The 288,358-nt window shown below is 38.0% G+C and overlaps 2 protein-coding genes across 12 annotated transcripts in view; one reads left to right on the top strand and one right to left on the bottom strand.

Moving 5' to 3' along the window:
- Positions 1 to 7,302: 7,302 nt before the first annotated feature.
- On the bottom strand, positions 7,303 to 191,497 carry PDE7B (phosphodiesterase 7B). 7 transcript variants are annotated; one of them, XM_039323462.1, is made up of 14 exons: positions 191,384 to 191,497; positions 97,135 to 97,195; positions 63,654 to 63,719; positions 50,803 to 50,886; positions 42,150 to 42,301; positions 39,421 to 39,484; positions 37,362 to 37,457; positions 33,279 to 33,379; positions 24,275 to 24,406; positions 22,456 to 22,547; positions 20,833 to 20,977; positions 14,171 to 14,267; positions 13,371 to 13,451; positions 7,303 to 11,441 (listed from the first exon to the last, which is right to left on the bottom strand). In XM_039323462.1, the coding sequence occupies exons 2-14, from the start codon at positions 97,139 to 97,141 to the stop codon at positions 11,230 to 11,232; spliced, it is 1,329 nt and encodes a 442-aa protein (XP_039179396.1). In that variant the 5' UTR covers positions 97,142 to 97,195; positions 191,384 to 191,497; the 3' UTR covers positions 7,303 to 11,229. The 7 variants fall into 7 exon arrangements, with proteins under 7 accessions (XP_039179396.1, XP_039179385.1, XP_039179391.1 ...); XM_039323451.1 differs by lacking the exon at positions 191,384 to 191,497 and adding an exon at positions 144,459 to 144,852; XM_039323457.1 differs by lacking the exons at positions 63,654 to 63,719; positions 191,384 to 191,497 and adding an exon at positions 144,459 to 144,852.
- A 68,004-nt stretch (positions 191,498 to 259,501) lies between these two features.
- AHI1 (Abelson helper integration site 1) overlaps positions 259,502 to 288,358 on the top strand; it is an 88,335-nt gene continuing 59,478 nt past the window's right edge. For 2 of the 5 annotated variants that reach the window (XM_039323487.1, XM_039323505.1), the window contains exons 1-15: positions 259,502 to 260,057; positions 261,259 to 261,324; positions 262,332 to 262,453; positions 264,551 to 265,149; positions 266,286 to 266,443; positions 267,608 to 267,827; positions 268,981 to 269,173; positions 269,831 to 269,926; positions 270,826 to 271,011; positions 274,017 to 274,172; positions 277,395 to 277,527; positions 279,926 to 280,049; positions 281,292 to 281,521; positions 282,702 to 282,805; positions 286,010 to 286,128. In XM_039323487.1, coding sequence (XP_039179421.1) covers positions 261,315 to 261,324; positions 262,332 to 262,453; positions 264,551 to 265,149; positions 266,286 to 266,443; positions 267,608 to 267,827; positions 268,981 to 269,173; positions 269,831 to 269,926; positions 270,826 to 271,011; positions 274,017 to 274,172; positions 277,395 to 277,527; positions 279,926 to 280,049; positions 281,292 to 281,521; positions 282,702 to 282,805; positions 286,010 to 286,128 — 2,450 coding nt within the window. In that variant the 5' untranslated portion in view covers positions 259,502 to 260,057; positions 261,259 to 261,314. Of the gene's footprint in view, positions 260,058 to 260,362; positions 260,736 to 261,258; positions 261,325 to 262,331; positions 262,454 to 264,550; positions 265,150 to 266,285; positions 266,444 to 267,607; positions 267,828 to 268,980; positions 269,174 to 269,830; positions 269,927 to 270,825; positions 271,012 to 274,016; positions 274,173 to 277,394; positions 277,528 to 279,925; positions 280,050 to 281,291; positions 281,522 to 282,701; positions 282,806 to 286,009; positions 286,129 to 288,358 lie in introns of those variants that run through there. The other 3 variants (XM_039323515.1, XM_039323524.1, XM_039323497.1) reach the window with 2 other exon arrangements.

Below are 288,358 nucleotides of genomic sequence, written 5' to 3' on the forward strand. Positions count from 1 at the left end.
AAAAAAAGAACAGAATAATTATTGGATAAGTTGAACATATTTTTACTTCTGCATGGATGCATGTGTTGTGTCACTGATTTTTTTTCTCACTGCATAATGATTGTCAGACGACATTCCAAGTTGTATATTGTAGTTTTGCATACATTTATTGTAGTTCAAAATTTAATAACTGAACACAACAGAAAATGTCTGCTGTGATCTAAAACTCAGAATTTAATTTTGTTTTGTTGGATTCTGGCTTTGATGGTTTTTGTGAATAACATTTTGTATGCTTTTGGCTTAAACGTATTATGCACAATGAACAGGATACAAGATACATTCACATCACTTACCTGAAGTATTCATTTCCATTAGACACCTTTAGAGCAAGTAGCACATTTTGAGAAATACGCTAGCTCATGCAAATAACCACTAGAGGGCAGTAAGACACTATCTACAAACAATTGTGTCCTTTGATGAGACCCCCTTCTCAAAGCTATTTATTCCCAGTTTTCAGGCCTACAGAGGTGTGCAGGTAATTTGCTTTTATATATATATATATGTATATGTATATGTATATATGTATATATGTATATATATATATATGTATATATGTATATATATATATATATTTAGTATTTAAAAGTTGTGGACTCTTCTGCCTTGCTATTAGTCCCTCATTTCGTTTCCTCCCCCAAGTCCTGACTGATGCAATTGCTCAGTCTAGATATCCATAAGTAGCTGCTGGTGCAATTTGCTTTGGGTCATAACAAACTTACTATTTGTTCCTAACTGTATTGATTTCTGCCTTTGCTCAGGATGCTTCCTGTCCTATATCCCCTTTACTATTTTGTGTATTGATACAAATATCTGTGGAATGAAATCTGAGCCATCCTGGTGCATAATTAGCCTGTGCTTACAGCTTCCAGGTGTGCTATATGGGAAAAATATAGTTTAGTACACATATTAGTCCATAGGACCAGAGTAGAGTAGAGTAGAATAGATAGAATAAAGTAGAATAAGAACAGAACAGAACAGAATAGAATAACAGAGTTGGAAGGGACCTTGGAGGTCTTCTAGTCCAACCCCCTGCTCAGGCAGGAAACCTTATACCATTTCAGATAAATGGTTGCCTAATCTCTTCTTAAATTCTTCTTAAGTAAATAATAACAGTACACTTGGAACAGAAATATGGTGCTGCTCGTCAGACTTAGGTAGATGTTAAATATGATTCATACATACGATTTTACATGTAGTCCTCATCTTATGAAAATTGGGCCCATAATCTCTGTTGCTAAGTGAAACATTTTGTTCAGTGAGTTTTGCCCCATTTTATGATCTTTCTTGCCACAGTTGTCAAGTGAATCACTGCAGTTGTTAAATACATAACAAGTTTTTGAGGGCATTTGGTTTTTGACTTTGCTTGTCAAGACGGCTGCAAATGGGATCACATGACCCCATAATATGAGTCAGTTGCCAAGCATGTGAATTTTGATCATGTGACCATGGGAATGTTGTAACGGTCTAAGTGAAAAATTGTCACAACACTGTTTTCAGTGCCACTGTAACTTTGAACAGTCATTAAATGAAGTGTTGTAAGTTGAGGCATCCCTGTATGGGAAAGAGTGAAGAATAGGGTATCTAATTTGAAATTTACTCATAAGCGTAAAGCCCTCCAGAAGCCTTGAAGTTGAAGGCTTTCACTGCTATAGGACCATGGCAGGATGCAATTATGTAGGAAGATTTCCAATGGCAATTTGCTATGTTCAGCCTGCTGGCAGAAGGCAAGCTATGCTTTTGGATGGGGTAAAAATTCTCCTGTATCTTGAAATACCAAGTTAGGAAAGCACAAAGCCAGGGTCTTTTTAAATGGAAGACATGACCTACATGCACACATGCACCACATTACTGGAGTTTTTATATGGTCTTTATATTGTTCTTGAATGGTATTTTTTTAGTGTTTTATAAGTTTTTTTTAACTGTTGTGAACTGTCCAGAGTTACATATATGAGATGGGTAGCTATATAAAATGGAACAATAAATTAATTGGTTTGACATAAATAGTATGATATTTAAAAAGTTTTAAATATCCCTTTAGTTTTTAGCATCACTGAATAGCAGCCACAGCGTTTCACAAAAAGCCTGGACTGAACTACAATACTAAGCCTTAAGATGTTTTTTTTCAATGTGTGTGCATATTTGCTTTAAAATACCTGAACCCACCTTGGCCAACTAATTTGTTCCACAAAGCATGTCCTTAAAATTGTGATATGCTGATAGTGGCAAATTGGCACAGGGTAATTATAATTTATTAGCCTGACTTAATTCTATTTTGCTTTGAGTTTCTACTGCTGCCAGTCATAGAACTACAGCAAAAACCAGCCAACCAACCAAAATCATGCTTATAGATTAATATGGTTTTTTTCTTGATAATTGCGAAGTCGTGTCTGACCCATCGCGATCCCCATGGACAATGTTCCTCCAGGTCCATCGCGACCCCATGGACAACGTTCCTCCAGGTTCTCTAGAGTCCCCTAAGATGCTGCTGCTGCTGCTGCTGCTGATGGTGGAAGGGACCTTGGAGGTCAACTAGTCCAATCCCCTGCTCAGGCAGGAAACTATACCATTTCAGACAAAAGGCTGTCCAGTCTCTTAAACATTTCCAGTGTTGGAGCATTCACAGCTTCTGGAGGCAGGTTGTTCCACTGATTAATTGTTCTAACTGTCAGAAAATTTCTCCTTAGTTCTTGGTTGCTTCTCTCTTTGGTTAGTTTCCATCCATTGCTTCTTGTCCTGCCTTCAGATGCTTTGGAGAATAGCTTGACTCCGTCTTCTTTGTGGCAACCCCTAAGATATTGGAACACTGCTATCATGTCGCCCCTCGTCCTTCTCTTCATTAAACTTGACATACCCAATACACTTCCTTTTCCTATTCATTTCCTCGTTGACAAAACTTCCCTTGCCTGCCAGCTTGCCTAGTTTTGTAGCAGTCTTGAAAAGTGAGAAAAGTCTAAAAAGGTCATTTACTTACATGCAGGGACATGGGTTATTTTTTAAATTTTGTATATGTACTTTATTTTGTTATATATTAGTCACCTGTCTTTGTATTCAATGTACCTTCATTTAATGCTTACTAATTCTCAATCGTATCCTTATTTTATCGTACATACAGTGTTCTTAAGCCCATTAAGCTTAGGTTTACCTAGCTCCTGATATACCCACACCCTTTCCATATAACAATTGGGCAGGAACAGGCTCTTAAAAATGTCATCTTTTTTTTTTTTTTGACAAACATTCAGTTGTAGCAACTGACCTCACATTAGCTACTAACTTTCTATCAATATTTGCTTAACTTAAAATTTCTCCATCCAGCTCTGCTGTCTTGAAGTATTTGCTAAGCACTGCATTTATTCTCCTGCATGGCCATTGTAGACCACTTTTATTGCATTCAGTGATTAACCTTTCTATATGTGTACAAAATCATTCCATAATTTCCACTTATTCCTTTTATTATATTTTCTTTAAATGAAATGTCAAAAACTCGAAAGCACTAAGGACAAGTTCATTAGGCCAAAGACTGCAACAATAATATTAAAGTCTCCGGTGAGTAAAAAATGAAGTTATCATGGCATGTTATTAACCATACTTTTTTTTTAAAAGTACTTTTTACTTAACTGGCAGCATTAACTAAAGCACCAGTTTTGGGTTTGTTGCCAAATAACAAAATCATTAAATTCAATTATGTGAAATTTGGTAACCACCTGTAAGAGGCAAATATGCGTAATAATTACGTTCAGTTCTGGATAACAGCTACCAGTATTAGCTCTTCCCTTTAAAGGAGAAAAGCCTCGTTTTATTATTTTGGTATGAGTCACTCATAAGAAGTTATAATTTTTGGAAATTTAGCTCAGTTTCAAATTGCATTTGATGGAAAGCAGGCTAGAAATGATTAAAGAAAATACTGCATGACAGGAAGAAGCAATATCCTTCTCTTATTTTCCAGGTATATTGAAAGAGAAACCCTTGGAAGCTTGGTTTTTTTAAAATAAAGGTTAAGGGTTTTTATTATATTTTGGTCTGCCAGCATGTTAGGGCTGCTTATTTTGGGATGTATTCTATTTGCCTATTTGAATTTATCTGCTGTCAGCAAAACCTTTTTGGACGTAAGATTTTACCACTAGTGGTGGCCAAGTTAAGATTTGAGCCAACCTATTTATCGCTCACATCATTTCATTAAGGTCCACACCTCTAATAATATAGTAATCTTTATTACTTTCTAAGTAACTCAAAGCAGTGAACATACATTTCTGTGAGGTGGATTGGATTAAAAAAGAAAAGTAAATGGCCCAAAGTCACCCATCTGGCTTTCATATGAGGGAAGTCAGCCCCCCAGATAAGGAAATATTAAAAGGGCAGAAAAATGTATTTCCTCAAAAGGATTTTAAAAGCAGAAACCAACCCTGCCCCCAAGTCTCTCTGTCCCAAGCAGAAGCCAGCCCTGTACAGGTGCAGATGAAAACCATCAGAAAGGTCCCAGCTAGGAGATCAAGAAGACAAAGACCTAAAATCTGTATATCCCACCTGAGATGGGACATAATAGGACTAACCCATCATCATCAAGAATACCAGAGAGGCACACCTAGACTCAGGTCAGAATATGTGACACAGGAAATAGCCTCAAAGTTCATGCCATAGGAACAGGAAACTATTCCAAACAAAAGGCTTTCAGAGGGTATAAAAACCTACTCCACAAGTGCTCATCGCTCTTTCTTTTTTGTCTCCTCTCTGCTGCCAGAACCATCTTTCTGTCTGGCTCTTCAATAAATTGCAACCTTCTTTCTAAAGCAGTCGCCATGTTGTTTATTTATCCCCGGCTTGGATGAAGGATGAAGACTTTTCCTTCCATACATGCTTAAGAAGGACTAGACATCACAGCCTCCTGGTTCCTAGACCAGCACCTTAGCCAAACTGGCTGGTCCATCAAAGAGTGTGAAGATGTTTATGTAAGGCCCCTGAGGTTTAAAGAGTTTTTAAAGAGAAGGCTGCCTTAAAAGAACTGAGAAGCTAAGAGTTACTTTTCCATTACCAATTTGCCCTTTGGCACATCTTCATAGTGGATGCTGGTAATGTAGCTTTAACTTTGGTGATGCTGAAAGAGAACGGCAAGGCCAAGTTAGCTGAGGGTACTGGGTTAATTCATGGCTCAGTGACTTACTGCATACAAACAAAACTAAAACTCTGCCAAATCATTACAGGTAGTCCTTGACTTACAACAGTTCATTTAGTGACTATTCAAAGTTACAACAGCACTGAAAAAGTGACATGACCATTTCTCACGCTTACGACCACTGCAGCATCCCCAGGGTCATGTGATCAAAATTCAGATGCTTTGGTGACCTCCTGACAAGCAAAGTCAATGAGGAAGCCAGATTCACTTAACAACTAGGTCACTGATTTAACAACTGCAGTGATTCACTTCAAACAACTGTGGCAAATGGGGCAAAACTCATTTAACAAATGTTTCACTTAGCAACAGAAATGTTGGGCTCAGTTGTGGTTGTAAGTTGCAGACTATATTTAAGGCTGAAGTAGGAGCAAGATTGTTCTTGAAATCTACCCTGGGTGGGTTCCAGTAGAAAAACAGTCATGCATTCCTTCAATTCATTCAAAAAGGCATCTTACTTTTCCAGATTTGCTTACAAGTTTCATTGCAAAGCCGTGAGACAGCAAGCAGAACTCACAGCAAAAGATGACAAAGCACCAAGTACAACGCAGCACCAGGTGCACAGAGTAGATGAAGGTATCTGAATATTGAAAAAAAAAGTCAGGAGGTACCTGGTTAAATTTTAATATAAAGTTTTAGCCAAAAAAAGTGCTTTGTTGTTGTTAATTGCGAAGTCGTGTCCGACCCATCGCGACCCCATGGACAACGTTCCTCCAGGTCTTCCTGTCCTCTACCATCTTCTGGAGTCCATTTAATTCACACCTACTGCTTCAGTGACTCCATCCAGCCATCTCATTCTCTGTCGTCCCCTTCTTCTATTGCCCTCAATCTTTCCCAGCATTAGGCTCTTCTCCAGTGAGTCCTTCCTTCTCATTAGGTGGCCAAAGTATTTGAGTTTCAACTTCAGGATCTGGCCTTCTAAAGAGCAGTCGGGGTTGATCTCTTCTAGGACTGACCGGTTTGAACGCCTTGCAGTCCAAGGGACTCGCAGGAGTCTTCTCCAGCACCATAGTTCAAAGGCCTCAATTCTTTTGCGCTCAGCCTTTCTTATGGTCCAACTTTCACAGCCATACATTGCAACTGGGAAAACCATGGCCTGGACTATATGCACTTTTGTTGGCAGGGTGATGTCTCTGCTTTTTAGAATGCTGTCTAGATTTGCCATAGCTTTCCTCCCCAGGAGCAAGCGTCTTTTAATTTCTTGGCTGCAGTCGCCATCTGATGTGATCTTTGAGCCCAGAAAAATAAAATCTGTCACAAAAAAAAGTGCTACCGAGCTTACTTTTTTGATACCATAGACCAGGGATAGGCAACCTTGGCTCTTTTATGACTCGTGGACTTCAACTCCCAGAATTCCTGAGCCAGCATGAACTCCTGGCTCAGGAATTCTGGGAATTGAAGTCCACGAATCATAAAAGCCAAGGTTGCCTACCCCTGCCATAGACCAAGAAAGTATCTTCCTATGATACTGAAAAGTATTCATCTCACTTGCTTAATTTCTACAGTCAGCCTATGGCAACAAAATAATGCATAAGTACCCATTCCTAAAGGATGAAAAAGCATTTAGGAAAGTATCATTCACAGTTTATGAGACAAAAATAACATACTTTCATTGTTCATCTGAATTCTCTGTTCAGGATGTGGCTTATTCAACAGACATTAGAAAAACAAACTTACATTTCAGCTTAATGGATAATACTTACACCCATGGCAATTGAGTCTTGATCCCACTGACGTCAATGGTCATTGATTTTTGTTTGCTCAGAAGTGCACTTTATATATCAAATCTTTTTATTTGGAAAAAATGCGGACAGAGAATATCCAATTTAAACATTTTTTTTCATTAAATGTTTCTGAATAGAAAACAAATAAACTATAATAATAATAATAAAATAATAAAAATAATAATATAATAGAGTTGGAAGAGACCTTAGAGGTCTTCTAGTCCAACTCCCCTGCTCAGAACAAAAACAAAATGTACTCCTGCCACGTTTCCCCCTAGATGTATCTCTGCTTGTGGCAATCACAGAATTTTTAATCATGGGCTCTGCTCAAATCCATGTTGAACAGTCCTTCATGCATGGCATAACAGGATAAAATTGTTCACAGTGATTCCATAAAGTCATCTTCTCTTAATTAGAAGACCTCCCAACATGTGGACTTCTACTTCTATGCAAATTGGAAGGTTTGTAAGTCATAATTATTCTGTGACCAAAAAATAAAATAAAATGCAAGGCCAGAATAAAATCTGAGAAATGTATGTACGGGTATAAATAACCAGTGGTGGGATTCTGCTGGTTCGCACCAGTTTGGTAAAACTGGTAGCTAATTTTTTGTTGCCCAGGCCTAGAACAGACTTCCGGAAGCGGCATCCACACAGAGAACCGGTTGTTCACATATTTGAATCCCACCACTGGGTATAACCCATTATCTCACTGGAGCTATTTTGTAAATTCTTTGGAAGACTGTATGTTTCTATTGAGCTTGGAGGGATTGGTGTTAAGAACCTGCATTTGCGTTGGAAGTATTAGCTGAGTAGCTCAAGGCTAGAGCTTTGAAAAATCGTGTAGGGGATGGCCCACAGCACCTGAAATAAAAACAGCCTCATGAACAACAATTATGGAATGATTTGAAAACAGTTACAGTAAATATTGAGAACTTTGCTAACTGGTTTTTGTTCAGCAAATTTGTATTTAATTTTTTTTGTTAAATCTTCAGAAAAAACACAGATACTATTATAAATAAAGGTAAAAGAATGAAAATACTGTTGCAATCCAATTAATTCATTTTTGACCTATGGTATTAAATATTTCTGTTACAGTTTTGCCAGAGTGAATCCTGCTGTCCCTGCATGTATAAAGCTCCTTTCTACAAGGCTCCCAAATCGTTTGATCAATGCTTCCATCAATTGGAAGTATTTTTCAGCCTAAATTCTCAGTTCAGCTCAAGACTAGTTGACACGTTCTTTTCACGTCGCCATTTTGTGACGTCTTCTAATTTGACCACCAACTTCTTTCTACATTATGTTTAAAAATACAAGGGTAGCATTTCTAGGTGGCGGCTGCATTCACAGACATTTCTCAATCATATCATAGAGTAGATTAACTTTTTAACTGAGCCCTTCTTGTTTCTATGGCTGGGAACTTGAGGAATGAAAACAGATAATCATCATATTGCCCTGTGAACTAGTCTTAAGGAGGTTGCTTGAAAACTGTTAAGGTGACAGAAGTTTAAACATTTCAGAGTTAGATATTAGAGAATGTTTGAGAATAATCAGGATTCTAATAAAAGAATATTTGTAGCTCAGGGTTCTTCATGGTCTCTGAGCTTGGTTGTTTTCTTAGTTTGGGTAATGAAATGAAACAATGAAGTTCAGAGAATGCCAAGGACCTCTCAATCAGGATTCTGTTGGGCAAGGATGTGTAATAGGTTTGGTTGGCCTGCCATTCTAGTCATCCCCCGATATTTTTCATGCTGACTGGGCTGGAAGACAATAGAATTCAACAATTCCTGGGGATTCCACCTCCCCCCATCTTAAGTAAAGATGTACACCCTCAAACATTATTCTTTGATGACTTCCTTGTGTAGTGTTACTGCTGAAATGAGTTTTGTACTAGCAAGTAAAAGGGACTAATAACTTTACAATATAATATCCAAATGGAATTTTGTTCTTTGACTTGCAAACATTTAACTTACATTTTTATTTGCCTTACTGTGCAATTACCTTTTTTGCATTCTATTCCAATTTTATATGATATTTCATCATGATTGGTATTGTTTCTCTTTAATTTAAAACAGAGTTAAAACATGCCAGTGTTATGCCACTTCTGCTCATGGATGGATAAGGAAAGCTGGGCTCAGTTGCTTTCCCGTTTGAAGTTAATTTATCAAGAAATCTCCCTTCTTTGTAGTGTTTTTGTATTCTCTGAAAATGATCTCCATGTAATCAGCAATAACATAAAAATAATGTGTAAACTATAATGAATCGAAATACCATGATTTTATAGGGGGAGGATAACATACTACTAAACAATGCATATACTGTTTTGCATATGTTAATTTGGAGAATACATTTGCTTTTTTAGAAGTAGCCCATGTGCATTTTGTTGGATATGCACATAAAAACATGTGAACTGATAATTAGCAGTCATCTTCAGTTCTATTGAATAAAATCAGCTCCATCTTTGATGTTTGTCCACCTCCAATCCCACCCATCTGCTATAGGCACACAACGGTATTCCTAAAACAGTCTTTTGGCCTTCAAGTTGATTTGTCAGTCTATTAAAAGTACTGTAAGTTGTGGAAATAGGCTTTAACTTTAAAGGGTTTAACTGACTTTTTATTTTTTCATTACATCTTAAATGTCTCCATATATTGAGGGCTGCCTTGTGTACCATTTTGACAGACACAGACTACAAACCTAATCAACAAGCAAGGTTAAAAATCCCTGAAAAACTGAAAAATTCTTTTAACGATTTACAGGCATTAATGGCATGTTTTGGCAAATTTTGATTTGTAGCATTGTTTGGTTTCGAAAGATACCCTGAACTTCAAAGTAAGTCACTAATGCAGGGATGAATTATGCTTTGAGCTTCACTCCTCATAATAAAGCTGGATATAGACAAGAGACTGTAAGAGGTATTGGCCAAATCATTGTAGAGTCCAAGATTGCCTATTCTGGCCTTAATGGATAGTGTCCCTCAATTTATGACAAAAGGAAATGGACACCCTTTGGGGGCAAATATAATTCTAAGTAAAACTGTGTAGGGTTATGGCCATTATTTTTACATTTTTAGTAGAAACGCCCGTGGGTATCTTTCAACATATATAATAATCTTGGAGACTTTTAACAAAATTCCTTGGCATGATGCAATCCCTGGCTACTTCAAGGTCCAATTTCATTTGGTCAGTTTGGCATTAGCATTGTTACATCAAACAAAGTTTGTAAATTTATCCATTGAAGTTTTTAAAAAATGACAAAAACTGTGCTGAATTGCATTTTCATTAATTACTGGAACTCATGCCCACGAATGAATGCAAATCAAACCTGCAAACAAACGAAAATGAACAAACAAACAAAAACCTCCAGCAGATATTGACCATGTAATCCTTGGCTGGGCAAATGAAAACAGGCCACACTTAAATTATAAGACTTTCAGTAGCCATCAGAAAGTTAAGTACTGTATGCTAGAACTTAAGGCCTTTATCTGCAAACAAACGGAAGTATATTAATAGTATTTACAAATACTAAAACTAACAGTATTTTGTTCACAGTGCCATTGCTTATACAGGTAGCTTTCCCATGATATTTGTATTTTGCGGATATAAACAGGCCACAGATACAGCCATCAAAAGAGATATCTGAGAACATTTAAACTGTACAACTCTTCCCTTTTGATTTGAGAGGAAATATTGTTCTTGCGGTGAGAATGTCAGTCTTTTATCTAAAGTGGCTTAAAATGATCAATGGGTACCACTATGAAAAAAAAATATTGGGTACACAGAATAACCTTACTTCAAGGTTCTTTAAATGCCTTTTCCAGTGCATCAAATACAAAAATTATAAAAGACATTAGTCAGTTAAAACTTCTCTCTGTGTGGCCAAAGGTCTTCTGAGTTCAGATGATGCTGGTGATGAGTTTTAATGTGCAGCCCAGCTGCCAAATGACTGTACATTATTCCAAGCCTTTGTTCAACACCTGTCTTAATATCACCCAAAGTTAATACAACTGATAACCCAAAATGCACTAGTCTTTCCTGTGTCCTCCATTACTCCTATTTGTTGGTTCCTGCTTATCAGTCCAGCTTCATTTTCTTACTCAAGCTTGAGATCAGAGGTGACGAATGGCTTCAGATATTAAGATGAAGAAGGGAGATTTGGTAGCACTTCAGAATAGAAACCTACAAATAATGTAAGTTTTCCATTAGGAGGTTACTTCAGGTTCAATTTTCCTCCAGCTTTCTTAATTTTCTGTCTTGTTAATGATGGGCCAATAGACCTGTGGGGTTTTGTCGTTGTACCACCTCTATGGAGTTTCTCCTTCATTAAAAGTCTGCTCTTCATTTTCAGTAATTTGAAGTGAGTGGTCAATGGTGATGCCATGTTGCCTAGGAAGCAATCTCTTCCACTTGGTCTTGTTTCTTCTCAGATGGTTTAGCATGTTTTCAGATAAATGAGTGTTCCCAGTAAAATTGGCCCATTCTTCAAAAAGTGGCTCCACGATATAGGTCATGAAGCCTGGAGAAAAACGTAAGGCAAGTTACATCAGCAGTTTAGTTGATCACTAAATACTCTTTTCTGCTAAGCCAACATTCTACTCTGAAAAAGGAATCTAGCACAGCTTCAAGATCGCATTCTTTGAGTATACTTAATTAATATAAAATTAATTAATATTAATTTTATTTAAATTACTATAAAATTATTTTGCTTTTCTTTTATGAATAACAATTTTTTGCCTTCGCATTGTTCTAGGCCTGCTGGAATATAATGCTATTTGATTTGATCTGATGGTATAGCATCTGGTTATTTGAGGGACCGACTATCTCCCATAAGCAATGGAACATTAACCATTATCCAATGGAACAGCTTGCCTTCAGAAGTTGTGAGTGCTTCATCACTGGAGGTTTTTAAGAAGAGATTGGACAACCTCTTGTCCAAAATGGTATAGGGTCTCCTGCTTGAGCAGGGGGCTGGACTAGAAGACCACCAAGGTCCCTTCCATCTCTATTCTGATTGAACATCTGCCTGGCCAATTTGATCCTGCAGGGTTGGGGCACTCTGAGTTCCTTCGATTAAACAATGTCATCTTTCAGGACCTCAAAAATGCTCCTTTTCAGATGTGTCTACCCTCTGAAATAAAGTTCCCCCAAGATCTGGAGGGCCACCAGTCTACTATTGTTTAGAAGACCCACAAAGGTCTGGCTCTTCACCTAGGGGGCCTTCAATGAATGAGAATAGGACACCTGTTTCCTTGTGCTTGCTATTCTTTATTTTTTATTTTTTGAGTTCATTGTAATTTGATTATTGTAAGCTGCCCAGAGCCATTGAGAGACATTATTATTATAGTTTGATGTACAGTCAACCAGATGTTTAGGCTGGAAATAGCATTTTATTATTATTATTCACTATCACTCTTGTCAAAAGAGCTTATTTACTAATTCAGGAAGTCTTATGGCTACTTTACACCTAATTAAAATAATACTAAATGTAAAGATGGGAGACTACAGAAATACCCATAATGGAGAAATGATCATGAAGATGGCAAAGCTTGAAGAAATGGCTAAAATGTTCAGAGAGAACAATAACTACTTTTTAAAAGACTGGAAACTTTTCTAGGCTTTTTATGAAAATGGACAAAAATAAATTGGTAATTTGGTGATTTATTAAAAAGGCTTGTTTATGGGAATAAAAGGACCGCAATATGTAATTTGGGAGAACAGAGGTGGTAATTACTACATAACTGCTGCAGAGAAAATTGGTAGTTGTTTATTTTATGTATCTTTCTCTTTTGTTATTTTTCATTTTTTTAATATTTTCAAAACGCCCTTTTCTCCTTTTCCTTTTATGTTTCCGAGTTTTTTTAATCTTATGTAAAATCTTCTTTTAATAAAAGTTATATTAAAAACCTCTAATTGCATTTTTGGGATGATTACTATTATGTGTAGTGAGATGTATCTAAGACAGGGGTAGGCAATCTTGGCTCTTTTATGACTTGTGGACTTCAACTCCATGCTGGCTTAGGAATTCTGGGAGTTGAAGTCCACGGGTCATAAAAGAGCCAAGGTTGCCTATCCCTGATCAAAGACCAGACCCTGGCACACACTTCCATAGCTGGCTGAGAAGGGTTCCACATAGATTTTTTAAAAAAAAGGTGAAAGAGAGTTTGGGGGGGGGTCCTTTGCCTGCAAGATCATTGCTGCTATTTAAGTTGCCACTGGCCAAAATTCCTGTGGACACAACTGGGTTACTAACTTAACAACTGCAGTGATTCACATAACAACTGTGGCCAGAAAGGTTGTAAACTGGAGCAAAACTCACAAGCAGTTTAGCTTTGTATCCCAAAGGATTATGAAACTTATTTTATTTGACTGCCAAGCAGTTTTTCCTGGAGTAGAAAAATTATGGTACCTAGTAGAAGGCCAGGCTAATGATACATGATATACTTACCAATTTGTATACTAGGTATTGTGTCTTTCTTCTGATTACAAAGAGGACTTATTTCCAAGTCAAATTTCTGCTCCAGATCACCTATCAGAAAGGATGATTAATTTTTGACACCATAAATGTTTTTGTGTGTACAGCACATGTCTGTTACCAAATCATGCAAGGCTAAGAAAAGACCTAGCTAAGAGAAAACCTAGCTCCTGCTAGGTCTTTTTTGAGATTTGATGAAAGCCCACTTGGGATAGCCACACGTTCTGAGAGCTTCCTTTATGTGTTTTATTTCTTTTCTTTCTTTGCTGGTGGGCAGGCCTTTGACTCTGTGATGTAGGGTTCTGATAACTCCCATTTTGTGCTCCAGTGGGTGGTGTGAATCAAAACATTGATCTTTGTGTGTGGGTTTTCCATAAATTTGGAGTGGAATGGTGAGGGGAAGGCAAAATGTTGAGAGTTCTACATGTAGGCCAAATCAGGCTCTTAACCCATTGTGGGGAATTCTGGTCATTGAAGTCCACAGTCTTAAAGTTGCCAAGTTTGGAGAACCCTCATCCTTATTCATCATCTTATGTTATTATTAAAAAGACTAGTGAACACTACTGTTCAAGGTTAATCAAGGCAATTAAATGGCTATGGTTGTATCAATCTCTTTCTTTTTTTTTAAAGGCATTTATTTAATGTCTTTAATTGCATTTTCCCTGGGTATTTTTTTTAGCAACTTCAAATAAGATGACTAGTCACTGCCACTTCATATTAAAATTATGATTCAGAAACACAGAGCCAAGGTTAAAATATATCAGATTGCTGACCTTGCCTGTAGAATTCCTCACAAACTCGCTCACTCCACTGTTTGCTCAGCTCCCAGAGCCGGCAAGGATTGCAAATGTCTGCGCACTTAAGTGCAATCTGCAAATAAAAGACATCCATGATGCCGTAAGACATATAATACTTGGTGGTCTTCAAAATTTATTGGGCATTGCAAGGTTTATGTTGTACCTCAAAAGACAGTCAGAGGAGGAATTATTCCATAATATCAAACAATCAAAATGAAAAAGACTAATAAAAATTAAAGCATAAAATCAATAGATACTGAAGTATCATCTATTTACAGTTATAATTATAACACTGTAAACCTGTACACTTGATAAATGCAAATATACCCTGATGTTGCATAACATTCTACATACTAATAGCAAATCAACTTTTTTAACATAGCTTGAGGAAACTGCACATTCTGTATATTATTAAGAAATAAGATCAGGTAGAAGAAGGGATCCAAAAAACCCAGCTTAATCGGATTTGAGTATTCTTTAGGGGCATAACTCCAATTACCAGTTGCAAGGGGAGGAAATGAAATGACACCCTGGAACAAGGTATTGTCTGGATGCTGGATTTTTGCTGCAGAGATACCTTAGCACTAATATAAATCATTTTGGAATATTTTATTTAGTTATATGCAACTATTATCAAATCAATTAACATCAATTAACAATGGTTGAGGCCGCCATAAGGGCAAGAATCAAAACTCTGTATTTTTCTTGACATCTGAAATAGTAAAAGAGGAAGTAAAGAAGATCAAATCAGTTAATTTTGTTTATTCCACTGAATTTCAATTAATTTACTAATAATTCTTTCAACAGCAAAGTTTGTGAAAGAGACTTGGTTAAGAGAGGAGGGCTGACCTAAAGACATCCTGTGAACTTCTCTGGCCAAGAGTTTTGCGAGACCGCCTGCTACCTCATAGTTCCCTATGTCCGGTTAGATCCCACAGGCTGGGCCTCCTTCAGGCCCCATCGGCCAAGCAGTGCCATTTGGCGGGGCCGCGGAGGAGGGCCTTCTCTGTGATGGCGCCCACGCTTTAGAACCAGCTCCCCCCGGAGACTAGGACCGCTCCCACCCTGTTGGTCTTCTGTAAGCTACTTAAGACCTGGCTTTTCCGGCAGGCCTGGGGTTTATAAAACCTGACCCCTGGATGACTGTCTTTGCATTGTTTGTTTTGTTATGTTTTATGTGTTTTTTATTGTTAGCCGCCCAGAGTCCTTCGGGAGTGGGGCGGCTTATAAATTTTAAAAAGAAAAAGAAAAAGAGTTGACAGGACAGGATTGGCCTCATGGATGAGGAGAGGGACCAATGCTTCCTTGCAGGAGAGATAGCAATAGCAACAGCACTTAGACTTATATACCACTCCATAGTGCTTTACAGCACGCTCTAAGAGTGGTATATAAATGTCAACATATTGCCTGGAACAATCTGGGTCCTCATGTTACCAACCTCAGAAGGAGGCTGAATCAACCTTGACCCTGTCAGGGTGGAACTCCAGACTGTGGGCACAGTTAGCCTGCAATACTGCACTCTAACCACTGCACACCAGGGTTCCTCAACAAATGGGAAGCAAACAGTGATCTGTAACACCTACTCTCTCAGCATTTAGGAAACGTGCAGTAAAGAAGCATCTCTATGCCAGAGTTGTAATAATTGTTTATGTATTGATTAACATATTGATCTTAATTTATGTTTTTAGCTTTTAATATTGTGTTTGTGTGATTTTTTTTCTTCGTTAACTATTCTGGATACTCTCATGAAAATGTGATTACACTACAACTATATGAAATACTATCTTGACCAAATGAATGGCATAGGATGGAAAACCTCAATAGGAACTTGGTTAGATTACTCAAAGGCTGCAGTAAAACCTTCACGGGCTCCAGTAATACTATATCTATTGAACAATGGTCTATTCTCTCCCCTCCCCTGCAAAAAAACTCCAAACCAAGATGATAGGCACATTATGGGGTTTGTTTGTTTTTTTAAAAAAAACCCTCATATGGATGTTTTATGAGGATTATGGGTGATTTCAGGGAGTACTTTATGACTATTGTTCTCTCAACATTAGTAAATCTATTAAGAAGACTACAAATTGACTTTGTATTTGAAAGAACAATTAAATGAGTATGTGTTTTTTAAGTTGACATCTATCTGGAAATAGAAGACATCTTCTAGTTGTGCGTCTTTGGTTTAGCACTCTATACAAACTAAATGTTGGAGATAATCCTAAGAATGGTTGATGGGATCTGATCCTGAAGACCTTTCAAGTCCAGATTTGGCTGTATTACTGCCAACCAAGCCAGACGTAGCCGCTACCCTAACTGAATTAACATTTTCAAAATATTGGAAATGAGTTGGCATCTTTTGCTACCAAAATGAGAGGAAATGGTTCCTGTTAAAGGAAAAATAGATAGGATTGCCAGCTTTTGTAAAATAGCACATTGCTATCCCAAAACATTTTGCTTGAGGCAAAACATCAAATCCCTTGCCTACTGGCCTGGTTGCCTGGTGCTTAAGATCAACCAAGGTATGATGGAATGCAAGGGAAAAAATACTGCATTTCTCTCCCTGAAATAAAGGCACCACAAAAATAAATTAAACTACTAATGATGTCTGGTCTTTTCATAACATCCCCAAATAGCTATCTGAGAGGATTCTGCCAACTGTTAGAGATGCTGAGCAAACATTTCACAAACAAGATGCTTCCCTACTTGAAGTAACCGAGTTGTAAATTTTAACACAACAGAGTTTTGAGAATTTACAAACCCAAATCCCATAATTATACCAAAATTGAGATAGCCTAACTTCAATGAGGTCTACTATAGTAACAGTATTATTGCAACATATTATATTTAGGGTGTTATTGAAAATGATCTAAAAAAGAAAAAAAATTATTTTAAAGCTACTTTTAGATTAGTGGTTCTCAACCTGTGGGTTGGGACCCCATTTGGGGGTTGCCAAACAACACAGTCCGCCATTTTTTCTCCCCTTTTACTTAGCTGTGCTACTCCCTTTTATTCTATTGGCTTTTGAAAGCCAATAGAATAGACTCTCTTGAATTTTTTTTCTCTCTCTCTTTTTTCAAAAGCCAATAGGAATTGTCCAGGCTGTCTCTGCCCTGCTGAGCCCGCCAAAAGTCCCATTCTGCAAATGGTGCTGCACCAGTTGAGTAGTCCTCGACTTACGACTGGTTGAGTAGTCCTCGACTTACGACCGATTGGGGGTCACGGCATTAAAAAGGTTGAGAACCACTGTTTTAGATAGTCCAGGTGTTCAGAAGGGCAGGCAATCAAAACTGTACAATGGTGGTCCTAAAATAACTGCATACATAATTGTTACATGTTGACCTCAATCTATGCCACATGATCAGCTGGGGAAGGCTCTGCTCATGATCCCACAGGTTGCCTCAGGTCACAAAACAGTGGCCAGAGGTTGGCCTTCTCAGTGGTAGCAACCCAATAATACAATTGTCTAACTTGAAGTCAGGAAGGGATTCTTGAGGGAAGGAACCCTTCTTGAAGGAGAGCTGTTTGCCGGTCACTTGGTCTTCTTTTTAGCCAACTAAAGACACACCTGCCACTTCCAGGATAATAATGATTTCTGGACTAAAAGATTCAGAATAACTTTTAGACTGCCTGTCATGTTATTGTTCTGTTTTCAAACGAACTAAGTTTTAATGTGTTTTAATATATTATATTAAGGTCTGTTAATTTTTACTGTGATGGTTTTATCTCAGCACAGTTTTTAATTAATCCCTTGTAAATTGCATCGGCCCCTCCAGAGGAAAAGGGATATGCTGAAGAAATAATTATGCTTGCAGCGATGCCATATTTCTCAGACGTTTTCTTCTGCTTTGTTTCATTTTGCCAGCTCAAATTGTGGGCTCAGTTCCTCTCCTTTCTCTAAAATATGCTTTCATGCAGAGAGGATTAGCTTCAGTAATGGGCTACGTAAATAACAGAATAAATATGAATGAACTATGAATTCATTATCAATACCAATGATAACTGGTATACTGTTTTGCCCCTTAAGTAATAAGAATGTTAAGGATACAAGGAACAAGGCAATGCCAAAACAAAACTAAATAAATTAATTGTTGCATTAAAAACATCCACATAGCCAAGTAGATTTTCTCCATACAGCTCCTAATAATTTATGGAAGGGCAGAGATAGTCAATAGAATACTTGGTTTTCCCAGCTCTTCCTAGTGTAAATTTGTTACTGGAAAATGTTACTGCATCAAGGAACTTTCAAAGGTCATGTGTCAAATGAATAAGAAAGTTTTTGAAATAAAATGACACCCAGTTTGAATATTTAATGTAATTTGTATACTAAGCAGCAATAGCACTTAGACTTATATACCGCTTCATAGTGGGTCCCAACTTTTAGTACATCCTGTATACAAAATTCCTATCAATAAACAAACAGAAATCACTCCATTGGTTGCCATGAAAAGGAGTAACTCACTCATTGTAAACTCACCACTGAGAGTACTTGGATTTTAGATTTTTCTGCCTATAAACGTGAAATACTCAGGGTGCTGAGCGCATATCCAGGATGGTATTGATAATAAAATATATGCATGTAACTTCTCCCAAGAGTGGACAAAGATTCACATGTAGACAAAATGCAAATCAGAACAACTTTTCATTCCTTTCTTTCTCACATTAGTCCTTAAGTTTTAGAGATAGAGTGGTAAGAGTCTTTTAAGAGTGCTTTAATTTCATTTTCATGTTACAAGAAGTTCTTGCTTATCAACTGCCTCATTTAGCAACCCTTTGAAGTTACAACAGACTTGAAAAAGTAACCTTATTACTGGTCCTCACACTTAAGACCTTTGCAGCAAACCCGTAGTCCAGGGGTCCCCTGTGGGGAAAAATGCACGCGCAGCAAACTGCCATGCTTTCCCCCCCATAAAACCTCATAACCTTTTGATACCCTTTGTCCCAATGAAGCAGCCAGAAGGTCATCCCCTTTTGACTTAATGCCTCACCTACCTAAATAGATAATATGCTTAAGTTACTTCCTATCTCTTGCTGCCTTTGTCAGTTCTTTCTCCTTTTGATCTACTGTATTTGTTCTTACCTGGTCTTTGATCAGGTAATATGTTACTAGACAATAGTTGCTTATATGAAGGAATTTTCCAATGAAGAAACTTTATGTCAGCATCTAATAGTTAAACTTATGAATGTAAAATGTCAGCATTTAATGGTAAAGCCTATGTATATAAAAATATATATAAAAACCAATAAACACACAGAGACTCTCAAGCTGTCTCAAGCTGTGACAAGCAGCTCTGCAGCAGCTTCAAATCTCTGCTCAAGACATGCCTGAGTCTTTTTCTTAGTGTCTTACAGTCCCCAACCCCCAGTCCTTGGACCAATACCTGGGCTGCACAAACAAGCAAGGGCCCATCCGCGGGATGCAGGCAGCACACAAAACCATGCACCCTCCGGTCTGTGGAAAAACCTCTCTCCACGGAACCGGTCTCTGGTGCCCAAAAGATTGGGGACCTCTGCTGTAGTCAACATGATTGAGAATCAGCAGGTTGACATTTATGACTGTTGCAGTGTCCTGTAATCATATGACAACTCTTTGCATGTTTCACAGCTAGTTTCTGATAAGCAGAGCCAATGGAAAAGTCAGTAGTAAAATTGCATATTGTGACCATGTGATGTCTCGCTTAATGACTGTGGATGATTTGCTTAATGAACTTAGCGGGATTGAGTTCATAAGCCCACTGTGTTCCTGTGTTGTCTTGCTTAATGACCATGTCACTTAGCAATGGAGTTGTTTGTCCCAATCATGGCCATTAAACAAGGACTACCTGCACAGTGAGAATAAAGTACCGGTTATCTGAAATATTCAAGTAGCTGGGGGAGGCCATGCCCTGTCTAATTCAGAGCCTCGGGGGTCTCTCCTGTCCAGTTAACCATGATGGAATGTATGTATAGCACATGTTGACAAGTCTTCTTTATTCGCTTTCCTTATTCAATCTGCTGCGATCATATGATGTGAAAGGCAGCTGAGATTAGATATATCAAGTGTATCAAAACCATGAAGAAAGTAGGCAGGGAGAATTTTTTTCTTTCATCTTCAAAAAAGTAAGACCAGGGATCAGCCTGGGGCAAGGCTTTAGAGTATAAGAATGCATTTCCTTATACATCATTAACCTGCAGAATTCATAACCACAACTGCAGTAAATCTGGATGGCAACTAGAGATTTGGGTAACATTTAGATGAGATTGGGGTAACATTTAGATAAATTTATGGAGAGTGGTTCTCTTAAGAGCTATACATCTTAAAACGCTAATGTTGCTCCACGATTGAGAACATCTTGAACCAAATTACCAGGTGGAGGGGAGCAATGTTGGAAGAAGGATTTATCTCCATTTTTTACATTTGAACACCCTAGGGTCATTTTCTTGTCACCGTATAAAACAAATGCTTGGCTTGACCAAGAGAGCCTTCATATATTTTTGTTCTATTTTCACCTAATAGCATCATGTGTAAATTGGATGAAAATGGACAATTCAATGAATGTTACAAAATAATCCCAGCACAGAAACCTGGTCCCCTCTGCGTTGGGCCACCAGAGAAAATATCTATTTTTAAACAGAAAGATCAGAAAATGTTCAACATTCACCTGAAGTATAAAATGCCTGTCTGAAGCATCCTCTAATTTCAAGTCCTGGTTTTTTAGATGAGCTTTCAGCTGGATCAAAAATTCATTCTGCCTGTTGATATCTGTTGCCAAGATCAGGGAACCAAGCTGTTGTTCAATGTCATAACTACAGTACAATACAAAATAAAAGAAACTATTAGGTCAATTTCCCATCTTGTGTTGTTACTATAATATCTTCTCTTATTAAGTGGCCACCGGGGTGGTCAATGGGAGGAACAACACCATCAAAATAGTGGGCATAATTGGAGTGATCAGAGTCTTGCCTAGTCTTGCATATGTATGATGCATAAGACACATTTAAAAGAGGTGGGGCTTCAACTGCTAACCGTGCCTACCATTTTGATGCCATTAACACTTCTTGTGGACATCCCTAAGGAGCTTCATTTCATCTGGGATTTATGATTAGGGCTGTGCAATGCTTTGGAATTGAAAAGGATGCTTCAGAAAGTGAATGTAGCACCTTCCCTGTGGCTCATTAAAACAGCTACATCTTTTTTTTTCACAATCACACATTTCTCACAGCACTGGTGTAAATCTCACCAGAGTCCTCCTACAGTTTTTTCCAGTTTGAAGGAGGCAGGAAACACTCTGGAGTGATGCTGAACAGTTTTCCACACATGTGCCTTAACTATGTGTTGACAGTCCATGAGAATTCACAATTATTGCTGCACAGAGATTTTGAATGTGGAGAAGGAAAATGTTTAAGATTGGTATAGGGACTGCCTTAGAACAACTGAGTAATGCTAGTCAAATTGGGCAATTTCCAAGTTTTAATTTATTTATTTTTCCAGATAAATGTGATTGGGAAGCATTCATGTACACATACACAAATGTGCATGCATCAACATATATACCACATTCACACAGATCACACAGGGATTACAAACTGTACTGTATATACAAATGTAGATCTTTTGGAAAATAGAATACTTGGTTTTTAGAATCTAGTGTTTTTATAGCTCTCTACGCCAAATGAATAGGTAGGTAGATAAATAGCACTTACACTTGTATACAGCTTCATACTACTTTACAGCCCTGTCTAAGTTGTTTACAAAGTCAGCATATTGCCCAACAATCTGGGTCCTCATTTTACTGAGCTTGGAAGGATGGAAGGCTGAGTTAACCTTGAGCCAGTAAGAATCAAACTCCTGGGAGTGAGCAGTGAGTCAATCCGCAATACTGTATTCTAACCACTGCACCACCATGGCTCTAGATAGATCAGTGGTTCTCAACCTGTGGGTCGGGACCCCATTTGGGGTCGAACGACCATTTCAGGGAGTTGCCAAACAAGGCTGTCCACCATTTTTCCCCCTTTTCTTTGGCCATGCCCCTGGCACCCGGTGATGTATAAGTGGTTGGGGGTCACCACAACATGGGGAACTGTATTATGGGGTCGCGGCATTAGAAAGGTTGAGAACCACTGAGATAGATGGACTCCCAAATCAGGCCAGGCAAAATCCAAACAAACTCAACACTCATTTGCCCACCTATTCATCCTATATAGCACATTGTAAAAACATTGTATTCAAAAAAGTTCTGGGAATCCACATGAGATCAGCCCATTTCCCAGATTACAATGCTCACCTCTCTTCTTTCGGCAGATGTGCAAGGAGCCTTGATTCTCGAAGCATGCCTATTGTAGATCTCCAGTGATGGTTTTCTAATACAGAAACATTCTGGAAAAGGGAGGGGAAAAATTAAAAAGGACACCACACTGAAATGGATGGGACTTTTAATAAAAAGAAGAGGTGTATTTTAAAAAGGACAAAGTATGAACTTCATCTGGTGTTGAGTAAGGCAGTGAGGTTGTCCGACAGCAGTCTTGCCTTTATTCACAGAGCAATAACATTTTCTCTGTCCTTTTTCTTTACTTCTTCCTATAAGCCCTGACATTTCAAAGACTTTGCAGCCAGGCCTTAGATCATCCCAACTGTATGCCTAGCATTTGGCTGTGCTTTGTTGAAACTGATAGAGAAAGATGAGCTTGTCACAAGATAATCTCAGCATCGTTCTGTACTGTCCTTGGTACTTGTGGCCCTGTCTGTTTCTTTATCTTTGGGTACAAGGACAGTCTAAATTGTTGGATAGCTGACATCTCAGAGAAGGAAAGGAAAAACAAGGGGGACGGAGGGGCCTCAAGCTTTTAAAAAAGGGTAAGCAGCTCTTCTTCTCCCGTTTCTGTAATGAGCTAATTATAAAACTGGGATTCTGTTATTCACACCTATTGACTGAGTTTCTTGGATGTATTTTACAACTGAAAGGCAAGTAAATTCCATCAGTGTCATATGCCGGGAGAGCTGGAGGGCCAGGGGACAAATTCCAATCCCAACCATGGAGATCCCTCAGTAAGCTTACCAGACATTATCTCATAGTCCGAGCCTACTTCATGAATTGTTGTGAAGACAAACCTGTATTTATGGGGCAGGAAGGAGAATTGTTTGGAGAAAATATTGTCTAGGAATTCAATAAGTAAATGTATTACTAAATGGTGGACAATAGAGATTTAGGTCCGGCAAGGTTCTATGCCAGCCAGATAACATGTGTTGGATTACCTCTCTCATAATTTCTATTTAGAATCCAGAGGCCATTTGGGTGGAGAACTGTTAAAAAACTATTAAATCATACATAATGGCCTGTGCTAGTATAATTCTGTAGCCAAGGTTAGAAACTTATAAAGCTAATACTACTTACTTAATGCAACCTCTGACACCGTTTATTAAAGACTTATCTTACGTTCAACTGCAACATTTTGCAGAATTTATGTAATCCTTGGCATTATTTTTCTTCCAGATTTTAGGCTATTAAATGTATGTTTGTTCCAATATATATTTGAAATTGGTGCTTCGTGTCTGCCTCTAAATTTAATTTTTGAATATTTTGAACGGGAAGTCTCAGCTTGAAACTCAAAATTAACTATGACATTAAGCAATTTTGTGTCATTTTTTCTTAGTTCACAGTACATAGCAAAGGGAGTATCTATGTATGGTGCTGGAATTCTTCAAGCCTATCTTTACAGCTATTAACTTTTTTTTTGCAAGGCACAATCTTCCCTCTTGTCATATTCTGCACTTTTTTTCTACATCACTGTAGGATTATAAAGCTGCTGTTTCATCTCATAAGAATAGGAATAAAAGTAGAATTTTGGAATGTTCTGTTCGCTACAAATACCGTCCATATATATGGAGAGTAAATGAGTTATGTGAATGATTTCTGCAGGCATGGATGACCGCTTCCCACATTTCTTGGTTTACATCTTGAAAATAGCTCTGGAATAATTGAAAGGTTGAGGTGGCCATGGTAAAAAGAAGTGACCACAACCTTTAATATTGCACGGTCATAACAAAAGTGATTTAAAAAAACAACAACAAAAAAGCATTTACTACATGCCAAGAGTTATTCTCACCTGATATAAACTGGCAAGATGGTGTTTTGTTTTTATCAAAAATGGCTGGTTGACTCCTGGATGATCTACATCATGTGCTGCAGCAGCCAGTAATCCAAGCATAACATCCAGAGGGGTGAGAAAGTTAGCAAGCTGGAGCATGTAAAAAGGGGTTCAGAGTTAAAATTGTATTTTTACAAATTACACTTACAATACATCGTAATCTCATGCACTGTATTAAACTTTATTCAAGTATTGTTGAATAACATGCTGAATCTAGTTCACACACAGTATTAACTCATTAATGTTGGTTGTTACATTACAGGTTCCCTCATCACACTAAGCTATGGCTTGTTTCTATTCTAGTTGGCCATAATTTATAAAGCACAATAGCTGAATTCACATATCACGTTAATCCAAAAACCAAGCAATAATTATGGCCCTTTGCAAACCCATTTTTTAGCAGACCCAGGAAACAATAATGTTTTCCACTTTATACCATCACTCCTTATTATTCAATTTTAGCAATATCAAATTATTAGAAGAAAATAAGCGAGCTGCCATTTTTCAAAGCAACTATTAAATAGGGATATGAAAGTCAATATATATATTTTTGGAAAGTCTGGTGGAGAGATGAATAATACCAGTATAATTTTAGCAGGAACTTTGATGCCGCAATTGACACAAACATAATGGTGCACAAAATGAGTGAACAATTAAAGAACCCTGAAGAGCCCATCGGAAAGATCTGGAGGCAGCCACATTATACATGATGCTTCAATCATATAGTCACATTTATCTTCCTGAGTTTTTTCCTATCTGTTGTGTCCTGAGCCTGCAAAAGCAGGCTCGGGACGTTGCATTGGTCCCGGGCATTCCAAAAGCTGCAGTTTGCAGAGGAGCGAGTGGTGAAGGTCGTAAGAGTATGATGGCGAAGATTGGCCGTTTGTCTGATTTTGATGTCTCACACCCAGAGAGATGGAATTCCTATGTAGCAAGGGTGGAGAATTATTTCAGAGTAAATCAGATTAGAGAAGATGGCTTGAAGACTGCAACTCTTTTGTGTGTCTGTGGACAGGAAGCTTTTGAAATCGCAGAGAATCTGGTGGCCCCTGCACCTCTGGAGTCAGTAACATATACTGACTTGAAGAAACTGTTGAAGGAACATTTCCAGCCAAAGTTATCTGTTATTGCTTGGAGGCACGCGTTCGAGCAGAGAGACCAGAGGCCTTGTGAATCTGCTGTGGATTTTATTGCAGCCTTAAGGCGAGCAGCCAGACCTTATGAGTTCAAGGATCTGGAAGAGAGGCTGCGAGATCACTTTGTATGCGATTTAAGGAACAGAGACTTAGAAGATTTTTGCAAAAGAAGATGTCTCTTTCCAAGACGCGCTACAAGAGGTGACAGCTGAGGAAGCAGCAGGTGGGGCTATGAAGGCCTTACGGCTCACCAAGAACCCTCCAGACACAGCTACCATCCATCAAGAGGACGCTCAAGAAGGATCAGAAGTGGATCCTGAAGAGGAGTTCGATAGAATTCACCAGCCAGCTGAGAGGAGGCAGAAGGGACATCTGGTCAAAGCCCCAGCATCTCTTCAATGCTTCGGGTGAGGAGGACGCCATAAGCGAGCTGACTGCAGGTTTTGCTCAGCCATTTGCAGGGTGTGTGGCAGGCAGGACCACATTGCATCCATCTGTTTGGGTCACCAGAAGGTTCAACCTCAGGAAGAATTGCTTCAGAAGGGGCTCCAGCCAAAACAGGGTGGGTTTCTGCGCATCGCGCAGGAGTATTCTACAAACAGGGTCACACAAGCCCCTTAAGAAGAAACTTTCCATTAACGTAAGGTTGCAAGGGGCTCCCCTATCAATGGAGTTGGACACTGGGTCCGCTCTCTCAATTATTTCAATTAACACATTCAAAAGGATATGCAACAGCAGTGGCCTTTGAGTTAAACTCAGGCCATCAAATCTAATACTTACTGATTTTCAGAATTCTGTGGTGTGTGTTAAGGGGGAGGCCACCCTTAGAGTACAGCATAAGGATTTTGAAGGTTCCCTAGATGTGGTGGATGTTGGGGGTGAACGTACGAGTCTTATTGGACTCGATTGGTTTGAGGCTCTGGGAATCCAGGTAACTGGGCTGCACCATTTGCAAACATTGAGTCTTGCAGAAGTCTTCAAGGAGTTTGCAGATGTGTTTAGTTCAGAGCTAGGATCCTACAAGGGGCCTCCAATTTCTCCATGGTTAGACCCAACCATCACGCCCATTAGGGTTAAGCCTCAAGGGCAAGATTGATGCTGAGCTGGACAAATTGCTCCAGCAGGGCATTCTAGAACCTGTGGATTCTAGTCCATGGGAAACCCCCATAGTAACACCTCTAAAGGCTAATGGGGACATATGTATACGTGCAGACTATAAGTGCACACTGAATAAGGCGCTGCAACAGCACGTTTATCCAGTGCCAGTAGTAAGTCACATTCTGGCCTCCCTCAAGGGGGGGCACATTTTTGCGAAGCTTGACTTGGCACAGGCCTATCAACAGCTACCTGTTGATGAGGCAGCTGCAGAGGCCCAGACTATTGTAACTCACAGGGGGGACTTCAAGGTCAAGAGACAACAATTTGGGGTAAATGTAGCCCCTGGCATATTCCAAATGTCATGGAGAGCACACTTCGAGGTATTCTTGGGGTCTGTCCCTATTTCGATGACGTCCTCATTGCTGGGGAGTCATCCCAAAATTTAGCAGAAAGACTAAGGGCTGTCTTGCTTTGTTTTCAAAAAGCAGGCCTTAAACTAAAGAACGATAAATGTAAGATAGGAGTCACTTCTACTGACTTCTTAGGATTCAGGGTTGATGCTCAAGGCATTCACCCTGATGAAACTAAATTGCAAGCTATTCAGCAGGCCCCAAGCCCTAAGTCTAAGAGTGAGCTGCAAGCCTTCGTGGGGCTATTAAATTTTTACCATGCATTTCTCCCACATAAAGCTGAAGTAACAGAACCATTACGCAGGCTCTTAGACAAGCAGGCTCCTTGGCAGTGGACTAAAGTCCATGAAAAGAGTTTCAATGAGGTTAAAGCCTTGTTCACTTCTAATGCTGTTTTAGCGCATTTCAATGAGCAACTGCCTGTTTGCATCGCATGCAATGCATCTCCTTATGGGGTGGGAGCCGTACTTAGCCATCTGAAAGCTGATGGGACATAGGTCCCTGTGGCCTATTACTCAAGGACTCTGTCTTCTGCAGAGCGAAATTACACTCAAATTGACAGGGAAGCCTTGGCCAATAGTGGCTGGCATTAAGAAATTTCATGATTTCTTATATGGCCGCCATTTCACGGTCTTTACTGACCATAAGCCTCTGCTGGGTTTGTTTACCACTAACAAACAGACCCCACATATCATTTCTCCTCGTATGCTGAGATGGTTCATTTTCCTGTCAGCATATGACTATACTTTAGTTCACAAACCAGGAAAAGAAATGGGTCATTCAGATGGCCTGAGCAGATTACCACTGAACCAATTAGAGCCAGATCCTGTTCCAGCCATTAATATTCTGTCCATTCAGGAGTTGCCTGAGTCTCCCCTCAGTGCTAGGGACGTGGCTGCAGAAACTGCCAATGATCACACGCTTACACACGTGCTGACATGGGTGTTGTCAGGATGGCCTGATAAGTGCCCAGATACTGAGTTCCAAAGTTTCTGGCACAAGAAGCATGAGTTTTCCACTTTCAAGGGTTGCCTGTTATGGGGCAGCAGGATAGTGATCCCAACCTCATTGAGGTCTAGAATCTTGATCTCTGTGCATGAGGGACATCCTGGTATAGTCAGGATGAAAGCACTTGCGCGCAGCCATCTTTGGTGGTCTGGCCTTGATAAAGCCATTGAGGCCCAGGTGCACGGGTGCCAAGTGTGCCAACAGTCCCGGCCTGAAATGCCTCAGGCCCCAGTACATAGGTGGGAGAAAACTCAAACCCCATGGTCTAGGGTGCATATAGCTTATGCTGGGCCCTTTCAGGGGCAATTCTTCCTGGTTGTTGTTGATAGCCATTCCAAGCGGCTAGAGGTTGTTCCTGTTTCCTCCACTACTACTGCCAGGATCATCCAGGTGTTGAGAGGAATTTTTGCATCACACGGTCTTCCAGATGTTCTGGTTTTGGATAATGGCCCTTAATTTACCTCTTCTGAGTTCCAGGCTTTTCTTCAGGCCAATCTGATCCGGCATGCAACATCGGCTCCCTTCCACCCCTCCTCCAATGGACTGGCAGAGAGAATGGTGCGCACCACCAAAGATGCCCTCAAGAAACTGACTTACAGTAACTGGCATCACAGGTTAGCAGATTTCCTTCTTGCACACCGCACCACACCATGCATTGCCACAGGGAAGAGCCCTGCTGAACTTTGCTGGGGTCGCCGCCTCATCACTAAGCTGGACAGGTTGCACCCTGACCGGGCGGCTTCACAGGTGTCACAACCGCGGGCACCTAGGAGACTCCAGGTGGGCAAGGAACTATGGGCCTGGACATATCTGGGTCACAGCTGTGTTCTGCAAGGTCTCTGGGCCATTGTCATATGAAGTTGCCTTGGGTGATGGCCACGTTATTCGCAGATACATAGACCAAATGTGTTGGAGACTGGACTTTCACCCTTCCACTCCTGGCTCTGCTCTAGGGGGGGTGGAGGACCATAATATGCATTCAGGGTCACAGTTTCCCAGGACTAACAGGCCCTCACTAGCTGCTACTGAGGCTGTTGGGAATTCATCCCAAAGTTCCGCAAGTGCTCCTAACAGGAATTCGCTGGATAGGGAATCATCCCACACATCCATAATTACTCCAGACAGGGAGTCACACTGGGGGTATCCACAGTATTCACATATGTCAGATAGTGCTCCAGACAGGGAGACTGACTGGGGGTACCCACACAAATCACAAGCAGCAAGAGAAAAGGAATACCATCAGGGGCGCTTGCCAAATTCCGCAATTGCTCCCAAAAGGAGGTCTCCAACAAAAGGGGTTGCCATGGAGGCGACTCCTGACTCTGGCACCTGGGACACGTGCTTGGGGGCCACAGAGTACTGGGGCACTTCCGCTACCCAGCCCTCTCCATCTGCTGTCCTTGGGCTCGAGGGACAGTGTTCCCAAGAGGGGTCCATTGTGGACTCGGGAACTTCCACCCCTCCAAGGTATGCTGGCTTAGACTTAGAGGGTCCAGCCAGCCAGCAGCTGGGCGGGTCAACCGGGTATTTGGGACAGCAAAGTCCTGGCCTGCCTAGCTTGGTAGGCGAGCAGGTAGGCCAGGCACCCTCACCAGGGTCACCTGGGAATTTAGGGCAGCAACACCCTGGCCTGCCTAGCCTGGTAGGCAAGCAGGTGGGCCAGGCAATCTCTCTGGGCATTAGAAGGTCGCAGAGGGCCAAGTGCCCACCCAAACATCTGAGAGATTTTGTGAAGTTGCTGTCAAATCATGAGGGACCTGTTCATGAGGCCCCTGAATAAGGGGAGCAACTCGTGGGTAAATTATTTTGTATTATTTTTTTTTATTTCGGATACATTTATTGTATTACTAAGATTGAAGGGGGTTTGCCTGAGGGCAGACTCGAGTATTCTACACTTCTTGCATTTGATTAATGAAACTGTATGACACTCTTTCCAATGCATGGCGTACATGTGAGTGCACAAAGTATGTTCCATCTAGGGGGGAGGGGAGTTGTGTCCTGAGCCTACAAAAGCAGGCTTGGGACGTTGCATTGGTCCCGGGCATTCCAAAAGCTGCCCGGGACAAGACAAAGCGGTGCCAGTCTTGTGCGCATGCGCATGGTGCGAAAACGCTCTGTTTCGTTGGTTGATGTTGTCTGGGTTCCTGACCATATAAAAAGGCTTGCGTGCCTTTTGTTTTTGCTTGGGTGTTGTTAGAAGGAGAATAAAGAGTTGTTCAACATCGCCCTGTGTCTTCATCATTTGCACGTGAACGAAGTATATAACACTATCCATTCCTCCCTTCCCCCTTCTCTTCCTCCTGGAGACATCTCTAGGATACCGAGTTATAGCCAATCTAAGGGGAGAAAAAAACACTTTTGGTTTCTAACACACTGAAAACAAAATGTCCCTTTCTCTGGGGAAGCCTTCTATCCTCTGGAACAGAGCCCTTCCATTGGGAGATAAAGTCAGAAAGTGTCTTCTTTCCTGAGGTTTGTTTGTTTTTTAGTTAAATTGTTTGCCACCCATCTTGCCTTGGGTGGCTTACACAAGTAAAATGGAAAAAACGATTAAAATGTAAACATAGCAATAGTAAAGCAATGAAATAATAAAAATAAAAAATAAGGTTAAGATTAAAAATAAGGTTCCAGAAAGCTCTGAAAACCTGGCTTAGGGTTGAAGTTCATTATTTGCCTAGGGTGGCCCTTGTTTTGTTTTGTTTGATTTCATTGTTCATAAGTTTATTTTAGTCTGGGCTATCAGTCTGATTTGATGTTTTTTAATGTTTTTTTTTCTAGCTTTGTATGTCCCCCAAAGTCTACTGGAGTTGGGAGAATAATAAATTTAAGTAAATAAATCAGAGTCTGAATCCAGGTACGGTGTGTAACCTTCAGAAACAAGCAATACTATTTTAACTCTGGCAAATATTCTATAAAGTTCAATTTGTTTTTTTGGAGCTAGAAAGTAACATGTTGATTTATAATTTTTATTGGAAAAAGTGTTGAATTTGTACTATGTGCATAAAAAAGCAGCTACATACTCAGGACAGATAAGGCGGTTGAGGGGAATTGAATAATTTGTGAAAAAAAATAACATTTTTCCAGAACCATTGCAGCTTTTTTCATTTTTATTAGGAATAAATACAAAAAATATTTTCCGGTTTGTATTCTCTCGTTTCCACTGGGCCTTTTCATCTAGAATCACTTTACCTTATTGACCTGTACTGTATTATCTTTCAGGTATCAGTGAAAAAGGATAAATATTGGGTCTAAGTTGCAGGCAGCTGTATAGTATAAAAATATCTGAATGTTTCAGATATTTTATGTAGCCACTGATATCTCAGGTGAAGAATATTAGTAATTTTAAAAAGTATACTGGATTAGGATTAGGCTTAAGGTATCTTGTTTTTGACAGAAGGATGAAAGAAACAATGTAATCTGCAAAATCAACTGTAATGATTGCAACCAATTCTACATGGGACAAACATCATGTCAATTAAAAATCATGATCCACAAACATCGGCTGGCAGTCAAACGCCATGATCCCAACTCCTTAATCTCTACCCACACCAACACCAAACAACACCAGTTCGATTGGAGCAACACTAAAATCATCGGCCAGGCTATCACCCACCACGCTCGTGAGTTCATCAAAGGCTGGCACTTCACAAGCAATTCCATCAACAGACATATTGACCTACAACCAACCTACGATCCCCTCAGAATCCAAATCAAATGCATAGTCAAACAGAGACAGCATTGACCCTCAACCAACCCACGCAAGCCCCTCCTCTCCCCCATCAGCAGTTCAACTTCCAATGACACTGGCCTGATGTAACCTCTCTATCACAAAACCCATCACAAGCATCCCAACCAACAACCTCAGAGAACGAACCTTCACCCTCATTCTACACCCGAGCTACAGATATTTGCCACCATTGCAAATAAATTGTCCTAAAAATGCGAGTCTTGGGTATATTCATGACAAATTGGAAAACACAGATCACTAAGATTAAAAATTTATTAAAACTGAGCTTTCATCAGCGCCTGCTGACATCGTCAGAGTGTAAGCCAGGATTTGGAAGCATGTTCTTATAGTCTCTGTGATGCCAACCATTTAGCTAGAGCGCATTACGGGTCTATTCAGCCCTCACCCTATATACTCATATGTATGGATGTAGGCATGTGTGTGTGTGTATGTATCATGTGTATATGTGTGTTATGTATGTTTACAGGTAGGTATATACTTTCTTTTGAGAGCAGGCAACAGAATTTCATTTTTAATGTGGGCCAGTGGACTCATAGTAAAAAAAATGACAATAAAGGTTATCTTTCTATATTTAAAAATAAGAATCAATAGAGGCAAGGTTGACTTTTTTCCCCCTTGCAGGTCTTCTCTGTAAATTGTTTTTTAAAGTTTCTGTCCCAGCATGTTGAACTTCAGGTAAGTGGGAAAAAAAATATCAACACAAGTGGGTTTCCAGGAATGAATTGGGTACAAAGAACTCTTGAACACGTCTCCTTTCTCTTCAGCCTGTTAAGGCCTTTCTCCAACAATTTGCTTTTTCAGCAAATGCAAACTGGCATTATTCATCTACTTTAATGGCCCAGTTTGACTGTAATGTTAAATTCTGTATTATGGACATGAACTGGCATGAATTTTAGGCTTGTACGCTTTCCATTTCTCTTTTGTTTCTTTTGGCATTTCTGTGAAAAAGAATCTGGAAGCATCTACTTCTAACTGTAAACAAATCAGACTTCATTTGTCTGAAATCAGGAAATGCTGTTTAGTTTCAAGTTTTCAAAACACTGTCAAAAGAACCCCAGACCAAGCACTGGCAAGTTTTTCTGGACTGTAACACCCTTTCTCTCAATTTACTTTGAGCCAAAAAAATGTTTAGAATTGCCTAAATCCCACACAGTCCGCACCCAGACCATTAACATCTCTACAACTTGGGTGAGAACTTATCAGATTTTTCATGAGATCTCAAGATTTTTGGGCATTCTCACAAAAGTTCTAAGACTTTTTATTTTAACCATCTCATAAGATGTTGGACAATTTTTCAAAACATCGATAGGCTAGGCTGTCTCTTGGATCCTGATTCTCCTATAATGCCATCCTGCTGGATAAGTTCTATTTTTAAGATTGGTTGAACGGCTACATCCTTTTTTGTTCTTTATGTTCCATACCTCAGGTGGAATGAACATTGGAGATTTCATTGGCGGTTTTTACTGACATAAGTACAGTTGTGGTGCACTTTTGTTTTCTTAGTAAAATGAGTTCATTGCTTTGTGGTCTATAGAAATTCTCAGCTAAACTTGTGTGGTTACCTTGGGCTCTTTTAAGTAGCAGTGCATAGCTTGCGTGACATCAGCAGCATGGACAGCATTGTGATACGGGTTTTGGCTGTGATAATCTTCCTGCACCATACCTAGAAGGAACAGAAGAGATGTGAACTTTTTCTTCAACTCTGTGATTCAAATGCTTTTGACACTTTGGGCTGATAGCTAAACTTTAAACTGGAGCTCTTTCTAAGATTTCAATAGCTTATCATTCCTTTGGTTAAACAGAAAATCTATACTGTGGAAAAGATTTGTTTCTAAATCATTTTTTATTGCTTTTAATGAAAACAATAAAAGTCAGAAGAAAAATAAATACCTTATGAGGAAAAAAAAAGGAGGAAAATCTACAATGGTATTATTATCCAAGGCTGATTTTCTCTATGGATCAAGGTGGTCCCTGATCTAAAGCTGAGCAGTACCTCTTATTCCTAAAACCAGATAGCAATCACATGATTGATGAAATAGGAATACTGCCTATTTCACTTAGTATACAGTGGGGCAAACTAGATGACAACTGTGTGAATTTAATTACCGTATTGTCCGGCGTATAGGACGACTCGGTGTATAAGACGATGTCCGACTTCGGCGCCAATTTGCATGCCTAGAAAGTTGTCTTATATGCCAGAAACTACTGTAATTTCCAGTGTATAAGACGACTCGGCGTATAAGACGATCCCCAACTTCGGCACTGATTTCTATGCTTTAGAAAGTCGTCTTATATGCTGGAAAATACGGTAACATACCTATATTTTTATACTATCACTATTATAGTCATGGTTGTAGTCATAGTGTCATAAACAGAAACTGAGCATAGTCTCTCCAATCTCTTTTCTAAATTGTACTTTGCATATTAAGTGAAGCCTCCATTATTGTAAAAAGATATGTACCCTGAACTATAAAATCACACTTTTGGAAAAGCATAAACTTTCTTTCCTAAGGTCCTGATATTACTCAGATTTTTGAATAATATTCCCTTAATATCTGTATTCACATGAAAAACAGAATAGCAGAGTTGGAAGGGACCTTGGAGATCTTCTAGCCCAACTCTCTGCTCAAGCAGGAGACACTATGCCATTTCAGATAAATGGTTGTACAATCTCTTCTTAAAAGCCTCCAGTATTAAACCAAAGATGCTTTTTTACTAGGCAACTGGACTTTTTTGTTTTTCTTTGAAGATCTTTTGCTTCTCATCCAACAAGCTGAAGAAGCTTCTTGGATGAGAAGTGAAAAAACATCTTTGGGACAACTATGACCTGGTTGACTTAGATTCTCCATACACCTCCAGTATTGGAGCACCCACTACTTTTGGGCGCAAGTCGTTCCACTGATTAATTGTTCTGACTGTCTAATTTCTCCCAAGTTTTAGGTTGGTTCTCTCCTTGACTGGTTTCAGCATGATTCATGATTAATTTCAATAGGATTAATGTTGAATCTGAGTATGAGATGGTGTATTTTTTGTACAAAAAGCATGCCCCTATATGTTGAGCATATATTTACCTCCTACACAATTGTTCTGGGCTAAGTGAAGCCAGTGCCACCAGGAAATAGCAGTGTGGCCTGTGAGGTTCCCCATACACCCCATTCTAATTCTATCTTTCAAGAGCTTCTTTCCATATTTAGGGTTCAGCTCTGAAATATACCACTGTTGGTATATTATGAGAAGAAACCTGCATTGGTCAGACCTTCTGGGCACCAGACATGAACAAGACTTCAGAGAAAATGTCACTAGTGGTGACATGATAGCAGTGCTCCAATATCTCAGGGGTTGCCACAAAGAAGAGGGAGTCAAACTATTCTCCAGAGGGCAGAACAAGAAGTAATGGATGGAAACTAATCAAGGAGAGAAGCAACCTAGAACTAAGGAGAAATTTCCTGACAGTTAGAATAATCAATCATTGGAATGACTTGCTTCCAGAAGTTGTGAATGCTCCAACACTGGAAGTTTTTAAGAACAGACTGGACAGCCATTTGTCTGAAATTGTATAGAGTTTCCTGGGTTGGACTAGATGATCTCCAAGGTACCTTCCAACTTTATCATTGTCATTATCATTATCATTATCAAAATGAATCAGAAATTGGAATGGAAGTCCTGAAAGAAGATATTTTAAAAAAAGCAGCATCACAAAGAAGATAATTAAGACTTATTCTCAATCTCCGTGGACTCTAGAACAAGAATAATCATCCTCAATTATAGGAAGGCAGATTATAGGTAAACATTAGGAAAAAGGATAAAAGTAGTTTGACACTAGTAGCAATGACTTAGGGAGATAGTGGCTACCCTTAACAGAACATACATTATCTGGGATATCTGGGAATACCTTGATAACAAAATAATTAGTAGACAAACCTTGATAACAAAGTAATCAAACAAATGTACATCCCTTATTCAATTTGATGTTGAAATGGCTCCTTTATAGCTCTATAAATTAATCTAAATGACTACACGGAGATTGTTTTAAATGGACACGTGGCAAAAATCATTCCTGTAGTGAGGCAACGAAAAGACCACATACTTGGTTTGGGTTTTTACTTTTTCAGTCTAGCACTTGCAGACTTCTTAACCTATTTGGGTTTCCTAATCCTGTAATACTCACATTTCAGCTGAAAGACTGACAACAAGGTTCTTTTGCCCTTTTGACTCTTGTTAGCAACAGAAGTGAGAATTCTATCACTTTGCTACTAAGCTTTGATTGTGCCAAGTAGTTGTTCAATTTCACTTCGCAGAGAAGTGATAAATAAACTGTCACACTAACTTGGCGTTTAAGAAGAATGTATTTTATAAACCTTTTCCCACATAAGAAAAATAAAAGTAAAGGTGAGACAAATAAGATAGGGTTAGGATTAGCAGATACAGCCTATGGATAGCCATGAGGTCAAAATGAAGAAGGCAAAATTGCATTGCTTCTCACCAAAACAATAAAAAAAGCAAAAAGCAGTCAGAGTGTATGGAACTGCAACGGCACACAAACTGGATGGATGGACAAATGGGGGGGGGAGAGAGAGAGGGATGGATGGAGGGAGGGAGGGAGAGAAAGAGAGAGAGAGAGAGAGAGAGAGAGAGAGAGAGAGAGAGAGAGAGAGAGAGAGAGAGAGAGAGAGAGAGAGAGAGAGATCACGTGAATCTCCTGATCAGCCAAATAATTGAAAAATCTGTAATGTACCCAACAGAGATAGAACCATCAAATCAATTCTCTTTCCAGAGAACTTCCCCACTTTAAATCAGCTTGTGCCTGCCAGAGCCTATACAACATTTATTTGTGTTATTATGCTTTTTTATTGGATGGATTGATATTGTTCCATCCAATTATTGCAACTATGTCATGATAACATTATTTTAATTTTAGTTTTTTTTTACTAGGAATGTTTTAACTGACATTTTATAATGACTGTTTTAATTATCAACCCAAACTGCCATGAATTGTTGGCAGATTCAGTGGTATATAAATATAATATAAAAGTCGATAGTAGAAGCAGGGCAGCTCTTATATTTGACCACATTATCAACCAACACTGAAGTGTGCTAATTCATATCCATTTAAAAAAATGTCGGGAGAAGAAGGAAATCACTCTTTGAAACCAAAGTAACTAAAGATAACTGTAGCTGTGGACTGGGGATGAGGAGAAATCAACATTATGACAGAATGACATAAAAAGAAACGGTTACCTTGTAGCTTGGGAGATGGGAGGTTGAGCCCTATGTTCAGTTTGGGTTGAGATAGTCTTGTTTAGTTTGAAATGGCTATTTGACAAACCGGGTCAAGTGGAGAAAGTCAGATAGCAGGGTAAAGGAAGACAATGAAATATGTACGGTGAGATCATGATGCAAACCCCAAGCAAATATGAAAAGTTAAGGTCCACATTCTGGCATCATAATGTGTGTTTCATCCATTGACATCACTATCATTTGTACCAAACAAGTATAGCTCCAGGGGCCATCAAAAGAAATTGAGAAGATGGGATGCAGAAATCTCTGCCATCCTAGGTTGTCCACACCTAACTTCAGAGATTCTGAACCTAAGGTATTTAAAGAGATAGCATCAACATTCACAGGTAATGGAAGGATGTGCTTACCTAAAAATCTGTATAATGTAACCATATCTAACTGGAAATGATGAATAAGCCCATGTATATTAAAGAGGTGGCACAACAAGGTTACCAGGCTGTTCCCTGAAAGAACAACAACAAAAAAAGCATATCAGTTACTTGCATTTAGTACTATACCATAAAATAGATAGAATGCAGGTTCTGTAACTCTGGAAATCTTCCCAGTAGTTTTTGATTACCTAAACAAGTAAGTTTATTGGGCCAAGACAAATTCCCAGCTAGCATGGCAGTTAAAGGCATTTTCAGAACATCTAGAGGGCTTGCAACTATATCAAGATAGTATTATTTTAATTTTAGTTTTTTACTAGAGATGTTTTAATCCTTCTACCCACTTTCTAGTAGTACTAGGCCAACTTCAGATACGAAATAAGAGTATTTCTTATATTTGCCACACAGACAGATGAATATAGGTAGTCCTCAACTTACAATGACAATTGGGACCAAATTTCTGTGGTTAAGCAAGGTGGGCGTTAACCGGGTTGCTTCTGATGTTACAACCTTTTTTGCTATGTTGTTGAGAGAATCATTGCAGTGAATCTGGGTCCCTCTCCCATTGATTTTGCTTCTTGGAAGCTGGCGGGGAAGGTCGTAAATGGTGATTACATGAAATCGGGACCCAGTGACTCTTCATAAATACATGCTGTTTGCCAAGTGCCCAAATTAAGATCACGTGACTGTTGGGATGCTGCAGTGGTCCTAAGGATGAGGACCGGTCATAAGCTCAAATTTTGATCATGTGGCTGTGGGGATGTTGTGATGGTCCTAAGTGTGGGGACCAGTCATAAATCACTTTTTTCAATGCCATTATAACATTAAACAGTTCACTAAAGGAATGGTTCTAAGTCAAGGATGACCTGCATATTAGAAGAACATGTCCAGGAGTTTTCAGTGATGTCCAAATATCCTATTCTTTTCACACTTATACTTTGCTGAAGACCGCCTATACTTCATGGATGTTCCATGTATTGACAGAAGATTCTGGGTATGCACTAAGATTAATTTTTTGCTCTCAAGGAACAACAGACTAAGCCCATGGTGCTATTCAGGCACTGCTCATTGTACCGGCTAAAATCAGCAAGCTGTCTTTTGTGCAACATATCTGTTATTATTACATTTCTCCTGAAGAAGAAAAGACAGTAGGATGCATTTTGAATGAAAGCCAGAATTCACACCAAAGGCTGAGGTGCAAAAAAGAATCTTGTACCATTATGGGCAGTGCAATGCATTTTGAAAGTTTTTTTTTAAAAAAAAACTCATCCAGGATACTTTGAGCAAAGCTTCACCCTGAATTTTATAGAACTTTTTTTTTTTTTTTTGGCAGGGCTGGGGACATGTACCACCTAAGAAGTCTGGGGGAAAAATTCTGGCCCCAGTCTTCCTCCTGACATCATAGCCTAAGGCTGACTCTAACTGGGTAATTTTAAAGTTATATCTACAATTACACAAATTACTAAGAAAGCAGTTGTTGGATTTTGTTTGTTTTGCTTTAAAAATAACAAAAACTATCAGTAGCAGCAAGATATGATGGTTGTTTTAGCAGGATCTGGATGATAAAGAGAGAGGAGCGAGGCTGGAATATACTGAACCAGGAAGGGAAAAGACTAAAAGTGTCAATGAGAACAAGAAGCAACATGCACGTGCTGTGAACTTGCACAAATCTCTACAGACTTTTGATATCTTATGGACAATTTCTTTTCTTTTCCTTTTATTTCTCTTTTGTCCACAGTTACAGAGTTGGTACCTTTGAACCAACAATAGCCAAGATGTTTCTCTAAAGACACCATTCCTCATAGAGTAGATTCCAGGATATAGGATATCACAATCACAGCTGTAAAAAGGCATTTTTTTTTTTGCAGTTTTCTACCCTGTTCATTTAAGCTTCATGTTGTGCAACAAGAAAAGTTTCAACAAAACAAGCTTTAAGGTTGAAGGAACAACTTTGAGTTCAATCAGTGAAAACATGAAACACCACTGTTGAACATGCATTTAATGAAATAGTATTTTGTGCTGTTTCTTTGTATCTTACCATTTGTCAAGCGGTCGAACAGGAAAATGTCAAAATCCCACATTCCCACCTTGGATAACATATGCTGGAAACAGAAAGATAAAATGCAGAATAATTGTATGTGCCAACTTAAATGTAAAGCGCTTTCTATTAAAATGAACAGCATCCTTAAAATAGAAGATAACAATTGCACAAAGAAAGCCTCATCTAGAATTAGAGCTATCCTGGAAATCAAATCAAGTTTTATTCTTGCAATATAGGTGACTCCCTCTCACAGTTACTGTTTTTGAGCCAGGTTTCGCCCAATCTGTACTTGAGCCTTTGATTTTTCCTGCCTAAACGTAAAACTTTACTTTTCTCTACACTGACACTCATTTTGTTGGATAGGGTCCATTGTTCAAGTTTGTCAAGATCTTTTTGGATCCTGAGTTTGTCTTCTGGAGTGTTGGCTACTCCTGTCAGTTTGGTGTCATCTGCAAATTTGATGAGTTCCCCTTCAATTCCCTTATCTAAGTCATTTATGAAGATATTGAAGAGTACTGGGCCTAAGACGGAACCTTGTGGTACCCCACTGCTTACTTCTCTCCATGTGGATGTAGTGCCATTGAGGACTACTCGTTGAGTATGGTTTGCCAGCCAGCTACAGATCCATCTGGTGGTGATGTTGTCTATTTCATCTTTTTCTAGCTTACCAAATCTACTAGTCTACTTTATCAAATGCCACAGCATTTCGCTAATCTACTAGTTTAGTCACTTTATCAAAGAATGAAATAAGATTGGTTTGGCATGATCTGTTTTTAATAAACCCGTGCTGGCTACTAGTTATAACTTTGTTTGCTTCTAGTTCACAGATCTGTTTTTTGATTGATGTTAAACTGACTGGTCTATAGTTTCTGTTTTTTCCCCTTTCTTGAAGATGGGAACCACAGCAGCCTTTTTCCAATCCTCAGGTACTTCCCCAGTGCTCCAGGATTTATGAAAGATGTGATGTAATGGTTCTGAGATAACACCTGCCAGCTCCTTCAGAACTCTGGGATGTAATCTGTCAGGTCCCGGTGATTTATACTTGTCAAGGTCGGATAGGTGTTCTCTTACCATTTTCTTGCTTATTTTAATTTTTGTTTCTAGTTTGACTTTGGCAGTGGTTTTTTTGGTATGTTGAGCTATAGTTTTTTTTGTGTGAAGACTGATGCAAAGTATGAGTTAAGCAGCTCTGCTTTCTCCCTGTTGTCTGTTATTTCCTTGCCAGCTTCTCTTTTTAGTAGACCAACAGTTTCCTTGACTTTTTTCTTCTTCTTAGTGTGTTGGAAGAAACTTTTTTAAAATTATCTTTGATTTCTGTTGCAAGTCTTTGTTCATTCTGAGCCTTTGCTTTCCTGACTTCCTCTTTGCATATTCTGGCTGTCTGCTGATAATCGGCCTTAGTTATGTGTCTCTCTTTCCATTTTTTGTATTTGTTCTTTTTCTCTTTCAGTTTGTCAGAGAGATCTTTGTGCAGCCATGCTGGTTTCCTCTTGAATTTCTTGCTTTTCTTTTTCAGTGATATTGTGCTGGTCTGGGCTTTTATGAACGCATTTTTCAGAGTTTCCCACGCTGCTTGAGTTGTTTTCCCCTTTAGGATTTTCATCCATGGTATCTTTCCTAGGTTCTCTTTGAGTTTGTTAAAGTAAATGTTACTGAAATGTTAAGTTCCATGATATAGGTAGTCCTCGATTTATGACCATATAAGGCAATTAAGTGAGTTTTGCCCCATATTGTAACCTTTTTTGCCACAACTGTAAAATGAATCATTACAGTTGTTAAGTGAATCATACAGTCATTAAGCGAAACTGGCTTCCCCCATTGACTTTGTTTGTCGGAAGCTAGCTGGGAAGCTTACAAATGGTGATCACATGACTCAGGGACAGTGCAACTGTCATGAATACACACCAGCCGCCAAGCACCTGAATTTTGATCACGTGACCATAGAGGCCATAAGTATGAAAACCACTTATGAATCACTTTTTTCAGTGCTGTTGTAACTTTGAATGGTCACTAAACAAATGGTTGTAAGACAAGAATTACCTGCATTTAAATCAGTTAAAATAGATAAAGGGGCTTGATTGAAAGGTTTGAATTTATCCCACAATAGTTTTACTTGGATATGGTGCTGCTAAAGATGAAAGCTACAATTCCATACCTATATATTTAAGAGTTCAACAAGACAGACTTCTGAGTTGACATGCACAAGATTATTCTCTACAGTATTATTTTTTTTTCTGTCAACTTCTTTAAGTTAGCCTGCCTTAGAATCAACCTTGCTTATATGGCAAATGGATTAAATTAATACAGCTTTATCCATCACAGTGGCCCGATTCAGATAATCAAATCCTAACTGTGACTTCAGTGTTTGCAAACTTATTTCATGATTCATTTTCAGTCAAACATACCAGGAAGCTTGTCATCATTCCCAATTTGGTCTAATGATTAAGGCACCAGGATAGAAACTGGGGGATCATGAGTTCTAGGCATGAATGCTGGGTATGTGACTTTGTGCCATTTAGTTTTTCTGGGTCCAGCCCACCTCACAGGGCTGTTGTTGGGAAAATATGGGGAAGGAAGGAGTATCAGGTATGTTTGCTGCCTTGAGTTATTCATAAAAATAATAAAGACAGGATATCAATTAATCAAATTATGGTTAAATTAGGAATGAAAATCCAAATGAAGCTTGATTATAAGAACCGAACTTGAAAGAATAGATTGCTTTTTACCCTTGCTTGACCAAGGTAGTCTTCATCCAGTAAGTACAGCGAAGTTTGTGGTATGATTCCACGCAATAGCCTGGATGCATGGAAGTATCTCTGAAAACTTAATAGTCTCTTAACCTTTTTCTTTGTTCCGATTTCTCCTGAGTAAATGGTATCTATGGGAAAAAATGGGGACAGAAGATCTTCACTAAAGCAATGAACAACAACTCCACAAAAGCCAAACCTTGATTAGCCGGTTTTAAAATTCCTGCATAATCTAATTATGCTCTTTGTCTATGGCAGTGTTTTTCAACCTTGACAATTTTAAGGCATGTGGACTTCAACTCCCAGAATTCCACAGCCAGCATTGCTGGCTGTGGAATTCTGGGAGTTGAAGTCCACATGCCTTAAAATTGTCAAGGTTGAGAAACACTGGTCTATGGAGATTCTCAGTCATCCAGGTCACGGTTGTCCCAAAGGTCCTTTTTCATGAGGTTTTTCTTTGAAGACGTTTCGCTTCTCATCCAAGAAGCTTCTTCACCATCCAGTCAGAGCTGAAGAAACTTTTTGGATGGTCTTCAAAGAGAAAAAAGAAAGTCCAGTTCCTCATGAAAAAGCACCTTTGGGATAATTATGCTCTTCTTTTCCCAAAGAAAAGTTACAAAAAGTAAGATACTACCATCATATTCTGCTTTGCCAAAGAGAAAAGTGTGATAAATGGTCAAAACTAGGAAGAATCAAAATATTACTGGTCTATTGTTTTCTACGGCCTAAACCAGGACTGACTATAGGCTGAGGCTGATTAGGCACCGACATAGGGGCATCAGATTTTAGGGAGCATCAAAATTGAAAAGATTTCTGAAAGACACACAAAAAAGAGAAAAGCGCTAATGGTGCGCCCTGTGAGTCAGTGTGCCTGCTCAAGGATTAAATATAATTTCACAGAGTTGCTGACATATAATAAGGGGTATTTAAAATGATTTAGAATGTATATGGTCCAGGGTTGAAAATCACAACTGTAAATCTCCAAATGTCAAAGGAAAAAGAAACAAAAGGACATCATTTTGAAATTCTTAGCAAACTCAGACAATGAGTCAAACCATAAGAGACACCAGGATATGACTTTGCCTAGAGTGCCAAAATGTCTATAGCCAGCCCCGGCCTAAACAGATATAGGAGTAAAGAGAATTATTTAAATGTATTAGAGTAGTCTGATCTGGATTGCCTGCTGGATAGCACAAAAATTAGAATTTCCTACATACATCCCTTTGCTTTCATCTGGTGGTCATCTGGATTTTTGCACCTGGTAGCCTTTAGTGTGTTCTCATACTGTATTTCAGTTAAGAAACAAAATGTGATTACAATCCACAATATTTTAACCCCTGCATTTAATGTCAAGGACATTTTAGATGAATCTCTGTTCTACTGTCTTTTTGCTCTGACTGGCAGATCCACAGTGTTTTCCTTCTACATTGTAAATCCAAAATATAAAAAAATCAATTTTATTTACCTTGCTAACATATCTCTGCACAGCTTCCTTAAAATGACTGTTATATTCAAAGAGCAAAACTTGATCGTTTTTTTAAAATTCATCTTTGGACCGTAACACAGAGTACCTAACACAGAGATTTCAAATTAAACCTTATTGTGTCCCTCCTTTTTAATACTTTCCACATTCTTTAGTAATACTTATCTAAGGCGTACCCACATTAAAGTATAGCATTTCCCAAATTGTTGTTTGGAATCAAATAACAGAAAAGATTGCTTTATTTCACAGAGAACATTAAAGTGGATAATCAGTCTGACTCAATATCCAGATCCAGAGCTACACATACAAAACATTGTCTACTTTTATTTCAGAACTTTAGGCTTTAAAATGTTTTACAAGGTTCCCTAGGATATATTTGTTTTGAAATGTGATTTAATAACATTCTTAAATTAAATAAAGAAAAAGAAAACACATCTTCCCTTCAGTATTAAAACTAAACATTTTAGTCTTTCCAAAATAAAATTTACCTGGTTAATGCAAATGGAATTTTAAGGCTAAAAACTTTGGATTTCCCATGGGCTCCACTGACTGAACTTAATTTTTGCCTATTTAAAGTAAATGTTCACTTATTTAAAAACGTTTTTATCACACACTCAGCTGCTGCCACAATACCTTATATGTAGTCAAAGGGAAACAACCACCTTGGCCTTCAGGCTTTCAATTTATAAAAGCAAGTTGCATGTACATGTGTTCTTAAAAGCAAGTTGCATGCACACGTATTCTTATAAAAGCAAGTTGCATGCACATGTGTTCTTCTGTAGCAGTGGTGGCAAACCTATGGCACGAGTGCCAGAGGTGGCACTCGGAGCCCTCTGTGTGGGCACACATGCCATTGCCCCAGCCTTGCTTCCCTCTGTGACCCCCCCTCCTCACCAGCAGCCCTCCTGGAGAAGAGTTGCCCCCGAGCATGGCCCACATGGAGCAGTGCAGCCAAGGACATGGCAGCCAGGCAGTGTAGACAAGACTCTGCCCTCACGCCACATCACGCACAGTTGATGCTGCAGGGTGCATGCAGAGGGCGTTGCTGTCATGGCACTGCTGGGAGATCTGCGGTGGGTCCTGGAGAGGGTGACTGGCCCTGCAGGCAGGTGGGGTGGGGGCGGAGCAGAGGCGGGACAGGGGGTGGAGTGGGGGCGGGGCCATATTTTGGGCACTTGGTCTCTAAAAGGTTCGCCATCACTGACTATAGTGACAGGGAAAGGGAAGAAAAAGAAGCACCAATTCCAGGTGTTTTCTATAGGGGAAAAATGTCTAAGTACCAAAAGAAATACTTAAGTTTATTGTTCACCTAATTTAGCAAAAACAATTCTTTACTGTGTTTGCAAACTAATATCAGGACATTGTTTTGATGAATAACAATCTTTCAAAAAAATTGATATAATTTTTCTAATACAAGTGTCATTGTCTTCTTTCATTATTTGATTTGATATCGAAATTACTAGAATCAAGTCAACAAACACTTTTCCTCCTACCCTTCTTCCTAGATGTCCTAAATGCAAGAAAGGTAATTTCACAGTGAAACTGGTTATCAAAGGAATTACGACTTCTGATCTATTCTCTAACTAACAAGCATTTGTTTTTGTCTCCAATGTTTACTCCAGCTCTAAAATTTAGTCCAGCTCTAAAATGAGGCAAATAATAAAATCATCGATAGTTTAAAAACTGCTATTGATTTATTTATGAGCATTGATAATAGAGTGGTGTGGTGGCCTGGTGGTGAAGACGATCACTTGGATGGTTCAGAGTTCAATCCTAAGTAGTGGCAGATGTTTCTCTCCTACAGTGTAAAGAAAAAATATCTGCTGTGAACTCTGCATGGCATCAGGAAGGGCATCCAGCCAGTAAATGCTCAGCTCCTTCCAGTTGCCCCGACTCTGCCCTTAATTAAGGGATTACAATGAGCTGAGGTGGCGCAGCAGTTAGAGTGCAGTACTGCAGGCCACTTTAGCTGACTGTGTTCAGCAGGTCAGCGGTTCAAATCTCACTGGCTCAAGGTTGACTCAGTCTTCCATCCTTTTGGTGTAGACCCAGATTGTTGGGGGCAATGTAAATATATATATACATTGCTTACTGGTGTACACCACTTAGAGAGCGCTTGCACTTAAAGCGGTGTATAAGTCTCATAAATAAATAAATAATAAATAGGGGAATTTTTAATTGATGGATTTATAATCAGCCATGGTGGCATATACTTCTGCTGCCTGCTGGCTGCCTGCAGTTCAGCAGTTTGATTCTCATTGGCTCAAGGTTGACTCAGCCTTCCATCCTTAGGTAAAATGAGGACCCAGATTGTTAGGGGCAATACACTGAAACCACTTAGAGAAGGCTGAAAAGCACCGTGAAACGGTATATAAATCTAAATACTATTGCTATTGCTATAAACTCTCTGACCTGATCCCATTGAAAAAGTCTAGTAGGTATCTATAATGCCAATGGACCCCTGAAGAGGAATTAATCTCACATTATACATTGAAAAATCAATAGAAAAAAAGACAAAAATTAGCATGATTGTATTGAATGCTCTGCTTGAAGGTGAGCCATTGACTGATGGCAATCTTGCCAGGGTGCAGCAATGCCTTGAGATACCTAACTGCATGTTAACAACACTATATGCCATATAAAATGCTGGAAACTTAGGTTTAATTTCATTACTGCACTCCATAAATTGGTGAACTCCAACTGCATCGTATCCTAGCCAATCCAATCAATGATAAGAGATATTGGGGGTTCTAAGATGGCAAATATTGGGGGTTCTAAGGTGGCCTCCCCCCTGTTTGAAGGCCAAGGAGATATCCTATAAGTAAAACTATATTATATATACTGAATTATAAACACAATAATTAAACACATAAGGAATTTTATAAGATAAACTCCTTTACCTAGAGATACTTTTGAAGTCATTTTTAAAAGGGTTAATACTTTATTGCTGATTGAGAAGGAAATACCTTTCCTTCCCTGTTCCTGTTCCTCCTTAAGGCAAATGAACCTGTAATAATAGAATATATCCAGCCTTTTCATTTATCATCTTAATGGTTCTTTAACTTTGTTTTCTCTCTTCCTTATGGCAGTTGGGAAAATATCCTCCACCGTTATCATCACAACACCCTTTTCCTTGGAACAGAAGGTCAGGTAACAAATTAAATAACCAATCTCATGGTTTAAAGTGTGTGTTTCAGTTTTTAGAAATAATGGAAAATAATTCAATCTTTGTGGAGATAATATTAAACAATATAAAGATAAGAAAAACTGTACTCTCGATCCAAGGACATACCTTAAGTGAATAAAATAACTGCAACAGGTGGGTATAATTTGTTCAAACTGCTTCAACAGATTGGTATGGCTTAATGAAATAAAATGAACATTCAAATTGATATTTGGTAATGAATCTAACAGTTTAAAATGCCAGGGGGGAATTTGGAAAATTAGGAGTGTTTCTTCCAGCATAATTCTATAGCTATGTATACAGTATATATTTCATCCTATTTCATCTTGTCAATACATTGTTGAATCCAAAACACTAGCAAAACCTTCCTCCCTCTCTCCTAGCCTCTCCCTTTCCAATATTTGTAACCAATGTAAATTTTATATCAAACTGTATATGGCTTTATCAGCACTCTAAACTGGCCTGGAAACCTACACCCAGGCATGTCGGGGGTCTTAAAATCAGTGTTCGTTCCTTTGCTGTAGTGAGTTTTGTGCCAGTGACAGTCTGGACCCTACATTCTGTACCAGTTGTAGCTTCCAGGTTATCTTTGGAAGAAACCACATGTGGAATTACAGTTCTCCAATCAATTGGTGATAAAGGCTGGCAGTGTCACTAGGACACTGCAGCCAAAGCCCCTCCCCCCCAGTCATAGTTTCCATCTGCTGATGTAGCCCTGAGTCTCCCAAATCATGGACCATGTTTAGGGGGTGTATAACCCCATCAACAGTAACTCCTGGGATTAATATTACTGAATCTTTCAGATGTATACAGTGAAACAGACATTCCATCTTCATAGGGATAATGTGAATCTATGTCTCCCATGACTATCCAGTCCTTAACAGCCACCAAACATGAGTTCAGGACTTCAGCAGTTTCTCCAGTTGAACCTGCAGTGGGTCATTACTGTATTCATTAAACTTCACCCCAACTCGTTAGGTGACATCTCCCAGCAGTTTCATAAAGGTACATTAACTTAGGCAAATTAGGATTCCTAATATTGGGAAGCTGGAATATGGTAGTCCTTATGACGTGGATAATGAGATATAAAGGACAAATATTAAGTTCACTGATGACCCAAAATTTGTATCTAGTACACTAGAAGAGAGAAGTAAAAATATGCATTTTTTGCATTTAGAAAACAGGGACCAATGGCACAAATTAAGATACGGGATACCTGTCTTTATAATAATACTTGTAAAAATAATGGATTGCAAATTGAAAATGGGTCTGCAAAAAGATAAATTCAGACTTAAGTTGCATCAACAGAAACACTCTGTTTAAATGTGAAGTATTTGTTCATATTTCGATTGACTCCTTCACCTCCCACCTTCAAGCACTGTGCTCGGTTGTTGCTGTTATATTTTAAAAAGAGTTCAAAGAGACTGAAATAATTCAGAAAAAGGCAATAAGTATGATCAAAGAACTAGAAACTAAATCCTGAGATAAGTGATTCTATGAAATTGGAAATTTTAGTTTTATTATTACCTACCTAAAATAATAGTAAAGGTCTTTTTAAAAAAGTTATATTGATGGTGGAATATATTAACTGATTATGAATCATCAAGACTGTATTGACCCTTACCAATCACACAAACAGATCTTCTCCATGATGATTTGTCCTTTAGCTCCCCAATAATGTATCCATTATTGTCATTGCTGTAGATCAGGGGTCCCCAACCCCCGGTCCATGGACCAATACCGGGCCATGGCATGCCAGCAACTGGTCTGCACAAACAAGGAAAGCCCCATCCACAGGACGCAGGCAGCACACAAAACCACGTCCTCTCCAGTCTGCGGAAAAACCTCTATCCACATAAGCGGTCTCTGGTGGCCAAAAGGCTGGGGACCTCTGCTGTAGATTGTCTTCTTCTCATGTTTCTTGTCCTTTTCCCATCATTATGGACTTCTCAAAAAAGCTGGATCTTTGTGTAAACATTGCAAAGTTTATAACAATTTGAACCTAATCATTAATGCCTTGAATGAGAATTCTTGATAAAAATTAGTCATATAATCCATTGTTTTCTTGACAAGAGGTATATCTAAATCTTTGCTTTTGGTTGGCTTTGGCTTTTGATCCTTAATAACCAGTTTTCAGTTAGGAACAATACATGAAAAGCATAGTCTATTTTCTATAAATTATGGCATGAATCCCTGATCCCATTTCAGCAGTGCAGCATGGAATTTCCTCTTGTTCTTAATTAAGGCAATCAAGAAGTGTGTTTTATCAGTTATTGACAGGCAGTATGACATGAAAATGAAAGCTAATTTTAATTACCACATAGGACTTAATGAAAGGATCTGCTTCAATGACTCAACAAGCAACTTAGTCAATCAGAGAATTAAATTATCACTGCCTTAGCAGGAAAATCCTTTTTGAACCAGACTAGCTCCCAATAAAAGAAAAGGGACTGAAGTAAATGAAGAAAAAGTGATACAGAGATATTTGAAATCAGAAATGTGCATTTCATAGCAAACAGGTATTGTACTCATATCATATTCTGAGAGAGGGTAAAAAATAGTAAAGCTTTTCACACACTGAGGGTTGTTTTGAATGGTTTATTTACACAGGCATAAAAAATTAAAATTAGGTTGTTGATTTCAGTAAGATTTTCACCCCTAGTGTGATCACAGTACTTTTAACAAGACTAAAATCATAATAAAAATATTAAATATATAATACCGCCCAATTAATTAATTTGCTTATAAGCACTGATCTGCCACCACTGTTTCATTTTATATTGTTTTATGTATTATTTCATTTGTGCTTATGTATCATATGAACATGCATTAAAAATAGAAATTAGGGCTAAAAGTAGAAGTGCAAAGAATTTCTTCCCATGATGTCTTTTGCCTTATGGACTGCCTTTCCGCTTGATCCATAAAGTTGTTTGGAAATGATCTAACATTTTCCAGGATTTTTCCTAAGATACAGTGATTAGAGGAATTGTGAACATATGAAACTATTATACTACTGAATGCCTTGATCTTTTGAAACATTTATACAAAGTCATACCCATACTGCCTGAAAAGTAGCTACTCAGTTAATTAAAAGTGCAAGGTAACAGAAAAACAGCAGTTTGCCCTATTCTGATAGCATACTCCTGAATTTTTATTTAAAGATGCAGATACGAGAAACTGGTAGGTAATAAACAATGCATTAGAAAACCTTTGAGAGCCATAGTTAAAAATGTATGTCATATCTACATGGTGGGTTTTTTTGGTGATTATCAAATATTTTCTTCTTTTTAAACAATTCTGTTTTCTCTTTCTTTTAAATAGTGTTGTTATTAATAAGGCCCAGCAACTGCTCATGATAATTTTATATAATTTCCCAGAAAACTCACATGCTTAAAATCCATTCTCAGGACACACTTCTTCCATTATGTGTTTGCAGAGTTGCACATAAGCACAATTTCATCAGTTTTCCCCTATTATTGATTCATTGACTATATTTTCACTCTGCCTTTTCTCGAGAAGCTGAAGGCAGCATAGTTTGAGAGCAAGGGAAAGAACTAAAGTGCCCAGATTCACTTAGCTGAGATGAGCGATGTAGAAATAAATAAACTAGGAAGTCTTAAGTTGAATGGATTTGATGAAACCCTTAAAAAGAGAGAGGCCCAAAGTTTAATGAACTAAAGATAACATGCTCATACATAGAAGCCAACAAGATTGGCCAGGATAGAAATATTTAGTGAATGGGATTGATGTAAATTAGTCATAATTATATTTCCTTTTAAATATTTTTGCTATTCCTTAATTTCTGTTAGTATTTCTTGTTCCTTTTCTGTACCCTGTCTATCCTGAAAGAGAATAGCCTGATAACATTCATGCAAGCATTTTCCATTTAATAAATTCGGAGAGAGAAAAAAAAGTTAAATGTACTGTTTCTTTCCTGGAAGCACTTCAACGTATGCTGTACTTACTGTTCAGAAGACGGAAGTCTATGAATGGATAGGAACCACGTCGCTCAGAAAGAACCCCTGTCTGACCTCTCAGGTGTGCATCTCCTGCAAAATACAGTTGGGCAAATGTTAGAGATACTGGATTTCCACCCCCAGTAATTATTTAATTCCTCAACTATTATTTATGAGTGAGATCAGTTCAGAATGTTCTACATAGAAAATAAAATTTCTAAAAGAAAAAAAAACCATGTATGTATGTATGTATGTATGTATGTATGTATGTATGTATTTAACATAGTCTTATAATGCTAAGGAAAACCTCCAATGCCTTCAGTAGCTCTACATACATTACAATCAAACACAGAAAATAACATAAATTGGTTAAAAAATGATAAGCTACTGGCCATGAATAATGGAAGAGTACAATACTGAATAGAATAGAATAGAATAGAATAGAATAGAATAGAATAGAATAGAATAGAATAGAATAGAATAGAATAGAATAGAATAGAATAGACTCTCTGTGGCTTCAGGGCAGGAAAGGAAGAAGAAGTCAAACCATCCCTAAAGTGTCTTGGTGATTTAAATATGGATGATCCTTCTTATCTGGTAGAAAATACCATACACTGCACTATATGCTAGGGATTATGGGAATTGTAACAAGACAGTTGTTATGAGCTAGGCAGCACTTTCTCACTTTCTTTGTTTGTCTTTAGTCTACTTTATTAGGTAGCTGTCACAGAGGGTGAAATGCATGGTTGACAGCTTCCCATGTCTGGAACATCAGCCTCAGACAAACTTAATATAAAGTACAACATTAAAATTTCTGTGCTGCTTGGCTACCACTCAGTTGTCACAGATGAAATGCTATTAGGTCCAGAGCAGGAAAATGGGCTGGGGAAGGGTTAAAACTTGTAATATTATTTCTTTCCTTTCCCCATCTCTTCTTTCTTTCAACACTTTCTAATTGCGAGACCTCTGTTTCTACCACCACACCATCACCTCCTCTCCTGTTGGCTCCAGAAAAGGCTGCTTCTAGAAAACTGAGGCTTACTGAGCTGGAGCTATATGCCATCTATGGGGCAGACTTGTTTTTGAGGAATCCTAAGGGGTCACCTCTCTAACCTTGTGGTGATGGTGATGATGTAATAATAATAATAATAATAATAATAATAATAATAATAATAGTAATAGTAATAGTAATAGAAGGGGCGTTGACTTACCTGAACGCCTTTTCTCAGCACGGAGATGGATAATCCACGCAGTGGGTTGAGACTGTATTCCTGGCCAATCAGATCAGTCAGCCAAAGTTGCCACGCCTGTCCTGGACCACGATTTCCCAGTCTTGACACGAGCGCAGCCATTGACTGACAGTAAGACGTTTTGGCTCAACTAAATATACCCTATTATCCTAGTCTATAAGGGTGGGTGTGGATTATCCATCTCCGTGCTGAGAAAAGGCGTTCAGGTAAGTCAACGCCCCTTCTCCAGCACTGGAGATGGATAATCCACGCAATGGGACATACCAAAGCCTATTGTCCCTTGGGTTGGGGAATAGACTGGTCCCGTGTGTAACTTTGGTCTAGAACCTGCTGGAGAACCCTCCTACCGAAGGAGGCCTCTGCAGAGGAGTACTTGTCGATTTTGTAATGGCGAATGAATGGAGAGGGCGAGGCCCAAGTGGCTGCCCTGCATACTTCTTCAATAGAAGCCTGCATGGCCCATGCTGCTGAGGTGGCAGCGCTCCTTGTGGAGTGGGCCGTGATATGCTTGGGGACTTGCAAGGACTCCGCCTGGTATGCCCCAGTGATGCATGCCCTAATCCACCTACCGATGGTAGAGGACGAGACCTTCCGGCCCCTAGTAGCGGGGTGGAAGGATATGAAAAGCGCTTCCGAGCGTCGGAATTCCGCTGTGCGTGAAATGTAATGTCTTAGTGCCCTTCGTACGTCCAAGGTATGCCATTGTTGCTATAGGGGATGAGCTGGATTTGGACAGAAGTCTGGTAGGATTATTTCCTGTGATCTGTGAAAAAAGGAGTTGATCTTTGGAATGAAGGAAGGGTCTATTCTTAGGACTACCTTGTCCCTGTGAAAGTGACACAGGTCCTTCCTCGTTGAGAGAGAAGCTAACTCGGATATCCGTCGAGCTGACATGATAGCTACTAAGAATGCTACCTTATGGGTCAGGTAGCGAATGTCACATGTTTTGAGTGGTTCGAAGGGCGCTCTGGTAAGAGCTTGTAGTACTCGTGGTAGATGGATACCTGTGCACGGTTGGCGGGCTCCAGCTGTGGGAAGGTGGTTGGGGTTTGGGTGAGGGAGAGGGAGAGGAGTTAGGGAATTCCCCCTTTTAAGTGAGGGTGGTTTCCCCTGTAGGGAATCTGACTTCCTGAGTCTTACAATTTAGCAAGGGAATTTTAGAGTAATCCATTAAATTGAATTAAATTATCTCTAATTAACTTTTAAACTAAGCAATTTCAGCTACTAGAAAAAAATCCCCCCAATGGAAAGGAACTATACCTGCCCAGGAGCCAAAGTTGTACGTCTGTCTGTGTGGCCAGATCAGTCAAGACTGGGAAATCGTGGTCCCGGACAGGCGGGGCAACTTTGGCTGACTGATCTGATTGGCCAGGAATACAGTCTCAACTCACTGCGTGGATTATCCATCTCCAGTGCTGGAGAAAATGATAAAATTAAACTGCTCTGGGACTTCAGATTTCAAACAGACAAGCACCTGCAACATAACACCCAGACTTAACAATTGTCGATAAGAAAGACAAAAAAGTCTGGATAGTGGACGTGGCAGTGCCTGGAGACAGCAGAATAGACGAGAAAGAACTGGAGAAGATAACAAAATACAAAGACCTACAAATAGAAATAGAAAGACTGTGGCAAAAGCAAGCAAGGGTAGTACCAATAGTAATAGGCTCCTTGGGTGCAATCCCAAAACAACTGGAGCACCACTTGAACAGAATTGGCATTGACAAATTCGCTATTAGTCAATTGCAAAAGGCGGCCTTACTAGGAACTGCTTCCATCCTGCGACGATATCTGTAATACCATCAAACATCCACATCTGCCTATCCCAGGTCCTGGGTAAGGACTCGATAGGTAGAAAAATGCTAAATCCAGTCTGAACATCTGGCTGACTGTGCGATGATCCATAATAATAATGATGATGATGATGATGTTGGAAGGGATCTTGGAGGTCATCTAGTCCAGTCCAACCCCCTGTTCAGGCAGGAAAGCCTATACCATTTCAGACAAATGGCTGTCCAGTCTACCTAGTTTGGGAATGAATTGTTTGCAAGAAAACAACCAAACTAAGAGAGCACCAAGGACCCCTCATTTCAACCCTGAACTACAGATTTTCTCCATTATTGAGACTTGCTTTTGTTGAAAGAGGGTTGAGCTAGCTTATTCTGTTGGTGCCTTTATGGCACAAGGGAGCAAAAGATGTACCTGCTAGGAATTTGAACTCCCTGATATAGTTCAACCTTAGGAAACATTTTTAAGATTCCTTTTGAGGGAACCAGCTCAAATACATTTACAGTGGAAATTAAATAGGCTCTAATGGGCAGGATTGGAACCAAATTTTCTAGCCTTTATAGCTGTTGAAAATGTGCTTAAGTATAGCAATTCTTTCTAAAACACTGAAAATGGGTGAATTTGAAGAAGCTTGGTAAAAAATCCTGACAGTTGGATATTAGTACTCACGTATATTATGTAACTTTTTGTCCCAAGGGATGATTACCAGAAGAAAAATAAAGGATGCGTATTAATGTATGGAATTTAAGCTTTTGTGGATTAGATACTTCGCCCAGAGTAGGGTGGTTGTTTTGATTTAGTGCAGAGAACATGCAGATATAACTAAATTGCTCACTTAGCAGCAGATAATGCATGGGGTTTCTATGGCAACTTTGCAGCCGAGGGCTTGGTTAAATGTTTCTAAAATGTTATATTATTGTAATGCATTTATTAATTATGTAATTAATACATAGCTGCCAACTCTCCCTCCATCTTATAAAATGTTCATGTATCAATATGGAGACTGAAAGAAAAAAAAAAGTGATTTATCACTGACATTTTGAGAAAAAGCTCCAAACCCAGTAGCAGTTACCTGCCAAAAAATCTTCTCTCAGCTGCCCCCTTTCATTTTTGCAACTCTCTGGTGCCAGACTTCGATCTTCTCAGTTGCATCAAGGAACTTGTTCTTTTCCCCTTCTCAAGGCACTCCCCATACATTTTAGCAGTTGAAATTTCACAGATAGTAATGAAAACAACTTATCAGCAGCATGCCATTTTGCCTGCTCAAGCAGATTTAACCATTGGCCTCATAGCCATCTTTTTATTTTTTGCTGTCAGCACAACTAACTCAGATGTCTGCTTTTATTTCTCAACAAGACATAAAAAGCTGGAGCTGATAAAGATTGGGTTCAGTAAGGACTGTTATGCTATGAAAGCAGAAGGGAAAACATAACCTTGAAAGAAGTAGAGATAAAAGAGGTTCATTACAAATCTGAATTAAGAAAGTTAAAAAAAGAAAAAGAAAAAAGAAAACATTACTTTAGGCTGTGATCTGTCAGAAAATAATTCAGGAAAAGAAAATCTCTATCAGAAAGGGAACAGAACTTTGGCCCTGGAAGAGATTAAGCAAATGTTGAGTTCTAAGCTAATGGCTTTTCTTCCCAACCATATCTGTATGAAAGGATTTAAATTCAACGCCCCTCTGACTAAACTGCTCTATGCAGGGCTTTTTTTTCTCTCATAGAACGCCCAGAACGGAGTTCCAGCATCTTTTTTGGATGGAACCTTGTAGGGTAAGCAAGGCGGGTTGTATGATGTGTGGGGTTTTTTTTTTAACAAAAAAAAGCTCTGGCTCTATATACATAACACATACAACCCTATTGGGCTGAAGTGGACTGCATCACTGTAGGATGTAAATTGAAGAATTTCCCTGTTCAGACAGTAAAGTCTTAACCATCAAAAATATGGAGGGGCAACAGCTGATATGTGAAGATATTTTTCTTCCCACATAACGATCTTTATCTGTACCACAATACAAAGATGTGATTATATTATCTGAAGCATAAATTTACCTATGCTGAGTACAGGATTGTATGTGACGGTATACTAAATTATGCCATTCCAAAACAAATAGAATATGAAAGTTTTGGATGCACTCCTGCGTTTTAGAAAAGGCATTAGAGACTTACACAGCATGAAGACAGTTGCTTTTCACTTTCATGTACCTGCCAGGTGTTACTGTTTTTCATTCATATAATGAATGAAAAACAGTAAAAAGAGGAGGACAGCAGCTTCCAGAAACACTTATAAAGCATCTTAGCCCAAAGTTATGGTCTGTAACATGAAGGTAGCTGATTAAGAAGTGAATGCATTGTCATATTCAGCAAGATAGAATCAAATAACACCACTCAGGCAACCATGTCCTCCTTAGGTCTCTAAAATTACTAAAAATTATTTAAAATACCTTTCAAAAATGAGGAAAAAAATTAAAAAAATCTACAGATAATTTACTACTTGTAAGAAATGTATGGCATTTTTACTGGGCGTGAGGATTTTCTGAGTCACATAATGTAGCATATATTATGCACTGTGATTGTGTAGTTAAGGCAATCTGAATCTAATAACCTCTGCATGACCTCTTATTATAGATAAATTTGATGGTTTTCCTGGGGCAGGGTGGAAGCAATTTCATTTGTCCAAATGCAACTCTTGCCAGAATTATACCTGCACTTTAAAGGGCTTTTGTGATCATTGGTAATCTCTTCTCTTTGGGCTAATAGGATTTCCCCAGTTTAAATGTTAGTGTGGGAGAAGAGAAATCATCTATGTCTATGAAAGATTATGGCCTTATACAATCTGACAGAAGAGAATATTTGTAGGTCAGAGTTGAACTGAACTTTGTGCTCAGTGGGCTTGGTGGTTTTCTTGCAAATGTTTCGTTACCAAGCTAGTTAACATCATCAGTGCACTGATATGTTAGGATGTCATCAGTGTATATGACGATAGTCTAACAGCATGTTAACCTACATTTCTGAATTATGTGCTACTTTTCTTTGGTACAAAAGCCTTGCTTATTTCATTGGTGTTCATGTGTGTGTAGGAAACACTCATGCTATACATGTTAACATAGACAGGAAGAGAAGAGGAAATGGTTAAAGATGAAACCTGGTCAGGAAAGAAAAAATAAAATGGGAAAAGAAATTCCAGCCATCCCAGCTATAAAAAATGTTGACTGGAAGAGTGCATAGGAAAAAAGAAAAAGCTGAAATTCAGTTATATAAGAATCTGCTAGAGGGGCAACAGCAGATAAAAAAAGAATGCGATATAAATACATTTAAAATTACATTCAGTTTTTCACACATACAAATCAACAGTAAAGAAGAGACTCAAAATAGCACTGAACACCATGCAAGAAAATGCAAAAGTATTAAACAGATGCAGGGATATTTGAATTTCACATGACTGGAAGGTATTTCAGTGGAAAGTTATTGATTTATTATTTCAATTAAAAAAAACCACCTGTACACAAATGTATCACACCACCACATATGTGCTGTAGAGCACACTGATTTGGTTTAAGAACAGGTCTACATATGAAATGGCTGGGCTCTAAAAAAATCAATCAAAGTGAAACAACTGCCATAAGTTTCAAATATTTCACCTTCTAAAGAATTAACCAGTTAATCAACTCCAGCATAAAGGAGAGATGCCTTTTTCAGTATTGAATATGGTATTAGATTAGAAACACGTTAAAATAGGCAAGAAAATGGTAAGTGAGCATCTGTCCACCCTAGATGAGTTCAAACCACCAGGACCAGATGGAGTACACCCCAAGGTTCTGAAGGAACTGGCAGATTTGATCTCAGAACCCCTGAACTATATTTTTCAAAGATCCTGGAGCACCGGAGAACTACCAGAGGACTGGGAAAGAGCTGATATAGTTCCCATCTTCAAAAAAAGGGGAAAAAAAGGGATCCAGGAAACTACAGACTTATCAGCCTAACCTCAATATCTGGAAAGACTCTGGAAAAGATAATTAAGCAATGAATCAACGAACACTTAGAGGCAAACAAACTCATAACCAAAAAGCAACATGGATTTGTCAAAAAAAGATCATGCCAGACAAATCTTCCTGCATTCTTTGACAAGGTGACAAAATTAGTGGACCAGAGGAATGCGGTGGATTTCATTTACCTGGACTTCAGAAAGGCATTTAATAAAGTAGACCACAACCTACTACTAGATAAGATAGAAAAATGTGGGTTAGACAGAATCATCACCAGATGGATTCATAACTGGCTGACCAACCACACTCAATGTGTAGTCCTCAAAGGAACTGCATCTGCATAGAGGGAAGAATGCAGTGGGGTACCCCAAAGTTATGTTTTAGGCCCAGTACTCTTCAACATCTTCATCAATGATTTGGAGGAAGGCATAGATGGGGAACTCATCAAATTTGCAAATGACACCAAGCTGGCAGGAATAGCCAATATTCCAGAAGATAGGCTCAAGATACAGAAGGATCTTGACAGACTTGAACAAAATAAAATTCAATGGTGAAAAAGTAAGGTTCTACACTTAGGCAAGAAAAAACAAATGCACAGGTATAGTATAGGTGGTACCTTGCTTAATAGTAGCAACTGTGAGAGGGATCTTGGAGTCCTAGTGGACAATCACTTAAATATGAGCCAGCAGTATGCTGCAGCTGCTAAAAAAGCCAACAAAGTGCTAGGCTGCATTAACAGAGGGATAGAATCAAGATCACGTGAAGTGTTAATACCACTTTACAATCCCTTGGTAAGGCCATACTTGGAATACTGGATCCAGTTTTGGTCACCACGATGTAAAAAAGATGTTGAGACTCTAGAAAGAGTACAGAGAAGAGCAACAAAGATGATCAGGGGACTGGAGGCTAAAACATAAAAGGAATGGTTGCTGGGATTGGGTATGTCTAGTCTAATGAAGAGAAGGACGAGGAGTGACATGATAGCAGTGTTCTAATATCTCAGAGACTGTCACATAGAAGAGGGAGTCAAACTATTCTCCAAAGCACCTTAGGGCAGCATAGGAAGAAAGGAACAATCTGCCTCCAGAAGTTGTGAATGCTCCACCACTGGAAGTTTTTAAGAAGAGACTGGACAGCCGTTTGTCTGAAATGGTATAGGGTTTCCTGCCTGAGCAAGGGGTTGGACTAGATGACCTCTAAGATCTCTTCCAACTTCTTCTTCGTCATCATCATCATCATTATTGCACAGTGAGTTTTCTTCCCTGCATTTTGGATTCCTCCCCTTCTCTTTGCCAATTAACGTACATATCCAATGATCAAGAAGATGCTGTAACATCTGGATTTTCCACAGCGTCTGTATTACCATTGCTACCTATTGGGAAAGCAAATTAGGCCATCTTTAATTCTGTTTATTCTCCCAAGTGCCTTCTGCTTTGGGAAATATGAAGGCAACAAGGTTCCTTATTTCCTAAGACTAAAAAAAAAATTATTCTTTCCCCAATCATCAGGACTGGGTCCTCTTTTATTTGGGAAACCCCAAACCTGTGCTGAATCTAGGACAGCTGTGCTAATCTTAGTATTATTCCCTTATCAATGAACCATCAGGACCATTTTATGTGATAGTGATTAAGGTGATGCAGGGGGGAAAAAGAGCTTTTTCTCTACATGCCACTTGTTTAAGTAGTTGCTACTTTTTCAAAGAGAACAATGTTTTACATGCCTCGCATTATTAAATGTTTCCTCTCATTATTAAACCGATGTACATTCAAAATGTTAATAACTCAGTTTCTGGCTTTTTAAACATTTTCTGTTGAACTTTTTAAATTTATTCCTGTTCTCTGACATAATCATTTAGAATTATATATTTGGAGGACTGTAGTGCCTATATACAAAGAGTGCCACATTGTGACAGCAAGAAGGAACAAGCAAGTTATAATGTCTGCTCACCCTACTCAAAATAAGCCATTGAGGCAGAGATTCTTGTGTTCAGACCCTTCACAGAGTGAAGAGAAATCAGAAGTGCACTTATGTTTGGAACAGGTTGCTCAAAAATTGAAAAGATCAGAAGTTCCTAGTTACCACCATTATTCTTCAGCTTAAGAAGCAAGGACATTCTGGCTTTCAGACAGCAAACTCTTCACATAATAGATTTTGTGTTTACTTGTATTCTAGACAGTATATGCACCAAGGGAAATAGCTAAACAACAGCTGGCATTTCAAGCTGTAATCAGACTCCTAAATTACTTGTTATACACCAACTTGTCCTCAAAGGCTGATGTGCTACACACTTTGCATTTAAATGACATCACAGCAAAATTTGATCCATAGCATTTCTTTCCTTAATAATTACAATTACATACGGTACATGCAATTAGGGCTCTGCCTGATATGACCCTTGATGTGACTGAATACAAGTTTTGTAAAAAAGAAGAAGAAAGAAAATAAAGAAATAAAAGGAAATATTCAAACTTGGTTACTTATCTACTTAACACAAAGACACACATTTAAACTAGAAGTATAAAATAGGTTTTTTTCCTTAATCAAACACAGCTCCACAAAAGAGAAATAACATGTATTTAGACAAATCAATCATATTCTACTTAAAGACTCTGTTTAGACTTATTTTCTTTGTACTAAAGCACACAAAAATTATTACTATGGACATCGACTCTTTTATCATTATTTGTTATGTTTCCTTTTTACATTAATTTAATAATTTTATGCATCAGGAATGTAGTAGAAGACACATTTCCCTTTTTTGAAAATTGTCTGAAACTTCTGTATTAACCCAAGAATTGCTTTAAGCATTTATTCAACATGCACTTAGTTGTACTATAATATTCCCCAATACTCTTTATGTCTTATGTAAGCAAACAACAACAACAACAAAAACAGAGATTTTGTGGCTGAAGTTTTACTTTTTCATACACCACTTTGAATTCCAAAATAAAGTAGTCTCTGGCCAAGGTTTTTCTGGCAACTATATCCAAAAAGAACATATCAATTGCAGCCCTTAGCTCATCACATCCTCATGCTATTTGTACAATGCCAAATGTTTTTCCAATTATTTTGTTGCCCTGATTGCCCATACTTCATAAGACACAGGTCAGAGTTGAAGAAAAAAAAAACAGTAAGGGTATTTGTTTTGGCAGGAAAATTCTGTAATCATATCTCTGCGTTTTATTCCATTCCAGATAATAGGTATTCTTGTGACTATGTTATTTTTTTTTCTTTTTTAAGACTGGATGCTTATGCAAAATGGATAGATAGTTTAAAATGTTGAAAGGGAATTGCTCTGCAGTTCTGGAAGCAATTTAACCAATAGATGCTTCTGTGTTGGAGCTCTGAAACTGTGATCCCACCTTACATAAGCCAACAGCTTGCCAATTAAAATGTGTAAAAGTACATACAATAACTGCACAACATTGAACAAAAGTAGAGAATTATTTTAGAATCTGGAAAAATGTGAAATGTATGCATAATTTTAGTATATATACTTGCTTTTCTACAAGGTACGCATCATTGTCTTGCCTGATGGCGTGAACCAAGTGTTATGATTTAGGCCAGTGGTGGCGAACCTATGGCACGGGTTCCAGAGGTGGCACTCGGAGCTCTCTCTATGGGCACACGTGCCGTTGCCCCAGCCTTGGCTCCCCCCGCGACCCCCTCCTCTCCAGCAGCCCCGAGAGTCACCCCCGAGCGTGGCCCACACGGAGCAGTGCAGCCAAGGACATGGCAGCCAGACAGCGTAGACAAGACTCTGCCCTCACACCCCATCATGCAGTTGATGCTGCAGGGCACGGGCAGAGGGTGTGGCCACCATAGCGCTGCTGGGCTGCCTGGACGATTTGTGGCAGGCCCTGGAGGCAGTGAGTGGTCCTGTGGGCAGGTGGGGTGGGGGATGGGGGGCAGAATGGGGGTGGGACAGGGGGTGGAGCAGGGGCAGGGCCAGTTTTTGGGCACTCGGTCTCTAAAAGGTTTGCCATCACTGATTTAGGCTTTCCCCCCTGACCTCCATATGCCTGTGACAGTGCCCCATAAAAGCAAACAAAGTTTTCAAAACAGAAGATCTTATTGGGCACTGCCAACATTTTAGTTCTTAGGTAAGACTCAATAGCAGTCAGATATTTGTGATGCAGAAGAATACAGTTTACAGTCAGTTTAGAAGATATAACATAGGCCTACCTATTCAAAAACATTTCAGTTATCTGCTGCTATAGCTATAAGCTAGGCAAGGGAATCAAAACTTCACTATTTTTTCTAATTCTGGTTCTTCTCTACCAAATAAAGAAAGAATCCTACTGTAATATAAACTAAGAATGTGATGCTGGGGGGATGATGGTCCTGTCTTCAAAACAATTGCCTGCTTTCTGACATCCTTTGATGTCATCCTTTTCCTGATGCAGTGATCAGGGGAAAAAAAAACTCCTCACTGTTGCACCTACTTTCCTGATTTCCTTTCCTGTCCCCTGCATACATTTAAAAGAAAAAAGTTAGTTACAATGATGTCTACTTTAGGAAAGCTAATTTATGAAAAATATTTGAAGCCATAAAGCTAGATCCAGAGATCCCTGTGCAGAAACCAATTCTTGACAAGATTAGGACAATGGAATTCTTCCATTTGTCATTGATTGGACTCTTGTTTATTAGAGGGGTGGACAGAGACACAGATTCAAAGGGGAACAGGTAATTCTGAGTCCTTATGTAGCACCTGCTGTTTAAAGAAACTGCACTTTTTCTGGGTTTGTGCTATTACTTCCACATGCCGTAAGAAAGAAAATGTTCGGTTTAAAAGGTGTTATGCGCAATAATAAAATAATATCAAGGAATTTAATTTATGTTAGATCAGAAGACTGATAATTTCCTGCAATATCTCTCTGAAATTCTAACAGACTATCTCAGTTCCCATTATTGTGAGGAATATAATATTTGCAGTTTCATATAATTCAGCTTTCAGATGGATTGGATTTCAACTTCCATAATCTTCCAGTCAGCTTAGTTAATTATCATGCTGCTATAGAGAGTAAGGCATATCGCTCTGATGGAAATATGCCACAACCGTTATTCAGATAAAAAGGGCGGGAACATTTTTAAGTCCAAAGCAATGAGACCCCATCAGAAGTGCTAATTCACTGGAATATAAGCGGGAGGAGGGGGAGGGGGAGAAGAAGGTACACCATAATCAGAATGTCAAGGTTCTGATACTATAACCAATCTTAATAAAAGCAGTTTTAGCCTTCCTGTGGAATTGATTTCTTGGTCTGTTGGGGTGACATGTTGGCTGACCTCTCATTTGACATGGTGGCTGGGAGACTGTGGGAGATAAAATCAAACATATTTTCCCTACGTTAGGGAAAAGATAAATTTAAAGCTTTCTATGGAAGATGTTAAAAACCTTCTTCTCTAAGGTTCTCAACTGAATTTCATACAAGCTACATCAGGGGTTCCCAACCAGGGGTGATCGCACCTCCTGGCAGTGTGAGACAATATTCCAGGAGGTGAGAAACCTTGGGTGTTCAAAATTATAGTGTATATGCATAATTTGTTGCCATTATTTCAAACTTTTGTAAGGGGTGCAAGAATATATCAGAAGCGTTCTTAGAGATGCGGGGTACAGAAAAGGTTGGGAACCGCTGACCTACATGAATGACAGTAAGATATACCTATTATATCTTGCAATGTTGCAAACTTCATTACCTGTCTACAAATTGAACACCGTTTTCCAGAGGGATCACCTAGTACTGGCTTTGACTCCACCAACCATATAGCCCCACGAAATCTTTGAGGACCGACCACTTGGTAGTACAAAAAGTTTTGTAACTCCCATCATCTCTTACCATGAACCAGATTGCGTGGGATTGCTTGTACTTTCAGTTCAGCAACACTTAAGAGGATCATCTGATCTACAAAAGGAAAAGTTAAGAGTGTGAAATGGCGAGGTAGAAAATAGGGTTTGCAGGAAACTGCATTAGTAGAATCTTTTGGGAGCCCTTGATTCAGATCTAAAGTACTGTTAGTTCAGGAAAGTAATATAAAGTAGCACCATTAGTGTAGAAAGCCAACAAAATGAATATTTATATATAGTTTACTCTTATTGGAATGATTGTAACACCGTGCCTAACACTGTTTTAAACAGCTGGAGAAAAGTCATATACCAACCAAGAATATTGCAGTTATAAAAGTTAGAGCATGACTGTTGTATAAGAGGGAGAGAGAAATTTAAATTGTGCTGCCTGGAACACGATGTTCTTTTACATGTTGTGGTTATTGTGCCCTCTTTAAAATGTCTTGTCATGTGGACAAGAAATAAGATATAATCAGATGCTCTGAAACTGTAGAGCAGATTTAACATCTCTCTTTTGTGTGAAAATCTATGGAAGGTGGGTGTCTTCATAATTGTGTTCTTTTAATAATAATTTAAATTATATTACAGCTGTCACAGATTGCTAAGAAAATCCTGTTCTCTCCTGGACTCTAATTACATTGCCTCTTATTTCTTTGACAAAAAAAAAATCATGCTTAAAAGGATCCTGTTCTATAAATTGTCTTTGTTACTAAAGAAAAAATAAGAGATAAAAGACAAGAAGTCAATAATGGAAGGATTACTTTGCTGCAAAAAGGATGGATGCTTATCTCCTGCTTAGACAAAATCCCACTGTCTATGAATATATCTTGTGCAATGAAAAAAAAATTAGGAGTAAAAGTTTGTTGGTGTGGGAAGTCACAAAGAAGTCAGGGAAGCAACAATTTGTACAAATTCATTTTAAAGAAACTCTTGTGTATTTTCTATTACTGGATCTGAGCAACTCCTCATGGAAGAAATATCAATATACTGTCCTTTTAGCAATGAAACGCACACCCCTTCACTGAACATACAATCAGTGCTTTTTTTCTAAAAAAAAAAAAAAAAAGGTGCTGGAACTCACACACATCATACAACTCACCTTGCCTACCCTGCAAGGTTCCATCCAAAAAAGGTGCCAGAACTCTGTTCTGGGCGTTCTATGACAAAAAATAGCCCTGCATACAATAGTGACCATTTCTTTTTAAAAATTATAATGCCATATTTTTCCCATAATATCCTAAAGCAGAGATGTACAAACGTTTAGCCCTTGGCCTAACTTCATACCTCCTTCAGACTAATTTTAAAGCATGTTGGAAATAAACAGTTAAGACTTCTGGCCATATCAGGCAGCCCATAGTTGAGAGGGAAACAAAAAAATGGAACTATAATATAAAGAAGAGAGGCACACAGAGTAAGCAAAAGAATGGATCCTTCCAGCACTTTGAACTCATTCTCAACAACTTGCATGTCATCCACCATGGATGGGACCACGTGGGATAATAGACTGGGAGCTGTTGTGGGAAGGGGAAACTGCTAGGTTTATATAAAGAACTACACAGAATGTCAAGATCAGTCATATGCCCTCTCCCATGTGTTTAGAGAGATTTAGGAATTTGGGTGTAGCAATTTTCTTTGATCTTTTACAAGGAATCGTTCATGACCATGCTTTACGCAATCTTTTATCGAACACATGAATTATTATTTTCCATTAAATATATCCTTAGGGATACTGCTCCATCTACACCCAGTCCCCCAGAAAGAGAAAATAATGGATCACAATGACCCTTAAAACTTTGTATATGAGACAATGACGCACAAAGAGATCTCTTGAAATGGTATTATTCAAATTATATACAAGTCCCCTTTTTCATAAAATGCAAGATTGGAAGGAAAGCCAGTTTGGTGTAGTTTTTAAGGCATCAGGCTAGAAAGTGGGAGGCCAATCAATTCTAGTCCCACCTTGGGTATGAAGCCAAATGGGTAAACATGGTGCAGCCATGGTAGCACAGTGGATAGAATGCACTATTGCAGGCTAACTCTCCCACAGTCTGGAGTTTGATCCTGACCGACTCAAGGTTGACTCAGGCTTCCATCCTTTCGAAGTGGGTAAAATGAAGACCCAGACTGTTGGGGACAATATGCTGACTCTATAAACTGCTTAGAGAGGGTTGTTAAGCACTATGAAGTAGTATATAAGTCTAAGTGCTATTGCTAACCTTGGGCCATTCACTTTGGCAAACCACTTCTGAAATACTTTGTGGGAAAACTGCAGGAACTTATTCAGGCAGTCTCTGAGAACTGGACATGATTCAATAGAAGAAGAAAAAAGATTGGAAGACAAATATTATCTTTCAAGAAATTTCTATAGTGTGTTTATGTAGTGCATAGCAGACATGTACAATGCTTTGGCCTTTGTATTTGACATGCTAGACCACATATCAACTACTGAATCGGCCAAAGTAATCCAAGTCAAGACTAGAGTACATAGTCTCTAGCTCTCCGCCTTTAACAAAAATTGGCTCTGATGATATATACTAGGACAACTTAAAGGGAAGAAATAAGAAAACAAGAGGAGGGGAAGTAGGAAAACTGATTATATTTAAAAGATGAAGTCCAGATCAACTATATATTTTTATATTTATATTTTCAAAAATGCTGGTTGAGTCATTGTTTGTCCATTTTTAGTTAAAAAAGTTTTGGAGCAATCTTGACCATCACCCCAAACCACTGCTGAATAAACTGAAGCTAGCTCAATAACTCTTTTCTCCTTCCACATTCCCTGTTAAGACTCTGGTGATGCAGGTATTCCTGACTTCAGGATCATGTCAGCTGATTTTGTTGTTGTCCTACTCTTTTTATAAAATCATGCTTACATAAAGAGACTATTTGGAAACTTAAATAATTTTTGGCTTGTTCTAAGGAGAACGTTGCCTAACTCCGATCCTGAAAAATTCCTTGCAGCCAAACATCACTACTTATAACTTCTGATTTAACAGTACCTTTAAGGTAACCTCCCCCTGCTTTCATTTACTCCCACAGCATATGCATTCTTTCTTATTTCAAAGGAATGCTTGCAATTTTGTGGTATTTTGCAAACCTTAATTAACGATCCACAAGATGTGTTGAAAACTAATGCCTAAGGTGTGACATAAATATTTGGTGGTAGATTTCCAGAAGTCTGGAAAAATATCCTCTTAAAAAAAACACTTAAGAATTGAGTCACTGGAGTCTGACCGGGAATTGCTGTTAGAAATAATTCCTCTAATACTTAATGAATGTCTGTCTACTGGAGAAGGCCCAATGTCTTCTGTGTACAAAGCAGGATGTTGGAGCTTCCTTTCATCTTGGAAAGATCTTCTGCTAAGTAGATGTTGTTTACCATAATCAGCCTGGTTTGTGACTAAGAAATCATTTACACTTGATGATTAACAGACTCTTTTTTTTGCCATTGGACAACTCTAAGTTACTCTTTATAAGCAGTGAGTTTTGTTCAGTAAAGAGAATGCTTGCTTGTTGTATAAATATTTATAGAAGTATATACCAAGAAGGTTAGATAAATAGAAGTATTAATGTAAGAGAAAATTAATCTTATTGTATATAATACAGATAGGGAAATTTGGAGAGAGGAGTTGCTCGGACATTACCCCTGAATTGTATCTGAAGAGGGATGAGAGGGAAGAAAGGAGAGGAGAGAGAAAAGAGTAAAGGAGGGGAGAAGGAAGTAGGAAGATTGGAGAAGAAGAGGAGAAGTGGGGAGAAAGGGGAGGAGAGTGGTGAAGGAAAGAGGAGAGGAAGAAGAGGGAAGTAGGAAAGGGAAGAATGGGAGAAAGAAGGTAGAGAAGAAGGAGTGTGGAGACAGTGAAAGGAAAAATTGGCGAGCAACACCAAAAGTCATGTGTATGTATTTATTTCATTTTATTAAAAGTATCTTATATATGAATGTAAAAAGAATGTACAGTATGTTAACATCTGATAAATATCAAGGTATATGTATGGGGGAGAGTTTGGAAAAATAAAAAATTATTAAAAAAAAGAAACATTTAAATATGTTCTTTATTTTCTCAAAATAAAGATTTACAAGTTAAAAAAAAGAATGCTTGCTCTTGCTCTTATAAATGCTCACAGATGTGACGTAGTTTAAGTATAACTTTAAGCTGAATTATTAAGGTTTGTACTATTTGCATTTTGTGATTTTATTATCCACTTTTCAGTTTGTTCCAAGCTTCTCTCTGTGTGTAAGCACATACTTGCTATCAGAAGATAACAACTGATGAACAAAATCTAGTCCCATATAGAAATCATGATATTATCAGTTTATAAAGCAATGCCACAATCCATTAAAGCCTACCCTATTTAAAATCACTTGCTAGTAACATTAAATTGAGCCAAAAGCTTTGGTAAAAGAGATAATCCAGTCATGTCAAAGGGATAATTTACTACTTCTAGCTCATTCTGAAGTTAAACTGCAGCAAAAAGCCTATCAAAAGTATACACTTCCATATGGATTGGAATTGTAACATATTATGTTGTCATGGCAGTTATTAAGTCCTTAGCTGGTCCTCTCTGTCCATTCCATTGCTATGTAAGAGCTACTATTTGTCTTCAAGAGCCATTATATCTAGATACACATAACAACAGAGACTAGGTTTAGCGTCGTGGTTAAGGCATCATGTTAGAAACCAGCAGATTGTGAGTTCCAGTCTCACCTGGGTCAAGAGCTAGGTGACCTTGGGCCAGTCCCTCTATCTCAGCCTAGGAAGGAGATAAGAGAAAACCACTTTTGAAATCTCAAGAAAATTGCAGGGTTTTGTTCAGACAAGTTGCCAGGAGTCAAAACTGCCTTGAAAGTACACTCATACAGAATAGAGACTGCAGACTGAGTAACACAACAACCCTGTTCTATTTTTCTAGCCCAAAACAACGAATAATGCTTCAAAACTGCCTCGCAGATTGTTAAGTCTAGCTGGAGGTAGAAAATTTGACAATTCAGTTTATATACATTACATATCACTTGATTCCCCTGCTGATGCTAATGTTGCTCTGAATTAGAGCAATTTGTCCCAGTCTGCCTAGTCGGGTCTGAGTAATATATATATTACTTCGTGCTCAAAGCACGAAGCTGAAAACACCAGCCTGAAGATGACGAATGGGACTTCGTTGAAACGTCGCCAAGACACTTCCAATTTTATGCGGGAGAAAACCCGAACAACCAAAGACCTACATACAAATACCCGCGAAAACCTCAGAAAACATCTGATTGTCAAAAACAAACCAATCAAAGAGAGCAACCTGACATAACTGCTTGGAATTGGAAAGAGAAATAGCTTTCAACTCTCTGAAGCTCTTTCTATCCTGGTTCATTTTTATGTTACACAATATGGTATAAGGAATGTATCGAAGACTGGAAATCTAGCAGAGAAAGGAAACCTCAATTGTTCCTGAAAGCATGACACAGAGATCAAACTAACAGATCTACAGAAGTCAAATGAAAAGTATAAAGCAAAAAAAAAAATAGGACTAAGAAGATAACATCTAAATATAAGTCAGTTGATGAATTATTCTGCTCTAATAAAGTAGGAAAACAGAGAAATATTAAAAGATAAGCCAACATTTAACCTGCCAAAATTCTTTGTTAAGGATATAAGTTTTGCTTCAAACTGCATTCTGATGGGAAATATTTGAAACGTTTGAAATGTTTGAGACCTGAAAACAATGTGAAATTACAGCAAGCCCCTTGCTACCTTTTTTGTAACTGAGGGTGACAGATTTTGTTTAATGAAACCAGCTACCCAGCTCACAGGAGGAAAAAAAGATCCAAGGGATGATTTTAAAACATTCTCAAAATATTAAATCCTTGTAGGAAATAGTTGAAATAGAAGCAGAAAATCAGAATGCCTCTGCTCTTCTCAATCAAAGTTTTTTTTCTCATTTCTTTAAGTAAATACTTAGATGTTCAGCTAATCAACTGGACAAAATAATTTCAACTGTATTCTTTTCGATTAACATTGTCTAACTTGAACAGAAGTGAATCGGGTTGAAAGTGTATTTGCTGTGCTATTTATTTCCTTTCCTATATGATCATTCATCATCGTCAACATCATGGCCAATTTTACAGTAGTTGGGCAGTGGATGCTCAGAATAAGCAACCATCTCAGTACTTAGCAAGTTCAGGCCTTATATTTGGTATGCTTTTTAACTACATCAAAACACTGCTGTCTTCTACTCTTGCATAAAGAAGGAAAATATCCTAACAAAACAGCAAAAGACCACTAAAAGTAAAGGAAAATATAGTATTTGCCCTCAGCTCCACAACTAGCAAACAAAACCCTTCTGAAATCTCATCAACAGAACCAAACACTGAGCAAAGCTCAGCAACAGCTCCATCAGGTCCCCACGTACAGGTCAGAAAAGGTACACAAAGGGTACACAAATCAACACAGAACTCATCACATTTTTAAATACATCCTTTAGAGTCAACAAGCTATAAGAGCAAAATAGAGGGCACAACCCCAAAGTTTAACAAACCAACCAAATGCAGAGTGTTTAATTTAAAAAACAGCACAACCTAAAAGCTACACAAAGCAAAAAAGCATGAAATCAAAGGACTTCTCCAAAGTTTCAAACTACAGCTCCAACTGACAAACTTTAAATGGAATCTGAATATTCAACATTGAACTAATATGCCTTACATTCACAGCTCTACAGTGTTAGCAGGAATTGTGTATAAAGCACCACAGTTTGTGCATACACAGGCATCTTTTATCCTCTCACTTCTTTTGCAGGCATGAAACATAGTGCACTATGCACACAATGTACTTAACCCATCCATATTAGTGGCAAATGTGAATGCTAATTTCATAGAAGCTGAATACCTTTTATATCAAGGAAAAATTTAGCCTTGCTAAAAGTGTTCTATATCTTGTTTTTTATCTATTCCTTTCTCAAGATTTCATGTATTGGCTAGCTATCATTACTTTGTATCAGTTACCAAATGGTTCAGATGTATAGTACTTTCTATTCCACCCTTGTAAAAGCAATAAACAAAAACTAAACATTATTTCAGTTGCACCATCTAGAGGCTACATGCATTTACAGTGGTACCTTGGTACTCAACTGCTTTGAAACTCATCAAATTTGGTACTCAACACATTTTGACATGAAAATTTTGTCCCAGTACTCATCATTTGTTTGGTACTCAATGCATAAATTAGAACTTGTCAGTGTTGGCTGCCTTGTGACTCACTGCATTATTCCTTATAGTTACATTTTTATTTGATACTCATAGCTAATTAACAATGACTACCAAGGTAGCACTGTATATGAAGAAGCAAAGGCATAGTTGCAATGGCACCCTAAGACACTGACTGAAAAAAATTGTCTTTGGTGAACTTCATTGATTAAGAAGAGGAATGGAAATATCATAATATCATCAAAATATTCTTGTTCCCTTCCTCCCAATAGACCAGAGGTCCCCAACCTTTTGGGCACCAGGGACCAGTTCCGTGGAGAAAGGTGCTTCCACGGACTGGAGAGTATGTGGTTTTGTGTGCTACCTGCATCCCATGGATGGGGCTTTGCTTGTTTGTGCAGACCGGTTGCTGGCATGCTGCGGCCCAGTACCAGTCCATGGACTGGGGGTTGGGGACTCCTGCAATAGACCCTTCAGCAATTAATTTAAAAACCTATACATTACTATATATTTCTGATATCAGAAGCTTTTTTACAGCTATTCCCAAATTACAGATCTCAGCAGTAAGTGACATGGATCTTTCATGCAATACTGAAAGCCTTAATTAATTTCAGTAACTTTAAATACAAATTAATAAACAATGTTCTCAGATCACTTAATTCATATGTATCAAGCAATGCTAACACTCTTGTGCAGTATTTTATGATGATTCATCAATCACATTTGATAGTTTACTCAAAGTGAGCGACTTCGTATTATATAGGTGGAAATAAAAATTGAATTTTCAAACAATATTTGTATATTAGATTCTGTAGTTTGATTACTTGTAGATTTTTCCTATTTGGTTTTAATGACGCATGCTGATCACGAAATTGTACATACTGTGTGCTTCCGCATACAAGAGTACGTGACAGGCTATCTAAATATAGTGGATACACTTCCCATCAATGTTGTAGTAATTTGACCTTTCCCAAACCATGTAATTTCACCATAAGCAAAGCCAGATGAAAGAATATTTCTAGGGACACAGAGCCTACAGAAATATTAGTAAAAGACTTGTGAGGTCTGGGTAGTAAACATGGTCAAGAAACATGAGGACAAAGTTAAGCAGTGGCTGTTCTGCCCGCTTTGTTACCTAACTTTCAGCAAATAACTAGGAAGTCTTTATCCTGCTTCATTGGCCATACTGGTTAGGGTCTTCACTTAATGTTTTTTGGGTGTCAAGAGCTAGAGTAGGCAGGGTGATGATGCCAAGTGATGAGACCAAGATCTTCTGTGCCTGATTCCCATGACTGGGTGATGCTTTAGCATTCTCTTCTCTTTGGGCTTTGACTACATTTTTTTGAATTGTTTCCTGGAACAAAAACAGCCAGAAATTATGTCAACATATTCAAGAACTTTGGTCAGAGGATTCTCCAAAAATATACACAAAAAGGTCTGAAAGTTGCTTGTATCCTTGGAATTCCAACTTGTCCTTCCTTGCTGTAGAACACGCCTAAGGTCAGAACGCATCCTTAAGTGATCCTTGATCCTCCTTGTTCAGTCATTTGAAAAAAGTTACATTTTTTTGTGTTTCAATTTTATGGAACATTCATGCAGTGAAGTTTTTAAAAGATTTATGAGAAAAAAGGGAGAGACTAAGACAGATATGTCAAACTCGCAATGTCACGTGACGTGTGCAACGTATCGGGCTGGTTTTGCCATTGCCAGCAATGGGGTGGGCACGGCTTTCATGTAATGCGTCCAGCCCACGGACTGGCAGTTTGACACCCCTGGACTAAGTTATATCACTTCCTGATGGCATCTTAAAAGCGATGTGGAAAGTAGACATTTCTGCATTGTTACTATATACTGTATATAATAGTACTTTAAATGATTGTGCATGTCCCTGTGTTGTAGATACATAAGTCTAATAATTAAATAGAAAGGCAAGAGAGAATGAGAAAAATGGGCAACAGTTATGAAAACAGGAAGACTATAATAATCACTGAGTCTAGGACAAATATACCAGATTTAAACAAATCAATGAACAAATTTTATTTTCTGTGTTTAAAAACACTGAATGTCAGCTGAAATAATGGATGCAATCTAAGATCAATTAAAAAAAGAATTTTACTTAGCATTTTCCTTTTTTGCCCAGTTTTTGATTTTTTTATATTTCAGGTTTTTTTCCATTTTCATATATGCATGATTTTAAAAAAATAAATGAACTAATATCTATAGCTCTATAGGCATTTTTCCTTGTATATGAATTATATGGAAGCAGTTTTCAACAGATTACATTTTGAACTGAATTGAGCTATGATTTTCATTTTAAATGTAATTTGTTTCCAAATTTGTATTATAGTTTGATAAACTGCAAATACAACATATAGAGATGTATATAGATTCGAGAGGTATTATTTTAATTGGTTTGCATTAAATATAAGCTTAATGGATTCTGCCTTCCAGCCCCAATTCAGTTTAGTGGAATTCTACCTTATTAGTATCCAATCACCTATATTTTGAAATGTGAGTTCTCTTTTTTGGGGGTATGGCTGGACTTAGTTCTCAGATTCTCCAGTCAATAATTTTATTAGTCAGTTCTTTAAAGCCTGTGAACTTGTTTATGAATCTTATTCTTCTGGTGAATTGAGAGATTTATTGGTCCTTGGATATCCTCCACTAAAGGATTATTAATAAGATTTTTCATTTTAATTCAGCCATTCACTTTTGCATCACAGAAAATTATTTAAGATGTGCAATAAGAAATGGAGAATAGCAGTTACGAACATTGCACATTTAAAGGGCTAGATCTGGAATCAGTCTACAACAGAGGAAGAACACCAGAATTTTTCAAGTGAAACACAGTTGAAGAAATATTTTCAACAATAGCGAGGCAGCTGGATTAGATGACACATTTGAATCATTTTAGATAGTTGATTTGATCAATATGTGAATAATAATAATAATAATAATAATAATAATAAAAGTTGGAAGTTAAGATTACACTTAAGAAAGGATTTGAAAAGGAATGAATTTATACACAAGTCCAAGTGATTCTTAACCTGTCCTGATATTTGTAAATTCTAATCAGGAAATTATGATAAAATCATATTTATTGAAAGCATCTGATAATTCTTGAATAGTTAGAACTGTTCCTGTGTACTCTATAGTAAACATTCATCTACCTTTTGGACATAAAAAAAAAAAAAATCTTGAAATATCTCTGTGACCAGAGTTATTTGATGGCTTTGGAATTTACTAATATGTTTACTTTTTTCTAATAACCCAACAACTTTTTCCAATTTTCCAATAACCCTTTTAGCATCTTAGGAAATAAAAAGTTACTATTTAGTAAGTACCATACTTCCTCATACTGCACCTCCTGTTCATTGGAATATACTTTTCTGGCAAGCGTAAAAGAGCCATTAGAGGCCCCAGAGAGAATGCTGTTCTATTGAATTAACAGGAAGAGATGGCAATATTATTTTTCCTGCCCTGGTAGTTCTCCCCATATTTTCCAGTATCACTTGCCCACAAAATGTGGTTGATGGAGGATTGCTTAATGCCTTTCTAACTGAGGTCTATTCCGCAGAACTTTCAACTACTAATTGCCCTGCAAAACTTTTAACATCTCGTTTGGTTTTCCTTGTCCCCTCCCTACCCAAATTATTTTAGAAATCATATACAGCTTGCTCTCCCTTTCTAACCTTCTAATTTAGCATCATTTTAATATAAATTGTTTCCAGATTGCAAATGCACATGGTATTTCCCCCCCCCCTCTGGAGCTTGACATTTTTCTATCCTTTATCGCCTGTCTCTGTGCTTGTGGTTGTGTATGTGTGTGTGTGTGTGCACCTACAGACACATATATCATTTCCTCCATTGCTATTCCACTCCATGCTGATTACTAATGTGAAAGTCCAGCTGCTTGGCTAAGGCTCTCCAGCTAGTCATTTCTTCCACATTCAACATTATCATGTGAAACAGTAATGTCTTTCCAAAGCGACAGCTACACTCCTAATGTCATCTTATATTTTTCAAAGATATTCTTCCTATGTGGTTGAAAAGCACAGCAACTTTTATGTTGCTCTTCAATCTTCCTGCAATCAGTTCCGAAGGGACTTCTGGATGCCCTATTCAAAAAGCAAGTCATTTTCCTTACTCTCTCAGCAAAAAACTTCCTTTCTGACTGCAAACCTACGGTCCAATCACCATGATATTTCCTGGCTGTAACTTCATGTTGATTGCCTCCTTATAATTCCTTTTGGAATGCTTTGTACTTAGACACTTTGTAAATACTGCAAAAATATTATTAAACAATAAATAGGAGAGCACAGAATCAAAAGTAGCAGATTCTGGATTAATTCCTGAAAAAATTCATAAGAACCTAATATTCTTGGTTAATGTGTAGAAACAAACACACACAAAAAGCCAAGTCTCAGTATTGCTATTCAGTAAAATATTCCAAAAGCATTTCCAAGAATGTATATACAGCCATATAACTTCTACAAATTGAAAAAAAGGACATTGTCAAAGTCACTAGGGCAGGAACAAATTGGGAAGACAGCTGTGCAGGGTAACTTGTGATGTTTTTTGTGGTTGCTGTTTCTCTCTCTTTTCCTGTGGCCTCTGCAGTGCAAGAGCATTCCTAGGTACAGGTTCAGTTCAATTCATGCAAATTAATTCACTGGGCAATGATGTCACTGGGTACTTATCAAAGAGTTAGAGGAAGTATAACTCTCTTCTGCTCCATTGTATTGCAAGAAGCAGTCGGTGGGGTCAGTGAAGAGATGGGATGCTCCACTCACCTGATGGAATGGCAGGAATTAATAAAAGCTCTAAAACTGCAAAGACTCAATCCCAAGAGGTGCCATCAGGGGACAGGCAATGCACTTGCACTATTTTATGGCGGAAGGAAAAGGGGGTATGCTTTTTAATGAGAAACTGAGGGGAAAACTCTGCCCTCCATTGACCAATAGCTGAGCATGGAGTGATGGAAGTACCCCTACTGTCCCTATCAGTTAGAAAGGTTTTGATTGGCTGACACATTTCTGGATGCAGTTCAGATTCCACCTAGATATCTTTGACGGATTACAAGTATGCTCTATGTCAGAGATTCCCAACCGTGGGTGCCCACATCCCCTGGGAGTATGAGACGTTATTCCAGGGGATGCAAAAACTTGGGTTTTCAAAATTATAGTGTATATGCATAATTCGTTGCCGTTATTTTGAACTTTTGTAAGGGGTGCAAGAATATATCAGAAGTGGTGCGGGGTATAGAAAAGGTTGGGAACCACTGTTCTATGTATATTGCAGTTAAATTTATTCACGTTAGGAAAGGAACAAAATGGACTCACTTTGTATTTGGAGACGAACCTATACAATTTCATAATTTCTGAGCCATTGTGCAATTAAAAAATTATCCTACAGTATTTGTATTTTTCTGAATATCGTGGTGTGGTTTCTCCATCAGAAATAATTACATTAGGGAAAAAGCATATACTTATTAGTGGAACTAACAGATATGGATATATTTTTCACACTGGTCCAAATTCTTAAAATGTACATTTTAGAAATATATACCTGAAAATATGCTACCTTGTAAAAATGTAACTACTGTGTAAAAATGTGACTAACTTTTAAAAATTGTAATAGAACAACATAAAATATGAAGAGATGAGGACAAAATAGATTTATTTCTTTCATTTGTTTTTATATTGGTAATGAAATAGCCAAGGGTTTTATGATCTTGGCAAGGGTAAGTTAATATTCAATACAGAGTACATGTAGTGGATACCTATTATGCTATAAAAGCAGCACTCATACAACTTTGTACACAGTGCTGGTTCTTATCTAAAACCAAACTCAGCAGACTTAATAAAAAATGCTATGAATTGAATCTTGAAGTCAGTTATACCTATAACATTAATAGAGTAAGAAAATGAATATTAGTTTTGTGATATAACTTTGCTGACTAATAAAGTAAATACATCTATTTTATACTTTCTCATCTAAAATGTAGACTAAATTAACACTTTTGGAAATAGTTAGAATGCATTTTCCTTAATTATACAGATTCATTTCACTTTTTAAATATTTCTGATTTTTTTCTTTTTTTTCCTCTCTGTATTAAATAGTAATCTAAAATAAATAAAGCACCACGGAAAGGAAAACATTTTAGAAAAACCATTGTAGATATTTATCTAGGCAAATATAGAAATCACTTTTTGTAAATCAATTCCCATTGATTTAGAAAAGGTGATTTTTATTCCAAAGTATTTGTTTGGACATAATTTACAATCAAACATGTATAAACAAGTCACTAAAAAACTGAATGTAATCTAGGAAATGTTGATTATTCTATAGTAATTGCAACAGAAAGAAGTTAAACACATACTTGTTATATTGTTACTAGAGATTTGATTAATTTGATCCCATTATATTTCCTATTTAATCCCCCAATTACTAAATTTTCGTTTGCTCATTAACTTTGTTGTTTCTGGAGCTCATTAAGATTTTGATTGGAGGGAACAAACTTCCAATACTGGGAAATAATCATCAAAGCTGATTCTGTTACCTTTAGGATTTAGGACATTTGTAGCTCTTAATATGCTATCCAAAATTTATGCAACAATCTCTTAACATGTTAATTAACAGCACAACAGTATGCATTTTCACTGAGAAGAAATCTTGTTACATGCATTAGGGAGTATTTTAAGGAAAGTGGCATAAGATAAAAGTTTTATGAGAACACAAAACACCGATTCTTCATGGATGGCTGCAGCTAGGAAGTTGACTTTGAATGCTGTCTGATATAATTTAAGTAAATATGGTAAACCCACAACACAGCCTTCAAGGCTTTTATCCCCTAATGGAGAATGAATACACGGAGTTCATCTACATCACTTGCTTAAGCAGTAAACAATCAAATATACCAGAGGTATTTTGAGGGGCAAGCCAAGACTATTAGAGCCATGCTAATATCATTTTGATTGCATATTTTAATCTTACCTGATAAAACATTAGTACTCCCTCCACTTTCCCGAACTTCTCTCCTCTTTGCCTCCGTAAGCTCATTTTTGGATTTCCAGATCAGCTTTATGATTCTGAACTTCTCAGACAAACCCCAAGACAAAATTCCCTGTTGGCAGACTGGCAGGCTCTCGGCAGTCAAGGGCATCCGATCTTCCTCAGTCCCCCACTGCCTACTCTTATCCAGCACACTGAAAAACCTATTCAGCACAGGCATTCTCAAAAAGACGGATGCTGCTTCTTCAGAAGATGAGAATGCCTTTAAATTCCAGGAGGAGTAGAAGCACCAAACATCCTTGAACCAGCTGTCTCTAGCAGTTTCTCTAAACTTACAGCAGTCTTGTTGCTCCCAAAGTCGAATCAACAAATTCTGCTTGAAATTTATCTTTCAAAGTCTCCAAGTCGTGACTGTTCCAAAGCTGTGCCTTCTCAATTGCGTGCAAATGTTCCCTTTCCTGCCCTCTAAGGATTTGAGTTAACTGTGTTTGATTAACCCCAGCCTACAGCTAGTCTCAGAAGAAGAAAAATCCAAACTGGAGGAATGTTTTCTTTTGCTTGTGTTCACTTCCCTGGCTCTGCCCCCATGATAGCTAAGGCTACCAGGCAAATGCAATTACACCCACAGGGGAGTTTTTATTTACCAGCCCTGTGATAATTAGCATACGGATGTGAGCAGCTGTTGGTTTTAGGAACTGGAGTTTTGCCAACTTCTGCTGTGTAATTTTTTGGGGGGTGGGAGAGAGGGGTAGAGAATTTTAAGCCATCCAGCAACACCAGCTTAAATTTATCACATTTTGGCTTCACAAATTCTTACCGCAATTTCACAAAACATCTACTACCTGCTCCAGGATGGGAATATTAAGGTAGCTGTATTTGAATTTCTGCACAAAGCCAATACAATTATAAAAAATCTCCATCCCGCCGCCCTCTTTTTCTCTCTTCCTAGTTTTGTTTGGTTTTCTATCTCAACATATCTGAAGTGCAGAGGATTAATCAAGCTAGTTGGTAACCTCAACTGCTCTTCAGCTGGACAGGAAATAACGCTGATTCACATTCCAGAATGAACTGTGAATGAAATGAATCAGGAGAGCCACAGGATTCAGGAACGGTACAATATCCAACAAACAGTTTTGGATTTGTTTTGAACTTAAAGTTCCATTTCTAAAAGGGGGAAAAAAATTAAAACCAAGGCAAATTGTGAAGGAGTCTAGGTTAACTGGCAGGTGAAAAATCACACCTTCCAGTAAGATCTTATTGAAAAACTAAAAGAAAAGAACAAGAAAAATATGCCTTCTCAATGCTGAAGTTTTCCTGAACAGAAGCAAATTCAGGTAAGGATTTTTATTCATGCAGCTTTGCCGCCATTTTCTTAAAACAGAATTGTTGTGTCCTGAGCCGGCAAAAGCAGGCTCGGGACATTGCTGCGGTCCCGGGGTTTCTGCAAGCTGCCTGGGACCAGACTGAGAGGCACCAGCCTTGCGCACATGTGCAAGGCGCAAAAGCGCGCCATTAACTGTTGCTGTTTTGTCCAAGGATCCGGACACTTAAAGGAGGCCTGCGAGCCTCGCTGTTGTTGTTGGAGTAAGCAGAAGGAGGAATAAAGAGTTATTGATTCTACCATGTGCGATCTTCATTTGCCACCGAATGAAGGACTCAACAAGAATCATCCAACTTCTGGCCCATAAAAATAAAACATTCTATCATACCAAGTGAACTGTTCACATTAAATCTTGAAATGATTCCAACTGGATATAAGTCTAGTTGAAACAACTTCTCCTATCAAGTCATAAAGAATAATTTTCAACTTGTCCAGCCTGAAGCATGTGGATGTGATTCTTGGAAGGATGAAACCCACACATATTTATTAACAATTGTTCCTCTTGTTTAATAAAAAATGATCAAAATATTATCTGTGAAAAGTATTCAGTATGCCTGGCTGAGGAATTCTGGGAGTTGAAGTCCACAAGTCATAAAAGGGCCAAGTTTGAAGACCTCTGATCTAGTCCAGAAAAACCTAAAACTTGCTTAAAACAAAGCACCAACCTATTTCTAGTGAAGGTACTGGTTAGATCCTACAACTCTCTATGATTGGGAAACAGAATTATTCAAGCCACAATCTCTCTTTAAACATGCCACTTCAAGATTTCAGTAAAGCCAATATTTGTTTATCCTGTTATTATTAAAAAGTTACCTCCAGATTGACAGAAAGGACTTCTGATTGCTCACTCTAGGCTGTAGAACTTTCTGGGAAGTTGATTGGATAAATGCTCTGTTGTTTATGTTTTTTCTAGGAAGAGTGAACTAGTTAGTTCTTTTTTCTTTCTTTCAATATAGTTTTACAAATAATTAAAAATGAGATTAATTTAAATGTGACTTTGACTTCAGAGTTTCATGGTTTAACTTTTAGTTTTCACATAGGCTAATATTAAACTTAGTGTCATTTCTAAAAAATACTTGAAAATAAACAGGAACTTCATTCATGGAAGAAGGCAAACAGAGTGGACTGAATTTTAACATCCTTGTGTTTTAAAAACATACACACATTTATTTTACTGATGCCAAAATAATCACCAGTAACAGCATGATGCTTCCACAGTCCAAGCACCCTTAGGATTTCTACCTCAAAAAAACCCCGGGTGTATTATTAAGAGTTTCTCAAATATTTTCTATAGTGTTTCTTTAACAGTTTTAAATAATTAAATAGCTTTAATAGCTTCTTGAATATCCTCATGTTTTACATAAACACTTAATACAGAACTGGCATAAAAAGTGAAACCCTTCTTAAATATTATACCATTGTTGCAATTATATTAATTTCCAGCAGTGCTTAGCGCCAGGATATCCTGATCCTTTGAACAAAGAGGTTTAGAAGAAAGAAAACAATTATACTGTGTAGTATTTCAGATGTGCTGATCCATTCATAAAACACATGGCTGTATTCCTGTTGTGTTCAACTTTGGTGCAAATGTCATTGCTTTTAAAATGTTTGATGTTACTCCCAGCTCTGTCTGTACAGGAAATTCCAGGACAGAGGGACCCAATAGCCTTGAATCTATATTATTTTGCTGCATTGATCTTGAACCAATGTCAGATTGACTTTAATTCCAGATGATACGGCAGGTGACCTGCCCAACCTTCCCAGTACAGCTGGAGTCTGATATAGAAGATGTAAGGATATTCTGAGAACATAGGAGAAAAGGCTTTTTTGCTTTTTTACAACATTAATGTGTTGACAAAGTTTCTGTTATTCTCTAAAGCAGTGGTTCTTAACCTTTTTAATGCCGCGACCCCCAACCGGTCATAAGTCGAGGACTACTGAACCGGTCGTAAGTCGAGGACTACTCAACTGGTGCAGCACCTTTTGCAGAATGGGACTTTTGGCGGGCTCAGCAGGGCAGAGACAGCCTGGACAATTCCTATTGGCTTTTGAAATCCAATAGAATTAGACTCTATTCAAGAGAGTCTATTCTATTGGCTTTCAAAGCCAATAGAATAAAAGGAAGTAGCACAGCTAAGGAAAAGGGGAAAAAAATGGCGGACTGCGTTGTTTGGCGACCCCCGTGAAATGGTCGTTCGATCCCCAAATGGGGTCCCGACCCACAGGTTGAGAACCACTGCTCTAAAGGCAGCCAACAATCTCAAAGGATGGAGGTTGGCTCATAACACACAGAGAATGAGAACGTCACTGGCTGGGTGACTTTGGCCAGTCTCTGTCAGTCCCTCACAGGGTTGTTGTTGTTATGGGGAAAACAGGAGGAGAGAGGAGTATTAGATATGTTTGCTGCCTTGAGTTATTTATAAAAATAAAAAGATGGACTATTAATACATATGCAAACAAGCTGGCTTAGATACTCTATTTATTGGTACAGCCAACAATATTCACACAATTTGAAGTTGGAGCCCAGTTTAACATAACTCAACATCATCAAAACCTGTGATTGCAAGAAATAACATGGATCATTTCTCCTCTCTACCATCATCATAAAATACGGTTGTTTGCTCTTAAATTGATCTGAAATATCAGGGAAAGTTGAGATGGGGTGGGAACTGAGAATTTAAAAAGTGTTGAAATGAAAAAAAAAATTCTTAACCTACTGCTCACAAAGATACCAGCAATCATTCTGGCCCCATTTGAAATCTGTTATATGAAGGGAGAAAGATTAATGACATAAGAAGCAACAACCTATTAATGATCAGTAATGTATAGTATATGTTTTTCCCCAGATGATCACAGTATAATGTTCACAAATGATGACAGATGAGTTGTTAGCATGCTTTGAATAAGTCTGAATATGTCACAGTGACTTAGTCTGCACATATTATTAAAACATAAGCCATTGGTTATAAACTGTCACGTATTATGCGAAAGCCACATACATCAAGTTCATGATTTTCCATTGGTGCTGCTTTTTTTTAGAAATTGCTAATTTTCAAATTTTCAGTATAGATAGTTCTCTTTATAAGAAAGAAAGACTCAGTCATGTTTTATCACAAGGAAATTCCAAACTCATAAATGTCTTATATCAGCATACGACAAAGCATATATAACCACACTGGCTGAGGACTTCTGGAAGTTGAAGTCCACAAGTCATAAAAGGGCCAAGTTTGAAGATTCCTGGTCTACTGTAACAGTGAATGTTATTAAAGATGTTGGCTCCCCTATGGCAGCCATAATAGCCTAACAGGATCAAGATGGCAGCTGTGATCACATGATCAAACCTCTGCCCCTTTGTTATATACACAATACACAAAAGGGTCAGGGCTTCAAAAGCATGACTGTGGCCACTATTTTGATTTTTTTTGGGGAGGGGGCTCCCGGTCATAAGCATCTATGAAGTCTAATTTCTTCTGGATTTATTGGAGTTATAGCTCTCAGAATCCCCAGCTAGTACCTCTAATCAAGTTGATTGGAACTTCTTGAACTTGAATCCCAACACACCAGTTTACAAAATGGTGGTCATATCAGAACTGCTCTTTGCGGTGATCTTGTACCATTCCTGCTGCACTTTCCCTGAGTTAATATAACTGCTTCAGCATAATTGAATTTCAGAACCATAATAAATTTAAAAATAGAAGCATCCTGTCTTTCAGTATGAATATTTGACCCTTTTAAAAGTTCTTTAATTAATTCCTTTCTCCATACTATATTAGGAAGAACCTGGGATGAATCAGAAGAATCTTTGATGACTGTGAAACTATAAGAATAATCCAAATAACCCAATCACCATTTTTTTAAACTAAGAGCTGTAAACAGGGTGAGAACTATTTCCTATAGTACAACTGCTGAAAAAAGAATTTTATACTAGCTCGTGTTTTGCAGATTTAATTAATTTTACAGGTCTGCATATTCATTTTAGCTTATATAATAAACTTATAGCTGTAAACATCACAATATGTCATCTGCCTGGTCATACTATTGTCAGGGCTATCATTAATCTGATCTACTACTGATCTGAGCTACTAATTCTCGTTATAGTTTCTTTTTTCTCATCCATTCTCATTGTAAGGATGGCACAGGATAATTCTCTTGGCTTGTAGCAATGTTGGTCTGCAGCATTCATCATCAGCCTACTCATCAAAATTCCCAGCAACAAATTAGTCAGGAGCCTCAAAAAACAATAAAACATATTTCAATTCTTTTTACTAATTGTTTTAATTCTGTTGTCAGAATCCATGTTTTAGCAATATGTTTCTTCCCCAATGTCTACAGTTTAAACTATACCAGAGTCTCTAGTTAACATTTTCCTTCAAACCCTCCAAAAGCTGTGACCTACATTAATAAATAGGGAAAGGAGATAAACAATGCTTGTATTTTAGTTCCTAACACTGTTCTTGTGCCAGTTTAAGGTTGGTAAGGTCCAGGTTCCATCTAGGAAGGACCCCCCCCCAAAAAGGAAACAAGGTAGTGTAAACTAACATAGTGAAAATATATTGAGAAAATGGATATAATAATCTTGACCATTTGTTCAATTTCTTTTAGGTATGGTAGTTTCTTAATTTTTTTCACTATTAAAGTACTAAATAACATCTAATATTTTTCAATTTTTTCACTGCATTCAAATCAATTGCTGAATTAAATATTAAATGCCCTTAAACAAAGGATCTTCAATAGAAAAGATGGCAGAAAATGATTGAGGAACACATAATGATATGAATCAAATTTAATTTTTGTTCTGGTTCCACCTTCTGCTTTCTTCAACTATTTTTTGGAGTGCAGCCTCTGGCCAGCTACTCAAAAGCCAGGCACAATCCTTGGTTTGAAAAATTTAGCCCACTCATGAAGGAAAATAAATACCAGTAGACTATGTTTATTTTTTTAGAGTTATGTGTTTAATGTTAAAATGACTACATTTTTATATCCGAATACAACAAAGAGAGACGTATGAGTTGAATATGCATTCAAGATACCATTTTGGGCCAAAGAAGCAGAATATAATGAGACTAAATGTAAACTGAAGAAATATTCTTAACCATGTCATGTAGGATGATAAATATATTGCCTCACATATTTGGCACATTGTATGAACTCTGATTTAACTCCCCCCCCCAGAAATCATTTTGTAGCAAGAGTAAATGGGGCATGAATATTGCAATAGCCAAAGAAAAACTATGAGATATTTGTGTGCTCATTTGTTTGGAAATGAAATGAGATGTTTCTTTGATATAGTATCTACATTCTCTCTTTGGAAACAGAATGAAGCAATGCAAATGCCATTCCTGCAATCAAAAGGTTTGTAGAAAATCACACGACTATAGATGATGCTTTCAAATATCCTGGATACTTTCAGTGAATACACTTTTTTTTGCTTTCACTCTTTAGTCACTAGAATTGTTGATGAATCAAATAAAAAGCACTTTCTCTTGTCCTCAACAGTGTTAACCCAAAGAGGAACTTGAAAGGTGATTTGATGCTCCTGTCCAGCTTATGTAGTTTGTTCTCATCATGATTTATATCCAAATATACAATATGGCTATTTTTATCTACAATTATTAATTATACTACATTTCCCAAAGCTTCATATTAGCAAAATATAAATAGTGGGCACCATAGTCTACATAGCTTAGAAAAATGATTTTGCACAGCAACCTTCCCTATTTCCTGGTTATTTGCATGCATAATCTAGAGATAAGAGAATTCCACATGAAACATATCAATGATCACAGTGTAGGTTTTAAAAAATTTAGCTATATTCACAGCCATTAACCAAACCAGCCAATGGAACTAAAAGTCAGCGGAAACACAGGAGACAGTGGGAACAAAGAGTAGGAAATAACTATTTCCATTATTTCCTGCTTGTGAATCCCTCAGGCAAGGTTCCACCTAGCTATTTTGCTGCCTGAGGTGAAGAGCAAATCAGTGGCTTCTACTGTTCTACAAAAATTAAACTGAATTGATTACCACTGCGCCTTAAGGTGACAGACATTGGCACACAACATCTGTTGCTTGAGGTGCTCAGCTCATCCTGCCTAATAAAAGTGCAAGCATCTGCAATGAAGTGAATAAAGTTAAAAAAAAAATCAAGAAAAAGCTTCTCCCCTGATGCAAATTCCCTCCCACAGCATATCTCCATTGTAATATATAGGTTTCTCCTCTTAAGAATATGCGCCACTTGATTGGAAAAAAACTTTTCAACTCTTTACATGGAGCTTGACATGGACATAATCAGGCTGTATTGGAAAATAGACTGGCTGTTTTACTAGAATCATAATAATAATAGTAGTAGTAGTAGTAGTAATAATAGTAGTAGTAGTAGTAATAGTAGTAAAGTTGGAAGGGACCTTGGAGGTCATCTAGTCCAACCCCCTGCTTAGGCATGAAACCCTATACCATTTCAGACAAATGGCTGTCCAGTCTCTTCTTGAATTAACATCTGTAATCAGTTTTAGTAGAACAAAGTTTCCAGTACCAGGAAATCAGTTTTGCAGAGCAATAAATCAGGGACTCTGAACAACTGCAACCTGGGAACTTCTTAACTGACAGCTGCCAGATAGAAGGAAGGGGAGGAAGACTTTTTGCAAGGCAGGTAAGAATATGGAATATCCATATTTCAACACTTAGGATTTTACTTTTTTTTCTTCTTTTCCCAAACTATTCAGGGGAAAGACCACTGGCAACTAGCCAGCCCTTTTTCTTTTCTTTCTGCTTCAGGTTCAATCAATTTTCCTTCTCCACTTGAAACACAAGCACTAAACTGGTTGTAAAACTCTTTACAAACTGTTGGATTATTTTCCCCACCCTCACCCTTTTTTTTTTTAACCTCATCTGATTCTGCAAATGATCGTAAGCACATTTATTCAAAGAAATCGAATATTTCTTGTCTTGGTAGATTTTCAAGAGGAGGAGGAAGCAGAATTATGATAAAATAGATAAGCTGCCCAGAATCACCTTGTAGGGGAGATGGGCGGCATAGAAATTTAATTAAATTTAATTTAATTAATAAATAAAAACACAAATAGAAAAATCAAAATAATCACCCCCTCCTGTAAAATTCCATGAATAAAGCAGGGTGACTGCATAATAAATGCTTCACCTGCCTACCCCGGTAGTCCTCAAATAACGACCACAATTGAACCAAACTTTCTGTTGCTAAGCAAGACAGTTGTGAAGTTGTGACAGTTGTGACTTATGCCCCACCTTTCTTGCCCCAGTTCTTATGTGAATTACCAAAGTTGTTAAGTTATTAACATGGTTGTTAAGTGAAGCCGGCATTGACTTTGCTTGTAAGAATGGTTACAGAAGGTGATCACATGGCCCCGGGACCCTGTAGCCATCATAAATATGAGTCAGTTGCCAAGTCAGTTGATCATGTGACCATGGGGATGCTGCAATGGTTGCAAGTATGAAAAATGGTCATAATTTAGTTTTTTCCGTGCTGCCGTAATTTCGAACGGTCACTAAGCAAACTGTTGTAAATCGAAGACTACCTGTATCTCAAAACTTTTCTTGCTCACATAGCGGCTTTTATTTAGAAGCAATAAGTAAGTTTGATTTCTCTCAGGATTTTCTTCTATGTACAGTAAGTAAATGGAGGATTCTCCCTATTGGAACATGGTCACTGAAAAAAGCTTCAGAACGGTTACCCTGACAGCCAGTCAGTTGTAAGCAAAAGCAAAGATTTTTAAGCAAAAGTACCGCCTCTCCGAGTGCAGCTTCTCTTAACCCATCTCAATGAATTTGCTACGATTGCAATTCTAGGACATCATTTCTCTATTTTCTACTCTTCTACTTTGCAACAGACACGCTTCATTTGTAAATAGTTTTGAAACTCTGCGTGGAGTGTTTACTTCAAAAACAGACAAGCAATCTACCATTACATTACTTTTCAGTGCTGATACTCCAACCATGGCTATTATCCTCAGCGGAAAACATTTTTACCATGTGACGTGTCCGAGAGATGGGCTTGCTGCCGGTAATATAGGACATGCAATTTAGCGCCGCACTTGTTGCACAGATACCTTATTATTGAGCTTAGGGAATGGTCAGTTACTATGTCAGATTGGATTTGCCTTTTTATCAAGCATAAGATGCTGTGGGATTTATTGCTTCAGATAGTCAACACTGTCAACATTTTATTCTCCACTTGCTTCAGGAGGAAAGAGATTACTTAAAATAAGCTAACTTAAATGGTTTTCCAGAGCAACCTGCCACTTGCTTAGCAAGCATGAGCTGCAAACTAACAAGCTCCCCACTTTGACCTTAATAAGTTAATAGTTATTGATTTTCACCTCCCTGGTGGCTTGTATTTCATCATCAAATGGCTTAATGAAGCAAACAGCTTGTGCTACCAAGAACCATTCTCTGTGGATTCTTGTGCATTCAAGAAGTGTGCAGAGATACATCTTTACTGGCATGGGCACCAAAAGTTATCTGATAAACTGATAAGTTTTCTTTCCTCTTTCTGCAATTGACAGCATATTGAGATTTGCAGCACATGGAATATGTTATTGGTGTAGAGCAGAAGTCTTCAAACGTGGCCCTTTTATGACTTGTGCACTTCAACTCCCAGAATTCCTCAGCCAGCATCCCTGGCTGAGGAATTCTGGGAGTTGAAGTCCACAAGTCATCAAAGGGCCACATTTGAAGACCCCTGGTGTAGGGTATATTTTGGGGTATGTTCTTCTCAGGGCTTTTTTTGTCATAGAACACCAAGAACAGAGTTCTGGCACCTTTTTTGGATGGAACCTTGTAGGGTAGGCAAGGCAGGTTGTATGACGTGTGTGAGGCCCCCCCCCTTTTTTTTTTTTTTACAAAAAAAGCACTGGTTCTTCTCATGACTTTGTCAGCACCACCTCTATGCGGTCTTGCTGGTGCATATATATAATCTTGTTATGCTGCCTGGAAAATACACTTCTCCAGGTTCTGATTGTCTGTGCAAAAGGGTTACAGCTATGGCGGTGTTTCTCCACCCTGGAAACTATAAGATGTGTGGACTCCGAGAATTCCCCAGGCAGCATGACTGGCAGAGGAATTCTGGAAGTTGAAGATCGCACATCTTAAAGTGGCTAAGATTGAGAAACACTGGTGTATGAAGACATTTCCTCATTACCCACCTCAATAATTTGTTTGTTGGATCACTCAGCCTTAACCTTGGGAAATATTCACAACTGGAAACTTTTTGTGATCGTTTATATCAGTAGCATCCTAAACTTCCTGCCTAGCAATAACTTGTCTCATTTGCATGTATCATTAGTGCTCTGTAACATTCCATTTATTACTAAACCCATCTCCTTTGGTTTATTAGTGTACATTTGGAATCGGTTATGATGGCTAAAATGACTGCTCTTATCGGAGTTTATATTCCCATTGTGCTACAAAGATACTTCCAACAGTAGTTACTTCCAATAACTACTTTTGTCTAAATGTTTCCAAGAATATAAACTGTACAGGTTTTTTTTCCAGTAACAGTCATTACACAGACTACAAAGGCCTTTATTTTGTTTTTCTACAAACGACAGCAAATGAGATTAGACAACTAGATTTATATTTCTACAAATACTGCTTCCCTTTAAAATTATGGCAAATATGTTAACAATTAAAAGAGCCAGGTTTTCTTCTTCCTGGCTCTTAAATATTTCATTTCAGGAGCAGCTCAAATCTAAAGAAGATTTGGAGAAACATGGATTGGGTACAGTGCATTGTGTAATTTTTCCAAAATAGGCTGTACTTGAATTGTACCATATTTGTCCCCAAAGAGGATGACCCTGAAGTCAAATCACCCCATCTAGCAGACAGAAAAACACAGACGTAAATACTGTGTAGCATTAACTGAGAATTGCCAATTCCAACTGAAACTAATTCTTAGGATTCTCCCCAAATACAGTAAATGATCACATCTGTCAAGTTGGTTTATGGATATTTGCCATTCTGCATATATTTCAGCTTATCAGATCTGGCCTGTCAAGGTCCATTTGCTTGGACATTTGCAACCGAGAAGTGATAGCCCTATAATTTCAACCATTCTCTCTCACAATCAGAAGCCACTCTTATCTTTAAAAAGACATTATGCAAACACACATCATTCCTTTCTTTCTTCTCTCAGAAGCCACACAAAAAGAAGAGAAAAACAGGATGGAGGTGCTAAGAGTAAAAGCAAGTGTTTCTCAACCTGGGCACCTTGAACTCCCAGAATTCTCCTGCCAACATGCATGCTGGCTCGGGAATTCTGGGTGTTGAACTTCATATATCTTCAAGCTTCCAACTTAAGAAACACTGAGTAAGGAGTAAGAGAAAGTGATACAGTGTCTGTGCTGGGGGGAAGAAGAAGAGAAAGGGGGAAAGCTAAACTGGATGGCCTAGAAATGAAGGGAAAAGACAATGGGAAGGAACAGAAACAAAAGAAGGAAGCCCTGTTGAAGAGTCTAGAAAGAAGGTTAAATCCACTAATCAGTTAGCCACACCCAAGGAATGACTAAATCTATGGCCAAAGCTTCAAAGGCATCCAGCAGGGTATCTGCAACCATTTCCTCCAGGCTTTTCCCTCCAACTCACAAGTAATGGTAGATGGGATGAGGTGGGGGACTCCTTGTTTTGTGAAGAATTTAGAATTTTCAAAGATTTACGTGTCTTCCCCCCCCCCCAAGAAATTTAGAGAACGAGATACTTCTGGGGCAGGAAAGTTTTAAATTATTGCTGTACCCAATCTTCTCTTCATTATCAAGAGAACATCAAAAAGGAGGCCGAGTGAAGTGGGAGGTTAAGTTGCTGAAGGACAGTTTTCGGGAGAATTTCCAAAAGAACATATCCCTTCATGTTAAATGAGGACAGATCCAAACCAAAGCTGCTTTATATTCTTTATGAATGTTGAGTGACAGTGTAACTAAATATGTTACATAAGATACATAATGTGGACACGAAGAATGGCCACTGGACTTTGCTTCAGTATGTTTTTATTCATCATTGGGGTATCCCCAGGATATGATCAAAAAAATCAGGAGGGCAGCTGGGATCCTGAGAACAAAGCTCTACCTCTTTTTTATGTAGCATTGCTCATAAAAAAACCAAATGGAGCGTCATTTGTATCATTGTGGCCTCCATTTCAACTTTTTTGACCACAACATTTTTTGTTTGCTTGTTCTGAGAGAGTCAGATCTGGTCTTGTGCTACCATTGTGTAATTGACCCACTTTAACACCAGGAAACAGATTACTTAAAATAAGCTAACCTAAATGGTTTTCCAGAGCAGCCTGCCACTTGCTTACCAAGCATGAGGTGCAAACTAACAAGCTCCCCACTTTGACCTTAATAAGTTAATAGTTATCGACTTTCACCTCCCTGGTGGCTTGTATTTCACCATCAAATGGCTTAATGAAGCAAACAGCTTGTGCTACCAAGAACCATTCTCTGTGGATTCTCTATTGTCTGCCTACAAGTGCTTTTCTTCTTCTTTCATTGTAGATCTAAATAAATTGAACATTCAATTTCCTTGTAATTAATCTTCCCTGGACTGAGATAAGCGTTCCAAGGGGTGGCAGGTGGAGTTGGGGGGAGTGATAGGTTTGCCCCATAGAAGCAACCCCGTTTGTGAGGAGATGCCATAGCATTTCCTCCTAAAAGTTACTTTTGTTCACTGCAAGTAATCTGGGAGGAATATCTCCAATGCTGTTAAGTATTGGATTTTAATTAACTTTTATTCATTGTAATTATCTGCATGTCTTCCATTATCTTCACCTTTTTAGATAGCCAATCCATAAATGCTGAATTAGCTGAGAACAACCACCCACCCACCCACACACCTGGATTTTGTTATACAAAGTAGTGTCTCTGTTGGGGAATGCCCTTTTCTTACTACATTTTTGTTTTTCAAAAATCAAAATTAAATTCTATTAAATCTGGCTTTAAATCTACAAAGGACCTATTTGTCTTGTTGCCACCCTGAATTCTTTTTGGTTTAGAAGTTCTGTTTATCTTCCCCTTTCTCTTTCTTCCTTTCAGTCACTGAGGTAACAGGAATAGGTAGAGTATAAGGAAGATACAGGGCGGCCTAGTCGTTTTATTAACAATTAAGAAAAAAAAGAACTTTTATGAAATAACTTGACATTTCTCAATAAATGAGATAGTCTAGAGTATACACTGCATAGCTTAATGTAACAGCACCCAGTCCTGCTTAACAGGCTAACTTTGAATTGTTCAATATGGTAACATATGGTGAGTGAGAAAAATCTCTTGCAGGTAAATGTATAAGATACACATTACATAATGTGTACAATATGTGTAATAGTAGTATGGAAGAATGGTTGAAAAGAAAGACACAATCACAAAACTCTATGATGAGACTAGCCTCCTACAAATATACAAATATCTTTGCATTCATCTGTGATGTCCTACAGGGTATAGTAATAGAATTGGCATTAATTTATAATATGTGATGAAAACAGCTCATGCCCATCTCTATAATAGATATTATTATCAGGTTACCCAAAGATAGCCAGGCTAGATTAGCTGACATAATACAGAATGTCTGTTTATTCAGTGTTTAACAACTGTAATTAATTGGCATCAATTTAAGAAAGAAGAACAGCTCTGAAATTTCATTCAGAGTTTCCACTGAATGATTCGGAATTCATTTATCCAATATTCTTTGACAGCAGACTAATTTTTTGATAACAGACTAATAACATTATTTGTTCCTGGCATTATCTGACAACAAAAGAATAAAGGGGACCTAAAAAATAAAGGATCAAAGAATAACCATACAACAGAAACAACTAATAAGAATCCCACAATTCAAGATTAGAAAAAATAGGAGCATTATACGTATAAAAATATTCCATTTATCTTCACTGGGAAAAGAAATAAACAGGATAAGAGGCCATAAGACCGAGGAATTGCAAGATCTGCTGTGTGAGACTATTTTAATGTTTTTTTCTAGATTTAATATCTAAATCTGTAAGGATTGGAAAAATTACCATCATATTTCTAAGGTTCCCAACCCACTTTTACTTGTTCATCCTGCCAGGGGCCAGCAAAAATATGGCTAATAAGACTGTGATAACACTGTAGTGGATGGGGCCAAAACAGTGGACCGAAATTTTGCAGACAGTGTCCTTGGGTCTGAATAATTTGATCCCAGCCACTTCAAAGATCTGCAAATGACAGCTGGATACAAAAAAGCTCAATGTCTAAGACAGTGCTTCTCAACGTTTGTGTGACGGCGACCCCCGTCACACAAACGTTCTGCGCATGCGCCGGGCTGCGCGCATGGGGGCGCCCCCCGCATGGCGCGCATGCGCGGCGGCGCCCCATGCGCGACGCGCGTGCACGATGGGGCCCCCACGCGCGGTGCGCGTGCACGGCGCCCCCACGTGCAGCGCGCATGCGCGGTGCTCCCCCCATGCACGGCGCGCGTGCACGGTGCCGCCCCCATGCGCGGCGCGCGTGCACGGCACCGCGGAAAATGGCGGATCGCCGCCTTTGGCGACCCCCGAAAAATGGGCGATCGACCCCAAATGGGGTCGCGACCCATAGGTTGAGAACCGTTGGTCTAAGAAAATTAATAGTAGTGTTCTAGAAAATATAAGCAAAATAAAAAAGAAATGAAAATGTCAATGTTGAAAATGCACGATCAGACAAAGAATCAGGAATTCTACTTAATCTACATGGCATTCTAATAAAAGTTACAGGGAATCAGCCCAGCTATGAACATTAGGAACAGATTTTATATTCTGTGATTCTTGATTTATATCATTCCATTAATTGGGCCGGAAACATCCTTCATCTTGAGTGAAGAAACAGTTCAAAACTTTAAGGCTGCTCAAGAATTTTATCATAACCAGGAGTCTTCAAACTTGGCCCTTTTATGACTTGTGGACCTCAAAACTCTGGCTGAGGAATTCTGGGAGTTGAAGTCCACAAGTCATAAAAGGGCCAAGTTTGAAGACCCTTGTTGTAAACCAACATCATTACCTATTCCAAGTTGTTTACAAGTCGCTTTTCCAAACCAGCTGTGCTTCTTCCTGATTTCTTGACCTCTTTTCCAACAAGAAAAACAAATCAATAAAAGCAGACAACTTCAAACATAAAGCAAGAGATATTCAGCAAGATAATAGTTCAGCTCAACCTTTTTTTTTTAAGAAAAAGGAAAAGATACAGTAGGAAATTACTGTAGAGAAGAAAAAGAATGCCAAAGCTTGACAAAAAGAGAAGGATAAGAAACACACACACACACACACACACACACACACACACACTCAGCATTTTCAGGCAGCAACTGAAAATAAGCTGAAATCTGCCAAAGTGAGTTTATTTCTCAAACTAGAGAATAAAAAAGAGAAGAAGAAGCGCCTGAAATATACACTGAAGGTGCCAAGTATTTGAAAGCAGTTCTTCAGACAGAGAGGAGCTGCTACCCAAACATGTCATGGAAGAAGTAACAATTGTTTGAGACAGAGGGAGCTAAGAGAAACACAAGCAACAGCTTCTGTATAGGACAAACCTGTTGCTATGGCTACCTACCCTACCAAATTTCAGACAGCCCAGAGCTTGTTTGGAATCACAATTCATGCTGCTTCCTTGAGGTAACTGTATCAATATTTACAAGAAGTGATTTTTAACTCCCCCCCTCTTTTTTTTTATAAAAAAAATGTAAGTATGATGCTTCATCCACTTTATCATTACACAGAGTTGAATTAAAACATCCATAGTTTGAAAAAAAAAGCAACCAAGAGAAATTAAACAGCCTATGCACTGTTTTTAAGTCTTAGAAAAAACTTAAAAGAGAGAGCTTTTATTTTATATTAGAGTCACATAATGGAAAGATGCAGCTTCCAGCATCAATATTGTTGCTGTAATATGCACCAACTGAGACAATTATCCTCCTATTCCTCATGGGTATTACTGCCCTATTATTTTGAAATTACTAAAATAGGTGCAGTTAGGACAGAAATGATTACAATTGGTGCACTATACAAACTTGGGGAGAGGCACTTTTGGTGAAGCTGTCATTCATCTATTTCATAGCAAAATTATCCCAAAGGATTTTCTGATTGCATTGCCTCTTCCTTTGGAGATGGATGAGGAGGAATAATAAATCATCCAATAGAGATCTGCCTGTATTGCTGTCCCTCCTACCTCCAGCATGTCCTTCTTAAATTCATTTCATTTAATCCTTTGCTGACCTTCAACCATTCACTCATTCACCGACAGTGCAATTCACTGGTTGATTATGCTTGCCCTCAACCTCACTCTCATCATTGAAAGCACACATGTACACACAAAGAAAGCCACACCAGTGTTTCAGAATTTAAAATCGGAACTCATCACAAAATCCAGCAAATTTTCAAACTGCCTCCAAATCTTTCTGAAGCAATTCAAGGGCACCTGATTTGATTCAACCAGAATAGATTAAATTAAACTAAGTCAAACCTTGTTTAACTCCTTCACAGCTCGTACAACCCTATTCTCTGTCTCCAATTGCTACTTTCTTTTCATATGTGTGTAAAAATTGTAAAACAAAGAATGTTTCTCTTTTTTGATCATGTACTTAGTTTATTTTAAATCTGGGAATCAACTGTTATTATTTTAATTATACTAAAGTAATAATCTTATAATAATCTACAGACCAATCAGCCTCACTACCTGGGAAGATTCTGAAAAGATAATAAAACAGCAGACTTGCAAACACCTAGAAACAAGCAAAGTTATAACCAGAAGCCATCTTGAATAGCCAAAAACAGATCATGTCAAATAAATCTTATTTCATTCTTTGACAAAATGACTAAATTAGTGGACAAGCAAAATGCTGTGGACTTAGTATACTTAGATTTCAATAAGGCATCTGACAATGTAGACTACAATCTACTTCTTGGCAAGTTAGAAAAATGTAAGATAGACTGCATCACCACCAGATGGATTTGTAACTGGCTGACCAATTGCACTCAATGTGTAGTCCTTAATAGAACTACATCTACATGGAGGGAAGTAAGCAGTGGGATACCTCTGTCTTAGGCTCAGTACTCCTCAATATTTTCATAAACAATTTAGATGTGGGAATAGAAGGGGAACTCATCAAATTTGCAAATGACACCAAGCTGGCAGGAGTAGACAACACTCCAAAAGATAGGCTCAAGATCCAGAAGGATCTTGACAGATCCTATCTAACAAAATGAAATTCAATGGAAAGAAAAGTAAGGTTTTACACTTAGGCAAGAAAAAACAGATGAACAGGTATAGATTAGGTGAAATCTGGTTCAATAGTAATAACTGTGAGAGGGATCTTGGAGCCTTAGTGAACAATCACTTAAATATGCGCTCACAGTGTGCTGCAGCCACTAAAAAAGCCAATGCAGTCCTAGGCTGCATTAACAAAGGGATAGAATCAAGATCACATAAAGTCTTTATAATGCCTTGGTGAGACCACACTTGAAAGACTGCATCCAGTTTTGCTCACCACATTATAAAAAAGATGTTGGAAAGAGTGCAGGGAAGAGCAACGAAGATAATTAGGGGGCTGGAGGCTAAAACATATGAAGAACGATTGTGGGAATTGGGTATATCTAGTCTAATGAAAAGAAGGACTAGGGATGACATGATAGCAGTGTTGCAACATTTGAGGGGCTGCCACAAAGAAGAGAAGATCAACCTATTTTCCAAAGCACCAGAAGGCAAGACAAGAAGCAATGGATGGAAATTAATCAAGGAGAGAAGCAACTTAGGACTAGGGAGAAATTTCCTGACAGTGAGAACAATTAACCAGTGGAACGGCTTGCTTTCAGAAGGCTTTTAAGAAAAGATTGGCCAGCTACTTGTCTGAAATGGTATGCAGGGGTTCTCAACCTTGGCAATTTTAAGACTTGTGGACTTCAACTCCAAAGCTGGCTGAGGAATTCTGGGAATTGAAGTCCACAAGTCTTAAAATTGCCAAGGTTGAGAATCCCTGGTATAGGGTTTCCTGCTTGAGCAGAGGGTTAGACTAGAAGACTGCCAAGGTCCCTTCCAATTCTGTTATTCTGTTAACTCAATAATAGCTTAGAATCTTACTGTACAGCACTTCTCCAGAAGTTTAATGTAGATCAAAGTATTCCATTATTCCTTCCTTCCTTCCTTCATGTACATTTTCTTCTTTGGTGAGTTATAATTTGGTACATCTTGCTAGACAATGATCTATCTTGTGATGAAAAAAATATTGGTCAGCCTTTTTCATTTATTTAAAAGATTTGTATGGTTGCCCATCTTATATAAAATAATTTTAGGTGGCCAATATTACTTAAGTAAATGATAAAGACAAAAAAATTAAAAACCCCTAATCCAATGCCCGGTGTTAACAGCCTTTCAAAAAGCAAGACTAGGAATCACCTGCAATTCATGGGGAGGCTATTCCAAAAGGTAGGTTCACCTACGGAAAGGGCTCACTGCATAGGTCCCACCAGGTGACAACATTAAAAGAAGGATTTGGAGTGAGCCCAGACTGTCCAGTCTAATGGGATGGGTAGATATCCTCAGGGAGAGCCAAGCCCAAAATAAACCTGGCCCTGTGACATTCTGGTAATGCTCAGCTTAAAACCATTCATTCTGGTTTCATAACCAACAGTCAGAAATCACAATGTCAAGTTTCTAAGTAAACTGAAGATTCAGTATAATCAGTAATACGCATGAATATTTATTATTTGTGTCAGTATCAGTTATACTACAAGCAACTATACATCCAGAGGAAATATGCCTCCCAACCAACCTCATTAAAAATGCAGATATTCTTAAGTAACACTGGCTCATTTAATAGTGTTTGTTTATCCTTTTAACAAACCCAGTTTATATGAGAATGGATGCCACTTACCTAGCATGCGAACACATCTGGCATTCTGCTCTGGGCTATCAAATGAGATTTCTCCACACCGCTGAAAAAAAGGGGAACATACTGTATTCAATACGAGACTTGAAGTAAGAGACCTCTTTAAGCCATAGCACATTGCTTTTGTTTTTCACATGACCATTTCTTCATGCAATGTTAAGAAACTAACTGCCACAAATTTCTATGTAAGAAGAGCTTTTACAAGTTATGAGGAAATGACTGGTACTTAGAGATGGTGGAAGATAAAATAAACTTTTAGAAAATTATTCTGGGTTTAGTAAGGTTTAAACAATAATTTCCAATTGGAAGTATTGATGGGATTAATCCCCTCATTTCCTATATAGATGACCACTATATAAGTCTAATGTCTCTGTGTTAATGATAATACTTTGAGTAGCTACAAGTTTAATAAGATATTTCCTTGGACATACTGTTTGCATGTGATGTGGGATTACAATGCATATTAGACTTTTGTTCCCTAAGCAACTTTGCTATCAAGAAATTATATGACACTGATAGAGAAGTATATGTAAGTTCACTCAAGACATATACCGTATATGCCGGCGTATTAGGCGACCCGGCGTATAAGACGACCCCCGTCTTTATAGCCGGGCCGCATTCCTAGAACGTCGTCTTATACGCCGGAAACTACCAGTATTTCCGGTGTATAAGACAACTCGGCGTATAAGACGACCCCCGTCTTTGGCGCCGATTTCAGCACTCGCGGAAGTCGTCTTATACGCCGGCATTTACGGTAGTCATATAGTCTCTGATTTGTAATAAGCAACATTGCATCAATATGCTCTGTGGAAACATCTGTAACACAAAAAGATTATATAGCCAGGAACACTATGAAAGCCATTAGATAGATAGATAGATAGATAGATAGATAGATAGATAGATAGATAGATAGATAGATAGATAGGTAGGTAGGTAGGTAGGCAGTAGGCAGGCAGGCAGGCAGACATGAAATTGCCTTTATTTGTGCTTGTACATACACACACACACACACGCACTCACGCACAGTCAGAGAGAGAGCTTCATATCAAAGAAATTGGTAAACAAGTTTCTGTCCCATCGATTCTGCCTAATGAGACAACATAAAAGGTTTTCATGGTAATTTTTCTTGCATACTTGTTTCCATGCTAGATTATAGTTTGATTTGAAAATCCAAAACCAAGATATTCACTCTGGAAGAAACATTTTATGTAAACAAAAAGCAACTGAGCTATGTAGCAAAAACATTTAGTTTCCAAAAATGTTGGAAGTTCTAGGATGATAATACTGGACTTTTTTCAGGCCAATAAATAGGAGACTTCCATTGGAGTTTGGGGGGGGGGGAACCCTCAACATATTTTAGGAGCCATGCTTCTACACTGATGATATCATTCAGTATTTTCTAAGAATGCAATATATTTTACTCTGGTTTACCACAGGAGGAAATTGACTACAAAGTACAACACTGTTTGGTTAAGAAAATCATTTTTTCCTTTCCTTATTTCACAGTATTTAATAAGCCTCTTCATTCGTACTTTTAAAAAAAATTAATAAGCAGAAAATACCCTGGTATAGAAGACCTACATTAAAAATAGGTACTCAACAGTGAAATGATGCTGAAAAATTATATACTGCACACCATAAAAGTTATCTAGAATGTAAATGTGCACTTCATGCTATAAAATTTTGGGCTCAAATACATGCAGTTGTGGGAGGATAGCATCTCCCAGAGAAAGAAATATTTTGGGGAATATTAAAAAGCAGAATATTATATTTCTCAAAGGAATACAATAATAGAGAAATAAAGTTTTAAAAGACAGAAACCAGCCCCCAGAAACCATCCCCAGCCCCTCTCCCCCAGGCAGAGGCCAGGTCTGTAGAAATGCAGATTTGATAATCCTATTCAGAAAGGTTGGAGTCAGGAAGTTAGAAGTTGATGAGATTAAGAAGACAAAGAACCCTAAAATCTACATACCCCATGCAAACTCTAAAGACATGACCTTTAGGACATAATAGGGTTAACCCTCCAATACCAAGAAGGACACACTCAAAAGCTCAGGTCAAAGTTCATGGCACAGGAACAGGAAACAACTCCAAGCACAAAATCCCAAAAAGGTATAAAAACCCACCACTCCCAGCTACATGAGGTCAACTTTCCAAGAGCCACATTTCTGTCTGGCTCTGTTCTTCAATAAACCTTCTTTCTAAAGCAGTCTCTATTTTGTTTATTCCCGGCTTGGACTGGACCCTGATGAAGATTTTTCTTTCAACACAGTGATTTAGAGGACTTTAAAGATTAATATTTGATTGAAACCAGAACTTTTTCTCCTGGACTGATGAATAAACAGTAAGAAAAGAGTCATGAAACACAACATAATAATTGCAGCAAGATTATTGTATGCTGAATTTAGAAAGTTTTGGCAATACCTACAATAGAATTATTTATACTTGCTGTAATGAATGGGAAGGCTTCCTTCTTTTTCCTGTGCTTTTTTCTTTTCCTTCTTTTTGTATTTTTATATTTGTAGTTTGTATTAGTTTTAGTTGCATAATATAATTTTAATAAAATATTTTTTTTAAAAAAGAATTTGAGTCTGGACATGTATACTCTTCTGCCTACTACAGGTAGCCCTCAACCTACAATGGTAATGGTTCCTGTCCTTTATGTTCGCAAGTGGTGTCAACTGTTAAGTCAGACAACCTTGCTTAATGACCTCCATCCTCTACTCTCCCTGATGCCACCATCAAATGAACATGGGTTGTTAACAAGCATGGGGTACCTCAATGGTGGGATTCAGCCAGTTCGCACCACTTTGGCAGAACCAGTAGCCCAGAATGGACTTCCGGAAGCGGCATCCACACAGAGAACCAGTTGTTCATGTATTTGCATCCCACCACTAGGGTACCTCATGGATGGAGGAGGCCCACCACCCAGCCAAGTCCATAAAGGAGGCAGACAAGCAGCTAAAAGCTTGCAAAGCCAAAAGTAGTGCAGTAGGAGGGAAGAGCTCAGCTAGATTAGGGCCTAGAATTTAGAGCCAATGCAAAAAAGGCTTCCAAACAAGTCTTCATGCTTGGCCAATGAAGTCAGGCTTATAATCTCTGCTCCCATCAGGAGACTACAAATCTCTCCTGACTCTTCTAAGCTTTGGGAAAATCAGCTACCTGTATGCAAAGGTGGTAGCTTCAGGAGGACCTTTTCCTTGCTAAACCCCCTCCCCTACCACATTTCTTCAATAAACAAAACAAAACAAAAAAAAACCTGGGAGGGATAGACTTCCCCCATTACAGGCTAAAACTAAATTCTTCGCTTCTGCCCTTCAATCTGGATCCCTTTTAAATACTTAATTTGCTGCATGCCTAGAAAGAAGATGTCAAAATCTGTAAGTCACTTACCTTGATGAGTGATTGCCAGGCTGAAGAATAGAAGGAAGGAAGGAAGCAAGCAAAGAAAACCCTTCTGCAGCTTGTTTGCATTGAGGGGTTGGAAAAAAAAAAGTTCAGCTCTAAAGAAAAAGCAGCAGCACAAACATGCAGCAGAAGTGTAGCAGAAACCCGGCCCTAAAACTTTCCACAGGTTTCCAACATTTTTTGCTGCCTGTCTGACTGCCTTGAGTGCCTAGCTTCTGACTGTCTTGAATATACCATGCTTGAAAATTTATTCCAGATATTATTTTGCAACATAATCAAAACAGCAAGAGGTTAAGTGGCACTGAAAAGATCTGTTGGCTGTAATAACCAAATAAAAATTAATTTTAAAAAATGGCCCTCCAATAATTCAGCAATGCAGCACAACATGAACTCACTCTGATTATTTTGCTTAGTTTGATGCTGAGAAGATAGGAATGATTTTACCCTAGTTCAGTGGTGGCAAACCTATGGCACGGGTGCCAGAAGCGGCACTCAGAGCCCTCTCTGTGGGCACGTGCGACGTTGCCCCAGTCCTAGGCCTTTAGCTGGGTTTTATAAAACCTTTTCGCTTTAGGCCTCCAATGCCATGTACAAAAAAAAGGTTCAATCAATCAGTCAATTTTAACTTCTTGCGGGGAAAAAAAAGATCTTGCAAAGTTGGAATTGATTGATTGAACTTTTTAGTCCCACCCAGTCTGCTGTTACCACTGCAGCCATGCCCACCCAATGGGCCACACCCACCCAATGGGCCACACCCATCTGACACCCGACGATGTATAAGTGGGTTTTGGGTTGCAGTTTGGGCACTCGGTCTTAAAAGGGTTTGCCATCACTGCCCTAGTTAATAGCCAAAAGAAAAATGACTATCAAATCCAACCAAAATCTCTAGAGGCCTGGTAGATATAACTTTTGAAATGCTTTGATCAAGCGGAAACGCTTTGATTTCATGAGACTTTTTCCATGTTTTTTTCTCTAAATAGGATACTGATGTTTGAAAACTTCTCACATTACTGCTAATTCCTATGTAATTAGATTGTAAGCATTAGTATTTATTATTTATTAAGACTTGTTTTAGTGTTTGTAAAAATGGAAATCACCAGTAAGGAAGGCACTATGCTTAAGAATGGTTTGGAAAAAGAGGGGCTGGACAATAGGTTGAGCCAATCCCTTTTCAAACTTAACCCTACTCTCTTTGGAAGGCCTCTGCATGTCAACAAAACAAAACAAAACATTTAAAATATGATTGTTTTCTTTATGCCTTGCAAGCAAAAACTGATCAGAAAAAAAGCAGATGACCCTCATCATACATTAAGGCCAAATGGCACACTGTGTATATTACCAGGACAGAATTCGAATTTTACACTGCAAAAAGCTATACTATTCTGATGAAGCCACATCTGCTGTGCTGAATCCAATGTCTAACCATCTTCTCCTTGCTTTCTTTCTTTCTTTTTTTTTTTTAAATCTGATTGCATTTACTGAGATTCTTCGGGTTATTTGCCCAAGGCCACCAGTTTGAACAAACTGCACCAATATCTATAAATAACAGAAATTCAACAAGCTGTATACAGTAGTATCCAGATCTTCTCTACAAATATTTGTGAGATGCCTCTCTAGCATGTGACCAAATAGGTAATTTACACTGAACAGAAGAGTGTTTGTGAAGGACTCATTGCACCTCCAGGCTAAGATGTTTCAGCATGTGAAACTATCAATTAAATATTATTTTATTCCTCTCATTTTCAACATGGTAAACCAGTCCATGGAATTTAGTGACTTAATGAAGAGTAAAAATCTGAGAATTGAAAAATGTAATGCATTCCTAAAAGATTCTCATGAAGCCACAAAATAGCAAAAGTGGCTTTTGCCAGAGCCTTTTGCCAGTGCTGATTATAATAATCTGAAGGCATTTAGTAATCTCCCTAAATCGTGCCTACTATAAAAGAAGCATATGCTATATATCTATATGTCTGTTTTCCTGCAAATCGGAATACCAAGACTATGATACCATTTTGTTTAGTTTAAATGGGAAGGATAACTTTAAAATTGGAAAGGTGTAGAAAGTTGTAGTGTTCTTCCCTAAAATAACACCGGTATTTTGGTTAATTCAATTACCAACTTTTCATGAAAAAAAGACTTGCAACATATGTTTGAATATTCTTTTTAACAGTGTAAGAGAAATAGATACTGTCATACGCAAATCTGTGACAATGAGTTTTTCTTTTTTTTCTACTTCTTTAAAAAAAATCAACAAAAGACACCTCCCCCCTTTAAACATTCTATATGATTAAATTCTTCAAAGGATGGAAGACACTTCAATAATGCAACAGATAAGAATATTTGCTTTACTCCCCTTGATGACTAAACTGTATTTGCCAACTAAGTATTATAAAATTATTTTTGATTTTTTTTAAAAAAAGGTCTAGCTCAGTTCTTTATGGTCCCAAATGTTTACAATAGAACTTTGAGATTTTTTTTAATTATTTAAACATTTAGAGACTTTTAAAAGAATGTTGCTCCCAAGTTATACACCTAACTTAAGAGCACAAGACCATTTCAGCTAAATCAAGACAAGGAGCCTCTTTGTTCAGCTTTTATTCTTCACACTGGCCAACTGAATATGTGTTTTAAGGTGAAGAATCCCTGACAGACTTGTCCTCTGTTCATTTACCCAATTCACTTCTTATGTCTCCCAAATTAATAGTTATGACTATGTCTTGTGGTAATAAATTCTACCAGCTAACTAAGCACTGAATAAATAAGTGCTTTCTTTTTCCTGTTATATGACCTGTAAAATATTTTCAGGTGAAAAGGGCTTACCATGCACAAATAGGCCAGCCTCATCTTTGAACATGAATATAATGTCAAGTATATAGTCCAAACCTTCATATCTATGTATAAATATCTTGGGGTTCCAGGGCTCTTGATTGACAAAGATTTGTTGTTCTTTAGGAGTCATTATTATTAGTTATCTTCATATCCCATCATTCTTCCAGGAACATAAAACAACGTGCATTTTGTTCCCCTCCAACCTAGTTTTCACACACAAACACACAAACCACTTTTGGGGGCAGATAAGATGAAAACCTCCATCTTTTAAAGCCTTTTAGAATTTTGATCTTCTGTAGAAGTTTATATCTGTAGGTGTCGTCAGATACAACACTCCCATGTACCAAATGGCAAACAACTGGTGCCAGAAGAAAAATAAATTGCCCCAAGTTAATTTCTGGGAAAGTTGGTCAGTCTCTATGAAGTTTTTGTTTAATTTGTGTCTGATGGGTGTTTGGAGCAAGGTAGCAACAGAGAGATAATGAGTTAAATATCTCTAGATATTTTTTGCTTTTAACTATCCCGTTGAAATTAATTTTCCAAGAAATAATAAAAGTCAGCTTATGTAGGTGCACAGATAATGTGCTATTAACTTTTGTGAGAGAATAAGCACTCTGGGCATTTATAAAGGGACTTGTGAATCTAGACAACCTGGTATTGACTCAGAGTGAATCTGTTTATCGGAGCAGATAGTTAATTAAAATCCATTTTTTGTGCTGTCTCATATGGGTCCCTATTTGACTGAAATCAAGCATTTCAAAAGCACAGTATGCTACTGCAATTATCAACCTTTCTTTCTAATAATATATTGATTTAACCTGGAAACTTCTTGATAAACAACACATGAAGATGCTTGTATATAATCCTCAAACTCGCCATGTCACGTGACATGTTGTGACGTATCGCGACCTTTTTCACACCGGGGTGGGTGCGGCCTCTGCATCATGCAACTGGCCCATGTGCCGGCAGTTTAACACCCCTGCTCAAGATGGACAAGGCAGGCACAGACTGAAAGAGCCAAAGTAATGATAGTGCTGAAGCTGAACAATTGGCTTGTTTAAGACTGGCTTACACATAGGTAATTAAGACTGTGGTCCTGAGTGTGCATCACCTTAGTAAAAAGCCCTTACCTTTGAGTAAACATTCATACCATTGCCCTGTAAGATGACATTTTGTACTAGTAACTTCCTGACAAAATTGCTCATATGTTTAGCCCGTTTTATAGCAGCTCTTAATCAAGGAATCAACCCAACCAATGGATGTCTTTGTTTTATTGCTATAATTCCTTTCCCAGATGTTTATAAAAAGATGATTTTGTTTCCGCCACATCCTGCTGCTTTTGCAACCAGTAACCTTCTAGGAAGTGACTACTGGGTTTTCATGCATAAACGTACTTTATCCTTTTAATAAAAGCATGAAAAATCTGAAAAAAATAGCAGAAGACAAACACAAGTAATTATTGATTTTACTAAACACATTAGAATTGTGTTATAATGATAAGCACCATAATAACTGCTTCACTCTGTCTTAAATATGCAGGAATGCATATAGCTTTGATGTCTGTCAAAGAGAGGAATAAATAAATAAAATCAGCTTTCTAAATTAAGATAACTCAGAAATGCAAGGAGTGAAAAAATAGTTATTTGTAATCAGGATTCTGATTTTTTTTTAAACTATTTTAATGGCAATGGTGGAAATTTCTTTAACTTTCTCCAAGCTGCAGACCATGTTTAACCTTGAATGAACTTAATCTTAACCATTTTTTACAATTTTTATACACTAAAGTTTGTTCTCCCCTCAACTAATAGCCATAAGTATATATACCAGTAGCTGGGGAAACACGGTATCTACGGAATATCCTCAGGAAAATGTCTTTCTCCTTTAAAATCTGTGCTAAAACTATAGATCATAGAAAGAGATGAATCTGAACAAGCAGAAAACAGAATCATATATTTTCTGAGAAAAGAGTCAGAGTCTCATTTAGACAGGTATCTCTCTCTCTCTCTCTCTCTCCCCCCCCCCCTCTCTCTCTCTGTGTTTTGACATCACAACAGAACAATATATACTGTCCCATAGTGCTTTACAGCACTCCCTGGGTGGTTTACAATATCAACATATTGGGTCCTCATTTTACCGACTGTGGAAGGATGGAAGGCTGAGTCAACCCCAAACTCCGTCAAGATCAAACTCCAGACTGTGGGCACAATTAGCCTGCAATACTGTGTTTTAACCACTGTGCCACCATGCTCTTTATGTTTCTGTATGTTTATAGCTTACATTGGACCAGCTGTACATATTATTTCAATCTAATGTATTCATTCTTGGTGCTGGGCGTGGAGTTGCTTTCTTCAAAAAAGAAAAGAATGCAGCAAGTTATACAGGTATAGTTACATGCCTTTAATTCTTCTTTCCCAAATTCTCAGAAAAGTGGATTTACCACAGCGTGGCCTACATTTTTGATAATCTTTGCAATAATTGATGTTTTGTAACCATTTATATATAAAAATTAATTTTTAATTAAATACTAAGTTTACTAGTGACTTTGTAATAAGAGAAAAGCACTGGTCTATTGGTTATGTTAATTTATGTATCAGTAGATTAAATTTTGTATCATTATTAACTGTGCAGATACAACAGCAACTATGATGAAGTCTTTTAAAATTGGGTTTTAAAATAGCATGATTACACTAATACATTAAAACTCTTAGCATCTTAATATGCACTTCAGTATGGTATTCTTATATAAGAGTCCTCTTTCAAAAGAGCCAGGAGAAAATCAATTTAGTGTTAATTAATAAATGGATTTTAACAATGGGATCATTGTAATGCAAATATACTGAGCTTTTACTTTAGACCCTTAAAGAAGATTACAGCAGAGGTACACATAGGAAAGATAAATATTCTGGTATATAACCGCAGTTATATTTGTAGCCTACATTTATGTAATACTAAGATCTAATTAGCCAGAATAGGAATAAGTATCTCAGAAATATGCAATGACTCTATCTAGTTTTCTTGTGCAATTTCTGGCATTTCCTTGTATTTCTGCAAGTTACACAACCTCATCCACTACATGTGATACAATAGAATCCTAGTTGTATTACATATGATATGATCTAAAGCAGAGTTTTTGAAGATTTTTGGCTTTCCGGACTGAAGGGAATGGAGATGGGATGGTTCCATGCATGCTGCAGGCGAGCGTATGTGCACACATTTCCATTTGCATGAGTGGAGGGTGCACATGCCTGCTGCTTGTACAAATGGAGCACACCCATGCCACTTCCATGGCCCAGTTTCTAAAGGCTCAAGGTCCAGTAGTGGGCTAGGGCCCAGGGCTTGGGGACCCCTCATCTAAAGTATTAATTATGCAAAATCTGGCAAAAGACAACAAACCAATACAAAATGTTACTATTAATATGTTAATATTAAATAAACATTAACCATCTCTGGTACCATTTTTTCTTTCAAAATTTTAAAAAAGACTTGTTTGATGTTTACATAAAACTGGCTAGCCACTAAGCCCATGATTAGATTATGAATGTGGCTCTCGCCAGGTAAAATTCCAATCAAGAACCTCTTTGGATTACAGTATAACTTTGTTAACAGAATGTGTAGCATATTACATTTTTATATTTTTAGTGAGGTGCACTTCAACCCTTTCTTACAAGTTCTAACTTAAGCGAAGAGTCTCCTCAATTACATGATTTGAATTGTCCTCTTAACTAAAGGAATGGTACTTGGAACAAACTAACACTATCTCTCAAGCAGAAGAACAAAAAATAGGGAGTAACTTTATGGATGCATCATATAATTTATTTCTCAATTCAATGCATTTTAGAGAGATCTGACATTAAAAAGGTACTTGTATTTAGGGCCAAAACTAAAATTAAAAAAAACCAACAACCACGAAGAAACCTCTTAGTAAAGCTACTCTTGCCATCTGGATGTAATATAGTCCAATGAAAGGATAACAAAGTTATGGTTTGGTTTTATAATGTTTTCTTTAGTGTTTTATGTGGTATTTCACAACCCATCAGGGCCTCCTCAGTTAGTACATTAGGAAAACGTCCATTGCAATATTAAATTCACAAAGTGAAAAAAATACAGTTTGCTGGAAATATGATTGTTTTAAAGCTACACCCCCATTTAAACAACGACCTCAATTAGCTGGAATCAACTCATCAAATGAACAAATAGGCCTCCTCAAAAGGATAAGGGAAGAGAGTGAGAGAGAGAGAGAGACAGACAGGCAGACTTTAATATATTCAAATCTATTGCACAGTTTATTCTTAATTTTAACAAGAAATTGTAGATGTGATCTGAGAACCTGAACTAGGTGGGGCCAATTCATTTGTTCACTGAATTTTGAATTCCCAGATTCATAGAATGGACTATCCAAATAATATGACTAGTTAAAAAAATTAATGTACATTCCTATTCATGGTTTATTTCAGATGTCTTATTTTTCTTTTCCCAAGAGTTTGAGACAGTAGTGCCACCCCTTTTAATCTTTCCTATTATAGCAAGGGAGGAAATAGCTAAATAGTTTGGGCCAAGAGAAAGTCCAAAATCACCCAATGCACAGATATCCAATACCCGTTCATGACCAGGTGCACATTTCAGGGAATATGTGAACTTGTGAGGTGCCTCTGTTATTATTAACATCTCTCTTTTCCTGTTTTAGTTCTGCTTTTTATAGTTTTAATGCTATTTTAATAGTTTATAATGCTTTTAGGTAATGAAAATAAGAGGGAGAAGGAACATATGTTCTCCACCTTGAGTTGTTTATTAAAAAAATAACAAAGGGGGATAAATTAAATAAACAAATAAATGATTGTTTTATTTATTTTACTGCTTTACTGGACTGTTGTATGTCATCCAGAGTCACCTTCTTAAGACAGATGACCATATAAATTTGATAAACAAACAAGTATAGGAGCAGAATCCACGCTACCATTTGGTCCTTGGTTTCTCAACTAATAATAAAAGAGCACCACCCACTGAGAGCTGAGGAAAGAGCATCTTGAGAAAGATATTGATTGCTCTGATTTAGTCATAGGTTTCACTGTTAATTCTTTTGCGGCAAAATACATTTTGAGGATAATCCAATTGACACCTCTGGGGATGAATTTTTTTTCTGTCTGAAGAACTGGGATACTGAACAATTTTCCTTTACCTGTTCTAGTAGAGAACCCTCCCCAGCAGATTTTGAGAACGCGGAACAGCACATAAAATTGGACTGTAACAGGTTGTTTCAGGCAAAAGTAGAATAAGCTTACATACCGCGAATGTCCCCAAAGTGCTTTTTCACAAGGCAATTGGACTTTTTGGATGAGAAGCAAAACGTCTTCAAAGAAAAACAAGGAAGTCCAGTTGCCTTGTGAAAAAGCACCATTGGGATAACTATGAATGCCAATGTCCTTCAGATGCTGCTGAATTATAATTCTCAGCAGTTCCCATCTATAGAACTAACAGTGAGTGTGCTGGTAATTTCTTTATGGGGATGGGGAGGGGTAGTCATTTATGTCCCACTTTGTTGCTTTTTTCAAAAAATAATAATTTGTCATTCCTCCCAGAACCTCAGGATAGAGTATGAGATTCCACATACAGTCATCTTCACCAAAACTATGTGAGATAACTTATGCTAAGGTGGAATGACTGACTCAAGGTTCAACTGGATGAAGTAACTAAGATTTTTTTTAAAAAAAATATCAGTGGGAAGAAGGACAGTTCCTCTGCTCAGTGTTAATTAAAATACAAGTCATAGCCAGGTTGGGCTTTTGATCCTTTCAGAAATTTAATTGTACAGCAATTTCTGTAACAACTCTATTTTTGTTAACATGTACAAAAATAGGAACAAAGATGTGTAAGAATCTTGGAGTCTCTAGATGGAGACAAACTGCCTCAATCTACACTGACCAATAATGGCTCTCTAGATTTACTAGAACTAAGCAAAGGAGAATAGAAGATATTTGTAACTCAAGGTTGAACTGTGGGGTCCTTGGGGCTCTCTGAGCTTGAATGTTTTCTTGCAAACATTTCATTACCAAACTACAAAACATCATCAGTGTGCTGTAAGGTAAAAGCCCTTCAAATGTAGTGCACAAGCCCCATCTTAACGCTTTCCTATTTCTTACCTGAGAAAAATAGGAATATTAGCAAAGTCATGTATGATTTAAAAAGAATGTATTCAGATTTCTACAAAGGGAAAGCCTTTCCCTGACACTTTTCCCATTCAACATTCCTGTAGCCTCAAACATTCCCCGTCTTGAGAAATGGAAAACTAAGGCTACAAAGACAAACGAAGTGCTTTGCACATTCATAGCTCTGCTGCAAATAAGGATTTCCCCATTAGTATATCTGGAATACAGTTAATTACAAAAGAAGCTGACTTGTTGCCGACATGTTTTAAGAAAAATCCTAGAAACAAATAATGTCATTATTTTTTTTCCTTCTTGGGCTTTTAAATATTCTTGATTTCTTTAAGAAGGAAGCAAAATTAATTATGCAATCACATTTTATATGTGGTACCCAATTCCAAAATGTAGGCTTCTTTTTTATATTTCTGGCACAAATTATAGGGGAGACTAAATCATATTTTGACAGAACTTTGTCTCCTTAATGTTGAGCATCTTTACCACAAGCATATCTGGGGCAGCCTTTCCAATTATTAGTGGTCTTGTCAAAATCTGTATTTGGCAGCCATCATAACTCTGTATTAAGAGGACAAATAAGAAGAATAGGTCAAAAAGAAGAAAGCAATCCTATGTAATCATCTACCTTAGTCCTTCTCTTCATAATTACTATTGCAGAGATCCAAGAAATCTCATGTGGCTGTAGCTGAAGGTAGTTAGCTACCGTTTATAGCCAATCTCTGCAGATGAAGTTGCGAAGTCAGATTATACAATTAAGTTATAGAACAGGTCAACTGTGAGAAGCCTCATTTGTTATTTGAGGATGTAAATGAAACATCCAGAAAATGCTGGGGTTTTGCTTTAGCTGACTTTGACTCCTGGAAACATCATGAATAAATCTACATCAGTGGTTCTCAACCTTTTGTTCACCATGGACCCCCTTTAAATACCTTTTGTGGCCACAGATCATGGCCAGGGACCCGTAGGACTTAAGATTTCAATCATAACATTTCTTTAAGCCTTCATGGACCCCCTGTGATGACATCACAGTCTCCCAGAGGTCCATAGACCACAGGTTGAGAAGCACCGATCTACCTCATTTACTTGGCTACAGTTCAAAAACAATTTGCAATTACTTTCTCATTTTTTCCCTGCCAACATTGTAGCCTGCAGCCCTGGCATTCCCTGAAGCCTCCCATTCAAGAACTACTCGGACCTATAACTGCTTAGCTTGTCTGCTCAAACAAGGTCAGTCTGGTGCTGCCACCCACTGAGTCTCTTGGAGACTACTAATTTCACAACCTTTAATATTCTAAACTATTGATTGTTAAAACACAATATTCCAGTTCATTATTGTAAATTACCTGCAAATTGCCCATGTCTATTTAAATACCATATTTCCATTGTAAATAAAAAATAACATAGGCTTAGGAACTTCAGATAAAGCTCATGCATGAGATCTAAAGACTTTCAGTCAAAATATATTTTCACTATATGTACAGTAATACTGTTTGTTCAATTTTAGGTGAACTAGTTTGTTTTTCCAAAACATGAAATGTTTTCTAAAACTAATTAGCAATGCAGTGCAGTGGGTCAAAAGTATTTTTTTTTAACTTGGCATTCTACTGAAATACAATTTTTCAGCAAACTTAAATGTTAGATTATCCTAGTATCAACTTTTCATAACAGTTTTGATCTAATTCTCAAGATAATCCAAAAGTGTCTTGCAGCTTTCAGTACAGAAAGAAAACAACAGCTGCTAAATTCTGCCAAGATATTAAAATGGCAGTAATTAACTAAAACCAGAGCAAGATTCAGTAACAGAATTAAAAATGGCAAGATTATAGTAATTATGCCTATGGCTTGTTTAAAACTTTTAGTGTAGAAAAGCAATAAACGTCAAAATACAAGTCTAGTTGTATAGCTGAAAATGAAAGTTCCTTTTCATCATAAGTGCTTCATTTTGGCTTTATCTTAGTGTGATGTGTAAACTTACCCATAGTAGCTTGTAAACCTTGTTTTAATCCTTTGTGAGTCAGGCCATGGTGTCTTTTTCAATATACTACAATTAAAACATAATATAGTGTACTTTACATCATGGCATTCACTTTTTTATTGTCTGACATTTTGAGAAAGGCAATCTGTATGGTTTTAAAAAGAAATGTCCAAAAGGAAAAAAAAAATAGAGAACAGCAGATAGAAACTATGGTAAATTCTTAGAGGATACATTCACCCCACCCAATGTTCTAGTTTTGTTCCTTAAATTGAACCAGACAAATGCTTGGGGTAGCCCTAAACAAAGTTCTTAATTGTCAGATCCTTTGCCTTCTTAGCAGTAAATCTCTTTCAGTTCAATAGAAATTAAATGATTTTGCAAAGGGTTTCTACCCAAGAGGTATTTTGCCCGAAGTAGCTTTGAGTTCAGTGAGTATATTAAATGATACAGTACAAATTTATGCACGACACATTTATCAAAAGTAAAAATGAAATGTGTGTAGCAATGGCAATAATTTCTCAAATAGTCTTCAATCCTGCAAATGTGTGTCTGAACATTACAGCCACTTGAAAAAAAAAGTTTTGTTTCTCTGATTTAGGATTAGCTTATTGAATTGTCAAGAGTGTGTAATCATCTGGATGAAAAATAATTAAAACTGAATCTCTGGAAAATGGAAGTTATAAGACCTGAACATGTACACATGTGTTCTTAATAGGCTGATGTTTTTCTAATAGACCAATTTGAAACCCTGGATGTTTTAAAACAAGATCCTGATTTAGGGGCAATGGCAGAAGCACTTAATAATTTCCAAGGCATTTGCCTATTTCTATCCTTGAAAGATAAGGATCTGGCCAGCAATAATTGATAAAATCTCATCTCTCTTCTGTGCAGACAGAGAAATATCTTTGGAATGAAAGGGTAACTCCTACCCATGCATTTAATATACTAATAATGTGCTTAGAGAAGAGCAATGTATGTAAGAAACTAATCCCTTGAGAAGAATCCTGCAGGAAATTATAACTAAAGAGCTGAAGTTTAGGGAAGAATGATAATTTTTAGTATGTTTCACTTTACCATTTCTCCTTATTGCTCATTATCCATCTCTGATTCAAAACTTTCTAATAGAAATTCCATTTTCACTCACTGGGGTTTAATGGTGACATATAAGGTATCCATCTGCTGCAACGTTGGAAGAACAGAAGCTAGTCAAATGCATAAAAGTTATCCAGTATTAAAAATCTGACAAAAAATATCTCTGGTTCCCTGAGTTCCACTTGCCAAAGTAATTACTGATCAGAATCATTAACTAACCAACTCTGTACTAAGGACCAGATTAATACATACAGCACATTTTCCTGGCAATCCTTCCATTTTTACCCAGGGACATCATTTATAATAATGTCAATATGCACAACTTACCCAGATGTGGCTTTTTAAATAGAAAAACAAGCTCTTTCAAAGAAATCCCACAGTGACATCATCTAACAGATGGAACTTTTACACTATGGCTTTGGGATAAAATCATATTCTTTCCCTTAAATAATGCAAGCAAAGTATTGAAATGATACTAAGTCAGAGTAGAAGAACTATTTGCAATTCTGTCCTGACCTTGAGCATCATTTGGGAGTGTTTGGGAACCTTGTCTCAAGGAATACTGGTACTTAATACATATCCCTGCTGCATGACTAAGAAGTGTTGACTCGGTAAAGGAATTAATTTTCTTTTACATAATACACAAAAGACAAGTTTTCCTTCTTCTCTGTGTGAGAAGTCTTTCTGGCTAAACACACATGTGACGTTATATACCGAAAGATAATCAGGTAGCTTCAGATTTGGTCTACTGTAATTTCTGTGATTAATAAGAAGTTACTGGCAACAATTTTTAAAGTTGAACTAATCTCAGGAGCAGAGGAATATAATTATTTATGGTCGCATTTAGGGAAGGTTGCCAGTTGCTCTAGGACATTAGCAGATGCTCAGTTAATACACAGATCCCATCAATCTATTTCAAAACAAAGTAATAAAAGGCAGGGATAAGAAAATAAAAATTGCTGCAGAGAAACGGAGTGACATATCACCTGGGAAGGTGCCATATTTATGTGTGAGGCCTAAAAATGCAGAAAAAAACCAAGAGAAAGGAACAGCATGCCAGTAGGAGAAACACAAACACAATCCCACTGGCATTTCTCCATTTAGCATCCTCTACTCTTAGCATTTAGTAGATAAGCCACAAACAACTGTAGTTCTCTCTATGACAGCGTTATCAATATATGTGTGTAACAACTGCAGAATTAAATAAACTTCCTTAATTTTCTCATGCAGAAAACTGCATATTGGTGTCCAGAAGAAAAGAAGGCCTCAGAACTTCCAGCTTGAGATGTAAGTTCTATACAGTGACCCCAGAAAGTGAAGTCAGGAAGATCTATAACCACATGATTCTTCCAAAGTACTATTAACATGATAGGAATAGAGAGACCATAAGGACATTCTCTGTAGGTCAGGAAATGTTATCCAAAGGTGCACATTCAGCCAAGCAAATTCCCTCTTCCACTTAGTATGGTGCAATTTAAAAAACTTTACTGTCTGATTCAATAATTAAATTGTTTCAAAGTCATCCAATCTAATCAGTTACAGTGCTTTTTTTGTAAAAAAAAAAAAAGGTGCCGGAACTCACACACATCATACAACCCTCCTTGCCTACCCTACAAGGTTCCATCCAAAAAACTCCGTTCTGGGTGTTCTATGACAAAAAAAGCCCTGATCAGTTTTGTGTATGTGTGTGTGTGTGTGTGTGTGTGTGTGTATTATCTAAAAGAGAATCAGCTCAGAAAGGGAAGAATAAACCACCTCAGGTCATTATAAATGCAACTTTGCAGGTGAAAATCTGAAATTGTACTCCGACATCACATGCTTCCAGTGGTGGGATTCAGCCGGTTCGCACCACTTTGGCAGAACCGGTGGCTAATTTTTTGATGCCCAGGCCCAGAATGGACTTCTGGAAGTGGCATCCACACAGAGAACCGGTTGTTCACATATTTGAATCCCACCACTGCGTGCTTCCTTACTATCAGAAATGTTTTAGACTATTTAACTGAGGGAGTCGGAATTAATCACATTTTCTTGCTCAGCTGAACACTGTTTTTGTCAAGGGAAGTGCAAAGCTAGGAAATACAATAAATTACAATAAGTAATAAAGTTGTCTGTATAGCTTAATAGAAGGACAGAGGCTACACTTCTAACCTTGGATTAAGCCCCATTTAACAAGACAGCTGTGGTCACATGCTGCATTAAAGTAAAGATTATTTAACATGGTTTGTTCAACAAGCTACAATAAGCCTATTTTTACATAGCTCTAATCCAGAAACCATGGCTTACATACAAATCATAGAAGTTAATTCACACAACGGACTAAGCCAAAAGTAAACAAATCCGTGAATTTTATTTTAAACTTCTGCTGATCAAAAAATCGTAATTATTTTCTTGATCCATAATACTTAAAAAAGAGAATAGATTTTTGTTAACTATGAATGGCTAAGAACATGGCATACTAAATGCTAAGGAACTTTTCCAACTTAAAACAAGCTAAAATGCCTCAAATGTCACGCAATGAAAGAAAAAAGATTATTTTATTGCAAAATGTATCTTCACTAAAATAGCAAACAATCTGGATTCATCTACACAAAATACATCTCACACAATCTGCCTTATAACATATTGTGCAAAGAAATTATGCTGAATTCTTTTTCAAAAATAATAACTTGCTAAAAGCATAAATACAGGAAGCTGAACTTTTCAAAATGGATTGCATAAAATACACATTCTTTGTTTGTTTGCAAACCAGTGATACATTGTTTTCTGTAAGGATATTAGCTTCTTCAATTTTAAATGAGAATCTTGTTTCTTCCATGAGAGATATGCTGCTAAAACATACTAGATAATCCTCCATTATTCTACTTTCACTATTTCCAAACAGAGTAAATGGAACACTGCTCAGGAAAGTAAGGAATTAAAATATGTGCATATAAACATTTTGTAAATATTACAAGGCAGTTTTATATAATAATTATTATTATTTTAAAAAAGGGATCAAAAAGAAAACTTGGGCATAGGAAAACCAGATTGGACTGGTTTTAACCATTTATTTCATGTAATGCCTAGCTTGGCCTCCCACCTAGGAAAGGATCCCGCCAAGGTTAACATTTTAAAATCCTTTTAATATTATGGGGATATTTAAGAAAGACTTAGACTGAAATAAATGGATTTGGGGGGGAAAAACAACAATCCTGTTTTGACTGCACTTCAACAAGGGATACTCTAATGAAGTTTTCTGCAGAGTGTTGTTCTTGGGAGACAGATAGTTGCATGCCATGTAGTATTTTGAGTGAGTTCATACAAGCAGTGTTGTCAGGTACAAAACAACATATGAAGGTTCAATTAAACTGATTTAGTGCTGTAGCCCAGGGGTATCAAACTGCCGGCCCGTAGGCCAGATGCATCATTGCCGGCAATGGCAAAAAAAATTGCAATACATCGCAACACGTCATTTGATATTGTGAGTTGGACACCCTGCTGTAGCTTATGCACAATTCTCATGTCAACCTCTGGCTGAAAAGCCCAACCAAAGCAAAACTTTGCATTCTCTAATGTATACTTTATTGAGCAGATACAAACCGGCAGGGTTAAAGGAAAGCTAGCTCTGAGGAAATGGCGGGAAGCAGTTAACTAAAAGGATGGAACTTTCCCTCCCCTCTCTGACAGGTTCGGGTCACATTGTCCAATAGATCTATTCTGTTCCAAACTGAACAGGCTGCTTTCTGTACAATCCAAACAGATAGATAACTCAGAAGAATAAACAGAAATATAGCTTTATTCTGGAAATTCTAGACAACGACTTACAGTCACGTGGAGATGCATCCAGAAGTACATGTTTGCAATATTGGTTTATTCCCCAGGTAAATTGATATTGGATTTTCCCCTCTTCTCTTCCTGCGCGTCACATGTTGGCAAGGATCTCCTAACCGTGTGGCTGGGAACCATGCAGCTGGTGAACAAAGGGTCCCATCTGGCTTGTGTCCAGGAAGTCTCTCAATGACCTTTAATACTCCTCCCACTGACCCATCAACATACGTAGCATTTAACCCAATAACTGCCAGACACTCCAACACATTGATACCTGCTCTCTAGTTAGGGTTACATAGACCTATACGGTCCAGAATAATATCGTCTAGTAATTATTATGAGAAGAAACTTTAGTTTACCAAAACAATTCTTCAACAGCTCCAGCTCTCACACTGATAAGGACACCTGTGGATTCAGAATTCTCCCCTCTTTCCTTCCCACACTGTTGGTAAGTTAGAAGCATGTAGCGGTCCTAAAGACTGTAGACTTCGTAGCTTGACATCTCAATTAATGGTCAGCACCTGCTTAGAATTAGATAAGAATCAATGGCACTAAAGGAGGGTTGGACCTAGTTTGTTTGTGGCTACATAGGGACTCTAGACTGATTGCTCTTTTCACTCCATCCCCAGGTTCTGTCACTCCTTCTACCACCAATATGGAAGACTGTATGCTTTGATATTAGAATCAGAATATTAGAATCCAGAAAGATAGTCCCTGACTTTTGACCATAATTTTGAGCCTGGAATTACATTCATTAATCATTGTGGTCATAAGTTGAGGCATTGTGTGACTCAGTAGTAAGATTCAAATATGTGAACAACCAGTTCTCTGTGTGGATGCTGCTTCCGGAAGTCCATTCTGGGCCTGGGCAACAAAAAATTAGCTCCCGGTTCTCCCGAAGTGGTGCGAACCGACTGAATCCCACCACTGGTGTGACTGGACCTGATGTTTTGCCATTTTTTGTGGCAGTCATTAACTGACCAATCCGGTCATTAGGCAAATCAATTTTACCCATTATATGTTAGAAACTAAAAGTAAACACCAAAGTGTTTACCAACTTTCAGTTCAATCTATCTCAAGACCTACTAAGTTCAAAGCAGTAAGATTAGTAAGTATGCATAAGAATGCAGCCAGCATATTTATTGCTTTCTGAGGTATCGGTTTACTTAAGCATTTGGATTTATGTTTCCAAGGTGGATAATGATTTATTTAAAGCAATAAATCAAAATTGAATTAGACACTCCCAGGTAGTTTACAGTTAACATAATGTAATAGTGGCAAGTGAGACTGAACAGAGCCAAACATTAATTAATGTGAAATGGCAATAGAATCAATGCCAAAACATCGGCTCATTCAACTGGCAAACCAATGTTATACCCTGCTAATTTTCTATAAGTACATATCTTCAAAGTTCTGTTTATTGCCTCTTTTATACTTCTGCTTTGTTTCAGGTTCAAATTATTGTAACAAGATATAATTCTAGTATTTTATTCTGCTATCACTTGTATGCTTTTAGATTTACATGATAAGAGTGTATTAAATCAGCAATTTTCTTTTTATTTTACTTCTATGAAATGAAATGCTTTTTAAAATAAATAAATAAATTCTTACTTGTGGTACTTTTCCAACCTTTATTTTTCTTTCCTTATTCTATATTTACAATTGTCCTATTGTTTTCTACCTAGTATCTTGATTTCAGTCACCATCTCTTCTCTAAAAAGATAGTCGTGATCTATTCCTAATAAGTCTATTCAGAAATGTGTGTTTGGCTTATTTATTCACGTATTTGACAGAATTTGTATGATATCCCAATCGAAGTTTTTTTAGAAGCCTGTAACTGATAAAAACAAATGAATTCAACCAAACAAAACAATCTCATAATAGTATGATTGTTCAGACCATAGATATACAAAATATATTTATACAAAATATATTTATAACATTTATATCGTTTTTTGTTATTTGAGATTTGGGTGGTGATGCAGTTGTTTTTATATATTTTTTGGACTGATTTGCAAAAGATCATAGTATTGATAATATGCTAACTATTCCATTTCAAGTTTAAAATGCATCCAAAATCAGGTCACGTTTATGGCTGAAGTTTCCTTGAAACATTTTACATTTCATTTACCTTTTTAGAGAAAAGAAGCAAAATCTGAAATACCCAACAGATTATTTTATGAAATTATTGTTGTCAGCACCATAAATCAAGAAATATCCCACTATTCTAAACTATGCTGTTAGTATAAAATTGACTAGACTGTAGTCATCTAAGGTGAAATTTGAACTAAAACAGCTTATACTGTAGTTTAAACCAGACACATAAATTAAACTCAGCTGCAACAAAAGCAACAAAACACCTGAAGGTCTTTAATCCTGCATACAAATTACTTCAATTTCATTGAAGCCATCCTATTTGTGGATTGTGACATTACCTAACTTTGTCACTAGCTGGCCCTGCACTGAACTTTGTTCTATTCTTGTTAAAGAGACGTAATACAAATGTTCTTGTATTATATATTAAATTAAATGTATATCTTCTACAATTTCCTTGTCAGAGCTAAGTACTGTAACACAGCTTACAAATGGCTAACATCAGGGTTATTTGCAAAGGTTCCAGTACTTGGAAGTAACAGTACTATATTGTTCTATTTTTGGAACTGGTGTCTCAGTTCAATGGTAATAGGTGTATATTTACATGTGATGATGTTATTTACAGCTCCTCTAATTAAAAAATAGTCAATTAAAAATTGACAAATTCTAAGAAAAATACCTGCTGATGAAATCTTTATTACTTAGCCTCATAAGTTGAAGGAAAGATGAAAAGGACACTTCCTATATTCCTCTAGTCCAGTGGTTCTCAACCTGTGGGTCGGGACTCCATTTGGGGTCGAACGACCATTTCATGGGGGTCGCCAAACAAGGCTGTCCGCCATTTTTTTCCCCTTTTCTTTGGCCATGCCCCTGGCACCCGGTGATGTATAAATGGTTGGGGGTCACCACAACATGGGGAACTATATTATGGGGTCGCGGCATTAGGAAGGTTGAGAACCACTGCTCTAGTCATCAGTTAAGATGTGGAGTAACACAGACATTTCCGAACTAAGAAATGATATTATAAATTCAGAATTATTTTCTAAAGTTATAATTCAAAGTTGTCTTTTGAATATCTTGAAGCACTATGGATACATGGGTTTTCAGACCTGGGGAGAGTTGCTATTTCCTTTTGACCGTCACAACTGGATGAAATCTGATAATTATATAACACCTAAATTATCTGCATTCCATCCACAGGTTCCATCTTAGGATTTTAAATCACTGGCCTCACAGTTTTAAATATTTAGCTTGGTTGATTGAATTTCTTCCTTCTTCTTTTATTGTAATATCTATGCAAAAAAATCTGAAGAATTAAAAACCTAGCATACACTTTTGATTTATATTAATCCTAGAAAAGTTATTATTGATTGATTATTTTGTATGGGTTTGTAGGGTTCCCTCCCCACCCCGTGGATCAATAAATCTATGATTGCTTTTCATCATTTCATTTTGATATTGGTTGTAGCTGGACTTTAGGAAGACTAGCCAATTGTTAGCCTTTGGTGTAACCTTTGCAAGACTATAAAGCAGTGGTTCTCAAACTTTCTAGTGCCGTGACCCCATAATACAGTTCCCCATGTTGTGGTGACCCCCAAGTAGGTGTGGCCAGCAATAAGAGGGAGTAGGACAGCTAGGGAAAAGGGAAAAAAATGGCAGACAGCGTGGTTTGGCGACCCCCGTGAAATGGTCATTCGACCCCAAATGGGGTCCCGACCCACAGGTTGAGAACCACTGCTATAAAGAAACCTACATTTTCCTTACTTCTTTACCTTTTGCACTGTTACACCCACTGATGTTTGGGGGGCAAAATAATTGATATTTCAAGTCAGGGTAAACCGGAGCAAAACTGAGGGAAGTCTAGATGCAATACCTTAGAATTGCCATTTACTGTTTCCTCCTAATTCTCTCCCTTTCCAGTACTTTTCTAGAGAGACTTATATCGAAAAAGACATTAGCTCATTTTAAATGTACAATAACAGAACACAGGGGTAAAAAGGTAAAGGAGTTCCTGCAGATTTTACTCTCCAAGTCATTGCCAACTATACAGAATAAAGGGACTTGGGGAAAACCAAAATCCTTTTCAGTGTTCCTGTTTTGATTACAAATCCCTTGGGGAAGTCTAATCATACTATATCTGGTCCACAGATGATTATAATTGCAATCAGAAAGACACACTCACTCTGCAAACCTTGTGCATTAATAGGAGAGGATAGTAGGCCACAGTGGATTTTTTAAATACGTAAATATGGGTTGCTAAGTCTATGTATAAGCCCTTCTTATTTATTATAAATGAACTTTGTAAAAATGGCATCCTTGGACTTTCCACTTAGTCAAAAAAGGAGAGTGCTGACATATTTATTATGGAACATGAAAATCTTCTCTGGAATGTTTCATGTGCAATAGAAATGTGCTTATTTGGAAATATGTTTATTGAAATGAGAAAGTCAGGGTTTACTTCAGAGCAAAATGTTAGCCTCAGGATGTAACAATATTTATTTCTACCTGCGTAGGAGCAGTGAATAGCAGTGAATCTATTTTGTCATCTGAAGTCATTAACCTTGAAGAATTAACAGCATGATTTCTGTAATTATCCAAGAAGTATGTACCACACCGAAAAAGACTGTAATTTGCAATGTAAATGAGCAGAATACTAAGACCCATTATACTAAAAAAGACATTATACTAATTTCATTTCTGTGCACTGAGTTTTCTTGAATGTCTTGGATTTTTGTCCTTTTAAAAAAGCAAAAAACGAACTCTCATCTAAATTAAAAGGAGACCCAGTGTTGCCCCCAATGTTGGCATATATCCTTAAAATATTTCACCAAGAAGTATAACACAGGACAATGTTAGAGAGAAGATAGCATAACCTCAGCCGCTAGCATTAGTCTTACGCTGACATTCCACAGTATGTCACTAAACCAACGTCAGGTCCAGGAATAGTATGAGATAAAATAAGCCAACGTGTCAGCAAAGCAAGAGCAATCACTACGTCAGTAAATGTTCAGAACTTTCCCAATACTCAAGACCACATGAGAACTTGAAATCATCTGCCCTTGATCCCAACACATAATCTTCTACCTGTGTGGAATGAGAAGAAAGAAAAATATACAGATAAACAGAATAACAAAACAGAATAACAGAGCTGGAAAGGACCTTGGAGGTCTTCTAGTCCAGTGGTTCTCAACCTTCCTAATGCTGCGACCCTTTAATACAGTTCCTCGTGTTCTGGTGACCCCCAACCATAAAATTATTTTTGTTGCTACTTTATAACTGTAATTTTGCTATTGTTATGAATCGTAATGTAAATATCTGATATGCAGGATGTATTTTCATTGTTACGAATTGAACATAATTAAAGCATAGTGATTAATCACAAAAACAATATAGCAAGGCTCGCTGGAGAAGCTTACTCTTCCTTGCTCAAAAATGTTGGGAGGGAGGGAAGGGGAAGGAAGGAAGGAAGATTGAAGGGGGAAGGAAGGAAGGAAGGAAGGTAGGAAGGAAGGAGAAAGAGATTGAAGGGGAAGGGATGGAGATGGAGATGGAAGGAAGGAAGGAAGGAAGATTGAAGGGGAAAGGAAGGAGATGGAGAAGGAAGGAAATGGAAGGAAGGAAGGAAGGAAGGAAGGAGAGATTGAAGGGGAAGGGAAGGAAATGGATGGATGGAAGGAAGGAAGGAAGGATTGATCTTTGGAGAGTCATGTTTTTCCAGATGGTGATGAACTGCAACTTCCAGCATTCCCCACTCTTCCACAGTGCTTTTAAGGGCTGCTGGGGATGGTAGTCCAGTAAGGTCTGGAGACACACACAGATGCCCTCTGACAGTGAGGGAGGTGGGCCGGGCGGTGCGGGGGAGGCTCTGGCGCAGTGCAGAGGGCGGCTGGGGGCGGAGTGTGGCTGGGCAACCAGGAGGCGTGGGGACCGGCTCGATGCCGCAGCTCAGCTCAGCTCAGCTCAGCCAGCAGCAGCAGCAGCAGCACATTGCTAGAGCAGGGCAGGAAGAGAGGGGGCGGTGGTGGCAAGTTATGAAAGCAGCGTCCACACATTCCTCCACCCCTTTATTTACTGATCTGCCACAAGCTCGTGCAAACAAGCCCCAAGGAGATCTGAATGAGCAGTCGTTTAAAAAAAAAAGCTTTAAGCAATGAGGTAGAAAGGGGAACTCGCTCACGGCTCTTTTTCCCCCCTTTCTCGGCAACTGGGAAGGCAGCAGCCAGAGACACCGCTGCACAAAGGGAGGCGGAGAGAGGGCAAGGGGGAAAACCTCACTCAACTTTCGCCCTTATCAGACCTGGTTCCCTTCTGGTCGACACCCACCCGCCCCCTTCACCTCCCGCTACAGATCGATGCTACCCCTCGGGAGTATTTCGCCAGGCTTTTTTTTTTTTAACCTTGGCCCTGTGCTTCTCCCAGACAGAAGCCAGGCAAGAGGACCTGAAAGACACTGAGCAGGAGATTCATAGCTGTGGCGATGCGGCAGTAGCTGCTCTGCGATGGGTAGTGCAGCCCCACCATGCTGCTGAGGTGGCTGCTTTCCTGTCTGCCTGAGCTGGCTGACAGAACTAGCCTTGAGCAGAAATTCTCACTAGTGTCTTGGTTCCTAAGACCATCGGAAATATGTGTTTTTTGATGGTCTTAGGCGACCCCTGTGAAAGCGTCGTTCGACCCCCAAAAGGGTCGCGACCCACAGGTTGAGAACCACTGTTCTAGTCCAATCCCCTCTGCTCAGGCAGGAAACCGTATACTATTTCAGACAAATGGCAGTCCAATCTCTTCTTAAAAACTTCCGGTGTTGGAGCATTTCAAACTTCTGGAGGCAAGTTGTAAATTTGATGCTCTCTCAGGTTGCTACTGAACACAGAGTTTTGAAATATAAAGAACTGCTTTCACATACACAAAGAACAGGAATGAGAAACTTTACATTGTATTTCCTAGATTTGCTATAATTATCTTTAGATGTGGATCAAACCTTCCCCAAGCTGATGCCCTTCTTTAATCTCCCAGCCAGTATGACCAAACCAAACTGGAACATCAATCACAATGGAGCTCTAGGCCTAGGAGGCATGGCTGACACTAACGATCAGACGGGAGACAGAGATCCAAAGAGCATAGCCAGATAATTACTCTGGTATTTGGGTCCAAAGTAAGTACACATTCAGTTGTAACCAGTTAGGTCGTTTTGCCAATGAAATACTCCATTAGCATAATGGAAGGCAACTCCTACTTTTCCTTCAGCAATTTATGCACACAGTGAACAAAGCAATGTGGTCACTAAAATTACCATTGAATTTTTCTTCCATCTCCAAGTGAAGACATACAAGAGCTTATTGGCTCCAGGAAAAATTAGAGATGAGCCTTTTCTGCCTACTTCATAAAATGTGCAAAATCCTAATTGGCAGATTTCTCTCTCACACAAGTGCTTTATTATATTTAAACCCTGCTTTTCAGAGACATCTGTAACAAACCATAACGGCATCAAGATCATGATGGCTATATGATGATGTCATCATGTAAATGCAACCTGATGCAAGAATGCCAGCCACGGATGGCTGGCATTTGTGTGATGAAACCATCAAATGTGTGCAGGCACTTGCCCTTTCTCTTTTGCCAGTCCTGCAGTCACCCAGGCCATCTTGCTCTCAAATATTCAAGAAGGCTTATATTAATAGATTTCATAATTAAATATATAAGACAACAACATCATTTATTTCATATCTTTTTAAAAAATTTAAATGGAAGCATTCAGATGAACTGGATGAATCAAAATACAGATTCACCTACCATGTTGAAAATAAATTAGCTCTGATTTATTTAAATAAAATATTCCTTCCTTCCATTCTTACACCCTGGTGAAAAGCCATAAATAAGAGAGCTAGCTAGTTGTGATAGCTTGAGTTTAGCAGGGTTTTTTTTTTTTTTTTTTAGTTTCACTGTGTGGAATGACCTTTCAGTCTGCAATCAGGTCAAGAAGCAGCAGGACTCAGAACAATTTGAAAAAAAAAAAAAACCCTTACTATAGAGAAACAAACATGCTAGGAAAATAGTTTATTTGCTATATAGAGAGATACAGATTCCTGAGCCAGACGAAAGGACACCTGCTAATATATTACAATCTAGGCATATCTCTTAAAAGAATGAGTTCCAAAGTCTGAGCATATTGTAGCTTTAAAAATTCCCATCAAATGTTTATTCAATAATGGACAGAGAAAAAGAGATTCTTCAAAAACAAAACTCAACACTTAGATGTCAGAAAGGTGTTAAAGAGTACAGGGGGAGCAATGTCAAAGCAATGGGTTATGGAGCCTGGCTAGAGACAGTTTGGTGCAGTGGTTAAAGCACCAGGATAGAAACCAGGAGACCAAGCGTTCTAGTCCTGCTTGGGGCACAAAGCCAGCTGGGTGGCCTCGGACCAGCTTCTCTCTCTCTCTCTCTCTCTCTTTCAGCCTTAGGAAGGAGGCAATGACAAACTATCTCTGAAAAACCTTGCCAACAAAATTCCAGGGAATTATTCAAGCTGTGTCCGAAAATCGGAATGACTGATCGGAAGAAAAATAAATAAATGAAACCTGATACAGCTACTGATCAACTGACCTGCTTCCCCTTGGCTCAGTACTATTAGGTCAGCAATGGGCACGGTTTATGAATCCTATCACACATACTTTTAATATTAATAACTAATTCAATTTCTTCTTGTGATAAGGGACAGTATTAAAAAATAAATTTTGCTTCCTACGGATTCTGCTGGAAAAAAAAACCAGGTTAATAATAAACAATTACACAGAAGTTATGTACTGTATACATATAAATGAGTACAGTCACACAAATACACATGCAGATTCATTATACAATGATTTTTACATATATTACTCACATGAAATATATATTTAACCTTTGCACTCTACTTTCCTGCATGTCTTCAAGATAGCCATTCAAGTATTATTCAGGGTAATAATGATAAGATACCAAACTTCTACTTCATTTTATAAAGACAAATGATTTAAGTTCAATAGCTTATTTTCTTTCAAATGCTGATTTTGGAAGACTTCCCAAAAACAAATGGAAAAAAAAATGCGTCATTACAGTTCTCCATAGAGCAATGAATTGTAAACTATCATTAAAAGCCATGGTGGCACAGTGGTTAGAATGCAGCATTGCAAACTAATTCTGCTGATTGCCAATTGCCAGAATTTCAGCAGGTCGATCCTCACCAGCTCATGGTTGACTCAGGCTTCCATCCTTCCGAGATCGGTAACATGAGGACCCAGATTGTTGGGGGCAATAGGTTGACTCTCTAACCTGCTTAGAGAGGGCTGTAAAGCACTGGGAAGCGGTATATAAGTCTAAGTGCTATTGCTATCTTGTTTGACATTGATATCTGGGAAGATTCTAGAGCAGATTAAAAAAAACACTTGTAAGGATTTCTGAAAATGTAGGTATCTGTAGTTAGCATGAAATGATAAAGGATGTGTACTCAATCTTACATTATTCTTGGGTGTCTAATTTCCACAGTAAATTGTAGGAATACTATGAAAATAATATACAGGTAGTCCTCAACTTATAACTACTATTGACCCCCAAATTTCTGTTGTTAAGTGAATCAATCCCGTTTTACAACCTCTCTTGCCTCAGTTGTTAAATGAATCACTGCAGTTGTTAAATTAGTAATATGGTTGTTAAGTGAATCTGGCTTTCCCGTTGACTTTGCTTGTCAGAGGGTTGTAAAAGGTGATCACATGACCCTGGGGCATTGCAACTGTCATAAGCATGAGTCAGTTACCAAGTGTCTGAATTTTGATCACCTGACCATGTGGATGCTGCAACGGACTTTAGTGTGAAAAATAGTCATAAGTCACTTTTTTCAGTGCCGTTGTAACTTCAAGCAGTCACTAAATGAATTGTTGCAAGTCAAGGACTACTTGTACAGTGATACCTTGATACTCAACTGCTTTGAAACTCATCGAATTTGGTATTCAACACATTTTGTCGTGAAAAGTTTGTCCCATTGTACTCATTGTTTGTTTGGTACTCAATGCACAAGCTAGAACTTGTCAATGTCGGCTGCCTTGTGACTCACTGAACTGGACCTTGGGCTTTCTATAGATGTAGCATCTGTTCTAGTATTGAACTATGATTATTTCATATATTTTGAGTACTATAGCTAAAAGAAGAGACATCAGGTCAATGGAAGTTCAGCTGCCACTGTGAATTAAAGGGTTCCAAGTGTTAGGTAGCTATATTGGGAAGATTATGGTTATCTTGTCTTTTTAAATACATTAAAGCAAGATGGCCTTTTTCCAAGATGAAACCATTAAAATAAAGAATATTCATGACTAAGGTAATGACATAGATAATCTTAGATCGCAAGGAAGCCTGGCCATGGATGGTGCCACTATTGAAAGAGAAATTCCTCATTTTATAAGGACACAAACATGGATTATGGGAAGCATGAATGAAAATGTGTCATTGTCAAAACAGGAATGAAACATACAAATTGGATGTTTTAGAAGTAGATGAATTTCCAATAGGCCAACTTGATGATGACCATAGATAGTTATAGCCACTCTACTCCAAAAGACTCTGGAGAGCTATATTGATTATCACAGGAATTGGAGGATGACTGGATTGCATAAATACAATAATACATGAAGCAGATTATGAAAGTTTTGCAAAGAGAATTACTTCCTTACACTAATGCCTCCAAATGACATAAATGCCTTCAAAAACATAAAACATAGATTCTGGTTATAGACATTACTAAAATAGACTACTGAAGATAAAGAAACTAAAACCCAATAAGTCAAACCAGGTACAGACTGTGGAGCAGATGTGGTTTAAATAAAAAAAAAGTAGGGTTGCCATAAGGAGAACATACAGTTAGCCTGTAAGATCAGTGTAAAGAACAGATTCATTTATATGAAGTAGAATCTGAGCAGCTAAGAGAGAAGACATTGTGAAAACCAAATTGGGAAAGAAAATAACATGACAGGCACGGAAAGGTGGAAAAAACAAAACTCTTGGGGAAAGAAGAACAGAAGAAGACTGAATACAAACTTCCAACCTCAAGCAAGAAAAGAGGTCTCGGTTAAGAATGTTAATAAACCCCATGACTAAAATAGAAAGGCCCAAATGATTATGGAAGAGATTGATAGCAAATGAAGTTGAGAAGTTGAATCCCTTTACAAATAATATTTGAGAATAGAGAAACATTTATAAAGGAAAAAGAATATTCAGGAATACATTCCACCATAATGTGAGGTATGATAGGATGTCATATAGGAAAAACAAACAGAAATGAAATACCTATCAAACAGTTTAAATCCTTGTGAGAAGAGGCAATTAATGAGCTAACAGCTCAAGGTCAATACATTTGGAACAAAATGTTGTAGCCTATTGCTTGTAAATAATTTGTTTATATATCTATACCAAAGAAAATAAATGCCAGTAAGTGCACAAATTACCAAATCAGTGTGCTACTTTCTTATACAAGCTTTTTGCTTAAGATCTTACAAAGAGCCGTAAATGGGAAAGAGATGCCAAATGAACATTTAGAAAAGTCAGAGGAAAATTAACAAAAGATGGATAATGGAGAGGGTAAAGGGATACAGAGAGGAGGATTAGCTTTGCTTTATGGAATTTGCAAAACCATTAACTATATATATATCATGCCAGAATGTAGAACAGATTAAAATTAGTGGGTGAGCCAGGACCCTTTATTAATATTTTGAGGATTTTTTTACAGTGAACAAAAAGCACTGTAAGAATCCAATTTGAAAAACAGTGTGATTCAGAATGGGGGAGTGAGTGAGACAAAGATGCATTTGTCCCTATTATCTGATCTCATGTATCAATTAATAAATTATTTTAAAATGGCAATATTAGAAGGAGTTACATCTGACATCAAAACTGGAGACCCAAACACCAACAATTTGAGGTTGATAATTCATTTACTGAAAGAAAAGACTTAGGGGACCTTACTATGAAAAAAAGTAGAAGGTGAAAATCCTGAGTTAATCTTAAATATTCAGAAAACAAAGGTTTCATCCATCTGCATACTTGCTAGACTTGCTGGTCTAGTGACAGCAGAGAAGTGAAAATGGTAAGCAGTTTTGTTTTCCTAAGCATAAAAATGTTTAACCATGGACAGTATGCTGAAGAAGGAAAATAGATCCCACAGTGACAAATCTGACCAGTTTATGAATGCTAAGGATATTTGATATCTGAATGACAAGAAGTATTAGAATAATTGAAGCCATAGTTTCTCCAGGGGTAATACCGGTCTAGATAAAGGTAAAGTTTTCCCCTATCCTGTAAGTTGTATCCGACTCTAGGGGGCAGTGCCCATCTCCGTTTCTTAGCTGAGGGAGCCAGCGTTGTCTGAAAGCCTAGAAGGGATGAGGCTAACTTCACCTCAAGGGGAATGATGTTCCACAGAACAGGAGTCACAGCAGAAAAGGCACTTTTCCTGAGTCTTCAGGACTTCATACTCAATAGCATAAATACAATGAAGGTGTGTGTCTTCAATAAATGTGATCATTGGAGCAAGGCTATTGCATCTGCCCTGATCAAATAAGATGGCGGCTAAGATTTATGAGTTTTCTGTATCTCTTCACTGCTATCTTATTAGCAGATTCGACTCAAAATCCTCTAACCATGTATAGTGGCAATGCAGAAGACCATTATTATTTCGAGGAGTTTAATGGCATATTTTGATTTTGCCTTCATGTTAAGAAAATTCTAGAAGATTAGAGCCCATTCTGAACTAGCCTGCTTGCTTGTTGTTTTTTTAGCTCTTGTTTACTGAGGGGTAGGGATCTTCATGTAGTTTCAAAGCTTCTGTTGCCATGAAAGTCTCAGACTTTTGATTCCCATCCGAGTCATGGGACAGTCAGTTAAGGTCACATCTTATAGTCTCATGACTATAAGCAGGGCCATGAAGTCATGGTGCCAGATAAAAATCTTGGGATTCCTGGTGTCTCTTGCGAGCTTCTGCATGGAACCTAACGCTGGGAACTGTGGAAATTGGCCATCCTTGGGGTATCTCTACTGTTATTATTAAGGAGCTCCTGGCAGCCTGTAAGAGAATTGCATATTATCTTTCTTGGTATCTGTGCTTTTTATGTTCTGCTTTTCAATCTGTTTGCTTGAATTAATGATAAAGCTTAAAATCCCTTTATTTATTGGAGCGTTCATTGTCTCAGGATCCAAAAAAACCCAAATGCCTGGGCACCTGACCACTGTTCTGGCACTTGGCAAAATCCCATGACACAAAGATGCTTATGTAATTGCTCTAAAGCAGCGTTTCTCAACGTTTGTGTGAAGGCAACCCCTGTCACACGGACGCGCCGCGTATGCGCGGTGCCACCCCGTGAGGGGGGAAAATGGCGGATCGCGTTGTTTGGCGACCCCTGTAAAATGGTCGTTCGACCCCAAATGGGTCGCGACCCATAGGTTGAGAACCGCTGCTCTAAAGGGACATGTCTTGGGAGTGCTACCTTTGTCTCATCCCCAGCTCTTGATGAGACAGCTTACATTTGCCTACAGTTGATCCAGTTTAACAGTATCACTGTGGATGCAATTTGCAGTGTGTTATCAATGATGCTGGTGATGATATATTGAGGGTCTATTACCTGGCTATTCTAGGCTGCGGCAACACCACCCCTCTACCCTTCACTCATTCAGCATTTCCCTCCATTGCCTTTTGGGCGTGGGTCACTGGAGGTATAGGAAGTACATGGCCTCCTTATAAATTTAAATTTAGCACTTTTAAGTTTAGCACTAAAGAGTAGCCGACTTGTCTTTTTTAAAACAAAACAAAAACAGGAGTAATGTTCTCTTGATTATTTCTGTGCCTGTTACTAGGAAAGCAGAGAAATTGACAAGGGAAATTGACAAGACCTGTGATGTTTAGGCGGGTGGGTGAAAGAATGCTGTTTCCAAACAACCTCATTTCCTCAATAACTAGTTCTAATAAAATAGACATGCAGTTTCTTCCTAAAATCTACCAGTGAACATGTTTGGCTCTAAAGAGGAAAGGAGAAACCAAAAAATACTCAAATGCAGAAGAACACACATGCACACCCATACGGATCATGCCCTTGTCATGATTTGTCGTATCATGCTATCACACGCTCTCTTTTGTCCCTCTTTCTAAGATCAGACTTAAATTATTTTGCCCCTAAAATTTATCTTCCTCACCTCTTCCTGCCTGGCCACTACCCCTTTTCATTCCTTCCCCAAGAATTTTTTTGTGTGAATGTCATGGCTAAGCTCCTTAGCTTGCTACTTACTCAGCACCGTTTCTCATTCTATGCTTATCACAATATAAGAACAGAGGATATATCCAGAAGAACACCTGACAGACTAGCAGTTTCTTTCTGATGCACAGGGGAATCTACCAATTGTGTAGGACAGGGGTAGGTAACCTTGGCTCTTTTATGACTCATGGACTTCAACTCCCAGAATTCCTGAGCCAGCTATGCCATGAAATCCATGAGTCATAAAAGAGCCAAGGTTGCCTACCCCTGGTGAAGGAGAAGGGATGGCAGAACCAGGGAGTGGAGTGAAAAGGAGGATCAGCCTAGAATTCTTACACAGCCACAAAAGAGCTAAGTCCAAATCCCCTCCTCCCCTATGTGCTGTTGACCTCTATCTAACTCTAAGCAGGGGTCAACTGAAAAGATTCCTATGCATAGGCTTTTGGCAACAGATCAGTTTGATTGAACCTTCATGTGGAGACCTGATCTTTCACACCTAACAAATTGTTTTCTTTAAGGTAAGTGTGAGAATGGCACTTCTCCCTGCCTTGCCATGCAGGCAAAATAGAATACAGTGACGAAGGCAGTACCGATCATATGCTAGCATATTTTTCTCCTACCTTAAGCACTGGAAGAGGCACTTTAATATAGTGGTGAGAAAGATCCCAGATCACGGTTTTCTGTTTCTTTTTTTACTAATATGCCCTTTCTCTCATCCTATCTCAGTTACCCCAGCTTGGGTGTAGACTCAATGCCAAATTTCTCACCACTGGGAGGCTCAGTTTGGGAGGTCTGCCTTGAGTCCTCCACTTATGCATCTACTCAAATGGCTTCTGCATGGTTGTGCAATAGAAGCAGGAGTATTGTGGATATGTCCTATCCTACAATATTTTTTCAAAGAGAATGTAGATAGGGGATAACTTTCTGGAGATAGGGGAAAACTCTGTAAACATATTTGATGCGTTAGGACCCAACCCTATTATAAAGCTATTTCTATTACTTATCCATTTTTTATTCCTTTTTTCCTCAAGAATACAGGTTCTAAATAAGTTAACTGCTATCTCACACTATATTGATTTTAGTGGGAGTTTGTGACTAAAATGCACTTCGAGAATTACATCATGGATCAGTTTTATTTAGGAAAAGAAAAGCAGCTCCAATGCATATAAAATCTGATGACAGATAATAACATGTGTTTAACATTAAATGTGGAACAAGTCCATAAATCAACATTTGAGTTATATCAACTGACAAAACTTTTTGTACAAAACTAATTTTAAAATACATTATTTCTGCAATTCAAAAAGCAACTTTTCCCATGATCATAAATTTACTCATTATAGATGTCATGTAATGACAAAATACCAGATTTTAAAAATGAAGTAAATAAGTAATAATCCCAATGTAGATTTTTAATGACTAAAATTTACAGATGCTTCATCATCTGAGCCATTAGTAGCACTTTTGCTTTCTTATTCAACATTACATGTTCAGTGAGTTTCATAACCAAGTAAAGCTAGGAGTAGAATTTTAGTCTACACTGCATTGCTGTAATCAACCAGAACAATTGAAATTGAAGTGATAAATAGCATTTTAATCCCAAATTTGTACAAAGTTCCAGATATACCAAGCTGTCATTAGGAAACAAAGGATAGAATACAAAGCATTGTCTGCACTTACTCAAATGGCTTCTGTAGGATTATGGAATAGAAGCAGGAGTGTTGTGGCCTATCCTACAATAATTCTTCAACTGGCTTCTACAGGATTATGGAATAGCACTTAGACTTATATTCTGTTTCACAGTGCTTTACAGCCCTTTCTAATTGGAGTCAGCATATCGCCCCCAACAATTTGGGTCCTCATTTACTGATCTTGGAAGGATGGAAGGCTGAGTCAACCTTGAGCTGTTCAGAATCGAACTCCTGGAGTGAGCAGTGAATTAGCCTGCAGTGCTGCATTCTAACCATTGCACCACCACAGCTCTGTAGGTAAAGGATAAGGGATAAGTTTCTCATCATTGTCAGGTTCAAATAAAGTTTTGAGATTTGTAGAAAAGCAGGCATAGTTTGGCCAATGGATATATAGAAAGTTAGATAATTAAGAAAATTGTTCCAATACCTGTTTCTAAGTCAATACAAAGTTCTTTTATACTAGAGACAACCAGTTTTCAGGATCTAGAATGAAATGTAGAAGAAGGGTGTAAGGAAAGAAGTATTGTGGCTTAAATGACAAGGCATCAGCCCAATCACCTACATGCTTGGAATTTAAAAGATCTGAAAGTTAAAATGACAGGAAAATTAAGTCCACCTGATCTGACACTGTAAATTTATAAGAAGCCTATAGATATTCTAAAGTTTCTGTGCCCATTCAGATTTCTGTAGGAGAGTTAGTACATTTCGGTGACAATTTTGAAAGGTTTCCTTGTTGACTAACAACTTCTGGTTAAAAAATATCATTTTGTTTTTGGCTGGTAACAACTTCCAAGGAAAGAATGTTTCAAAGAAGAGGCTACCTTGACAATTCTGACATGGATAGTGGCTGCAGACCTTCCAGAATGACATCAGGGTTATGATCCCATACAGCAAATGAGCAAACAGGCACAGATTGACAGGATGGATTGAGAATGAACACCTCTTGAGATGAGAAAGATTTGTTAGGCTTTGGAATGCTACCTAAAACGGGAGATGAGTCACTTGAATGGCCAGGGCTGTAAAATTAGGAATAATGTGGAAAAAAACCCCCCTGACAATTCTCAAAAAATAGTGATGGGAGGGAGGATGTCCCAAAAATGATTCTAAATCTCTCTCCTTTCAGTGAAATACAATTGCTTATATAGTATACTACCAGTAAGTCAAGAATATATTTCTCTCCCTTAACATAGGGACTATATTTTAAAGGTGTTAAGAGTGCTCAAACTGGCGTGTGATGATTGATAGATTCCTCAGAGTAAATCAGCAAATCAAGAACTTCTCCAAAATATCGTGAAAAATATGATAAATAAATCATCTGTTCCTAAATCTGAATAGCATTACTGTCCTTTCAAAGTTCCCCTATGGACAGTGACATACCATATTCCTACCCTCTTTCATAGATTGCAGATTGCAAAGCCCTCTGAGGTCTAATTTGGTAAAGATTAATACCATCTGCAATAATTCTAAGAGTTCAAAAATGAATAGCTAGTAATCATGAATATTCCTGGGAAACCATTCTTCTTTTGGATTAAAAAGAAATAGAACCCCTGACAAGAAGAACACAGGTGGGGAGCGAATAAAACTAATTTATACGTTCTCATTGATAAATTCCTTTAGCTAGGCTGACTATGCATTTCACATTGAGTATTGTTGCCTTGCTGGAATCAGGAGTCCAGGAAAAGATTAACCATGGAGTCCCAATATTTACGGTATCAGTGTTTCCACTTTTCAAAACAGGTTGGCATAATCAAAATATCTGTTGGGCAAGATAGGAGGATATACTTGCTAGGACATGGTAAGGGGATGGTGGTGAGACTTTGCAGTATGTGGGTGTTGTGACAAAAAGATGATATCACTCTCCTAATGAAAATTTGAGTCCATTCCTAAATTACTGGACTATGTAATGAAAAGGCTAACTAATGTTGTAGAAGGCCCTGGCAGTTTCCATTGGCGAGTTATAGAGGTTTCATGAACTTCATGATAGGCCCTAAGATCTAAAATCCAGCTACCAAGACTCTCAACAAGAAATTGGTCAGGCAGAGTATGATAAGCATGTGTGCATGTTATGATTCAATTGAGGTGCAAAAATCACCACCCCAAAACCCTGGAATCTACCCAATCTTGCAGTTGTATTTTGGTGCCAATCAGGGTTTGCAGGGTAATAAGAATTATGAACTGCTGATGTATATAGCTCCTTATGTCAATCTCCTTTTAATTTATAGCTTTCCTAGTCTTGAAGATCTGAATTCTATGGCTGGTCTGAAGTTTTGCTTCTCCTTATAATGACATGTCTAAGATAATATTTCAGAGTGGGAGACTGAGTGCGGCACTTCTGTTTGATGTCCAGGTTCTCCACAATATCAGCCCCACTAGGTAGGTCAGACTATGAAATCAACTTCTCAGGATTTCTTAAACTGTTTTTATTGCAATTGGCTATAATAACAAAATTATTATACCACGCAGGTAGATTATCTCCCCAGGATCTCCTCTTCCTTATAGTTCAGTGGATTTGGAAGGTTTCTATCTGAGATGTTTTCTAACATTATCTGGACATTTTGAACTTAAAAAATGTTTCTCCTTTTGGCTAGGCAATAGAGCCTGCATATCAGAGAGCCTCCATCGAGGTCATCTTCTGCTCTCTAAATTACGTACGTTTCTTGGAAGAAGTGTAGCTTTATGTTTCCCTGGTGCAAGGTTTTTTTCTTGAAGTCTCACATGTTTCTGGTAAAAGGAAGGAAAAGAGTGAACAGTAGCATCTTCCTTTCCTATTCATACTCTCCTACAATTTCTTATGTTTGCCATCAAGGGCAAAGTAGACCAGCATTAATGTAGTTATGGAGTCTGTAGTGCTTTGATTAATTAGCTCCTTTCAAATTTCATCAAACTGTCCCTCCTTGAATTCATGGGTTAGATATATCTTTTATTGTAGCCCATAGCCTGAAGGAACAGCTGAATCTTATTAACATATTCCCACACACAACACTGTTTTATATGTTTGATTGGATTATTAATTTAAGTTATCTCTCAGGATTTCTGTGGAGAATCTCCACCATCCATGTCAAAGTGGTCTCAAAGGTACTTTTTCCGATAGGCAACTAAACTGTTCTTTTTCCTTGAGGAAGAAGAAGTTTCTCTTCTCATCCAAGAAGCTTCCTTGGTTCTGGCAGGATGGTGGGGGCGATGAAAGAATTAGTTCTGACACAATGGGGTGTTGGGTGTTGGAAGGATCATATTTCTTTGGAAGGATCATATTTCTTTGCAGTCATCTGGTTGTTATCACTCTCCCTGAGAGCTGTTGGGGCCACTTGCCACTGTGCCCTGTATCAGAGTGCAAATGGGGATGGAATCTTCTTGGAACTGCTGAAAGGACTGCATTGGGAAAAATATATCTCAGGAAAAACACAAAACTCGTATATGCAAACTAGACTTAATCAGAAGGTGGAGATTTTACACCTCCCTCCCTCAGTAGGCTAATTACAAATCCTATATGGTTGGTTAGTCAGTCATTTGGTCACAGGGAGATATACACAAGATAGGCAATAAATTTGCCTGGATCCCCATCATACCTATCTGGAAAGGAAGTGGGTACTTAACATTGGAAGACTGCATCAACTAAAGCAGCAACAGCATCAGCTTGGTTCTTCTTGGAAGAACACCTACTGTCATGGTTTGGGCTAATTACCTAATCATCTGAGCTTGCTGGTCTGTCTAGTAATTCTGACACTGGAGCTTAACACTGGCCTCTGTCAACAGTCAGCAGCGTTCTCAGAGTGTCCATAGCTATTGTGTTAATCCTTAATTTCTAGGCTCTCTTCCCATAGCAATGGGAGTAGAAGTGGGAAGTCAAGCTGCTTGGCTCCCATAACCAGGATTTGCAGTAAATCATAGACCTTGAGACTTTACAAAGCTCATCTAGGCTCTGAGGGCAGGATTTAACTAAGTCTCAGAGACGCAGCTAAGCTAGATAAGAATCTTTATTGAAAACAAGAATGGAGCTAAATAAACAGCTGATTGCCCACTGCCTCTGTGAACAAGCAAGTGCCTCTTATATCTACAGTGACTCAACCCCACAGCTTTTTCTTCCTGTGCTTCCACACAAACTAGCAGACTGTGTGTGCAGGGCTTGGCATCCTTGAAACCAAAGGGTGGATGAGTATTTATATACACTTGAGTGAAAAAGTATTTGTATCCTTTCAAATTTTTGTTTTCATAACACCCCCACCCTACCCCTGAATGTTATCAGAATTTATGTGGCTCCTACTGATATACTACACACACCATACCAATGCAAAAATACTACCATCCTCTGTCCTCTGCCAATTTGATCAGTTCCACAAAAGGAAAGAATAAAACTAGATTTCATGAAACATTAAGGGATGATTTGGACCAGCCCTACTCTTTATAAATCATACTGATTTTGGCTTCCCTTATCACAGTGAAGTTTTCACAAGAACTGAAACGAAATTTCTGGAGACACTTGTAAAAAAAGTGTCACTCTGGAAATGGTACCAAATCCATTTCTAAAGTTTCTCAGTTTCACAAACCCACAGCCAGAGAGATAGCACTGATTTAGAAGAAGAGCGAATTTTCCTAGGAATGACCATCCTGTCAAAATGATCCCAAAAACATAATGTAAAATCATCCAGGAAGCCACAATTATTGTTGGTTGCAGAACTGCAATCAAAGCCCCACTCTTTTGCATATGCATGCAACATTGAGATACATATAAAAGGGCAACACACACACACAAACACACACACACACACACACACACACACACACAGAGAGAGAGAGAGAGAGAGAGAGAGAGAGAGAAACTGTATCTTGCTTAGCAGAACACTGATACCCATCTCAAGTCTTCCAAAAATCAACTCGATGACTTTCCAAACCTCTGTAAGGATGTTCTGTAGGACAATTAGCCTACAGAAAACTTCTACAATTATGCAAGCTTTCTGTGGAAATGAGTATGTATTAAGTCATCAAACTTCTCAATATAGCAAAAGAGACATTTAGCTATAGTTCTATTCAAACTAATTTGAGGTTCAATGAATATCATTAAGTCATTATAAATAGGACTGGGGAACGTGTGACATTTTGAAATATTTCTGGTGCATTCTGTATGGGGGTTGTAGTAGAATGATACACTGTACATTGAATTATACTGACAAATTCCTATTTGCCTATACATAGTAACACAGAAATGATTCCAGAAGAAAATTGAGATTTGCTAATCTGGTAAATAAAGTAGCTAATCTAAGACTTAGACTTAGACAAGGGAATAGAAGGGGAACTATCAGATTTGCTGATAACACTAAAATGGCAGGAATAGCCAACACCTCAGAAGACAAGTTCAGGATCCAAAAAGATCTTGACAAACTTGAATGGGCCCTATCCAGCAAAATGAGTTTTAGTGTGGAGAAAAGCAAAGTTTTACATTGAGGCAGGAAAAATGAAAGCTATAAGTACAAGTTAGGTGAGACCTGGCTTAAAAACAATAACTGTGAGAGGGATCTTGGAGTCCTAGTGGATGATCACTTGACTATGAACCAGCAGATAATACAATCCTGGGTTGTATAAACAGAGGCACAGAATCAGGGTCATGCGAAGTATTAGTGCCACTTTATAAAACCCTGGTAAGACCATACTTGGAATTCTGCAACCAATTTTGGTCACCATACTACAAAAAGATGTTGAGACTTTGGAAAAAGTTCAGAGAAGAGCAACTAAAATGATCAAAGGCTTGGAGACTAAAACGTATGAAGAAAGGCTGCAGGACTTAAGTTTGGCTAGTCTAAAGTAAAGAAGAAACAGGAGTGACATGAAAGCAGTATTGCAGTATTTGAGGTGCTGCCACAAAGAAGAGGGGGTCAAATTATTCTCCGAAGCACCAGAGGGCAGGACAAGAAACAATGGTTAGAAACTGACCAAAGAGAGAAGCAACCTGGAATTAAAGAGAAACTTCCTGACAGTGAGGGCTGGACTAGAAGACTTCCAAGATCCCATTCTATTCTATTCTATTCTATTCTATTCTATTCTATTCTATTCTATTCTATTCTATTCTATTCTATTCTATTCTATGTGGAATAATGAACAATCACTAGAATAATGATGTGTCTGCATAATTACTGGAATAATGCTGCATTAGTAGTATGCAACTAACCTAATGCGCATTGCACTTGGATACAATGTATGTAGCAAACTCTCCATTGTATACCTATGAGAAACGGACCTAATGTATTACAATGTGTATTTCAATGTGTATTCCTTTGTTCCTGAGAAAAGGAAAGTATAAAACTGAAGTCTGAACCCGCCCTCGGGGTTCAGAATTGCTAGTTGCTATTGCTTTTGAACCTGTGCAATAAATCTCTCTGCTAAAAAAACCTTCTGGAATTCGTAAGAGTCCTTTCGTTTTCCACAAGATTTCCTATTCTATTCTATTCTATTCTATTCTATTCTATTCTATTCTATTCTATTCTATTCTATTCTATTCATACTACTTTATAAAATCTTAGTAAGACCATACTTGGAATACTGCATCAAATTTTGGTCACCACATTATATAAAAAAAAATATTGAGACTTTGGAAAAAGTGCAGAGAAGAGCAACTAAGATGATTAAAGGCCTGGAGACTAAAATATATGGAGAATAGTTACAGGATTTGGGTATAGCTAGCCTAGAGAAAAGAAGTACTAAAAGTGACATGATAGCAGTATTCCAGTATTTGAGGAGTTGCTACAAAGAAGAGGGGGTCAACATATTTTCCAAAGCACCAGAAGGCAAGACAAGAAACAATGGATGGAAACTAATCAAGGAGAGAAGCAACCTGGAATTAAGGAGAAACTTCCTAACAGTGACAAAAATTAACCAGTGGAACAGATTGTCTTCAGAAGTGGGTACTTCATCATTGGAGATTTTTAAGAAGAGACTAAACAGCCAATTGTCTGAAATGGTATTTGGCTCCTGCTAGAGCAGGGGGTTGGACTAGAAGACCTTCAAAGTCCCTTCCAGCTCTATTCTGAATTAAAAAGTAATAGACAAGGTTCAGCCACAAAAGATTTTGACATGTTTTTTCAAAAACCTTCCTCTCAAAAGCCATTCTAAAAGTTCAGTAATTAAAAAAAAGCAGATTATGCTTTTATCTGACTTTTATGCTATACATCTGAAACTGAATTAACAGTTTAGCAAAATTTAATTTCCGGAATACATTAATGAGCATTTCAAATGACATTTTTATTATTTCTTATATAGCAATGGCCTCATTTCTCTCTTGCATGCCACTCTGAAAAATTTTCATTTGAAAGTGCTTCAGTACAATGCACATTTGCATATAAGATTACCCTAGCTAGACTCTTGTTTATGCCTTCCCTGATTTTTCTCATCTACTCAAAATTTACATCATAAATTTTCTACCATAGAAATTGAAAAAAAAAAAACTAATCTAAAACTAAATCCTTCTGTTTATTAGGTTAAAATTTCCGAACACTCCTTGCTAATAATATTGCCATTGCCATAATGCTAAATCAAAATGCATTAAAACCAGTACGAAAAAACGAAGTCCTCTGCCTAATTTCTAGTTTTTAAATGGATCCTGTAAACTTCTGTGCGTTGTCAGCTCTTAACTTGTTCTTCTGGTTTTAGCCCAACAGTTTTTGCTTCCTTAGCAAACAGGCTGGCTCTCTATTGGCTCATCACTTACAGTAGGGTGGGAAATCTGTGGTCTTCTGAATAACAACTGTCAACATCCTTTCCCAATGGCCATTCTGACAAGGGTTGCTGGGAATTGTTCAACACAAGGCCTCCTCCTGGGAGAAGAATACACAACCACAATGATCCTTTAATCTCTCCAGGCATAAGCTACCAGATTCTGTTTGAACATAAGGAGAGCTGTATTTCTTGAGGCAGCCAGCAGGTCTTTCTTTTACTGGCAATAGAGATGAGCAGAGAATCAATTTCCTTCCTGACACACGTTTGAATTGTACTGCTCTATTCAGTTTAATAACATTGAAAAAAAAAATGGCTGGTTATTTTCACAAATATTTGAGAAAACTTACCCATTTGTCCCCTTTTCCTAACATCGAAGCTGGAAGAAGTGTTTTCCTCCCAAAAGAGCACATATGATCATAGCCAACAACAACAAAAAAAAGGAAGAATCAAGACATTTCTTCCAATTGATTACTTTTTTTCCTAGTATGTAGAAGAGGGGTGAGTGTGAAAGCGTGACTAGATGGGGTTGCAACTACCTCATCAAAAAGCCATACGGACTAGAATGTAAAGTAGTGAACAGGAAAGTGCAGTCTATCCACTTTCACACGGGGATCTGATTGGAGCCTCTGAAAATGACCCAATCCAGTAAAAAGGTCTAAGCCAAGGTTGTCTACCCCTGGACTCTAAGCTATACTAAATCTTCCTCTACAAATGTATATTTATTTCTGTGTTTGAAGACTTTGCTTGGATCCTTCAATATTCTGCACTGAAATGCTGTGATGGGTCTATATCTATAAGAACAGAGTTGTGCAAGCCCTGGAGTTCCCTGAGATACTCTATGGAAGTGGAAGTGCTGTAGCAGACTGTATCATATCTACTAAAGATTTTGGGAGTTCTAGAGTCTGAAAATCAAGATTTTGTTCCACCTAATTTCTTTAACAAAGTCTCAATTTTTTGTTCCCCATTTCATCTTAACCAATTTAATTCTGTTTCCCCCCCCCCACCCCCACCCCGGAATTTCTCTATTTGGGAAACAGCCTAAAATGGCTACCTATTTCATTGGCTTGATACAATTATTTTAGTTAGAAGTTCCTGACATGGAGATTTCAACCTCAAAATATGGACGGACACATTAGGCCTTTATCATCTGTCTACCTGAGATCTGAATGAAAAAAGGGGGATATAAATAATAAGGAAATGAATAACAGCACATGGTAGTTAGGCTAATATATTTCCAAACACAAATTAGCTTTTGATGTCCCAGTTAGGCGTACTTTTGGTTCCTAATTTTGTTCCTGTTCCTGTATTCAATATGGAGGTTAGTAGGTCTGACCATAAACGTTTAAAGGTTATTAAAAGAAGACCCCCGACTTACATCCATTCAAACCACTGTCTGAGGTTACAACAGCACTGAAAAATGTGACTTATGACCAGTCCTCCCACTGATGGCAATCACAGCATACTCAGTGTCACGTGATCAAAATTAAGGCGCTTGGCAACCAACATGTATTTCCAACAGCGGCAGCATCCCAGGGTCATGTGACCACTGTTGGCGACCTTCTTCCCAACAGGCTTCCCACACACAAAGCCAATGGGGGAAAACGCATTTGCTTAATGACCGCATGATTCGTTTCACCACTGAAATGATTTGCTTAGCAACCATGGCAAAAATAGTTGTAAAATCGGGTGTGACTCACTTAACAACCCTCTTTACTTAGCAATGGAAATTCTGCTCCCAGTTGTGCTCATAAATCGAGGATTACCCATACTCTCAAAATATACAGAATATGAAGTCCCCCCCGGTGTGTTTTGAACAAACATGCACATATAAGTGCATAAAGTAGAGTACTAAAGACATAGGACAGCACTGAAGAAGATGCTTTGGAATAAATGAGACCCTTCCATGCATTGGAGTAAATGAGAATGCTCCCTAAATGAATGAAAGGAAAGAAAATAAACTGGAAGAATTAAAACTACTTGTTACAAGAACTACACGTCAGGTGAAAACTTTTCCATGTTGCGTTTTGAAGTCTTTCCATCTCCTCTGCAAAGTGATCTGTCCTTCACCCATGATATGACAATATTTCTTTGCCCCTCTCTGCAGACATTGTCTTCCCCTGGACAGGACCAAGAAATAGATGATATTCTGTCATGAGGTAAATCCTACTGGATGTTATGTTAGATCAGAAAAAGTCATGCCACCATCTCTGTTTCTCCAGAAATTTCTTCCTTGCGGTGAGGAATTAAGATTCCATTAACTCAACAAGACTTTAATAGAAATAAGTTTCTTTGCCTAAGGCTTCAGGTAATCCAGAGATCTGAATGATAAGGGGAAATTCTCATATGACTGACAGTCTTCTAAGTTCAGAGCTAGTCACATGCATCAATTAGACTTGTATAAAGGATATTTATCCTGCAGGAAGATAACACTCTAGCAAGCTGAGACCTCAGACACTTAGACTTTTTCCAAAAGTTCAGAAAGTTGGAATTTCTTCTTTTCCTCTCCCATTGGTTTTCCTATATTATTTTAGACCTGTACAAAGCAATTATCCAAGATGAATATGTACATTTTATAGGTAACAGCCACAGTTATGCACTATACCTGAAAAACTGTTTTTTGAATTTCTGAGGCTGGCTAATATGTTCAGAGTTAAAAATCGTTTTCCAGTGTGGCAAAAAGAGAAAACAAAGGAATATTGGGAGATAGGAGGTGATACATTTTAGCCAACAATTCTACTAACCAAAGTGGTTTGTGGGATGGTAGTCCAAGGCAGAAAGAGGGTGATCCCCAGTACAACATGTGAAACGTGTCGTTAAGCAAAGCACTAATGACAGCAGCTTCTTTGTTCCTGCAGCCGCCAATGAAGATACAGCAAAGGAAATGGAGGAGCTGCAGTTATGTGCAGTTGTGTGCAGTTTATGTGCATAAAGTCCTTGTTTTTCCCACCAGGCACTGCAGAATAGCAATTGTCCATTCACAGCACATAGCAAATAGTCTGCATTTTGGAGCTAACGTTTTTGCCATTTCTAAGCTAGTCCTTATGAACCAAACGTGGGTAACTCTTTCTCCCCAAGTAAGCCTTCAAAGTGCATTCTTAGGACGAACCTCAGCAAAGCTTTTGGTCTTTCCCCTGTTTTTACAGAAGCAACCTGAGTCTGAAAACAAGATACATTTAATAATTAAAAAAACAAGCATTTTCCCCCTCCCCCCAGCGCGCACACACGTTATTCAATTCTTGCAGACAATATACTTGCAATCTTTTAATTGAAACGCACGCACACACAAAAGGCCGTCACTGGCTACCGGGGCGAGATTTTAAACACGCGTCTCTCCAAGTGAGTCGCTCTTCCAAATGCACGCTGGGTCCCCGAAACAATGTGGGCTCTGTTTTCAACACTAGCTCGGGTTCCTGCGGCACACGCTGGTCATTTCAATGCTGCAACAGTCGTCCAAGTTAAGGCTACAGGCTGCCCTTTGATGACGGCCAGTCCCTTACTTCTCTCTCTCTCTCTCTCTCGCTCGCTGTAGCCCCCTCCCACGCCAGCCAGCTCTCCAAGCTATTCACGCCGAGGTGAAATATTAACAAGACCGCCGACCGCCTCTTCGGGGAAGCGTAAAGAACAACCCGGACGTTGGTAACTTTTTCACTTGAAAACCCAAACCACAAGAACCCCGATGCTCGAGACGCAACACCCTGCGCGATTCTTCCGGATAAGAAGCGACTCATCGCGTACAACCCCTCTCGGGACTCTCCACTTCAAACATTACTGAAGGAAGCTGGCCGGGGGAAGGAAGGAGTGGGTGGGAGAGGCGAAGGGGAGCACCCCTCCTCTGATTTTTGTTTTCACACAATTCATACAAGTTTCCAGGATGCCTCACCTCTGGCTACTCGCACGAACAGAGGAAGGAAGGAAGAAGGGAGGGAGGGAGGGAGGGAGGGAGGGAAGGAGGGAGGGAGGGAGGAAGGAAGGAAGGAAGGAAGGAAGGGAGGGAGGGAAGGAAGGAAGGAGGGAGGGAGGGAGGGAGGAAGGAAGGAAGGAAGGAAGGAAGGAGGGAGGGAGGGAGGGAGGAGGGAGGGAGGGAGGGAGGGAGGAAGGAAGGAAGGAAGGAAGGAAGGAAGGAAGGAAGGAGGGAGGGAGGGTGGGAGGAAGGAAGCTTGTTTCACAGCAAGCCTCGCAAAGTGTTTTCTTCCAAATACCCTTGTAAGTTCGTTCAATTAACTTTGCGCAACTGCAGTCTCCCCCCTGAAGGCGAGCCCCAACCGTGCCGCCTCCTCGGCTCGCCAGTACGTACCTCAACCATTAAACAAGACATTTAACCATAGTGGCAGTTCGGTGACCTCTGAATGCCGGGAAAACTGGAAGCGGCGCAGCCTGTTCATGAAGCCCCGACCTGCACGATCCCGAAGCTGCATCCAAGTCTTGGGCAGAGCATTCGGGGAGACGCGCCAAGGGACGGCGGAAGGTGCGCATTGGCCCGGAGAAGGGCAGGAGGGAGGAGAGAGCGTGCCCGAGCGGGACGCACGCGGAGCAGCAGCCGGAGCGCAAGAGCCAGACTTCCCGACCGGGCAAGAGCTGGAGAAGAGCTCCGCGGGTCTTGGCGCAGTCTCGGGCTGAGCGGCGAAGGCCGAGCCGTGCCTGGCTGGGAGGTGCTGTCAACTGCCACAGGCACAGCGCGGCCGGCCAATCAGCGGCGCCGAAGCCTCCTCTGTTTATGTTTCCTCGTTGGAAGAGTGACGTCAAAGGGGTTTAGTTTTTCCTCTGCATGTGCTATTAATTTTAAAGGACTACTATGGGAAGAATGCGGCGGCCGTGATTTCGGCAGGCAGGCTACCACTCTACCCTAGACAGAAACTGGAGCCTTAGTTATTAGTATTAATATCATCATCATCATCATCATCATCATCATCATCATCATCATCATCATCATCATCATCATCATCATATCATCATCATATCATCACCACCACCACCACCACCACCACCACCACCACCACCACCACCACCACTATCTATTGCTATTGCATAGACCGAAGCTGCCAGAAAGACTAGGATGCCAACATGCGTGTTGCAGAGGCACAATCAAAATTCGTAAGGAGTTTCAGGGGTAAATTAGGATCTGTTCTCACGGATTATATCTTACCTTGTTTTATGTACTCCTGCTTCCCAGGTGTTGTTGTGGGATGTCAGTTGCTACCTCTGAAAAATACTATCCCTTTACCTTGAAACAACAGGTTATGCCTTTGTTTATTCATTTAAAGCCATGTTTCGCTCATGCCAGCCTGGAGGGCATTGGGTGGCCTCAAAAAGCTAAGCAGAATCGATATTAATTCAATGGAAGACTAAGACGTGGGGCAGAATGAGAAATGGGAGAAAAATCCTGGATGGCAATGCAAATCTTCCTGTTGTTGCAAGGAGGGATTTGTCCTTACCAGGATTTGTGGCTTTATTTCAGTAGAAAATGTTTTGTGTTACCAAATGGGAATGGAGGAATCATTGCACCTAGGGATTTACTGCTAATAAGACATGTTACCCAAGGAAAGTGCTTCAAGAAGAAGAAATGGGGAAAAAAAAACATAATGGGAATGGTTAGACTGCAACATAATTATCCCTATTCAATTCTGATGGTACTATAATCCTTCTCTTGCTTGGTGTTGTTTTCTTCTGCTTTTGAAGGAGAAGTTATATGGAATCTGCTTCTCGTTTATCTATTCAAATGTGTAATCCACATTTTAAAACATAACATCTCCACTAATTTCAGCTGAACTCCAGATGTCTTCACAAATGTAACTAACTAGTTTTTGCAGCACAATACAGAAATGGATTGTATTGCCTTCTTGAATTTTCATCTGATTTCATTTCATTTCATTTCCAGTTTGACCTTCTCTCCCTTTAATACTAACCAAGTTCAATGCAGTCCTAGCTGCTCTCTGACTTTGGTTGTTTGCTTGACGTTTCATGGCCCAACCAGGTAGCATCCTCAGTGCTAGGGAAAGTGGCACTTGCCCTGTATATAAGAGCAGTTGTGTAAGAACACTATTCAGACAAGCAGAAACTCACTGCAGCAACCACGGAACAGTAGAAAAAGGAAACAGTCTGCCTATGCAACATCTTCCAACAAAATAGATACTCAAACAATTTTTATCAGAAGAGACCTGGATCATTCAGTGCACTAAAACACATCCAACTGTGAAAAAGATAATAGTGCCATACTGGAAATACATATCAGGAACAACCAATAGACTATTACAATCACATGGTCTCACCATTCCATTCCATACCAACCAGCATAGACTTCCAAAATAAAGTAAAGCAAGACCCAAGAAGAACAAAGAGGACATCTACAACATAAAGTGTAAAGTCTATAGCAGGGGTCTTCAAACTTGGCCCTTTTATGACTTGTGGACTTCATCTCCCAGAATTCCTCAGCCAGCGTTCCTGGCTGAGGAATTCTGGGAGTTGAAGTCCACAAGTCACAAAAGTGCCAAGTTTGAAGTCCCCTGGTCTATAGCAACCACTATGTAGGACTGATAGGCAGAAGACTAGCAGAGTGCATCCATGCACACCAACTAGCAGTCAGAAGATACAATGAAAATCCCTTAATTTTACAACACATGGACAGATTCAACCATAGTTTTAGTTGGGAAACTGGGAGCATCCTTGACCAAGCCAGAGCCAAAACTCTAGCGAATTCCTGGAAGCTTGGTATACAGACAAATCAGCCATCAGTAGATACATAGAAATAAACCATATTTATACCTCATTAAAAAGAGACAATATGAAGAGAGAACAAAAAACTAAGAAAAAATAGAGACAAAGGAAGCAAAAAGAACACATCCTGCCCAGCAGCCAACACTTTGATAAGCAGCGATTAACACCAGAGAGATAATCAAACAGAAAACAATACCCTAATCAAGGAATTACCAAGGGGAAAAACCACAACCCGGACAACATCGGCAGGGCAATTTACTGTATATAAAAATGGACTAAACTCCACATTCACTAGCACTGAAGATGTTACCTAGTGAGGTAATCAAACATCTGCAAAAAAGGATCCAAGCTCAGAAAACACCAAGGACTCCTTAGTTCATTCCTGAGCTACATATATTCTCTCCAATGGTTAGTGTTAAAAATAATCTCTTAAAAGGAACAATTATTTAAAAACATATCCATCACAATCAGAATCATCATCATCAAAACTGCATACTTTTCCCTCACCTCATGGCAATTTTTTTTTTACCTGCAAGTCTGATGGCAATAGTCAGAAAAAGTATATTCAGTTTAAATTTCTGTGCCCTTCTAGGAGTTTAAGCAGTGATGTAGGACTAACCCAGGGGTAGGCAACCTTGGCTCTTTTATGACTCATGGACTTCAACTCCCAGAATTCCTGAGCCAGCCATGCTGAGGGGAAAGGGAGAGGTTTCCAAGCTGAGCAATGCCGGCTCAGGAATTTTGGGAGTTGAAGTCCATGAGTCATAAAAGAGCGAAGGTTGCCTACCCCTGGACTAACCTAATGGTGGAGACTGCTAAACCTGACTGGTTCTGATGCTAAGTAAATCAGCTCCTTCTTGGCTTCAGTGACTTTTAAAAGTATTTTGAGTGCAGCTACTCTATTATATCTTTGCATGTCTGGGAGGCCATTTTAACCTCAGCATCTGTGGATAACCAATTAATTTGATGGCGTAGGGCAGACATGTCAAACACACGGCCCGGGGGCTGGATGTGGCCCGCAAAGTGGTTTCATGTGGCCTGTAAAGCTATCCTGGAAACAGTGTGGGAACAGCCCCTGCTTCCTTGGCCCAGGCCCAGGCCGGCCGGGAACCAATGTACAATTTTGTGGTGGCCATCTATACTGAAATGTATTCAGTCTTAGCTCCACAAGGTCATCTAAAAACAGCGAGGAACCAGCCCCTGCTGCATCAGCCCTGCCCCCTGGGTGGATGCTGGGGAGGTGTCACCCTTTGTGAGGAATGAAGAAATGGACCATGCCTTGGAGCTTGCCCCGGTCCCACTCCCTTCTGCCAGAGACCCTCAGATCTGTCTCACTCCTGCCCAGGCCCCCACAGGCACCCTTGACATGAACGATATAGAGCTGGCATGCCTACCCAGTAGGCCACACCCACTCCATCCATGCTCACTAGTAGGCTGCACCCACCCGGCCCCCCTGAGGGCAATTGCAATGCTGATGCGGCCCTCAATGAAATTGAGTTTGACACCCCTGGCTTAGGGGGTGACAACATTAACAACCTAGATTAGCTCCCATAATCTGGATTATGTGGATTGTCATATAGCATCTTTAATCCCTAAAACTGGTATATGATTCCTTATTGTATAGCTAAACCTAGCATTCCTTCTAGGATTATTACTAGTAACTAGCTTGTCGTGTATGCAGACCACATACATCCCTTCTCATTGTTGAGAAATTGCTATGAATTACTGATACTGTAAATTGCTGTTTCAACCAAATGAAGGAAGCAATGTATTTGTAAAACAACTCAATTGCTACAAATCAGAATGCAGGTTTAGAAGGTTAGCTAGAACTCTGAGAAGAAATTTGGAAGGTTAGCAATTCAAAGTGAAAGAAATACTTTAAAATGTATTCTTGAATTCTTCAGCAAGCTTGCTAGCATCAACAATAAGAAAAACATGCAGCTATTCTATCGTTCCTTCCTTAATGGGTGAAAATTAAAAGATGAAATAATGGGAGAATACAAGAGAATTGGTGTTGTTGTTGTTTTAAAAAAAGGATATCCACATCTGGTTCTCTTAATAAAATGTTATGATGATTAATCCCTTGATGAGAAGAAACATTTTGCATCAAGAAGCACTGTAACAAATGTTTAAGTGGATTTATAGTAAAAATGATATTTGGTGATGTGTTTTCACAAATAAGTGAATTTGTTCATGAATTAAAAGCTGCCTTATAGCTGTCCAAATGGACTCCGGAACATTATCTGACTTTCTGGAGTAGACTACATGGATTTGCTGGAGGAGGTGACAGAGAGAAAGAAAAACATTATTTTTGCATGAATGAAATCCACTTACATAAAGCTAACTTCTCCTTGAATAATATTTTCTAAGGTAATACAAACCTGTACAGACATATTTTAAATCATTTTAGTGAGATCTTAAAAGTGCATTTGAGAATTACCCTGTGATAAGATGAGTGGACAAAAAATTTGATAAATAAAAAAATTGCAACTTAGCACAAATTAATAGTGTTTTTTTTTTTAAAGAATCTCATGGCAAAAAGTACAGTGACTGACCTTATATAATGTTGGATTCAGTGTACAGTGACTTTGTTTTTTTGCATAGGTCAAAAGTAGCATCTTTATCAAAACTAGAATCTCAGTCGCATTTTTTTGTTTTCCCAAATTCATGCCTCAAGATCTATGAACTCATATGAAAGTCAACATGCCTGTAGAAGTCAATGCACCAATGGAAATCTATAAGAAAGGAAAATATAACTGATGTACCTGAGTCTCCTTCATACATGACTAACATGGATGGATGACGATTTGCATGATATCTGCTGATGACGTTACTTAAACATTGCAATACATCCACCAATGTGACAATAGCAAAGATGATTACAACAGTGTGATTGGGCAAAGAAAAGATTAGAAAGTATTAGAAAGTCTGATAGCTGGGCACAAGTCTTGCAGTTTAGCACTCAGGCCCATAATAAATACTCAGGTTGTAAACAGGCTCTAAGTTGGAAGTAGACAGTGACCTTAGGTTTGTTTTTCAGAAGCAAAGGTGATATTTAAAGGAGCTCAGTCAAGTGTTGTGATTACACTGGAGGGGTGAAGAGACAAATTCCCTTGAAAATCTCTAGCTTGAAGGAGTTAAGAAACTCCTGACAAAATGTTCTACAAGCTCAGTAAAAGCTTACGTCATGCAGCCTCCCAAGGAAACAGTAAAGCTTCTCAGCTATTGAAATGTTTTTTTTGGAAAAAAAGCTTCCAAAATAATGTTCAATCAGCTTTTTAAATTGGAAGCATTATTTCTAATTGGATGTGCGGGATAAAAAAAGTAGCACCCAATGCATCCTGCGGCTGAATTCAATGTTGAAAAAAATTTCTGAAATGGAAAAGAATTATCCGTAATACGGTAAAAAGATACTTGCTGCTATTAGAATAATCTGATATAATAATGAAAGCAGAGCTTCTTTGTATCTAATATTAATTCAGACACAGCTTCAAGATGTTAGAATTATATATATAGATATAGATATAGATATAGATATAGATATAGATATAGATATAGATATAGATATAGATATAGATATAGATATATTCTGAGGTTTTCGCAGGTGTTTGTATGTAGATCTTTGGTTATTCGGGTTTTCACCCACGTAAAATTGGAAGTGTCTTGGCGACGTTTCGACGAAGTCCCATTCGCATCTTCAGGCTGGTGTTTTCAGCTTCGTGCTTCGAGGAGCATATATATATATTCCTTGAGAGTCTGTTGTTCAGCTTCTACATTTAATTTTAGCTGCCTTCCAGAACCTGATGCTTTCCAGATATACTGAATTACATCAGCTTAGTATAATGTATCAATTGGGCTAGATTGTACCATTGATGGGTGCTTCTCTCACCTGAAGGAGTTGATAGCTGCTTTGGCATCCACTACTTTAAGCAGGTATGGAAACTGAGCACACTAGAGATTTCCTATTTGAAGAGGGTATAGAAAAGGGAGGTAAGTGTAGGAGATGACCAGGCTGAGCTGAGGGAGGAGTCAAACAAGAGATCTAGGTCCAGCCCATCTTGAATTCCTTTTATTCTTATTTCACCCTAATTTCTCTTGGCCATTAGTAATTCAGAGTCTTGAGGAGAGTTCAAGCTTGTAATATATCTTTATACCTGTTTGAACTGTCTGGATCTTCTGATTTTCCTGGCACTTGACAGTAAGCAATCAAAAATCCATCAGGATATATTTGTTTTTTCCATAACACTTTTATCTGAACATCTGAATATTCTAACACAGGAACTGGTATTTATGATGAATCAATAGGAGCTTGAAACATCCAGAAATATTATTATAACCAAATCTTCTTTGCCCAAGAAGATGCTGTTCAGATGTATGTGCTACAGCTTCCAGGCCTCCAGAGAAATATGAGGGTTGTAGTCAAACAATCCAAAAGCTCAGTCCTTCCCTCTCATTTTTCAAGTGAGGAAACTCTACTGTTTTTCTGAGTCAGCCTCTAACACCATCTGCAAAAGCAAAATTCATCCCCCTGATTTGCAAAAGTTGCCTTCTTCTGGCCTATGTTGGGTATTGTGGAGCTATGATGGGATGTTGGTTGGGACTGTGGATGAGAAGAAATCCTGGATCTCAGAGATACTTTTGAACAAGGGGTTCAAAGCCATGGGCTGAAAGCTCTTAGACTGGCTTCTTTAAAGAGGCAAGTCTGCCTACTGAACACTTCAAATGTGCACCTTCTTTCTGGATATTTGCTTTCCAGATCTTTCCAGATCTGGATATGGCCTTTCTCTCAAAGGCAAGACAGCATAATGGCTGTCATCCTATTCTTTGCCTTTTCCAAAAATAATAAGTTGAAGAAATGCTAAGTTATATTGCTTTACTCCATTTGTACACATGAAAGAAAGGCAGCCGTCCTACCTTGTGATAGAGCAGTGGTTCTCAACCTGTGGGTCGGGATCCCATTTGGGGTCGAACGACCATTTCACGGGGGTCGCCAAACAACGCAGTCCACCATTTTTCCCCCTTTTCCTTAGCTGTGCTACTCCCTTTTATTCTATTGGCTTTTGAAAGCCAATAGAATAGACTCTCTTGAATAAAGTCTAATTCTATTGGCTTTCAAAAGCCAATAGGAATTGTCCAGGCTGTCTCTGCCCTGCTAAGCCCGCCAAAAGTCCCATTCTGCAAACGGTGCTGCACCAGTTGAGTAGACGTCGACTTACGACTGGTTGAGTAGTCCTCGACTTACGACCGGTTGGGGGTCGCGGCATTACAAAGGTTGAGAACCACTGTGATAGAGAGTCACATGGAGGATTTCCTAAGCCAGCCTTGCCTGAGCCTCCATTTCCACTCCTCCCATTGTTGGTCTGCTGGCTCTGTCTTCCAGCTGTTATCAGAGAAGGGGCTGAACAACTCCAGATAGCTACTAGGCTTACATTGTGGTGGCCTTCTGGCCAGAGCTATAAAATATCATTACCCAGTATGTCCAAACCTGAAACAACTACCAGTTGGATAGAACTAAAACTTTTGGTAACTGCAAGGCTTCCCATCACTTCGTGAAAGGAAAATATGCAAATAGGGTGGTTTTTTTAAAAATTCTGTGCAACAGAGACAGCCCTGTTGGAATCTGAATGAAAGAATTCTAGACAGAGTGCTGGCAAAATGAGGAGAATATTTATTATAAAAGCTGAGCTCATAAGCAATGCATTTCATTAAATGCAGGACTATGCTAAACATGTTCTCATTTGACTCCTATTATTGGAAATCCTTTGGTATGACCCTGAATGTGTGTCAGTACATTGCATATGCCTCCTAATTGGTGATAGGCAAGCAATGGCATGTTGGCGTGCAAGACAGATTTGGGATTAGGAATCTTAGCTTGCGTACAATAGGGGTTCTGCTGCATTTGTAACATACTGTTTGAATTTTTCCCAAACTGACCGATGTTGTGCCCTTATCCTTATAAATGAATGCTTCATCTGGCATGGTTATGACTGAGGATGCTAACTAGTCTTACTATCCCTGTCTTACTAAAAAATATTATCTGAAAGCCTTGATTGACCAAAGGCATGATGGATGGTAGCATCAATATTTATGTGTTGACATAGTGATTCTGTCTCTCTCTCTCTCTCTCTCTCTCTCTCTCTCTGTGTGTGTGTGTGTGTGTAATACATTCGTTTATTAACTTTGCATATTTTACGCAAAGAATATTTTTATATTCTTTTTAGCTTTTAAAAATAATGTTTGTATTTTACCCTTCCTTTGTTGGTCTGTGACTGAAATAAAAGATTTGATTGATACAGACCAATTCTTGTGGCAATCAAGATGTTGTTTAAGTGGGTAGAAAGAGCTAAAACAGGATTCTCCAGTGATGGAATAAAAGTGATAAGTTTCAGATAATACAGAGATGCTGGATGGTGTATTTTAGAAAATTGTACAGTTGAAATGAATGCTATAAATATTTGTATCCAAGAACAAAATGAAGGGAAGGAAATCATAAATGCTGTGAGAATATTGAAAAATTATAAAACTGCAGATGCAAGCAGTATAACTAAAGAAATGTTAAAATATGGATATGGTTTGCTGTGTGACTTACTTAACATGTATATAAATGCTGTTTATAGGTCTGATATTTTAATAAATGTGGTCATTGTTCTCTTTAGGAAGAGAACGTTAGCAAGAGAAAATGCAAAAAGTACACAGGAATTAATATAAGAATGTCAGAGAACTCTTTGGCAGAATACTGATTGAAACTGCACAACCGATGACATTAAGCAAAACTCAGTGTAGAATGAAATGTAGCTTTTATGCCTGGCAGAGTGTGTGGAGCTAAGACTGGCTTTTCAGCAGGTCATTAAGAAATATAGGAATGTGAGCAAGAAAGCTTACTGTGTATTTGCTGAATTAGGGAAAGTTTCTGATACTAAGGTTGATAAGCTTGGTATAGGAAATGTTTCATATGAATATGGAGTTGGCTGTTAGACCCTGATGTGAATCAGTTGTATCTGATTGAACAAAGCATGCACGAGAATAAAAGGAATGCTTAGCTAATGGTTCAGTGCTGAATATAAGGGTAAAACAAGATTGCGAGATTGTGTGATGTCCCCTTGATATTCGTAAGCAAATGTATAAAAATGCTATGATTATACTGGAGGTCTGCTATTGGGGTGCGAATAAGAGTACTTTTATACGAAGACAGCATTGTATTGTTGGCTGAGAATGGCTGTAAATGGTGGTATGGAATACTTGTATAGACTCCAAGGCACATGGAATTGAACATTTGTGAACTATCAAGGTAGTTGTATTTGACCTGGAAAGCAACATGAATAATTGCAAGTCATAGCATAAATGGAGAAAAAATAGATCAAATATAAATATTTGTGGACTTGATGGGACTATGGGTGGGAAAAAATATTCAAGAAATGCAAATATGGGTAGAAGAGTGGTAAATAGAATCTAATACATTGCAAGGATTGAGTATTGATCAAAAAAAAGTGAAAATGGCTACAGATAATAGCATGTTTCTGTCAGCTTGGATGTAGGCAGAGTTGGTAATGTCACAGGAAAATCGAAGTTGAACGCAGCAGGGCTGAGGTATTTAAGAAGTTTGTCAGTGGCCAAACAAGAAGAGATCAGGCAACGAATGAATGGATCATGAAACGGATGTGGATTGAATACAAAGTGTACAATCTGAACAAAAGAGGTTTCTTGAGGCACTTTGATTATATAGCATAGAATAGAATATTCTTTATTGGCCAAGTGTGATTGGACACACAAGGAATTTCTCTCCCTTACATAAGCCCTTAGTATACATACAAGGAACAAAGTTATAAATCATGCTCATAAGATACAATCATAAATCGTAAGATACAACCAATCAAGTGATAGTTATAAGATACCAACAGGAGTAGCTAAGAAGGAAGATGAGAAATATAATAGTAATACAGTCCTACTACATGGTTAGATATTCTTAAGCGTAAGACAGTGCTGTGGGAATTGTGTGTTTAGCAGAGTGATAGCATGGGGGGGGGGGGAAACTGTCTTTGTGTCTAGTAGGCAGAATGAATTAGGATTGAACTGCAATGTAAATATATGAAGGAAGAATGAATAGACTGAGAGGAAGAGGAAGATCTAAGAAGTTATATTTGGATGGAGCTGATGAGATCTTCCAAAATAGAGGAGAATTTGAAAGAAAAAAAAGCAGTGAATGAAGCAATATATGGATGCTGTAGAAATGGGGGTGAATGGGGGAGAGTAGGGGAATTGCCAGGGTGAAAGGAAGGGAGAAATAAATATACTGAATTAAGCTTGTTTTAACTAGCTTTAGCTATGTTTATTTTTATTATCTCATGCCTTACAGTTCTTTAGCTTACTATTTTTTCTTTGTTGTTTATGCTTTATTTTCCCTTAAGGAAATAGCATGATGTGTGTGTGTGTGTGTGTGTGTGTATGCATGTTACTATATGAACATAGTAATATGGTGATTTTGGATGGCACAAGAGTGTTGTTCCAGGAACAAGAGCTTTATTGATACCTGCTGGAATTCCAGAGCAAGCAACAGATTCCCCTTGCTACTGCAAAAATAATACAGCAGCATCTTTTACATATCAGACAGATTGTGCCGTGCTAGATAGTAGTAACAATTTTAGGGTGTTTTTTTTTTAACGCTGGAGTGAGGAAGGGAAGTTTTTCCAATCCTCTTCCAATCTTAATTCTGTTGTGGGAGGGAGAAGTCCTAAAGTAATTACCACAGAATCACTGTAATATAAACAAGCAGAAGCTCCAGTTGTGACGAAGATGCAAAAATAAAAATCTTGCTTAATAATAAATAAACCCTTTATTATCAAAGTATAACATGTATACAGTGAAATAAAAGACATAGTCCAGATCTAACAGTGTTTTTGTATACAAAAAAATAGAAAGAATATATTAGCATTCCCATAGATAGTTTGAAAGTATAACATCTAAATTAAAACCATGTGTTGATGGATGTTATTTGGGTATTTTTTTAGTTTGTAATCTTTAAATTAAACATGGGCCAGATTAAAAGAAATTCTCCCTGAATTTTGCAATGTTCAGTGATGAATGTCAAGGCTCTTTAAGGATCAGCAAGGATTGGATCTTTATTTATTTATCATATTTTTGAGCCGTCCATCTACCTCAGAGAATCTCCCTCACCAGTCTTTACATATCAATCAGAAATGAGCATTATTTTCTCAGAACAGATAATGGAGTCATAATAATATAATATAATAATATAATAACAAGTTTTACTTGTTTGGGGAGCTTGGAAAATTAGGCAGCAGTAAACTTATTTCAGTAATATTGATGCTAATAATAATGGTCGTGATGATGAAGATCTGATTCAAATTTGATCAACACATCTCCACAGAATTAGGCATATTTTTCAAAGTCATTCCTTCCTTTTCTCTTTCAGTGAGAACATAGCATTGGATCAAATAATTCATGGGATGGAGTTAAAAAAGCAAATCTCTCATTAATGATTTTAAGGTCTTTTGGTATCATCCAGACACCACTGGATGATACTAAAAGACGCTTGCTCCTGGTGAAAAAAGCTACGGCAAATCTAGACAGCATACTAAAAAGCAGAGACATCACCCTGCCAACAAAAGTGCGTATAGTCAAGGCCATGGTTTTTCCACTTACAATGTATGGATGTGAAAGTTGGACTATAAGAAAGGCTGAGCGCCAAAGAATTGAGGCCCTTGAATTATCGTGCTGGGGAAACTCCTGCAAGTCCCTTGGACTGCAAGGCGTTCAAACTGGTCAGTCCTAGAAGAGATCAACCCCGACTGTTCTTTAGAAGGCCAGATCCTGAAGTTGAAACTCAAATACTTTGGCCATCTAATGAGAAGGAAGGACTCACTGGAGAAGGGCCTAATGCTGGGAAAGATTGAGGGCAATAGAAGAAGGGGACGACAGAGAATAAGGTGGCTGGATGGAGTCACTGAAGCAGTAGGCATGAGCTTAAATGAACTCCAGAAGATGGTAGAGGACAGGAAGGCCTGGAGGAACTTTGTCCATGGGGTCGCAATGTGTCGGACACAACTTCGCAACTAACAACAACAAGAAGACACCACTATATTTGTACAAAAAATTTCTTCATTATTAAACAACAATTTAAAGGTTGGATAATACTATATGTTTAATGGTTAGGTAATACTAAAGAAATGCTAGAGGCTTAAGTCCATATTTTAATGAAAAACAATCTGGAGCTTTTTGTTCTCCAGGCCATTTTAAGCAGAGCCGAAGACACATTTGTATTGAGGAAGGGGAGGTAGTCAGGGGAAGAACTAGCTTTGTTCTTTAGTTCTCACCAACTACTCGGGGGGACATCTTTTATTCCCCTCCCCCCAATGTGATAAAATTTGTGTAAGAGAGCGCACACAGTGGTTATTCTTTCCCTACACAGAATGCTCCAAAACAATGCTGAATCCAAATGTACATTATGTATAGTACACCATAGAGGCCAAGCACATGTTGCTGAAGCTATGATGCTGACAAGGTTGAAGAAACTCTAATGCTCTCTGAGGGTAAAGTTTTGGTCTCTGGAAATTTCTATCTCATAGTTGCTCTTCCACACCTCCTTTTTCCTCTTCTTGTGCTCTTTCGGTTTTTCTATGATATGTGTTCTCTTCATCATTTTTCCATGTTTTAGTAACACTAGCTTCTTCTTCTTCTTCTTCTTCTTCTTCTTCTTCTTCTTCTTCTTCTTCTTCTTCTTCTTCTTCTTCTTCTTCTTCTTCTTCTTCTTCTTCTTCTCCTCCTCCTCCTCCTCCTCCTCCTCCTCCTCCTCCTCCTCCTCCTCCTCCTTCTTCTTCTCTTTCCTGTATCTTTTACTTCTATAATAAATGGTTAAGCTATTAGACTGGGGTGTGGAATCCCAGGTTAGAATCCCTATTCAACTGGCTGCTAATCAATGTATCTCATGGACTGCTGTTACAGGCATAAAAACAAAGGAAAACTTTTCACACACACTTCCTTGAGCTCACGGAAGGAAAAGGATTATTTATGTGGTATAATAAGAATAATTTCTATTGTCCACATTTCTTCAGGAGAAGGAGCAATATGTGGGACTGATCTGAGTTGCATCCAGTGGTCTGACCAAACACATAGATAAGAACCAGAAGAAGAAGAGGCATTCACTTTTGCTTATAACACAAGAATGGAAAGAAAAGTTATTCTGCTTTTTGGAGTAAACTCCCCTTGATTGTACCACCAAGAACATGTATGTAAAATGGGCCAAAATGTGCAGTTCAGACTACATCATCTCAAAAGGCATAAGAATTTTTGAAACCCAGTGTATTTTCTTTCATTAACTGAAAGCAAAAATGGTCAGCAATCAACAATTATTGGTTAGCGGTTCTTTCTACTCAGGTATTGGTCAAGCAGTGCAAGCACGACTTATCTATTGGTTACTCATAGGGTTCTGTCATCAAGAAAGATCCTCATTGTGCCTGCTGAGGAAAGTAATGCACATGTTGTTGTGGGGGGAACGAATAAACTATGTATTACAGCCATCTCTCTCCTTGTGGTATGCACATGGATTTGGTCCTTGCTGGTTACTTTCCAAATGCATTCGGGCTCAATGTTTACATCAGGCAAGATTTTATCTCTTTGCCTCCACGGATAAACTGTTACTCTTTGTTTCCGTTTATGGTGACAGTAAGTAAGGTTGAAGTGTGTGGTTTTATTGTGGCTTTAATGACACATCACTATAAACATCCAAACAGCACATTGATTTTCTGTTAGTATATGTTAGTATATAGCAGTAGCAATATAAATAAAAGATACAAAGAAATGGGAGCTGCTTTTCTGATCTGAATTTGGTGAACTGTCATTTAATAATTTTGTCTAGGTAATTATTTCTCCAATCAGTGATCAATTAATATTTTATTGAATGTTACAAATATACAATAGTGGTTAATATTAGTATAGGTGGGTTGGGATGTGTGTGTGTGTGTGTGTGTGTGTGTGTGTGTGTGCCTTCAAGTCAGTGTTGACTCCTCGCTTCTGCCTGAACTAGCCCCTGAAGTTTTCTTGGCAAGATTTTAGAAGTGGCTTGCCCTTGTCTTCTTCTTAGGACTAAGAGAGAGTGAGTCACTCATCTAGCTTTATGCCTAAGGCAGGACTAGAACTAGAACTAGAACTAGAACTAGAACTAGAACTAGAACTAGAATTAGCACGGCTGGCTCAGGAATTCTGGAAGTTGAATTCCACGAGTCATAAAAGAGCTAAGGTTGCCTACCCCTGCACTATACCAAACTGGCTCTCGATGTTAGTATGTGGGACTATACAACTAGGTATTTGCCAATAATGTCACTCTGCTGAACAATTAGCACCTAGCCTTTAAACCAACCATCCACAGCTTCTGCCTTTACAAATCCTTCAGTGACGGCCCATTTCCTTTCCATAAGTTGCAACTGAATTGTCATTTTTCATGAGACAGAAGGGGAAAACTGTAAGTCATATTAACCATATTTTCTTTATTTAATTTTAAATGTAATTTTTAAATTACATTAAAGTAGTTTTTAACCTGGCCTCATCCATTTCTTTTTCCTGGCTTGTCTCATTCTTTTAAACTAAAGCACTGTCAGCTTTCCCAAAGGCCAGGTGTTAGTTTTTAGCCAACAAAGCTTGAAAATTCAACTATCAATCCAAATATTTTTATTCTAATTTTGAGTTTTCAGTTTTTTACTGTTTGAAATTTAGCTATCCTATAACAATCCAGCATGTCTCCTGATAGCCAGTTTGAAAACAGACAAATAAAACTGGATTCTGAATCCTTAGTTCCAAGACACTTTTTATTTATTTATTGGTTATTATCAGGTTTTTTGTTTATGGAGAGCCTATATTTTTGTACGTATTTGTTTATTGCCAACTCAGATCTACTAGACGGATACTCAGAAATTCTTTCCTTTCTATGACCTTCAACATACCTCATGCTCACTAAGCTCTATCCCCTCAGAAGATTCTTCATCGCTAATGGAGTAATTCCTTGTAGTAACCAATGTGTTGGAGGCTAAATTAATAGTACATACTGTAACTGAGTACAGTACACTATATGAAGCAGATGGCCTTTATTTGAGAAAGAGAATGATTAAGAAATCATGAAATAAGCAGAAAGTGAGAAGCAATGAGAGAGAAAGAATGAGCGGAAGAAGGAAAGAGTCATAAGTCCACGATCTCCTTTGACACACAGGTCATATCAGGAAATTTATCAACTACTCTGTTTCCGAATCATAAAATGGGGAAATGTTTTTAATTGTAGTGAACATGAATACATCCTGAACTCATTCATCTCAAACAGTTATAGGATGTACTTTCTATAAACAGGAGGAAACCGTACTCCTTCTTCCTTTTAGGAGTTGAAAAATCTCCTTTATAGGACCAGCTATCATTGTTGGAAAGTGCTGCTCAGATTTATAGTTGCTTTAAAGTAACACATCGAGTTGAACAGGTACTAGGAGGGACAACAGTAATGACATCAGTATAATCATTTGTCTTTAGCATGACAAATTCAGAATCAAGCGTCAGAGTCAGAAGCTGATTATGTTGGAAATTTGTCAAGGCTTAGATTCTAGCTGAAGAGTTAGAGCTAAAACCCTTGATTTGGCTTGGCTCAGATAAAATAACAGTAGTGGAGGTGGCGGCGGCGAAGGGATGGAGGGAGGGAGGGAGGGAGGGAGGGAGGGAGGGAAGGAAGGAAGGAAGGAAGGAAGGAAGGAAGGAAGGAAGGAAGGAAGGAAGGAAGGAAGGAAAAACAAGAAGATAGAAGACAAAAGATGGACCTTTAGGGAAAATGCCTAAAAAACTCAGCAGGGCTGGAACAATTCTTTAGGAAGCATATCTTGGAAATTTTTTACTTTCTAAACCATAATGATGTTGTGCTATGGCCTTTTCTATCTATTACTTTACTGTTGAAAAGCAGCCAACAGTGAGTTTCACACATTTGCTTAATAACAATTTGTTGAATAAATCACAGTTGACTGGGCTCGTATAATCCACTGAATCATCAGACTTGGTCTACGAACTACAATAAACACCTGATTCTTCTCTTGGGCCTTAGGCTAGGTTTAGTGAAGTCCCCTGTGCTGGATATTTCATGTGGGTAGGATGCTTTGCAGTATCTGCTGGGTTCTTCATTGTGTTCTTCCTTCTTTTTCTTCTGGTTTAGCTTGGTTTTGTAGTTTGCTGTTTCTTATTACTTTGGTTTTATTGTCTCGTGTATTTGAGATGCTTGGAGTCATTTGGAGTCAGACAACCATAATGTTTAATAGCTACCTACCTACCCACCTACCTATCTATCTACTTACCTTAATAACTAACTAATACAGTAGCCAGGTACAAACACTGTGCAAAGGTACAAACAAGCAAACCACATTTATGTTTCATACAATACTTTTGTTCCGATTGCTCTGTCCAATTAAATTTGGTATCTCTTTGTATTACTAAAGAATGATAGTTGACCTCCTAAACAAAACTAAGGCCTTGTTCCCTGTCGTGAGCCAGCAGATGGTACACACTGATAATTACACAAGGCTGAAATCTGCAGTCAAGTTGCTTCTTTCTTCGACTGTGACTCAGCTGGAATTCTGGGTTGGCCAAGGTCAGAAAATAAGACAAGACATCAATACATCCAAATGGCTCTCTGACTGAAGAGATTTTTGCACCTTACTGCTACAGTGAGGTATAGCACGAAGGGTGCCTTTTCAGTACAAGAAAAAGAAGTAGAGAATAAGGCACATGAACCATACGCTGGCTACCTAACAATTTATGAATACTCCTTCTACATTTTTAAGTCTTAGAAACGGCAGGTGCAAGGGGCTGGTGTTTTACTATAAGGGCTCATGGTTTTAACATCTGGCAGCAGATGAAAAACTTCTCAGAAAAGAAAACAAGCTTATTTTCAGAAACTTAACACAGAAGCAGGGGAAGTGAAGGTTTTCTGGCATAGAAGAAAATCTCTCTTAATTTTTTTTTTGCCGGATACCATTTATTTATTCATTCATGAGATTTTTATATTGTTTTAGTCATATGGGACTCTAAGCAATTCATGTCCAACCATATACAGAAGAAAAACAAGAGAATGAACAAATAATAAGATATCCTGATACAATAGTCATGGCATCACATTTCTCTCAGTACAACAGTCAAAAGCTTTCTGGAACATCCATGATCATGAGAGAAGAGTTAGGGTTAGGTTTGGCTGGCTGGCTCTGGGTGCAAATTATCCCCTAGAACAGGCGTGTCAAACTCGCAACGTCATGTGACGTGTCGCGACATATCACGACTTTTTCTTCATTGCTGGCAATGGGGTGGGCACGGTTTCGGCATGATGCATCTGGCCCAGTTTGACAATCCTGCTCTAGAAGGACCTCCCTCCAAAGGACCTGTTTCCTCCCCCTTTACAGATATCCTGATTGATAGGAACCCTCTACAGGCACTTTTGGTTTGAATATATTACTAAAAATGCAGATGAAGAAAAAGCAATACAAAAAAGCCATCTGTCATGGTTCCGATAGATGAAACTCTTCAAAAGAACTTCAAGGCGTTGTTTACCTTAAAGAATCTTTTATTCAAGAAACAAAGTATCGGCACTACATAGTTGAAACCAGAAACTAAATTCTCCTCCCCTGGATACAAAATAACAAAGTGCAATTCCCTCCTCCAATAAACAGTCATAAATCACATTCCCCAATTAGCTTGAAGCATGGGTTTTCTCCCCAGCCCTCCAGCCCGCCAAAACACTATCAGCTCTGGGTCCAATGTCCTTGGGTTCCCACAATTAAGTTATTATTGTTATGACCAGCTGGACTCTCCTATTCCCCCTCCCAGCAGCAATTAATTCTAAAAGCAATAGAGAAAATGTCTGCATTTCCATCTGTTGTCAAAGCAAGAACATCCGATGTTAGCAGCGTTGACATCATCTTTATTTACAAGGCATTCACTCCTACAGCAATTGTTTACTTTTAATGCTCTTGCTCAGATTTATTTGAATTATTAAATAATGGTATTGAATATTGGAACCAATATGAAAGAGTAAATGATGGAAATGGCACAATTGATATATAGATAGTCCTTGTTTAGCAATTCCTTGGACAGTGACTGTTTGCAATTACAATGGTGATGGAAAAATAACTTTGTGAACAATGTCCCCATTTATGACCTTTGGACTCTCTCTCTCTCTCTCTCTCTCTCTCTCTCTCTCTCTCTCTCACACACACACACACACACACACACATACCATTACAATAAGTTAGTACGGTATTGTGGCTGACCCATTTTTTTCCCCCATCAGGCAGAGATTACCTAAACAAATTATCTCTCCCTGCACAGCAATAAATCCCTAAAGAGAACTAACTGCAAGTTAATATGCTAAGCTCTGTGACATCAGTTAGTTCATGCTGTTACCTGTAACTAACAAGATCCCAATAAGTTTTACACTGAAGGTTTTTGTTTGCCTCCAAAGTAGTTCAGTGAGCATACTAGGCAAACAGTCAATGCCAGCACATTCTTTTCAGTGTCTATGTCCCATTGTGTGCCTGCTTATTCTCTTGTAATCCTTTTCTCTCCAAAGAACAAACAATAAACATTCATTCCTTTTTTGCTAATTATCCCAGCACTAGATGAATATTCCCAGGGCTGAAGGAGTGGCTAAAAGATTTGACCTTTTATCTGGCTTCCTTTTGAGTTGAGTTCTGGAAACTTTCCCCACTGTTTGAGCTTACCTGGTTGTATAGGGTTATATTCTTTTGATGCCATAAAGCAAAGGAAAACTGAAGTAAAATTGTAAGCACAATTATAGTCACGTAATTGTAACTTAGCAACCACTTTACTTAATGATGAAGTTGCCAGTACCAACTGTAGTCACTCAACTATACTTGAATCAAGCACAGAGCTCCAGTGACATTCATTTGGGTGGTTGTGTTTTGACACATCTCTACTACATAACCTAAGATAAAGAAACATAGCATCAATACTCTCAATGGTTTTCTGCCCCATGAAATTTCTTGGAGAACTTTTGCCATAAAGTTTCCTGTACAGGAAAAGAGAATATTTCTGCCTTTTCAAGCCCAACTATCTGCTATACTTGTCTCTTCCCTTTGTCTAATGGGAATATCTCCTCTTATTACTATTGTGGCCTGCTCCATCAATGCTTGTAATGGAAATAAATCCTTGACTTATGACCACAGTTGATCCCCAGAATTCTGTTGCTAAGCAAAACAGTTGTTAAGTGAGTTTTGTCCAACATTATGACCTTTCTTGTTGTTAAGTGAATCACTGCAATTGTTAAGTTAGTAACACAGTGGTAAAGTGAATCTGGCTTTCCCATTGACTTTGCTTGTCAGAAGGTCACAAAAGGTGATCACATGACCTAGGAACATTGCAACTGTCATAAATATGAATCAGTTACCAAGCGTTTGAATTTTGATCATGTGACCTTGGGGATGTCAGAATGATCATAAGTGAGAAACACAGTCATAAGTCACTTTTTTCAGTACATTTGTAACTTCAAACTAAATGAATAATTGTAAGTTGAGGACAACCTATAAAGGAAACAGCTGTTGGAGAGACAAGTAAGATATGTTTGAGCATGGACTATTTGTTTGCTTGCTTGCTTGCTGAAAAAGTGACACATTTTCCTTAGTTTCTGTCTATTTAAAAATATAGACAGTAGATCCAATCATAGGCATATTCATAACATATAATTTGGCTTTGGGGCACTTTTCCAAGTATTGCATTGAGAAGACAAATTGGGAAAACTACTACAGTATTCAAACTCTTGCTGAAAATGCTGGAGGTTTACATCAGGAAAATCCTGAGTATAAAGTAGGAGGTCACTTGGCTTGCACATGGAAAAGAGCTTTGAAATAAACGTGGTGATTCTAGTAAACTACTCTTTGAAAGTGCTTTAAACACCTTATCATTTTGTACTGAATCAGGGTCAGGCCTGCCAAAATCCTTCACTTATTAAGGACACGTCAATGCATCACTTTGTCTAGTTTCCAGCCTTGCATAAACTGTTTCCTTTAGGATTGAAACAGACAGTAATCAGTGTTGTTCTTCACAACAGGAAACATCTGATCAACTGCAATTAGTAAAGGCCACATTACACATGTTTGTTGTTATTTTGCATTTTGCACAGCAATGAAGTTACAAGTTTGTTTGCCAATTGCTGGCCTTTAAAGAAGGAGCAGCACAATTTCTTCTGACATAATTTCTGCAGAAGAATCAGGACACTAGTGCAAATGTCAGGATCTTAAAAGCCAGCGCAGAAAAATACTGACTGATGGAAAGATGCATAATCTTGGGGCATTCTATTCAGTGATATTAGAAGGTTGCCATGGAAAACTAAAAAATAAATAAATACCGTAATACAAACTCCGTGCTTGTTTAGTAGGACAAGAAATATTGACGTCAATGATTGTCATTCGTCTGTTTCAGGGCCATTTTGCCTCTCGATAAACCTTCATGTCTCCTTTTTGAAGGAGTTATGAAACTTAATTAGAGCAATGCATTTACCAGGCTGATTTAGAGATGGAAGACAATTATGCATAAGCAGGTAGAAATCCATGGAACAATTTGAAATAAGAGTTTGCTTTGTGTCTAGGGAATGAAGGCACCCAGAACATTTTTGAATTTATGCCACTGAATTAGAGCAATGCAATGGGCGGGAGAACAATGGCAGTCTCTTTTCCTACCCTCCACTGCCCTAGTGACCAGAAACACTTCCAATGTCCCATTTCTTCTTCTGGTGAAACAAAATTTCCATTGATCCTCCTTTGAGATCACTTGGGGTCACTTTTGGGAAAGCTACTGCGAATAGCTTTTTTTTCTTAAAAAAAATGTGTTAGAATTAAAACTTTTTTTTAATTTTTTTTCCATTTGCTTGTAAAGGAGTCATGTACACATAGACGCAAACATTTATATAACTATCCAGGCGAAGACACAGGGATAATAAGAGCATTTTAAAAATCACCTAATTTTTCCTAATAAAATAGTGAAAGAATGTAGAATGGATGATTTGCTAATATCCATTTTGGAATACAGGTAGTCTTCAACTTACAACGGTTTATTTAGTGACCATTCAAAGTTACAAAAGTCACCATGTTTCACACTTATGATCCTTGCAGCATCCCCATGGTCACGTGATTTTCATTCAGATGCTTAACAACTGACTCACATTTATGACGGCTGCAGTGTCCTGGGGGTCATGCAATCCCCTTCTGCGATCTTCTGAACAGCAAAGTCAATGAGAAAGCCACATTCACTTAACAACCATGTTGCTAATTTAACAACTGCAGTGATCCACTTAACAAAGGTGCCAAGAAAAGTCGTAAAATGGGGCAAAACTCAATTAACAAATTTCTCACTTAACATTATAAATTGTGGGCTCAATTGTGGTCGTAAGTTGAGGACTACCAATGTTTCTAGATTCAAAAAGAAAAAAATGTATTTAAGGGAAAGCAGGGCACTTTTTTTACAAGTGCATATTTAAGGAAGTTGCATATGTTAAAGATATAACTACTACAGACTTTTTAGATTTTTTTTTACTTGCAACAATGGACAGATCAATATTATCGAGTACTTTATACTCAAAGCCCTATCCCAGGGGTCTTCCAACCTGGCCCTTTTATGACTTGTGGACTTCAACTCCCAGAATTCCTCAGCCAGGCATGCTGGTTGAGGACTTCTGGGAGTTGAAGTCTACAAGTCATAAAAGGGCCAAGTTGGAAGACTCCTGCTAGCCCAATCATAATATCTTAATATGAGAATGTATAAGTAAAAATCCGGCTTAATGAATGATCTGCTACGTCAAGCTAGATATATACACATTTAAAACTGAATTGTTAAAATATCTCTTGTTACAGTGCACTGGTCTCTTCTAGCAGTGTTGGGGGAACTGAATTTGCGATCCAAGATGGAGATTTCAGGGTAGAGACAAGCCTCAGCAAGAGATCTTTTGGTATTGCAGCTCAAGCATAGACCCACACAGCTTCGCCATTTTGCCTGTTGCCTATAAAATGGTGCTCAAGGCAGAAAGATAATAGATTCGTTGTATTTGTGCTGATATTGGGATAAATGCCTGAAATCCAAACCCTGCATTTTTTCCACAGCATTTAAAAACCATTCTTGTTTCATTTTTGTTCCTTGTTTGTGCATTTGTTAATACGTTTATATTCCTTATTTTCCCAGTTTTTTCATGGTTTTCCCACTTGCAATGTATGGCTGTGAAAGCTGGACCATAAGAAAGGCTGAGCGCCAAAGAATTGAGGCCTTTGAACTATGGTGCTGGAGAAAACTCCTGCGAGTCCCTTGGACTGCAAGGCGATCAAACCGGTCAGTCCTAGAGGAGATCAACCCTGACTGCCCTTTAGAAGGCCAGATCCTGAAGTTGAAACTCAAATACTTTGGCCACCTAATGAGAAGGAAGAACTCACTGGAGAAGGGCCGAATGCTGGGAAAGATTGAGGGCAATAGAAGAATGGGACGACAGAGAATGAGATGGCTGGATGGAGTCACTGAAGCAGTAGGCGTGAACTTAAATGGACTCCAGAAGATGGTAGAGGACAGGAAGACCTGCAGGAACGTTGTCCATGGGGTCACGATGGGTCGGACACGACTTTGCAACAACAAATTCCTCTTAATGCTGCTCTTTCATAATTTGTTGTCCAGAGTCAGCCCTTGTTTTGCGAGATGGGCGGCTATGTTAATTAGACAAATAAATAATTCTCCCATAACAAGAAATCAGATGCACATTTTAATTCCCCCCCCCCAAATAATAACTTTCATAGGAAGCTTTGCTTGAACTATTTGTTCAATGTTTTTGCTAGTTTGGGCAGGAATAAAAATAAAAATTGTAATGATATATTTCCTCTTAGGGCCTAAATTGCTAAATAAAGTATAGTTGTAGTTATATTGTTACCGAAATATTTCAGCGTCCTTGGAGAGGGTGCATGGGGTTCACGTGCATTGTTTTTCTTTAAAACCTTCCCCACCACCAAAAGTCAGTGGCAGTGAAATTAAATCTTGTTTTTCATGTGAATCATTATCTATAACAGCTGTGTGCAGTTACTGGTAATACAGACATTTTTGCTCAATGGAAATAGTACCTCCTCTTTAACCAGAAGGAACTACTCCCTCTTCTAATACGTATTTGGCAAGGAAGGATGTCTGAACATCTCTTGAATTAACTCCATGGTTGTACCTGTGATGCAGTAATTTGATATTTTCTCTTTTCATTCCCTTCTGCAAACAGTCAGTAGTAATTCTGATTTTTCCTTTTCCTTTTTTTTTTTCTCCCTTAGCCACTTTTCCCTGTAAATCTAGACAGAGGGATGCAGAGCAGCAGAAATCGACAGCCAAAAAGGAACAGCAAGAATCCTTAAACAAGATTGATGCCAAACGTCTGCTTGGATCCAGTGCAGTTTTATCCACTGCAACTAAATACACACATGTGCACTAAGAAATGCTTAATGCAGAAAAGACGTTGCTTCCAAGTGCTCGTTAGCAAAGCTAGAAGGTTAGCTGCCTTTATAAATTAATAACAGTAACTGAGTCAGTTCTTCAGGTCAGGCCTGACATGAGCCATCCTTGGCTTCAGAAACATCTTAGTCCTTAGACAACTGGGTCTGCAAATCCATTCTGTGGCTGCATCTCGTGTGTCGTCTCCATTGGCTGGTCTTGTTTCAACATATTTACCAGGGAATCATCCCTACTGGAACTTGCATTTGAGTAGGTCTACCCTGGCATGGCTCGCCAGCCTTCTTTAGGAATTTCTGGGCAGCTGCCCCAATTGCTTTACTGCTAATGCATTTTCCTGAGCAGTTGTTTTACGTCAGGGACTGGACAGGTTCTGCTGCAAGCTGTGCTCAATTTGAAAGGAAAAAAAACCCTTAAGGCCTGCTTTCCACCAGCTGGCAAGCAGGAAACCAACTTTTCATATCTTGCTGAACTCATTCTTCTCCAAATTACTCTGTAGACTCGCTGTTCTTTGGATGATGGCTTTAGCAGATAGTTTTTCATCAGGACATTAGAGGACATGACAATTCCTACATTAGCTGCAGTTCCTAGAAGAACAGCAACAAATGCAAGAAAGCTACAGTCTCTTTCTTGGAATACAGCAGGAGTCCTGTGGAAACTCTTGCAGACTGAGGCTAAGGTCCATTTGAGACAAAATGTATGGATCTGAGCAACTATCTCCAGCTTCCTTTGTCATGGAAAAGCACAGAACCAGAGAAAGCGGCTAAAAGACATGTCCAGACTAGTTTGTAGCCACCTCTGAGCTGCCTTAACTATGATATGGTTTTAAGTTAAAGCATATGAAAAAGCAAAAATGATAAAGAGCTATGTATTTGGAGATACTGTGTATTTTGGATGTGATACAGACATCTGATTGGAACCCCACCTATTGTACTCCTACATAATTAGCAAACGGAACTTTGGATCACTGCTTTTGGATGAAGGAACACAAGGCTATTTCTCCTTTGGAGACTTGATCTGGCCCTCAGGTTTTCCAAATTCAGAATAAAAGTGACCTGGGTTCCTTCTTACATCAGAGCAAGGTAATCGGTACACGTAATAAATATCAAGCAACAAAACTATTTTAAAGAAAGAGGAAGCATGCCAGAGTTAAATTCACCAGAGATAGCAACAAGCTGACTTTATAAAGTTCAGTAGGGGATATATAGGATCAGGGCTTGATAATTAATGGACCAGGACATTTTCAACATACATATACTTTTCTTGACTGATGCTTGTGTCTGTGTGGGTAAGGATGAAATTATGTCATTATGCACCAATGAAGCAGGTTACGTAACTGCAAATTACATAAAATGCAGCAGTTGTATGATGAAATTGCAGCACATTGACACCCATGTTGATGTTCAAAATTAATGTGATTTTTCTGCTGTGAAGTATGGGCAAATATTCACAAGAAAACTCAGCATGCATAATTCAGGCTCTGTTCTAAAAGAAAATAGTATGTTTGGCTGCAAATTAGTAAGAGGCTGAGGGACACACACTCCACATATTCCAGAAAACTATCCCATATAAAATACAGTAAATGGCAACATTATCTTGGGATAAATATTTTAAAATTCTGGTTTCCAATTTTTTAAAAGAAAACCTATGTTGACATGTATTGTTTAATTGTCACTAGTGAATTAATAATTTCTCACTATGAGCTACTCAGTTGTTTTTAACTGATTAATAAAACTTATTCTCATACTTCCATGCTGAAATAAAAGGGGCTTTGATGCTAACTTCTTTATTTCAACAAATTTTTGTACCAGTCTTTACATGATTTTGGCATTCTATTCTCAGGTTCATAAAGACACATACTAATGTGAGCTGTAGTCCTCCATAAAGTGGAGGCAGAAGGAGAGGAAATTTACATGACACAAGAATGCAAACCCCACAACTTATATAATTGCAATTCTGGCACCACTGTGTATACAGTATCACTTTTGTTTCTTCATCTTACTCATGGATATCTACAAATTTAGCATCTTGAATTTCATTGGGATGACTGCTACACTTATGAGTAAGGATCCTTTTCCAAAGAACATTTAAAATATTCTCATTAATTTGGAAACAAGGACTACTGAGAGGTTTTTTTTTTTTTTTTTTTAGATAACTGGGCAAGATTCAGAGTTGCAGATCATCCAGTCCTAGCTCAAAACAAAGATATTTGCAAAAATTAATTGAATTAAAAAGTTGTAATGTTGAGCAAAGCAACTCCATATGCTAGATAAATCCTACTGGAGTAAGGCAATGTTTTGCTTTTATAGTAAAAGTTATCAAATTCTATCTCTGCTCAATCCAGGACAGAAAGAGAAAACATATGATTCATAAAATCTCAGTGTACTAGCGATTAACCATTACAGATCTATGCAAATTATTTCAGTCTAGTGCAAAAGCAGATTAATCTAGGGTGAAAGAATGCTTTCTATTCCCAAAGAGAAATAGATTTTATTTCAAAGCATTCCAGAATAGAGTAGATCTGGCCCAGAGAAGAATCATAGAAAAGAGACATATTCAACCTGCTGTTGAATAACTGTATAGGTATTGGGTTATCAGGTGTAGTGTCTCACATGTGAGCAGCTACTCCTGTCATATACTTGACTGCCACAGAGCTTTCAGGGGTGTAGAAGTCTATCTAGAATAAGAGGATCTGGCAACGCTGGAGGGTATGCCCACCCCTCCAGCTACTGGTTCATAGAGAATGGGAACCCTGAACACCTACACAGAAGAAGAAAAGGAGTAATAGACAAAAGTCAGCAGTTGAGACCCCAGGTTCCTCAAACTGGACCCACAGTAGGAAGGTTTGGCAATTTGTTAAATTTATTCCACAATGCAGCAGAATATAGTTAACAACCAACAGGATATGTAGAAGAAACGAATGACATGGATAATGCAATTAATAAATGGCATGTAACATTCAGCAGAATGAAAATTGAAAAATAAAGCTAGTGTAGAATAAAATCAAGGGCTTTGTATTAACTTTCCAAAAGGAGCACTTTTTTCTAAAAATATGTGAAATATTAGAGGCTGGTTAAAATGAGAAAAAGAGCCTTTTTCAATTCCCAGCCTTCCAGCCCAATTTGCTATTATATTTTTACTCTCCTGAAGTTACACTCTGTTCTGGTGACAACGTTAAGTTTGTCATGGTAATGATGAACATCAAGTCAAATTTGCTTGGCTAAAGCAAAAGCTAGTCAGATGTTATTATCAGGTTAATAGAGGGACAGAATCAAGATTATGCGAAATGTTAAATTTGATTACAGCCGCAAGGCTGTTAGTAGGGCAATATTGGAAGAAGGAATCTTTGCCTATTTTGCAAGAGTGGTTTTTTAAAGTCTCTTATTTGGCGGAAATGGCAAAGATTTCGGCTTTTTTAAAGGAGCAATCGCAAGAGAAATTTTATGCTGTATGGGAAAAATGGATAAATTTCATACAATATAAATTAGATATAAAAAATATCATTTAGCTTTTTTATAACTTGTATAAAATTTTTTGATATTCTATAGATTGTTTTCTTTCTTTTTTTCTTTTTTTCTTTTTTTCCTTTTTTTCTTTCTCCTATTCTTTTTTTCCTACTTCTTTCTTTCTTTCTTCTCTTTTTTCTTTCTTTTTAAGTACTTTTTCTTTTTAATGCTTATGTCATATATATTTTATTATTAATTATTTTATAAGTTGTTAAAATTTGTTTAAATTTTTTAAAATTTTAAATAAGCCTATATTCAGTTCTGGGAAGTTCGGGGAGGGGGGAGGGAGGGGTGGGTTTGGGAGGGATAGGGTGAGGGTTGTTTTGTCTTTTTTTTGTTGTTTATTTGTAAAACTTTTAAAAATTTTTCAATAAAAAAAAAAGATTATGCGAAATGTTAATACCACTTTATAATGCCTTGGTAAAGCCATACTTGGAACATTGCATCCAGTTTTGGTTGCCATGATATAAAAAAGATGTTGAGATTCTAGAAAGAGTGCAGAGAACAGCAACAAACATGATTAGAGGCCTGAAAGCTAAAACATATGAAGAACGGTTGCATGAATTGGGTATGTCTAGTTTAATGAAAAAAAGGACTAGGGGGTGACATGATAGCACTGTTCCAATATCTCAGGGGCTGCCAAAAAGAAGGAGGGGTCAATCTATTCTCCAAAGCACCTGAAGGCAGCACGAGAAGCAAAGGATGGAAACTAATCAAGGAGAAATTTCCTGACAGTTAGAATAATCAATCAGTGGAATGAGTTGCCTCCAGAAATTGCCTCCAGAAGTGTGAATGCTCCAACATTGGAAGTTTTTAAGAAGAGATTCTATTCTATTCTATTCTATTCTATTCTATTCTATTCTATTCTATTCTATTCTATTCTATTCCATTCCATTCCATTCCATTCCATTCCATTCCATTCCATTCTATTCTATTCTATTCTATTCTATTCTAATACCCTGCTAGGGCTTCCTTGACATACAGATAGCAAGGCATGGTTCTTTTAGTTTTCCTCTTCCCATACTCTTCATATGGTTCATTGTTTTTCACAGTTTTGCAAGAGCTATCCTGCAATGCCTTTTGAAAACAGCACACAAAGCATGCATAAGTTTCTTTTTCTCTCCTTTCTTTTTCTTTTCCAACAAGAAAATACTTTAGGAGGTGAAAATTCAGAAGGGAGAAGCAACAGAAGCAGCAGCCACTTCTCTACACCAATTAGCTTGAAGCAAACTAGCTCATAGTTTGCTTCATCCACTGCTGTTTACTCAGAAATTCTCAGTGTTTTCCTCTGGAGGTGGAATTTGTGCCTTAACATGGATGTTGGGTAACTATTGAGGTAACCTCTGTTGAAATAATGTTTATCTAAATCCTTTCTCCAAAGAAACTTCTGTTTATATATGTATTCTGTTATATATGTATGTAGAGAATTTTCTAAAACATGAGGGCAATCTATGGCCATCCCCACAGGATTTACCCAAAACAAGCTGAGAACATAGTGACCAACAATTTTAATCCAGTTGATAAAATGAGAACTCATTGTTTTTCTTAATGAGATACACTGGTCTTTTAATAGGTAGAACACAGAGAAATAACTTGGCAATCTTTATGTTAAAAAGTTGGGTAAAAAGTACTGTGCTCATAAAAAGAGCCAATCATGAAGACAGGCCCTTTGAGTGGGGCTGCCTTGGATGGCAGAGAAATAATACCAAGAAATATATCTAGATAGAATGAGCTGTGTGATACTAGCATCAAAAACATCTGGCTGCTTTCCTCCTACTTGGAGATGTAACAGTTTTAATCAGCCTTTCCCAGCTTGCTTCCCTCTGGATGTGTTATGTTATATTTCTCATCAACCTTCCCATTAAAACCACACCGACTGGAAATGATGGGAATTATCATCCAGTGCATCCAAAGGAAGGCAAACCCTAAATGTATTCTTACTGCATTATGTGCATTCATAAATAGTGACACTAAATAGTTTTCATATGAAAAACTGCTTTTTGGATAAATATGGCACATTAATTATATATTCAATAATTATATTCAATTGCACATAATTTTTATGTGCAATTGAATCAATATTTTATGCTTCAACATGTGCAGGAATGGTTTTGTTTAGGTGGCTGCTAAGCACTGAAAATAGGACTGCATGTGGGAGAGGACATCCATCCATACTCTCAGTCTCATTTCTAAATATGGGAAGACCACACTCCGTTCCCTTTGGAGGAATTTCTAAAGAAATTTCCTTTTAGAAATTCCTGATTTTTCTCTGTACCAACAATATTGGACCTAATTCTGAGCTTTGTAGTTTAGGAATAAATGTATAATCAAAATGATGAGGGATCTGGAAGGAAACATTTGTGAGAAAACAGTTGGAGACACTGAGTATCATCTAGAACACAGGTCTCCAACCTTTTGGGCACCAGGGACCAGTTCCATGGAGAAAGGTTTTTCCACAGACCGGAGAGTGCGTGGTTTTTTTGTGCTGTCTGCATCCCACGGATGGGGCTTTGCTTGTTTGTGCGGACCAATTGCTAGCATGCTGTAGACCAGTACAAGTCCACGGACCGGGGGTTGGGGACCCCTGATCTAGAGAAGACAAGGTACAATAGCTGTCTTCAAGCTTCTAAAAGACTCTCATGTAGAACATGGAGATTATTTGAAGTTGTTCCAGAACATGCAACAAAAAATAATTGGTTTAAATTACAAGAAACTGAGTTTTGGTTGGACATCAAGTAATATTTCCTAAATGTAAGAACTGTTCCACAGTAGAACAGATTGACTTGGGAGGTGGTGAATTCACCTTTGCAGGATGTGTTCAGCCATCTGGATGACCATCTGTTGAGGATGCTGCAATATTGAATTCCTGTACTTGGCCGGGGTTCTAGATATCCTCCAAGATCCCATCATGATCTTAAGTTTGTTTTCTATGAATCTTTCCTCAAAGTGAATGAGAACTAGTGGGGGAAAACCAAGAATTTTATCTATTTAATTAGTATGAAATAATGTATGTGAATGTTTAAGTGTTTACTGTATGATTATGCAATTATTTTTGTAGATATTCTTGATTCTTTGAAAATGCTATTATATACAGTATTGTAAAATATAAAATAAAGCTACCTTAAAAAATCACATCAGCATTTTATAGTAGTCCTTGGTCTCCTCTAAAAGTTAAATATCTTCTTGAATCAGGGCCATAAATAATAGAGGATGTTAAAACATAAAACTTTAAACAGGTCAAAAATACAAAAACCCTACCTGGCTTTATTTATTCCTGGTTAATATTATTTTCACTGGTTTTAATCAAATTTAAACAAGTCCCATTTGTGGAGTTATGGGACTTTACATTTTATTTGTTTGTTTATTTACTTATTTAAGCAATTTATATAATTGCCCATCTCATAATAGTGACTCTGGGCAGTGCACCAAAGATTAAAAATATGAAACACAGTATAAAAAATAAACTACATTCATCATCCTCATTATCAACATCTTGGTCCAAGTGACCGAGAAAACATTCAGGTTTTCAATGCCTTGCAACAGGCCAGAAGAAGCAGAGCTACCTTGATCTTTGGGGAGGGAAGGGCGCTGTTCCATAGGCCAGGTACTACAAAAGAAAAGGCACCAACTCCTAGTAGTTTCCATGATATAACATTTACTAATGAAAGTAGTAAACCCTGCCAGTTTCGGTGAGGTGAGCAGAAATGCCTAGAGATAAATAGGCCTTCAAATAATTTGGCCCCACGCCACGTAGAGTTTCATGGATGACAAGAAGCACTGGTACCCAGAAAGCCACTGGAATCCATTTCAATTCACAGAGCAGAGATATCATATAGGTATATCATGAACTGTCCAAGACTTCCTGCGCTGTTGCATTTGGGATCATCAGTTGCAATGTTCAAATATTGTTCAAGGGCAGCTCCATGTAGTTCATGTTATATTAAGCCAGAAGGTAACTAAAGCAGGAACAGGGCTTCTTGGTTGAGGAATGGGTTCAACTGGCACACAAGATGGACCTATGAAAGATGCTCCTAGTTGTGACTGTTGATTTTTGAGCAGGACCTCTGAGTCCACGAGGACTTTCAAGTTGCCTGCCAACTTTTATCTGGGGGAGTGCTAAGCCATTTGGAGATGGCTGGAAAATCATGGATCTGAGGGCTGGAAAATCATGGATCTGAGGGCTCTCAAACCCCACCAGGGTTGAGCTGAAGCCTGGTTTTCCTTCTCCAGACCTTCACAGCTCCCAGATGCTAGGATAGAACCTTGAAAGTACCACTTGGTTGGCCCAGTGCAGAGATGTACAATTGGGTATCATCAGCATACTTATTATGTGTTGATACATGGTCTGTCCCAACAATTTCATATAGATGTTAAAAAAAAGTTGGGAGAGAGGTTGGCAAAACAGGGGCCTCATGTTTGATCTCTCCCACCAACCAATGCTGATTGGAATCAGCCCTAGAGGAAGGAGGAGAAGCACTAATAACACTGTGCCTCTCACTGCCAACCCCATGCCCCCTCAGAGTTACAGTATAGCCCAGTCTGAAACCCAAGAAAACATTAAAGAATTGATCCCTTCTTTAATTATTTTAAGCCATTCTTAAGGGCAACTTGAATCTGTTGTAGTGGTTGGATGGTTCAACATACATTTGTGTATTTAAGTTAAAGGGTGCCTGAAAACAAAATGAAGAAGTGCCTACTTTTCTTAGCAGCATCTATTGTCTACAATGTGCGACAGAGATAGACGCAAATTTCTAAACACTTTTAGAATCTTTTTAAAGACAGAATTCATTTTTGAATTTGTGTTTGTGTGAATAAACTGGCTTCCTTGTAAATCTGAAAACCAAATCCCTTCCCATAGAAACAAAATGTGCTACTTTGATGCTTCTAATAATTTCCATAGATTTGCTGAAATCATTCAAACTGTTAGAGGCAGAGCAGATGCCAGAAAAGTATACTTTGAAATAACATATTATGCTTGCATATATTTTGATGCCCATGAAAGAGTGCTGGTGGTTAGACCTTCTGAATATTTTTTTTATTATCAGCCTCCCACCCACAGTGTTGCAGTGGGACACCCACTCCCTGTTTCCATATTCCACTCTTGGAAAACTGCTTGCTTGGACCACCTCAAGAGAAAAAAACAACCAAAGTAATTTGGAAACTTTGCTGAAATTGTACAACGGAATCCTGATGGCTCAGCAATATTTCCTTCCAATGTTACACTGTAGATACATCAGAATTTGTACAACTTCCAAATCCGTGCTGATAGTCTCCAGTTGAGATTTAGCCTCTCTGCACCATTTATGAATTTAACTTCTGGGTTGTCCAAAACATCTACCTCTACATTTTTGAATATCCCAGACATCTACATTTTAATAGAGTTCTTTAAAAAAAAAACACAACCAAACCCTGCTTCAAGTAATTTACACAAAAACCCATTTTTTCTTTTTCTAATGACCTTTTATGCAGAGTGTACCCACTTGATAATAAGAAACTCAGCTATGAATTCCTCTGTGCTGGATTTGAGAAGTTATTGGCTAAACCCAGAAATCAACAAGCCACTGACTTATTAGCATAAATTTCAAGTTGAAATAACAATGAACAAACTAGGTTATAGCCAGTCCATGACAGTTCCATATGTTATATTATCAGAAATCCATTCGTTCTATTTCTGCCTGACAGAATGGTTTTAAGAAAAATGTGCCAAAACACACACACGCATGCACACGCACACATGCGCACGCGCGTGCACACACACACACACACATATATATTCATATTGTGCCTATGAACACATTTTGAATGCACATTTCACTATGATACAGAGTTGTTATCTGCAGATATTTTGGATGCACATCCATCAGTATTGATGGAGATGGTGGAGTTCCATTTGCAGTCCCTACATGAGACCATCCACCAGTTCAGGGTGTATTATCATCAACCATTCTCTAGCAATGCACACACAGCTGAGATTTGAGAGATAAGACTAGCGCAGTACATATATTTAACTTTCATGAAGAGCGTATCAAGTCTACTCTAACAAACACTCTTTTGCATGTTACATGCAATACGCAACTGTACAGTCCAATGAAGTTAAAAACTGAAAAAAACACTTAAACTGAAAAAAAGGCAGATTTTTCCTGTTCTCCTTAGAAGCAGAACTTGGAAATTAATTTCTTTTCCTGTAATCTTTCTTTCTCTTGGGAAAGACACACTGTAAATGTGAAGATCAGAAATGTCTTTATCCAGTGACTGCTCGTTTTTTGGATTGAATTCCGATAGGTAATTCCTGTTCTAGGCTGGAATCTAACATCACAACTGCAGTGCCAAATAGTTCTTGTCTTTGAAAATATTCATAGTACTCCATTAAGATTAAGAAATCCCTTTGATTTACAGGCTATTTCTTAATAGGAGGTAAACACATCCAGATGTAGCTGAATGCAATTCATAAACTGGTGTTGACCACAACATTCCCAGAAAAGAATTATGAGCCATGTTCAAAAAGACCTACAGTATAAAAACTCTGAAAATGTTTTCTCCTACTAGAGGTTAGACTAGAACTTTAAAACATTTGCTGTTTTTACAGTGAGTTAAAGAAGATTACAGTGGTAGTCCTTGCTTTTAACTACCACAATTGGGACCAGCAACTCTGTTGCTATGTGACACAATTGTTAAGCAGGACATCATATAACTGAAATGGGCTTACAATCTCATTTCCATTGCAGATGTAAAGCAAGTCACCTGTGAATGTTAAGTGAGACATCACACAACCATGAGTTGTGATTTTACTACCGGCTGTGGGAATCTGTGAAGTGGGACACTGTGATAGCCATAAATTGGTTGTGAGACAGCCAAATCTCGATCACATGACTGTGGGGACACTGCAACTTGTCGTAAAGTTACTTTTTCAGTATCATATGTTAGAGCGGTAGTTAAACAGGGCAAATGTTACATAAGGACAACCTTTTATTTTATATGTTTTCCTTTCTTTTTATAATATCATCATTTGGAAAAAAAATGACTTATTACTTTATCCTTGATTATGAATGAATTGACTTTCTTTGGCCTGAGTCTTATTTTTGCCCATTTGCTTCTGGCATGATATAGGGCAGTGATGGTGAACCTATGGCACACGTGCCAGAGGCGGCACTCAGAGCCCTCTCTGTGGGCACACATGCCATGCCCCAGAGATGGCAACCGTCCCTGTTAACCAGCCACCTGCTAACTTACCGAGGTCATGTGGCCGGATGCATCCCAGCACGACTCCCCCCCCACTCTACCTCGCCTTGTCTTGCCTCACCCCACAGGAAGAGCCTCCTGCCCACTGCCCCACCTGCCAGAGACCCCCTGGATCTCCCCCAACCCTGCCCGGCCCCCATAGGTGTCCCTCCCCACAAGCAACATTGAGGTGACCATGCCCACTTTGACCACACCCACCCAGTCTGCCATGACCACCATAACCATGCCCATCCAGTGGGCCACGCCCACCTAGCACCCGGTAATAAATAAGTGGGTTTTGTGTTGCAATTTGGGCACTCGGTCTCTAAAAGGTTCGCCATCACTGATATAGGGTCTCCTACTTGAGCAGGGGAACAAGGTTTTTCAACTAGTGGTACGGGTACCACCTGTGGTACATTGGCACCTGGCAGGTGGTATGCGATCATCCTAGAAAAGTAGCAGGGGAGGGGAATGAGCTGAACGGTGGCAGCACCGCACAAGCCTGAGTGAGAGATGGCTGGACCTGCAGGGCTGTCAGGGCTCAGCGGAAGTGCCAGGCTCAGTGCTTCTTCGGGGCTGTCAGGGCTCAGTGGAAGCACCAGGATCAGTGCCAGGTTCCAGCTGGAGCTCAGCGCTGATCCCTGCACTTCTGCTGAGCTCAGAAGTGCCGATCAGCTGGAATGTTGCAGCATCTCCAGGGTCTTGTGATTTACATTCAGATGCTTGGCAACTGATTCATATTTATGACGGTCACAGTGTCCCAGGGTCATGTGAAGTGACCAAAACCTGCTGAACCACCCAGCAGATGAGGGGAATAAAAGCCAAACACCCTCCCACCCCACCCCCGCTGCCAATTCTTAGCAGAAATGCTCATAACAATGAAAACTTCAGACAGGAGGAAGAGCACCACCGGGTGGGCAGGCAGGTGTCTTGCTCGGCTGTGGCTTGGGGGGCACTTTTTTCAGTGCCATTGTAACTTTGAACAGTCACTAAGTGAACTGTTGTAAGTCAAGGACTACCTGTACTTCACCACTGTTTTCCTTTTTTTTTTTTTGTTCATCAAGTTTTTGACAGCTTGATAGGCGACTGGTGGTAGTCGGATATTGCCATATGCTAAAAGTGGCACAATGGGTGAAAAGGTTGAAAAGCCCTGCCTTACGGGATATACATGTTATCATATGTATGTATCAGGTAGATGTAAATACAATATTTGGCCCTTGGTTTATAAAAGGAGGGCTCTTGCTTTCTCAGCCTGCTGCAGATAGCATGTTTGGAATAAAGGAATAGAAAGATGAGACAGAGTGGATGGATGGGTTCTCGTGGAGAGGCTACTGAATGAAGGTTTCTGATACCTTCCGTGATGCATTTTCTCAAAATTCCACAAGAAAAGGCAAACACAAACCTAACCATTTCACACTTGTAAAGTAGACTAGCCTAGCTAGATGGCAGTGCTTAACCAATGTTGGCTGAACTTCAAAAAACAAGTAGGGTCAGATCTGGTTAATCCATGGAAAGAAGACTGCCAGGAAATCTTTCAGTTGTAGGCTAGAGAGGAAAACAGAGGTGGGAGGAGAATCTAGAAGGCGGCAATAGCAAAAGGCAAAACTAGAGAGCCGGTTTGGCGTAGTAATTAAGGCACCAGACTAGAAAGTGAGAGACCATGAGTTCTAGTCCTGCCTTAGCCATGAAAGCCAGCTAGGTAACCCTGGGCCAGTCTCTCTCTCTCTCTCTCTCTCTCTCTCTCTCTCTCTCTCTCTCTCTCTCTCTCACACACACACACACACACACACACACACACACACACACACATCTCACAGAGTTCTTGTTGAGGGGGAAATAGGAGAAGAAGGCATGTTGGATATGTTCACCACCTTGAGTTATTTGTAAAAATAATAAAGGTGAGATACAAATAAAATAAACAAATAAATAAAATCCTTCTGTACTGTCGCAAAGAAATATATCTGGACATTCCTGTCAGTCACCAAAAATGATGCTCAATTCAAAGAAGATTAGGAATGACTGGGCTAGGATACTTCATTTGGGAATTTCTCAAGGACAGGCTTTCAGTGGGGCACTTCATATTTCTATGGTGAAAAGGAGTCTTACACCTGGATCCTGTGTTAAAAGGGAAAACCCTTGTTTTAAAGTGAAAGTGTCTAGGAATTCTTGAACCTGTATTCTGTTCACATCTGCAAACTGCGGGCACAAGGAAAACTGTTATAATATGCTAGTCTCCCCCCCCCCATCTATTTCAACAGTAAAATAACGAGAAATACTACTGCAGAAAATTAGAGAATTTAAATTCCTTTAATTTGCTACTTGATTGGGATGGAATTCCACTCCCCCCCCCATGGGTATAAGTGCAAAAACAAAGATTACCATTGGCAAAAAGCAGGGAGGGCACAGGATTTTCATACCATGGAGGAGGAAGAAATAAATAAACCTGTATACTGCCATCTCAAGTAACAAGCAAGTCCTTTCGTTATGTCCTTCCATTAATCACCTTTCTTGTCCTTAAAATAATAATGCTGTAAAAATGTGCTTATAGCTAAGTGAAAAAAATAAAGAGAAATATGAATCATTAAGATATGAATACTTAGAAGTTAACATCTAGGGGCATTGGTCAGCAGCTCTGCCTACAAGATTAAAAAAATGTTCTAGTTGCCCTATGTCTAGTTAGGACCCTTAGCACATTTGCAAAGTTTTCCTTCGCTTTTCTCAATTTATTCTCTAGGATACTGGGTTTGCTTTAACTAAAGGTCATTGGTATTTTAAGGACAAGAAAGGTTATTAATTTTTGTATTAGCAATCCTTTACAATCTGAACTCTAGCTCTTTATTCCAGTTGGAATAATTGGCGTTTACTTCGTTACACACTTCCACTATGTTCATTATTTTACACTGCTCATCCTAGGTGCAGGCAAACACAGACACACATAGAAACATGGCGCAGCCTTGTAGCTTCGCATCTGCAGATCAGAGGTAATTGTACTGTTGATTACAGCTTTCAGCTGTATAGTTTAGAAATAATGTTTAATAATGAGATGGCTAGCGGCTCAAGAAAAATGTAGAAAATTTAAAAACAAAAAAAAAATACAACAGAGAAAACAGAAGGGGAAAAAAACCCCTTGCTCCTGAATTCCTCCGCCTCTCAATCTTGACTTCATACAGTCTTTAAACCAAATCAACAAATTATCAAAAACAAAACAGCCTCACCAAGAAAAAAAGTTGATGAAAATTAAGAATAGAATACAGGTACTCCTTGAGTTACAACCACAACTGAGCCCAAAATTTATGTTGCTAAGTGAAACATTTGTTAAATGAGTTTTGTCCTATTTTATGACCTTTCTTGCCACCGTTGTTAAGTGAACCCCTGCAGTTGTTTAACTGAATAACACAGTTGTTAAGTGAATCTGGCTTCCCCATTGACTTTGCTTGTCAGAAGGTTGCAAAAGGTGATCATATGACCCCAGGATACGGCAAGCGTCATAAATATGAGTCAGTTGCTAAGCATCTGAATTTTGATCACATGATCACGGGGATGCTGCAACGCTCATAAGTGTGAAAAACAGTCACTTTTTTCAGTGCCATTGTAATTTTGAATGGTCATTAAATTAAATGTTGTAAGTGAAGGACTATCTTTACCTACTCTGGGCTGCTAAATCCATATGAACATCACATGGTAGCAAATAGTATGTTATTAAAGCACCGCCAGCTTTACAAAGGGAAGATGGATTAGTGAGAGAATACAGAAAAGTTATGAACAATTCACTCCTGCTGGTGTATGCTCACCTTCCTCATTTATCAGTCGGAAGACTCAAATCCAGGAAGCCCCCACTAGCACTTGCACAATATCTGCCCAACAACTTTAACATCGATTCCCAATGGAAAGCCAAATGGGTCGTTAAATGCCCAAACCTAGGTAAATGATCCCACAAAAAAAGGTGCCAGGCTTTGAACTACAACATCAGCAATGGACAATCCTGAATAGGATTCATACCTCACACGGCTGTTTGCTGGGACTCTGTATATAAATGGGGCACAGTATCCTCCCCTCAGTGTGACTGCAGGGTCCCATGTCAAACTATAAATCATATGGTGATTGGCTGTAAACTGAGGGCATATACCAGTCCAGTATCTGATTTTTTTAAACATAAATGGTGCTGCCAGTGGTGATATTCAAATACCTGAACAACCAGTTCTCTGTGTGGACGTCACTTCCGGAAGTCTGTTCTAAGCCAGGGAGCCCTCCCAGGCCCAGAACAGCCCACCGGGAGGGCACGGATGCCACTTTTTGGAAGTCTATTCTGAGCCAGGGAGGCCTCCCAGGCCCAGAACGGCCCACCGGAAGGGCACGGATGCCACTTTTTGGAAGTCTATTCTGAGCCAGGGAGGCCTCCCAGGCCCAGAATGGCCTACCAGAACGGCCTACCAGAAGTGTGCGGACACCACTTCCGGAAGTCCAGAAGGCCTCCCGGCTCAGAACAGACTTCTGGAAGTGATGTCTATGCACTCCAGTGGTCCATTCTGGCCTTGCGAAAAAGGACTAGGGCATCAGCCAGTTTGCTGAAGTCAAGAAAAAATTAGCTACCGGTTCTACTGAACTGGTATGAACTGGCTGAATCCCACCCCTGGGTGCTGCGCTTCAAAGTTTAGATGGCCTAGATATTGATATTTGAACATAGATCTTTTTAATATTTATATTTTATTGTGTTTTACTAATCTAGGTAAAATGCTAACATATAATGCTAGTCCATGTATGATATAGCATATGCTAAATAAATATGTTATTGTTGTGGCCATCCAGTAGTTGTCTGGATTTGTGTAGCCCACATATGACAACTCAGTTAAAGAACAAAAGTAAACCCAAAGAACACAAGAAAAGTAGAATGTAATGAGAGTTTATTTGGTGTATGGTTTTAAGATAAATGGCTAGAAATCAGGAAACTGAATTCTAGCCTTAAGTTATACAGTATGTGATCACATACTGATCACGTTGGACTAATTATCCTCTCTCAGCCCTAGGACGAAGCCAATCAGAAAATATTACCAAGAAAATTACATAAGAACCGTGGTGGCACAGTGGTTAGAATGCAGTACTGCAGGCTAATTCAGCTGACTGCCAGCTGCCAGCAGTTTGGCAGTTCGATTCTCACCATCTCAAGTTTTGCTCAGCCTTCCCTCCTTCCAAGGTTAGTAAAATGAGGACCCAGATTATTGGGCAATATGCTGACTCTGTAAACCGCTTAGAGAAGGCTGTAAAGCATTGTGAAGGCGGTATATAAGTCTAAGTGCTATTATTATTGCTATAAGTTTATTCAAGCAGTCCGCAGAAGTTTGAACATACACAAAAGTAATAGCTTTTCATTTCCTTCCCCCTCTTTTACAAACAAACAAACAAACAAAAAATCCCTCTTTCTAAGCCAACAATATCATGAGTCTTTATCTTCCCTTAAAGGAATTAAACAGCATCCTATTCACAGATTCCACACATTCAATCATCATTGTGTGTACAGATTTCAACTATCTATTTATCTCTACCAATCCTACATGGAGAAGCCAAGTGTCAGTTTATTTGTATTAGGGGCTATTATTAAGCCACTGGGTACAATTCATTGTTTCCCAATGAGTGATAACAAGTCTCCTTCCTGTGCACTTATATTTAAAATCTGATGAATGTTTGAGATCATCTCAGACAGTTCTGAGTAGCCAGAAAGAGGAAATAAACAGGACCTGCAATCCTTTATCAATGTGTCCAGACTGAGAAAATATAACTTACTGGTAATGCCTGTATTACCAAAATGCCAAAAATATTTGCATTGTATAATCCAGTGTCTCAATCTGTCAGTATGTCAGTAAGTGTCATTACCCTTATATAATCTCTTAATGGGCTGTCAATGCATGTACTCACTAAATTGCCTGATTCTAGTTTCGGGCTCTTCTCTTTATCTGACATGAATTGGTTTGACTTTCCCTCTATTCTGCCTGGCCTTCCACATTTAATTCTGTTTGTCTTGGACTCTTAGCTCAGATTCTAGCTTTGAATCTGTCTCCAGATGGATTCTGTTGCAGATGGAATCCAGGAACGACCAATTTCATTGCAATTGGAACCTTCAACTCTGCTTACTGAACCGCCTGCAGCACATTGTTAACAGTCTTGCGAGTAAAAAATTCTGGGAGAGATGACCCACATGAATAAATGTACTTCTAAATGAATACCATGTGTGCATAAGTACTGATAAATTTTGAGATAAAGAGGTATGAGACTGTTTTAGTTTGACTCATCTATAATCCTTAGCCCTTAGTAACCATTTTTAACTCTGCCCCTCAGAAAAAGATCACAATTGATGAAGTGTAATGATAATTATCTATCATTTTTCAGCTCATTGAGAAATGGGGTTGATTGGGTTCATGCGTTGCATATAATGTATTTGGTTTAGTTTAAGTTTAAGATGACTGGCTACTTGGTTTATGACTTAGTGTTATTGTATGAACCCTATCATGCTGAATACTTTTGTGTGACATATTAAGCCACATTGAAGATGAGCGCAATTGGTCATCAAATCTTAGGGTGGTTCCAGACTGTGGTTAATCTGAACCTCTCATTTATTCCATTGGTACCTATTGTTTGCCAAGTGTCAGGGCAGTGATCAGGTGCCCAGGCAATTGGTTCTTTTGGATCCAGAGATAATAAGCACACCAGTAAGTAAACAGATGTTTAGCTTTATTATTTGCTCTAGCAAAAAGATTGAAAAGCATAATGCAAAAGGCATACATATCAAGCAAGATGATATCCAAATCTCTTACAAGCTGACAGGATCAATAATGACAGCAGAGATACCCCAAAGATGACTAGTTTCCACATGACCCAATGCTAGGTTCTGTGTAGAAGCTCCCAATAAACAACAACAACCCCAGGGTTTTTATTAAAGCTTGGAACCATGACTTCATGGCTTTGCCATAATCATGAGATTGCAAGATATGATCTTGATTGGGTAGCACATGACTCTGGAATGGAAATCAAAAGTTTGAGACTTTGCAACTACATGAATACTCCTCCTCCTCCTCCTTTGTTCATTAAAAAAGAATTTAAAAAATAAGCAGATTAGCTTAGAATGAACTCTAAACTTCTAGATTTTTCTTAATATGAATAAATCAAAATAAAGTCCTCAAAATAACAATTGTCTTTTGCATTGCCAGTATATTTACCTTAACAATTACTTTGTTTGTCATTAAGACCAAGATATGGGAGATTACTCATTGTTTAACTGCTTAACCTCCTCTGCTCTCTGTTGTTGTTTTTCCACTGCTCATAGATAAGCACTTTTCCCAAAATATAGATTTTCCTAACTGATCCTCATAGTTCCAATCCTGATTAGATCACTAGAATCTATTTGGGGTAGGGATAAACCAGCATGTTCCAACTGCTTAGCCATTACAAAAACGATGGGGGAGGATTCAAATAAGAGAAAGAATAGCAAATCAGTTTTTATCTTATGTTATCTGATGTTATCTTATCCATGGCTTCTTTTAAAAAGCACTATTAGAACAAACCTTGGTTTAACATGAAGAGTGAACACAATCATTGAAGGCCATTCCTGTTTCCAGTATTGAATTAATTCTAACCATAATTATATCTACCATAAATAAAACTATGCTATTATCAAGACAGCCCCTCAGAGTTTGTGAAAACGGAGGAGCATATCCACTTAACTAAACAACAAAATAGCATAATTTCACAGCTGTGTAATTAATAATAACCCAGGAAATCAATCTCTGCCCCTTTTTAATTCAGCCTTTTCAGTTATATTTAACACAGTACTGTTCTTTCAGGGTTTTTTTTATGCCATTGTATGTTTTGGTGGTTATGCTGTGCATCGTTCTTCTTATTTCAGAGGCTCATATGCCATTTCTGATAGGCAGAATGTTATTGATAGTCTTGTGGGACTGTAGCAATATATCGAAATGCTGGCTATAAGGAAAACAGCCAGAGGCTATGAAATATTGCTTGTTGGCTACACCAGTCCTCCTTCTGGCTGTTGGGAAATTTGGTCTTATATTTTCCCTGCTTGTTTAACAACTGAGCATAGTATTTTATTTTTCTCTTCTCTTCCTATGGGCTAGTGGTTGGACAAAATGAATCATTTTGCCCTGTCTTTCATTGTCTTTTGCTAGGCCAATCTTAGTAACTTTAAGATATCTAGACTTCAATTCCCAGAATTTCCTGACAAGCTATGCTTAGCAATCTTAAAGCTGCTAATCCCTTGCTAGACCATGCCACGACAATTGCAAAAGGTCGCATTGACAGTGCAGGCACACGACCAAAAGAGAAATTATTGAGAATGTATACCTGTCAGTATATAACAGCATTTTGCCTGCAGTGAAATAATAATCACATTTCCCCAGTTGCATTACCCCACACTCTTATATCAAGACTCATAACTGAAAATACCATGATGAAACAAATGATTTATTTAGATGAGTTCAAATAGCATTTTTCTTTATGATGCAGTGTTTTATCCAAACAATGCAGATCTTGCTTTGCCCCTCCTGGTGATTTTCTGAAAATATTAGCATGCTATAACAAGCTGCTTGAAAATACACAAACTAAAAAATGAAATGGGAGCTTGTGTCATGCCGCTTAAAGAATAATTCAGTCTCTTTTTTCTCAGAATTGAGTAGTAAATGTTTAAAATATGAAAAATGTTAGCCATTTCCCCCTGTGTGGCCTGAATATTTTCTTTCAATATTTGGAAATAATTATTCTAAAGAAAACATGACTACTTTAACACTCTACCCATCTTTGTAAGTTGGCAGAAAATGATAATGGCATGAAATTTGTTATTCTGGTTGCCAATCCCTATCCTTACCTCTGTTCCCAGTCACAGCCAATCATCTGGCTTGCCTCCTGGCCAATGGTTGACAAAGGGCACGTCCGCACAGCAGCTTTAAGCTGCTCTTGTCCTATGCATGGACCAGCTTGACTTTAAGCCAATTTATGAAATCCTGTTCAAACTGAAGTGCTTTAGCAGTGGCTTGCAAATTATTCTGACTGGCCCACAGGCTACCACATCCTCCCATTGCACAATTTCTTTGCCCTGTCCAACCTTTCATTCCATGAAAGCAGTTGTAATTTGCTTTTCTTCCTTTGAGTGGGACATACAGGGCATTCAGAAAGTATTCAGACCCCCTTCACTTTTGTCAATTTTGTTATGCTGCAGCCTGATTCTACAGTTATTGAAATTCATTTTTTCCTCATTAATCTACACTCAGTACCCCATAAAGATAAAGTGAAAACAGAATTTTAGAAATTTATTAAAAAGAAAAAACTGAAATATTCACATTGGCATAAGTATTCAGTACTTTGTTTAGTACTTTGTTGAAGTACCTTTGGCAGCTATTACAGCCTCAAGTCTTTTTGGGTTTGACACAACAAGCTTTGCACACCTGGATTGGGGGATTTTTTGCCATTCTTCCTTACAAATCCTCTCAAGCTTAGTCAGCCATTTTCAGGTCCCTCCAGTGATGTTCAATAGGGTTCAGGTCAGGGCTCTGGCTGGGCCACTCTAGGACATTCACAGAGTTGTTCCTAAGCCACTCCTGTATTGTCTTGGCTGTGTGCTTAGGATCGTTGTCATGTTGGAAAGAGAACCTTCAGCCCAGTCTGAGGTCCTGAGAGCTGTGGAATAGGTTTTCATTGAGGATATCCCTAGGCTTTGCTCTTTTCATCTTTCCCTCAACCCTGACCAGTCTCCCAGTCCCTGCTTGGATGATATTGGGCAGATGTTGAGCAAAGCCTGGTTTATTTTCAGGTGCTTTTTTGCAAACTCTAAGCAGGCTCTCATGTGTTTTGCACTAAGGAGAGGCTTCTGTCTAACTCAGGGGTCTTCAAACTTGACCCTTTTATGACTTGTGGACTTCAACTCCCAGAATTCCTCAGCCAGGCATGCTTGCTGAGGAATTCTGGGAGCTGAAGTCCACAAGTCATAAAAGGGCCAAGTTTGAAGACCCCTGGTCTAGCCACTCTGCCATAAAGCCCAGATTGATTGAGTGCTAAAGTGATAGTTGTCCTTCTGGAACTCTGTCCCATCTCCACACAAGATCTGTGGAGCTAAGTCAGAGTGATCATCAGGTTCTTGGTCACCTTTCTTACTAACACCCTTCTCTCCAGATTGTTCAGTTTGACCAAGTGATCAGCTCTTGGAAGAGTCCTGATTGTGCCAAACTTCTTCCATTTGAGAATTATGGAGGCCACTGTGCTCTTAGGAACCTTCAGTGCAGCAGAAATTTTATTGTAGCCTTCCCCAGATCTGTGCCTTGCAATAATCCTGTCTCTGAGCTGTGCAGGCAGTTCCTTTGACCACATAGCTTTTGCTCTGGTACAATATGCATTGTCAGCTCTGTGAGGCCTTCTATAGAGAGGTGTGTGCCTTTCCAAATCATGCCCAATCAATGAAATTTACCACAGGTTGAGTCCAATCAAGGTGTAGAAACATGTCAGCAATGATAAAGAGAAATGGGGGGGGCGTAGCTAAATTTCAAGTGTTGTTGCAAAGGGTCTGAACACTTATGCCAATGTGGTATTTCAGTTTTTTCTTTTTAATAAATTTACAGACATTTCTAAAATTCTGCTTTCACTTTGTCATTATGGGGTACTGAGTATAGATTAATAAGAAAGGAAATGAATTTCAACAACTGTAGAGTCAGGCTGCTGCATGTATGTATGTATATACAGTGGATCCTACTTCCTGATTTTAGTAATGATTATCTGTCTATTAATTAGAACTGCTGATTTCTTTACAGAGGAAGGTAAACAAAGTGCTTAAGAAATTTGTCTTTAAGGACAAGTTATAGATATTTTAATAAATAAAATTTTAAAAAGCGGTCCACTCTTTTTCATCAACAGCTTCAATAGTATTTTCCAACTGCAGTTCCTTTCTCAATGCAACAATCCTTATTATGCTGTGAGGCTTGATGACCTGGGCTGACTTTCTTTTCCACTGCAAGAAAAGTAAAAAAAAAAAAAACCTAGGGAATATTTTGCCTAGTCAAGTTAATTTCCTACTTTGATTCCAATATTAATTTCTTTTTACTATCCATATAAAGTAATTCTACTAGGTCTTGATTTGTACATTGCAATATAAATTAAAGACGAAAAAGGCCCAAAGAGGAAAAAAATAAACATTCCATCATCCTTCATTTAAAAAACAACAACAATAAAATAGGAAATCTATGGTATTCCATATCTGGCAACTCTATCTCCTAAAGTTTAAACTTTGAACAGGATTATTTCTTCTCAATTATTCTTTGAAAGCAAAGCATCTAATCATGTGAATTCAGCACTCATGCTTCTTCAGGATTTGGACAATGTGAAAAGTTGCTTTCACCTCGATCAAAGTATTTTTTTTTTTAAGTCACATTTCTTCTTAAATTGCCTTCAGTCCAAATCTATTGAAAATGGAATCTCTCTACTCTCCAGAGAGCCTGATTCCAAGTGTGAGTACTAGTACATTCTGTAAGCACAACTATAAATATGACATAGACCTGCAGGGAGAACATGTACAAAAGCCACATCTCACTATCAACATGTTGCATAATAAAGCATGATAGGTACATAATTTAAATATTACTTTTTTGATGGCAAAGTTTTAGTGAATAAAAAGAATAATAGAAGAAGTTGGAATTACATATTAGCTGTCTTGGATTACTATTAATTATTGACACCAACTTGATTCTTTCTTTCATTTCCCCCCCACCCCCAACTCAAAGAGCTGTGTGTGTGTGTGTGTCTGTCTGTGTGTGTGTGTGTGTGTGTGATGCCCAATTTTTGCACACTGCAGTTTTCTGGGCATGGTTTTTCAGAAATGATTTGCCACTGCCTCCTTCCTAAGGCTGAGAGAGGGCGACCAGCCCAAGGTCACCAGCTGGCTTTGTGCCTAAGGAGGGACTAGAACTCACAGACTCCCAGTTTCTAGCCTGGTGCTGCAGCCACTACACCAAACTGGCTCTCCAAAAATATATATCCACCTTCAATTTTCAGTTCTGAATTAGGGAGAGAGAATCAGCAGGGCAGAAGTGAAGATGCTGCTGCAGAGTGATAAAGACGTCACAATCTTTTAACAATGGGAAAAGTATTGCTCCACATTATACAATGCTCTTTACTCTTTTAGTTTTAGGGTAATAAAAATCATGATGTTGGAAAGAATTATGTTGCTGGATAGAAACCTGCCTAAATAATTGCTGCTTCACAGGTAAAAAAAAATAAAATTTGACATTTTCCATACCTTTTCCCTCACATACGCCAGTTCTAGCCAGACGTGGGCCTGAGAAAGATATGCTATAACAAGCAGAGGCTTTGAAGGCACATGTTGTAGCAGCCCCGTCCTGACATTTGCTAAGCTTCAGAGTCCCTCAAGCGCCTGGGAGCTCAGCCATTGACGTCACTGAACAATAGGCAAAATATTTCCTCCTCCTCCTCCTCCTCCTCCTCCTCCTCCTCCTCCTCCTCCTCCTCCTGCTCTGTAGCCTGAATTGTAAACACCAAGCCTGCACAACAAGTTGAACATTTGGGGAGAGGTGGGAGAAAGGGAATGTGAGAAGCTCTCAAGTGATCTTGCCTGAAAATCAGCAGCTGCTAATGTTGCTGCACAACCAGCTCTCTCTCTCTCTCTCTCTCTCTCTCTCTCTCTCTCTCTCTCTCTCTCTCTCTCTCTCTCTCTCTCTCTCTCTCTCTGTGTGTGTGTGTGTGTGTGTGTGTGTGTGTGTGCTAGTGTAAGGATAGCAGCACTGGCTTCCTTTCACAGCACCGAGTGGCAGATTTTACAAGGGAAAAATCTGATGATCCAAACACTTTTAAAAAAATCCTTCCCTCTCTTCTGCCTGGGTAAATCACAGGCACACAGTCCTGGAGAAATGATCTTGCTGTACAACATTATACTGTAGGCAAGAAAATCATGACAGGAGTGGAATAGGGGAACAAAACAGACCTATCAGCCTGACCTCAATACCTGGGAAGATCCTGGAAAAGATAATCAAACAACGAATCAACGAACACCTAGAGGCAAACAAAGTCATTACTAAAAGCCAACATGGGTTTGTCAAAAATAGATCATGCCAGACAAATCTTATTGCATTCTTTGACCAAGTGACAAAATTAGTGGATCAGAGAAATGCTGTGGACATAATTTACTTGGACTTCAGTAAGGCATTTGATAAAGTAGATCACAACCTACTACTTGACAAGATAGAAAAATGTGGGGTAGACAGAACCACCACCAGATGGATCCGTAGCGGGCTGACCGGCCGTACTCAGCGAGTGGTCCTCAATGGAACTGCATCTATATGGAGGGAAGTGTGTAGTGGGGTGCCCCAGGGCTCTGTTCTGGGCCCAGTACTCTTCAACATCTTCATCAACGATTTGGATGAAGGGATAGATGGGGAACTCATCAAATTTGCAGATGACACCAAGCTGGCAGGAATTGCCAATACTCCAGAAGACAGGCTTCAGGTACAGAAGGATCTGGACAGACTTGAACACTGGGCACTAACTAACAAAATGAAATTCAATGGTGAAAAAAGCAAGGTTCTACATTTAGGCAAGAAAAACCAAATGCACAAGTACCGCATAGGTGGCACCATGCTCAATAGTAGTAACTGTGAGAGGGACCTCGGAGTCCTAGTAGACAATCACTTAAATATGAGCCAGCAGTGTGCTGCAGCTGCCAAAAAGGCCAACACAGTGCTAGGCTGCATTAACAGAGGGATAGAATCAAGATCATGTGAAGTATTAATACTTTACAATGCCTTGGTAAGGCCACACTTGGAATACTGCATCCAGTTTTGGTCACAACGATGTAAAAAAGATGTTGAGACTCTAGAAAGAGTACAGAGAAGAGCAACAAAGATGATTAGGGGACTGGAGGCTAAAACATATAAGCAACGGTTGCTAGAATTGGGTATGTCTAGTTTAACGAAGAGAAGGACAAGGGGAGAAATGATAGCAGTATTCCAATATCTCAGGGGTGCCATAAAGAAGAGGGAATTAAGCTATTTTCCAAAGCACCTGAAGGCAGGACAAGAAGCAACGGGTGGAAACTAATCAAGGAGAGAAGCAACCTAGAACTAAGGAGAAACTTCCTGACAGTGAGAACAATTAATCAGTGGAACAGCTTGCCTCCAGAAGCAGTAAATGCTCCAACACTGGAAGTTTTTAAGAAGAGACTGGACAGCCATTTGTACGAAATGGTGTAGGGTTTCCTGCCCGAGCAGGGGGTTGGACTAGATGACCTCCAAGGTCCCTTCCAACTTTACTATTATTATTATTATTATTATTATTAAAAGGGCAGAGAGCAAGAGAGGAAGAAGAACAAGAGGGATAAAAAAGAAGGATCTCTCTCTCTCTCTCTCTCTCTCTCTCTCTCTCTCTCTCTCTCTCTCTCTCTTTCTCTTTTCCAGTGTTTAGTAGATTGATGAGCAAAATTAAAGCTGTTGCATTGGTTAAGTCAGCCTCCTGAAGGTGTTGGGCTTTGGCGCTCCTATCCATGTTTTCTAGATAAAATTTAGTCTAAAATTTTCAGTTTCAGACTTCCCTGTGTTATACCTGCAAATTACAGTGCAGGGAGAAGGACAATCACAGAAAACAGAAAATAGTTTCTCAATGGTGCAGAAAAGAGTTCCTATTGTATTGGCTGAAATTTATAGAAGCTTGCTTTTATTAAGAAAAAATATTTTTAGTATATGTAATGTATGTGATATATTAATAGCTTTCATTTTCCACATCAAAAGTCCTGTGGCTTTTGGCACTGAAAAAAAAATGGAGGTTGTCAATATATATTGACCCTATTAATATTGTCAAACCTCTGGACACTAACATCCTTATATTGGCTTATTTGTCTTAGAATGCAGTTACATGTTCATAAACTGAATTTTCTTTTCTCTGAACACACAGTGAACTATTCAATGACAGTGTGATTAAGAACTCATTCCCATTAGGGACTTCCTCATATAGGCATTCCCATTCTGCTACTTGAACTCTATGTTGAATATTTTCAATGCATAGCTCTGCATTCCCCTGATCCTATGCACATCTTTTAGGAGTAACTGAGGAAAGGCAGCATACAGCTACTCTCCCTCCCCCCATCAACTTAGACTTATTTTCAACTGTTTTCTTTGCAGGTGAACAAAATTCCAAATAAAGTATATTGAGATTATAGCTATTTAAAAATGTTTAAATATCTATAGGGTATATGTCGAACCCAGATGCATTTTGGAAATAAAAGATAATGCTGGAATTTAGCATTTTGCTACTTAGGAGGACAGATTTCCTTTTCAACACCAAAGTGAGTGCCAGGTTACATACCCCTACTTTAAATTTCAATGGATATGATTCATAGATATTTGGGTCTTATCAGAAAACATTGTAGTTCTATGGAAAAGCACTAAGCAGTAACAGATATTGCTTTCCATTCTCACCTATTTAAAACTTCCATGAATTGTTGAATTGCTGGTTTGCAATCAAAATGCTAAAAAGCTTGTAGAGTAGACATAGCTGTGCAGATCTAGCCTTAGTTTTAGTGTGAAGTGAAAATAAAATCATTTTTTAAAAAAAGCCTGTATACATTTCTGGCGGGGTCAAATGGAAAATTGTAAGGAGTATCAGAGCAAAGGGAAAAGAAGAAAATTTAGCAACATGAGGCTTATTTTTCTCTGAGTGAGAAATGAGGCAGAAAGAGACAAAATCCATTTGTATCTGGATTCAGCCAGCTATAAAAATAATAAAGGTAAGGTAAATAATAATAAATAAATATTCATGCCTCTTTTGGTCAAATGACATGAGTAATAACGCTTCATTTTTTTCACACATTTTATCTTAAAGAATTCTATTACTGATCTATATGTATCATTAATTAATTTACTTATTCCAAAATTCATTATCAACATTTAAAAGTAACTGGTTAAAAGCATTTCAAGAAGGAGAAAAAAAAGATGGGGAGTGAGAATATTTTCCTAGCAAGAAAAAATAGTTTGGCTTATACTATGTTATGCAAAATTCATTTTGGTTTGACTATTCCACAGAGATATTGCCATGCCAGATTTTACAAAATCTTCAATGTCTGCATGCTTGATGTGGCATATTTTTCCACCGTGAACAGTAACAAATGCAAGTAGGACCAAGTGCATTTGGAAAACCCATGAATTTGGACAGGAACATTTGTTTTCTGTGATATCCTGAAAGCTTTCGAAATGGAATTTTATGAAATGGAGTAGAAACTTGCTAGGGTCTGCCTTGAAAAATATTTCTGAAAATATTTCCCTGTACATCCCTATGGGAGACATAGTTAGACATATCATCCAGAGCAGAACTATTAAGATGTTGGAAAAAATTCCAGAAGCTGTGCTCACCATGCTCATTGTGTCTCTTTTTATTATAATTCATCAGATAGAAAAAGAAGTCTGGATATTTCAAAACCTTGGTTCCTCAATGGTATGTTATTTGCTAATTTTTAATAAAAATATTAACATATTTATCTTCATCATCATCATCAATCATCTGCAATGATTAAGATGTACTTCTCCAAAAAAAAGAGAGAAGCATTCATCTTAAAACAAAAGGACAATTAATTAATCCTATGTATCATGTGGGCTGAGAGCCAGTTTGGTCTGGTGTTTAAGGCACAAAAGATAGAAAGTGGGAGACCGTGAATTCTAGTCCTGTCTTAGCCATGAAACCAGTTGGGTGTCCTAGGGTGTCTCAGCCCAACTTACCTCACAGGGTTGTTATTGTGAAGAAATAGGGGGACGAAGGTGTGTTAGATGTGTTTGCCACCTTATTTATAAAAATAATTAAGGTGGAAAATAAATAAATTCTTAACTTCTAGGAATGCTAATTTAAATAAGTTGGGGGGAGAAAGAGATTGTCAGCATACTAATGAGAATTTCCTACTGAAAAAAACAGAGACATTCATTGGCTCCAAAATGTTGGTTTATAAACAGAATTAAAGTTACCCTGTGGTGGTTTAAGCACAGTAAAATGAAGAAATTGGAAGCCAGGGTCGATACTTTAACAGTTGTATCTGTCCAGTGACAAGTCAGGACTGAGTTAAATCTTATGAAAAATAAACGTGTGATTATATACAGCTGTTCAGGAGGACATTTAATGTTATTTATTGACATGCAGCCTTCAAACCAAGTTTTCCCATGACAGGTTACAACTGATAATTCCAGGTACGCTTTTAAATCAGTTTAATATATAATAAAGGACAGTAATGAATGTGCTGTATACAAAACTGTATACAAAACCTTTCTCCTGATATATAGATCTATTGTCCCTGTTAGTCTTTTACTCTCTCTAAAAGAAAAGTTTTCCATCTTCAGCTTGACTCAGGAATGTCAAAAGATCAATGCTAATATGAGTTAGATAATTTCCAGTCACTCTTGCTTTTTTAACATATAATATGTGCATTTTCGAGTGGCATGGCAGGCATCATAGCTTAAAACAGAGATATTGCAGGACAATAAGTGAACCAGGACAATCTTTAAGTTTGGTTTAATTTAATTAAAAGATAGCCTAAAATTATTACCCTCCATGTATGAAATAGTTTTTTTCCCTTTATCACTTTACAAATTACAAAATAGTTACACTTTTTGGAGACAGTCTATAGGTGGTCTCAAACACTGAAATGACAGATTTGCACCTTAATATATAGTCTGCAGAAATGCAATCATTAGATGACAGCAATAAGATAGACTTTTCTGAACTTTTGCAGATTCAAATACTCCCTTTAGAAAAGTGTTCAACTGGAAGATTGAAGAACCATCTTAAATAGGGCAATAGCTGCAGCTGGAGAAGATAGGTTATAAGCTATATGGTTTTCAATGAAGAAGATCAAAGATATAAGAGCCGTGGTGGTGTAGGCTGACTCTGCTGACTGCCAGCAGTTCGATTCTCATTGGCACAAGATTGACTCAGCCTTCCATCTTTCCGAAGTCAGTAAAATGAGAACCTAGATTGTTGTGGGCAATATGCTGACTCTGTAAACCTCTTAGAGAGGGTTGTAAAGCACAGTGAAGTGGTATATAACCCTAAGAGTTATTGCTATTGCTATCTAGATGGATCTCATATGCAGCACCTAGCAGATCTTGAAAAGCAAACAGAATAAGACCCACTTAGTATTTGGACTATAAGGACATCCTAGGACATTGATTGGTGTTGAAAGTTATAAATCATCAGAGAAGAAAGCAATGGAAACTGTTTCCATTTTGTAGCCTAGAAAACTACAAGGAGACGGCCATGAAATCACCTCAAATCAACTACAATTTGAAAGAGAGTTTCTCTTTTGACACAGTTTATATAATGATGTTAATTTCTTTTTTATACAACAATTGTAATATGCTGTGCCTATTCTTTTGCTTTTACATCTTTTCAGTGGCAGTTGCATTTCTAAAATGTAAGTTTCAAGGAACTTGGATATTTTTGAAAAGCAGTTTCTTTCATTGCTCTGTGGCCTTCTGCTTTGCTTCATATCCCTGGCAAGTCCACAGGGATGATGGGTTGTAGGAAGGAGCATGCAAGATTGTGGATTCAGGCCAGCTAAGGGCTATTACAAGTCTTACTAGGGATCAAAACAAAATCTGCTACCCAAAACTTCAACCGATTCCTAATTTGCTTCCAGAAAGCTGGATACAGAGTAGAATAGCTAAACTCTGGTCTGTTCTCCTTGAAATATGTTGGGCCATATTTCACCAGCTTGCTGAGATCCAATCCAGAGGTAAAGAACTAATGCTAGATGACCTCAAGAAGTGATATCTACATAATATATACAGGAAGCAACTATTTTTCTTATAGTATCCCAGTCATTTTATGGTGGTTACTTGGTTTACATTAACTGGCCTTTTAAAAATATTTAAGGGCAGATCTCAAAGCATTTCTCTCGAGCTTGATGGATAAGAGAGACTGATAAGGATGGAGATCGAATGAAAATTTCATATGGACAATTGAGACTGATAAGGACTGTGTTTCTTGTGGTTGTGTTCATTGTGGATGGAATTTGTTATTGGTAAAGATTTAAATGTGTATAAGGGAATTTTAATGTTTTAAGTTTTAAGTAATGTTTAAATTTGTGTTTTGGAGGGAGTTTATAAAGAATGATGGATAATAATATAAGTATGATATGAAAAGGTTTGGAGTATACTATAATGTGTTTAGTGTTTGGGGTTTTTTTTAATTATTATTATTATTATTTTTAAGATGGAATTTGTTATTGGTAAAGATTTAAATGCGTACAAGGGGATTCTAATGTTTTAAGTTTTAAGTAATGTTTAAATTTGTGTTTTGGAGGGAGTATAACTTGTTTAATTAAATGTATTCAGATTTGGTTTATGATTCATATTAGATTTTATATTGTAGGTATAGATGTTCAAAGAAAGTAATGTTTAAATTTGTGTTCTGGAGGGAGTTTATATAGAATGATGGATAATATTATAAGTATGATTAGAAAATGTTTAGAGTATATTATAATGTGTTTAATGATTGCAATTATTATTTTTTAGAGAAGATAATCTATTTAATTTAAGGTATTTAGATTTGTTTAGGATTTATATGTGTTTTAAGTTTCTCTTTTCTTTTTTTTTGAAAAATTTTAATTAAGCCTGTACTCAGCTCTGGGAAGGTTGGGGGAGGGTTTGGGAGGTTTGGGGAGCTGGGGGAGGGTACGGGAGGGTGGGGGGGGGGTTGGGGAGGGGATTTGTTTCGTAAAATTTAAAAAAACTTTCAATAAAAAAAAATACTTACTATTAAAAATTCAATAATGGCCTGACTGGCTTAGCCCTCCATTCTTTTCTTTTCCTATTTCATTCTGACATTCCATATGAGACACCATTCTGCATTTCCAGCATCTCATTTCTATGTTTAGTGATTAGAGAAAAGTTAAGGAATAATTTAGACCAGAGGGTTTTTTTTTTAATTGGACTCCTGCAAGAAAGTAAAATGCATCACAGCCTCACACTTGGTAGTCACTTGGAAAAGATATTCAAGATGCTATGAATATATCTACAAATGTCATACAGTGACACTACATGCTAAGGAAAGTTGGAAAATATATAGGATATAAAAAGCAGTGACACTTCTGAAATTTGGTGTTGGACAAGATTCCTAGGAATACCGTGGACAGCCAAAACCCAACAAACAAATGGATCATTGAACAAAGCAATCCAGATGACCAGGTTCAAATTATCATATTTTGGGCACATTATGAGAAGATGTTCTCTAGGTGGTTCCTAAAATTTGACACTGACTTGATGTCATATAACCAAAAGAGATCCAGACATGATTGAGCTTCCAGGTTTGCATGATACACAGATATTTGAATCTATATTTGGCCATTTTTTCCTTCTCTTTCTTGAGGAGGACCTTCCATTTTTAAAGACTTTGAGGAAATACACATTTCTGAGTTTCAATTGAAATGGGCTTGATTAAGAAGGAACTCCAAATCTTAAGAATCTCCTGAGATTATTTAAAGGCTAGTGTAAATATAAGTAATATATGCTCCGATTGAATTAGCTGAGTTCAAGGTATACCTTCCATCTGAAGAACTTCAGAGCTTCCTATCCAACCTTAGCAAGAGGAAGTTTGGGAAAGCTCACTGTCTTGAGCCCTGGCCTTTGTAGTTTTCTGTGGTTGCAGTGGTCCTCGAGTATGGTTAATGTAGGATTCAGTCCATTGATTATGTTTGCAATGTTGATTCTTACCTTAGTTCTGAGAAAGCATCCTTTAAGAGTACATGTTCCCATTACAAGGTTCTTTACAATGGCATTGGAGGAGGACAGATCAATTTCTGAAGGGCCTTTTATTGCATTGCTTCATTTTCAAAACCAGCAGCAAGCGAAAAGGAACATGGTGTGCAGGCTTCCTTAAGAACCTTATTAAAAGAAACTTATGTCACCTGGGTGACAGCCCACTTACCTGCCATCTCCACTCATACCCTCTCCATCTATTAAGACTTTCCTTAATCTTAAACCTTTGCAATTCTTTCTTGCAAAGTGACCTCTTTGCAGGCATTCAAAGCATTCTTTATCCAAACCAGTCTTTCATAATCCTTATTAATGTGACCTGTTCCTAGTTGGTACTGTGTTTCCCCCAAAATAAGACCAGGTCTTATATTAATTTTTGCTCCAAAAGATGCATGAGGACTTATTTACAGTACTAAATGTGTCCATCTGGCTGATGATCTTAACTGGGGCTTATTTTGGGGATGAGGTTTATATTACGAGCATCCTGAAAAATCATGCTAGGGCTTCTTTTCCAATTGGGTCTTATTTTCAGGGAAATACGGTATATTGGGTGACATTGTTGTCCAATGGTACTGCCCAAGGTGCTGAATTTAAAAGTGCTTCTTCCATAATGGTTGGTGTAGCAGTACAAAGCTAGCAGTACCACTGGTCACAACTGCCTTTTAAACAGTGCAAGGATGCAGGACACTTTTTAAAAATTGCAAATTTATGATGACAATAGGAGAGGAGTTGGCAAAGGGGCCAACCAATCACAATTAAATAAAATGTGACTGCTACAATACTATCAAATGGAATAACAACTAGATTTGGAGCTAGGAGATTGAACAGGACTGCACCACTCAATAAAATAGCCTGCTAGCTGGGAGAGATCAAAGACTTATAAAAACACATCATACTGTGTTACATTAGCAAAATTTCAAAGTCATAAAATCTAATAGTTTCATAGTATTCTCACTGCAAAAAATGGATAGATAAATATCCATATTTCTAAATAAATATAGGCATTTGAATTTAATTTTCCAGTGGAAAAAAACTAGGAGGAAATTATGCTTGCTGATGGAGATAAATTGCAGACAGAACTCTTTTCTTTAAAATCATGTACCCAAACTCAACATGCCTCTGAGATTAATGCAAGGGACAGATTCAATACATATGTTATTCTTTAAGATATATTTTGCTTACAGCAATTAGGATTTTCAATGTCTACAGCAACAGAATAAATTGGAAACCACTGCAGAAGTAAATGGAAGTGCTAATTCTATTCTGCAGCCTACTGCCCTCCTCTTGTGTTGGCAATGAATGCAAATTCATTGGCATATATATTACAATATTTTTGTAAGCAAGAACAAGTCTGTTCCCCATAGACTCAAAGAGAACGTAGGTTTCCACATCTGTGATTACATAAGCACATTTTTTCTTCTTTCTGTTGAATCGTTGCCCATTCTCGAATGCTGCTATACAGTCATAAAACTGAATGGATTTTTTTTTTAACTACATATGAAGTAGAAATCATTAAGCAGGGCACAGAGGTCCCATGGCATTTTCATTCTGTCTTACCTATTTAATTTGAGACAACCTGATGCTTACAGCTTACAATCTGCTATCTTATAACTTGAGAACATTATTCCATGCCCTGCAGTCTGGGATGATAAAGAACAGATCTTGCCTTCCTCTAATATTTATTTCTACACCCATAGAAATAAATACATTCTTATAAAGAATGTATATAAAGACATTCTTTTGGTATTTGAGAGGCAGACTTATCTTTTCTCCACCCAAATTCAGTTTCCCTCATTCTCTTCTTCAAAACCTAGCTTTCATTTCTCTGATTATTCTTCTTGCCTTTCACTGCATTCATTTTAATTTATCTCCTTAATAAGTCTACAGAACTAGATCTAATATTTGAGGTGTGATCTGATCAATAGAGACAATAATTAGCATCAGTGATTTGTATATTATACTTATGTTGATCGATCTGAAATCACACTTTCCTCTTTAGCCACCATGTTATGTGGATGACACATTTAATTTGCATTTAACTAGAATTCCAATATCATTTTCATAAATGGTATTACAAGTCAGGTGTTCCACATTTCGTATTTGGTCCTTTGATTTGTTTTATAAATGAAGGAATTTGTTTTCAAAGTAATTCACTAATCTTTTAAGATCATATTAAGTTTGTTTCTTTCTTTTACAATATTAGCTATTTCATGTAATTTAACAGCATTTGGAAATTAAGCATTCCTTCTCTTTTTTAATGTGTTAATAAAACTATTGAAGAATTTAGATTCTATTGCACTCTACCTAACATTCTGGTTTTATTATGACGAAGCCTTGATGATTACTTTTTGAATATATTTCTAATGTCAAATGGAGATCATCCTGACAGACCTGCTATCCAGCCTGTATTTATTGATTTACTATGTGCCATCAATCTATCCCTAATTTGTTCTTTCAAATCCCTAATGGTCCATTCATTACCACTGTAGCTGAGTCTGCCCATCTTGCAGCTGGTTGCCCTTTTCTTCTCTTTCCTTCCAGCTTTCCCAATATTAGAACCTTTTCCAGAGAACTGGATCTTCACATAATATGTCCAAAGGAGGATAATTTGAGCCTGGTCATTTGTGCCTTGAGTGAGAACTCTGAACTCTGGTTTGATTTCTTTGATGATCCATTAGTTTTCTTCCTTGGCTGTACGTGACATTTTCTGGAGTCTTCTCCAAAGCCTGTGCTTAACTATCTTGCTAATCATAATCCCATGAGGAACTGAAGTCATGATACATAATTTCCACAATGTAATAAGGATGCTATCCACCCCAAGTGTGAAATGAATCTCACAACACTTGTTCTGGACAAATTCTTATTTCTACTAATCATCACATTACTTTCAAGACATTTACAGATCAATTACTGTATTACTGATGCCAACATTAGCATCTGAGATATTAGTGTCTGACTCTTTCTTATATCCTAAGTTACCTTGTTTTTATGACAGAAAGACTTCTTGTACTTACAGTATATCTAACTGTGAAATTATATGTACCTCATTTTTTTTTGCCATGCTCTCATTCTATTGGTTTCCTCTGATCCATAGGCTTCCTTCAGTGTCAAGGTCACATTAGTGTCATGGCCGCATTTTTCTCAAAACAGATTTTGCATTAATACAAATTCTGTTTCATTGACAATTCTGATGGTGGTGGTGGATGCAGGCAAGTAATCTCTAAAACAACATAGGATTAGCCTGGAACCTGTTAGCCACTTCAGAATAGAGATTGCCTCCTCTCCAGTCCCTCCAGGGCATTCTGCTTTGGAGAGATGGAGAGTCTGATTGTTTCAAATGGGGCATCCCCTTATATCCAACAAATCTCTCAATTGATACACATCTCTGGATCAGTCTGAACAGCAGCTGACCAGTGGTGGCAGTGAAAGGGATATACAGTGAAATGCATGTAAGAAATTCATCTTCCTTTGGTGCTTCATAACATAGCTCTCCCTACATTGATTAATTTGAACTGCTTTTGAAAAAGATTTAGCACTTTTCTATAATAGCACTAAACCCATGTCCAAAACATTGGTACAATTCTAGAGTGAATTTTGAAAAATGGCTAAATTGATCAGGAAAGTGATTGGTTTTCCTGTTAAGAGAGATGTCTTCTGGGAAGTGAGGAAACAATCGACATGTATCTGACAATCTGCACTTTTAATATGCTGTGCATACAGTAAATAAGAAGAGTGCTGGCACCATATCTGTGGCAGGGATCACCAGCGAAGGCAGTAAATTTTATGCCAACATAATATTTGGGATGGATAACATTTAACTCCGCCATGGGGAACTGTCCAGGAGTAACATTTATCCTTCTCTAGACATATGTAATTCATCTTATACATCTTGAAAACAATGTGGAAAAGACTGGTTGATCATTTTTTTCAGCCTACAGTAATTCAGCTACATTTTCCTTAAAGCAATTATCTTCAATTTCAGTACATTTGAGTGTGGTCTTTAAACAAATATAAGATATGCTGTTCAAGTTACTGTGTTCCTCTGAGGCTTGAACTGATCCATGTAAGCAAATGCTAAAAAGAAAAATGACAGTCACATTGACTTTCATCAGTCAATTACATCCAACAAAAGCCTCAATCCAAAGAGGTGGATTTGAAACAGACAATTGAAAATTCAGACTATTTTTTTTTCAGTGACAATCTTTCCCAGGTAAAGACATATGCGACTGAAGCTTGAGAAACTAAATTTTAAAATGCAAAATTCAAGATGATGTGATGGCAATTAAGGGAGTAAACTGACAGAATATAGTGAAAGAAAACATCCTATGGTGAGAGTATGAAATGAGAAAAATAAGTCCATATCCATCCCAATGATGAAGCAGTTCTGTTGACGAGGCATCAAATTCTGGATGTTATGAAAATACACTTCACCACCCAAAGGCACCCTTTGTGAATTTCAATCAGTTTTCAATCTGATTCCAAGGCAGAGGCCATGGCAGGCATCCTCAATGGATTAATGCTTCTTATCCAGACTGTTCTGTTTTCGATGTAAAGGAATTGAGACGAGGCAGGAGTAACAACAGTCTTCTCTTTATTTAATCTCCAACAGAACTAACATAAAATGGCATGGATTCCTTTTATACCCCTTTGCAGGGACAGTATCAACCAATCAATGCAACGGATTCTCCTGCCTTGCGCATGCGCAATAGGCTGGAGACAGCCTGACTGGTCCCGGGCATCCACATGGTCTGCACGGGCCTCTCTGCAGCTTCCTGCATCTGCTGAGTCACTCAGCAGGCCCAGGACATAACACAGACTGCATTCTAACTTCTCATTGAAGGTCAGATGTTCCCACTGGGGGCACCTTTCTGGAGCTATTCCTACCAAAAGAGGGATAAGGCAAAGAGTAGCCCCCTTACTTTTTAATTTGTACATAATTCAGGCTCTCTCATCTTTTAATCATTACCCTCCAATGCTATCAGATTGTGCAATTCCAGACGTGCTTTGTGCAGACAATAGAGTAATTCTGTCTGTCTCGCAGGTGGGAATGACAAGGGCACTGGCTTTCTTTTGCCTAAAAGTTAGTCTTGTAGTCTATTACAAAAACTAAAACGCTAGTGTTTGCATGACACAACAGTAGTTTACAGAAAGTTAAAGAGACCCCTTTAGAACAGGTATGTACTTATAAATGTCTTGAAGTGCAGCTCCCAACTTCCTTGTGTGTCTCAGAACACACATTTCTCTTATCAGACGGGGTGGCCAAATGTAGCTGTCTTTAGATTCTTCTATTCAAAGGAGGTATATTTTATTTCCTCAACTTGCAAGGTTTTTCTTCCTAAGGTCATTTCTCAGTTTTTTTGTGGTGTTCCAATTTGCATTTTTACAAAGTTTAATATCCTGGAAGCTGCCCAGTCTAAGTTTATAAGAACAGTACTCACAGTTCCAAGTTGCATCAAGAATACTATTTTACTATTAGAAACAGGTCTGGTTTCTGTCTACTCTGGAGCCAGTTTCTAGTTCAAAGTTGAAATTGACTTTTGCTCCTGTCAGTGGGGCTCCACTGGTTTTCAGAGACTGAGTTAAATCAATCTGGCTAACAAAAACTAATAGCAAACTCCAATCCTTATGACTTTTTGGGGGGGAGGGGAATCTCTGCCCTTTAGGATTTAAAAATGTCAGGAGTCATCTTCAGTTACTTACAGTACCTGGTTAATTGATTTTCAAACCAGTTTAAGTGTAATATCCAAACCTACATTTTATGGATTCTTTTTAAATGGCTGTGTGCCATTATCTCTCTTCAATTCTAATTCTGAAATTTTGTCAAGTTTTCACCTTGTCCTGATTGGATGCACTACCCTCTGCAGTCCTGTGGGGCAATATAAGAACATCTCTTTTCAGCAGTGCTTAATGTCCATGTGGAAAAGCCATGCTGGCTCAGGAATTCTGGGAGTTGAAGTCCACAAGTCACAAAAGAGCCAAGGTTGCCTATCCCTGCCCTAAGGCTTCAGCCATTTGCCTCTCTGTTGTTCTCTCTCTATAGGGAATCAAGGAGGAGATGTATTTTCCCATTAAAATAAACTACCTTGGTAGAGTGCACAATATCTATCTGCCATTGGGTCTACAGGTAGTTCTTGACTAAAAACAGTTTGAAGTTAGAACAGCACTGAAAAAAGTGACTTATGACCATTTTTCACACTTATGACCGTTGCAGCATTCCCATGGTCATGGGATTTACATTTGGATGCTTGACAACTAACTATCTTTATGATGGTTGCAGTGCCTGGAGTTATGTGATACCCTTTGTGACCTTCTGACAAGCAAAATCAGTAGGGGAACCAGATCCACTTAACAACCGTGTTATTAATTTGAGAATTGCAGGATTCACTTAACAAATGTGGCAAGGAAAGTCATAAAATGGGGCAAAACTCGCTTAACAAATTTCTCACTTAGCAACATATATTTTGGGCTCCGTTATGGTTAAAAGTGTGGGACTTCCTAATTTTGGCCAGGACCCCGACATATCATTCCAGGTTGTCTGATTTTGTGCTACCATTTGTTGTATCTGTCCTACTGAGAATTGAAGTTGAACACAAATTTTTGATGATTGTCACTGCTATTTGGACTACAGTTATTATAGTAATATATTTTATGTAATTTTATTGCATTTAAAAAACTTTTATAATAATCGTATATTTTAGTGTTGTGCTTTCTAGCCCAAAGGTCATAGTAAAAGATGGATTTGATCTGATCCTATGAAATTCTTTAATTCATTCATATGATGTTGGGTATTATGCACTTTAATACGGATGAAGGGAGAGCATTTCCTGTCTCCCTCCAGGAGAAAAGAGATCCTGGATCAGCCCCAAATATTTCTGTAGCCTTTGTGTTACTGAACAATTCAGTGTGGTAATAAATTAAGGCCTCTTTTTGTTTTTACTGACTTCCTCTCCCCCTTAGCCTGTTCTGAGAAGTGAATCTCAGCTGGATAAAGGGACGAGTATGAGCTCCATCTGGAGATAAAAGTGAAGCATATTACATAATTTGGCAGGCAGTGGAAAGAATGTGGCTCTCTGTACTATATGCATGCAGGAGTGCATGGAAGGCTAATCTTTTCTTCTCCATTGTAAAAAAAACAAGGGGGGAGGGCACTGCACTGCCCACACATTCTGTAGCTGGTTCATTTTGCAGGAAGTATCCTCAGACTTTGCAACTAAGCAAGACTTTCTTGCTTGCTTAACCAAACAAAGGTAAAAGGTTTAAAAAGAATAGAATTGAGTTGAGTAGAGTAGAGTAGAGTAGAGTAGGGTAGGGTAGGGTAGGATAGGGTAGGATAAGATAGGATAGGATAGGATAGGATAGGATAGGATAGGATAGGATAGGATAGGAAGGGACCATGGAGGTCTTTTAGTCTAGCCCCCTGCTCAAGTAGGAGAACCTATACCATTTCAGACAAGTGACTGTCTAGTCTCTTCTAAAAAATCTCCAGTGAAGGAGCACCCACGATTTCTGGAGGCAAGCTATTCCACTGGTTAATTGTCCTCACTGTTAGGAAGTTTCTCCATAATTTCAGGTTGCTTCTCTCTTTGGTCAGTTTCCAACCTCAGAACCATAGGTTAGGATGAGCACCATAGAAAAATACTGGGACGATACTTTCTTGGAATGAATAATCATGGCAATACTCTGCTACGCTATCATAAAGAAGTTCCAAATGTCTAATTTGATGCTCCTCATCCTCTAAATGTGTTGTATTTTGAAGGATTCTTGAAGTCTGATCCCTATGGTTCTTGTGCTGATGTTTGCTTGTTTCCTTCCTTCCTCATTCATCACTCAAAAGACATCTTTTTCAGAGTAATCACATAATCAATTTTTCAATCTGGTCATCTCTGGACTTTTAAGTTTTCATATTCTGGTAGCTGGAATTGTTACACTTAGTGGAAATATCTGTGTTATCAAGCCCATCTGTAGAATAGGTTTCTCACATTGCTGCTCTGTATGCCAAGGATTTTGGTATATGTTGGTAACCAACATGATTTGGAATGTTATTATCATTATCCAAGCCATGATGAACAATTATCATGAAAGCTGGCAATGATCCAATATATCTGGAAAAGAATTTCAGATTTCAGAAACAGAAGTGTTGCAGCTAAGAAGGTCTATAATGATTTTTATTTTCTAATGATAGATGCATTGCTTCAAATACCGCCCTTAGAGGCAGGTTCAGGACTCCAACATGAACATCTTGAGCAGGGGTCTTCAAACTTGGCCCTTTTATGACTTGTGGACTTCAACTCAGCATGCTGGCTGAGGAATTCTGGTAGTTGAAGTCCACAAGTCATAAAAGAGCCAAGTTTGAAGAGCCCTGATCTTGAGCCTGGAGCAGAAAACAAAAGCCTTTGTAGAACAGTAAGTCTAAGGCTAAATGACTTCTACATTAAGTTCCTCATGTAAAACTAATGACTGCATTCCATACTTTTATAATAGGTAGATTGACCTGGAGAATTTTCCATTTGATTGTTAAGCAGCAGGAATCAATGAGTGGGCAGAACAATTGAGACATCAATGCCAGACACAGAAGATACCTAGTTTGCCCAAGTCACACTCAAGGCTTTGGATAGCATATTAGTTTTCAGTCTTAGCCTCAACCTCCTTTGGTTTTCAAAATTATCTGCAAGCTCACAGAATGCTTTCCTTCTTTGATTCTACAGCTGAGGCCCCCAACCTTTTGGGCACCAGGGACCGGATCCAGGGAGAGAGGTTTTTCCGTGGACTGGAGGGGATGTGGTTTTGTGTGCATCCTGCAGATGGGGCTTTGCTTGTTTGTGCGGACCGGTTACTGGCATGCCATGGCACGGTACTAGTCCACAGATTGGAGGTTGGGGATCCCTGTTCTACAGTACTAAAACTGGGCATTTGTTGGCACAGTGGGACTTTACTGAGCACTGGTGATTCAATAATAAGGGAGGAGAATTGAAACCTCAACAATAGTTTCTTAAAGGAAAAAAGAAAAAAAAAGATTTGGCATTTATTGGCAACTAACATGGTTTTATTTAGAAACAAGAGAAATAAACGGCTCTTACAGGCTAATTAATCCACACTTCTTTTTGAATTTTAGGTCACTCTCCCACACAAGACACATATTTTCCCAGATATGGGAAACTTCTATATCCTGGGAAAGACAAAGAGTAATCCAAGTTGTTTACTGGTGTTTGTGTGTGGGGGGAGGGGAAGTTGGTTTGTTTCTTTATTGAGATATCTGGAAGCAATTTACGCAAATGCTGTCATTTATTATTCATATTTTGGTTATAAAGAACCAGCTGCTGTTGAAGAAAAATAATAGCAATAGCAATAGCATTTAGGCTTATATACCATTCCCTAGCACTTTACAGCATTCTTTAGGCGGTTCACAATATAAGCATTATTTGTATATTGCCCCCAACAATTTGGCTCCTCATTTTACTGATCTCGGAAGGATGGAAGGCTTACTCAACCTTGAGCCAGTCGGGATCAAACTCCAGGCTGTGGACAGAGTTTGCCTGCAATACTGCATTCTAACCACTGTGCCACCAATGCTCCCCTCTCTGCTGGACTGGGGTAGGGGGCTTCCTCCTTTTCATATCCATCTTCTGATATAGTATACCACCAAAAAATATCAGAAAAGCTAAATAAACACCATTATAAGGAAAATTAAAGAGTAAACATATTGTTAACCACTGATCATTTTAGTAGTTTGTAGCAGCAAGCTAGAACGTGTAAAATAAATTTGAAGTCTTTTGATAGCCATTAATCCCTATATATCAGGGGTGTCAAACTCGTGACGTCACGTGACATCGCGCAAAGTATCAGGCCAGTTTTGCCATTGCCAGCAATGGGGTGGGCACGGCTTCAGTATGATGAAACCGGCCCGCGGGCCGGCAGTTTGACATCCCTGCTATATATGGAAGGGGTGTCATTATTTTACCAAGACATTATTTTCAGAATAAAACTCTGCACATTTATACTATATTCATTTTCTTTTGTTATTTCAGTGTCACATAAGTTGCCCACTTTAGAGTTTTAATTTGTTTCTGTTTAAAATATAAATAGGGATATCTCTGTAAATTAATGCTGATAACTTTATTGTTCCATAATATAGTTTGTCACTTTATAAATGTCAGTGTTTTACACATATCAATATTCTACACAGAATGAATTAAATGCCGTTACTAAAGTAGCCTCTGGGGATTATATACCCTGCCATATACTGTAGGCAATTTTATCCAAACTTATCTTTCAAATATCTTTTGTAAGTAATTGAAACACTAAGCCCACTGCAGGCTCAAATAACTGTACAAAATCTTATTCATGGTGCCCACAAAGCTTTCAAGTGGTTCTCTTCATTAAAACACTGGAGGAAATATAGTATGATTGATAGAAGCGCAATGCAGTGTAGTGATTGCAAGTAAAGAAAACACATTGATTTAAAAAAAACTGAAATCAGATCTCTCAAAAATACCCACCATGTTTTCCATTTGTTCTTGTTTTAAGTGAATCTCATAGCTTATTAGCCATGAGAGGTAAGGTAGGAGAGGATTACATTAAATATTACTATAACACTGAGAGGCCAAACTTTTACTGCCTTCTACAAATTCAAAATATGTAATGTTCAGTATCACTTACTTTCACAATTGAAGAAATCTTACAGGCTTGTCTTGTCTTTCCTGGCACTAAACAAACAGATTAAAAAATTAAAGTAACTAGTTGCTGTGCTTTTGCCACACCTAAAATGCATTGCCTGAAAAAGTCACAGAACAGGGACTAATCTTTTTTTTTTTACACTATATAGATAGTTCCTGGTTTATAACTCATCACTTAGTGACCATTCAAAATTATAACGAATCATTATGACCAGGTTCTGAAGTTCCAACAACCAACCCCCAGTGAACACATGGCCACGTTTTGAGTTCTCAGCAACTGGCCCACATTTTCAGCCATTTATAGCATCCCAAGATCATGGAACCACAATTTACAATGTTTTTGCCAAAAAACAGCATTTATTTCCAGTTTTCGGTAAAAACAATCCGTAGTGAACAATGGGTTCATTTAACAATTGATATGTTTACTTAATGACCACTGCAAAAAGGTCATAAAACTGGGTCTGATGTGTGATGACCTACTTTATGATTGTCACAACTTGCCATCATAATAGGCAAGCTCCATTATGGTCCATTATGTAGCTATAACTCACTTTCCTCATAACCCTAGAAGTTGAATGATGATCTGCACAATGACATTTAATGCTTAGCAAACTGTATTACGAACATATTCAGATGTACCTGTCTCCAATTCTTAATCTTATGGTTTCATCCATGAGAATGTTGTTAGTAGTCTAGAATTTTACTCATCTCAAAAATCATCAGATCCTGTTTCCCTCACCAATTGTGGCAGGAAAACCTCTCTGTATATCCTTTAAAACTCAGTACTTTATATACTGGAAGATACCACTCTCATTCATTAAGTCTGAAGAAAAGGGCTTATAATTTTGCTTCAGAATGATGGGTCAATTATTTCATTTTTGCATGATGAAAACCAATAATATTTAAAATTAAGGAATGGGAATAGGACAGCATGAAAATGAGGACAGCAAAGTAGGTTTATATAGTAAACATTATTTTACTGTATGTGAACCATTAGCCTTTATGTAGAAAAGCAGAATCCAGAAAAGTTAACAAAATACAATTATATATATATATATATCCAAATTTCTTTTTCTGACAAAGAATTAAAGAATTAAATTGGGAGACTAAGATGGCCATTTCGAGCTCATTCTGCTCTCTTCAGTTAGCCACACCCTTTATGGGATTCGAACCTGGGCAGTTTACATCCTAGACAGTGATTTAACCACCAAGCCACAGGCTCTCCTCCCTCTTTGCCAGCTGAGTCAAGGGAGTATATGCAGGAAGTTTTCAGACAGATGTCTAATTGATTACACCTTGACATTTTTTAACTGCTATACTGCAGTTTTACTTTTTACAATCTCTTTTGCCTTGCAGCCCCCAACTAGGGGCGTTAAGCAGGCTCAAGTCGCAACTGCGAAACATTACAAATCCAAATTTCTTTTTCTGACAAAGAATTAAAGAATTAAATTGGGAGACTAAGATGGCCATTTCGAGCTCATTCTGCTCTCTTCAGTTAGCCACACCCTTTATGGGATTCAAACCTGGGCAGTTTACATCCTAGGCAGTGATTTAACCACCAAGCCACAGGCTCTCCTCCCTCTTTGCCAGCTGATTCAAGGGAGTATATGCAGGAAGTTTTCAGACAGATGTCTAATTGATTACACCTTGACATTTTTTAACTATATATATATATATATATATATATATATATATATATATATATATATTAGCTCCTTGAAATGAAATATGTAAGAGCAAAAAAAAAAGAAACAGATATTGCAATCATTTGTAATACACTGATATAACTCCAGGGGGGTTGTTGCAGACAAAATCAAGAACAATATTTACTCCTGTCTTGCATTCCTATTATAGTTCTCTCTCCTGACCAAGAAGTAGACCAGGTACAAGGGCAAGGTACAAGGCCAGGCCAGGTACAAGGCAAGACGAGTAGAGCAATGGAGCAGCCAGGAGACAAAATGGCTGTGTTCACACATGGAGCTAATCCATAATGTGGTTTATTTGGATGCTTTTAATCTTGTCCTACTTTCACATCAGCTACAATTATTTTTTCTTCTAAAACATAGGTGGGGAACTATGGCCTCTTTTATGACTTGTGGACTTCAACTACCAGAATTCCTGAGCCAGCAGGAAACTGAAGTTCACAGATCATAAAAGGGCCATAGTTCCCCACTCCTGTTCTAAAACATCTGCATTAAAACAATTATATAAATTATCATGTGGATTTCTCCTAATATATGCAATTCTGTACACCATTGTGATTATGAACCACAGTCTCAGTAATATTTACATCGTGTGTATTTTTCTAATATATGTATTTTCGTGTTCTACTTTTAATTGCAATATTGTGCCTAAATTTGGGGATGTGAATAAAGGTGAATGACAGAAGTAAATTAAATTTCTGATGAAACACCAACTGTTTTCTGTTGTAACTTTCATCTGAAATACGGTGTTGTTGTCTATCAGTTCCACTGCAATACCAGGAAGAAACAGCTCTTAGTTATTTTTCTTCTTTATCTTCCATCAATTTGAACAATGTGTTCTTTGATTTATATGGACTTAGGCAGGAAAAAAGAACCCCAAAAGTTAAAGTGTAAAAAGTGTAAATGGACACTTGCCCCATATACAGCAATGAAAATATATTCCATATTGTAAGAAGATTGGATAACTGGAAAGTTGAATTCCATACAGAACTAAAGTTTAAAATTTTGAAAAGATTTGTGATTGCATTTATAACCTGCTTTTCATTTTTTTGTTTTTTTTAGTACCAAAATGTGTCCTGAATAATAAACTCAGATCCTGACAAACCTTTATATAAGTTGGATATAAAATAGGACTGCTCTTCCCACAACCACTAATTGAAACTCATCATCGTAGTAGTAGTAGTAGTAGTAGTAGTGAAGTTGGAAGGGACCTTGGAGTTCATCGAGTCCAACCCCCTGCTCAGGCAGGAAACCCTACACCATTTCGGACAAATGGCTGTCCAGTCTCTTCTTAAAAACTTCCAGTGTTGGAGCATTCACCGCTTCTTGAGGCAGGTTGTTCTATTGGTTAATTGTTCTAACTGTCAGGAAGTTTCTCCTTAGTTCTAGGTTGCTTCTCTCCTTGATTAGTTTCCATCCATTGCTTCTTGTCCTGCCTTCAGGTGCTTTGGAGAATAGCTTGACTCCGTCTTCTTTGTGGCAGCCCCTGAGATATTGGAACACTGCTATCATGTCCCCCCTCATCCTTCTCTTCATTAAACTAGACATACCCAATTCCAGCAACCATTCCTTATATGTTTTAGCCTCCAGTCCCCTAATCATCTTTGTTGTTCTTCTTTGTACTCTTTCTAGAGTCTCAGCATCTTTTTTACATCGTGGTGACCAAAACTGGATGGAGTATTCCAAGTGTGGCCTTACAAGGCATTGTAAAGTGGTATTAATACTTCACATGATCTTGATCCTATCCCTCTGTTAATGCAGCCTAGCACTGTGTTGGCTTTTTTGGCAGTTGCAGCACACTGCTGGCTCCTATTTAAATGATTGTCCACTAGGACTCCGAGATCCCTCTCACAATTACTACTAATGAGCAAGGTACCTCCTATACTATACCTGTACATTTGGTTTTTCTTGCATAAATAAATAGTAAATCTATTTACTGAAAAAAAAAACTTTTCCTGAGAATTCAACACTTTGCTTTGAATCCATTGTTATATGTTGTTTCCGGAAACTCTGTGAATTTAAGAGTTGCAATAATTTTGAAAATAATCCCCTTGATGTTATCTAATCCTATAACAATGCGTTTTCATGGTAAGATGATTCATTAAAAACCTGCAAGCTTACTTTTTATCACTTCTGTTTTATTCTAACTTTGAATTTGAAAACAAGAATTGCATACCTTTGGGCATTTCAGAGAGTGATTATGTTTAATACCTTTGAATAGCTTCAGACTCCTGATATCTATAGCGCAGTGGTAGCGAACCTATGGCACGAGTGCCAGAGGCAGCACTTGGAGCCCTCTTTGTGGGCACATGTGCCATTACCCCAGCCTTGCCTCCCCCCACGACCCTCTCCTCACCAGCAGCCCCCCTGAGGAGAATCGCCCCCGAGCGTGGCCCACACAGAGCAGCACAGCCAAGGACATGGCAACCAGGAAAGCGTAGACAATACTCTGCCCTCATACCCCATCGTGCACAGTTGATGCTGTGGGGCGCGGACAGAGAATGTGGCCACATGGCACTGCTGGGCTGCCTGGGCAATCTGCGGTGGGCTCTGGAGGCGGTGAGTGGCCCTATGGGCAGGTGGGCTGGGGTGGGGCAGGGGTGGAGCAGGGGCGGGGCCAGTTTTGGGCACTCGGTCTCTAAAAGGTTCACCATCACTGCTATGGCGTATGGACAATACAGTCCATATAGTCTTCTTGACAACATTTTAGGACATTTATTTATTCAGATATTCTCTGTTTCTAGAAAGGTGTGTGTGTGTGTGTGTGTATGTGTGTGTGTGTGTGAGAGAGAGAGAGAGAGAGGGAGAGAGAGAGAGGGAGAGAGGGAGAGAGAGAGAGCGCAACCAGGCCTTCAATATTTTTAATGGGGTGGAAACTGCCTTGTTCCTCGGATGAAAAACAATAGCTGGACCAAAGCGATCCCAATGGTTTCTGTGTGTCAGGCCCACTAGCTAAATCAGACCTGGAAATCATCTGTACAATTACTTTGCTTTACTCTAAAGCTAAGTGGGTTTTTTTTGGTGTTTTTTTTTTTTGAGATTGGCTAAAATAACAAAAATCTGTAAGCCTGCTAGTGCTTCTTATACTCTAGAGCAAGGGTCTTCAAACTTGGCCCTTTTATGACTTGTGGACTTCAATTCCCTGGCTGAGGAATTCTGGGAGTTTAAGTCCACAAGTCATAAAAGGGCCAAGTTTGAAGACCCCCGCTCTAGAGAGTCAGGGAAGCCTCTATCTGAGTTGCTTGCAAATGTTACCTTGTTGCTCTCTGGACTTAAAAAAATGATTCAGTCTGTTTTGCCTAGATCAGTGGTTCTCAACCTTTTTAATGACGCGACCCCCAATCGGTCGTAAGTCGAGGACTACTCAACCGGTCGTAAGTTGAGGACTACTCAACTGGTGCAGCACCGTTTGCAGAATGGGACTTTTGGTGGGCTCAGCAGGGCAAAGACAGCCTGGACAATTCCTATTGGCTTTTGAAAGCCAATAGAATTAGACTCTATTCAAGAGAGTCTATTCTATTGGCTTTCAAAAGCCAATAGAATAAAAGGGAGTAGCACAGCTAAGAAAAAGGGGGAAAAATGGCGGACTGCGTTGTTTGGCGACCCCCATGAAATGGTCGTTCGACCCCAAATGGGGTCCCGACCCACAGGTTGAGAACCACTGGCCTAGATAGTGGTGCTTGTATATTTCTTTGGAGGTCATCATCTTCCTTACTTTCTACACTGGATCAAGCAGAATTAGAATTCATCATCTCCCCACTTCTAATCTTGCAACTTTAACCATTGCACCAATATATATACTGTATATATATTGCAAAAAAGAGTGCATAGATTCGAAACTTGCAGGACTGCCACTTGCAAAGATGCCACATTTAAAAGAGTCTTTTCTTTTTTAGCATCTCAAAATGCAGGCCATTGAAAAATGTTGCAGGCAGGTGAATTTTGTTTCATTGTTAGGAAAATTTCCTTGTGATAGGAGAAGTATGCCAGGAGAACCTCTTTGCTAGACACGTTGAAGCAGAAGCTAAATAGTTATATGCCAAGGATGTTTATTCTTATTCCTGCACAGAACAGGAAGTTAGACCCAGAAGGCCAAATGACCTCTTCAGTCTCTATAATTCTACTTTATTTTCTTATTCTAAGTCCGAGATCAAAGAACTGAATCCAGGGGCTCATTGGGAATATGTGTTAGAACCATCTTAAGTTTAAGAAAGAAGTCTCTTGGTAAGCATATGATCAGCTGAGGAGTCTGTGTTGAATGCCAGAGCTGAACTCAAAATCAAAGTTTAATGTTCTGTCATATAAACATCCAGCTCTGTTTTTTTCTCCTCAGGCTTTTTTTTTTTTATCTCAGTGGTTTAATTTCAGTGCAGGAAAGGGAGAAAAAATCTGTTCTTTTTACAAAGTGTTGAGATACCTAGACAGAACTGCAAAATTCTGTAGGCGTAATTGTATTTTCCATCCAATTCTGAATTTTAAAATTATGAAAAGCAACCTAATGGAAACAAATGTAACATTGTTATTTCCACCATTTTGTCAAGAAATGCACATCTTTGCGGGATTGTCACTGAAGAAATAAGCAATACCAACACATCTGTCAGGATTACGATTAAAGTTAAGGTTAGTGTTTCATATGTCTTATTCTTATCCTTCTAAGCAAGCATATGTTTCAGGGCAAAGAATTTTGTAACATAAATGGCTTATGAGGAGGTTCCAAACATTTTTTTTATAAGATCTTTGATCCAAGAATTGACCATTTCAAAACAGACTGGGAGCACTGTGTGTGGTAGATAGAGCAAGCGCCAACAGTTAATTGCTGACAGATATATACATTTCCTGGCCAAATAGATTTGTTTCCATCCATTTCCAGACTTATTTTTCATTTAGAATATTTGGGGAACAGTTTGCAATTTTGCTCAACTGCTTATACCTTTTCTAGTTTCGCTACACTATGTACTTATTGTTACATGACAGTTGCAAATGTCTATTGCAAATAAGAAGGAGAGAATGGACTGAAGGAAAACAGTGATAATCAGAAGAGGAACTAGATAGGAGCACTTTTATTTTGACTATTTGATTGTGTTTGAATAGCAGACTTTGCTTGCTTTGCTTTAATTCAAAAATAAAAGTAACAACAATGTAGTAATAAAAATACACATATCAAGTCTAATAATATATCCTGGATCTTTAGCATTAAACCCTTTACGGGAGATATACCTCATTTCATTTGCAAACATTTGAGAACAACAATAAATATAAATTAATTATATAACACTACATACAATATATATGATTGCTAACTGGGTATATTTGGTTAAAAAAGGCGGAGTTCAAATTTCAAAATCAAGTCCACTAAATCAAGCTTGATTTAATAATCCACACACTGTGTCGATCCAAAGGTTCGTAATAAATGAAAAACAGTTAATAAGCAATTTCCAAATTGATTAGAAAAGGAAATATGCAAACCCTATGTCTATACAAGTGCCAACTATGGTTTAGGCAAAGATCGTGTTTCTTCATCTCCCAGAGTTCTAAACCTGCAGGAGATCCTTGTCTTACAGTCTTCTCAGGAGGAGTAACTATCTAGAGCATTTGTGGGCAATCCCAAGTCCTCTCCTTGTCCAGAGAGGAATTAGGAAAGACTGCTCCACTTGCCAGCTCTTCATTCCACTGTGGTTGCCAGTTCCACTCTCGGTAGAGCCATCCTAGGTTCAACATTTCTTCCCAGGAACCTTTTACCTATCTTTTTTTTACATACTATTTCATTGCTATTTTTTTCTTTGAGTTCTGCTCTGGAGACAAGAAGACTTCCTCATTACAGATGACCCAACCTTTTCATCCTTCTTCTTCCTGCAGCCAGGCCAGTTTGGTCCCTTCCATAATATGGGAGTAGAAGATATTACAACCCCTCCCCAAAAAGAGCTAGTATATGGAAGGTTTTTATAATTTAGGACAGGCAAAAGAAATTCTCCTCTTTGTATTTGGAAGCATGCCAAATGTTGAATTAAAGGCATTTTGAAAACTGGAAGCTTGGCAATGAACATGAGAATAAATTATTGGTGTATGAAAGATGAGAAGCATTTAATTTCCATTCCATAACATTTAAAAATGAATAATTTCATGCTCATTAGGGACTCATTTTATTTTCAACCGGACAGTCTAATTAAAGTTTGCTCAGGGAAGTGGTGACAATAACAAAATTAAGAAAAACAGTCATTAAAATGGATATTAAACAAGAGGCAAAATGGTGTTAGAAAGGAGATAGTGATTGTGTTGTGTGGCAAAATGGGGAGCAGTTAAAGAGCAATAAAGAAAGAACTGGATTAGATACCCAGCAGAGGAAACTTTTCAAAAAGAATCTTTTAAAAGTCCTGCTGAACTGATCATTAAACAGGGCACTCTCTCTGCTAACTGAGCTTGACTTTATGAGACTTTATGGATGACTCCATGTAGTTTTCTTGGCAATAACATAGAAGTGGTTTGCCATTCCGTTCTTCCAGGACTTTTTTCCCCATTTCCCACTGTAACCTATAGCGCTGGAATTTCCTGGTGATCTCTCCCCCAAGTACTAAGCAGGGCTAACCTTGCCAAGGTTGGGCAACTGGTGACCTCTGTTTGAATGAACTGGACATTAGAATTATTAAGAGAAAACTAGCAACACTCCAAAATCATTGCTAATCTTCAAATCTTGATCTATCTGCCAAATTCAAGATGTTTTTAATGGGAGAAGCTAGATGCTAGCCCTTAACATTTCAAGTAGCAACGTTTGTGGGAAAAGGTGATACACAAAGCATATACTATTCCCAATTTAAATTTTAGATAATCTATCACAGATATTTTTGCATGATACAGTACTTACACTATTTTTGATTTTTTAAAAAAAATCAAATCAGTAAAATCGTACCAGATCCTAAGCGAACAAATGGGACTAAAAAAAAAAAAAAGCAGCAGTGTGTCTATTTGGTAGCAAATCTATTCCTTATGCTGTGCTGCACAATTCTAGTATTTCAATGTTGTTTTGAGGGGGGTTTTTTTACCCAAGCAAATGATTCTAAGACTGTAGTCCCCAGACCTCATGTGCCAGCTGCATTTCTGCCAATAGTAAGCAAAGCCAGAATGAGCATAATAATGATATGTGAGGAAAACAGAAACAGATGAGTTCTGGAAAGAAGTTTTATCAAAGAAGAAAGAAAGAAATGCAGCTTTCGGAGAAGGATATATCTCTCTTTTTTTTTTTGTTGCACTCATACATAATTTAGCCAATCAGAATATATTAGCTTTAAAACCTCAATAAATATTTAGGGAAAGATTATTGGCAGCAAGGAGAGGTTCACTTTTGGCAAAAGATGAACTATATTTAAAATTTCAGGAAGCCCTACACTAATCTTCTGTTCAAACCTGTGGCTAAGTTGTCTGTTTCCCAAGACCATATTGAGATATCACTTCCACATGCTCTGCAAAATCTAAGAAAAAGGAAGCAATGATTTATACGCTGTACACATTTCATGTTATAATTCAGTAAGAGATTCAAAATTAATATGAGATACAAAATATAGAAAGTGCACCTGACAAATAAAAAAACAATAAACCCCTATTTAACACCACAAATGTTAACAGTGGGTGGGCAATGTCATCCCATAAAGGATAAAAATGTCAATCAGTAAATGCATCTAATCTTAAACTGAGAAGAAAAAAAACCAGTACATTTCCTTCACACTCAACTTCCAGATGCTAGGCAGGCAAGTTCATAATGTTTTCTTAGCCACAGTATGAAAGTAATTCCATTACCTTCTTCCAGGAAGCTTTTAGATATCCCAGTCTAACCTATAGTCCTTGTAATTCTGGGTGATCTCCCATCTAAATATGAACCAGATATGACTCTGCTTAGCTTTTTTGACATCAGCCAAGTCAGCTAAAGGTTCTTGGCTTAAACTGATCTAGCACTCAGTTCTAAAGCCAAAAGATATAAAATTGTGACGGATTGCTATTCAAGTCATTATTTCTTAGCTAGTTTGCAGATATTGCTACTCTCCTATGGCCAAGGTGGCCATTATTTTGTAGTTTGCCTAACATCTTTCTCTTTTTAAAAAGCTGTTAAGGAAAAAAAATGCTTCCAGGCCTTTTATACTGTAGAAGATTTACAATGGTTTGAGCTAAATTATCTCTGAAATCTGCTGAATTTAATATTTGGAGAAAAAAATGGTTGCTACTTTTATGATTTGCTATTTACTTACAAATTACCTTAATACGTTGCTTAAATTCTTTCTCAATGCAAATTGGGGCCAGTTTTATTATGCTTTTTTTTTCTATCAAGCAGATCATTATTTCAATGGGAAAACACTGTTTCTACAGCCCACTATTCCATTCTCCAGAGTGGCTAATAATTGTCACCTCTATTTGTGAGAATACATTCCTCTACACATGTCTGAAGCTCTTCTAAATCATAAGTAACTGGACTGGGACAATTTACTCTTTCTCTTTTCTATTTCTGAGTCATAACTCACTAGTAGTAGTGGAACTAGGACAGGCTGCTGCTAGTCCAGAGAGCTGGCTCAGAAAATAGCCTATTTTTCAAAACATAGGACCACGGCAGACATAATTTTAGTCTAGGCCATTTAAGGTACCCAGGTTATTAGTTGGAATAATGGATTTTTTTTTTCAGAAATGGAGACAAAACTAAAAGATCAACTTTAAGATAAAATATTAAAGGAGAAAAAGAGAAAGAGATGGAGCAGTGATGGAAGAGTGACTCCAATGTGGTTTGCTAAGATTCTTCCATATTCAACTAAAGGAAGCCTTTAACCACATTCAGCCATCAATATATTTCCTTTCCAGACCTCTCCCATCAATAGAGGGAATTAGGGACGAACAGAGAGGAATCTATCCACTCTTAGATTCTTATAATGCCTTTTTAAAATGTGCTTTGTGTGAACTGAGGACAAGGGGAAGCAACTGTGACCGTCTCTCAGTGCAGAAACAAATCATAAAATGCATTTTGATGGATGAGTGAGAAAAGCAATTCCACCGCCTTTCAAGTGTTATTTCTTTAGGCTGAACTGAGATCAATCTACAGAAACAATAATGGTTTTTGAATGGGATGAAACAAAGCTGAAGTCATTGTACTTTGTATTTGCTTTTACTGGCTGCCCTTTTTATCATGCCACTTCTGAATCCAGGAAGCACGTGGAACTTCCTTTCCATCTGGCTACTGAACAGGAAACATTTAGAAATCCAAACCACATGGAAGTTCAGATTGAGTGGCAAACAAATATTTATATTCATCAGCTCTGTCTGATTGCTTTGCCCATCCTGACTGACCTTCTTTTTCTTTTTTTAAAGATCAGTGTACGTATCCCATAACATTATTCAACATATTCCATTCTCTACTTAAAATTTTTAATTTAAATCTACATTATTCCCATCTCTCTCTGTACACTTTGGGTGTAACCAAGGTTATGCAAAGTACAGAAAAGAACTAATAGATAGTAAACCAAAGAAATTAGGGCCCTAAGATAAGGGGGAGGGGATTAAAAGGAAATATAGCCTATACCCAGGACATTTCTTTACACCTATTTTTTTCTAACCTCGCAAGCTAATTGTGCTTTTACATGCACATTTCTTTCCATCTTCTTTGGCTATCTTTTGTCCTCTAAATTCCTCATTATTCATTTTTTGAGGGTCTCACTAACAGGAAAGTAAGGAAAAATGGAAGAGGAAAAGTGTAGGGGGAAAGGGGAAAAAGAAAGAAAGGCATTGACTTCCAAATCTTTTTAGCACAGTAGGATAAAATAATAATACAAAGCCTCAACCTTTTACTTTTACATAGTATTATATACAAGCCATTTCTATAACAACCTATCTAATCAGCAAAACTCAAAGTTTCATTTTTTTTTCTACCGCACACACAAAGTCCAGAAGCTGTTTCCAAGTGGAAACAAAGTTAGCTGTATTCTTTTCTTGAATTAGAACAGTCAATTTAGCCATCTCTGCTAACTCCATCAGCTTTTGCTTTCAGAGTGAAGAGACCTTATTGTGCTTATGGTTTTATTATGCTTAAGCCTGATATTAGTAGTATTATTTTGTAGCCATTTTATATAATTTTTTTATATGCAAGGAGCCTTATAGACACCTGTAGAAGCAAGTGTTTTGTGTATATTGAAAAAGTAAATGTCTCATGCTAAATATACAGGAGATTGCTTACATGAAAGGAGCAAGGTAAGATTCAGTGGTTCAAGAAATAGGGAGGGGAGAAGATGTGTTAGCCTGAATTGAGGTGTATGAGTCATCATCTTGGAATTTGTTTTTCTGTGCTTCCTTGCTCCTGGTACAGAGACTTGGATCTCTTTGTTCTGAAAAGGTATAAAAAGTGGAAGAAGTCTCTTCTGGGTGTGCCTTCGTCCCTCTAAGCAGCCACAAAGAGGGAGAAGATTACCCAATTCTGTCTTGGCCAAAATAAAGTTGCTTTCTTTGCTGAAACCTCGGCTCAGGAGTTTCTTTTGGCTCTTTGAAATTCCTGAGTAGCCAAGAGGAGTTTGTGAGGCTAGGTGGAAAACCTTACAAGAGATATTTCTCTACCTAAATAAAGAAACAGAGTGACCATGGGTGGGCAAAAAAACAGTGAGAACTGAGGGTGACATCCACTCTTAAAGAAATCAGACAAACTTTAATAGCTGAATTAAGAATGTCAATACCAGCTCAGGTATCTGTCTATATTTTCTGTAGTAGAGGTGCACAAAATTTAAACAGTTTCTCTGAAATCTCCACATCCTCCTTGAGGATCCCTTTTACTCATTTGCTGCCTTATGGGCAACCAATTCTGTGATTTGATTTCTGCTTCGAGTATCTTTAAAAAATATCCTGTTGTTCCTCTTTAGGTTTTTTTGCCCTATACTATTCAAATTATGTATTTATTGTGATTTAAAATAACCTCTAGGCACTATGAAGCATTAGCCCATTTCAACATTGATCTGATGTCTTCCCTAATTCTTCCCTATTTCCTGAAATATCTACAGCCTTTCAAACCAGATGGTGTTTAACACCAGCTGTCTTTCCCCAAGGGATATGTTTTAAAAAATGCTAAATCTTTTTGATATTACATATCCACAGACTGGTTCCATTTCAGTGCAAATGAAGCCTAACTCTCGTGCACAGATTCAGCTTTCCCCAAACTCTTCTGCAGTGCCTGCTGAATATCATCCTTTTGCCTGCCACCATCTTATCCACAAACTGAGACCTCTGAGCAATCCTTGTCTAGCTGGTCCTGTGCATTTCTTAGGAGGATACTTTGGCAGCAAAATGGGACAACTCACTGCAGGGCAATTCAACAAATGCAAAAGTTTAAATTAATTTTGAGGAAACCCATGGCCAATATTAATAAAATAAAGTCAATCCAGAAATACAAGAATTACAATAATTTCGACAAAAGGTGGCCAGCAATAATAAAAAGGCCTGAATGAAACGATTACTATCGCATTGAATTGTCCCTCAGCAAGTTGTCCTGCAGCAGTTGGCTGTGGCAAGTTGGCCACAGTCTGCTACTTTACGGCCTAAATTAGATTTGTATTACAAGCTAACTACATTTACCAATATCATGTGTCCCAATATGGATCACAATTGCTGCTTCCTGTGCAGAACTATCAAGTAGCTTATCTGGACAGCATGACATATCCTTGAATTTCTCAAAAACTTTAGCTTGAATCTTTGAGTCCATGCTCAGTGCTGACCCAGTCATTAAGAATTCTATTAAGTTTCACATATACTTCATTTCTATCACAGGTTGCTGTTACCATATTCAGCAGTTAATCTCCAATTCCATGTTTTATATTTTATTCTATTATTTCTTTGTCTTATTGCTTATGATCCCTTTGGCACATTTAACATTTCAGATATAGAGATTGTTGTTTCACATAAACTATGATAGTGCCATTAGGAAAAGGAAGGGATGGCTAACTGCGTCTTACATATTGCATTAATCCTGCAAAGGCAACTTATCTACCAAACTGTCCCTCTGTCAGAGGTGTTGTAGAAGAATGTCAAAAAACAATATCAATTTGGGAGCAGTTTTGATTGTGTAAGTAAGCTGCTTCTTCAATATAAAACTAGAGTCCCACTGATCCTGGCTCTGTTCAAATGTTTTGAATTATCTGCACAATAACATTTTGTTATTGGTCCTGAAATTCTTGATATTTTATGTTATACATCGGATTAATTTCTTCGCTTGGATATTTATATTTTTGAGTGGGTAGAATACTGATGAATTTAGGATCCAGATTTCACACCCACAAATCATTCAGGCAAAAAATGGGCTTCTAATCCAGTTCATTCCAAATCATCATAATAAATTAAAACAGATAAATGTCTGAAGTTGATCAAGTGATTTTGTTAGGCTTTTGATGAACTCTATACAGATAAATAAATTTGGAGTTGAAAGAAGACTGTTTTTAAAGAAAACCTAGGCAGAATATGTGAAATATTCCCATAAAACAGACAGGTGGCTTGGAACTGAGTAGATAGTATTTGAAGAAAAATAGCATTATTTCCAGAAATTGTCTATGTAAGATGAAATGTATTCTGTTCAGTTTTACTTTACCTTATCTATTGTTCTCATATTTATTGCACATTGTACACATACTCATATGAAAGTACTGTATAGTTGTAATAAGCAATTTTATCAAAAAACCCCACTCCGTGTAGTTATAGCATGTGTGTGAGAGTGTATTCAGAAAGTATTCAGACCCCCTTCACTTTTATCAATTTTGTTATTCTGAAGCCTGATTCTACAGTTGTTGAAATTCGTTTTTTTCTCATTAATCTACACTCAATACCCCATAATGATAAAGTGAAAACAGAATTATAGAAATGTCTGTAAATTTATTAAAAAGAAAAAACTGAAATAGCATATTGGCATAAGTATTCAGACTCTTTGCAACAACACTTGAAATTTAGCTCTGGTGCCCTCCATTTCTCTTTATTGTTGCTGACATGTTTCTTCACCTTGATTAGAATCAACCTGTGGTAAATTAAATTGATTGGACATGATTTGGAAAGGCATACACCTCTCTATAGAAGGCCTCACAGAGTTGACAATGCGTACTGTACCAGAGCAAAAGCCATGGGGTCAAAGGAACTGCCTGCAGAGCTCAGAGACAGGATTATTGCAAGGCACAGATCTGGGGAAGGCTACAATAAAATTTCTGCTGCACTGAAGGTTCCTAAGTGCACAGTGGCCTTCAGAATTTTCAAATAGAAGTTTGGCACAACCAGGACTCTTCCAAGAGCTGGTCATTCGGTTAAACTGAACAATCAGGGGAGAAGGGCCTTAGGAAGAGAAGTGACCAAGAAGCTGATATTCATTCTGATTTAGCTCCAGAGATCCTGTGTGGAATTGGGACAGAGTTCCAGAAGAACAACCATCACTTCAGCCGTCCACCGATCTGGGCTTTATGGCAGAGTGGCTAGACGGAAGCCTCTCCTTAGTATAAAACACATGATAGCCCACGTGGAGTTTGCAGAAAAGCACTTCAAGAACTCAGACTTGTGAAGAACAAGATTCTCTGGTCTGATGAAACCAAGATTGAACTGTTTGGCCTCAATTCTAAACGTTATGTCTGGAGGAAACCAGGCACCGCTCATCTCCTGCTCAATATCATCCTAACAGTGAAGTATGGTGGTGGCAGCATCATGCTGTGGGGGTGTTTTTCAGCAGCAGGGACTGGGAAACTGGTCAGGGTTGAAGAAAAGCTAAATAGAGCAAAGCACTAGTGATATTTTCAATGAAAACCTGTTCCACAGTGTTCAGGACCTCAAACTGGGCCAAAGGTTCACTTTCCAACATGACAATGATCCTAAGCACACAACTCTGTGAATGTCCTATAGTGGTCCAGCCAGAGCGCTGACCTGAGCCCTATTGAACATCTCTGGAGGGACCTGAAAATGGCTGTCCACCAATCTGACTGGGCTTGAGAGGATTTGCAAGGAAGAATGGCCGAAAATCCCCCAATCCACATCATACCCAAAAGACTCAAGGCTGTAATTGCTGCCAAAAGTGCTTCAACAAAGTAACTAAGTGAAGGGTCTGAATACTTATGCCAATGTGATATTTCAGTTTTTTCTTTTTAATAAATTTACAGACATTTCTAAAATTCTTTTTCACTTTGTCATTATGGGGTACTGAGTGTAGATTAATGAGAAAAAAATGAATTTCAACAACTGTAGAATCAGACTACAGCATGACAAAAGTGAAGGGGGTTTGAATACATTTTGAATGCAATACACACACACACACACACAAACAAACAAACAAACAAGCTGTACACACCCACACCCCTTGAAATCATCTGCAAAGTATCTGGTAAATTAGATACTTACTAATTAATAAAACATGGAACTAAACAATGTTAATGAACAGCAGCTGGCATTGGGCTGAATCAATCACATTAATATGTGAAATTTATTCACTCCAATATTGTCTGATTCATCTCTCCCCCCCCCCCTCATTTTCTGCTAGGGCTGCATAATCTGGAGTTTGAAAACCTGGACAACTATGGTAACAAAGAAATATAGAAAAAGCAAACTCCAGAAGCCATCAGGATTTTTCCAGTCCTGAAGTGGTCACCCTACTTTGTTTATGACTATCCATTCTGGGCTCACTACAAAGTAGCCAATCTATGGATACAGGATTGCATGCTCTCCCAATACCTTGTTTGTGGCATTTGTAGCCCATCTTATTTCAGCTAACATTGTCTTACTTCCAATCATTTTCCTTTCCACCATCTGCTGTCTTTAAATGACAAAACAGCTTGTAGCATAGTGTTGCCTTCAAGAATATTGCCAACTATGGGAGAAAAACAATATCCATTTTGTTCTAAAGTATGTCTTTCATCAGTCATTATTTCTGTGAATGACATATAATTATCATGCTATGGAATGAATGAAAGGTGCTCTCATGGTCTCTCTTTATATAGTATTGTCATATGTTTATACAACCAATTTGTTTTGAAATGCAATATAGGAGAGTTAAAACACAATCCAAACAAGGTTTGATATGGGTGTCATGACTTACAGACATTTATTTTTTTTAATGTATAGAAACATACAGAGGTTGGGGCACAAATATATAATGGTGGCATTTGCTTGATGACATCCTTGTGGTTTTCAAAAGTATTTCACATGGTTAAATCCAGGCCTTTCAAAATATCTGTCTCTCTGCTGAATCTATATCCCACAGTTCTGACACAAGCTGCATTTTCATAATCACCTATGTCGTAGTTGGTACATCAACAAAGAAGAGCATGGTTATGATTGCTAAAGCAGATTCCTGCTCAAAATTCTTTTGCAGTTTCAGAGAATAAATTACTTTTCACGTATTACCTCATTCTGAGTTTTTGCAGAATCAAGTGATATGGAACTGGCTGTTCTCTCACCCCCATGGTTTTGCAGCTAGTAACATATGCCCTGTTTTAGTAAAACATAAGAGATGCATTCAAGAAACATTTGCATTAAAAAAAAACGTTACTTCCGTCCTATACCATTCAAGGTCTAGTGCCATCTTCAGATCAAGAATTCAAATTAAAGCCTCTCAGGTAGATGTTTAAACACCTGCAGTAGTAGAGGTGCTCAGGATGTCTTCTAATGACTACTTCCATTGTTAACACTGCTCTGATCATTAACATTAAGCTCCAATTTGCCTTTTTATGTTAAGACTATTATTCTATGCTCTGCATCTGGAATGATAAAGAGCAGGCTTTCTTCTGTGTGATATCCTGATTCAAGTATTTGAAAATGCCTCTCGTGGGACTTCAGGGGAAGAAATAGGGAAATAAAGATTTGCCCGCAGGTGCTCAATACAGTTGCAGTGGAGGAGAAAACCGTAAGACAGCAGTCTCCAGAGTATTTGATGCTCTGAGACACAAGATAATAAACATCTTGCTGAAACCAGGGTTGGTGCCTTCAAAGAGGACATTGGGTTTGCAAAGGGACAACATCTGATGGAGATTAAAATAAATACATTGTTATCACTGGTAATCCTTAATGGACTTTTGTTGATCAGGACTGAAATGATGAGGTTTTGAAGGGTTTGCTTATAGATGAGACATAGGATATGGGATTTGTTATATTTTAAGAGAAAGGGATAAGCTACTAAAATTGTTTACTTGTGACGAAGGAGGAAGCCATTTCTTATATATTTCTTTTCTTTTTCTTTACTGTATTCTAATTTTTCCTTTTCTGTTTTCTCTTTTTTTCTTTTCTCCACCTATTTTTTTTTTTTTAGTTTGTATTAGTTTTTATAGTCTCTCATACAGTCAGCCAGATGTTCAGGCTGATTTGGCATTTTTGTGTACCTATCGAGTCCTTTCCAACATCTGGGATAGTTAAATGTGAATGTTTGATGATGTTTAGATATTGTTGCAGGATGTAAATTTAATAAAATTATTATTAAATAAGACAGAAAATGGCTCCCTTCAATTATTCCTCAAAATTAAACATATTCAGTTGAATTGCAGTGCTATAAATTTTGTTTTAGCAAGAAAAATGTGATACTAGACTGCAACTATTTTATATTTTAAAATAACAAAATTCCATCCCAAAATCCTTTCTATAAAGAGTTCTAAAATCTCACCTGCCTTCTCCAAACATATCACTGGACCATCTTCAGTCTCTTGGCAATTGAATTCTTTTTTTAAAAAAAGAATTTGGTAAACTCTGCTTTGCATCTATTCTTCAAATAATTATGTTTAATTATGTTTGAGGGTACAGCCAAATAGTTAGGAGAAAGACTCACCAAAGCAATAATGATGTCAATGATGAGGTCAGTTACTATCATGTTAGTTTGAAACCAAACTGTGGCCATTGACTAGGAAATCTGGTGATAGTTATATTCTGTAATTTCGTTCTTTTCCCATCTAAGACTGTGTCTAAACATTCACATATAAGTTGCTTTAGCCGTGTTCACAGAAAGTGAATTAGCCTTCTTGCTTACAGAAAGCTTGATAAATTGCATCGGAACTCAGCTCCCTTATTATCTGGTAAATCTCTCTAATCAACTTTGCTCAGAAGACATGAGACTTACAAGGACCTTCTGAAAAGAGCACAGGGCATAGTGTCCTTAAAATAGGAATCCATCAGCTGCTGACCAGCTTAATCAACTGGGAACTGACCCAACACCTGTTTGGCAATAGCAGAGATCATGGTTATATGTATACATATCTAACTCGTCATTTCCCCCTGCTGACTTCCAAGTGATGGCATCGCACAATGATTCTGGAAAGTATTTTGAGCATGGAGGCTTTTAATAGGGTAGTGAAGGCCTCAGTTCAGATAAGGCTGTAGGAAAGCTTGAGATATCAGCAAGATATTCCTAACACGGAAGTAATGTAACATTTCTCAGGTCTCCAAGATGTTAGGTTGTACCACTTTCATTGCCAGAATTAGGACATGGTTTGAGATACAAAGATCCTACCTAGATTATCTTCTACTGTCTCTGATCAGGCGGGGGAAGCTCCTACGTTTCAAGTGTTGGGAAAAGATTGAGCAGAAGGCAGCTTTGTGATTCTCTTATGGAATTATTTGATATTTTTAGTGGATGGAGGGGAAATTGGCTGCTGTGGCAGAGATAATAGATGCTTGCAATGCATTACTCAAGCATTCACTTGGCCTTACTTTAGATTCTTTATAAAATGTGGAGAGAATGCATTCTGAACAAATGTAGGACAACAACAGGTTAAGCCACAATGGTTGTTGGTAGAATAGATACTGTTCAATTTGAAAAAGGAAACAGAGAATCTTCTCTACTGTTGCCCCTGCCCTATGTAAGAGCTTGCCCCCAGAGTCTAGGCTCAGGAGTTCTGGGAGTTGAGTCCACGGCTCATAAAAGAGCCAAGGTTGCCTACCCCTGCTCTAGGCAGACCCCTCCACTCTCCTGGCCTTCTGGAAGAGCATTAAGATCTGACTCTGACAACTGGTCTGGGAGTCCAAGCGTGCCATCCATCCCTGGGGATGGCTTGTGGGCTGAAGGTGCTTCCTTTGCTTTTTAACTCTGCAATTGTTCATTTTAACTTTGTTTTTAATCTGGTTTTTAACTATCACTTTTATATGTTTTACTGTTTTATTGGTAAACAGCCCAGAGGCACACAAGTCTGATGAGTAATATAGAAATTGGATAAATTAATTAAAATATTTATATTACCTTTCTAGAGACCAGGGAAAAAATTCATACAAGCTTTACATTACATTCAAATGATCTTTGGTTCAATCCATGGCATCATCAGTAATATGATTCAACCCATAGGAAAGATCTGGAATTGCCAAGTAGGCAATACGGAACTTAATGGACAAAGAATCTAATCTAGTATAAGGCAACATAAGGATATGTAAAATCCACCATGGGAGAAATGCTTATTAATATAAGCAGTTTACTGTTGTGGTATGTACATTAATTAAGGACCATGCTGGAAGTTGCAGATTAATATAAGTTGAAGTAGCTGAACATGGCTTGGCATAAAAATCAATGTGTAATTTATATATAGATGCATCCCACTTCCACCTCTCTATTGAGCCAGAGGCTTATAAAAAAGTTGGACTTGTGAAAAAAAATTAGAAATGTGTGCACATTTTCAGCCTCTTGTCCTCCAAACACATTGGGACAAGACTCTAAGATCCATTAAGTGCCACCTCTTTCATTGAAATTAATGTTGTTACTTGTTTCCAATTCTACAGTAGATAAGTGAAAGAACTGCTAAAGATAACAACATGTTGGAATAGAGCAGTAACAGTTCCCTGGCTCTTCCTTGGGAGCCCCCTCCCTTGTCTGTATGACATATCGTAAACCAGCTGCCTTCCAATTTGGAGCAGGCTCCCAATCCATGGCAGTATTGATGGAAGATTCAACTGCCTATCCAGACTATGTTTACTCCTGTTATGGAGGAGAAGCATCCATTTGTCTTTTGAAAGAGGAAGAAAAAATGTTGGGCCAGCCCAACTCACTCAATTATTCTCTTTTTTCCTTACCCAAAAGAACTATCCAGTGACATTTTAAAAGTCACCTGAAGTTCAAAGAACAGATTTTATTATGATGTGTGTTTGTTTGACAGTTGATATATGTTGTGTGGCTGCCTGGAAGTCCTTCAATTAACGTTAAAATATATGCTTATCTTGTTCATTCTTTTCAGGAAATCCTTCTATTTGGCTGCAGTCTCCAGAGGTGGTAAAAATTGGGTGTGGATAACCAGCTGGCTGATCTTGAAAAAGTTTTTTGTACTTGCCAGTCATTGCTCACATGAGAACTTCTTGGAGGTGGGGAGAGAAATTCTAAATATATCAGTTTCTATTCTATGCACATAGCTTCACCAACAATATCCTTTCCTGCGAATGAAACAGATCACTCAAAGGACAGAACAAAACATATATGAGGTCTATAACTCACTTTCTCTTGATCTGGCACAGCAGCATATTACATGCAGAATAATCTTGGCATCTTCCATCCAAAGAATCCAACTGTAGCTGATATAACACCCTGGGTCTAGTGTAGAGCAAGTTTGTATTTTCTTTTTCCACTCTGGCTTTCTTTTGGTTTGATGAAAGTTAATTTGTTTTAGAAACCCTACTTCTAAAAAAAATAAATAAGAATTTCATAAAATGTTTATAGTCAGACATGAAATTCTTCCATTTATCTAGATAGAAGGTGACCAATAGATGTGTGGAACAGACCTGTCTTTCATCGTTCAGTCCCTTCTTCTTACCCATCAACTACCTCCAGTGGTGAGTGCCTCCCTCGTGGACTCAAGCCAACTGGCAAAGCCAGAATTCTAACCTCTGATAGTAGAGTATTCCATAGGGTAAGGGCCATAGCAGAAAAGGCTCTTCTCTTCTTCTTGGCCTCACCTGCTGAAATTCCTTAGAAAATGGAGTCTATAGCTGGCCTCTTCTGCTGGCACGAGTGCAGTGGGCTATTCCTATTGGGGTGAGAGGGCTCCTCAGATACCTTGGACCAGTGGTGGGATTCAAATTCCTGAACAACTGGTTCTCTGCATAGATACCACTTCTGGAAGTCCGTTCTGGGCCTGGGCCTCTGAGGCCCAGAATGGACTTCCAGAAGTGGCATCCACACACTTCTGATGGGCTGTTCTGGGCCTTGTGAAAAAGGGGTAGGACCTCAGCTGATTCGCCAAAGTCAACAAAAAATTAGCTACCGGTTCTCCCACCATTGCTTTGGACCCATGCCATATAGGGCTTAAAAGATAATAACTATCATCTTGAACTGGACTTAGAAGCAAATTGGCAACTAATGCTCAGGCAACAGCAGAACTGTATGCACTGCTGTATTTTGTATAACGGTTGCCTCTTCAAGGGCAGCCCCAGTTAGAACGCATTGCAATAACCCCTCTTTGAGGGAGATGGGCAGTCTAGAAATATGAAATATAAATATAGATCCAACCTAAAGATGACTAGGGCACAAGTGATCATATCACAAATATTAATTAGTGTGTACTTTCTATCATCTTGGCTTGGTTAAGGCACTGGGCTAGAAAGCAAGAGGCCATGAGTTCAGGTCCCGCCTTGGTCCTGAAAGCCAGCTTGGTGACCGTGGGCCAATTACTATCTCTCAGCCCGACTCATATCATAGGTTGTTGTGGGCAAAATAGGAGGAGGAAAATATATTGGATATGTCTGCCATCATGAGTTATTCGTAAAAATAATAAAATCAGAATATAAATAAATTAAATAAAAAATTGAAAATTAAATTAATGAGATATTTTTATAATTTCTCTTCCGAGAGTGGATGTCCAAGCTCATTCTCCTAGACATGATTTCTAAACATGAATTACAGAATAACAGAGTAACAGAGTTGAAAGGGACCTTGGAGGTCATCTAATCCAATCCCCTGCTCAGGCAGAAAACCCTATACCATTTCAGACAAGTAGCTGTCCAATCTCTTCTTAAAAATCTCCAGTGATGGAGCACCCACAATTTCTGGAGGCAAGCTGGTTAATTGTTCTCACATAATAAATTTCTCTTTATTATGAGATCCATGTGATGCTTGGGGGCTAAGATAACAATGCAGGAGTATTTCTGCATCCAATTGTCCCACATGGTATGATGGGACCCTTCTAATGTTTCTAAACATTCAAAAGACCTCTGACTCTATAATTTTATCTCAGCCCAACTTATTTCACAGGGTTGTTATGTAGAAAAAGGATCAGAAGGGAGTGCTATGTACATTATCTGGGCAGGATATCAAAAAAATAAACAAATCATGTAAGATTGGTAAAATTAAAGACAATGAACAAAAAAAATATAAACACTTTGAGTCCTTTACAAAAACCTTATTTCACCATTGTCCAATTTGACTCGCCTGGGCCACATTGAGTGAAGAGGAATTGTCTTGGGCCAATATACAATATATAATATAGTTGATGTATATAAATAATAACACATATTAAAAAAAATTTTAAAAGTTTGATATCTTGTGGGGCTTACATTACTAGCTTTCCAGGACCACATATGGCTCGCAAGCCATTGGTTAGACAAGTATGCCTTATATCAGAAGTGGGTAACAATGGCCCTTTTATGACTTGTGGACTTCAACTCCCAGAATTCCTGAGCTAGCTGGCTTGGGAATTCTGGGAGTTGAAGTCCACAACTCATAAAAAGACCATCATTCCCCACCTCTGCCTTAAATGATACTTCAGAGAGGGTCATCATTTAAGATTTTCTTTCCTATTGGAAAAGATGGATTTAATTTTCCTTATTTCAAGGCTTCTAATTGATTATTTTAGCTTCAGCTGGTTTTTTAAAAAGAAATTCAGCATTCATTTCCTGTCTGCAGATCTCAAAAGCTATCACTGGATTCCTTAAAAATTCTTGTTTTGGGAGAACCAGTTTTAATAGATGCATTTTAACACTGAAAGAGACATAAGGTAAATATTGGGTCTTTGATATAATGTTGGCTTTTTTATGCAAGAAAAATTGATGTTATAATAACAAGCCAGTAATAAAGATTATTTTAAAAATAGTAACTTAATCTGATTTTTAGGTAAACTTGTAGTATTATTACTTTTGACCAGCTCATTTCTGATTAAGCAGCTTTTAAAACTTTTTAAAAGTTAATATTGAGTTTGAATTACCAGGCATAGAGCACTTTTGGCAGTTTATTTATAGTGATGATTAAAAATTTGTGAACCATTTTGAACTTACAATATTTTTGCAAAAAGACGACCTGAAATGTGATCTGTTTTCCATATTATTCCTAAAACTGGGTAAAGAAAACCCAATTAAACAGATGAGTCTAAAATATAATACTTGTTCATGTATTCACTGAGGAAAATTATTCAAAACTACATACTGGTGTAGAGCAAAACTATGTGAACCTCTAGGATTTTCAGTTCATTTGAATGGAAAATTAGAGTCAGGTGGAATGGGATGATAATCAGGGGTGAATGTGGGAGTCTACTACTAAGAGTTCTATATGAGTAATAATTTGGATGCTAAAGTTGCTCTACCTTTTTCCTTTCAGCTCAAAAAAATCTGATTACTTTCAGTTTGAGGCAGCTGCCAAAAGCGTAACAGAAGCAAATTTAAATGGAATCCTCAAAGACAGAGTAGCTCTTTATACAGAAACCATTTTGTGGTTTCATGGAGCTCTGGAACAGGTCCATGATTTGGGGCGTGCCCTTGGATTCCCAATTCTAGCTGTATCAGTAGATGAAGCTAGGCCAGGAGGAGCCTAGCTTCAGCTGATGCAACAACTGCAGACATTCTTGGGGTAGGGTGCTTTAATGAAGGTAATTCATCTCCGTGCCCCCTCTGGATTGGACAACTGTAGTGTACCGTATCTGGTCTGCCCCCAAAGACCTCTGAGAAACTGCAAGGTTTGAAGGTGACTGGATGTGGCAGGCACAAGGATGGAAAATTTCCTCATCTTGAGCATTGTTTCTCAATCACAATAACAACTTCAACTGCTGGAATGGAGAAATTTGGCTGAGAAGCATGCTGGATGGAGAATTCTGGGAGTTGAAATCCACACATCTGAAAGATGGTAAGATTGACCAACACTGCTCAATAGAACCTTGTTCTATTTGATCAGTCCATTTGAGTCTTGATTGAGGCCCTTTGAAACTACTTCCAAAATGCAGATAGGGCCAGGAAGAGGAAATAGTCCGGACAAAGCTTACCACTGCATCCATCCAATCATACCACGATTATCCCCCACAGTTCACAATTTTCCACTTGTGTCTATCAAATGTACAATTTTCGAGCAGGGTATGCAGAATTGGAATGGGGACAAGGTTTTTCCTTCCTTCATAATTTTGGAACTTGGGGATTTGATTAATATTAATTTGGAGAGATCTGTGCCTGAACTATTTTTTTTACAGAATACATAGTCAAACGGTGGAATTGGTTGCCATAAAACGAGAGGATGGCCACCGTTTTGAAAGGGGTTTGAACAACTTCATGGAGCATTGCTCTATCAATAGCCATTAACTCTGATGGCTATTCATTACTGCTGAAATCCCAGAGAGCATTGTCTCAATTCCAGTTTAGATCTATCCAACCACAAAATTATTTTTTCCTAATATACTGTAAATGTCAAATGTGCTTACCTTTCAATCCAATTCATCCTGCCTCTGATAGCAACTCAATTCAACAAGAATTGCAAGAGGAAAGGGAAAAGCCTCTCTCCATTCTTTCGACTATGTTAATGCTTTCAGGTTTAGATACATTTTTGACATAGTTTCCATGCTTGGAAGGCTGTGTGTTCATAGAGACATCCCTCAGAATCATGTTTTCCAGATAGAATTGAGCCTTATTGTGTAGTGAGAATAAACTGGGAGTTAGGAGGAAGAGTTGCAGCATAGACAATACTCATACAAGAGTATAGCCCACCAAAGGAGTGGCGATGAAGGAAGCATCTCAGAAGGGATCCTCCCTAGTTCTCTGGAAAATAAAGGCAAGGGAGGAGAGCAATGCTTTCAGATTTGCAGATTTTGTTACTGTAATTTTACACTAAAGATAGTATTAGTACTCATGGTTTTGGTTTCCTGTCTGTACTAGTGTGAAGGGTTAACACATCCAGGGCTTTTTTTCTCATAGAACGCCCAGAACGGAGTTCCGGCACCTTTTTTGGATGGAACCTTGTAGGGTAGGCAAGGCAGGTTGTATGACATGTGTGAGTACCGGCACCTTTTTTTTTTTTTTTTTTAGAAAAAAAGCAGTGGACACATCCATTTTATTTGCTCAATTCAGGAGGGGATGCTGGAATGTTCCTCCCTCATGAGATTAGAATTAGGAAAGTCAAGAAGTTAGAACTTCTGATCTAATTGGTCACAGCCATCTGGAACAAACTTCATGAGATTTGGATGACATCCACATTTGTCATCTTCAGGAGAATAGCAAAGTCAAAGCTTTTCCAGAAGCCTTTTGGTGACTGAAAACTACTTGTTTAGAAGCATATTTTTTTCTCACTTTTTAATTCTGTTCAGTTTTGTTTATTTTAATTATGTTTTCATATTGGGCTTATTGCTGATTTTATTATTGTGCAGGATCTAAAGATTGGCAGGTAGGAAGTACATGCAGTAACTGTTACTAAATAGAGAAAACCATCTACACAATTCAAGAAACCTGAATAATATTTGCTAGTACAAATGCTAAATATTAAATCCCTCAAAGCAAAACATGTGCAACTGTTCCAGTTAAAGTATCCCCAGATTTCTTTCCAGTCTCCACTTGACTAGTTGAGAAAGAACTGGGAAACCATGATGTTTCACCAAATTTTTCACGTTGTGTTTAACCCAGAAAATATTCAAAGAATGTGGCATCAATTCTTCATTTTGGAATTTTTTCACCTGAGCAATTTAAAGAAGAAGCAAGAATATTTTTCCTTGGGGCAAGAGGTTTGCAAGCAGGGCCACATGCAGTTGAGTTACTACTCTAAGCCAGAGTTCCCCAATTTTTCGGAGTTGGTAGCCTGGAGTGGGAGAAGGGGAAAAAAGGGATGATTTTGTGTGAGGGGGTGAACACACCAGTGGTGCTTCAAGCACTCAGACAGATGGGGCTGCGAACACTCAATGCTTGCAGTGATGCTCATCAAGTGGATCTATGCACATGCACACACTGGCCAGCTACTCACACAGCCCAGTAGCCAATAGGCTGCACTCCAGTAGTGGGCCATGGTCCACAAATTGGGGCCCCCTGTTCTAAGCTGTATATCTAGACTAAGCTAATTTCAAACCTGATAGCACACCAAAACTGAATGCAGTCTTTATTTGTATTTTTAAAATTGCTTTGCATGCCTTTTTGTTGCAAGGGATCTTCAAACAGTAATATCACAAAATATAGGCACTAAAATTTAAAACGTAATTCAGAATCTCAGTTGTCTAGCAAATGACTATAATATAGATTTATGTACTGTACTTTTAACTTCTGAACCACATTGGATTAATTTATGTTTCTGTTAGTGGCAAATTAAGAAAAAAAATTACCCTAGATTTATTTTCTTGATTCTTTTAATACAGCTTGTTTTTAGTCAGAAGTTTTCAGATTTCTATCCTTAATAAAAAAAATAAAAGCTTCAGTTATCTTTTCTAAACCCGAGTTCTCCAGCCTCTACAGAGAAACCACAGGAAAAACCTCATTTACGTACAAGTTCACCACAGCAAATCACGTGCGCAGCAAGGTGGAAATAACATGCTTCTAAATTGTGCCTATTACATAAACAGTTGGAAAACCTGGCCTACAAACAAGTCAGTGAAAGTTTAATGGAAAGGTGAGCAGACAAAGCTATTTATTCTCCATAAATTGCATCCGATGGGTTGGCAAAATTTCTTTTAAAAAACATCTTATTTTCCAAGGACACGAAGGCATGAAGCAATGATGTTAGCATGAGCACTTTCCGTTTTTCACATTGGATTCTGTTAGTTTCCACGAGAACATTGTGTATTCCAGTTCAACAAAATATATTGTTGTTTTGTATTCAGGAATTGCTTGAGTATTTATTAATGCTTTAGTAATCCAAAATATTTTAATGAGGTATTCTGTTATAAAAAATGTATGGACAATGTGCTAAAACAGAAAATCTCTATACTCTTTTAATTGCAATATATATATATATATATATATATATATATATATATATATATACACACACACACACACACACACACACATATTATATATATATACCCATACACACACACACACACACTATACACACACATACACACACACACACACACACACTCATGACTCATTTTCAAGAGAAATACTTCTGCTGCATTTTGGTTGATCAAAAGCAGGAAATAACAGAAATCTCATGAGATTGTCTGTCTCAAAATATTTCCAGGCCAGTGTCATATGATTATATGCATGCAACTAAACCACCAAATTCTTTGGGGACCTTTCTATGCTAATATGAATATGAAAGCACACCACAGGTTGTACACATGTTGTTATGGTCAGTAGGCTGATTGCTCAATAGGATGTAAAACTGTTCTATGCCATTTGTAAATTTTTGATGTTTGGTGATGCCTTCCAAATGTATTTGTAAAAAAAAAAAATTCTTCTCACTTCTCAATTGGTTGACTGGAACCAATTATATAAATATGTAGCTTTTATATTGCATTGGCTGGCTATCAGTCTGTTTCTGGGCATGCAGATAGTCCTAGATTTACAATCACAATTGGAACAAGAATTACCATTGTTAAGTAAAGTGGTTGTTAAGTGAGTCCTGCACAATTTTATGGACTTTTTTTTGCCATGGCTGTTAAGTGAATCATGCAGTTGTTAAGGAAATCCTACTTCCTCCTTGACTTTGCTTGTCAGAAGCTAGCTGGAAAGGTCACAAATGGCAATCACTTGACCCCAGGACGCTGCAACATGTCAAATGCCAAGCACTTGAATTTGATCCTGTGACCATAGGGATGCTGTGATGGTTGTGTGAGTACTGGCTATACGTCCCTTTTTTCAATGCCATTGTAACTTTGAACAGTCACTAAATGAATAGTTGTAAGTCAAGGATTACCTCTAATTCCAAAAGCCTGAATTGTACCTGGCGATTCTTTTCCATATAACTCAACCATCTTCTTAAATATCAGCTTCTTTAAGAACTTAGAGCTGTATTCCATGGCAGCTCTATTGAGTTCTTTCTCTGCTAATCTTGATTCCAAAGATAAACCTTTTTTCTTTAGCCATGACTCATTTTATTCATGACGTACCTACTATATATGGATATGCTAAAGAAGTATGTGTATATCCATGTCTGTATGATTTTTGGCCATCTATTGCATTATTACTGTATTTACTTACCTAATTTTAGTATTTTACTTGTATATTTATCTAGAACGTACTTGGGTATTCACTCCTAAGTAGACCCAATGGGATTTATAATTGAATACACACTAATAGGAGTGTACAGGACATAAATGAAAGCACAAGTTCACACTTGCACCAAAAGATGCTTTAAAGTATACATTTGGAAACCATGAAATTGGGTATGTTAAATCTCTGTACGTTTCCACAGTTATGAAATATGAAATGTGGTTTGCTTTAACAAAAAATAAAAATAAAAAAATGAAACAAAAAGCCATTCCTGAAGGTTTATTACTGGCTGGCTTTCTGGTCTCTTTCAGCTTGTTTATGTCAGCTGCCAATTTGCGTCACTGGGCTGGTTTTGTGGTTGTGTCTATGGCCCATTGGACACTCTGGTTCATGAAATAGTTCAGCATGTTAAGATCAACTAGAATGACCTGGTGTCCTTTTGCAAAATATGCCACATAGGAGATTAACAGATGTCTAAATATAACATATGGCTGATGAGGTAGAATTATAGATAGAGAAACTAATGTAACATTGAATCTCTCTGCTTTAAAAGTATATTTCATTTGTTTTTAAAAAGCATATCTACACTAAATGTTCAGCGCTATCAAATCTTCAATTTAATTGCAGCATTTGTGCTGGGAGTGGAATGGATTGAGATGTAGTGTATGGCCATCTCAATATGACAGTCAATACTCAGCTTAAGGATTTACATCTAAACAAGCAGTAGTTTGTCCCACTTATTAAGCATGCTAGGATGTAAAACTGACTTAGCCACTGGGATGCTTTAACACTATGATGTAGATTTGGGTGGAGGTTAAATTTGGATGGAGAGGCAATTTATGTCAAAGAGCCAGACAGATTTCAGACAGACATGAAAGCGATATAGTCAAGGAAAGAGACCTCAATTAAAAGCTTGACCATCCAACATCCTTTTTACCAAGGAGATAATAACACCATTTTGCCTATTCCACTGGTATTTCCTGGTGCTGCTGGCCATGGCTACTACAATTGTCACTGCCAATCACTTGCAGTTGAAGAGGGTGCTTATTTTTGGAACTTCTAGTGAGGATCATTGAGAACAAGATGTCTCCAAACAAGTGGGAATGACTTTGTGATGGAAAACAGCAACTAAATAGTGAATATTGACCAGCAAAGTGTCTCTGGACAAAAAAGAGATCATGAGATTGCCCAATTACACTCTGAACATCTGCTCCTCATGAATAAACTGCAAATTTTGCATTTGGTTTGTGAGTTGAGCAACTGGGACTTGAGGGATTCCATCTATGCTCATGCCTATAATGTAGCCACTAATGGACACAAAGTTCAGCCAAGCCTCATTTCTTAAATATTTTTGGATCTCATGAATTTGCAGCTAAGAGAGATTTTCTGAGCATCAGGATAAAATTCTAATGGTGAGTTATCTTTTTTTTCTGGATTACAAAGGAATAAAGCAAAATAAAGGTTTTAAAACCATAGGAACTGCCAATAGCTTAACCAGGAGTCAATTTAAAAAGTTTAAAATGGATAAAGGAGGCAGTTATTTTGAAAGATTTTTTTTTGTGAAAGTCATTTTGAATGAATAGGAATTAAAATAAACAAACCAAACATCCATGGAAATGTTTACTATTTATTATTACAGACTGCAAACAATTTGTGGGTTTTACAAAACAAAAGATAGTGGTAATATAAGCCAGATTGATGCTGATCATAATTATAATGATATGGATTGTGATGTAACTACAGGATGATTTCTATTTGATTTATAAAAAATTGGGCAAAAAATTATTTCAGTGGAAACAAAAAAAAGAAAAGAAATGGAATTGTTTTTAATATTAATCCAGAATTTATACTGACTGGCAAGCATAGTAGATTTGTTGGGGTGGAAATTAATTTGCATTGGACTAAGACTTTGATAGTGGGAATTTAAATAAGAATAAAGTATTGTTCTATAAATGACTTACAGATAGTCTAATAGACTTTTCTTATGAAAAAATGGTGTTTGATGGGGGATTGGAATTCCCCATAACTAGTAGAATGTATGAGAAAAGCATTAAAATCAATTAGAATATATTACCAAAAGTTTTTTTATTTGTTGATGATTTAGGGCTGGTTGAAGTGTGAAGACCAAAAAGGCAATTCAAGAAAATATGCTTATTTTTCAGAAAGACACAGATCCTTTTCAAGAATAGATATAATTTGAATTTCAAAGAAAGTGACTACTAAGATTTCTAAAGTAGAGGTACTATCAAAAACTGTTTCAAAACTTGGAGAAGATGGTTTGATTATATTCAAAAGAAATATGAAACTGAAAAGTATTATTTTGCTTTTAAGTAGATTTTAGATAATTATTAATAGTTTTAATTATATTATTATTTTTGTTTTAATTTGTTAATATTTGTTTTGAGAAGGAGTTAAAGTGTGTTATGGTTTTGATTCATAGTATAGTTGGTTTATGTTAGTTAGATTATGTTTGTTTATTTGTTACCCTGTAATCAGCTCTGGAAAGTGGGGGAGGGGGGAAGGGGAGGGGGTGAGGGGGTTATATTGTAATAAATTTTTTAAAACTTTTAATAAAAAAACTGTTTCAAAACATAATTCTGTAAGTTTGGTTTATAAACAAAACTCTAATTGTTTAGATAGAGACTGAACAAAATGGTACGGAAAGAAGCAATAGTGGAAGACTGTAAAAAGAAATTGAAATAATTTGTTTACTATAATTTAAGTAAAGGCACTGATTTAGGAATGGTTTGGGATGAAAAACTTTCATAAGAGGTTATCTTATGAAACATAATATTTGACTCAAAAAGAAGAGGAGAGAGAAAACACAAGTCATTTCTGATGAGATAAAAAATAATTACCCAGAATGGAAAAATGATTGGTGAAGATTACGGAACTTGATAAGATGGCTAAATTGACTTCTTTGTTCAAAGAAAGACAATATCTTTATTTATTGCTGACTGGAAATCACTTATAAAGTTTGCATGAAACCGAAAGAAATGAACTTACGATTTAAGATTTTGGTGATTAAATAAAATAGACTATAGAAAAAAAGAGAATTACGTTGCAACCATAGAGCAAGAAGTAAATTTATAAATGTATTTATAACTGCTGTAAAGAAAATTGGAAGCTGCTTCTTTGTATCATTTCTTTCTTTTTTTATTTTTTTTACCATTTTTCATTCTTTCTTACACTTTTAGCTCTTTTTTATTCTTTCTTCTTTTCCTTCTCTCATTCTATATTAGTTTTTAATCTTTTTTCTTAATTTTTAAAAATAAAATTATAAGAAGATTCTTTTAATTCCTTATCAAACATTTGAGTTCTCAAAGCCTGAAGTTCTACGATTCTCCAGCACCCACTGCATATCACTTTTGGGTTTCAAACCCAGATTACAAAATGATTAGTTTCCTAGCTAGGGAAATAAAATTCCTATGGATAACTAACTTCGCCTCTTCCTCGTTGATCTACTGGGATGCTATACAACATATCCAGGTGGGGATAACGTAGTTAAATCTGGACCATCCAGCTAACCTAGTGAAATTTGGACTATCCAACTTCCCCCCTGAAGCAGTATTTCCCAAACCTGCTTAAATTACCACAAATTGAGTTAAAATGATTTTTCTTTGGGTAAGGACTCATAGAAATGATGATGAGTCCATGAGGATGGGCTCCAGCATGAGTCTGAAAGCTCAGAGGACTAAATCTCTGATCCTGGTGACTGACCCAGATAGGATCCTGCAACATTATTCTTGGATATGTATATTTGTCTTCATTCATAAGGATACATAGACCCATTAATGATTTTGTATGGCAAACACTAATATTTTGCACTGACTGCTTCATTAAGTAGTCAGTACAAAATATTGTTTGAAGGGAAAAAAAGGAGAATTTGGAGTCTTTCTGGTTAGCAATTCACAATGAATATGGTAGCTGGGGTGTCTGTAAGGCCATTATTGCCATTTCCAAGCACCTGTATGTGTAAAGTAGGATTTTCCATTCATACCTTCATAAAGAGCACAAGACAAAACTATTTGCTGAATCCTGAAAATGGTTTTGGGTCATGAAGGAAAAAGTTTGGGAAGCACTGTACTAAAACCTCTGCAATAGAAACCAGATTATAGATAGCTGATATTATTGCAGACAAATCTAGCATTGAACAGTAACTTGAGAGTGAGTCAGCCTGAGTCTCTTCCATTGAGATGGCCCAGATTTATTATTAACATTTTTATGCTGCACAATTCCCACATTTAGGAACAACCCTAAGGGTGCTATTTCTCCTGTGACGGAAAGTGAGTTATAATGTCCCATACCTGTCCTTCTACAACAGGGGTGTCAAACTGCCGGCCCACGGGCCGGATGCGTCACACTGAAACCGTGCCCACCCCATTGCCGGCAATGGGGGGAAAGTCATGATACGTTGTGACATATCAAGTGATGTTGCGAGTTTGACACCCCTGTTCTATAACATAACAGCAGCAGCCAGAATAGTCTCTTCTCCCCTTGTATACTCTGATAAATGTTAACTCCTTCTTAACAAATCCAGTTCTGAGGAAATATAATCTAAATCCTTTTTCTCAGGGCCAAAGGGTTAGCTTTTGCTTTTGTTCTGCCCTATAAGTGGTTGCCACAAAAGGGAAACCCAATTTCATACATATGAAATCTCTGGGAGTTATCATTCCTAGCTTAGGAGTGGGATGTTACATTAATATGCTTGCAACTCCCAGTTTTACTACTTCCTGCTGTCCAGCTCTTAGGAAACATTCATTTTCTTTGAATATTTAAACCACAGATTAGGTGATCAGAACAACCTGAACTTAAATCCAGGTAAATTTGAGGAATTAGAATTAGAATTCTATCCAGTATGTCAGTGTACATACAATTATCAGTAATAAATCATGATCATAATCAACATAAACATATATTCATCATAAATCATAAGATAAAACACATTCATCATAAAGATTGTTGGTCAATAGGAAAGCGGACTTGAGGACTGCAATTCAGCCTGTGCTAGATGAGATTGTGTTGTCCTATGAAGAACAAATCTGCAGCTGGGAGTATTTCTTATGATCAGGTTGTGAGTGCAATTTCAGATGCTACCTGTTGGAAGGAACCCACTTGCCTAGTTATGCCTAGTCAGACAGCTCTGATTTTACAAGAGCTATCTATGCTTTGGTTACATCTCATTTTGTATAGGTATACAAATGCAACTTCCTTGTCATAGAGCAGTGGTTCTTAATCTTTTTGAACAAATCGCCCCCTTGAGCCAATGAGGAAGTTGTCATCGCCCCCCTCCCCCAACATAACCTCTCAATCACAACATGGGAAATAATTCTATGCAAACATTTTTTTGTTTTCTTTAAAATTGTTCATCAGGACATATTGATGCAAATAATTTATTTCCAGCCTTTTCCCCATATCTCCCATATTCTGGCTAATGGCGTGCCACTGTATGGGTAGAGGCTGCTGCACAACACGCATGAAGATAAGCAATGCGTATTCACATATGTACGGCGTTCTGTACTGAAGCTAGCTGGAGGAACATTTGGAAACACAATTCAATCCACTAATAGCGAGCGATCTGATGTTTTTGTACGACAGATATACAGCCATTCACTGTACGAAAAAGTCTCAAAAGTGTCCCCAAAACTTCTCGCTCCATCGCCCCCGTATCGCCCCCTTTTTGTTCTTTCGCCCCCACATCGCCCCTTTTCGTTCCATTGCCCCCCTGAAAAATGAAATCGCCCCCTGGGGGGCAATATCGCCCAGGTTAAGAACCACTGTCATAGAGTACCCTTAAGAAGTGCCCAGAATGTTTGACGAGAACATGATACAAGGCCCCGTGGCGTAACCTGACTATATATAAGAAACACAGAAATGTTTTAAAAATGAACACAGCAGCCAGAGACTAATTTTAACTTGTAAAACAGCAATTTTAATGGCATAGGTATAAAATTTTTAAATAGTCCACTGAAATGACTATGGTACTCAAAACAAGGAAAGTGTCTTAAAAGCATTCCTGCTGTGCCTGTTTTGGAGCAAATGACCTGAACTCCCATGCTGGAGAAGAATGCACAGTTAAAATGTGATATATATTTTTTGAAAAGCAATAAATGAAAACAAAAATGAAAGGCCAAAGGATTGTCTCTGGTGAAAAATAGCTTGTTATTCATAAATGCGCTTTTTTATTGTTTCTCTAAATTTTTCACATCTCATTGAAAATGGGGGAAAGAGAAGAGATTTCTTTTATTAAAAAGTATTTGAAAAAAAAGATTTCAAAATTGTTTAGACAAAGAAAGAGGTTCAAGGTACAGCAACAGAGATTACACACAACCTATTCTTTTAGCGCTTGTGATCACAGAACATAAGGCAATAAATGAGCAACATTTTAATTGTTATCCTGTTAGCTACTTTCAGAATATTGTTTGAAAAGCAAATAGAAGCCTGATTGGAAAAGGATTTATGTTCCCCATGGGAAGACAAAGTAGTTTCACTTATTGCATTGATGCTACAGGGGAGATCAGATACTCTGCTATAATAATAATTGGTTGCATAAAATATGAACGCTTAATAAGACCTCACTTTAAAAGAGGTTTTTGTCTTCAATCAGGCCAGTAATAAAAAAAGTAGAGTCCAGAAATTAAAGACACAATGAGTATTCCTATCCCTCCCCACACACCCAAAGTAAACAATAAAGCCAAACCCAGAAATTCATGCAAAATAAAAGCTATCAGAGAAAGAAAGTATTTATACTGTTTCTTCACCATAATATTTTGAGATAATCCTCCAGGTTAATATCTTTATGGTAGAAGTGGCAGTTATTGTGACAGCATACTTATTAAAAGAACAAGATAGATTGAGTCATTAAACACAGGTCCTAAGAAGTAAGCAGGTTTACCTGAAGTTTGGCAGTGATTTATTATGTTTGGATTAAATCTTTGAGTACCGTGATTTGTTAAGTTACATTTTTCTAAAATTGTAATACAGAGGCATAAAATGTCAACACTTTGATATGTATTGAATGTACTTCTAGTTCTTTTGAAACTAAAAAAAGCATACGTACAATCACTAGTGCATGTATTTTCATCTATAAATGTCATAGCAGTTGTATAATGTAAAAATATTGCAATCATTCCTTCATGTGCCCCACCAACATACATACTAAAGTAGCATTCATGGTTAGACTTCATATAGTTCAAGTCCATAATAAGGCTGGGTGCCTTATTATGGATATCAGCTGTAACATGCTTAAGTTTAGGTATATCTACCTTTACTGTATAGGATCAAGATTGTAATTAAACCAATTTAGACATACCATGAAATATACAGTGAACTCAATTCAACTAATTGTTCTTTTGACACAATCTCCAGGACATCAAAACATTCAGACAGGATGTTTAGAATAGCTTCACCCAATCTGGTGGTCTCCAGATGTTTTGTGATTACAACTCTGAGAATTTCTAACTGAAGGCACCAGCCAGATGAACTCCCAATTAACCCGGGAATCACTCAGATCACTCTTCTAGTTGGATATATAACCCAGGCAAGGAATTTGGATCACATAAATCAAGAATCGTACATCTGCCATTTTGTCTTGAGAATTAGCAAGGCTTGTTGGATAAGAGCTTTTATTATGGGGTGATTTACTGCAGGTTTTCTCAAAACTAAACTAACCATCACTCTGCAGGTCAACAAGCTTTCAACATGGAAAAAAAAGTGAGAATGGCAACATCCCATGGGGATGACCTGAAGTTCTGGAAGCAGAGTAAGCAATTTTCCTCCTTTTCTTGACTTTCACTCTCACCTCCTAGATTGTTGAGTGGATGAGTGGTGGAAAAGTTGGCATACTGTCTTCTCCACCTGTGCTGGGGGAGAAGCCTTCACCATCCAGTACAGGGCCAGGTGATAACATTATTGCTGTCCTAGAAAGAGCAGACATATTTTTAAAATCAAAATTCCTTGTGGATTTTGGTCTGCTTTTCTTCTGCTGCTAAATCCTCCTATCTTCCTCTGGCTTTTGGGGGAGTAGGTTTTTAATACTATTGTAGTCTAGGAGAAAAGCTATACAAGTAAATAGCTTCTTGCCATCAGGAATGGATGATCTTAAAAGCAAAGCCAGCTTGCTCTATGTCCACCACCTGTAGCAAAAATAGCAGCATCTAGCTGTAGTCCTCTTGATCTTCTATCTCTCAGCAGCAACAGAATGAGAGAATAGTCTTGATGAGCCATAGAACATTGAATAATAGAGTTGGAAGGCACCTTGGAGGTCTTCTAGTCCAAACTCCTGCACAAGCAGGAGACCCTATCCCATTTCAGAGAAAACAAAACAGACCAAACCCTCTGTTTCCCTGCCTGTTTTGTTCTTTCCGTTCCCAAGCTTCCTTCCCATCATCATTTATTTATTTATTTATTTATTTGTTTATGAGACTTATATACCGCTTTAAGTGCGAGCACTCTCTAAGCGGTGTACACCAGTAAGCAATGTATATATATATATTTACATTGCCCCCAACAATCTGGGTCCTCGTTTTACCTACCCCGGAAGGATGGAAGGCTGAGTCAACCTTGAGCCGGTGAGATTTGAACCGCTGACCTGCTGAACACAGTCAGCTAAAGTGGCCTGCAGTACTGCACTCTAACTGCTGCGCCACCTAGGCTCGTCATGGTCATCATACCCAGCCTGAACGATTAACAACTGACAAATCTAGTATTTCTTTTTTCTTTTTAAAATCCAAAACACAAGATAAAAGTCCATTAGTGTTGCCCAGGGAATGATGTTCTTGTGGCCATGTTGGCTTTTGTTTCTACTGATGTTGTCATGCTCTTGATTTTTCTGCAATGTGTGCATGTGTCCCTATTCTCAACCTCTAGCTCTGAGGTTGAGAAAAAAAAAAATCATAGTTCAGCAGAGAATGTGATTTGCATGTAGATGATCCTTTGTTCACCCTTTAAAATCTACAAGTAGAAATAGGTAAGATCCATGACCTTAGAGAGCTACTGCTATCAATGTAGGTAATATTGCATTGAGTCAGTGGACCTATGTAGTTTAATTCAGTAAAAGATAATTGCTTTTGATCCAACACTTTTGTATTTTATGCTTTTTAATTGACTGTACCCCATACTCCTTATGCTGATCTGATTGGTCCAACAATAACATAGGATTAGCCTAGCTTGTCTTGCAGTCACTGCAAGGAAGTGCTTTGAATGGAGCATAAATAGCTATATATTATAAGTTTTCTATAAACACTGTTGGCACAAGTTTAAAAGCAGCAGCTATGTTTCTTCTGTTTCAGCCACAAGTGTTGAACCAATGTAATAGTAAATCATACAGCGGCAGACAGGCGGATAGTATGTTCACATTGCCAGATAGTTGCTGCTCCTAACTGCTGTAACCATCACTGCTATTCTACATTGCTGTTTGGGAGGTGGGTTGAGGATACATTGCATTAAATTAGCAGTTTCTATATGCTGATGAAAAACATGTGTATTAACAGCTCAGTTTATAAAGAGTAACACATAGTATATTGATTTGCAAAATTCATTATGGACAACTGTGCTATACAAAATATTTCAATGGTGGTTTTTTTTTTTAAACATCCCAGCATACTTTCACATTTTATTCAACAATCCTGTTTGCTGTAACCTGGCATTTTGTTTGTGGACAATGTTAAAGAAACAGCAATATATTTTCATAAATATCCAATAGAGATTGGTTAGCCATCTGTCAGGGAGCTTCCACTGGGTGTCAAGAATTCCTTCATTTGACAAAAAGTTAGATCAGATTATATGCCAAGACACTTTCCAAGACCTATATTCTATAACAGTGGTGGCGAACCTATGGCACGGGTGCCAGAGGTGGTACTCAGAGCCCTCTCTGTGGGCACACGCCCCATGCCCTGGAGATGGCAACCATCCTCTTCAACCAGCCACTGAGGTCCCACGTGGCCGGATGCATCCCAGCACCCATGCGCTCACTGCCCTCTGCATACAGGGGCCGATGGTGTCAAGCAGCAGCTGCCCCACCCCTGCCTCGCCTTGCCCTGTGACAATGTCACCCCTGCCCTGCCTCACCTCACCCCGCAGGACGAACTTCCTGCCCACCACCCTACCCTCCAGAGATGCCCTGGATCTCCCCCAACCCTGCCGGCCCCCACAGGTGTCCCTCTCCAGGAGCAACATTGAGCTGGCCATGCCCACCTATCTGCCATGACCACCCATAGCCACACCCAGCAGACCACGCCCACCCGGCACCCGGCAATATATAAGTGGGTTTTGGGTTACAGTTTGAGCGCTCGGTCTCTAAAAGGTTTGCCATCACTATTCTATAATAAGATATCTCTAGTTAAGGAAAGGCTTCCATCTGGATAGAGCTGAATTTGTTTTCCCTGAAGTCAATCCAGAGACAAAATGGATGAACAGAAGCTGAGAATAACAGTCCTACTAGCAACACCATTTTAATTAGGGGTCCTATAAGCACCCATCCTTCTTTCAAATGCTTCCTATTTAAAACAGCCTCCTAACCAGAGCTATAAAACTAGATCTAAGTTGATTGAGAGATATTTTGTGATGCATGAAAAAATTGGAACGGAAATGAAGCGTTTTCCCCTTGAGGGCTTCTTCTGTTCCTTTATGTCCTTCAAATGATCCCATCCATTTTCAATTAGTACTTCCTGCTTTAAAAAAAATCAGATTTTTTTTCCCCATCAGAATCTGTGGTGGAAAACTGATCCATCCATCCTGTGCAAGGAAGGTCAAGATCTTTATCTTTCTTCAAAGATTTGGAAAGCGAATGCCTGTCACATGCAGTGGGAATAAACAGCTATGGGAGAAAACAGAAACACATGTGCACATAGTCTCACCCTCCCACACACACACACACATTTCTTATGAAATAGCCACGGATGGTATATGTCTGTCTATTGCATGTTTGGCTTTAAAAGCATATTTCTGCTAGTTATGAACAGATACATGCAATTTTCTCATTCTCATAGGGGATCCAAAAGGTCTTGTCTGAATGCCAAAAGAAATTCTACATGCTGCCTTGATTCTGTCTGTTATATTTATCTATTTTGCCTGGTGTACTTTTGTGGCTTCCATGATGATATGTTATAACTGCAATCATGAAAAAAAAATATAATTGAATTTGAAACTGTTCTGAAGAGTCTAATATTTATCCTATGCACATTACATTCTCAATTTAAAAATTCTAAGGGCCGTGAAGTTCCTTTGCAATACTAATCTCTATATTTTGCAAACTTAGAGCAATTTCTTTAATTTGCCAAGGAGAATGTAATTGGCATCACAGACAGGCCTTGGGTTATGAATGAGATCCATTCCTAAAACTGTCTTTAAATTGAACTTGTAGGTAAGCCTGAATAGTTATTTAGTATCAGTTAGTCAAGATTTTGTCTTAGTATATATCAGTGATGGCGAACCTTTTAGAGACCGAGTGCCCAAAAACCGCCTCGCCCCTGCCCCGTCTCTGCATCTCCAGCCCGCAGGGCCACCCACCAGCTCCACAGCCTGCCACAGCAGATCGCCCAGGCGGCCCAGCAGCGTCATGGTGGCCACGCCCTCTGTCTGCATCCCGCAGCATCATCTGTACACAATGGGGTGCGAGGGTGGAGTCTTGTCCCCGCTGCCCGGCTGCCATGTCCTTGGCTGCGCTGCTCTGCACAGGCTGCACCCGGGGCAACTCTCCTGTGAGGGGCTACTGGTGAGGGGGGGGCCACAGGGGGTGGCAGGGCTGGGGTGTCGGTGTGCATGCCCAAAGAGAGGGCTCTGAGTGTTGCCTCTGCCACCCATGCCATAGGTTCGCCACCACTGGTATATATTTTATGTGTCTATGCATGTAAGCCATTTAAGAAACACTTCCAAATTCATTAAAACTGGTTTTTTTAAAGCAGGAATTTTGCAGAAAGCTAAAGGACAAACCAGATACAGGTAGTCCTCGACTTAAAACCACAACTGAGCCCAACATTTCTGTTGTTGGGTGAGACATTTGTTAAGTGAGGTTTGCCCCATTCCACAACCTTTCTTGCCTCACTTGTTAAGTGAATCATCACAGTTGTTAAGTAAGTATCCTGGTTCTTAAGTGAATCTGGCTTCCCCATTGTCTTTGCTTGTCAGAAGATCACAAAAGGGGATCACATGACCTTGGGACACAGCAACGATCATAAATATCAATCAGTTGCCAAGCATCTGAATTTTGATTACGTGACCATAGGGATGCTGCAAAGGTCATAACTGTGAAAAACGGCCATAAGTCACTTTTTTCAGTGCCGTTGTAACTTTGAACGGTCACTAAATGAACTGCTGTAAGTTGAGGACTACCTGTATTGCACATTTAAGCACACAATGTTCATATTTCATTCCTGCCTCTTTCTCACTCAACTCCCAGCTACTTTAGTGCTAGAAGGGGAAGGTTGTTGACAGGGTCATCAGCCCAGATCATCTGAAGTTCCTGGGCATTGCAACATTGTAAGCAGGATCTTTTAGAAATGGCAGAGGGATCTTAATTATTGTTTGATTACTATGACTAATTATCATAAAGTGCTATAACATTTGGTTGATTTCAGTTTAATATGTTATGCAAACCAAGTCATTTTATTTTTCAAACCACAGTTTATTAGTTGATACAATGTGTGATCCCAGACAATTCTGACTTATTCAGAAATCTTTTCCTTAGTGTTAAAGTAAATTTACTTTATTTATTTACTGAATTTAAAGTAAAAAATAATAATTTTGAGGTTCTGAGGAGTCATGTTTTCCAAGTGTCTTTTTGCACAATATAATAAAGTGCATAAGCTTACTTCTAATGAGTATGTGAGCATGCATGTGTAGCTGGATTACATACTCTGCAGTAGAATATATTCTTATTTGAGACCCTAGATCACAGAACTTTCAGTGATTATAATTTAACCTTTTACTATCTGTTGCCCTCTGGATGTATTGGGAAAACAATTCTCAGAAATGTGTGAATGTGCTGGCCTGGAGCTGTCATTCTGGGAGTTACAATCCCAAAATACCTGGAGGATACCAAATTGAAAAGGCAAGATTAGTTATATTCCATGCCACGGTGTTCATCTGCAAAGAGATATGGAGATATTTCCAGTTTTACAAAACTGCTGTAAACGTAATGGATGAGCTGCCTGCAAACAATGTCTGTAAATCTCACTTCCTCTCTCTTAATTAATTGTTTATTCCTTGAGCTTATTAAAATAATATATATAAATTAGTGTAGCTCCATTGCCACCTAGAGGAAACTGCACACAAAAATATCATTAGCAGTGTTTTCTGCATTTCCAAAACTAAACAGTAATTTTCAAAGTATATGCTACATTTGTGCTCTTTTAATGTAGAAACGCTTTTAATTTCCAAAATACAGCAGAAATAAAAGCTATTTAAAAAAAAAGTACTGAATGCCATCAGTTTCTGGAGCACAAGTATAGCAGCTATACTTCTGGCAAAAGAGATGAGCACTTTGATTTAGAAGGTCACTATTGTCACATGATCTCAACTTTGATTCTCCCCCCCCCCCTCTGTGCATGACAGTTGCACATGCACATCATAGGGAGTGCCATTTCTTTGGCAGTCTCTGGTTTCTTGGAAATCCTTCTGACAAGGACTGCAACAGTGGGAGAAGAGATGAATGAAAGAGAAGATCAACTGATTTAGACGATGCTGGGGCTGATGGAATACGATTGAGGTAACACAACCAGAGATAGCAGTTGCAGTCAGACAAATAACAAGGAACCTCTTTGTACAGCAGCCAGCTGTGCTACCTTCACCAACCCAGTTAGCTTGGTAGGACCTAGCTGATTCTGGCTGAAAAGTAGTAGGGTCCAAGTATTAAGTGGATGGAAGATCATTTCCAAAATCCAAGGTATAGGGTAGATTTGGGAAACTAATCAGAATAATTGGAAATGTGTTCTCCCTGCTAGAGTGGCCTACCTCTTTTCCACATTGGGTGAATGTGCTTCAGAACATAGAACAATAATAGGACTGGAAGGGATCTTAGAGGTCTTCTAGTCCAACCCCCTGCTCTAGAAGGAGATCCTATGTCATTCTGGACAAATGATTGCCCAGTTTTTCCTTGAAAACCTCCAGTGATGCAGCATCTACCACTTCCAGAAGTAAGCTGTTCCAAGGATTAATTATTCTCACTGTTAGGAAATTTCTCCTTAGTTCTTCTCCGTGACAGCCCCTCAAGTACTAGAAATTGCTACCATATCATCCCTAGTCCTTCTGTTTGTTAGGCTAGACATACCATGAATCCATGCCATGAAAATTGCATGGATATGTCCATTTAAGTCATCCATCCATTCAAGTCTGACTTGAAAACAATATTTGGGTTTTTTACAGTTTCATCAGTAGACTTTGGATATGGTATTACATGAGTTAGCAGAAGAGAGAAGAGAAACAGTGGTTTTTCGCAGATGCACTTTAATCCATAGACAGGGATTCAGGGATTACTTATCAGATTTTGTGGTGCATTCTAATCCATGTTTGGATTAGAAACTCTGTCTCATTCATAAACATGTCCTAGAAAGTCTAAGAATGCATCTATGTTTTAATCACTCTGACTGCTGCATATGACAAAATGATTAAGTGATGATAAGAAGCTTTTGATTCACGCCGCCTTGTGTAGCTCTAGTGGAAGGATGATGACAAGAAAAACTGAGTCAGGAATCTATTTCAGTCCTGCTGTTTGAGATATTTGGATGCTGAGCTTAACTGGATTTTGGGATGTCCTGTAAGCATGCTTAGGATTTGATGCTATTTAAATGAAGTCCATTATTTAACAGCAGGAATGGGGGAGGGCAGGAGATGAGCAAGGGTTTACTGCCAATTCCTCTATGTCTAAGAGGTTAGCCTTTTATTTCCATAATCCATCAGTGGCTATCCTCACTCATATTTATATACCGTATTTTCCAGCATATACGATGACTCGGCGTATAATATGACCCCTGACTTCGGCGCTGATTTCCATGCCTAGAAAGTCATCTTATATGCCGGAAACTACTGTAATTTCCGGCGTATAAGACGACTTGGCGTATAAGACAACCCCCAACTTCGGCGCCAATTTCCATGCTTTAGAAAGTCGTCTTATACGCCAGAAAATAGGGTAATACTATTCCTACAGTGTGTTTCCACGTGATTGTACTGGGCTGGAAATAAGAGTAAACCAGATTTTAATTCCTTGGCTTACTTAAAGTTTTATTGGATAGTGGTGATGCATGAGCTTTGTGAATCATTTAGGTGCCCTTCTCGTATGTTAGGTTGAAGGAAATAAACCCTAGGGGGTATGAAAACAATATTCTTAAAAGATCTACATGCAAATATAATCACGTATGAATACAAAATGACCCCCACACCCTGTAAGAAAAATTCAAAAACTGTATTAAATGGATTAAATTATGCTAAGTCTGCTTATATTTCAATTCTACATGATAGGCATGACCACATAGTCTGCAGGTTTTTGAGGTTTCAGAAGTTCCCTTTGGGGGGAAGGGGTATGAGAATTAGGACAAAAAAAAGAAAGGAAAAAAAGAAGATAGGTCAAACAGCTGTGTTAACCTCGTATCTATTTACAAATGGATTTGTGAAATTAGGCTTTTGACATGTGCTTGGGATCTTGTATGATGCAGTGATTACGTCTGATTGCATTTAAGATTTGTCCAAAACCTGGTGGAATGTATATAGGTAAACCATACTTAATTACCTATTTTTTTAAAATGATATTGTAATTTCCACCCAGGCTAGAAACTAGGGGACTATCCATTCTAGTCCCACTTTTGGCATGAAAGCCTGCCGTTTATCTCATAGCTTGTTATTGTGGGGAAAATTGGGAGGAAGGAGTATTAGGCCCATGCATTGTCTTGAATTATTTACAAAAATAATGAGAGCAGAATAAAAAAAAATGAAATAAAAAAAAATTGTATGTTGCACAGAGTGAAAAATTGGGGGAGGGGGGAGAAGAGTCAAACCTAGCAGCTTTACTCAGCCAGCAACTGAATCCTGAGATCCGAGTTCTTCTGGGCTTGCTTATTACAATACTCAACATAATGCTCAAAATAAGTCAAGAAACTGTTAAAATAATAACATCATTTGATGTTATTTGTAATTTTAACTACATGTTGGAAAGCATCTAGAAATCAAAAATTATTACAGTACACGATACTGGCACTTTGTGCTTCCTTTCTTTTAATACTGCACATACCGGATAGAATTATAAACTATTCTAAATTGGTGGTCCCCAACCTTTGGTCATCGGGGACTGATTCTGTAAAGAAAGGTTTTTCCGCAGACCGGTGGAAGTGTCGTTTTACGTGCTGCTTGCATCCGATGGATGGGGCTTCACTTGTTTGCATGGCCTGGTTGCTGGCATGCTGTGGACCAGTGCTGGTTCACAGATCGGGGATTGGGGACCTCTGTTCTAAATGATGCATTTCTTCAACAAAGACTCTCTACCCATTTTTAACAATAATTTTAGGATCTGAATTCACATCCGTCAGCAAATCATCCTCTGGAAACTTGACTTTCTTCTGATTGTTGACATTTACTCTAAAACAAAATAGCTTATTTTCTGGGATGGAATTGTACCTGGTGAAAATCCTTATCTAAGTTGCTAAAGGATTATATTTACACTCCCTCTGCCTCTCTATCTCACATGTGCTGCAGGATTCAGTGGGAGGACAAATATTTGAATAAACAATGTGGTTGACTATTGGAAAATTCAATTGCTTTGCTTAGCATGTAAGCACACACACACACAAAACAAATAAAGAAAAGAAAAGCAGTAGGTAAATATTCCATCATATTGTTAAAATAGCTTAGGAAAAACAACAACAGCCTACAAAGACGGCAGTGTAGTTAAGCATTATTTTTATTTTTCTGTTTAAAAAGAGTAATAACTGCATTTCTAGTTTTAAGCTCTAATATAGGTTTTCCTAGAAATTCTGGAGCCTTCTATCTATTTCCTGCTACCCTACCTAAATTAACTGGATTACAGATGATTAGTGCAGTCATTTCTGGTGAAATTATATTAGACTGACCATTTCCAGTAAGTTACAATCCAGATATAAGACATGGAGATGTTCACTAAACCAATGAATATAAGGCAATTATCAATTTCTTTTCCTTTCTTTTACCCCAGGGAGATCACCAAAGTGGTATAAAGTAGTACAGCCAATGAATACTCTATCACCTGTACAAGCAGCATCAAAGGAATTATTCATTTCATTGCTTTGCTGATTTAAAGTCTATTTAATCTTTTAAAGATTTTAGACAGATGATACCCAGCTATATTATTTCTTCCCTGTTGAAGTAAGCAATCCTGCCAACATCCTACCTCAGTATCTAGAGCAGGGATAGGCAACCTTGGCTCTTTTATGACTCGCGGACTTCAACTCCCAGAATTCCTGAGTCATAAAAGAGCCAAGGTTGCCTACCCCTGAACTAGAGGTTTTGGGGTTTAGATGGGGAACAAGAGGCTTCAGCTTCACCCTGGAAAGACTGAGTGGTTTGGGGTTTGGGGGCCACATGGATCTAAGAATTTACCATCTTTGGTTTCGGATGGGGTTGCATTTCCTCAAGCAACCAGGTACCCAATCTGGGGTCCTTTTGGACTTGCGACTCCTACTCAAAGAGTAGGTAGCAGTTCAAGTTATGCATCAGCTGTGTTCATTTCTGCATCAGATTTTTTTTACTCAGTGACTTATGCCCTGATCACCTGCATGGATTACTACAATAACCTCTATTTGAAGCTGCTTTTGAACAATATTTGGAAGCTTAAGTTGGTGTAAAATGAAGCAGACTGGACAATTAGATGTGCACATTATACCCCTTTTCCGTAAGCTGCATTGGCTGCCAATTTGCTTCCAGGTCCAATTCAAGGTGCTGGTAATAATCTATAAAGCAGTGTTTCTCAACCTTGACAATTTTAAGGCATGTGGAGTCAACTCCCAGAATTCCACAGCCAGCAATGCCGGCTGTGGAATTCTGGGAGTTGAAGTCCACATGCCTTAAAATTGTCAAGGTTGAGAAACACTGCTATAAAGACTGTTTGAGGGACCATCTTTCCCCAGGGATATCTGCCCACCCCATCAGATTCAGTCAAAGAGGCTTGTTGCTTGTTCTATCCATAAGAGAATGTTATTTGGTGAAACCCAGGATTGGAGGGGGGGACTTCTCTGATGCTGCAGCTGCCCTCCATGGAACATCATTTCCCCTCATGTTGTCTGGCTCCAACCTTGCTGGCCCTCCAGAAGGCCTTGAAGACATGCCTTTGCCACTTGGCCTGGGAGCTGGAGAGTGTTCAGAGCCCATAAAATGCCTGCACTATTCTTGAATGGCTTGGCTCTCCACGTGACTGTATTGTATAGCTTTTGATTAATTGTTCGCAAAGTTGCATTGCTTATACGGCTGTTTTATTTATTTTTTAATCTTTTTGGTACTGTTTATATTTTAACTGTAAGCCTCCTAAGTCATGAATGTAAGATTGAAATTAACAAAAAGCCACTTTGGTTTAGTGGTTAAGCCAGCAGGCTAGAAATCAGAGAACTGTGAGTTCTAGTTCCATTTTAGGCATGAAAGCCAGCTAGATGATTTTGGATCAGTCACTCTCTCTCAGCCCAACTCCCCCATTCACAGAGTTGTTTTTGTGAGTTAGGGTTATTTATAAAAATAATGAAGATTGGATAAAAAGATATAAAGATAGGTAAATAGATAAACAGACAGATAAATGTGGATGGTGAGGCAAATTTTATGATGCTTCATTCTCAATGTCTGCAAACTGCAGGTGTCATGCCAGCATACTGTGGAGAGATTGGAAAGCAGTGGTAGAGATTACATATAACAATCAGGAAGCAGGAAAGTAGAATACAGTAGAATTCTTTATTGGCCAAGTGTGGTTGGACACACAAGGAATTTGTCTCTGGTGCATAAGCTCTCAGTGTACATACAAGTAATAGTGATAATCATGATCATAAACAACATGAAAATACATTCATCATAAATCATAAAATATAACACTTCATCATAAATCATAAGATGCAACACTTAGTGATAGTCATGGAGTTCTAGCTAAGCAAACAACATAAATAATACTAGGATACTAAAAACAATATACATTGTAACATACAAGCAACAAAGTTATAGACATGATAGGTAATAGGAAAGATGAGGAGTATCATAGTAATGCAGCTTTACTAAGTAGTTTGACAGTGTTGTAGGAATTAGTTGTTAAGCAGAGTGACGGCATAGAGGAAAAACTGTCCTCATGTCCAGTTGTTCTGGTGTGCAATGTCCTATAGCATCGTCTTGAGGGAAGAAGTTGAAATAGTTTATGTCCAGGATATGAGGGGTCTATAGATATTTTCATAGCCTTCTTTCTGGCTTGTGCAATATGTAGGTTCTCAATGGAAGGCAGACTGGTAGCAATTGTTTTTCTGCAGTTCTATCTATTTGTTGAACTCTGTGTCTGACTTGTTTGGTTGCAGTGCCAAACCAGACAGTTATAGAGGTGCAAATGACAGACTCAATAATTCCTTTGTAGGACTGTATCAGCAGCTCCTTGGGCAGTCTGACCTTTCTGAGTTTATCTTATAAAAGACAACTCTGCCTAGGTGGCAAACTCGGAAGAAATGTTTTAAGTTCCCATTTTTCAAATCTGGCAACTTTTAAGTTGTTGAAGTCCACACACCTTAATGTTGCTAAGTTTGAAAGATATTATTTCAAAGCATTCAAAAAGACTCTGCCTTAATTAAGTTTATATCTTACAATCTTTACAACGTTAAGTTTATAAATAAAATTTATATTGTTTGCAGTTTCCAAAATTCCATATTTTCCCCTAGCATTAAAGATACCTTATTGAACTGTAATTCTAGCTTCTTTGATTTTTTTTGGGGGGGGGGATATAATATTTACTTTATTCAAAGAAGGTTAAAATGTAAAATATAAAGATCTTGAAATCTCGCTAACTTAATCTTAAGCAAGCCTCTCCAGATGAGGTAAGGCACAGGATAGACCAATATTTCTCAACCCCAATAACTTTTAAGATGTGTAGGCTTCAACTTCCAAAATTCTGGAAGCAGAAGTCCACCTATCTTGAAATGGCAGAGGTCGAGAAACAGGGATTAGACCCCCGCTCGCTCTTTTTCAGCATGGTCTCCTAATTATGCCAACTCGCCCAGCTCCTTTCCCTAATCCCGAAGCAATGCTGTCATTCCTTCAGAAAAAAAATGTGATTGCGGTACTGTATTCTCTGCAATATTTTGGCGAGAAGAAGAGGTCCGCCGGCCAATACACAAGAAGCTTGGAAGAGCTCAGACGCTCTTGACAGGCAGCTTGGCCTCCGCCAGCCAAGCTTTGCCTGAGGGGTCACGTGGGTGCGCCGTGCCGCTCCTCCCTCCCGGCCGCGGACTCCTCCTGCTTTCGCTGCGGGGTCGCTTGGTTCCCCTCGCCCGCCCTCCGCCGCGCCTCCGGCGGTAGGTATCCGGGTTGGGGTTGCCGTTTGCGGGTGTGGGCTTTGGCTTTGGCAGGGGGCGTGTTCCTTTGTCGCACCCTTCCAGCTGAGGAGGGCGAGGGGGCTGCGCTTAAAGAGCCCGGCGCCTGCGCTGGGGGGAGGCATTTTGTTTCCTTCCTTTACACAACCCGAGATCAGTGATCCCGGCTGCTTCGTCCGTTAGCCAGGACTGTAAATCAAAAGTAACCCCCTCCCATCCCGCTTTGCTCAACCTGCAGAGCGGGATCGCTGCCGGGAGGGAGGGAGGAGGGGTGGGTGGGTAATTGGGCCCAGATCTGCTTACTGCCTGGCTTGGTCCCCGTGGAGGGCTGGACCCGAGTCTGAAAACGCTTGTGGTTCTGTAGGGTGCAGAAGCCTTTCAGGAGGGCAGAAAGCCGACGAAGTGGGGATTTCACCGAATGTTCAACCGGGTTGATTGCAGCCTCTCTTTGTGATGATGCCGGTTGATGGTTGTTAGGGCTTACGCGTGCACAGCCCCAGGCGCAGAACCCTTTGACGCCAGTGTGTAATCCGAATGTGGGAAACACGTGGCCTTCCGGGTGTTAACTGAGCCGACGCATCCAATGTCGGGTGACTCTGGCTTCTTGAAATTAGGAGTTTAGTAACATCTGGAGAGGTCAGATGTCTTGGAAGGACCCAGGTATTGCACCCTCGTCCCATATTGCATGAGGGAAATCTAAAACAACCCTAGGACCTCCGGTTGACCAGATAATGTTTTTAACGTTTTGATCTTGCAATAGGCGTTGTATTTAATTGGTTATGCATTGACAGATAATATTATACTGTGTTACAATCGTTTTTGGAAATCGGGTTGGTAACTTTTTGTGAACTGGTGAAATAAAGTACACGAAGCAGCTTCAACAGAATGCTGTTGTCTACTTCAGACGTTTTAAGACTACATACAAAGTATTCCTACCTCCAATTTTATACTCTCAACAGTTCTGAGAGTATTGTGGGCTGGGTTGTGAGCTAATAACAGCCCAGAGAGAGCTAGGCTGGAGATGAACTTGAAACTGTCTTCCTGTCTTAGTCTAATACTGTAAATAACCATTGATTTTATAGTGAATAACCTTACAAAACATTTTGGTATTGTTTTGTTTATTGTGATTGGACACAACTGTTCTTTTCATTAATAGCAACATATATTCTGTTTTTATATGCAGAATGAAGAACTTGGACAAAGAAAAGTATAATAGTTTCATATTTGAGAGATGTGAAAATGCCAGCAGGTGCAAACTTTAATGTTTTGATATATTTTGTACAATCTATAACAATTGTGTGTGTTTTTAGAAAACAATCCAAAACAAAACTATTTACTTTACGTTTTCTTGCTTTAAAGAATATTATTTCTGGTGCAGACTTTTCTGACTTCCTTACTCTTTAATTTTCCTATTAAAGAGAACTTTAATAGGAAAATAAGAGCCGAGGTGGCGCAGCAGTTAGAGTGCAGTACTGCAGGCCACTTTAGCTGACTGTGTTCAGCAGGTCAGCGGTTCAAATCTTACCTGCTCAAGGTTGACTCAGCCTTCCATCCTTCCGGGGTAGGTAAAATGAGGACCCAGATTGTTGGGGGCAATGTAAATATATATATATACATTGCTTACTGGTGGACACCGCTTAGAGAGTGCTTGCACTTAAAGCGGTATATAAGTCTCATAAATAAATAAACTTTCAATGTTCTCATGCTGTTCTTACATATTTCTGTTATTGCTGTAATTCTTTATTGTTTATTTTTTATATTTCTATATTTTACTGATATTGTGAACTGCCTAGAATTTTATACAGTTACTGTATGAGTAAAGCAGACATGTCCAACCCATGGCCTATGGACTGCATGCAGCCCTGGAAAGCTAGTAATGTGGCCCCACAAGATTGTAAACGTTTAATACTATTACTGTATGTGATTTATATATATCAATTATATATTTTATATATGGCCCAAGACAATTCCTCCTCTCTGAATGCAGCCCAGGCAAGCCAAAAGGTTGGATACCGATGATATAAAGATGTTAATGGTGGCCCATAAGACATATGTGACACTTATGTATTCAGATACTCTGAAGCCATCTGTTACTTATCTGTTCCTTTTTACAATAAGGCCTGCTATATTTCTTTGTTTTTTACAATTCTGTGCATGGAATTGTTCATTCTAAGTTCTTTTATATATTATTTGGAAATGTGATAGTCTGTCTTATCTAATAAACCAAGTTATCAAATTGTATTTTAAACTTCCCAGTTGAGAGCGAAGCCAAGGCAAAAACGAAGGTTCGTTTTGAAGAAATATTCAAGAATCATGCTGGTCTAATTGATAAAAAGAAAATTAAAAAAAAACAGATAAGCATCCCAGAGAATATTGTGGTGAGTTGGATATACTTATGAATAAATGTTTGTTGCTTCAGAAAAGTAAAGCATAATCTTTCTAAATTCACTTTCATAAATAGTGTCAGGGAGTTTTGATTGGTCTTTGCAGGGTCAATACATTTTGAAGGACATGGATTGATGAAGCTTTATAGCAGGGGTGTCAAACTGCCAGCCCATGGGCTGGATGCGTCACGCAGAAGCTACGCCCATCCCATTGCTGGCAATGGCAAAACCGTCCCGATACGTTGCGTGATGTCACGTGATGTCGTGAGTTTGACATATCTGCTTTATAGATTCATACCTTCACCCTATATTATTTTCTCCATTTTAGAGAGAAAAAAAACCTAACTTGAAAATATACTTTGAGATTTAAAACGTGTTTCTATAGGGCTATTAAAGTGGGATGTCATGATTCTGCTTTATCCTTTTCCTTGTACCACAAGTTTGAAAGTTATGATTGGCCTCCAGGAAAAGTTGCCTGGTAGGGAGAAGTTGTGTTTCAAAGAGACATTTTCAGACTAAATGAACACAATATGCAATCTTTATTCACATCCCTTCATCTACGGTTATGATTTTTGTATCCTGAAAATATGCTCTGAAGGTTAAGGATCTCTGCACATGGTAGGGTACAGGATGAGGGCAGCAAATGGAATAGGAAGAATAACCAAGGGGAATGTGGCTTTTAATCCAGGGAAATTATTGTAATACCTGGAATGGCCAACTCTGTATGGTCCAAAAGGAGAAATTCAGCAAAATTCTCCTTAAAGTTTGACCTCAGAATGGTATGTTTTGCATATTCCCTAATTTATTTCCTTGTCTGATTTGGCATGCTTGTGATCAATGTGCATTTTTAGGGATTACAAATACATAAATTCAAAGAGAATTTGATTTATTTTTATTTTTTTGCTGGCAGAATAAGTTTAGGAAGCTTTCAGAACATATTTTTCAGCAAATACTGATTTTAGTCCTCTTTTCTTCATAATCCTTTCATTACTTTGTCTCTCAAAAATGTGTATTTCTTGTAATCCTGATTCAGTATTTATTATTTTTCCATTGTGCTTTTTTTTTTGTACAGATTTGAGAAACTTTTGTGCATATTTATGCTGGACATTGTCCTGAAATTTGGTCTAATATAGAATTGAATGAAAATATTCTAAATAAACAATGCAGGCACTAAAAGTCCACAGGATTTTCCTGAACAATTATCATTAATAATAATAATAATTCTAAATGAAACATGTTTTTTATTATCTAAATAAAGTGAAGTCTTGGAATAAGTATGCATGAATTCCAAAGAATAATTATACAAAACCAGTCTCCAGTGGCCTTAAGAAGAGAATGACAAGATTTCTTTTGAGACAAAAATGAATTGGGAGCGAGATTAAGAAATTAATGTTATAGTTAATACAGAAAACATCAGAAGGTGATTAGGAAAGGAATAAAAAATAGAATAGTTTAGACAAAATAAATCAGAATTTTTACAGAATTCAAATAGGATGTACATATTTATAAATAAGTTTTAATTATTTCCAAAAGTTATGATTAGAAATTGAATTTGGTTGCTCAGTCTTCTGACAAAATATATCTAATATAAAAGAAATGCATATGATTCTGTGTATTGTATTTCAGATTACCAGATTGCAGTGTGGATATATCCCTTTTAAAAAGTTTGAAAATCAAATGTTTAAACTATCTTGATTATTATAAGCTTTTTTTGTTAAATATTATTTCAGTTACTAGGTCCGTGGTCAGTAAATTATATCTTTTCCACAAGTAATATTTATGTTAAGTATAAGCATAGCATATTCTTTTCATTATACTTGAATGTATGTTTTTCAGCATGGCATGCTGACAGAGCAATTTTGCAGGGGCTTTTTCTTATAAGAGTTACATTAAAAAAAACTTGCTCAGACCTATAATCTTTTCATACTTTATATGAATTCCATCTGTTGGTTGACTTTTGAAGTGCAAGTAAATTTTAATTGTTCCCCTTCAAACACTAAAAGTGAACTATTAACAAAACATAGTACTTATTCTTATAATAATTGCATAATAGCATACAGATAAAATGACTTCCCAATGTTTTGATTATAGCTGGAAACATTAAAAAATCATCTGACCAAAGGAAGTGAAAATGAGCCAATTATAAACAAAACGTATAACTCCGAGGAAAGTAGTCCGCGGATTCCAAAATGTACGTTGAGAGATAAAGCATCAATTAAAGAAGAAACAAACAATGTTGTTAGCAGAGGGGAAAGCAAGCAAGTTAGGCTTCAGAAGAAGAAAAAGGCAGCCTTACAGAAACAACTTAATGAGGAAGAAAAGATATCTGAAACCAAGTTAGATAGTTCTGAAAAGCAGATTCAAGTTTTTACAAAGAAAAAAACAGAAAGCGTATTGCAAGCAGATGCATTTCACTGGGAAGGGGAGAGCAACGTGAAAGGTGCCTTGAGTGGACTGCGAGACAGATCTGGATTAGATGAGGAAGAAGAACAGTTAATTCAAGCCTATGAACAGCAAGTGGCTGAGGAAGAAGCATGTGCAATTAAGAAAAAAATAAAAAAGAAACTGAAAGAACAGATGTCTGAATTCATTCCCAGCGATCAAAGCCACGAAACAATGTTGAACAGTGAAGTGAGAAAAAAGAAGAAAAAGAAAAAAGAAGTACTGGTTTCCTCTGAATCTCAAACTAGGTATAATAGTAAGTGATAAATGTGTGGATGGAAGATTTGTGACAGCTGTTTGGGTTGCATTATTGTTGACATCAGAAATAATTCCATATGGTTTTGTAAAGAAAATATAATGACTCTGTCACATTGGGGGGAGGAGACATTCAGTGAACCACTTTTGTTTCCTTGCAAAACTATACCGTGGTTTGTAAAGAGGAAATGACAGAATAGGTAGTTGGAATTGGATTGGATAAGAGATATAGAGAGCCTGCCCATTACGCTCCTAAGTCATGACAGTTGTAAGGTAGGTCACCCACATGACAGACCTGCTTTTTCGACCTTTCTTGTGATGGTCATTAAGTGAATGTGACAATCATTGTTCACTATGGAATGTTTTTGCTGAAAATTGAAATTATTTTTTTTATTGAAAATTTTTACAAACTTTTTACAATAAAATACCCCCCCTCCCACCCCATAACCCCCCCCTCCTTCCCAGAGCTGAATACAGGGTTAAAGAAACAAAAAAAACATACAAATTAAATGAACATCAATCCACTATACATACATCCAAAAAAAGTTTAAAGTACTTTAACTCCAATACATAAAAACTACAAATCCAACCATACCCAATTTAAACTATAAATAAATTTTTTGGCAAGATGTAAATTGTGGTTACAGGGCCACATGACACTGCAAACAGCCATAAATGCAGGCCTTTTGCCAAGCTCCTCAAATGCAGTCATGTGACTTTAGGCCACTAGAACTTTAGAGTTTTAAGTACCTTTTGGGAAGCCTGTCTTAATTTTGAACGATTACTAAGCGACTGATCATAAGTTGACGACTACCTGTAGCAACGAAGAATGAAGTCATAACTTCCTTGTCACGTTGCTTAGACTTTTAGCCATGCCATCCCTCAGTTTGTGCTTCATCATGATCCTGCGCTTATCCTAACCCAGATCCAGCTTGATAGGATGAGATTTTCAATAAACGTTTCCCGAACAAACTGTGGGGGTGAGATGTCTCAGTTAAATCCATTCAAGCCAATTTGAATGTGTACGTTGTTTGCCTGCGTTACAGAATGTAATTATTAAATCACTAAATCTGGGAGTATATTTCAAATCCTAGATATCCTTGTTAACCACATGACTTCTTTCATTCAGTGCAATGTCCCTCTCTGAATTACAACATGAGCCAGAGGAAGAAAATACCAAGAAAAAGAGATCTTTGGAAAAGCCACTGGTATCCAAATTTGAAGAAGGTGACCTGTTAATAGAGCAGGAAACTAAAGGCAAAAAAGCAAAAAGAAAATCCCCAAAAGGTTTGTGTGACTAGAAATAGAATCCTTTAAATGTTTTCTAACCGAAGTAATTCTCAGTTAAGAGGCCTGTAGTGTGTATAGGTTGCCCAAATCGCATCATCTTTGTGGCCTAAAGATCAGAACAGGAATCCACTGGTTTTGTATTAGCAAGATTGAGATAATGGCTCCTGCTTGTAGTTGAGAAGATCTGGCTATTTTCACAAGCATTGGGCCAGGATGTTATATATGCCCACTGTTGAGTTGTGTTTGTAAATAGTGGTGCTGGTAGAGCTGTTTTAATAACATCAGACATAATAAAGAGAGCCAGTTTGGTCTAGTGGTTAAGGCAGGGGTGTCAAACTGCCAGTCCACGGGCCGGATGCATCATAGGAAACCGTGCCCACCTCATTGCCGGCAATGTGGAAAAAGTTCCGATACATCTCACAACATCACATGACGTCGCAAGTTTGATTTGTCTGGGTTAAGGCGTCAGGCTAGAAAACCGGAGATGATGAGTTCAAGTCCCACCTTAACTAGCTGGGTAATCTTGAGCCATTGACTCACTCTCAGCCCAGCTCACCTCACAGGGTTATTGTGGGGAAATTAGTAGGCAGAAAGTATGTTGGATATGTTTGCTATTGAGTTATTTGCAAAAATAAGGTAGAAAATAGATAGATAGATAGATAGATAGATAGATAGATAGATAGATAGATAGATAGATAGATAGATAGATAGATAGATAGATAGATAAATACTGGCTAGAGTTTCCTCTAAGTGTGAGATAGGTGGCACAAAACTTTACTTAACTCCTTATTGTGGGGTTTTAGAGGGTGAAATGTGTATTTTAAGTCTTGAGAGACTTAAGACATCCACTTAACAATTTAAAACCTAAATGTACCTAGCCATGTCTAGTCGGGGCTGCCAGTTTTATTCCTGCCTCTTCATGAAGTCACTAAGATTTCTGACAGTTCCTAGGCAGAAGTACTTTCTATGTTAAAGTGTTCATGCTGTTGAATCATTCAGAGCAGCTGTTATGTATGGAAATCATGTCTGACTCATAATAAATAAGTTGACTGAAAATTCATTTAAGACAAATTTTTAAATTGTAGGTTTACTGGTAATTGCAGCAATAAACTTAACAGTAGTTCTCAATTTTTACTAAAGCCTATTTTTTCTTTCTCCTAGCTCCAGAAGAAGATACTGAAAACATGAAAGAAAATACCTTACACATGACTGCTGGGAATCTTTCACAAGAATCAAAACCTGATTTTGATGATAACCTTGTTTTAGGGGTTTATATCCATCGAACTGATCGACTTAAAACTGATTTTATGGTATCCCATCCAATGGTTAAGATTCATGTGATCGATGTGAAAACTGGTTTATATGTGAAGAAAGAGAATAGGTAATTTTACTGACTTACTGAAGATTTTTTTTATTCTTGGCGTTAATTAATTTGTCCATAAGAAGCTTAGATAAACATATGGTTTTTGAAGATCTGCATAGATATAAATAACCCAATTAAATGAGGTTCATTCAATGTGTCAAAACAAAAATGTGTCAAAAATGTAGCTTATTTAATATTCCTTAATTATTTCTGCACCACAATAATTCTCATTTACTTGAGGTTCCTATGGTGTAGCAGGTTTAGATGGAGCCAGTATTTGGATTTTGGATTGCAATTTGAGATGTTTTAAGAATTTATCATTCTTTTTTAATTTCAAATAATAATTCCCATTGCCAGTTGAATTTAATGCAAATACTGTTTGTATGTTTGTTGGGTGGTCAGATAACAATAGATGTAATGAACATTCATTTCAAATAGGGCAGCTTGTAAAATATGCCCAGATTCTCTCCAGGATAATAATCTTGGGATTTTCCAGAAAGATCATATTAAGAGTTTTGATGATAAGGTCAAGAATGCACCATAGCTGGAATCAGTATTATATCTAATCTGCACTATTTAAAAAGAGGAAAATAAAGAAATTACTTACTCCTTAATCTGTAATATTTGCTACTATCTTATGCACACTCTACAGGGAACAGGCTCCATTGAACTTTTGACAATTTTAGCCTGCTTGATATGAAGCACTTTCCATTGCAGTATGCCTACAGTGTTTTAACCATCTGTAAGAATTGGTTTTAAGTGATAACAAATAAATGAAGAATTTTTTTCCTCTAAGGTTATTCTTCTGTGATGTTCTGTAACATTAGATCTGCACCAAACACACGTTAATTCACTTTTTTGTATTTCATTGTGGTTTGGACTTTGCTTAGAATAATCTGAATAAGTTCACTATATTTTGATTTGCTCATAAAGCTGATACCCAATGTTATTTGTTTGTTTTTGGCTTAGCCCAGTATATGAACCAATCCAAAGGAAGACTCCAATGACAACCCAAAGACAAACAAATCTCATTATGCCTTGAAGTGGGTCGTTTAAGCTGGTTGATAGTTGGATGTTGAACACTTTTTCTATTAAATTAAAGCTACTTACTCTGTAGACAATTATAATAAAAACAAGATACAACTCAGTTGAATGTATTGTTTTTATGTAGCAGTCGACAAGTTTCATCCTTCTATGAACAAGAGAAAGTGGGGCATATTCTTCCTATTATGACCCAGCCTTACGATTTCAGACAGTTTAAATCAACACTACCAGAATGGGAGGAACAAATACTATTCAATGAACGTTTTAACTATTTTCTCCAAGATGCTGAAGGGAGCCCCAAAGTAATTCTGTTTTTTGAGGTACAGAATGACTCATTGGTCATTTCCATTTTATCTTCTGTTCCTTCTGGCAAATACTTTATCTTTCCTCTTAGGGGTAAAATGCATAATTTCAGTACTGGATTGTCTAGGAATGATGCACTCTTGGTGGTGGAAGCATAAGAACATTTTCATTTTAAAAAATTTGGGCAGTTTGTGAAATTTAAAGATGTGCTTAGGCCATTTTGAAACATCAGAGAGTTACAATATTTCACTTTCAGGTCTCCTAATAACCCAATTAGCTGTTTTACTGCTTTATTGAATACTTGGCTGCTAGGGAAGGAGGCACATTTAGAATGAAAGCAAAAGGAGTGTCATCTGGGAAGTTTCTTTGATCCATAACAATAGTCTACATCTAGTTTGCATATACGCCTTTAAAAGCATTTTCTTTTGGTGAAGCTCACATCCACTGTTTTTATAGCATTCTGAGTGAGATCTGAAATTCATCAAATACAGGAAGGTTTTAGATTGCTGTCCCCTATATATCTCAGCTGTTTATTATATTTGCCACAAGAAGTCTTCATCGTAGAAACTAATATGTACAAAAAGTTTAAGAAAAATCCAGCAAAATGAACTGATATTTTCTATGACTGTAATTACAGAAATGTAAACCGAATAAAATATGTTTTCTACTTCCAGATCCTTGATTTTTTGAGCATGAGTGATGCAAAGGCCAATTTTGATATTCAAGCTCAGGAAAGTGGCTTTCGGAAAATCTGTTGGGCATTTCTAAAGGTTTTTATTTTTTATTTTAATGGAAACATTGTACTGAAGCATTAAACAAGTCTGCGCAAAGATAAACAAAACAGTGCTTTGCGTATAGTCAAAGAATAAACTTTGTATATAGACAGAAGATTAGTCAAGGTATATTTCAACCAGTTCACATTTCAATTTCAGTTTGCAAAATATAGCAGATCATATATCCATCCAGCCCCATTATTGAAAAGTTGGATGGAGCGTCTTTGCAATTATTTCTGCTTGGATTTCTGATGAAATACGTGGTGCCTATTTATGCTTGCTTTCCTGGATTTATTCTGGCACCATTTAATGAAACACAAAAGCAGTTTGTTTCCGAGTCAGTAGTGATGACAGCAATACAAGTTGCAAAATCACCAGACTAATGAGAAAGTAGTATCAACTGTGTCTTGGTTGTGTGATGTCATTGTGAGCCCCAATTAATGTGATAAAACATTTATTGTACTGAGATGATTGTCATGTAAATTCACATAAAAGGGGACATAACAGTAACTAATCAGATGACCTGTTTGTGTCCATATGTTGATTGTCTTTTCGGATAGGAAACCTGTGGTTCATTGTTACTTCAATTACTAAACTACTGTTAATTGTTATTGCTTCAATTTATTAATACCTAGAAGCTCAAAAGAGCTTGGGGAGGGCTTATGTCATCCTCACAATAATCCTGTGAGGTAGATTGACTTGAAAGAGAGTAGCCTTAATACCACCTAATGAGTTTTCATGGTCAGGGTGGGTTGATTCTAGGTCTCCCCGGTCCTAGCTGCAACACCACGTTTGTTATGCATGGTTTTAGAGTGCTGTTATTTGTCCTTTCATTAATAAAATACCTCAGTGTAATGTATGTTTTTTACCCATCTTAATTATTTTGTCATTTTCAGCTTGTTGGTGCAAATGGAGTTCTGAACATTGGTAGAAAAGTACGTCTTCAGTTGTACTCGCCTCCTCGAAGGACCAGGTCACAACTGCATGTTGTGGAAGTTTATGACTGGTGGGCAAAATGTCCTAGAAAGAATTATCCTTCAACATTGTATGTGACTGTAAAAGGCATTAAACTTCCCGATCATGTATGTTAACTTAAGTGTCTTTAAAATGCGTGACCATGACAAAATAACATCTTCCTTTTTTCCTTCCTGGCCTTTTTATTACTAGCCTCAAAGAGAAAAATATTTTCACTTGTGTTAAATTCTGAAGTGTCTCTTGTGTGTGTGTGTGTGTGTGAGAGAGAGAGAGTTTGTGTGTATGTGTGTGTGTGTGTGTGTGTGTATACGTTTGTTCATTCATACATACATACATACAGGTAGTCCCTCAAGTTACAACCACAATTTATGTTGCTAAGTGAGAAATTTGTTAAGTGAGTTTTGTCCCATTTTATGGCTTTTCTTGCCACATTTGTTAAGGGAATCACTGAAGATGTTAAATTAGTAAGTTAGTTAAGTGAATCTGGTTTCCCCATTGACTTTGCTTGTCAGAAGGCTGGAAAAAGGGGATTGTGTGATCCCGGGACACTGCAATTGTCATAAATGTGAGTCAGTTATCCATCATCCAAATGTAAATCACATGACCACGGGCAGGCTGCAACAGTCATAAGTGTGAACAGTGGTCATAAGTCACTTTTTTCGGTGCTGTTGTAACTTCGAATGGTCTCTAAGCGAACTGTTGCCCTACCTGGGAAGTTTTCCTCTCTCTTTTTTTTTTTTTAAAGAAGACTGCTAAAGCTGAGACTGTATTGGTCAGATTTTGCTTTAGTGAAGTTGATTAATGGTAATTTTATTGCTATCATGTAGCTGGATATAGCTAGTGATTTAAAGGCTATAGGTTTAGACAGCAGCCTCTCTATCTTATAGTGCTCAGAGAGATTATCCTTAGTGATTTGTCTCATTGGGTATTCATACTAACACTTATTTCTGCCTAGAAAGATGCCTTATGCTTCCATGGAAACAGTTATTACCGTAGCACAATCTGACCTTAATACATGAGCTTGCCGGTTTCAGAAATTACTACACTTTTGACATGTCACACTAGTGGTATAAATTGGTTCAGTTGGTGACTTCATGACATCACGGAGCAGCTATAGGTGTTAATGAATAAAATCTGTATCCCGGATGAATACAGGTAGTCCTTGACTTAGGACCGCAATTGAGCCCCAAATTTCTGTTGTTAAGTGAGACATTTCTTTAAGTGAGTTTTCCCCTGTTTTGTGACCTTCCTTGCTACAGTTGTTAAGTTAGCAACATGGCTGTTAAGTGAATCTGGCTTCCCCCGTTGACTTGTCGGAAGGTTGCAAAAGGGGATCTCGTGACCTTGGGACAGACACAGTCATAAATATGAGTCAGTTGCCAAGCTTCTGAGTTTTGATCATGTGACCATGGGGATGCTGCTATGGTCGTAACTGAAAAATGGCTTTTAAATCTCATATTTTAAGAATTTCTTTACTTAGGATCTGGAGAAAATATTATAAAAGTGATTTTAAAGTACCATTATGGGCTATACCTTGGCATGCGATAGAAGGAATAAAAAGAGGGGTTAAAATGGATATGGTGTCTTATAGACAGTTACTTAAATGGGATGGACAAAACTGGCAATTAAAATCACGGGAAGAATTAGCACAAGAAAATTTTACTTATTCTTGGTTCCAATATAGGCAACTACTAGATAGATGGAAGATGGATTGTAAGGTGGGTTTTCTTAGAGAAGATGAAAATCTTATTAAGCAACTGAAGGATCAAAGACAAACCCACATTAAGAGAATTTATGGGGTTTTAGTTGAATTGGACTCAGAAACGGAACTAATTAAAGATTGTATGATTAGATGGGCGCAGAACTTTGGTGAGCCAGTTTCATTGGACACCTGGGAAACTATTTGGGTGAGAAATGTCAAATTTACTCAAGCACAGAATTTAAGGGAGAATTTTTATAAAATGTTTTATAGATGGCACCTTGATCCACAAAAAATGTCTTACATGTACCCTGACGTGCAACCTAAATGCTGGAGATGTGGTTATAAGGAGGCTTCCTATTATCATATTTGGTGGTCATGCAGAGAGATAAAAGCATTTTGGATCAAAATATGGTGGAATATCCAGAGAATTTTTAGAAGGAGGGTAAAATTTACTCCGCAATTATTTTTGTTAGGTATTGTTACAGATTGTGATACAAAGGAGGTTGTATTGATGTTAAACTTGATCACAGCCGCGAGGCTGTTAGTTGGACAATATTGGAAGAAGGAATCTTTGCCTACATTGCAGGAATGGTTTTTTAAAGTAGCTTATCTGGCGGAAATGGCAAAGATTTCGGCTTTCTTAAAGCAACAAACGCAAGAGAAGTTTTTTGCTATCTGGGACAAATGGATAAAATTTATACAATTTAGATTGGGTATACAAAAATATTATATAGCTTTTTCATAAGTTTTATTTTTATATATATTATAGATATCTTTTTTATATATATAAATATAAAGTTTTTAATTTAATTTTTATTTTTTTTTTTATTATTTCTTAAGCCTATATTCTGCTCTGGGAAGCTCAGGGGGGGGGAAGGGAGGGTTTTTGGGAGGGGTGTGGGGTGGGGGTTTTTTTTTTATATGTATTGTTTAATTTTTTTTTCTTTTGTATATGTTGTTTTTTGTTCTGTATTGTTCTTGTTTTTCTTGTAAAATTTATAAAACTTTTAATAAAAAAAAAAAATGGCCATAAATCACTGTTTTCAGCGCTGTTGTAATTTTAAACGGTCGCTAAATGAACTGTTGTAAGTCAAGGGCTACCTGTAGTAATCTGATGAAAGGCATTTGCAAATGAACATAATCACATGCTTAATACGATATTTTAAGGATGGAGAAATCAAGTGATATATGCATGTGTTTTAACTAACCCTGGATGAACTTGTAGTTGGATCTACTTAAATGAAATTACTTTTAATATGAATATTTTTATGTGCCCTCCTCTGCTTTAAACAGTCCATTATATTTTCTTGATATTTTTCATATTTTATATTTTTTGTTTTACATTATTATATACATATTTCTATAAAATTTGTATTAAAATCAAATTGTTTTCATATATTTTTTTTCTAGGTAAACCCTTCTTTGCGATCTATGATGGCCATTCAGCAAGAATATCATAGCACATCATTCTTGGATCTACGAAATGATACATCCAAAACAATACTGAATTCTGGAAGTCAAGTGAAAAAGGAAGAACCATTTAAATGGTCAAAATTTCCTGGACAGGTAAAAACATTTTCAGATGATTTTTATACACTTTGATATGAGCCTTTAAAAAAAATCAAACTATTGTTACAATCTTACTTAAATGAACTTTGTAAAAACAGGAGGGACTTGAAGTTTCTTTTCCAGCTTTTATTTCAGAAATGTCTAGTACTATTTATGACTAGGTGAATTGCAGATTTTTTTTTTGCAGAAAAATACAACACCTGTATTATTAAAATACGAATAGTGGAGAAAGTTAACTTAGTAAATTTAAGAAAGTAGACTGCTATTTAGAACACTAATGATAGTTTGAGTAGTTTTAATCTTTTTGTTTCTTTGGACGTGCTGAACTGCTATTTCATCCCCAGAATTCTGCGTGGAAATTGAAAGAAAAGCTTTAAGCCTATGTACATTTTCCTCCTTTTGTTGTAGAGGAAAAAAAAAGATGAAATGCTATTGTAAAATGTAGTTATTGCAAGATTCATACTGGCATGTCAGTGATCCCAAATTTAAAAATACAGTGGGGCAAAAAAGTATTTAGTCAGCCACCAATTGTGCAAGTTCTCCCACTTAAAAAGATGAGAGAGGCCTGTAAATGTCATCATAGGTAGACCTCAGCTATGAGAGACAAAATGAGAAAACAAATCCAGACAATCACATTGTCTGATTTGGAAAGAATTTATTTGCAAATTATGGTGGAAAATAATTATTTGGTCACCTACAAACAAGCAAGATTTCTGGCTCTCACAGACCTGTAACTTCTTTTTTAAGAGGCTCCTCTGTCCTCCATTCATTACCTGTATTAATGGCACCTGTTTGAAGTTGTTATCAGTATAAAAGACACCTGTCCACAACCTCAAACAGTCACACTCCAAACTCCACTATGGTGAAGACCAAAGAACTGTCGAAGGACTCCAGAAACAAAATTGTAGATCTGCACCAGGCTGGGAAGACTGAATCTGCAATAGGCAAGCAGCTTGGTGTGAAGAAATCAACTGTGGGAGCAATAATTAGAAAATGGAAGACATACAAGACCACTGATAATCTCCCTCGATCTGGGGCTCCACGCAAGATCTGACCCCGTGCGGTCAACATGATCACAAGAATGGTGAGCAAAAATCCCAGAACCACACGGGGGGACCTAGTGAATGACCTGCAGAGAGCTGGGACCAACGTAACAAAGGCAACCATCAGTAACACACTACGCCGCCAGGGACTCAGATCCTGCAGTGCCAGACATGTCCCCCTGCTTAAGCCAGTACATGTCCGGGCCCATCTGAAGTTTGCTAGAGAGCATTTGGATGATCCAGAAGAGGATTGGGAGAATGTCCTATGGTCAGATGAAACCAAAGTAGAACTGTTTGGTAGAAACACAACTCTTCGTGTTTGGAGGAGAGAGAATGCCGAGTTGCATCCAAAGAACACCATACCTACTATGAAGCATGGGGGTGGCAACATCATGCTTTGGGGCTGTTTCTCTGCAAAGGGATCGTGATGACTGATCCGTGTACAGGAAAGAATGAATGGGGCCCTGTATCATGAGATTTTGAGTGCAAACCTGCTTCCATCAGCAAGGGCATTGAAGATGAAACGTGGCTGGGTCTTTCAGCATGACAATGATCCCAAACACACCACCCAGGCAACGAAGGAGTGGCTTTGTAAGAAGCATTTCAAGGTCCTGGAGTGGCCTAGCCAGTCTCCAGATCTCAACCCCATAGAAAACCTTTGGAGGGAGTTGAAAGTCCGTGTTGCCCAGCGACAGCCCCAAAACATCACTGCTCTAGAGGAGATCTGCAGGAAAGAATGGGCCAACATACCAGCAACAGTGTGTGCCAACCTTGTGAAGACTTACAGAAAACGTTTGACCTCTGTCATTGCCAACAAAGGATATATAACAAAGTATTGAGATGAACTTTTGATATTGACCAAATACTTATTTTCCACCATAATTTGCAAATAAATTCTTTCCAAATCAGACAATGTGATTGTCTGGATTTGTTTTCTCATTTTGTCTCTCATAGTTGAGGTCTACCTATGATGACAATTACAGGCCTCTCTCATCTTTTTAAGTGGGAGAACTTGCACAATTGGTGGCTGACTAAATAACTTTTTTGCCCCACTGTATGTTTGTTCAGGGCCAAAATTGATGTGCTGATAAATGACTGACCTTTTTTTCTGAGGGGAAAAAAAAAAACCCTATTGTTTCCCAAACTCTAATGTATTCCAAATCTGGATGCAATTTTCTGGAAGCAACATTTATAGAGAAAGGCAGTATAAGTAAAAATAAAAGAGACTGGATCCCATTCAAAAACATATTCTAAGTTAAGATGACCCAGTGGCTTTTTCTTTGTAAACTAAAATACATGTAGTGTGATATATAATTTGGTCTCTCATAAGAAAAATTCACCAGAGCAGAGGGAAGTGGGAGAGAAGCACTGCTTTAGAGATTAAGTGCCAAATTTGAGGTGTCCCAAAAGTGTTTTTTCAGTCACCTCTTGAAAAAGCTTCTTTGGGAAAACCACGACCTGGATGACTGAGAATCTCCATAGAAATATTAGGTGTGTTCCTGATTTTTATATATATCTAATTTCACTGCTTGCAATTTTTCATTACCTTTTTTGCCTATCCCTTATATGACCTTAGTTTAGATAAACAAATCATGATGACATAGCCTCTGTTCCTCCGAAGTCTGTGTCATAAATAATTTGTTATATGAATATGAAATATTTCCATATATATATATATACATATATTTGTTTTCTGAGGTTTTCGCGGGTGTTTGTATGTAGGTCTTTGGTTGTTCGGGTTTTCTCCCGCGTAAAATTGGAAGTGTCTTGGCGACGTTTCGACGAAGTCCCATTCGTCATCTTCAGGCTGGTGTTTTCAGCTTCGTGCTTCGAGCAGCAAATTGCTGCTCGAAGCACGAAGCTGAAAACACCAGCCTGAAGATGACGAATGGGACTTCGTCGAAACGTCGCCAAGACACTTCCAATTTTACGCGGGAGAAAACCCGAACAACCAAAGACCTATATACATATATATATATATACATACACATATATATGTGTGTGTGTGTATATATATATATATGTACACACAAATATGCATACATACTGTATACACACATACATACAGTGCATGCATACTGCAAATGTATGTATGTATGTATATATATACATACACACACACAAACACATTGTATTTAAACAAGCTTACAAATAATGTTTCACTTTGGATCTACAGGTGTGTCGATTGCCAAACAAATACCTTTTTTCCTTAAAAGCAGGAGACATGGGATGTTTCTGTATTCGTTTCTCTGAAGATGGACGAACATTAGCAGCAGGTTGTGCAGGAAGAGATGGTTATCCTGTTGTTTGTAAGTGAGAGTTTCAAGGCCTATTTTTATTTTAACACACCATCTGTGTATACAGTGAACTGTTTGGAAGGGAATTTTTCTTCTTTTTAATCTTTGAAAGTTGATTGATTATTCAAATTTAAGATATAACCAAATGCTAAGGGTACTTCTAAATTTTTTCTCCTAGTATGACAGATATTTTTTTTTAATTTCAGTGGTATTCTCCCAGAGTAATTCAAGTGGTATCAGTAAATCCTTCCACTTTCCTTCCCCATGTCTTAAAGCTTTACAGTATTCAGATACCACTATTAGTAATTCAGATCACATAATCTTAATATTATAATCTATCAAAATGAGGCTCATGTATACTCTGAATGATAAAACATTAAATTATTTAGTACATCAAATTAATGGATTTATAATTAACCTAATGGCTTGAACTTGATGTTTAATCCTCTAATCTTGTACCATTGGAACGTGTTCAGTTTAAATTTTTGAGAGCAATTTTCCAAGTTTCTCACTGGGTCTCCAGTGCTTCACTACAAATGGAGGCTGGAATAGTGGGGATGGAGGCTAGAATATGGCAAGCTATATTCTATTTTTTTTTTTTTTTTGTCTGTATACACTTTTTCTTAACTAACCTGACACTGTCAGTTTAGTTTTGTTTATTGGATACTTGAATAATAGTTTTCTTGTGCTAGTTAACGACCACAAAGGAATTAAATCAGTAAGATGTTAGTAGTTAAATAGTCCTCATCCCTTCCAGAAACATAATGCTATATACAGATGAAAATATTCACTTTTCAACTAATTATGTGTTTTTTCACTAAGCCACGGTTTGCTTAATAATGTCTTTTTTATTTTTTAAGTCACAGTTGGCTAAATTGATACTTCCTGGTAAACTTTAAATAAAGGGTTACAAAAATGGCTGGATTCCACAATCTAAACAAGCTGTATTATGAATTTGCATGTCGTGTGAACTCCGCCTTTCACTGATTGAAAGTGAGATGATTTAAATATGGAAAGTAATATAAAAGAAAGCTTGGAGGTTTTATAAGAAGGAAATGAATGGTGAACAATAAGCACTATATAACTTAGGGAACAACAAAAAAGTGAAATGCTGTTTTCTTTTTTCTTCGTCTAGATAGGTTTATGATGCTGTGTACGGAGATCTGTACTTTAAATATTTGCTATTATACTTTCCGGCCACTAGATGGTAGTAAACAGATACTTGAGTGTTTATTTAAACTTAGGTGCCATTAGAGCTGATTAATCACAGAAGCAGTGGAATTTCTTTAGGAAAATAGATTACTTTGTTGTGATTATTATTACAAATAACAATTTTGTGAAATTAGTTCCTTTTATTCATATAATTATTACAACATGTATACTCTATCTTGTGCACAGTATGGGTGGCTTGCATTTTTTAAAACATGATAACACAATCATAATCATAAACTAATAGCAATAGCACTTAGACCAGTGATGGCGAACCTTTTAGAGACTGAGTGCCCAAACCGCAACCCAAACCCCACTTATTTATCACAAAGTGCCAGGGCCACATCAGTACTGTGGTGCCCTCGGGGGCGCAGAGAGGCGCCTCTGAGTTCCATCTCTGGCACCCAAAAACCAGGGGTGCAAAAATGGCCACTGCCGTGCTGTCGGGTGCAGATACAAGGCACTGCACCATGCAAGAACGGGGCAGGGCTAGTGAGTATTACGCAGCGAATAGCCCCACCCCATTTGCAGTGCGTCCGTGCTTGCGGCCCCATGCGCGCATGCACGCATGTAAAATGTTTTCCCCTCCCTTCCAGTCCACCAATCAACAATGGTTGGTGACCTCTGCTCTACCACCTCTACTCGAGCTTGCTAGTCGACCGCTTCACCTCCTTTGTGCTGGGCAGCCCCGCCCTGCGGTGGCAGCCTGATGGACCTGCTGCTGGCGGCGGTGGCGCACGTGCCAACAGAGAGGGCTCTGGGTGCTGTCTCTGGCACGTGTGCCATAGGTTCGCCACCACTGACTTAGACGTATATACCGCTTCACAGTGCTTTACAGCCCTCTCTAAGCGGCTTACAGAGTCACATATTGCCCCCAGCTCAATAAGCTGACATTAAGAAACATAACATTACATTAAACTACACAGAAATCACCAGCAAAATATTTTAACCCTCAAATGTATGATGAAAAAGAATACTCTTGGCTGCATTCCCAAAAGTAAGAAAGTTGTTAGCCACTCTAACCTGTGATTATTGGTTTAATATTGGTAAAAATAAAGTCTTCATCACCATACTATCTAACAATCATAATGCTTTATGTAAAGAATCCTCTTCACATTTGAATTTTGTTCACTTGCTTCGTGTGTTTGCTTTATGCTATGTATTTCTAGATCCTTAAAAGATTCTGTTGTGCTCCTATTAGTGTATGAGATTCCTTCAGGATGCTACCTAAGGGAGCTCTATGGACATCTGAACATTGTGTATGATCTTTGTTGGTCAAAGGATAATCAGCATCTTCTTACTGCTTCCTCAGATGGTACTGCAAGGTCAGTATAACCAACCTTCTCCTGTTAAAATTGAGGTATGCAGTGTAACTGAAATGAAAATGCCCCCAAATTTAAGATAGTTATACACCCATCAGAAGAGGAGATGGGGAAAAAATTAAAACTGCAACAAAATACCAGTTTATCAATCTTGGGTTGCCAAGTTCAGCTAAACCCAAGTCCCCAGTAAATAGTATGTGCTTCAAACCTGAGTATGATCACATGTATCCATCCTCTTATACACAGGCTTGCAAAAGGCTCTCTCCCAAAAAGACAAGAGGAGGACAAACGGTTACATTCGTATCAAGTAAATGGATAAAAATGATATGCAGAATGTTCCAAATGTAAAGTCTTTTCCGACAGATTCTATAAAGCCCTGTTTGAACAGAACTCAAAACATACTTTGTCAAACAAAATTGATATAGAAATTTCAAAGCCACCCTTTGCTGCTGAACCTAGAACAAACTTACATTAAAGACCAGGATTCTTCCTTTTGTTCTTTTTTTTCCACATCTCATACACAGTTATGTGTGCACATACAACCTCAGAGCTGGATGGCTGTAGAAATTGAACAAACTAAATAATAAATAAATAACCATTCCTTGTAGGTTTTATTTTTTCCGTATTTCATATTCAATCTCTTGCTTCGTATCTCTGCCCCCATTAATATATTCATTTTTTCTATTTGGTTTTTTTTTCACAGAATCAGATTTTTTTAAAAAAAATAAATAATGCTAATAATGTTGCTTCAAAACACCCGTTTGTACTGAACAAGCTGAAGTGGTTAAATGATTAAGTCAAAAACATTGTGAGGAAATTTGATTTTATAGAGAAATTAAGTGAAGAATGAGTCATTATAGAAATTTGGCTAATGAGTAAACTCTTTTTGGTTATTCAGAAGTTATCCAGGTTATATATTTGTAAGTAGACTCAAAAATTTACAGATCATTTTTTAAAATATATTATCACACAGTTTGGTATTGAATTGGTGTATTGCAGTGGTTTTCAACCTGTGATCTGTGGACCCCTGGGGGTCCATGAAGTCACAGGGGTCCACAAAGGCTTGAAGAAATGTTATGATTTAAATCTTGAATTAAGTCTTGGGGGTCTGTGGCCATCATTCATGGCCACAAAAGGTATTTAAAGGGGAGTCCATGGTGAAGAAAAGGTTGAGAACCACTGGTATATTGAATTATCTAGTATTAAAAAAAGAGACCAACTTTTCTAAATGTTGCTTCTATTTAGAATGTGGAAAATTGAAGCCCAGGCTACATCAGCCACCAAAATTTTCCCACATCCTTCATTTGTCTATGCTGCAAAATTCCATCCAGTAGCTGAGTACCTCGTTGTAACTGGATGTTATGATTCTGTGATTAGAGTCTGGAATGCAAAAGTAAAGGAAATTAATGGGCAGCTTTTGCAAGAATTTGATGGCCACAAAAGTTTTATCAATACGTTGTGTTTTGATGCTGAAGGTAAGTTGCAGATGTTTCACACTAAAAATGCCGCCTATAGTACCTATCTCATTTCATCTTTGTAATTACTCTGGATTTTATTATATACTATTGTTATTTTTTTAAGGAGGCTGAGAGTTAGTAATAGATACCAGAATACCTGAGGGCTTCTATTGAAAAAAATAATATTAAATTAATATTATTCTAATATTAAAAAAAAGGATTTTTATATGAAAAACTAACAAAATATGATCAAACATAAAGGAAAGATTATGACATCCATCCAGATCTACTAGGTGTCTATGCCATTTGCCAAAACCTGATGAATTATAAGAGCTAAATTGTGTGGGGGATTTGTACAGGAAATATACTATCTTCAAATTCAGGTACCAGATAAGCAATGAATGTACAGACTCTGCAGAGTGGGATGAAAATGTATATTTTATACAAGCACGCACCCATCAAAGAAGAAATAATGTAGTTGGACAACACAATTTGTGGGATGAGATGTTGGGACAATAGAATAAGGTATCTAAATTAAAGAATTAGCCAAAGTCTACAACACAAGTTATGCATGAGATCTGATAAGAGAAAACCCACATATCTGGTAGTACTGTAATCATCATCATCATGTAGTCCAACCCCCTGCTCAGGCAGGAAACCCTATACCATTTCGGACAAATGGCTGTCCAGTCTCTTCTTAAAAACTTCCAGTGTTGGAGCATTCATCGCTTCTGGAGGCAAGTTGTTCCACTGGGTTAATTGTTCTAATTGTCAGGAAGTTTCTCCTTAGTTCTAGATTGATTCTGTCCTTGATTAGTTTCCATCCGTTGCATCTTATCCCTTCAGGACAAGGGGAAAAGATCTAAGACTTTTAGTATATTATAAACTGAATAGGAGCTGGTATTGTCATTTTCAGCAGATAAAATACTTCATGTAACCTTAAGTTTCATTGACAAAAGAATAATGTCCTCCCTGCTATTGGTAATAATTCCATTTTAGGGTGTGGTTGTGTAATATCCAAATGTAGTTTGGGGCCCCACAATTTCTGAAACAAATTAGCAAAATGGAAAAGTAGGTGATGATGAAAGATACTTGATTAGATACACTTTGCATAAGCCATTATGCAGTATAATTATATGAGTAATTTGAATGTCAGAATTCTTTTATCATGTTAAGCAAACAAATTATTGTTTTCTAGGATTTCACATGTTTTCTGGAGATGGCACAGGGTTAATAATTATCTGGAATACTTTTGTTAAAGAAAATTCTCAGTCACCAATTCAACACTGGGGCATTGATAAGGTATACAGAAAAAAATCAGCAAGTTTTAAAGTCTCGTGTGCATAATGTATTTTTGATAAGGTTGTGCGATGTATATTTTAAAGTTTCAGAATTAGATTTCTGACTATATTCAACATGATTTGCTTCTATTAATACTAGCTACTGTATAATATTTAATAAAAATATTTCTGAATAAGTTGATATCATTAATATTCTGCTGTACATACATATTCTAGAAGCTTTAGCTGTACTTATTTTTTATCTCATATACATGTCCAATAATTTCTTTTTCTACTCCATGCTTTCTTCATATTACTAGTATTTGGTTGATAACTGAATTTGCATTTGAGCACTAATAAAAGGGAGTAAACCATGATGATTTGGGAATAACAAAGTCTTTTTTAAAAACCTTGAATTATTTTAGAAAACTACAGTAACAGGAGTTACTTGCTGCCCTGATGATAATGATGATGGTAACAATCATTCCTGATACCTGCATGGGCAACATGTCATTTTCTTAGCAATGTTTTAAAAAATGCTTTGCTATTGTCTTCTTCCTAGGGCTGAGAGAAAGTGACTGGCTCCGTTATCTGGCCAGCTTCTGTGTCTACAGCTGGATTAGAAGTCAGGTTTCCCTGCTCATATCCCAACATCTTAACTATTAGACCAGTGGTTCTCAACCTTTCTAATGCCGCGACCCCATAATACAGTTCTCCATGTTGTGGTGACCCCCAACCACTTATACATCACTGGGTGCCAGGGGCGTGGCCAAAGAAAAGGAAAAAATGCGGACAGCCTTGTTTGGCGACCCCCGTGAAATGGTCGTTCGACCCCAAATGGGGTCCCGACCCACAGGTTGAGAACCACTGTATTAGACCAAACTGGCTCATGTATTATAACTATACCTATTTACAGAAGAACAATGTGTCAGTGACAGAACCTTAAATCCATTTGTAACCACTGATACTTACGTACTTGACTCCTTCTTTTCATTCATTTTGCTAAGGTGTTTGAAATATTTATTACAACACAAACTATATTCCATCCAGCAATTCAAAATAATTTACACAGATCCCCTTTCCTCTCCTCATTAGACAATAATCATGTTGGTAATTTTGACTGGCCTCAAATTGCCAGCAAGGTTTATGTATTTCTTTGCACAAATTATGTGTGTGGTATCCTCCACTGCAAGATAGTGATGGCCATTTATTAATTGCCTTTAAATGCTGTCTATCAATAATTGCGCCAGAGTCTAATTTATGCAGTTTATCTATTATCTCTAAGCTTAATGAATTCCAGGCAGTTTACAGATACTAAAATAGGATTGAGAATGCATTTTTTTAAAACTTCAGTAGCAACAGTTTAACAATTAATAGACAATAATGAGGTAAACATTATTAACGCCTAATTGTAATCACAGCTCTACTAGTACCTCAATCAAAAGTTGTGTAATTCTAAATGTCAGTCTCTGTGAAACAATAGCAGGAGATAATTTTTTCATTCATATCTTGCTTATGGGTGTTTCAAAGGCTTCTAATAAGATAATGGATTCCTTGGCCCCTTGGACTTGCCTAACAAGACTGACATTCTGTTGTCTTTTTTATTCTTTTTTTAATATATTTTATTAATTTTTTACAATAACAATCTTTAGTGAACAATGTGTTGTCTGGGTTATCTTTTTTCATTCTACATAGTATCGCTATTCTATAGAGTCACTGGGAATCAGGCAGCATGTATTAATATATTAGGGTTGGTTGCACAGTCAGCCATATGTTTAGACTGATAGCAGTACAAGAAAATATTTGTAACTCAGGGTTGAACTGTGAGGTCATTGGTGAGCTCTAAACTTGGTTATTTTACTGCAGATGTTTCAATACTCAATTAGGTAACGCTATCAGTGTATTTAGCATTTTTATCCACCTACTGAGTCCTTCCCAAGGACTTGGGATAAGCAGATATTTTGTTTTTATTTGTATTATTATGGATCATCGCACAGTCAGCCAGATGTTCAGACTGGATTTGGCATTTTGTCTACCTATCGAGTCCTTACCCAGGACCTGGGATAGGCAGATGTGGATGTTTGATGGTATTACAGATATCGTCGCAGGATGGAAGCAGTTCCTAATAAGGCCGCCTTTTGCAATTGACTAATAGCGAATTTGTCAATGCCAATGGTGTTCAAGTGGTGCTCCAGTTGTTTTGGGATTGCACCCAAGGAGCCTATGACTATTGGTACTACCCTTGCTTGCTTTTGCCACAGTCTTTCTATTTCTATTTGTAGGTCTTTGTATTTTGTTATCTTCTCCAGTTCTTTCTCTTCTATTCTGCTGTCTCCAGGCACTGCCACGTCCACTATCCAGACTTTTTTGTCTTTCTTATCGACAATTGTTAAGTCTGGGGTGTTATGTTGCAGGTGCTTGTCTGTTTGAATTCTGAAGTCCCTGAGCAGTTTATTTTTTTCATTTTCTATGATTTTCTCTATTTTATGATCCCACCAGTTTTTGCTTACAGGCAAATGATATATTTTGCAGATCTTCCAATGCACCATTGTTGCTACTTTGTCATGCCGCTGCTTGTAGTCAGTCTGTGCAATCTTCTTGCAACAGCTTACCAGGTGGTCCACTGTAAGCTGTTGCAAGAAGATTGCACAGACTGACTACAAGCAGCGGCATGACAAAGTAGCAACAATGTAAACCTGGTTATTTTATTGCAGATGTTTCAATATTCAATTAGGTAACACTATCAGTGTATTTAGCATTTTTATCCACCTACTGAGTCCTTCCCAAGGACTTGGGATAGGCAGATATTTTGTTTTTATTATTATTATTATTATGGATTATCGCACAGTCAGCCAGATGTTCAGACTGGATTTGGCATTTCATCTACCTATTGCATCCTTACCCAGGACCTGGGATAGGCAGATGTGGTTGTTTGTTGGTATTACAGGTATCGTCGCAGGATGGAAGCAGTTCCTAGTAAGGCCGCCTTTTGCAATTGACTAATAGCGAATTTGTCAATGCCAATGCAGTTCAAGTGGTGCTCCAGTTGTTTTGGGATTGCACCCAAGGAGCCTATTACTATTGGTACTACCCTTGCTTGCTTTTGCCACAGTCTTTCTATTTCTATTATTATTATTATTATTATTATTATTATTATTATTACTACTACTACATTGAAAACATGCTTTCTATAGTTCTGTGTTTTATATTGGGGTTGTTTTGGCAGGAAATAAATGATGGTGACATTAAAGGAACAGCAATAAATTATTTGGAAGTACATCCAAATGGAAGGCGTTTACTTATCCACACTAAGGACAGTACTGTAAGAATTATGGATCTTCGAATGTAAGTATTTCAGAGTTTTCTATTTTATACCATTTAAACACTACTACCGGACAGTTTGAGGCATTTCTAAGAATTGGCATCTCATTTCTTCTAGCTATCTTAACATATCCTGGCTTTAACTCTCTTAAAGGCATAAAGTATCCAATTAAATGAGCTTTTTTTAAGCTGCCCTGCCCCACCCACCACCCACCTATGATTTAGTGGGAAGGCTCAGTAGCTTCATTGAATTTGAGTGTGTTGCTGGCAAGGATGTGAACTGAAAGTATCATCCCTAGAAGCCAAAAGAGATGAGTGAGAAAGTGCTAAGGATCGTAATGGGGCTTAACACGACTGAGGAAAGCCAACCTGCATAGGAGAAGGAACACCAATTTATAATCTTGGAAGAGGGAAGAGGGAACGGCACATTTATTCCATATTTTCAAGAAAGATACTTAGAGATGGCTAAATGTTTGGACAAATTTGGGTGCCAAATAATAAGATGCCATAAGTTTGTACAGATTTATAACGTGAGTTGAATTGTAGGTGGTTCTAAGTACAACATTAAAGATAGCTGTAGTGCTAATAATGAGTGGTTAGAATTCAAAATTAGAAAAACAGGAACATGGAATCATAGGAGCATTGGATTAGGTAAGTATAGTAATATGAGAGTCACGTTTTCCAAAAAGAAGTCTTTATTTATTGCCAGCAGCTGCTTCAGGCAATGTAAAGGTGGATTTTTCACATTTAAACTTGAAATAAGAAATACATATCTGCTGATTTTTTTCCTCTAAAACATTAATGCTGGTATCAGGATTTGTGGCATATACAGGCACAAGGCACCAATGTCCACTTTCACTTTTGCTATTTGTAATTGCTCTGAAAGTCTTTGACAGCAAGATCCAAAAAACAAACAGATAATCGAGATCAAACTTCAAGGAGAACGGAAAATGAAATATTTTGCAGATAAAGTAGTAGTAAGAATTATGCAGTCGCAAAGCTCCATACGGCAGTTGATGAAAGTAACTGAAGATTTTGGTTGCTTTTCCAGGCGCAGAATCAATGAAAGCAAAGATAATAGCAAGGCACTTCTGAGGAAGAAAAAATTATGGGGGGGAGGGAAGCTTAGCTATAAGATAACAAAAAAGACCCAGGATTTGTGGCATATGGAGCCCATCCTTACAAAACATCTCCAGTTCACATCTAAAGGAATTTATAAAAGTTCTGTTAGAATTAATAGTGCTTTATGATCTACAGTGAATAGATTTTCTCACCCATTTAATATTTTACAATTCCAATGTTATTGGATCTTTTATCCAGGTCTATATGTAGGATTTAAAAGATCTGGTAGGCATATCTTTCTGGGATCCAACTAGACACCTCTGTGTAGTCAACGTTACTGGGATGATTTTGAAACTGGAACACTGAAACACTTAGTGTGATACAGAGATTTTATTATTTTAAAATAACAGAAGAATAGACCTTGCAATTTCCCCGTAAAAGTTAAGAGTGCAATAGAGAGAGTAGAATTGCTGGATATTCTGCTAATCAATTCTTGAAATCAATTTTTTTTTCTGCTTTTAATGTCCTACTGATTCTGCAGGAATCTAGAAGGCTATGTGTAGTTTTCAGACACAATTATCTTAGTAACAATTCACGTTTGTTTTTTGCGCATGAGTTTGAATTTACTAATCTGAGACTTAATTTATCCAAAATACCATGGGTTGTCATGGTTCCGATCAATGAGACCAAATAAATCAAAACTCTTGAGTTAGGAAAATTCCTCAAAGAACATGTTTATTGGATACATAATATCGGCCAGTCAAAAGTGAAACCAGATCTAAAGTTCCCCTCCCCAGGAATCAAAGTAATACGATGTAACAATTCCCACTTCTCTACTCAGGTTATCCAATAGTACAACTTGGCGGACTTTTTGACCAAACGATCCTCCTCCTCTTCGGTATGGGAATGACCTTGGTTCCCACAAGATTTGCTCATGTTTAGACTACCACAAATACCTTCCCCCCCCCTTCTTGTGGTAACCTAGAATGACAAAAATGGCTGCAGCCAGGTTCTCTGGGGTTATCTAGAATACCCTGAACCGCTCCTGGTTTTGCTTTTTAAAATTTACTTCTTAAAACTGCCAAACAGACCCTGGAATAGCATGATCTGGAAGGGGAACAGAACATTACAACAAAAGCTTGGAATTACTTAATTGTCCACATCCCCAGCCTTTCAGGATCTTTTTAGAAGA

The sequence above is a fragment of the Crotalus tigris genome, unplaced genomic scaffold (assembly GCF_016545835.1).
Source record: "Crotalus tigris isolate CLP2741 ecotype Arizona unplaced genomic scaffold, ASM1654583v1 scf7180000017611.44802233496:7321179, whole genome shotgun sequence".
Classification (NCBI taxonomy): domain Eukaryota; kingdom Metazoa; phylum Chordata; class Lepidosauria; order Squamata; family Viperidae; genus Crotalus; species Crotalus tigris.

Excerpts from the sequence above, each read along its gene's own strand:
- PDE7B (XM_039323431.1), bottom strand. The coding sequence starts at position 78,084 with ATGCCTGTGCTGAATAGGTTTTTCAGTGTGCTGGATAAGAGTAGGCAG. Across the intron at positions 50,887-63,653 it reads CCCACGCAATCTGGTTCATG|GAGATGCACACCTGAGAGGT; the intron begins GTAAGAGATGAT and ends TGTATTTTGCAG. Across the intron at positions 33,380-37,361 it reads TACATTATACAGATTTTTAG|GTATGGTGCAGGAAGATTAT; the intron begins GTAAGCACATCC and ends TGTTCCTTCTAG.